Source organism: Delphinus delphis, unplaced genomic scaffold, assembly GCF_949987515.2.
Source record: "Delphinus delphis unplaced genomic scaffold, mDelDel1.2 scaffold_30, whole genome shotgun sequence".
NCBI classification, from domain to species: domain Eukaryota; kingdom Metazoa; phylum Chordata; class Mammalia; order Artiodactyla; family Delphinidae; genus Delphinus; species Delphinus delphis.
The window spans coordinates 1,161,004-1,449,361 of record NW_027192651.1 but is presented as its reverse complement, the minus strand read 5'-3'; positions in this window follow the sequence as shown (position 1 = coordinate 1,449,361).

Genomic DNA, 288,358 nt, shown 5'->3' with positions numbered 1-288,358 from the left:
CAGGATGGCTTCAGACCCTAATCTGGTTCCGGCACGGCATGCTGAGCCTTTGGTTATTTCCTCTTCCTGGTGGGAAATGAGAGTTAAATTTGCCCGTCCAGACACCTCCAGCTAGTCTCTCATTGGTTCTCGCTATTCCTGTTCATCTTCCGCAGAAATTGCAAACTGGGCCAAACAGGAGGTTAAAGGCGCTGACTCTCCAAGTGGGGAGAGTGTTAGTAAAGCGTCTGGAATGTTGCACCCGAGTACCAGGGGAGGAAAACTGAGACATATTTGAACACGTCTCCCGTTCACATGGTTGATCATACTTGGGTTCCACATGCATCTTTTAGCTGAAGGAAGAATACCTTAAACCTGGAGAGTTCAGACCCGTGTAATGGGTACCATGCAATATGACTTCAAAGGGTCTTCATTTGCTCACCGAACCTCTCCAATCCTATCACTGCTGCGTTTATGCCCCTGTACACATGCTTGATTCTCTTTCGGAGACATAACAATCTATAGGTTTTAAGATACTTACTAGTCAGGTACATTCTTAGGCGTTTAATATGCGGTGTTGAGTCCATTTCGTTGAGCAAGGAGTAGCTCTTGTCTATTCCATATTTGGCCTAAGGAACTTTATCTGTGCTTATTTCAATCTCTGGTTTTATGCAGCACCCCAACTCACCTTTCCCCTTAAGCAAGCATAAGTTGGTTTTCTAAATTTGAGACCCTGTTCTGTTCTGTAATTCAGTTCCTGTGTAGCCAAGTTTACATTCCGTGTATTACTGATATCTTATGATGTTTCTTTTTCTGTGTGACTTATTTCAGTTAGAATCATCATACCTGAATCCACTCATTGTGCTGCTAAGGGCCTGATGACACAGATTTCATTGCTGAGTGATATTGCTTTGTAAGTAAATACCACAAGTTCTTTATCCATTTTTCACTTTCTGCGATGTTGAACTTGTACTGTAAACGAGGTTCTTGTAAACAGAGCCGTTCCAAACTTTGGGGTGGCTGTGTCTTTTTGATTTTAATTTCCCTAAGCTATAGGACCATAAGTGGAAGTGCCGTAGGTTCTCTTGCTTTCTTTTTTAGATGTTTCAGGAAACACCATACACTTCTCCCGAGTGGTTGTTGGCAATTTACATCCCGCCCATCAGCATAACAAGGCTCCCAGTTCTCCATGGCCTGTCCTGCCTTTCTGGATTTTACACTTTTTTCAGATGGCCCTTTTGACCGAGGGGAAGTGAGACTTCATTGTAGTGCAGATTTCCTTTGCAAGCTTGCTTGGTTGGCCAAAAAGGGCGTATGCGTTTTTTCCTGAATATATTCAGGAAAAAACGCATACGCCCTTTTTGGCCAAGTGCATCATTGTGGACGTTCTGCCTCTTTTCCTATGCTTTCAATGCAATTCCAGTCTACCTCCTGAAATCGGTTTCCTGCAATTCTGCCCCGCTTTCAAGTCCTCTTGGCAGCCTTACTTCAGTCTATTTTTGGACGATAGCTGTCATTTATAACTCTGCAGGTTTGTGAATTACAGTGCCCCTGAGCTCCTTTCTTCAACTCGCTTTCTTTTGAGCTGGCCGCAACACCGCAGGATGGCTTCAGGCCCTAATCTGGTTCCAGTACGGCACGCTGAGCCTTTGGTTATTTCCTCTTCCTGTTGGGAAATGAGAGTTAAATTTGCCCGTCCAGACACCTCCAGCTAGCCTCTCATTGGTTCTCGCTATTCCTGTTCATCTTCCGCAGAAATTGCAAACTGTGCCAAACAGGAGGTTAAAGGCGCTGACTCTCCAAGTGGGGAGAGTGTTAGTAAAGCGTCTGGAATGTTGCACCCGAGTACCAGGGGAGGAAAACTGAGACATATTTGAACACGTCTCCCGATCACACGGTTGATCATACTCTGGGTTCCACATGCATGTTTTATCTGAAGGAAGAATACCTAAAACCTGGGTAGTTGAAACCCGTGGAATGGGTACCATGCAATATGACTTCAAAGGGTCTTCATTTGCTCACCGAACCTCTCCAATCCTATCACTGCTGCGTTTATGCCCCTGTACACATGCTTGATTCTCTTTCGGAGACATAGCAATCCATAGGTTTTAAGATACTTACTAGTCAGGTACATTCTTAGGCGTTTAATATGCGGTGTTGAGTCCATTTCATTGAGCAAGGAGTATCTCTTGTCTATTCCATATTTGACTTAAGGAACTTTATCTGTGCTCATTTCAATCTCTGGTTTCATGCAGCAACCCAACTCACCTTTCCCCTTAAGCAAGCATAAGTTGGTTTTCTAAATTTGAGACCCTTTTCTGTTTTGGAATTCAGTTCCTGTGTAGCCAAGTTTACATTCCGTGTATTAGTGATATCTTATGATGTTTCTTTTTCTGTGTGACTTATTTCAGTTAGAATCATCATACCTGAATCCACTCATTGTGATGCTAAGGGCCTGATGACACAGATTTCATTGCTGAGTGATATTGCTTTGTAAGTGAATACTACAACTTCTTTATCCATTTTTCACTTTCTGCGATGTTGAACTTGTACTGTAAACGAGGTTCTTGTACACAGAGCCGTTCCAAACTTTGGGGTGGCTGTGTCTTTTTGATTTTAATTTCTCTAAGCTATAGGACCATAAGTGGAAGTGCCCTAGGCTCTGTTGCTTTGTTTTTTAGATGTTTCAGGAAACACCATACACTTCTCCCGAGTGTCTGTTGGCAATTTACATGCCGCCCATCAGCATAACAAGGCTCCCAGTTCTCAATGGCCTGTTGCCTTTCTGGATTTTACACTTTTTTCAGATGGCCCTTTTGACTGGGGGGAAGTGAGACTTCATTGTAGTGCAGATTTCCTTTGCAAGCTTGCTTGGTTGGCCAAAAAGGGCGTATGCGTTTTTTCCTGAATATATTCAGGAAAAAACGCATATGCCCTTTTTGGCCAAGTGCATTATTGTGGACGTTCTGCCTCTTTTCCTATGCTTTCAATGCAATTCCAGTCTACCTCCTGAAATCGGTTTCCTGCAATTCTGCCCCGCTTTCAAGTCCTCTTGGCAGCCTTACTTCAGTCTATTTTTGGACGATAGCTGTCATTTATAACTCTGCAGGTTTGTGAATTACAGTGCCCCTGAGCTCCTTTCTTCAACTCGCTTTCTTGTGACCTGGCCGCAACACCGCAGGATGGCTTCAGGCCCTAATCTGGTTCCGGCCCGGCATGCTGAGCCTTTGGTTATTTCCTCTTCCTGGTGGGAAATGAGAGTTAAATTTGCCCGTCCAGACACCTCCAGCTAGCCTCTCATTGGTTCTCGCTATTCCTGTTCATCTTCCGCAGAAATTGCAAACTGGGCCAAACAGGAGGTTAAAGGCGCTGACTCTCCAAGTGGGGAGAGTGTTAGTAAAGCATCTGGAATGTTGAACCCTAGTACCAGGGGAGGAAAACTGAGACATATTTGAACACATCTCCCGTTCACATGGTTGATTATACTTGGGTTCCACATGCATGTTTTAGCTGAAGGAAGAATACCTAAAACCTGGGTAGTTGAAACCCGTGGAATGGGTACCATGCAATATGACTTCAAAGGGTCTTCATTTGCTCACCGAACCTCTCCAATCCTATCACTGCTGCGTTTATGCCCCTGTACACATGCTTGATTCTCTTTCGAAGACATAGTAATCCATAGGTTTTAAGATACTTACTAGTCAGGTACATTCTTAGGCGTTTAATATGCGGTGTTGAGTCCATTTCGTTGAGCAAGGAGTAGCTCTTGTCTATTCCATATTTGGCTTAAGGAACTTTATCTGTGCTCATTTCAATCTCTGGTTTTATGCAGCAACCCAACTCACCTTTCCCCTTAAGCAAGCATAAGTTGGTTTTCTAAATTTGAGACCCTGTTCTGTTTTGGAATTCAGTTCCTGTGTAGCCAAGTTTACATTCCGTGTATTAGTGATATCTTATGATGTTTCTTTTTCTGTGTGACTTATTTCAGTTAGAATCATCATACCTGAATCCACTCATTGTGATGCTAAGGGCCTGATGACACAGATTTCATTGCTGAGTGATATTGCTTTGTAAGTGAATACTACAACTTCTTTATCCATTTTTCACTTTCTGCGATGTTGAACTTGTACTGTAAACGAGGTTCTTGTAAACAGAGCCGTTCCAAACTTTGGGGTGGCTGTGTCTTTTTGATTTTAATTTCCCTAAGCTATAGGACCATAAGTGGAAGTGCCCTAGGCTCTGTTGCTTTGTTTTTTAGATGTTTCAGGAAACACCATACACTTCTCCCAAGTGTCTGTTGGCAATTTACATCCCGCCCATCAGCATAACAAGGCTCCCAGTTCTCAATGGCCTGTTGCCTTTCTGGATTTTACACTTTTTTCAGATGGCCCTTTTGACCGGGGGGAAGTGAGACTTCATTGTAGTGCAGATTTCCTTTGCAAGCTTGCCTGGTTGGCCAAAAAGGGCGTATGCGTTTTTTCCTGAATATATTCAGGAAAAAACGCATACGCCCTTTTTGGCCAAGTGCATCATTGTGGACGTTCTGCCTCTTTTCCTATGCTTTCAATGCAATTCCAGTCTACCTCCTGAAATCGGTTTCCTGCAATTCTGCCCCGCTTTCAAGTCCTCTTGGCAGCCTTACTTCAGTCTATTTTTGGACGATAGCTGTCATTTATAACTCTGCAGGTTTGTGAATTACAGTGCCCCTGAGCTCCTTTCTTCAACTCGCTTTCTTGTGACCTGGCCGCAACACCGCAGGATGGCTTCAGGCCCTAATCTGGTTCCGGCCCGGCATGCTGAGCCTTTGGTTAATTCCTCTTCCTGGTGGGAAATGAGAGTTAAATTTGCCCGTCCAGACACCTCCAGCTAGCCTCTCATTGGTTCTCGCTATTCCTGTTCATCTTCGGCAGAAATTGCAAACTGGGCCAAACAGGAGGTTAAAGGGACTGACTCTCCAAGTCGGGAGAGTGTTAGTAAAGCATCTGGAATGTTGCACCCGAGTACCAGGGGAGGAAAACTGAGACATATTTGAACACGTCTCCCAATCACATGGTTGATCATACTCTGGGTTCCACATGCATGTTTTAGCTGAAGGAAGAATACCTTAAACCTGGAGAGTTGAGACCCGTGTAATGGGTACCATGCAATATGACTTCAAAGGGTCTTCATTTGCTCACCGAACCTCTCCAATCCTATCACTGCTGCGTTTATTCCCCTGTACACATGCTTGATTCTCTTTTGGAGACATAGCAATCCATAGGTTTTAAGATACTTACTAGTCAGGTACATTCTTAGGGGTTTAATATGGGGTTTTGAGTCCATTTCGTTGAGCAAGGAGTAGCTCTTGTCTGTTCCATATTTGGCTTAAGGAACTTTATCTGTGCTCATTTCAATCTCTGGTTTTATGCAGCACCCCAACTCACCTTTACCCTTAAGCAAGCATCAATTGGTTTTCTAAATTTCAGACCCTGTTCTGTTCTGTAATTCAGTTCCTGTGTAGCCAAGTTTACATTCCGTGTATTACTGATATCTTATGATGTTTCTTTTCTGTGTGACTTATTTCAGTTAGAATCATCATACCTGAATCCACTCATTGTGCTGCTACGGGCCTGATGACACAGATTTCATTGCTGAGTGATATTGCTTTGTAAGTAAATACCACAACTTCTTTATCCATTTTTCACTTTCTGCGATGTTGAACTTGTACTGTAAACGAGGTTCTTGTAAACAGAGCCGTTCTAAAGTTTGGGGTGGCTGTGTCTTTTTGATTTTAATTTCCCTAAGCTATAGGACCATAAGTGGCAGTGCCCTAGGCTCTGTTGCTTTGTTTTTTAGATGTTTCAGGAAACACCATACACTTCTCCCGAGTGTCTGTTGGCAATTTACATCCCGCCCATCAGCATAACTAGGCTCCCAGTTGTCCATGGCCTGTCCTGCCTTTCTGGATTTTACACTTTTTTCAGATGGCCCTTTTGACCGGGGGGAAGTGAGACTTCATTGTAGTGCAGATTTCCTTTGCAAGCTTGCTTGGTTGGCCAAAAAGGGCGTATGCGTTTTTTCCTGAATATATTCAGGAAAAAACGCATACGCCCTTTTTGGCCAAGTGCATCATTGTGGACGTTCTGCCTCTTTTCCTATGCTTTCAATGCAATTCCAGTCTACCTCCTGAAATCAGTTTCCTGCAATTCTGCCCCGCTTTCAAGTCCTCTTGGCAGCCTTACTTCAGTATATTTTTGGACGATAGCTGTCATTTATAACTCTGCAGGTTTGTGAATTACAGTGCCCCTGAGCTCCTTTCTTCAACTCGCTTTCTTGTGACCTGGCCGCAACACCGCAGGATGGCTTCAGGCCCTAATCTGGTTCCGGCACGGCATGCTGAGCCTTTGGTTATTTCCTCTTCCTGGTGGGAAATGAGAGTTAAATTTGCCCGTCCAGACACCTCCAGCTAGTCTCTCATTGGTTCTCGCTATTCCTGTTCATCTTCCGCAGAAATTGCAAACTGGGCCAAACAGGAGGTTAAAGGGACTGACTCTCCAAGTCGGGAGAGTGTTAGTAAAGCGTCTGGAATGTTGCACCCGAGTACCAGGGTACGAAAACTGAGACATATTTGAACACGTCTCCCGATCACATGGTTGATCATACTCTAGGTTCCACATGCATGTTTTAGCTGAAGGAAGAATACCTTAAACCTGGAGAGTTGAGACCCGTGTAATGGGTACCATGCAATATGACTTCAAAGGGTCTTCATTTGCTCACCAAACCTCTCCAATCCTATCACTGCTGCGTTAATGCCCCTGTACACATGCTTGATTCTCTTTCGGAGACATAGCAATCCATAGGTTTTAAGATACTTACTAGTCAGGTACATTCTTAGGCGTTTAATATGGGGTGTTGAGTCCATTTCGTTGAGCAAGGAGTAGCTCTTGTCTATTCCATATTTGGCTTAAGGAACTTTATCTGTGCTCATTTCAATCTCTGGTTTTATGCAGCACCCCAACTCACCTTTACCCTTAAGCAAGCATAAGTTGGTTTTCTAAATTTGAGTCCCTGTTCTGTTCTGTAATTCAGTTCCTTTGTAGCCAAGTTTACATTCCGTGTATTACTGATATCTTATGATGTTTCTTTTTCTGTGTGACTTACTTCAGTTAGAATCATCATACCTGAATCCACTCATTGTGCTGCTAAGGGCCTGATGACACAGATTTCATTGCTGAGTGATATTGCTTTGTAAGTAAATACCACAACTTCTTTATCCATTTTTCACTTTCTGCGATGTTGAACTTGTACTGTAAACGAGGTTCTTGTAAACAGAGCCGTTCCAAACTTTGGGGTGACTGTGTCTTTTTGATTTTAATTTCCCTAAGCTATAGGACCATAAGTGGCAGTGCCCTAGGCTCTGTTGCTTTGTTTTTTAGATGTTTCAGGAAACACCATACACTTCTCCCGAGTGGTTGTTGGCAATTTACATCCCGCCCATCAGCATAACAAGGCTCCCAGTTCTCCATGGCCTGTCCTGCCTTTCTGGATTTTACACTTTTTTCAGATGGCCCTTTTGACCGGGGGGAAGTGAGACTTCATTGTAGTGCAGATTTCCTTTGCAAGCTTGCTTGGTTGGCCAAAAAGGGCGTATGCGTTTTTTCCTGAATATATTCAGGAAAAAACGCATACGCCCTTTTTGGCCAAGTGCATCATTGTGGACGTTCTGCCTCTTTTCCTATGCTTTCAATGCAATTCCAGTCTACCTCCTGAAATCGGTTTCCTGCAATTCTGCCCCGCTTTCAAGTCCTCTTGGCAGCCTTACTTCAGTCTATTTTTGGACGATAGCTGTCATTTATAACTCTGCAGGTTTGTGAATTACAGTGCCCCTGAGCTCCTTTCTTCAACTTGCTTTCTTGTGACCTGGCCGCAACACCGCAGGATGGCTTCAGGCCCTAATCTGGTTCCGGTACGGCACGCTGAGCCTTTGGTTATTTCCTCTTCCTGGTGGGAAATGAGAGTTAAATTTGCCCGTCCAGACACCTCCAGCTAGTCTCTCATTGGTTCTCGCTATTCCTGTTCATCTTCCGCAGAAATTGCAAACTGGGCCAAACAGGAGGTTAAAGGCGCTGACTCTCCAAGTGGGGAGAGTGTTAGTAAAGCGTCTGGAATGTTGCACCCGAGTACCAGGGGAGGAAAACTGAGACATATTTGAACACGTCTCCCGTTCACATGGTTGATCATACTTGGGTTCCACATGCATGTTTTAGCTGAAGGAAGAATACCTTAAACCTGGAGATTTAAGACCCGTGTAATGGGTACCATGCAATATGACTTCAAAGGGTCTTCATTTGCTCACCGAACCTCTCCAATCCTATCACTGCTGCGTTTATGCCCCTGTACACATGCTTGATTCTCTTTCAGAGACATAGCAATCCATAGGTTTTAAGATACTTACTAGTCAGGTACATTCTTAGGCGTTTAATATGCGGTGTTGAGTCCATTTCGTTGAGCAAGGAGTAGCTCTTGTCTATTCCATATTTGACTTAAGGAACTTTATCTGTGCTCATTTCAATCTCTGGTTTTATGCAGCACCCCAACTCACCTTTACCCTTAAGCAAGCATAAGTTGGTTTTCTAAATTTGAGACCCTGTTCTGTTCTGTAATTCAGTTCCTGTGTAGCCAAGTTTCCATTCCGTGTATTACTGATATCTTATGATGTTTCTTTTTCTGTGTGACTTATTTCAGTTAGAATCATCATACCTGAATCCACTCATTGTGCTGCTAAGGGCCTGATGACACAGATTTCATTGCTGAGTGATATTGCTTTGTAAGTAAATACCACAACTTCTTTATCCATTTTTCACTTTCTGCGATGTTGAACTTGTACTGTAAACGAGGTTCTTGTAAACAGAGCCGTTCCAAACTTTGGGGTGGCTGTGTCTTTTTGATTTTAATTTCCCTAAGCTATAGGACCATAAGTGGCAGTGCCCTAGTCTCTGTTGCTTTGTTTTTTAGATGTTTCAGGAAACACCATACACTTCTCCCGAGTGTCTGTTGGCAATTTACATCCCGCCCATCAGCATAACAAGGCTCCCAGTTCTCCATGGCCTGTCCTGCCTTTCTGGATTTTACACTTTTTTCAGATGGCCCTTTTGACCGGGGGGAAGTGAGACTTCATTGTAGTGCAGATTTCCTTTGCAAGCTTGCTTGGTTGGCCAAAAAGGGCGTATGCGTTTTTTCCTGAATATATTCAGGAAAAAACGCATACGCCCTTTTTGGCCAAGTGCATCATTGTGGACGTTCTGCCTCTTTTCCTATGCTTTCAATGCAATTCCAGTCTACCTCCTGAAATCGGTTTCCTGCAATTCTGCCCCGCTTTCAAGTCCTCTTGGCAGCCTTACTTCAGTCTATTTTTGGACGATAGCTGTCATTTATAACTCTGCAGGTTTGTGAATTACAGTGCCCCTGAGCTCCTTTCTTCAACTCGCTTTCTTGTGACCTGGCCGCAACACCGCAGGATGGCTTCAGGCCCTAATCTGGTTCCGGCACGGCACGCTGAGCCTTTGGTTATTTCCTCTTCCTGGTGGGAAATGAGAGTTAAATTTGCCCGTCCAGACACCTCCAGCTAGTCTCTCATTGGTTCTCGCTATTCCTGTTCATCTTCCGCAGAAATTGCAAACTGGGCCAAACAGGAGGTTAAAGGCGCTGACTCTCCAAGTGGGGAGAGTGTTAGTAAAGCGTCTGGAATGTTGCACCCGAGTACCAGGGGAGGAAAACTGAGACATATTTGAACACGTCTCCCGTTCACATGGTTGATCATACTTGGGTTCCACATGCATGTTTTAGCTGAAGGAAGAATACCTTAAACCTGGAGAGTTAAGACCCGTGTAATGGGTACCATGCAATATGACTTCAAAGGGTCTTCATTTGCTCACCGAACCTCTCCAATCCTATCACTGCTGCGTTTATGCCCCTGTACACATGCTTGATTCTCTTTCGGAGACATAGCAATCCATAGGTTTTAAGATACTTACTAGTCAGGTACATTCTTAGGCATTTAATATGCGGTGTTGAGTCCATTTCATTGAGCAAGGAGTAGCTCTTGTCTATTCCATATTTGACTTAAGGAACTTTATCTGTGCTCATTTCAATCTCTGGTTTTATGCAGCACCCCACCTCACCTTTACCCTTAAGCAAGCATAAGTTGGTTTTCTAAATTTGAGACCCTGTTCTGTTCTGTAATTCAGTTCCTGTGTACCCAAGTTTACATTCCGTGTATTACTGATATCTTATGATGTTTCTTTTTCTGTATGACTTATTTCAGTTAGAATCATCATACCTGAATCCACTCATTGTGATGCTAAGGGCCTGATGACACAGATTTCATTGCTGAGTGATATTGCTTTGTAAGTAAATACCACAACTTCTTTCTCCATTTTTCACTTTCTGCGATGTTGAACTTGTATTGTAAACGAGGTTCTTGTAAACAGAGCCGTTCCAAACTTTGGGGTGGCTGTGTCTTTTTGATTTTAATTTCCCTAAGCTATAGGACCATAAGTGGCAGTGCCCTAGGCTCTGTTGCTTTGTTTTTTAGATGTTTCAGGAAACACCATACACTTCTCCCGAGTGTCTGTTGGCAATTTACATCCCGCCCATCAGCATAACAAGGCTCCCAGTTCTCCATGGCCTGTCCTGCCTTTCTGGATTTTACACTTTTTACAGATGGCCCTTTTGACCAGGGGAAAGTGAGACTTCATTGTAGTGCAGATTTCCTTTGCAAGCTTGCTTGGTTGGCCAAAAAGGGCGTATGCGTTTTTTCCTGAATATATTCAGGAAAAAACGCATATGCCCTTTTTGGCCAAGTGCATCATTGTGGACGTTCTGCCTCTTTTCCTATGCTTTCAATGCAATTCCTGTCTACCTCCTGAAATCGGTTTCCTGCAATTCTGCCCCGCTTTCAAGTCCTCTTGGCAGCCTTACTTCAGTCTATTTTTGGACGATAGCTGTCATTTATAACTCTGCAGGTTTGTGAATTACAGTGCCCCTGAGCTCCTTTCTTCAACTCGCTTTCTTTTGAGCTGGCCGCAACACTGCAGGATGGCTTCAGGCCCTAATCTGGTTCCGGTACGGCACGCTGAGCCTTTGGTTATTTCCTCTTCCTGGTGGGAAATGAGAGTGAAATTTGCCCGTCCAGACACCTCCAGCTAGCCTCTCATTGGTTCTTGCTATTCCTGTTCATCTTCCGCAGAAATCGCAAACTGGGCCAAACAGGAGGTTAAAGGGACTGACTCTCCAAGTCGGGAGAGTGTTAGTAAAGCGTCTGGAATGTTGCACCCGAGTACCAGAGTACGAAAACTGACATATTTGAACACGTCTCCCGATCACATGGTTGATCATACTCTAGGTTCCACATGCATGTTTTAGCTGAAGGAAGAATACCTTAAACCTGGGTAGTTGAAACCCGTGGAATGGGTACCATGCAATATGACTTCAAAGGGTCTTCATTTGCTCACCGAACCTCTCCAATCCTATCACTGCTGCGTTTATGCCCCTGTACACATGCTTGATTCTCTTTCAGAGACATAGCAATCCATAGGTTTTAAGATACTTACTAGTCAGGTACATTCTTAGGCGTTTAATATGCGGTGTTGAGTCCATTTCGTTGAGCAAGGAGTAGCTCTTGTCTATTCCATATTTGACTTAAGGAACTTTATCTGTGCTCATTTCAATCTCTGGTTTTATGCAGCACCCCAACTCACCTTTACCCTTAAGCAAGCATAAGTTGGTTTTCTAAATTTGAATCCCTGTTCTGTTCTGTAATTCAGTTCCTGTGTAGCCAAGTTTACATTCCGTGTATTACTGATATCTTATGATGTTTCTTTTTCTGTGTGACTTACTTCAGTTAGAATCATCATACCTGAATCCACTCATTGTGCTGCTACGGGCCTGATGACACAGATTTCATTGCTGAGTGATATTGCTTTGTAAGTAAATACCACAACTTCTTTATCCATTTTTCACTTTCTGCGATGTTGAACTTGTACTGTAAACGAGGTTCTTGTGAACAGAGCCGTTCCAAACTTTGGGGTGGCTGTGTCTTTTTGATTTTAATTTCCCTAAGCTATAGGACCATAAGTGGCAGTGCCCTAAACTCTGTTGCTTTGTTTTTTAGATGTTTCAGGAAACACCATACACTTCTCCCGAGTGTCTGTTGGCAATTTACATCCCGCCCATCAGCATAACAAGGCTCCCAGTTCTCCATGGCCTGTCCTGCCTTTCTGGATTTTACACTTTTTTCAGATGGCCCTTTTGACCGGGGGGAAGTGAGACTTCATTGTAGTGCAGATTTCCTTTGCAAGCTTGCTTGGTTGGCCAAAAAGGGCGTATGCGTTTTTTCCTGAATATATTCAGGAAAAAACGCATACGCCCTTTTTGGCCAAGTGCATCATTGTGGACGTTCTGCCTCTTTTCCTATGCTTTCAATGCAATTCCAGTCTACCTCCTGAAATCGGTTTCCTGCAATTCTGCCCCGCTTTCAAGTCCTCTTGGCAGCCTTACTTCAGTCTATTTTTGGACGATAGCTGTCATTTATAAGTCTGCAGGTTTGTGAATTACAGTGCCCCTGAGCTCCTTTCTTCAACTCGCTTTCTTGTGACCTGGCCGCAACACCGCAGGATGGCTTCAGGCCCTAATCTGGTTCCGGCACGGCACGCTGAGCCTTTGGTTATTTCCTCTTCCTGTTGGGAAATGAGAGTTAAATTTGCCCGTCCAGACACCTCCAGCTAGCCTCTCATTGGTTCTCGCTATTCCTGTTCATCTTCCGCAGAAATTGCAAACTGGGCCAAACAGGAGGTTAAAGGGGCTGACTCTCCAAGTGGGGAGAGTGTTAGTAAAGCGTCTGGAATGTTGCACCCGAGTACCAGGGGAGGAAAACTGAGACATATTTGAACACGTCTCCCGTTCACATGGTTGATCATACTTGGGTTCCACATGCATGTTTTAGCTGAAGGAAGAATACCTTAAACCTGGAGAGTTGAGACCCGTGGAATGGGTACCATGCAATATGACTTCAAAGGGTCTTCATTTGCTCACCGAACCTCTCCAATCCTATCACTGCTGCGTTTATGCCCCTGTACACATGCTTGATTCTCTTTTGGAGACATAGCAATCCATAGGTTTTACGATACTTACTAGTCAGGTACATTCTTAGGTGTTTAATATGCGGTGTTGAGTCCATTTCGTTGAGCAAGGAGTAGCTCTTGCCTATTCCATATTTGACTTAAGGAACTTTATCTGTGCTCGTTTCAATCTCTGGTTTTATGCAGCACCCCAACTCACCTTTACCCTTAAGCAAGCATAAGTTGGTTTTCTAAATTTGAGACCCTGTTCTGTTCTGTAATTCAGTTCCTGTGTAGCCAAGTTTACATTCCGTGTATTACTGATATCTTATGATGTTTCTTTTTCTGTGTGACTTACTTCAGTTAGAATCATCATACCTAAATCCACTCATTGTGCTGCTACGGGCCTGATGACACAGATTTCATTGCTGAGTGATATTGCTTTGTAAGTAAATACCACAACTTCTTTATCCATTTTTCACTTTCTGCGATGTTGAACTTGTACTGTAAACGAGGTTCTTGTAAACAGAGCCGTTCCAAACTTTGGGGTGGCTGTGTCTTTTTGATTTTAATTTCCCTAAGCTATAGGACCATAAGTGGAAGTGCCCTAGGTTCTGTTGCTTTGTTTTTTAGATGTTTCAGGAAACACCATACACTTCTCCCGAGTGGTTGTTGGCAATTTACATCCCACCCATCAGCATAACAAGGCTCCCAGTTCTCCACGGCCTGTCCTGCCTTTCTGGATTTTACACTTTTTTCAGATGGCCCTTTTGACCGGGGGGAAGTGAGACTTCATTGTAGTGCAGATTTCCTTTGCAAGCTTGCTTGGTTGGCCAAAAAGGGCGTATGCGTTTTTTCCTGAATATATTCAGGAAAAAACGCATACGCCCTTTTTGGCCAAGTGCATCATTGTGGACGTTCTGCCTCTTTTCCTATGCTTTCAATGCAATTCCAGTCTACCTCCTGAAATCGGTTTCCTGCAATTCTGCCCCGCTTTCAAGTCCTCTTGGCAGCCTTACTTCAGTCTATTTTTGGACGATAGCTGTCATTTATAACTCTGCAGGTTTGTGAATTACAGTGCCCCTGAGCTCCTTTCTTCAACTCGCTTTCTTTTGAGCTGGCCGCAACACCGCAGGATGGCTTCAGGACATAATCTGGTTCCGGCACGGCACGCTGAGCCTTTGGTTAATTCCTCTTCCTGGTGGGAAATGAGAGTTAAATTTGCCCGTCCAGACACCTCCAGCTAGTCTCTCATTGGTTCTCGCTATTCCTGTTCATCTTCGGCAGAAATTGCAAACTGGGCCAAACAGGAGGTTAAAGGGACTGACTCTCCAAGTGGGGAGAGTGTTAGTAAAGCGTCTGGAATGTTGCACCCGAGTACCAGGGGAGGAAAACTGAGACATATTTGAACACGTCTCCCGTTCACATGGTTGATCATACTTGGGTTCCACATGCATGTTTTAGCTGAAGGAAGAATACCTTAAACCTGGAGAGTTAAGACCCGTGTAATGGGTACCATGCAATATGACTTCAAAGGGTCTTCATTTGCTCACCGAACCTCTCCAATCCTATCACTGCTGCGTTTATGCCCCTGTACACATGCTTGATTCTCTTTCGGAGACATAGCAATCCATAGGTTTTTAAGATACTTACTAGTCAGGTACATTCTTAGGCGTTTAATATGCGGTGTTGAGTCCATTTCGTTGAGCAAGGAGTAGCTCTTGTCTATTCCATATTTGACTTAAGGAACTTTATCTGTGCTCATTTCAATCTCTGGTTTTATGCAGCACCCCAACTCACCTTTCCCCTTAAGCAAGCATAAGTTGGTTTTCTAAATTTGAGACCCTGTTCTGTTCTGTAATTCAGTTCCTGTGTAGCCAAGTTTACATTCCGTGTATTACTGATATCTTATGATGTTTCTTTTTCTGTGTGACTTACTTCAGTTAGAATCATCATACCTGAATCCACTCATTGTGCTGCTAAGGGCCTGATGACACAGATTTCATTGCTGAGTGATATTGCTTTGTAAGTAAATACCACAACTTCTTTATCCATTTTTCACTTTCTGCGATGTTGAACTTGTACTGTAAACGAGGTTCTTGTAAACAGAGCCGTTCCAAACTTTGGGGTGGCTGTGTCTTTTTGATTTTAATTTCCCTAAGCTATAGGACCATAAGTGGAAGTGCCCTAGGTTCTGTTGCTTTGTTTTTTAGATGTTTCAGGAAACACCATACACTTCTCCCGAGTGGTTGTTGGCAATTTACATCCCACCCATCAGCATAACAAGGCTCCCAGTTCTCCATGGCCTGTCCTGCCTTTCTGGATTTTACACTTTTTTCAGATGGCCCTTTTGACCGGGGGGAAGTGAGACTTCATTGTAGTGCAGATTTCCTTTGCAAGCTTGCTTGGTTGGCCAAAAAGGGCGTATGCGTTTTTTCCTGAATATATTCAGGAAAAAACGCATACGCCCTTTTTGGCCAAGTGCATCATTGTGGACGTTCTGCCTCTTTTCCTATGCTTTCAATGCAATTCCAGTCTACCTCCTGAAATCGGTTTCCTGCAATTCTGCCCCGCTTTCAAGTCCTCTTGGCAGCCTTACTTCAGTATATTTTTGGACGATAGCTGTCATTTATAACTCTGCAGGTTTGTGAATTACAGTGCCCCTGAGCTCCTTTGTTCAACTCGCTTTCTTTTGAGCTGGCCGCAACACCGCAGGATGGCTTCAGGCCCTAATCTGGTTCCGGTACGGCACGCTGAGCCTTTGGTTATTTCCTCTTCCTGGTGGGAAATGAGAGTTAAATTTGCCCGTCCAGACACCTCCAGCTAGCCTCTCATTGGTTCTCGCTATTCCTGTTCATCTTCCGCAGAAATTGCAAACTGGGCCAAACAGGAGGTTAAAGGCGCTGACCCTCCAAGTGGGGAGAGTGTTAGTAAAGCGTCTGGAATGTTGCACCCGAGTACCAGGGGAGGAAAACTGAGACATATTTGAACACGTCTCCCGTTCACATGGTTGATCATATTGGGTTCCACATGCATGTTTTAGCTGAAGGAAGAATACCTAAAAACTGGGTAGTTGAAACCCGTGGAATGGGTACCATGCAATATGACTTCAAAGGGTCTTCATTTGCTCACCGAACCTCTCCAATCCTATCACTGCTGCGTTTATGCCCCTGTACACATGCTTGATTCTCTTTTGGAGACATAGCAATCCATAGGTTTTAAGATACTTACTAGTCAGGTACATTCTTAGGCGTTTAATATGCGGTGTTGAGTCCATTTCGTTGAGCAAGGAGTAGCTCTTGTCTATTCCATATTTGACTTAAGGAACTTTATCTGTGCTCATTTCAATCTCTGGTTTTATGCAGCACCCCAACTCACCTTTCCCCTTAAGCAAGCATAAGTTGGTTTTCTAAATTTGAGACCCTGTTCTGTTTTGGAATTCAGTTCCTGTGTAGCCAAGTTTACATTCCGTGTATTATTGATATCTTATGATGTTTCTTTTTCTGTGTGACTTATTTCAGTTAGAATCATCGTACCTGAATCTACTCATTATGCTGCTACGGGCCTGATGACATAGATTTCATTGCTGAGTGATACTGCATTGTACGTAAGTACCACAAGTTCTTTATCCATTTTTCACTTTCTGCGATGTTGAACTTGTACTGTAAACGAGGTTCTTGTAAACAGAGCCGTTCCAAACTTTGGGGTGGCTGTGTCTTTTTGATTTTAATTTACCTAAGCTATCGGACCATAAGTTGAAGTGCCCTAGGCTCTGTTGCTTTGTTTTTTAGATGTTTCAGGAAACACCATACACTTCTCCCAAGTGTCTGTTGGCAATTTACATCCCGCCCATCAGCATAACAAGGCTCCCAGTTCTCAATGGCCTGTTGCCTTTCTGGATTTTACACTTTTTTCAGATGGCCCTTTTGACCGGGGGGAAGTGAGACTTCATTGTAGTGCAGATTTCCTTTGCAAGCTTGCTTGGTTGGCCAAAAAGGGCGTATGCGTTTTTTCCTGAATATATTCAGGAAAAAACGCATACGCCCTTTTTGGCCAAGTGCATCATTGTGGACGTTCTGCCTCTTTTCCTATGCTTTCAATGCAATTCCAGTCTACCTCCTGAAATCGGTTTCCTGCAATTCTGCCCCGCTTTCAAGTCCTCTTGGCAGCCTTACTTCAGTCTATTTTTGGACGATAGCTGTCATTTATAACTCTGCAGGTTTGTGAATTACAGTGCCCCTGAGCTCCTTTCTTCAACTCGCTTTCTTGTGACCTGGCCGCAACACCGCAGGATGGCTTCAGGACATAATCTGGTTCCGGCACGGCACGCTGAGCCTTTGGTTAATTCCTCTTCCTGGTGGGAAATGAGAGTTAAATTTGCCCGTCCAGACACCTCCAGCTAGTCTCTCATTGGTTCTCGCTATTCCTGTTCATCTTCCGCAGAAATTGCAAACTGGGCCAAACAGGAGGTTAAAGGGACTGACTCTCCAAGTCGGGAGAGTGTTAGTAGAGCGTCTGGAATGTTGCACCCGAGTACCAGGGGAGGAAAACTGAGACATATTTGAACACGTCTCCCGTTCACATGGTTGATCATACTTGGGTTCCACATGCATGTTTTAGCTGAAGGAAGAATACCTTAAACCTGGAGAGTTAAGACCCGTGTAATGGGTACCATGCAATATGACTTCAAAGGGTCTTCATTTGCTCACCGAACCTCTCCAATCCTATCACTGCTGCGTTTATGCCCCTGTACACATGCTTGATTCTCTTTCGGAGACATAGCAATCCATAGGTTTTTAAGATACTTACTAGTCAGGTACATTCTTAGGCGTTTAATATGCGGTGTTGAGTCCATTTCGTTGAGCAAGGAGTAGCTCTTGTCTATTCCATATTTGACTTAAGGAACTTTATCTGTGCTCATTTCAATCTCTGGTTTTATGCAGCACCCCAACTCACCTTTCCCCTTAAGCAAGCATAAGTTGGTTTTCTAAATTTGAGACCCTGTTCTGTTCTGTAATTCAGTTCCTGTGTAGCCAAGTTTACATTCCGTGTATTACTGATATCTTATGATGTTTCTTTTTCTGTGTGACTTACTTCAGTTAGAATCATCATACCTGAATCCACTCATTGTGCTGCTAAGGGCCTGATGACACAGATTTCATTGCTGAGTGATATTGCTTTGTAAGTAAATACCACAACTTCTTTATCCATTTTTCACTTTCTGCGATGTTGAACTTGTACTGTAAACGAGGTTCTTGTAAACAGAGCCGTTCCAAACTTTGGGGTGGCTGTGTCTTTTTGATTTTAATTTCCCTAAGCTATAGGACCATAAGTGGAAGTGCCCTAGGTTCTGTTGCTTTGTTTTTTAGATGTTTCAGGAAACACCATACACTTCTCCCGAGTGGTTGTTGGCAATTTACATCCCGCCCATCAGCATAACAAGGCTCCCAGTTCTCCATGGCCTGTCCTGCCTTTCTGGATTTTACACTTTTTTCAGATGGCCCTTTTGACCGGGGGGAAGTGAGACTTCATTGTAGTGCAGATTTCCTTTGCAAGCTTGCTTGGTTGGCCAAAAAGGGCGTATGCGTTTTTTCCTGAATATATTCAGGAAAAAACGCATACGCCCTTTTTGGCCAAGTGCATCATTGTGGACGTTCTGCCTCTTTTCCTATGCTTTCAATGCAATTCCAGTCTACCTCCTGAAATCGGTTTCCTGCAATTCTGCCCCGCTTTCAAGTCCTCTTGGCAGCCTTACTTCAGTCTATTTTTGGACGATAGCTGTCATTTATAACTCTGCAGGTTTGTGAATTACAGTGCCCCTGAGCTCCTTTGTTCAACTCGCTTTCTTTTGAGCTGGCCGCAACACCGCAGGATGGCTTCAGGACATAATCTGGTTCCGGTACGGCACGCTGAGCCTTTGGTTATTTCCTCTTCCTGGTGGGAAATGAGAGTTAAATTTGCCCGTCCAGACACCTCCAGCTAGCCTCTCATTGGTTCTCGCTATTCCTGTTCATCTTCCGCAGAAATTGCAAACTGGGCCAAACAGGAGGTTAAAGGGGCTGACTCTCCAAGTGGGGAGAGTGTTAGTAAAGCGTCTGGAATGTTGCACCCGAGTACCAGGGGAGGAAAACTGAGACATATTTGAACACGTCTCCCGTTCACATGGTTGATCATACTTGGGTTCCACATGCATGTTTTAGCTGAAGGAAGAATACCTAAAACCTGGGTAGTTGAAACCCGTGGAATGGGTACCATGCAATATGACTTCAAAGGGTCTTCATTTGCTCACCGAACCTCTCCAATCCTATCACTGCTGCGTTTATGCCCCTGTACACATGCTTGATTCTCTTTTGGAGACATAGCAATCCATAGGTTTTAAGATACTTACTAGTCAGGTACATTCTTAGGCGTTTAATATGCGGTGTTGAGTCCATTTCGTTGAGCAAGGAGTAGCTCTTGTCTATTCCATATTTGGCTTAAGGAACTTTATCTGTGCTCATTTCAATCTCTGGTTTTATGCAGCAACCCAACTCACCTTTCCCCTTAAGCAAGCATAAGTTGGTTTTCTAAATTTGAGACCCTGTTCTGTTTTGGAATTCAGTTCCTGTGTAGCCAAGTTTACATTCCGTGTATTATTGATATCTTATGATGTTTCTTTTTCTGTGTGACTTATTTCAGTTAGAATCATCGTACCTGAATCTACTCATTATGCTGCTACGGGCCTGATGACATAGATTTCATTGCTGAGTGATACTGCATTGTACGTAAGTACCACAAGTTCTTTATCCATTTTTCACTTTCTGCGATGTTGAACTTGTACTGTAAACGAGGTTCTTGTAAACAGAGCCGTTCCAATCTTTGGGGTGGCTGTGTCTTTTTGATTTTAATTTCCCTAAGCTATAGTACCATAAGTTGAAGTGCCCTAGGCTCTGTTGCTTTGTTTTTTAGATGTTTCAGGGAACACCATACACTTCTCCCAAGTGTCTGTTGGCAATTTACATCCCGCCCATCAGCATAACAAGGCTCCCAGTTCTCAATGGCCTGTTGCCTTTCTGGATTTTACACTTTTTTCAGATGGCCCTTTTGACCGGGGGGAAGTGAGACTTCATTGTAGTGCAGATTTCCTTTGCAAGCTTGCTTGGTTGGCCAAAAAGGGCGTATGCGTTTTTTCCTGAATATATTCAGGAAAAAACGCATACGCCCTTTTTGGCCAAGTGCATCATTGTGGACGTTCTGCCTCTTTTCCTATGCTTTCAATGCAATTCCAGTCTACCTCCTGAAATCGGTTTCCTGCAATTCTGCCCCGCTTTCAAGTCCTCTTGGCAGCCTTACTTCAGTCTATTTTTGGACGATAGCTGTCATTTATAACTCTGCAGGTTTGTGAATTACAGTGCCCCTGAGCTCCTTTCTTCAACTCGCTTTCTTGTGACCTGGCCGCAACACCGCAGGATGGCTTCAGGACATAATCTGGTTCCGGCACGGCACGCTGAGCCTTTGGTTAATTCCTCTTCCTGGTGGGAAATGAGAGTTAAATTTGCCCGTCCAGACACCTCCAGCTAGTCTCTCATTGGTTCTCGCTATTCCTGTTCATCTTCCGCAGAAATTGCAAACTGGGCCAAACAGGAGGTTAAAGGGACTGACTCTCCAAGTCGGGAGAGTGTTAGTAAAGCGTCTGGAATGTTGCACCCGAGTACCAGGGGAGGAAAACTGAGACATATTTGAACACGTCTCCCGTTCACATGGTTGATCATACTTGGGTTCCACATGCATGTTTTAGCTGAAGGAAGAATACCTTAAACCTGGAGAGTTAAGACCCGTGTAATGGGTACCATGCAATATGACTTCAAAGGGTCTTCATTTGCTCACCGAACCTCTCCAATCCTATCACTGCTGCGTTTATGCCCCTGTACACATGCTTGATTCTCTTTCGGAGACATAGCAATCCATAGGTTTTTAAGATACTTACTAGTCAGGTACATTCTTAGGCGTTTAATATGCGGTGTTGAGTCCATTTCGTTGAGCAAGGAGTAGCTCTTGTCTATTCCATATTTGACTTAAGGAAATTTATCTGTGCTCATTTCAATCTCTGGTTTTATGCAGCACCCCAACTCACCTTTACCCTTAAGCAAGCATAAGTTGGTTTTCTAAATTTGAGACCCTGTTCTGTTCTGTAATTCAGTTCCTGTGTAGCCAAGTTTATATTCCGTGTATTACTGATATCTTATGATGTTTCTTTTTCTGTGTGACTTACTTCAGTTAGAATCATCATACCTGAATCCACTCATTGTGCTGCTAAGGGCCTGATGACACAGATTTCATTGCTGAGTGATATTGCTTTGTAAGTAAATACCACAACTTCTTTATCCATTTTTCACTTTCTGCGATGTTGAACTTGTACTGTAAACGAGGTTCTTGTAAACAGAGGCGTCCCAAACTTTGGGGTGGCTGTGTCTTTTTGATTTTAATTTCCCTAAGCTATAGGACCATAAGTGGCAGTGCCCTAGGTTCTGTTGCTTTGTTTTTTAGATGTTTCAGGAAACACCATATACTTCTCCCGAGTGGTTGTTGGCAATTTACATCCCGCCCATCAGATTAACAAGGTTCCCAGTTCTCCATGGCCTGTCCTGCCTTTCTGGATTTTACACTTTTTTCAGATGGCCCTTTTGACCGGGGGGAAGTGAGACTTCATTGTAGTGCAGATTTCCTTTGCAAGCTTGCTTGGTTGGCCAAAAAGGGCGTATGCGTTTTTTCCTGAATATATTCAGGAAAAAACGCATACGCCCTTTTTGGCCAAGTGCATCATTGTGGACGTTCTGCCTCTTTTCCTATGCTTTCAATGCAATTCCAGTCTACCTCCTGAAATCGGTTTCCTGCAATTCTGCCCCGCTTTCAAGTCCTCTTGGCAGCCTTACTTCAGTCTATTTTTGGACGATAGCTGTCATTTATAAGTCTGCAGGTTTGTGAATTACAGTGCCCCTGAGCTCCTTTCTTCAACTCGCTTTCTTTTGAGCTGGCCGCAACACCGCAGGATGGCTTCAGGCCCTAATCTGGTTCCGGCACGGCACGTTGAGCCTTTGGTTAATTCCTCTTCCTGGTGGGAAATGAGAGTTAAATTTGCCCGTCCAGACACCTCCAGCTAGCCTCTCATTGGTTCTCGCTATTCCTGTTCATCTTCCGCAGAAATTGCAAACTGGGCCAAACAGGAGGTTAAAGGCGCTGACTCTCCAAGTGGGGAGAGTGTTAGTAAAGCGTCTGGAATGTTGCACCCGAGTACCAGGGGAGGAAAACTGAGACATATTTGAACACGTCTCCCGATCACATGGTTGATCATACTCTGGGTTCCACATGCATGTTTTATCTGAAAGAAGAATACCTAAAACCTGGGTAGTTGAAACCCGTGGAATGGGTACCAGGCAATATGACTTCAAAGGGTCTTCATTTGCTCACCGAACCTCTCCAATCCTATCACTGCTGCGTTTATGCCCCTGTACACATGCTTGATTCTCTTTCGGAGACATAGTAATCCATAGGTTTTAAGATACTTACTAGTCAGGTACATTCTTAGGCGTTTAATATGCGGTGTTGAGTCCATTTCGTTGAGCAAGGAGTAGCTCTTGTCTATTCCATATTTGGCTTAAGGAACTTTATCTGTGCTCATTTCAATCTCTGGTTTTATGCAGCAACCCAACTCACCTTTCCCCTTAAGCAAGCACAAGTTGGTTTTCTAAATTTGAGACCCTGTTCTGTTTTGGAATTCAGTTCCTGTGTAGCCAAGTTTACATTCCGTGTATTAGGGATATCTTATGATGTTTCTTTTTCTGTGTGACTTATTTCAGTTAGAATCATCGTACCTGAATCTACTCATTATGCTGCTACGGGCCTGATGACATAGATTTCATTGCTGAGTGATACTGCATTGTACGTAAGTACCACAAGTTCTTTATCCATTTTTCACTTTCTGCGATGTCGAACTTGTACTGTAAACGAGGTTCTTGTAAACATAGCCATTCCAAACTTTGGGGTGGCTGTGTCTTTTTGATTTTAATTTCCCTAAGCTATAGGACCATAAGTGGCAGTGCCCTAGGCTCTGTTGCTTTGTTTTTTAGATGTTTCAGGAAACACCATACACTTCTCCCGAGTGGTTGTTGGCAATTTACATCCCGCCCATCAGCATAACAAGGCTCCCAGTTCTCCATGACCTGTCCTGCCTTTCTGGATTTTACACTTTTTTCAGATGGCCCTTTTGACTGGGGGGAAGTGAGACTTCATTGTAGTGCAGATTTCCTTTGCAAGCTTGCTTGGTTGGCCAAAAAGGGCGTATGCGTTTTTTCCTGAATATATTCAGGAAAAAACGCATACGCCCTTTTTGGCCAAGTGCATCATTGTGGACGTTCTGCCTCTTTTCCTATGCTTTCAATGCAATTCCAGTCTACCTCCTGAAATCGGTTTCCTGCAATTCTGCCCCGCTTTCAAGTCCTCTTGGCAGCCTTACTTCAGTCTATTTTTGGACGATAGCTGTCATTTATAACTCTGCAGGTTTGTGCATTACAGTGCCCCTGAGCTCCTTTCTTCAACTTGCTTTCTTGTGACCTGGCCGCAACACCGCAGGATGGCTTCAGGCCCTAATCTGGTTCTGGCACGGCACGCTGAGCCTTTGGTTATTTCCTTTGCCTGGTGGGAAATGAGAGTTAAATTTGCCCGTCCTGACACCTCCAGCTAGTCTCTCATTGGTTCTCGCTATTCCTGTTCATCTTCCGCAGAAATTGCAAACTGGGCCAAACAGGAGGTTAAAGGCGCTGACTCTCCAAGTGGGGAGAGTGTTAGTAAAGCGTCTGGAATGTTGCACCCGAGTACCAGGGGAGGAAAACTGAGACATATTTGAACACGTCTCCCGTTCACATGGTTGATCATACTTGGGTTCCACATGCATGTTTTAGCTGAAGGAAGAATACCTTAAACCTGGAGAGTTAAGACCCGTGTAATGGGTACCATGCAATATGACTTCAAAGGGTCTTCATTTGCTCACCGAACCTCTCCAATCCTATCACTGCTGCGTTTATGCCCCTGTACACATGCTTGATTCTCTTTCGGAGACATAGCAATCCATAGGTTTTTAAGATACTTACTAGTCAGGTACATTCTTAGGCGTTTAATATGCGGTGTTGAGTCCATTTCGTTGAGCAAGGAGTAGCTCTTGTCTATTCCATATTTGACTTAAGGAAATTTATCTGTGCTCATTTCAATCTCTGGTTTTATGCAGCACCCCAACTCACCTTTACCCTTAAGCAAGCATAAGTTGGTTTTCTAAATTTGAGACCCTGTTCTGTTCTGTAATTCAGTTCCTGTGTAGCCAAGTTTATATTCCGTGTATTACTGATATCTTATGATGTTTCTTTTTCTGTGTGACTTACTTCAGTTAGAATCATCATACCTGAATCCACTCATTGTGCTGCTAAGGGCCTGATGACACAGATTTCATTGCTGAGTGATATTGCTTTGTAAGTAAATACCACAACTTCTTTATCCATTTTTCACTTTCTGCGATGTTGAACTTGTACTGTAAACGAGGTTCTTGTAAACAGAGCCGTTCCAAACTTTGGGGTGGCTGTGTCTTTTTGATTTTAATTTCCCTAAGCTATAGGACCATAAGTGGAAGTGCCCTAGGTTCTGTTGCTTTGTTTTTTAGATGTTTCAGGAAACACCATACACTTCTCCCGAGTGGTTGTTGGCAATTTACATCCCGCCCATCAGCATAACAAGGCTCCCAGTTCTCCATGGCCTGTCCTGCCTTTCTGGATTTTACACATTTTTCAGATGGCCCTTTTGACCGGGGGGAAGTGAGACTTCATTGTAGTGCAGATTTCCTTTGCAAGCTTGCTTGGTTGGCCAAAAAGTGCGTATGCGTTTTTTCCTGAATATATTCAGGAAAAAACGCATACGCCCTTTTTGGCCAAGTGCATCATTGTGGACGTTCTGCCTCTTTTCCTATGCTTTCAATGCAATTCCAGTCTACCTCCTGAAATCGGTTTCCTGCAATTCTGCCCCGCTTTCAAGTCCTCTTGGCAGCCTTACTTCAGTCTATTTTTGGACGATAGCTGTCATTTATAACTCTGCAGGTTTGTGAAATACAGTGCCCCTGAGCTCCTTTGTTCAACTAGCTTTCTTTTGAGCTGGCCGCAACACCGCAGGATGGCTTCAGGCCCTAATCTGGTTCCGGTACGGCACGCTGAGCCTTTGGTTATTTCCTCTTCCTGGTGGGAAATGAGAGTTAAATTTGCCCGTCCAGACACCTCCAGCTAGCCTCTCATTGGTTCTCGCTATTCCTGTTCATCTTCCGCAGAAATTGCAAACTGGGCCAAACAGGAGGTTAAAGGCGCTGACTCTCCAAGTGGGGAGAGTGTTAGTAAAGCGTCTGGAATGTTGCACCCGAGTACCAGGGGAGGAAAACTGAGACATATTTGAACACGTCTCCCATTCACATGGTTGATCATACTTGGGTTCCACATGCATGTTTTAGCTGAAGGAAGAATACCTAAAACCTGGGTAGTTGAAACCCGTGGAATGGGTACCATGCAGTATGACTTCAAAGGGTCTTCATTTGCTCACCGAACCTCTCCAATCCTATCACTGCTGCGTTTATGCCCCTGTACACATGTTTGATTCTCTTTTGGAGACATAGCAATCCATAGGTTTTAAGATACTTACTAGTCAGGTACATTCTTAGGCGTTTAATATGCGGTGTTGAGTCCATTTCGTTGAGCAAGGAGTAGCTCTTGTCTATTCCATATTTGGCTTAAGGAACTTTATCTGTGCTCATTTCAATCTCTGGTTTTATGCAGCACCCCAACTCACCTTTCCCCTTAAGCAAGCATAAGTTGGTTTTCTAAATTTGAGACCCTGTTCTGTTCTGTAATTCAGTTCCTGTGTAGCCAAGTTTACATTCCGTGTATTACTGATATCTTATGATGTTTCTTTTTCTGTGTGACTTATTTCAGTTAGAATCATCATACCTGAATCCACTCATTGTGATGCTAAGGGCCTGATGACATAGAATTCATTGCTGAGTGATATTGCTTTGTAAGTAAATACCACAACTTCTTTATCCATTTTTCACTTTCTGCGATGTTGAACTTGTACTGTAAACGAGGTTTTTGTAAACAGAGGCGTCCCAAACTTTGGGGTGGCTGTGTCTTTTTGATTTTAATTTCCCTAAGCTATAGGACCATAAGTGGCAGTGCCCTAGGCTCTGTTGCTTTGTTTTTTAGATGTTTCAGGAAACACCATACACTTCTCCCGAGTGTCTGTTGGCAATTTACATCCCGCCCATCAGCATAACAAGGCTCCCAGTTCTCCATGGCCTGTCCTGCCTTTCTGGATTTTACACTTTTTTCAGATGGCCCTTTTGACCGGGGGGAAGTGAAACTTCATTGTAGTGCAGATTTCCTTTGCAAGCTTGCTTGGTTGGCCAAAAAGGGCGTATGCGTTTTTTCCTGAATATATTCAGGAAAAAACGCATACGCCCTTTTTGGCCAAGTGCATCATTGTGGACGTTCTGCCTCTTTTCCTATGCTTTCAATGCAATTCCAGTCTACCTCCTGAAATCGGTTTCCTGCAATTCTGCCCCGCTTTCAAGTCCTCTTGGCAGCCTTACTTCAGTCTATTTTTGGACGATAGCTGTCATTTATAACTCTGCAGGTTTGTGAATTACAGTGCCCCTGAGCTCCTTTCTTCAACTCGCTTTCTTTTGAGCTGGCCGCAACACCGCAGGATGGCTTCAGGCCCTAATCTGGTTCCGGCACGGCACGTTGAGCCTTTGGTTAATTCCTCTTCCTGGTGGGAAATGAGAGTTAAATTTGCCCGTCCAGACACCTCCAGCTAGCCTCTCATTGGTTCTCGCTATTCCTGTTCATCTTCCGCAGAAATTGCAAACTGGGCCAAACAGGAGGTTAAAGGCGCTGACTCTCCAAGTGGGGAGAGTGTTAGTAAAGCGTCTGGAATGTTGCACCCGAGTACCAGGGGAGGAAAACTGAGACATATTTGAACACGTCTCCCGATCACATGGTTGATCATACTCTGGGTTCCACATGCATGTTTTATCTGAAAGAAGAATACCTAAAACCTGGGTAGTTGAAACCCGTGGAATGGGTACCAGGCAATATGACTTCAAAGGGTCTTCATTTGCTCACCGAACCTCTCCAATCCTATCACTGCTGCATTTATGCCCCTGTACACATGCTTGATTCTCTTTCGGAGACATAGTAATCCATAGGTTTTAAGATACTTACTAGTCAGGTACATTCTTAGGCGTTTAATATGCGGTGTTGAGTCCATTTCGTTGAGCAAGGAGTAGCTCTTGTCTATTCCATATTTGGCTTAAGGAACTTTATCTGTGCTCATTTCAATCTCTGGTTTTATGCAGCAACCCAACTCACCTTTCCCCTTAAGCAAGCACAAGTTGGTTTTCTAAATTTGAGACCCTGTTCTGTTTTGGAATTCAGTTCCTGTGTAGCCAAGTTTACATTCCGTGTATTAGGGATATCTTATGATGTTTCTTTTTCTGTGTGACTTATTTCAGTTAGAATCATCGTACCTGAATCTACTCATTATGCTGCTACGGGCCTGATGACATAGATTTCATTGCTGAGTGATACTGCATTGTACGTAAGTACCACAAGTTCTTTATCCATTTTTCACTTTCTGCGATGTCGAACTTGTACTGTAAACGAGGTTCTTGTAAACATAGCCATTCCAAACTTTGGGGTGGCTGTGTCTTTTTGATTTTAATTTCCCTAAGCTATAGGACCATAAGTGGCAGTGCCCTAGGCTCTGTTGCTTTGTTTTTTAGATGTTTCAGGAAACACCATACACTTCTCCCGAGTGGTTGTTGGCAATTTACATCCCGCCCATCAGCATAACAAGGCTCCCAGTTCTCCATGACCTGTCCTGCCTTTCTGGATTTTACACTTTTTTCAGATGGCCCTTTTGACTGGGGGGAAGTGAGACTTCATTGTAGTGCAGATTTCCTTTGCAAGCTTGCTTGGTTGGCCAAAAAGGGCGTATGCGTTTTTTCCTGAATATATTCAGGAAAAAACGCATACGCCCTTTTTGGCCAAGTGCATCATTGTGGACGTTCTGCCTCTTTTCCTATGCTTTCAATGCAATTCCAGTCTACCTCCTGAAATCGGTTTCCTGCAATTCTGCCCCGCTTTCAAGTCCTCTTGGCAGCCTTACTTCAGTCTATTTTTGGACGATAGCTGTCATTTATAACTCTGCAGGTTTGTGCATTACAGTGCCCCTGAGCTCCTTTCTTCAACTTGCTTTCTTGTGACCTGGCCGCAACACCGCAGGATGGCTTCAGGCCCTAATCTGGTTCTGGCACGGCACGCTGAGCCTTTGGTTATTTCCTTTGCCTGGTGGGAAATGAGAGTTAAATTTGCCCGTCCTGACACCTCCAGCTAGTCTCTCATTGGTTCTCGCTATTCCTGTTCATCTTCCGCAGAAATTGCAAACTGGGCCAAACAGGAGGTTAAAGGCGCTGACTCTCCAAGTGGGGAGAGTGTTAGTAAAGCGTCTGGAATGTTGCACCCGAGTACCAGGGGAGGAAAACTGAGACATATTTGAACACGTCTCCCGTTCACATGGTTGATCATACTTGGGTTCCACATGCATGTTTTAGCTGAAGGAAGAATACCTTAAACCTGGAGAGTTAAGACCCGTGTAATGGGTACCATGCAATATGACTTCAAAGGGTCTTCATTTGCTCACCGAACCTCTCCAATCCTATCACTGCTGCGTTTATGCCCCTGTACACATGCTTGATTCTCTTTCGGAGACATAGCAATCCATAGGTTTTTAAGATACTTACTAGTCAGGTACATTCTTAGGCGTTTAATATGCGGTGTTGAGTCCATTTCGTTGAGCAAGGAGTAGCTCTTGTCTATTCCATATTTGACTTAAGGAAATTTATCTGTGCTCATTTCAATCTCTGGTTTTATGCAGCACCCCAACTCACCTTTACCCTTAAGCAAGCATAAGTTGGTTTTCTAAATTTGAGACCCTGTTCTGTTCTGTAATTCAGTTCCTGTGTAGCCAAGTTTATATTCCGTGTATTACTGATATCTTATGATGTTTCTTTTTCTGTGTGACTTACTTCAGTTAGAATCATCATACCTGAATCCACTCATTGTGCTGCTAAGGGCCTGATGACACAGATTTCATTGCTGAGTGATATTGCTTTGTAAGTAAATACCACAACTTCTTTATCCATTTTTCACTTTCTGCGATGTTGAACTTGTACTGTAAACGAGGTTCTTGTAAACAGAGCCGTTCCAAACTTTGGGGTGGCTGTGTCTTTTTGATTTTAATTTCCCTAAGCTATAGGACCATAAGTGGAAGTGCCCTAGGTTCTGTTGCTTTGTTTTTTAGATGTTTCAGGAAACACCATACACTTCTCCCGAGTGGTTGTTGGCAATTTACATCCCGCCCATCAGCATAACAAGGCTCCCAGTTCTCCATGGCCTGTCCTGCCTTTCTGGATTTTACACATTTTTCAGATGGCCCTTTTGACCGGGGGGAAGTGAGACTTCATTGTAGTGCAGATTTCCTTTGCAAGCTTGCTTGGTTGGCCAAAAAGTGCGTATGCGTTTTTTCCTGAATATATTCAGGAAAAAACGCATACGCCCTTTTTGGCCAAGTGCATCATTGTGGACGTTCTGCCTCTTTTCCTATGCTTTCAATGCAATTCCAGTCTACCTCCTGAAATCGGTTTCCTGCAATTCTGCCCCGCTTTCAAGTCCTCTTGGCAGCCTTACTTCAGTCTATTTTTGGACGATAGCTGTCATTTATAACTCTGCAGGTTTGTGAAATACAGTGCCCCTGAGCTCCTTTGTTCAACTAGCTTTCTTTTGAGCTGGCCGCAACACCGCAGGATGGCTTCAGGCCCTAATCTGGTTCCGGTACGGCACGCTGAGCCTTTGGTTATTTCCTCTTCCTGGTGGGAAATGAGAGTTAAATTTGCCCGTCCAGACACCTCCAGCTAGCCTCTCATTGGTTCTCGCTATTCCTGTTCATCTTCCGCAGAAATTGCAAACTGGGCCAAACAGGAGGTTAAAGGCGCTGACTCTCCAAGTGGGGAGAGTGTTAGTAAAGCGTCTGGAATGTTGCACCCGAGTACCAGGGGAGGAAAACTGAGACATATTTGAACACGTCTCCCATTCACATGGTTGATCATACTTGGGTACCACATGCATGTTTTAGCTGAAGGAAGAATACCTAAAACCTGGGTAGTTGAAACCCGTGGAATGGGTACCATGCAGTATGACTTCAAAGGGTCTTCATTTGCTCACCGAACCTCTCCAATCCTATCACTGCTGCGTTTATGCCCCTGTACACATGTTTGATTCTCTTTTGGAGACATAGCAATCCATAGGTTTTAAGATACTTACTAGTCAGGTACATTCTTAGGCGTTTAATATGCGGTGTTGAGTCCATTTCGTTGAGCAAGGAGTAGCTCTTGTCTATTCCATATTTGGCTTAAGGAACTTTATCTGTGCTCATTTCAATCTCTGGTTTTATGCAGCACCCCAACTCACCTTTCCCCTTAAGCAAGCATAAGTTGGTTTTCTAAATTTGAGACCCTGTTCTGTTCTGTAATTCAGTTCCTGTGTAGCCAAGTTTACATTCCGTGTATTACTGATATCTTATGATGTTTCTTTTTCTGTGTGACTTATTTCAGTTAGAATCATCATACCTGAATCCACTCATTGTGATGCTAAGGGCCTGATGACATAGAATTCATTGCTGAGTGATATTGCTTTGTAAGTAAATACCACAACTTCTTTATCCATTTTTCACTTTCTGCGATGTTGAACTTGTACTGTAAACGAGGTTTTTGTAAACAGAGGCGTCCCAAACTTTGGGGTGGCTGTGTCTTTTTGATTTTAATTTCCCTAAGCTATAGGACCATAAGTGGCAGTGCCCTAGGCTCTGTTGCTTTGTTTTTTAGATGTTTCAGGAAACACCATACACTTCTCCCGAGTGTCTGTTGGCAATTTACATCCCGCCCATCAGCATAACAAGGCTCCCAGTTCTCCATGGCCTGTCCTGCCTTTCTGGATTTTACACTTTTTTCAGATGGCCCTTTTGACCGGGGGGAAGTGAGACTTCATTGTAGTGCAGATTTCCTTTGCAAGCTTGCTTGGTTGGCCAAAAAGGGCGTATGCGTTTTTTCCTGAATATATTCAGGAAAAAACGCATACGCCCTTTTTGGCCAAGTGCATCATTGTGGACGTTCTGCCTCTTTTCCTATGCTTTCAATGCAATTCCAGTCTACCTCCTGAAATCGGTTTCCTGCAATTCTGCCCCGCTTTCAAGTCCTCTTGGCAGCCTTACTTCAGTCTATTTTTGGACGATAGCTGTCATTTATAACTCTGCAGGTTTGTGAATTACAGTGCCCCTGAGCTCCTTTCTTCAACTCGCTTTCTTGTGACCTGGCCGCAACACCGCAGGATGGCTTCAGGCCCTAATCTGGTTCTGGCACGGCACGCTGAGCCTTTGGTTATTTCCTCCTCCTGGTGGGAAATGAGAGTTAAATTAGCCCGTCCAGACACCTCCAGCTAGCGTCTCATTGGTTCTCGCTATTCCTGTTCATCTTCCGCAGAAATTGCAAACTGTGCCAAACAGGAGGTTAAAGGCGCTGACTCTCCAAGTGGGGAGAGTGTTAGTAAAGCGTCTGGAATGTTGCACCCGAGTACCAGGGGAGGAAAACTGAGACATGTTTGAACACGTCTCCTGATCACATGGTTGATCATACTCTGGGTTCCACATGCATGTTTTAGCTGAAGGAAGAATACCTAAAACCTGGGTAGTTGAAACCCGTGGAATGGGTACCATGCAATATGACTTCAAAGGGTCTTCATTTGCTCACCGAACCTCTCCAATCCTATCACTGCTGCGTTTATGCCCCTGTACACATGCTTGATTCTCTTTCGGAGACATAGCAATCCATAGGTTTTAAGATACTTACAAGTCAGGTACATTCTTAGGCGTTTTATATGCGGTGTTGAGTCCATTTCGTTGAGCAAGGAGTAGCTCTTGTCTATTCCATATTTGGCTTAAGGAACTTTATCTGTGCTCATTTCAATCTCTGGTTTTATGCAGCACCCCAACTCACCTTTCCCCTTAAGCAAGCATAAGTTGGTTTTCTAAATTTGAGACCCTGTTCTGTTTTGGAATTCAGTTCCTGTGTAGCCAAGTTTACATTCCGTGTATTAGTGATATCTTATCATGTTTCTTTTTCTGTGTGACTTATTTCAGTTAGAATCATCATACCTGAATCCACTCATTGTGATGCTAAGGGCCTGATGACACAGATTTCATTGCTGAGTGATATTGCTTTGTAAGTGAATACTACAACTTCTTTATCCATTTTTCACTTTCTGCGATGTTGAACTTGTACTGTAAACGAGGTTCTTGTACACAGAGCCGTTCCAAACTTTGGAGTGGCTGTGTCTTTTTTATTTTAATTTCCCTAAGCTATAGGACCATAAGTGGAAGTGCCCTAGGCTCTGTTGCTTTGTTTTTTAGATGTTTCAGGAAACACCATACACTTCTCCCGAGTGGTTGTTGGCAATTTACATCCCGCCCATCAGCATAACAAGGCTCCCAGTTCTCAATGGCCTGTTGCCTTTCTGGATTTTACACTTTTTTCAGATGGCCCTTTTGACTGGGGGGAAGTGAGACTTCATTGTAGTGCAGATTTCCTTTGCAAGCTTGCTTGGTTGGCCAAAAAGGGCGTATGCGTTTTTTCCTGAATATATTCAGGAAAAAACGCATACGCCCTTTTTGGCCAAGTGCATTATTGTGGACGTTCTGCCTCTTTTCCTATGCTTTCAATGCAATTCCAGTCTACCTCCTGAAATCGGTTTCCTGCAATTCTGCCCCGCTTTCAAGTCCTCTTGGCAGCCTTACTTCAGTCTATTTTTGGATGATAGCTGTCATTTATAACTCTGCAGGTTTGTGAATTACAGTGCCCCTGAGCTCCTTTCTTCAACTCGCTTTCTTGTGACCTGGCCGCAACACCGCAGGATGGCTTCAGGCCCTAATCTGGTTCCGGTACGGCATGCTGAGCCTTTGGTTAATTCCTCTTCCTGGTGGGAAATGAGAGTTAAATTTGCCCGTCCAGACACCTCCAGCTAGCCTCTCATTGGTTCTCGCTATTCCTGTTCATCTTCCGCAGAAATTGCAAACTGGGCCAAACAGGAGGTTAAAGGGACTGACTCTCCAAGTGGGGAGAGTGTTAGTAAAGCGTCTGGAATGTTGCACCCGAGTACCAGGGGAGGAAAACTGAGACATATTTGAACACATTTCCCGATCACATGGTTGATCATACTTGGGTTCCACATGCATGTTTTAGCTGAAGGAAGAATACCTTAAACCTGGAGAGTTGAGACCCGTGTAATGGGTACCATGCAATATGACTTCAAAGGGTCTTCATTTGCTCACCGAACCTCTCCAATCCTATCACTGCTGCGTTTATTCCCCTGTACACACGCTTGATTCTCTTTTGGAGACCTAGCAATCCATAGGTTTTAAGATACTTACTAGTCAGGTACATTCTTATTGGTTTAATATGGGGTTTTGAGTGCATTTCGTTGAGCAAGGAGTAGCTCTTGTCTATTCCATATTTGGCTTAAGGAACTTTATCTGTGCTCATTTCAATCTCTGGTTTTATGCAGCACCCCAAATCACCTTTACCCTTAAGCAAGCATAAGTTGGTTTTCTAAATTTGAGACCCTGTTCTGTTCTGTAATTCAGTTCCTGTGTAGCCAAGTTTACATTCCGTGTATTACTGATATCTTATGATGTTTCCTTTTCTGTGTGACTTATTTCAGTTAGAATCATCATACCTGAATCCACTCATTGTGATGCTAAGGGCCTGATGACATAGAATTCATTGCTGAGTGATATTGCTTTGTAAGTAAATACCACAACTTCTTTATCCATTTTTCACTTTCTGCGATGTTGAACTTGTACTGTAAACGAGGTTCTTGTAAACAGAGGCGTCCCAAACTTTGGGGTGGCTGTGTCTTTTTGATTTTAATTTCCCTAAGCTATAGGACCATAAGTGGCAGTGCCCTAGGTTCTGTTGCTTTGTTTTTTAGATGTTTCAGGAAACACCATATACTTCTCCCGAGTGGTTGTTGGCAATTTACATCCCGCCCATCAGATTAACAAGGTTCCCAGTTCTCCATGGCCTGTCCTGCCTTTCTGGATTTTACACTTTTTTCAGATGGCCCTTTTGACCGGGGGGAAGTGAGACTTCATTGTAGTGCAGATTTCCTTTGCAAGCTTGCTTGGTTGGCCAAAAAGGGCGTATGCGTTTTTTCCTGAATATATTCAGGAAAAAACGCATACGCCCTTTTTGGCCAAGTGCATCATTGTGGACGTTCTGCCTCTTTTCCTATGCTTTCAATGCAATTCCAGTCTACCTCCTGAAATCGGTTTCCTGCAATTCTGCCCCGCTTTCAAGTCCTCTTGGCAGCCTTACTTCAGTCTATTTTTGGACGATAGCTGTCATTTATAAGTCTGCAGGTTTGTGAATTACAGTGCCCCTGAGCTCCTTTCTTCAACTCGCTTTCTTTTGAGCTGGCCGCAACACCGCAGGATGGCTTCAGGCCCTAATCTGGTTCCGGCACGGCACGTTGAGCCTTTGGTTAATTCCTCTTCCTGGTGGGAAATGAGAGTTAAATTTGCCCGTCCAGACACCTCCAGCTAGCCTCTCATTGGTTCTCGCTATTCCTGTTCATCTTCCGCAGAAATTGCAAACTGTGCCAAACAGGAGGTTAAAGGCGCTGACTCTCCAAGTGGGGAGAGTGTTAGTAAAGCGTCTGGAATGTTGCACCCGAGTACCAGGGGAGGAAAACTGAGACATATTTGAACACGTCTCCCGATCACATGGTTGATCATACTCTGGGTTCCACATGCATGTTTTATCTGAAAGAAGAATACCTAAAACCTGGGTAGTTGAAACCCGTGGAATGGGTACCAGGCAATATGACTTCAAAGGGTCTTCATTTGCTCACCGAACCTCTCCAATCCTATCACTGCTGCGTTTATGCCCCTGTACACATGCTTGATTCTCTTTCGGAGACATAGTAATCCATAAGTTTTAAGATACTTACTAGTCAGGTACATTCTTAGGCGTTTAATATGCGGTGTTGAGTCCATTTCGTTGAGCAAGGAGTAGCTCTTGTCTATTCCATATTTGGCTTAAGGAACTTTATCTGTGCTCATTTCAATCTCTGGTTTTATGCAGCAACCCAACTCACCTTTCCCCTTAAGCAAGCACAAGTTGGTTTTCTAAATTTGAGACCCTGTTCTGTTTTGGAATTCAGTTCCTGTGTAGCCAAGTTTACATTCCGTGTATTAGGGATATCTTATGATGTTTCTTTTTCTGTGTGACTTATTTCAGTTAGAATCATCGTACCTGAATCTACTCATTATGCTGCTACGGGCCTGATGACATAGATTTCATTGCTGAGTGATACTGCATTGTACGTAAGTACCACAAGTTCTTTATCCATTTTTCACTTTCTGCGATGTCGAACTTGTACTGTAAACGAGGTTCTTGTAAACATAGCTATTCCAAACTTTGGGGTGGCTGTGTCTTTTTGATTTTAATTTCCCTAAGCTATAGGACCATAAGTGGCAGTGCCCTAGGCTCTGTTGCTTTGTTTTTTAGATGTTTCAGGAAACACCATACACTTCTCCCGAGTGGTTGTTGGCAATTTACATCCCGCCCATCAGCATAACAAGGCTCCCAGTTCTCCATGACCTGTCCTGCCTTTCTGGATTTTACACTTTTTTCAGATGGCCCTTTTGACCGGGGGGAAGTGAGACTTCATTGTAGTGCAGATTTCCTTTGCAAGCTTGCTTGGTTGGCCAAAAAGGGCGTATGCGTTTTTTCCTGAATATATTCAGGAAAAAACGCATACGCCCTTTTTGGCCAAGTGCATCATTGTGGACGTTCTGCCTCTTTTCCTATGCTTTCAATGCAATTCCAGTCTACCTCCTGAAATCGGTTTCCTGCAATTCTGCCCCGCTTTCAAGTCCTCTTGGCAGCCTTACTTCAGTCTATTTTTGGACGATAGCTGTCATTTATAACTCTGCAGGTTTGTGCATTACAGTGCCCCTGAGCTCCTTTCTTCAACTTGCTTTCTTGTGACCTGGCCGCAACACCGCAGGATGGCTTCAGGCCCTAATCTGGTTCTGGCACGGCACGCTGAGCCTTTGGTTATTTCCTTTGCCTGGTGGGAAATGAGAGTTAAATTTGCCCGTCCTGACACCTCCAGCTAGTCTCTCATTGGTTCTCGCTATTCCTGTTCATCTTCCGCAGAAATTGCAAACTGGGCCAAACAGGAGGTTAAAGGCGCTGACTCTCCAAGTGGGGAGAGTGTTAGTAAAGCGTCTGGAATGTTGCACCCGAGTACCAGGGGAGGAAAACTGAGACATATTTGAACACGTCTCCCGTTCACATGGTTGATCATACTTGGGTTCCACATGCATGTTTTAGCTGAAGGAAGAATACCTTAAACCTGGAGAGTTAAGACCCGTGTAATGGGTACCATGCAAGATGACTTCAAAGGGTCTTCATTTGCTCACCGAACCTCTCCAATCCTATCACTGCTGCGTTTATGCCCCTGTACACATGCTTGATTCTCTTTCGGAGACATAGCAATCCATAGGTTTTTAAGATACTTACTAGTCAGGTACATTCTTAGGCATTTAATATGCGGTGTTGAGTCCATTTCGTTGAGCAAGGAGTAGCTCTTGTCTATTCCATATTTGACTTAAGGAACTTTATCTGTGCTCATTTCAATCTCTGGTTTTATGCAGCACCCGAACTCACCTTTACCCTTAAGCAAGCATAAGTTGGTTTTCTAAATTTGAGACCATGTTCTGTTCTGTAATTCAGTTCCTGTGTAGCCAAGTTTACATTCCGTGTATTACTGATATCTTATGATGTTTCTTTTTCTGTGTGACTTACTTCAGTTAGAATCATCATACCTGAATCCACTCATTCTGCTGCTAAGGGCCTGATGACACAGATTTCATTGCTGAGTGATATTGCTTTGTAAGTAAATACCACAAATTCTTTATCCATTTTTCACTTTCTGCGATGTTGAACTTGTACTGTAAACGAGCTTCTTGTAAACAGAGCCGTTCCAAACTTTGGGGTGGCTGTGTCTTTTTGATTTTAATTTCCCTAAGCTATAGGACCATAAGTGGAAGTGCCCTAGGTTCTGTTGCTTTGTTTTTTAGATGTTTCAGGAAACACCATACACTTCTCCCGAGTGGTTGTTGGCAATTTACATCCCGCCCATCAGCATAACAAGGCTCCCAGTTCTCCATGGCCTGTCCTGCCTTTCTGGATTTTACACTTTTTTCAGATGGCCCTTTTGACCGGGGGGAAGTGAGACTTCATTGCAGTGCAGATTTCCTTTGCAAGCTTGCTTGGTTGGCCAAAAAGGGCGTATGCGTTTTTTCCTGAATATATTCAGGAAAAAACGCATACGCCCTTTTTGGCCAAGTGCATCATTGTGGACGTTCTGCCTCTTTTCCTATGCTTTCAATGCAATTCCAGTCTACCTCCTGAAATCGGTTTCCTGCAATTCTGCCCCGCTTTCAAGTCCTCTTGGCAGCCTTACTTCAGTCTATTTTTCGACGATAGCTGTCATTTATAACTCTGCAGGTTTGTGAATTACAGTGCCCCTGAGCTCCTTTCTTCAACTCGCTTTCTTTTCAGCTGGCCGCAACACCGCAGGATGGCTTCAGGCCCTAATCTGGTTCCGGTACGGCACGCTGAGCCTTTGGTTATTTCCTCTTCCTGGTGGGAAATGAGAGTTAAATTTGCCCGTCCAGACACCTCCAGCTAGCCTCTCATTGGTTCTCGCTATTCCTGTTCATCGTCCGCAGAAATTGCAAACTGTGCCAAACAGGAGGTTAAAGGCGCTGACTCTCCAAGTGGGGAGAGTGTTAGTAAAGCGTCTGGAATGTTGCACCCGAGTACCAGGGGAGGAAAACTGAGACATATTTGAACACGTCTCCCGTTCACATGGTTGATCATACTTGGGTTCCACATGCATGTTTTAGCTGAAGGAAGAATACCTTAAACCTAGAGAGTTAAGACCCGTGTAATGGGTACCATGCAATATGACTTCAAAGGGTCTTCATTTGCTCACCGAACCTCTCCAATCCTATCACTGCTGCGTTTATGCCCCTGTACACATGCTTGATTCTCTTTCGGAGACATAGCAATCCATAGGTTTTTAAGATACTTACTAGACAGGTACATTCTTAGGCGTTTAATATGCGGTGTTGAGTCCATTTCGTTGAGCAAGGAGTAGCTCTTGTCTATTCCATATTTGACTTAAGGAACTTTATCTGTGCTCATTTCAATCTCTGGTTTTTTGCAGCACCCCAACTCACCTTTACCCTTAAGCAAGCATAAGTTGGTTTTCTAAATTTGAGACCCTGTTCTGTTCTGTAATTCAGTTCCTGTGTAGCCAAGTTTACATTCCGTGTATTACTGATATCTTATGATGTTTCTTTTTCTGTGTGACCTACTTCAGTTAGAATCATCATACCTGAATCCACTCATTGTGCTGCTAAGGGCCTGATGACACAGATTTCATTGCTGAGTGATATTGCTTTGTAAGTAAATACCACAACTTCTTTATCCATTTTTCACTTTCTGCGATGTTGAACTTGTACTGTAAATGAGGTTCTTGTAAACATAGCCATTCCAAACTTTGGGGTGGCTGTGTCTTTTTGATTTTAATTTCCCTAAGCTATAGGACCATAAGTGGCAGTGCCCTAGGCTCTGTTGCTTTGTTTTTTAGATGTTTCAGGAAACACCATACACTTCTCCCGAGTGGTTGTTGGCAATTTACATCCCGCCCATCAGCATAACAAGGCTCCCAGTTCTCCATGACCTGTCCTGCCTTTCTGGATTTTACACTTTTTTCAGATGGCCCTTTTGACCGGGGGGAAGTGAGACTTCATTGTAGTGCAGATTTCCTTTGCAAGCTTGCTTGGTTGGCCAAAAAGGGCGTATGCGTTTTTTCCTGAATATATTCAGGAAAAAACGCATACGCCCTTTTTGGCCAAGTGCATCATTGTGGACGTTCTGCCTCTTTTCCTATGCTTTCAATGCAATTCCAGTCTACCTCCTGAAATCGGTTTCCTGCAATTCTGCCCCGCTTTCAAGTCCTCTTGGCAGCCTTACTTCAGTCTATTTTTGGACGATAGCTGTCATTTATAACTCTGCAGGTTTGTGCATTACAGTGCCCCTGAGCTCCTTTCTTCAACTTGCTTTCTTGTGACCTGGCCGCAACACCGCAGGATGGCTTCAGGCCCTAATCTGGTTCTGGCACGGCACGCTGAGCCTTTGGTTATTTCCTTTGCCTGGTGGGAAATGAGAGTTAAATTTGCCCGTCCTGACACCTCCAGCTAGTCTCTCATTGGTTCTCGCTATTCCTGTTCATCTTCCGCAGAAATTGCAAACTGGGCCAAACAGGAGGTTAAAGGCGCTGACTCTCCAAGTGGGGAGAGTGTTAGTAAAGCGTCTGGAATGTTGCACCCGAGTACCAGGGGAGGAAAACTGAGACATATTTGAACACGTCTCCCGTTCACATGGTTGATCATACTTGGGTTCCACATGCATGTTTTAGCTGAAGGAAGAATACCTTAAACCTGGAGAGTTAAGACCCGTGTAATGGGTACCATGCAAGATGACTTCAAAGTGTCTTCATTTGCTCACCGAACCTCTCCAATCCTATCACTGCTGCGTTTATGCCCCTGTACACATGCTTGATTCTCTTTCGGAGACATAGCAATCCATAGGTTTTTAAGATACTTACTAGTCAGGTACATTCTTAGGCATTTAATATGCGGTGTTGAGTCCATTTCATTGAGCAAGGAGTAGCTCTTGTCTATTCCATATTTGACTTAAGGAACTTTATCTGTGCTCATTTCAATCTCTGGTTTTATGCAGCACCCGAACTCACCTTTACCCTTAAGCAAGCATAAGTTGGTTTTCTAAATTTGAGACCATGTTCTGTTCTGTAATTCAGTTCCTGTGTAGCCAAGTTTACATTCCGTGTATTACTGATATCTTATGATGTTTCTTTTTCTGTGTGACTTACTTCAGTTAGAATCATCATACCTGAATCCACTCATTCTGCTGCTAAGGGCCTGATGACACAGATTTCATTGCTGAGTGATATTGCTTTGTAAGTAAATACCACAAATTCTTTATCCATTTTTCACTTTCTGCGATGTTGAACTTGTACTGTAAACGAGCTTCTTGTAAACAGAGCCGTTCCAAACTTTGGGGTGGCTGTGTCTTTTTGATTTTAATTTCCCTAAGCTATAGGACCATAAGTGGAAGTGCCCTAGGTTCTGTTGCTTTGTTTTTTAGATGTTTCAGGAAACACCATACACTTCTCCCGAGTGGTTGTTGGCAATTTACATCCCGCCCATCAGCATAACAAGGCTCCCAGTTCTCCATGGCCTGTCCTGCCTTTCTGGATTTTACACTTTTTTCAGATGGCCCTTTTGACCGGGGGGAAGTGAGACTTCATTGTAGTGCAGATTTCCTTTGCAAGCTTGCTTGGTTGGCCAAAAAGGGCGTATGCGTTTTTTCCTGAATATATTCAGGAAAAAACGCATACGCCCTTTTTGGCCAAGTGCATCATTGTGGACGTTCTGCCTCTTTTCCTATGCTTTCAATGCAATTCCAGTCTACCTCCTGAAATTGGTTTCCTGCAATTCTGCCCCGCTTTCAAGTCCTCTTGGCAGCCTTACTTCAGTCTATTTTTCGACGATAGCTGTCATTTATAACTCTGCAGGTTTGTGAATTACAGTGCCCCTGAGCTCCTTTCTTCAACTCGCTTTCTTTTGAGCTGGCCGCAACACCGCAGGATGGCTTCAGGCCCTAATCTGGTTCCGGTACGGCACGCTGAGCCTTTGGTTATTTCCTCTTCCTGGTGGGAAATGAGAGTTAAATTTGCCCGTCCAGACACCTCCAGCTAGCCTCTCATTGGTTCTCGCTATTCCTGTTCATCGTCCGCAGAAATTGCAAACTGTGCCAAACAGGAGGTTAAAGGCGCTGACTCTCCAAGTGGGGAGAGTGTTAGTAAAGCGTCTGGAATGTTGCACCCGAGTACCAGGGGAGGAAAACTGAGACATATTTGAACACGTCTCCCGTTCACATGGTTGATCATACTTGGGTTCCACATGCATGTTTTAGCTGAAGGAAGATTACCTAAAACCTGGGTAGTTGAAACCCGTGGAATGGGTACCATGCAATAAGAATTCAAAGGGTCTTCATTTGCTCACCGAACCTCTCCAATCCTATCACTGCTGCGTTTATGCCCCTGTACACATGCTTGATTCTCTTTCGGAGACATAGCAATCCATAGGTTTTAAGATACTTACTAGTCAGGTACATTCTTAGGCGTTTAATATGCGGTGTTGAGTCCATTTCGTTGAGCAAGGAGTAGCTCTTGTCTATTCCATATTTGGCTTAAGGAACTTTATCTGTGCTCATTTCAATCTCTGGTTTTATGCAGCACCCCAACTCACCTTTCCCCTTAAGCAAGCATAAGTTGGTTTTCTAAATTTGAGACCCTGTTCTGTTTTGGAATTCAGTTCCTGTGTAGCCAAGTTTACATTCCGTGTATTAGTGATATCTTATGATGTTTCTTTTTCTGTGTGACTTATTTCAGTTAGAATCATCATACCTGAATCCACTCATTGTGATGCTAAGGGCCTGATGACACAGATTTCATTGCTGAGTGATATTGCTTTGTAAGTGAATACTACAACTTCTTTATCCATTTTTCACTTTCTGCGATGTTGAACTTGTACTGTAAACGAGGTTCTTGTAAACAGAGCCGTTCCAAACTTTGGGGTGGCTGTGTCTTTTTGATTTTAATTTCCCTAAGCTATAGGACCATAAGTGGAAGTGCCCTAGGCTCTGTTGCTTTGTTTTTTAGATGTTTCAGGAAACACTATACACTTCTCCCGAGTGGTTGTTGGCAATTTACATCCCGCCCATCAGCATAACAAGGCTCCCAGTTCTCCATGGCCTGTCCTGCCTTTCTGGATTTTACACTTTTTTCAGATGGCCCTTTTGACCGGGGGGAAGTGAGACTTCATTGTAGTGCAGATTTCCTTTGCAAGCTTGCTTGGTTGGCCAAAAAGGGCGTATGCGTTTTTTCCTGAATATATTCAGGAAAAAACGCATACGCCCTTTTTGGCCAAGTGCATCATTGTGGACGTTCTGCCTCTTTTCCTATGCTTTCAATGCAATTCCAGTCTACCTCCTGAAATCGGTTTCCTGCAATTCTGCCCCGCTTTCAAGTCCTCTTGGCAGCCTTACTTCAGTCTATTTTTCGACGATAGCTGTCATTTATAACTCTGCAGGTTTGTGAATTACAGTGCCCCTGAGCTCCTTTCTTCAACTCGCTTTCTTTTGAGCTGGCCGCAACACCGCAGGATGGCTTCAGGCCCTAATCTGGTTCCGGTACGGCACGCTGAGCCTTTGGTTATTTCCTCTTCCTGGTGGGAAATGAGAGTTAAATTTGCCCGTCCAGACACCTCCAGCTAGCCTCTCATTGGTTCTCGCTATTCCTGTTCATCGTCCGCAGAAATTGCAAACTGTGCCAAACAGGAGGTTAAAGGCGCTGACTCTCCAAGTGGGGAGAGTGTTAGTAAAGCGTCTGGAATGTTGCACCCGAGTACCAGGGGAGGAAAACTGAGACATATTTGAACACGTCTCCCGTTCACATGGTTGATCATACTTGGGTTCCACATGCATGTTTTAGCTGAAGGAAGATTACCTAAAACCTGGGTAGTTGAAACCCGTGGAATGGGTACCATGCAATAAGAATTCAAAGGGTCTTCATTTGCTCACCGAACCTCTCCAATCCTATCACTGCTGCGTTTATGCCCCTGTACACATGCTTGATTCTCTTTCGGAGACATAGCAATCCATAGGTTTTAAGATACTTACTAGTCAGGTACATTCTTAGGCGTTTAATATGCGGTGTTGAGTCCATTTCGTTGAGCAAGGAGTAGCTCTTGTCTATTCCATATTTGGCTTAAGGAACTTTATCTGTGCTCATTTCAATCTCTGGTTTTATGCAGCACCCCAACTCACCTTTCCCCTTAAGCAAGCATAAGTTGGTTTTCTAAATTTGAGACCCTGTTCTGTTTTGGAATTCAGTTCCTGTGTAGCCAAGTTTACATTCCGTGTATTAGTGATATCTTATGATGTTTCTTTTTCTGTGTGACTTATTTCAGTTAGAATCATCATACCTGAATCCACTCATTGTGATGCTAAGGGCCTGATGACACAGATTTCATTGCTGAGTGATATTGCTTTGTAAGTGAATACTACAACTTCTTTATCCATTTTTCACTTTCTGCGATGTTGAACTTGTACTGTAAACGAGGTTCTTGTAAACAGAGCCGTTCCAAACTTTGGGGTGGCTGTGTCTTTTTGATTTTAATTTCCCTAAGCTATAGGACCATAAGTGGAAGTGCCCTAGGCTCTGTTGCTTTGTTTTTTAGATGTTTCAGGAAACACCATACACTTCTCCCGAGTGGTTGTTGGCAATTTACATCCCGCCCATCAGCATAACAAGGCTCCCAGTTCTCCATGGCCTGTCCTGCCTTTCTGGATTTTACACTTTTTTCAGATGGCCCTTTTGACCGGGGGGAAGTGAGACTTCATTGTAGTGCAGATTTCCTTTGCAAGCTTGCTTGGTTGGCCAAAAAGGGCGTATGCGTTTTTTCCTGAATATATTCAGGAAAAAACGCATACGCCCTTTTTGGCCAAGTGCATCATTGTGGACGTTCTGCCTCTTTTCCTATGCTTTCAATGCAATTCCAGTCTACCTCCTGAAATCGGTTTCCTGCAATTCTGCCCCGCTTTCAAGTCCTCTTGGCAGCCTTACTTCAGTCTATTTTTGGACGATAGCTGTCATTTATAACTCTGCAGGTTTGTGAATTACAGTGCCCCTGAGCTCCTTTCTTCAACTCGCTTTCTTGTGACCTGGCCGCAACACCGCAGGAAGGCTTCAGGCCCTAATCTGGTTCCGGCACGGCACGCTGAGCCTTTGGTTATTTCCTCTTCCTGGTGGGAAATGAGAGTTAAATTTGCCCGTCCAGACACCTCCAGCTAGTCTCTCATTGGTTCTCGCTATTCCTGTTCATCTTCCGCAGAAATTGCAAACTGGGCCAAACAGGAGGTTAAAGGGACTGACTCTCCAATCGGGAGAGTGTTAGTAAAGCGTCTGGAATGTTGCACCCGAGTACCAGGGTACGAAAACTGAGACATATTTGAACACGTCTCCCGATCACATGGTTGATCATACTCTAGGTTCCACATGCATGTTTTAGCTGAAGGAAGAATACCTTAAACCTGGGTAGTTGAAACCCGTGGAATGGGTACCATGCAATATGACTTCAAAGGGTCTTCATTTGCTCACCGAACCTCTCCAATCCTATCACTGCTGCGTTTATGCCCCTGTACACACGCTTGATTCTCTTTCGGAGACATAGCAATCCATAGGTTTTAAGATACTTACTAGTCAGGTACATTCTTAGGGGTTTAATATGGGGTTTTGAGTCCATTTGGTTGAGCAAGGAGTAGCTCTTGTCTATTCCATATTTGGCTTAAGGAACTTTATCTGTGCTCATTTCAATCTCTGGTTTTATGCAGCACCCCAACTCACCTTTCCCCTTAAGCAAGCATAAGTTGGTTTTCTAAATTTGAGACCCTGTTCTGTTCTGTAATTCAGTTCCTGTGTAGCCAAGTTTACATTCCGTGTATTACTGATATCTTATGATGTTTCTTTTTCTGTGTGACTTATTTCAGTTAGAATCATCATACCTGAATCCACTCATTGTGATGCTAAGGGCCTGATGACATAGAATTCATTGCTGAGTGATATTGCTTTGTAAGTAAATACCACAACTTCTTTATCCAGTTTTCACTTTCTGCGATGTTGAACTTGTACTGTAAACGAGGTTCTTGTAAACAGAGGCGTCCCAAACTTTGGGGTGGCTGTGTCTTTTTGATTTTAATTTCCCTAAGCTATAGGACCATAAGTGGCAGTGCCCTAGGCTCTGTTGCTTTGTTTTTTAGATGTTTCAGGAAACACAATACACTTCTCCCGAGTGTCTGTTGTCAATTTACATCCCGCCCATCAGCATAACAAGGCTCCCAGTTCTCCATGGCCTGTCCTGCCTTTCTGGATTTTACACTTTTTTCAGATGGCCCTTTTGACCGGGGGGAAGTGAGACTTCATTGTAGTGCAGATTTCCTTTGCAAGCTTGCTTGGTTGGCCAAAAAGTGCGTATGCGTTTTTTCCTGAATATATTCAGGAAAAAACGCATATGCCCTTTTTGGCCAAGTGCATCACTGTGGACGTTCTGCCTCTTTTCCTATGCTTTCAATGCAATTCCAGTCTACCTCCTGAAATCGGTTTCCTGCAATTCTGCCCCGCTTTCAAGTCCTCTTGGCAGCCTTACTTCAGTCTATTTTTGGACGATAGCTGTCATTTATAACTCTGCAGGTTTGTGCATTACAGTGCCCCTGAGCTCCTTTCTTCAACTTGCTTTCTTGTGACCTGGCCGCAACACCGCAGGATGGCTTCAGGCCCTAATCTGGTTCCGGCCCGGCACGCTGAGCCTTTGGTTATTTCCTCTTCCTGGTGGGAAATGAGAGTTAAATTTGCCCGTCCTGACACCTCCAGCTAGTCTCTCATTGGTTCTCGCTATTCCTGTTCTTCTTCCGCAGAAATTGCAAACTGGGCCAAACAGGAGGTTAAAGGCGCTGACTCTACAAGTGGGGAGAGTGTTAGTAAAGCTTCTGGAATGTTGCACCCGAGTACCAGGGGAGGAAAACTGAGACATATTTGAACACGTCTCCCGTTCACATGGTTGATCATACTTGGGTTCCACATGCATGTTTTAGCTGAAGGAAGAATACCTTAAACCTGGAGAGATGAGACCCGTGTAATGGGTACCATGCAAGATGACTTCAAAGGGTCTTCATTTGCTCACCGAACCTCTCCAATCCTATCACTGCTGCGTTTATGCCCCTGTACACATGCTTGATTCTCTTTCAGAGACATAGCAATCCATAGGATTTAAGATACTTACTAGTCAGGTACATTCTTAGGCATTTAATATGCGGTGTTGAGTCCATTTCGTTGAGCAAGGAGTAGCTCTTGTCTATTCCATATTTGACTTAAGGAACTTTATCTGTGCTCATTTCAATCTCTGGTTTTTTGCAGCACCCCAACTCACCTTTCCCCTTAAGCAAGCATAAGTTGGTTTTCTAAATTTGAGACCCTGTTCTGTTCTGTAATTCAGTTCCTGTGTAGCCAAGTTTACATTCCGTGTATTACTGATATCTTATGATGTTTCTTTTTCTGTGTGACTTACTTCAGTTAGAATCATCATACCTGAATCCACTCATTGTGCTGCTAAGGGCCTGATGACACAGATTTCATTGCTGAGTGATATTGCTTTGTAAGTAAATACCACAACTTCTTTATCCATTTTTCACTTTCTGCGATGTTGAACTTGTACTGTAAACGAGGTTCTTGTAAACAGAGCCGTTCCAAACTTTGGGGTGGCTGTGTCTTTTTGATTTTAATTTCCCTAAGCTATACGACCATAAGTGGAAGTGCCCTAGGTTCTGTTGCTTTGTTTTTTAGATGTTTCAGGAAACACCATACACTTCTCCCGAGTGGTTGTTGGCAATTTACATCCCGCCCATCAGCATAACAAGGCTCCCAGTTCTCCATGGCCTGTCCTGCCTTTCTGGATTTTACACTTTTTTCAGATGGCCCTTTTGACCGGGGGGAAGTGAGACTTCATTGTAGTGCAGATTTCCTTTGCAAGCTTGCTTGGTTGGCCAAAAAGGGCGTATGCGTTTTTTCCTGAATATATTCAGGAAAAAACGCATACGCCCTTTTTGGCCAAGTGCATCATTGTGGACGTTCTGCCTCTTTTCCTATGCTTTCAATGCAATTCCAGTCTACCTCCTGAAATCGGTTTCCTGCAATTCTGCCCCGCTTTCAAGTCCTCTTGGCAGCCTTACTTCAGTCTATTTTTGGACGATAGCTGTCATTTATAACTCTGCAGGTTTGTGAATTACAGTGCCCCTGAGCTCCTTTGTTCAACTCGCTTTCTTTTGAGCTGGCCGCAACACCGCAGGATGGCTTCAGGCCCTAATCAGGTTCCGGTACGGCACGCTGAGCCTTTGGTTATTTCCTCTTCCTGGTGGGAAATGAGAGTTAAATTTGCCCGTCCAGACACCTCCAGCTAGCCTCTCATTGGTTCTCGCTATTCCTGTTCATCTTCCGCAGAAATTGCAAACTGTGCCAAACAGGAGGTTAAAGGCGCTGACTCTCCAAGTGGGGAGAGTGTTAGTAAAGCGTCTGGAATGTTGCACCCGAGTACCAGGGGAGGAAAACTGAGACATATTTGAACACGTCTCCCGTTCACATGGTTGATCATACTTGGGTTCCACATGCATGTTTTAGCTGAAGGAAGAATACCTAAAACCTGGGTAGTTGAAACCCGTGGAATGGGTACCATGCAATATGAATTCAAAGGGTCTTCATTTGCTCACTGAACCTCTCCAATCCTATCACTGCTGCGTTTATGCCCCTGTACACATGCTTGATTCTCTTTCGGAGACATAGCAATCCATAGGTTTTAAGATACTTACTAGTCAGGTACATTCTTAGGCGTTTAATATGCGGTGTTGAGTCCATTTCGTTGAGCAAGGAGTAGCTCTTGTCTATTCCATATTTGGCTTAAGGAACTTTATCTGTGCTCATTTCAATCTCTGGTTTTATGCAGCAACCCAACTCACCTTTCCCCTTAAGCAAGCATAAGTTAGTTTTCTAAATTTAAGACCCTGTTGTGTTTTGGAATTCAGTTCCTGTGTAGCCAAGTTTCCATTCCGTGTATTAGTGATATCTTATGATGTTTCTTTTTCTGTGTGACTTATTTCAGTTAGAATCATCATACCTGAATCCACTCATTGTGATGCTAAGGGCCTGATGACACAGATTTCATTGCTGAGTGATATTGCTTTGTAAGTGAATACTACAACTTCTTTATCCATTTTTCACTTTCTGCGATGTTGAACTTGTACTGTAAACGAGGTTCTTGTAAACAGAGCCATTCCAAACTTTGGGGTGGCTGTGTCTTTTTGATTTTAATTTCCCTAAGCTATAGGACCATAAGTGGAAGTGCCCTAGGCTCTGTTGCTTTGTTTTTTAGATGTTTCAGGAAACACCATACACTTCTCCCAAGTGTCTGTTGGCAATTTACATCCCGCCCATCAGCATAACAAGGCTCCCAGTTCTCAATGGCCTGTTGCCTTTCTGGATTTTACACTTTTTTCAGATGGCCCTTTTGACCAGGGGGAAGTGAGACTTCATTGTAGTGCAGATTTCCTTTGCAAGCTTGTTTGGTTGGCCAAAAAGGGCGTATGCGTTTTTTCCTGAATATATTCAGGAAAAAACGCATACACCCTTTTTGGCCAAGTGCATCATTGTGGACGTTCTGCCTCTTTTCCTATGCTTTCAATGCAATTCCAGTCTACCTCCTGAAATTGGTTTCCTGCAATTCTGCCCCGCTTTCAAGTCCTCTTGGCAGCCTTACTTCAGTCTATTTTTGGACGATAGCTGTCATTTATAACTCTGCAGGTTTGTGAATTACAGTGCCCCTGAGCTCCTTTCTTCAACTTGCTTTCTTGTGACCTGGCCGCAACACCGCAGGATGGCTTCAGGCCCTAATCTGGTTCCGGCCCGGCACGCTGAGCCTTTGGTTATTTCCTCTTCCTGGTGGGAAATGAGAGTTAAATTTGCCCGTCCAGACACCTCCAGCTAGTCTCTCATTGGTTCTCGCTATTCCTGTTCATCTTCCGCAGAAATTGCAAACTGGGCCAAACAGGAGGTTAAAGGGACTGACTCTCCAAGTGGGGAGAGTGTTAATAAAGCGTCTGGAATGTTGCACCTGAGTACCAGGGTACGAAAACTGACTCATATTTGAACACGTCTCCCGATCACATGGTTGATCATACTCTAGGTTCCACATGCATGTTTTAGCTGAAGGAAGAATACCTTAAACCTGGGTAGTTGAAACCCGTGGAATGGGTACCATGCAATATGACTTCAAAGGGTCTTCATTTGCTCACCGAACCTCTCCAATCCTATCACTGCTGCGTTTATGCCCCTGTACACATGCTTGATTCTCTTTCGGAGACATAGCAATCCATAGGTTTTAAGATACTTACTAGTCAGGTACATTCTTAGGCGTTTAATATGCGGTGTTGAGTCCATTTCGTTGAGCAAGGAGTAGTTCTTGTCTATTCCATATTTGACTTAAGGAACTTTATCTGTGCTCATTTCAATCTCTGGTTTTATGCAGCACCCCAACTCACCTTTACCCTTAAGCAAGCATAAGTTGGTTTTCTAAATTTGAGTCCCTGTTCTGTTCTGTAATTCAGTTCCTGTGTAGCCAAGTTTACATTCCGTGTACTACTGATATCTTATGATGTTTCTTTTTCTGTGTGACTTACTTCAGTTAGAATCATCATACCTGAATCCACTCATTGTGCTGCTAAGGGCCTGATGACACAGATTTCATTGCTGAGTGATATTGCTTTGTAAGTAAATACCACAACTTCTTTATCCATTTTTCACTTTCTGCGATGTTGAACTTGTACTGTAAACGAGGTTCTTGTAAACAGAGCCGTTCCAAACTTTGGGGTGGCTGTGTCTTTTTGATTTTAATTTCCCTAAGCTATAGGACCATAAGTGGAAGTGCCCTAGGTTCTGTTGCTTTGTTTTTTAGATGTTTCAGGAAACACCATACACTTCTCCCGAGTGGTTGTTGGCAATTTACATCCCGCCCATCAGCATAACAAGGCTCCCAGTTCTCCATGGCCTGTCCTGCCTTTCTGGATTTTACACTTTTTTCAGATGGCCCTTTTGACTGGGGGGAAGTGAGACTTCATTGTAGTGCAGATTTCCTTTGCAAGCTTGCTTGGTTGGCCAAAAAGGGCGTATGCGTTTTTTCCTGAATATATTCAGGAAAAAACGCATACGCCCTTTTTGGCCAAGTGCATCATTGTGGACGTTCTGCCTCTTTTCCTATGCTTTCAATGCAATTCCAGTCTACCTCCTGAAATCGGTTTCCTGCAATTCTGCCCCGCTTTCAAGTCCTCTTGGCAGCCTTACTTCAGTCTATTTTTGGACGATAGCTGTCATTTATAACTCTGCAGGTTTGTGAATTACAGTGCCCCTGAGCTCCTTTCTTCAACTCGCTTTCTTGTGACCTGGCCGCAACACCGCAGGATGGCTTCAGGCCCTAATCTGGTTCCGGCACGGCACGCTGAGCCTTTGGTTATTTCCTCTTCCTGGTGGGAAATGAGAGTTAAATTTGCCCGTCCAGACACCTCCAGTTAGCCTCTCATTGGTTCTCGCTATTCCTGTTCATCTTCCGCAGAAATTGCAAACTGTGCCAAACAGGAGGTTAAAGGCGCTGACTCTCCAAGTGGGGAGAGTGTTAGTAAAGCGTCTGGAATGTTGCACCCGAGTACCAGGGGAGGAAAACTGAGACATATTTGAACACGTCTCCCGTTCACATGGTTGATCATACTTGGGTTCCACATGCATGTTTTAGCTGAAGGAAGAATACCTAAAACCTGGGTAGTTGAAACCCGTGGAATGGGTACCATGCAATATGAATTCAAAGGGTCTTCATTTGCTCACCGAACCTCTCCAATCCTATCACTGCTGCGTTTATGCCCCTGTACACATGCTTGATTCTCTTTCGGAGACATAGCAATCCATAGGTTTTAAGATACTTACTAGTCAGGTACATTCTTAGGCGTTTAATATGCGGTGTTGAGTCCATTTCGTTGAGCAAGGAGTAGCTCTTGTCTATTCCATATTTGGCTTAAGGAACTTTATCTGTGCTCATTTCAATCTCTGGTTTTATGCAGCAACCCAACTCACCTTTCCCCTTAAGCAAGCATAAGTTGGTTTTCTAAATTTGAGACCCTGTTCTGTTTTGGAATTCAGTTCCTGTGTAGCCAAGTTTACATTCCGTGTATTAGTGATATCTTATGATGTTTCTTTTTCTGTGTGACTTATTTCAGTTAGAATCATCATACCTGAATCCACTCATTGTGATGCTAAGGGCCTGATGACACAGATTTCATTGCTGAGTGATATTGCTTTGTAAGTGAATACTACAACTTCTTTATCCATTTTTCACTTTCTGCGATGTTGAACTTGTACTGTAAACGAGGTTCTTGTAAACAGAGCCGTTCCAAACTTTGGGGTGGCTGTGTCTTTTTGATTTTAATTTCCCTAAGCTATAGGACCATAAGTGGAAGTGCTCTAGGCTCTGTTGCTTTGTTTTTTATATGTTTCAGGAAACACCATACACTTCTCCCGAGTGTCTGTTGGCAATTTACATCCCGCCCATCAGCATAACAAGGCTCCCAGTTCTCCATGGCCTGTCCTGCCTTTCTGGATTTTACACTTTTTTCAGATGGCCCTTTTGACCGGGGGGAAGTGAGACTTCATTGTAGTGCAGATTTCCTTTGCAAGCTTGCTTGGTTGGCCAAAAAGGGCGTATGCGTTTTTTCCTGAATATATTCAGGAAAAAACGCATACGCCCTTTTTGGCCAAGTGCATCATTGTGGACGTTCTGCCTCTTTTCCTATGCTTTCAATGCAATTCCAGTGTACCTCCTGAAATCGGTTTCCTGCAATTCTGCCCCGCTTTCAAGTCCTCTTGGCAGCCTTACTTCAGTCTATTTTTGGACGATAGCTGTCATTTATAACTCTGCAGGTTTGTGAATTACAGTGCCCCTGAGCTCCTTTCTTCAACTCGCTTTCTTGTGACCTGGCCGCAACACCGCAGGATGGCTTCAGGCCCTAATCTGGTTCCGGCACGGCACGCTGAGCCTTTGGTTATTTCCTCTTCCTGGTGGGAAATGAGAGTTAAATTTGCCCGTCCAGACACCTCCAGCTAGCCTCTCATTGGTTCTCGCTATTCCTGTTCATCTTCCGCAGAAATTGCAAACTGTGCCAAACAGGAGGTTAAAGGCGCTGACTCTCCAAGTGGGGAGAGTGTTAGTAAAGCGTCTGGAATGTTGCACCCGAGTACCAGGGGAGGAAAACTGAGACATATTTGAACACGTCTCCCGTTCACATGGTTGATCATACTTGGGTTCCACATGCATGTTTTAGCTGAAGGAAGAATACCTAAAACTTGGGTAGTTGAAACCCGTGGAATGGGTACCATGCAATATGAATTCAAAGGGTCTTCATTTGCTCACCGAACCTCTCCAATCCTATCACTGCTGCGTTTATGCCCCTGTACACATGCTTGATTCTCTTTCGGAGACATAGCAATCCATAGGTTTTAAGATACTTACTAGTCAGGTACATTCTTAGGCGTTTAATATGCGGTGTTGAGTCCATTTCATTGAGCAAGGAGTAGCTCTTGTCTATTCCATATTTGGCTTAAGGAACTTTATCTGTGCTCATTTCAATCTCTGGTTTTATGCAGCAACCCAACTCACCTTTCCCCTTAAGCAAGCATAAGTTGGTTTTCTAAATTTGAGACCCTGTTCTGTTCTGTAATTCAGTTCCTGTGTAGCCAAGTTTACATTCCGTGTATTAGTGATATCTTATGATGTTTCTTTTTCTGTGTGACTTATTTCAGTTAGAATCATCATACCTGAATCCACTCATTGTGATGCTAAGGGCCTGATGACACAGATTTCATTGCTGAGTGATATTGCTTTGTAAGTGAATACTACAACTTCTTTATCCATTTTTCACTTTCTGCGATGTTGAACTTGTACTGTAAACGAGGTTCTTGTAAACAGAACCGTTCCAAACTTTGGGGTGGCTGTGTCTTTTTGATTTTAATTTCCCTAAGCTATAGGACCATAAGTGGAAGTGCTCTAGGTTCTGTTGCTTTGTTTTTTATATGTTTCAGGAAACACCATACACTTCTCCCGAGTGTCTGTTGGCAATTTACATCCCGCCCATCAGCATAACAAGGCTCCCAGTTCTCCATGGCCTGTCCTGCCTTTCTGGATTTTACACTTTTTTCAGATGGCCCTTTTGACCGGGGGGAAGTGAGACTTCATTGTAGTGCAGATTTCCTTTGCAAGCTTGCTTGGTTGGCCAAAAAGGGCGTATGCGTTTTTTCCTGAATATATTCAGGAAAAAACGCATACGCCCTTTTTGGCCAAGTGCATCATTGTGGACGTTCTGCCTCTTTTCCTATGCTTTCAATGCAATTCCAGTCTACCTCCTGAAATCGGTTTCCTGCAATTCTGCCCCGCTTTCAAGTCCTCTTGGCAGCCTTACTTCAGTCTATTTTTGGACGATAGCTGTCATTTATAACTCTGCAGGTTTGTGAATTACAGTGCCCCTGAGCTCCTTTCTTCAACTCGCTTTCTTGTGACCTGGCCGCAACACCGCAGGATGGCTTCAGGCCCTAATCTGGTTCCGGCCCGGCATGCTGAGCCTTTGGTTAATTCCTCTTCCTGGTGGGAAATGAGAGTTAAATTTGCCCGTCCAGACACCTCCAGCTAGCCTCTCATTGGTTCTCGCTATTCCTGTTCATCTTCCACAGAAATTGCAAACTGGGCCAAACAGGAGGTTAAAGGGACTGACTCTCCAAGTGGGGAGAGTGTTAGTAAAGTGTCTGGAATGTTGCACCCGAGTGCCAGGGGAGGAAAACTGAGACATATTTGAACACGTCTCCCGTTCACATGGTTGATCATACTCTGGGTTCCACATGCATGTTTTAGCTGAAGGAAGAATACCTTAAACCTGGAGAGTTGAGACCCGTGTAATGGGTACCATGCAATATGACTTCAAAGGGTCTTCATTTGCTCACCGAACCTCTCCAATCCTATCACTGCTGCGTTTATTCCCCTGTACACACGCTTGATTCTCTTTTGGAGACATAGCAATCCATAGGTTTTAAGATACTTACTAGTCAGGTACATTCTTAGGGGTTTAATATGGGGTTTTGAGTCCATTTCGTTGAGCAAGGAGTAGCTCTTGTCTATTCCATATTTGGCTTAAGGAACTTTATCTGTGCTCATTTCAATCTCTGGTTTTATGCAGCACCCCAACTCACCTTTCCCCTTAAGCAAGCAGAAGTTGGTTTTCTAAATTTGAGACCCTGTTCTGTTTTGGAATTCAGTTCCTGTGTAGCCAAGTTTACATTCCGTGTATTACTGATATCTTATGATGTTTCTTTTTCTGTGTGACTTATTTCAGTTAGAATCATCATACCTGAATCCACTCATTGTGATGCTAAGGGCCTGATGACATAGAATTCATTGCTGAGTGATATTGCTTTGTAAGTAAATACCACAACTTCTTTATCCATTTTTCACTTTCTGCGATGTTGAACTTGTACTGTAAACGAGGTTCTTGTAAACAGAGGCGTCCCAAACTTTGGGGTGGCTGTGTCTTTTTGATTTTAATTTCCCTAAGCTATAGGACCATAAGTGGCAGTGCCCTAGGCTCTGTTGCTTTGTTTTTTAGATGTTTCAGGAAACACCATACACTTCTCCCGAGTGTCTGTTGGCAATTTACATCCCGCCCATCAGCATAACAAGGCTCCCAGTTCTCCATGGCCTGTCCTGCCTTTCTGGATTTTACACTTTTTTCAGATGGCCCTTTTGACCGGGGGGAAGTGAGACTTCATTGTAGTGCAGATTTCCTTTGCAAGCTTGCTTGGTTGGCCAAAAAGGGCGTATGCGTTTTTTCCTGAATATATTCAGGAAAAAACGCATACGCCCTTTTTGGCCAAGTGCATCATTGTGGACGTTCTGCCTCTTTTCCTATGCTTTCAATGCAATTCCAGTCTACCTCCTGAAATCGGTTTCCTGCAATTCTGCCCCGCTTTCAAGTCCTCTTGGCAGCCTTACTTCAGTCTATTTTTGGACGATAGCTGTCATTTATAACTCTGCAGGTTTGTGCATTACAGTGCCCCTGAGCTCCTTTCTTCAACTCGCTTTCTTGTGACCTGGCCGCAACACCGCAGGATGGCTTCAGGCCCTAATCTGGTTCCGGTACGGCACGCTGAGCCTTTGGTTATTTCCTCTTCCTGGTGGGAAATGAGAGTTAAATTTGCCCGTCCAGACACCTCCAGCTAGTCTCTCATTGGTTCTCGCTATTCCTGTTTATCTTCCGCAGAAATTGCAAACTGGGCCAAACAGGAGGTTAAAGGCGCTGACTCTCCAAGTGGGGAGAGTGTTAGTAAAGCGTCTGGAATGTTGCACCCGAGTACCAGGGGAGGAAAACTGAGACATATTTGAACACGTCTCCCGTTCACATGGTTGATCATACTTGGGTTCCACATGCATGTTTTAGCTGAAGGAAGAATACCTTAAACATGGAGAGTTGAGACCCGTGTAATGGGTACCATGCAAGATGACTTCAAAGGGTCTTCATTTGCTCACCGAACCTCTCCAATCCTATCACTGCTGCGTTTATGCCCCTGTACACATGCTTGATTCTCTTTCGGAGACATAGCAATCCATAGGTTTTTAAGATACTTACTAGTCAGGTACATTCTTAGGCATTTAATATGCGGTGTTGAGTCCATTTCGTTGAGCAAGGAGTAGCTCTTGTCTATTCCATATTTGGCTTAAGGAACTTTATCTGTGCTCATTTCAATCTCTGGTTTTATGCAGCAACCCAACTCACCTTTCCCCTTAAGCAAGCATAAGTTGGTTTTCTAAATTTAAGACCCTGTTCTGTTTTGGAATTCAGTTCCTGTGTAGCCAAGTTTACATTCCGTGTATTAGTGATATCTTATGATGTTTCTTTTTCTGTGTGACTTATTTCAGTTAGAATCATCATACCTGAATCCACTCATTGTGATGCTAAGGGCCTGATGACACAGATTTCATTGCTGAGTGATATTGCTTTGTAAGTGAATACTACAACTTCTTTATCCATTTTTCACTTTCTGCGATGTTGAACTTGTACTGTAAACGAGGTTCTGGTAAACAGAGCCGTTCCAAACTTTGGGGTGGCTGTGTCTTTTTGATTTTAATTTCCCTAAGCTATAGGACCATAAGTGGAAGTGCCCTTGGCTCTGTTGCTTTGTTTTTTAGATGTTTCAGGAAACACCATACACTTCGCCCAGGTGTCTGTTGGCAATTTACATCCCGCCCATCAGCATAACAAGGCTCCCAGTTCTCAATGGCCTGTTGCCTTTCTGGATTTTACACTTTTTTCAGATGGCCCTTTTGGCCGGGGGGAAGTGAGACTTCATTGTAGTGCAGATTTCCTTTGCAAGCTTGCTTGGTTGGCCAAAAAGGGCGTATGCGTTTTTTCCTGAATATATTCAGGAAAAAACGCATACGCCCTTTTTGGCCAAGTGCATCATTGTGGACGTTCTGCCTCTTTTCCTATGCTTTCAATGCAATTCCAGTCTACCTCCTGAAATCGGTTTCCTGCAATTCTGCCCCGCTTTCAAGTCCTCTTGGCAGCCTTACTTCAGTCTATTTTTGGACGATAGCTGTCATTTATAACTCTGCAGGTTTGTGAATTACAGTGCCCCTGAGCTCCTTTCTTCAACTCGTTTTCTTGTGACCTGGCCGCAACACCGCAGGATGGCTTCAGGCCCTAATCTGGTTCCGGCCCGGCATGCTGAGCCTTTGGTTAATTCCTCTTCCTGGTGGGAAATGAGAGTTAAATTTGCCCGTCCAGACACCTCCAGCTAGCCTCTCATTGGTTCTCGCTATTCCTGTTCATCTTCCGCAGAAATTGCAAACTGGGCCAAACAGGAGGTTAAAGGGACTGACTCTCCAAGTGGGGAGAGTGTTAGTAAAGCGTCTGGAATGTTGCACCCGAGTACCAGGGGAGGAAAACTGAGACATATTTGAACACGTCTCCCGATCACATGGTTGATCATACTCTAGGTTCCACATGCATGTTTTAGCTGAAGGAAGAATACCTTAAACCTGGGTAGTTGAAACCCGTGGAATGGGTACAATGCAATATGACTTCAAAGGGTCTTCATTTGCTCACCGAACCTCTCCAATCCTATCACTGCTGCGTTTATGCCCCTGTACACATGCTTGATTCTCTTTCGGAGACATAGCAATCCATAGGTTTTTAAGATACTTACTAGTCAGGTACATTCTTAGGCGTTTAATATGCGGTGTTGAGTCCATTTCGTTGAGCAAGGAGTAGCTCTTGTCTATTCCATATTTGACTTAAGGAACTTTATCTGTGCTCATTTCAATCTCTGGTTCTATGCAGCACCCCAACTCACCTTTACCCTTAAGCAAGCATAAGTTGGTTTTCTAAATTTGAGACCCTGTTCTGTTCTGTAATTCAGTTCCTGTGTAGCCAAGTTTACATTCCGTGTATTACTGATATCTTATGATGTTTCTTTTTCTGTGTGACTTACTTCAGTTAGAATCATCATACCTGAATCCACTCATTGTGCTGCTAAGGGCCTGATGACACAGATTTCATTGCTGAGTGATATTGCTTTGTAAGTAAATACCACAACTTCTTTATCCATTTTTCACTTTCTGCGATGTTGAACTTGTACTGTAAACGAGGTTCTTGTAAACAGAGCCGTTCCAAACTTTGGGGTGGCTGTGTCTTTTTGATTTTAATTTCCCTAAGCTATAGGACCATAAGTGGAAGTGCCCTAGGCTCTGTTGCTTTGTTTTTTAGATGTTTCAGGAAACACCATACACTTCTGCCAAGTGTCTGTTGGCAATTTACATCCCGCCCATCAGCATAACAAGGCTCCCAGTTCTCAATGGCCTGTTGCCTTTCTGGATTTTACACTTTTTTCAGATGGCCCTTTTGACCGGGGGTAAGTGAGACTTCATTGTAGTGCAGATTTCCTTTGCAAGCTTGCTTGGTTGGCCAAAAAGTGCGTATGCGTTTTTTCCTGAATATATTCAGGAAAAAACGCATACGCCCTTTTTGGCCAAGTGCATCATTGTGGACGTTCTGCCTCTTTTCCTATGCTTTCAATGCAATTCCAGTCTACCTCCTGAAATCGGTTTCCTGCAATTCTGCCCCGCTTTCAAGTCCTCTTGGCAGCCTTACTTCAGTCTATTTTTGGACGATAGCTGTCATTTATAACTCTGCAGGTTTGTGAATTACAGTGCCCCTGAGCTCCTTTCTTCAACTCGCTTTCTTGTGACCTGGCCGCAACACCGCAGGATGGCTTCAGGCCCTAATCTGGTTCCGGCCCGGCATGCTGAGCCTTTGGTTAATTCCTCTTCCTGGTGGGAAATGAGAGTTAAATTTGCCCGTCCAGACACCTCCAGCTAGCCTCTCATTGGTTCTCGCTATTCCTGTTCATCTTCCGCAGAAATTGCAAACTGGGCCAAACAGGAGGTTAAAGGGACTGACTCTCCAAGTGGGGAGAGTGTTAGTAAAGCGTCTGGAATGTTGCACCCGAGTACCAGGGGAGGAAAACTGAGACATATTTGAACACGTCTCCCGTTCACATGGTTGATCATACTCTGGGTTCCACATGCATGTTTTAGCTGAAGGAAGAATACCTTAAACCTGGAGAGTTGAGACCCGTGTAATGGGTACCATGCAATATGACTTCAAAGGGTCTTCATTTGCTCACCGAACCTCTCCAATCCTATCACTGCTGCGTTTATTCCCCTGTACACACGCTTGATTCTCTTTTGGAGACATAGCAATCCATAGGTTTTAAGATACTTACTAGTCAGGTACATTCTTAGGGGTTTAATATGGGGTTTTGAGTCCATTTGGTTGAGCAAGGAGTAGCTCTTGTCTATTCCATATTTGGCTTAAGGAACTTTATCTGTGCTCATTTCAATCTCTGGTTTTATGCAGCACCCCAACTCACCTTTCCCCTTAAGCAAGCATAAGTTGGTTTTCTAAATTTGAGACCCTGTTCTGTTCTGTAATTCAGTTCCTGTGTAGCCAAGTTTACATTCCGTGTATTACTGATATCTTATGATGTTTCTTTTTCTGTGTGACTTATTTCAGTTAGAATCATCATACCTGAATCCACTCATTGTGATGCTAAGGGCCTGATGACATAGAATTCATTGCTGAGTGATATTGCTTTGTAAGTAAATACCACAACTTCTTTATCCATTTTTCACTTTCTGCGATGTTGAACTTGTACTGTACGAGGTTCTTGTAAACAGAGGCGTCCCAAACTTTGGCGTGGCTGTGTCTTTTTGATTTTAATTTCCCTAAGCTATAGGACCATAAGTGGCAGTGCCCTAGGCTCTGTTGCTTTGTTTTTTAGATGTTTCAGGAAACACCATACACTTCTCCCGAGTGTCTGTTGGCAATTTACATCCCGCGCATCAGCATAACAAGGCTCCCAGTTCTCCATGGCCTGTCCTGCCTTTCTGGATTTTACACTTTTTTCAGATGGCCCTTTTGACCGGGGGGAAGTGAGACTTCATTGTAGTGCAGATTTCCTTTGCAAGCTTGCTTGGTTGGCCAAAAAGTGCGTATGCGTTTTTTCCTGAATATATTCAGGAAAAAACGCATACGCCCTTTTTGGCCAAGTGCATCATTGTGGACGTTCTGCCTCTTTTCCTATGCTTTCAATGCAATTCCAGTCTACCTCCTGAAATCGGTTTCCTACAATTCTGCCCCGCTTTCAAGTCCTCTTGGCAGCCTTACTTCAGTCTATTTTTGGACGATAGCTGTCATTTATAACTCTGCAGGTTTGTGAATTACAGTGCCCCTGAGCTCCTTTCTTCAACTCGCTTTCTTGTGACCTGGCCGCAACACCGCAGGATGGCTTCAGGCCCTAATCTGGTTCCGGCACGGCACGCTGAGTCTTTGGTTATTTCCTCTTCCTGGTGGGAAATGAGAGTTAAATTTGCCCGTCCAGACACCTCCAGCTAGTCTCTCATTGGTTCTCGCTATTCCTGTTCATCTTCGGCAGAAATTGCAAACTGGGCCAAACAGGAGGTTAAAGGCGCTGACTCTCCAAGTGGGGAGAGTGTTAGTAAAGCGTCTGGAATGTTGCACCCGAGTACCAGGGGAGGAAAACTGAGACATATTTGAACACGTCTCCCGTTCACATGGTTGATCATACTTGGGTTCCACATGCATGTTTTAGCTGAAGGAAGAATACCTTAAACCTGGAGAGTTGAGACCCGTGTAATGGGTACCATGCAATATGACTTCAAAGGGTCTTCATTTGCTCACCGAACCTCTCCAATCCTATCACTGCTGTGTTTATGCCCCTGTACACATGCTTGATTCTCTTTCGGAGACATAGCAATCCATAGGTTTTAAGATACTTACTAGTCAGGTACATTCTTAGGCATTTAATATGGAGTGTTGAGTCCATTTCGTTGAGCAAGGAGTAGCTCTTGTCTATTCCATATTTGGCTTAAGGAACTTTATCTGTGCTCATTTCAATCTCTGGTTTTATGCAGCACCCCAACTCACCTTTACCCTTAAGCAAGCATAAGTTGGTTTTCTAAATTTGAGACCCTGTTCTGTTCTGTAATTCAGTTCCTGTGTAGCCAAGTTTACATTCCGTGTATTACTGATATCTTATGATGTTTCTTTTCTGTGTGACTTATTTCAGTTAGAATCATCATACCTGAATCCACTCATTGTGGTGCTACGGGCCTGATGACACAGATTTCATTGCTGAGTGATATTGCTTTGTAAGTAAATACCACAACTTCTTTATCCATTTTTCACTTTCTGCGATGTTGAACTTGTACTGTAAACGAGGTTCTTGTAAACAGAGCCGTTCCAAACTTTGGGGTGGCTGTGTCTTTTTGATTTTAATTTCCCTAAGCTATAGGACCATAAGTGGCAGTGCCCTAGGCTCTGTTGCTTTGTTTTTTAGATGTTTCAGGAAACACCATACACTTCTCCCGAGTGTCTGTTGGCAATTTACATCCCGCCCATCAGCATAACAAGGCTCCCAGTTCTCCATGGCCTGTCCTGCCTTTCTGGATTTTACACTTTTTTCAGATGGCCCTTTTGACCGGGGGGAAGTGAGACTTCATTGTAGTGCAGATTTCCTTTGCAAGCTTGCTTGGTTGGCCAAAAAGGGCGTATGCGTTTTTTCCTGAATATATTCAGGAAAAAACGCATACGCCCTTTTTGGCCAAGTGCATCATTGTGGACGTTCTGCCTCTTTTCCTATGCTTTCAATGCAATTCCAGTCTACCTCCTGAAATCGGTTTCCTGCAATTCTGCCCCGCTTTCAAGTCCTCTTGGCAGCCTTACTTCAGTCTATTTTTGGACGATAGCTGTCATTTATAACTCTGCAGGTTTGTGAATTACAGTGCCCCTGAGCTCCTTTCTTCAACTCGCTTTCTTGTGACCTGGCTGCAACACCGCAGGATGGCTTCAGGCCCTAATCTAGTTCCGGCACGGCATGCTGAGTCTTTGGTTAATTCCTCTTCCTGGTGGGAAATGATTGTTAAATTTGCCTGTCCAGACACCTCCAGCTAGTCTCTCATTGGTTCTCGCTATTCCTGTTCATCTTCCGCAGAAATTGCAAACTGGGCCAAACGGGAGGTTAAAGGGACTGACTCTCCAAGTCGGGAGAGTGTTAGTAAAGCGTCTGGAATGTTGCACCCGAGTACCAGGGGAGGAAAACTGAGACATATTTGAACACGTCTCCCGTTCACATGGTTGATCATACTCTGGGTTCCACATGCATGTTTTAGCTGAAGGAAGAATACCTTAAACCTTGAGAGTTGAGACCCGTGGAATGGGTACCATGCAATATGACTTCAAAGGGTCTTCATTTGCTCACCGAACCTCTCCAATCCTATCACTGCTGCGTTTATGCCCCTGTACACACGCTTGATTCTCTTTTGGACACATAGCAATCCATAGGTTTTAAGATACTTACTAGTCAGGTACATTCTTAGGCGTTTAATATGCGGTGTTGAGTCCATTTCGTTGAGCAAGGAGTAGCTCTTGTCTATTCCATATTTGGCTTAAGGAACTTTATCTGTGCTCATTTCAATCTCTGGTTTTATGCAGCACCCCAACTCACCTTTCCCCTTAAGCAAGCATAAGTTGGTTTTCTAAATTTGAGACGCTGTTCTGTTTTGGAATGCAGTTCCTGTGTAGCCAAGTTTACATTCCGTGCATTACTGATATCTTATGATGTTTCTTTTTCTGTGTGACTTACTTCAGTTAGAATCATCATACCTGAATCCACTCATTGTGCTGCTAAGGGCCTGATGACATAGATTTCATTGCTGAGTGATATTGCTTTGTAAGTAAATACCACAACTTCTTTATCCATTTTTCACTTTCTGCGATGTTGAACTTGTACTGTAAACGAGGTTCTTGTAAACAGAGCCGTTCCAAACTTTGGGGTGGCTGTGTCTTTTTGATTTTAATTTCCCTAAGCTATAGGACCATAAGTGGAAGTGCCCTAGGTTCTGTTGCTTTGTTTTTTAGATGTTTCAGGAAACACCATATACTTCTCCCGAGTGGTTGTTGGCAATTTACATCCCGCCCATCAGATTAACAAGGCTCCCAGTTCTCCATGGCCTGTCCTGCCTTTCTGGATTTTACACTTTTTTCAGATGGCCCTTTTGACCGGGGGGAAGTGAGACTTCATTGTAGTGCAGATTTCCTTTGCAAGCTTGCTTGGTTGGCCAAAAAGGGCGTATGCGTTTTTTCCTGAATATATTCAGGAAAAAACGCATACGCCCTTTTTGGCCAAGTGCATCATTGTGGACGTTCTGCCTCTTTTCCTATGCTTTCAATGCAATTCCAGTCTACCTCCTGAAATCGGTTTCCTGCAATTCTGCCCCGCTTTCAAGTCCTCTTGGCAGCCTTACTTCAGTCTATTTTTGGACGATAGCTGTCATTTATAACTCTGCAGGTTTGTGAATTACAGTGCCCCTGAGCTCCTTTCTTCAACTTGCTTTCTTGTGACCTGGCCGCAACACCGCAGGATGGCTTCAGGCCCTAATCTGGTTCCGGCACGGCACGCTGAGCCTTTGGTTATTTCCTCTTCCTGGTGGGAAATGAGAGTTAAATTTGCCCGTCCAGACACCTCCAGCTAGTCTCTCATTGGTTCTCGCTATTCCTGTTCATCTTCCGCAGAAATTGCAAACTGGGCCAAACAGGAGGTTAAAGGCGCTGACTCTCCAAGTGGGGAGAGTGTTAGTAAAGCATCTGGAATGTTGCACCCGAGTACCAGGGGAGGAAAACTGAGACATATTTGAACACGTCTCCCGTTCACATGGTTGATCATACTTGGGTTCCACATGCATGTTTTAGCTGAAGGAAGAATACCTTAAACCTGGAGAGTTGAGACCCGTGTAATGGGTACCATGCAAGATGACTTCAAAGGGTCTTCATTTGCTCACCGAACCTCTCCAATCCTATCACTGCTACATTAATGCCCCTGTACACATGCTTGATTCTCTTTCGGAGACATAGCAATCCATAGGTTTTAAGATACTTACTAGTCAGGTACATTCTTAGGCGTTTAATATGCGGTGTTGAGTCCATTTCGTTGAGCAAGGAGTAGCTCTTGTCTATTCCATATTTGACTTAAGGAACTTTATCTGTGCTCATTTCAATCTCTGGTTTTATGCAGCAACCCAACTCACCTTTACACTTAAGCAAGCATAAGTTGGTTTTCTAAATTTGAGACCCTGTTCTGTTCTGTAATTCAGTTCCTGTGTAGCCAAGTTTACATTCCGTGTATTACTGATATCTTATGATGTTTCTTTTTCTGTGTGACTTATTTCAGTTAGAATCATCATACCTGAATCCACTCATTGTGATGCTAAGGGCCTGATGACATAGATTTCATTGCTGAGTGATATTGCTTAGTAAGTAAATACCACATCTTCTTTATCCCTTTTTCACTTTCTGCGATGTTGAACTTGTACTGTAAACGAGGTTCTTGTAAACAGAGCCGTTCCAAACTTTGGGGTGGCTGTGTCTTTTTGATTTTAATTTCCCTAAGCTATAGGACCATAAGTGGCAGTGCCCTAGGCTCTGTTGCTTTGTTTTTTAGATGTTTCAGGAAACACCATACACTTCTCCCGAGTGGTTGTTGGCAATTTACATCCCGCCCATCAGCATAACAAGGCTCCCAGTTCTCCATGGCCTGTCCTGCCTTTCTGGATTTTACACTTTTTTCAGATGGCCCTTTTGACTGGGGGGAAGTGAGACTTCATTGTAGTGCACATTTCCTTTGCAACTTTGCTTGGTTGGCCAAAAAGGGCGTATGCGTTTTTTCCTGAATATATTCAGGAAAAAACGCATACGCCCTTTTTGGCCAAGTGCATCATTGTGGACGTTCTGCCTCTTTTCCTATGCTTTCAATGCAATTCCAGTCTACCTCCTGAAATCGGTTTCCTGCAATTCTGCCCCGCTTTCAAGTCCTCTTGGCAGCCTTACTTCAGTCTATTTTTGGACGATAGCTGTCATTTATAACTCTGCAGGTTTGTGAATTACAGTGCCCCTGAGCTCCTTTCTTCAACTCGCTTTCTTGTGACCTGGCCGCAACACCGCAGGATGGCTTCAGGCCCTAATCTGGTTCCGGCATGGCACGCTGAGCCTTTGGTTAATTCCTCTTCCTCGTGGGAAATGAGAGTTAAATTTGCCCGTCCAGACACCTCCAGCTAGCCTCTCATTGGTTCTCGCTATTCCTGTTCATCTTCCGCAGAAATTGCAAACTGGGCCAAACAGGAGGTTAAAGGGACTGACTGTCCAAGTGGGGAGAGTGTTAGTAAAGCGTCTGGAATGTTGCACCCGAGTACCAGGGTACGAAAACTGAGACATATTTGAACACGTCTCCCGATCACATGGTTGATCATACTCTAGGTTCCACATGCATGTTTTAGCTGAAGGAAGAATACCTTAAACCTGGAGAGTTGAAACCCGTGGAATGGGTACCATGCAATATGACTTCAAAGGGTCTTCATTTGCTCACCGAACCTCTCCAATCCTATCACTGCTGCGTTTATGCCCCTGTACACATGCTTGATTCTCTTTCGGAGACATAGCAATCCATAGGTTTTAAGATACTTACTAGTCAGGTACATTCTTAGGCGTTTAATATGCGGTGTTGAGTCCATTTCGTTGAGCAAGGAGTAGCTCTTGTCTATTCCATATTTGACTTAAGGAACTTTATCTGTGCTCATTTCAATCTCTGGTTTTATGCAGCACCCCAACTCACCTTTACACTTAAGCAAGCATAAGTTGGTTTTCTAAATTTGAGACCCTGTTCTGTTTTGGAATTCAGTTCCTGTGTAGCCAAGATTACATTCCGTGTATTAGTGATATCTTATGATGTTTCTTTTTCTGTGTGACTTATTTCAGTTAGAATCATCATACCTGAATCCACTCATTGTGCTGCTAAGGGCCTGATGACATAGATTTCATTGCTGAGTGATATTGCTTTGTAAGTAAATACCACAACTTCTTTATCCATTTTTCACTTTCTGCGATGTTGAACTTGTACTGTAAACGAGGTTCTTGTAAACAGAGCCATTCCAAACTTTGGGGTGGCTGTGTCTTTTTGATTTTAATTTCCCTAAGCTATAGGACCATAAGTGGAAGTGCCCTAGGTTCTGTTGCTTTGTTTTTTAGATGTATCAGGAAACACCATATACTTCTCCCGAGTGGTTGTTGGCAATTTACATCCCGCCCATCAGAATAACAAGGCTCCCAGTTCTCCATGGCCTGTCCTGCCATTCTGGATTTTACACTTTTTTCAGATGGCCCTTTTGACCGGGGGGAAGTGAGACTTCATTGTAGTGCAGATTTCCTTTGCAAGCTTGCTTGGTTGGCCAAAAAGGGCGTATGCGTTTTTTCTTGAGTATATTCAGGAAAAAACGCATACGCCCTTTTTGGCCAAGTGCATCATTGTGGACGTTCTGCCTCTTTTCCTATGCTTTCAATGCAATTCCAGTCTACCTCCTGAAATCGGTTTCCTGCAATTCTGCCCCGCTTTCAAGTCCTCTTGGCAGCCTTACTTCAGTCTATTTTTGGACGATAGCTGTCATTTATAACTCTGCAGGTTTGTGAATTACAGTGCCCCTGAGCTCCTTTCTTCAACTTGCTTTCTTTTGAGCTGGCCGCAACACCGCAGGATGGCTTCAGGCCCTAATCTGGTTCCGGCACGGCACGCTGAGCCTTTGGTTATTTCCTCTTCCAGGTGGGAAATGAGAGTTAAATTTGCCCGTCCAGACACCTCCAGCTAGTCTCTCATTGGTTCTCGCTATTCCTGTTCATCTTCCGCAGAAATTGCAAACTGGGCCAAACAGGAGGTTAAAGGCGCTGACTCTCCAAGTGGGGAGAGTGTTAGTAAAGCGTCTGGAATGTTGCACCCGAGTACCAGGGGAGGAAAACTGAGACATATTTGAACACGTCTCCCGTTCACATGGTTGATCATACTTGGGTTCCACATGCATGTTTTAGCTGAAGGAAGAATACCTTAAACCTGGAGAGTTAAGACCCGTGTAATGGGTACCATGCAATATGACTTCAAAGGGTCTTCATTTGCTCACCGAACCTCTCCAATCCTATCACTGCTGCATTAATGCCCCTGTACACATGCTTGATTCTCTTTCGGAGACATAGCAATCCATAGGTTTTAAGATACTTACTAGTCAGGTACATTCTTAGGCGTTTAATATGCGGTGTTGAGTCCATTTCGTTGAGCAAGGAGTAGCTCTTGTCTATTCCATATTTGGCTTAAGGAACTTTATCTGTGCTCATTTCAATCTCTGGTTTTATGCAGCACCCCAACTCACCTTTCCCCTTAAGCAAGCATAAGTTGGTTTTCTAAATTTGAGACCCTGTTCTGTTCTGTAATTCAGTTCCTGTGTAGCCAAGTTTACATTCCATGTATTACTGATATCTTATGATGTTTCTTTTTCTGTGTGACTTACTTCAGTTAGAATCATCATACCTGAATCCACTCATTGTGCTGCTAAGGGCCTGATGACACAGATTTCATTGCTGAGTGATATTGCTTTGTAAGTAAATACCACAACTTCTTTATCCATTTTTCACTTTCTGCGATGTTGAACTTGTACTGTAAACGAGGTTCTTGTAAACAGAGCCGTCCCAAACTTTGGGGTGGCTGTGTCGTTTTGATTTTAATTTCCCTAAGCTATAGGACCATAAGTGGCAGTGCCCTAGGCTCTGTTGCTGTGTTTTTTAGATGTTTCAGGAAACACCATACACTTCTCCCGAGTGGTTGTTGGCAATTTACATCCCGCCCATCAGCATAACAAGGCTCCCAGTTCTCCATGGCCTGTCCTGCCTTTCTGGATTTTACACTTTTTTCAGATGGCCCTTTTGACTGGGGGGAAGTGAGACTTCATTGTAGTGCACATTTCCTTTGCAACTTTGCTTGGTTGGCCAAAAAGGGCGTATGCGTTTTTTCCTGAATATATTCAGGAAAAAACGCATACGCCCTTTTTGGCCAAGTGCATCATTGTGGACGTTCTGCCTCTTTTCCTATGCTTTCAATGCAATTCCAGTCTACCTCCTGAAATCGGTTTCCTGCAATTCTGCCCCGCTTTCAAGTCCTCTTGGCAGCCTTACTTCAGTCTATTTTTGGACGATAGCTGTCATTTATAACTCTGCAGGTTTGTGAATTACAGTGCCCCTGAGCTCCTTTCTTCAACTCGCTTTCTTGTGACCTGGCCGCAACACCGCAGGATGGCTTCAGGCCCTAATCTGGTTCCGGCATGGCACGCTGAGCCTTTGGTTAATTCCTCTTCCTCGTGGGAAATGAGAGTTAAATTTGCCCGTCCAGACACCTCCAGCTAGCCTCTCATTGGTTCTCGCTATTCCTGTTCATCTTCCGCAGAAATTGCAAACTGGGCCAAACAGGAGGTTAAAGGGACTGACTGTCCAAGTGGGGAGAGTGTTAGTAAAGCGTCTGGAATGTTGCACCCGAGTACCAGGGTACGAAAACTGAGACATATTTGAACACGTCTCCCGATCACATGGTTGATCATACTCTAGGTTCCACATGCATGTTTTAGCTGAAGGAAGAATACCTTAAACCTGGGTAGTTGAAACCCGTGGAATGGGTACCATGCAATATGACTTCAAAGGGTCTTCATTTGCTCACCGAACCTCTCCAATCCTATCACTGCTGCGTTTATGCCCCTGTACACATGCTTGATTCTCTTTCGGAGACATAGCAATCCATAGGTTTTAAGATACTTACTAGTCAGGTACATTCTTAGGCGTTTAATATGCGGTGTTGAGTCCATTTCGTTGAGCAAGGAGTAGCTCTTGTCTATTCCATATTTGACTTAAGGAACTTTATCTGTGCTCATTTCAATCTCTGGTTTTATGCAGCACCCCAACTCACCTTTACACTTAAGCAAGCATAAGTTGGTTTTCTAAATTTGAGACCCTGTTCTGTTTTGGAATTCAGTTCCTGTGTAGCCAAGATTACATTCCGTGTATTAGTGATATCTTATGATGTTTCTTTTTCTGTGTGACTTATTTCAGTTAGAATCATCATACCTGAATCCACTCATTGTGCTGCTAAGGGCCTGATGACATAGATTTCATTGCTGAGTGATATTGCTTTGTAAGTAAATACCACAACTTCTTTATCCATTTTTCACTTTCTGCGATGTTGAACTTGTACTGTAAACGAGGTTCTTGTAAACAGAGCCATTCCAAACTTTGGGGTGGCTGTGTCTTTTTGATTTTAATTTCCCTAAGCTATAGGACCATAAGTGGAAGTGCCCTAGGTTCTGTTGCTTTGTTTTTTAGATGTTTCAGGAAACACCATATACTTCTCCCGAGTGGTTGTTGGCAATTTACATCCCGCCCATCAGAATAACAAGGCTCCCAGTTCTCCATGGCCTGTCCTGCCATTCTGGATTTTACACTTTTTTCAGATGGCCCTTTTGACCGGGGGGAAGTGAGACTTCATTGTAGTGCAGATTTCCTTTGCAAGCTTGCTTGGTTGGCCAAAAAGGGCGTATGCGTTTTTTCTTGAATATATTCAGGAAAAAACGCATACGCCCTTTTTGGCCAAGTGCATCATTGTGGACGTTCTGCCTCTTTTCCTATGCTTTCAAAGCAATTCCAGTCTACCTCCTGAAATCGGTTTCCTGCAATTCTGCCCCGCTTTCAAGTCCTCTTGGCAGCCTTACTTCAGTCTATTTTTGGACGATAGCTGTCATTTATAACTCTGCAGGTTTGTGAATTACAGTGCCCCTGAGCTCCTTTCTTCAACTTGCTTTCTTGTGACCTGGCCGCAACACCGCAGGATGGCTTCAGGCCCTAATCTGGTTCCGGCACGGCACGCTGAGCCTTTGGTTATTTCCTCTTCCTGGTGGGAAATGAGAGTTAAATTTGCCCGTCCAGACACCTCCAGCTAGTCTCTCATTGGTTCTCGCTATTCCTGTTCATCTTCCACAGAAATTGCAAACTGGGCCAAACAGGAGGTTAAAGGCGCTGACTCTCCAAGTGGGGAGAGTGTTAGTAAAGCGTCTGGAATGTTGCACCCGAGTACCAGGGGAGGAAAACTGAGACATATTTGAACACGTCTCCCGTTCACATGGTTGATCATACTTGGGTTCCACATGCATGTTTTAGCTGAAGGAAGAATACCTTAAACCTGGAGAGTTAAGACCCGTGTAATGGGTACCATGCAATATGACTTCAAAGGGTCTTCATTTGCTCACCGAACCTCTCCAATCCTATCACTGCTGCATTAATGCCCCTGTACACATGCTTGATTCTCTTTCGGAGACATAGCAATCCATAGGTTTTAAGATACTTACTAGTCAGGTACATTCTTAGGCGTTTAATATGCGGTGTTGAGTCCATTTCGTTGAGCAAGGAGTAGCTCTTGTCTATTCCATATTTGACTTAAGGAACTTTATCTGTGCTCATTTCAATCTCTGGTTTTATGCAGCACCCCAACTCACCTTTCCCCTTAAGCAAGCATAAGTTGGTTTTCTAAATTTGAGACCCTGTTCTGTTCTGTAATTCAGTTCCTGTGTAGCCAAGTTTACATTCCATGTATTACTGATATCTTATGATGTTTCTTTTTCTGTGTGACTTACTTCAGTTAGAATCATCATACCTGAATCCACTCATTGTGCTGCTAAGGGCCTGATGACACAGATTTCATTGCTGAGTGATATTGCTTTGTAAGTAAATACCACAACTTCTTTATCCATTTTTCACTTTCTGCGATGTTGAACTTGTACTGTAAACGAGGTTCTTGTAAACAGAGCCGTCCCAAACTTTGGGGTGGCTGTGTCGTTTTGATTTTAATTTCCCTAAGCTATAGGACCATAAGTGGCAGTGCCCTAGGCTCTGTTGCTGTGTTTTTTAGATGTTTCAGGAAACACCATACACTTCTCCCGAGTGGTTGTTGGCAATTTACATCCCGCCCATCAGCATAACAAGGCTCCCAGTTCTCCATGGCCTGTCCTGCCTTTCTGGATTTTACACTTTTTTCAGATGGCCCTTTTGACTGGGGGGAAGTGAGACTTCATTGTAGTGCACATTTCCTTTGCAACTTTGCTTGGTTGGCCAAAAAGGGCGTATGCGTTTTTTCCTGAATATATTCAGGAAAAAACGCATACGCCCTTTTTGGCCAAGTGCATCATTGTGGACGTTCTGCCTCTTTTCCTATGCTTTCAATGCAATTCCAGTCTACCTCCTGAAATCGGTTTCCTGCAATTCTGCCCCGCTTTCAAGTCCTCTTGGCAGCCTTACTTCAGTCTATTTTTGGACGATAGCTGTCATTTATAACTCTGCAGGTTTGTGAATTACAGTGCCCCTGAGCTCCTTTCTTCAACTCGCTTTCTTGTGACCTGGCCGCAACACCGCAGGATGGCTTCAGGCCCTAATCTGGTTCCGGCATGGCACGCTGAGCCTTTGGTTAATTCCTCTTCCTCGTGGGAAATGAGAGTTAAATTTGCCCGTCCAGACACCTCCAGCTAGCCTCTCATTGGTTCTCGCTATTCCTGTTCATCTTCCGCAGAAATTGCAAACTGGGCCAAACAGGAGGTTAAAGGGACTGACTGTCCAAGTGGGGAGAGTGTTAGTAAAGCGTCTGGAATGTTGCACCCGAGTACCAGGGTACGAAAACTGAGACATATTTGAACACGTCTCCCGATCACATGGTTGATCATACTCTAGGTTCCACATGCATGTTTTAGCTGAAGGAAGAATACCTTAAACCTGGGTAGTTGAAACCCGTGGAATGGGTACCATGCAATATGACTTCAAAGGGTCTTCATTTGCTCACCGAACCTCTCCAATCCTATCACTGCTGCGTTTATGCCCCTGTACACATGCTTGATTCTCTTTCGGAGACATAGCAATCCATAGGTTTTAAGATACTTACTAGTCAGGTACATTCTTAGGCGTTTAATATGCGGTGTTGAGTCCATTTCGTTGAGCAAGGAGTAGCTCTTGTCTATTCCATATTTGACTTAAGGAACTTTATCTGTGCTCATTTCAATCTCTGGTTTTATGCAGCACCCCAACTCACCTTTACACTTAAGCAAGCATAAGTTGGTTTTCTAAATTTGAGACCCTGTTCTGTTTTGGAATTCAGTTCCTGTGTAGCCAAGATTACATTCCGTGTATTAGTGATATCTTATGATGTTTCTTTTTCTGTGTGACTTATTTCAGTTAGAATCATCATACCTGAATCCACTCATTGTGCTGCTAAGGGCCTGATGACATAGATTTCATTGCTGAGTGATATTGCTTTGTAAGTAAATACCACAACTTCTTTATCCATTTTTCACTTTCTGCGATGTTGAACTTGTACTGTAAACGAGGTTCTTGTAAACAGAGCCATTCCAAACTTTGGGGTGGCTGTGTCTTTTTGATTTTAATTTCCCTAAGCTATAGGACCATAAGTGGAAGTGCCCTAGGTTCTGTTGCTTTGTTTTTTAGATGTTTCAGGAAACACCATATACTTCTCCCGAGTGGTTGTTGGCAATTTACATCCCGCCCATCAGAATAACAAGGCTCCCAGTTCTCCATGGCCTGTCCTGCCATTCTGGATTTTACACTTTTTTCAGATGGCCCTTTTGACCGGGGGGAAGTGAGACTTCATTGTAGTGCAGATTTCCTTTGCAAGCTTGCTTGGTTGGCCAAAAAGGGCGTATGCGTTTTTTCTTGAATATATTCAGGAAAAAACGCATACGCCCTTTTTGGCCAAGTGCATCATTGTGGACGTTCTGCCTCTTTTCCTATGCTTTCAAAGCAATTCCAGTCTACCTCCTGAAATCGGTTTCCTGCAATTCTGCCCCGCTTTCAAGTCCTCTTGGCAGCCTTACTTCAGTCTATTTTTGGACGATAGCTGTCATTTATAACTCTGCAGGTTTGTGAATTACAGTGCCCCTGAGCTCCTTTCTTCAACTTGCTTTCTTGTGACCTGGCCGCAACACCGCAGGATGGCTTCAGGCCCTAATCTGGTTCCGGCACGGCACGCTGAGCCTTTGGTTATTTCCTCTTCCTGGTGGGAAATGAGAGTTAAATTTGCCCGTCCAGACACCTCCAGCTAGTCTCTCATTGGTTCTCGCTATTCCTGTTCATCTTCCACAGAAATTGCAAACTGGGCCAAACAGGAGGTTAAAGGCGCTGACTCTCCAAGTGGGGAGAGTGTTAGTAAAGCGTCTGGAATGTTGCACCCGAGTACCAGGGGAGGAAAACTGAGACATATTTGAACACGTCTCCCGTTCACATGGTTGATCATACTTGGGTTCCACATGCATGTTTTAGCTGAAGGAAGAATACCTTAAACCTGGAGAGTTAAGACCCGTGTAATGGGTACCATGCAATATGACTTCAAAGGGTCTTCATTTGCTCACCGAACCTCTCCAATCCTATCACTGCTGCATTAATGCCCCTGTACACATGCTTGATTCTCTTTCGGAGACATAGCAATCCATAGGTTTTAAGATACTTACTAGTCAGGTACATTCTTAGGTGTTTAATATGCGGTGTTGAGTCCATTTCGTTGAGCAAGGAGTAGCTCTTGTCTATTCCATATTTGACTTAAGGAACTTTATCTGTGCTCATTTCAATCTCTGGTTTTATGCAGCACCCCAACTCACCTTTACCCTTAAGCAAGCATAAGTTGGTTTTCTAAATTTGAGTCCCTGTTCTGTTCTGTAATTCAGTTCCTGTGTAGCCAAGTTTACATTCCATGTATTACTGATATCTTATGATGTTTCTTTTTCTGTGTGACTTACTTCAGTTAGAATCATCATACCTGAATCCACTCATTGTGCTGCTAAGGGCCTGATGACACAGATTTCATTGCTGAGTGATATTGCTTTGTAAGTAAATACCACAACTTCTTTATCCATTTTTCACTTTCTGCGATGTTGAACTTGTACTGTAAACGAGGTTCTTGTAAACGGAGCCGTTCCAAACTTTGGGGTGGCTGTGTCTTTTTGATTTTAATTTCCCTAAGCTATAGGACCATAAGTGGAAGTGCCCTAGGTTCTGTTGCTTTGTTTTTTAGATGTTTCAGGAAACACCATACACTTCTCCCGAGTGGTTGTTGGCAATTTACATCCCGCCCATCAGCATAACAAGGCTCCCAGTTCTCCATGGCCTGTCCTGCCTTTCTGGATTTTACACTTTTTTCAGATGGCCCTTTTGACCGGGGGGAAGTGAGACTTCATTGTAGTGCAGATTTCCTTTGCAAGCTTGCTTGGTTGGCCAAAAAGGGCGTATGCGTTTTCTCCTGAATATATTCAGGAAAAAACGCATACGCCCTTTTTGGCCAAGTGCATCATTGTGGACGTTCTGCCTCTTTTCCTATGCTTTCAATGCAATTCCAGTCTACCTCCTGAAATCGGTTTCCTGCAATTCTGCCCCGCTTTCAAGTCCTCTTGGCAGCCTTACTTCAGTCTATTTTTGGACGATAGCTGTCATTTATAACTCTGCAGGTTTGTGAATTACAGTGCCCCTGAGCTCCTTTCTTCAACTTGCTTTCTTGTGACCTGGCCGCAACACCGCAGGATGGCTTCAGGCCCTAATCTGGTTCCGGCACGGCACGCTGAGCCTTTGGTTATTTCCTCTTCCTGGTGGGAAATGAGAGTTAAATTTGCCCGTCCAGACACCTCCAGCTAGTCTCTCATTGGTTCTCGCTATTCCTGTTCATCTTCCGCAGAAATTGCAAACTGGGCCAAACAGGAGGTTAAAGGCGCTGACTCTCCAAGTGGGGAGAGTGTTAGTAAAGCGTCTGGAATGTTGCACCCGAGTACCAGGGGAGGAAAACTGAGACATATTTGAACACGTCTCCCGTTCACATGGTTGATCATACTTGGGTTCCACATGCATGTTTTAGCTGAAGGAAGAATACCTTAAACCTGGAGAGTTAAGACCCGTGTAATGGGTACCATGCAATATGACTTCAAAGGGTCTTCATTTGCTCACCGAACCTCTCCAATCCTATCACTGCTGCGTTTATGCCCCTGTACACATGCTTGATATTCTTTCAGAGACATAGCAATCCATAGGTTTTAACATACTTACTAGTCAGGTACATTCTTAGGCGTTTAATATGCGGTGTTGAGTCCATTTCGTTGAGCAAGGAGTAGCTCTTGTCTATTCCATATTTGACTTAAGGAACTTTATCTGTGCTCATTTCAATCTCTGGTTTTATGCAGCACCACAACTCACCTTTACCCTTAAGCAAACATAAGTTGGTTTTCTAAATTTGAGACCCTGTTCTGTTCTGTAATTCAGTTCCTGTGTAGCCAAGTTTACATTCCGTGTATTACTGATATCTTATGATGTTTCTTTTTCTGTGTGACTTACTTCAGTTAGAATCATCATACCTGAATCCACTCATTGTGCTGCTAAGGGCCTGATGACACAGATTTCATTGCTGAGTGATATTGCTTTGTAAGTAAATACCACAACTTCTTTATCCATTTTTCACTTTCTGTGATGTTGAACTTGTACTGTAAACGAGGTTCTTGTAAACAGAGCCGTTCCAAACTTTGGGGTGGCTGTGTCTTTTTGATTTTAATTTCCCTAAGCTATAGGACCATAAGTGGCAGTGCCCTAGGCTCTGTTGCTGTGTTTTTTAGATGTTTCAGGAAACACCATACACTTCTCCCGAGTGGTTGTTGGCAATTTACATCCCGCCCATCAGCATAACAAGGCTCCCAATTCTCCATGGCCTGTCCTGCCTTTCTGGATTTTACACTTTTTTCAGATGGCCCTTTTGACCGGGGGGAAGTGAGACTTCATTGTAGTGCAGATTTCCTTTGCAAGCTTGCTTGGTTGGCCAAAAAGGGCGTATGCGTTTTTTCCTGAATATATTCAGGAAAAAACGCATACGCCCTTTTTGGCCAAGTGCATCATTGTGGACGTTCTGCCTCTTTTCCTATGCTATCAATGCAATTCCAGTCTACCTCCTGAAATCGGTTTCCTGCAATTCTGCCCCGCTTTCAAGTCCTCTTGGCAGCCTTACTTCAGTCTATTTTTGGACGATAGCTGTCATTTATAACTCTGCAGGTTTGTGCATTACAGTGCCCCTGAGCTCCTTTCTTCAACTTGCTTTCTTGTGACCTGGCCGCAACACCGCAGGATGGCTTCAGGCCCTAATCTGGTTCCGCCACGGCATGCTGAGCCTTTGGTTATTTCCTCTTCCTGGTGGGAAATGAGAGTTAAATTTGCCCGTCCAGACACCTCCAGCTAGTCTCTCATTGGTTCTCGCTATTCCTGTTCATCTTCCGCAGAAATTGCAAACTGTGCCAAACAGGAGGTTAAAGGCGCTGACTCTCCAAGTGGGGAGAGTGTTAGTAAAGCGTCTGGAATGTTGCACCCGAGTACCAGGCGAGGAAAACTGAGACATATTTGAACACGTCTCCCGTTCACATGGTTGATCATACTTGGGTTCCACATGCATGTTTTAGCTGAAGGAAGAATACCTTAAACCTGGAGAGTTGAGACCCGTGGAATGGGTACCATGCAATATGACTTCAAAGGGTCTTCATTTGCTCACCGAACCTCTCCAATCCTATCACTGCTGCGTTTATGCCCCTGTACACACGCTTGATTCTCTTTTGGAGACATAGCAATCCATAGGTTTTAAGATACTTACTAGTCAGGTACATTCTTAGGCGTTTAATATGCGGTGTTGAGGCCATTTCATTGAGCAAGGAGTAGCTCTTGTCTATTCCATATTTGGCTTAAGGAACTTTATCTGTGCTCGTTTCAATCTCTGGTTTTATGCAGCACCCCAACTCACCTTTCCCCTTAAGCAAGCATAAGTTGGTTTTCTAAATTTGAGACCCTGTTCTGTTTTGGAATGCAGTTCCTGTGTAGCCAAGTTTACATTCCGTGTATTAGTGATATCTTATGATGTTTCTTTTTCTGTGTGACTTGTTTCAGTTAGAATCATCGTACCTGAATCCAGTCATTATGCTGCTACGGGCCTGATGACATAGATTTCATTGCTGAGTGATATTGCTTTGTACGTAAGTACCACAAGTTCTTTATCCATTTTTCACTTTCTGTGATATTGAACTTGTATGGTAAACGAGGTTCTTATAAACGGAGGCGTCCCAAACTTTGGGGTGGCTGTGTCTTTTTGATTTTAATTTCCCTAAGCTATAGGACCATAAGTAGAAGTGCCCTAGGCTCTGTTGCTTTGTTTTTTAGATGTTTCAGGAAACACCATACACTTCTCCCGAGTGGTTGTTGGCAATTTACATCCCGCCCATCAGCATAACAAGGCTCCCAGTTCTCCATGGCCTGTCCTGCCTTTCTGGATTTTACACTTTTTTCAGATGGCCCTTTTGCCCGGGGGGAAGTGAGACTTCATTGTAGTGCAGATTTCCTTTGCAAGCTTGCTTGGTTGGCCAAAAAGGGCGTATGCGTTTTTTCCTGAATATATTCAGGAAAAAACGCATACGCCCTTTTTGGCCAAGTGCATCATTGTGGACGTTCTGCCTCTTTTCCTATGCTTTCAATGCAATTCCAGTCTACCTCCTGAAATCGGTTTCCTGCAATTCTGCCCCGCTTTCAAGTCCTCTTGGCAGCCTTACTTCAGTCTATTTTTGGACGATAGCTGTCATTTATAACTCTGCAGGTTTGTGAATTACAGTGGCCCTGAGCTCCTTTCTTCAACTTGCTTTCTTGTGACCTGGCCGCAACACTGCAGGATGGCTTCAGGCCCTAATCTGGTTCCGGCACGGCACGCTGAGCCTTTGGTTATTTCCTCTTCCTGGTGGGAAATGAGAGTTAAATTTGCCCGTCCAGACACCTCCAGCTAGTCTCTCATTGGTTCTCGCTATTCCTGTTCATCTTCCGCAGAAATTGCAAACTGTGCCAAACAGGAGGTTAAAGGCGCTGACTCTCCAAGTGGGGAGAGTGTTAGTAAAGCGTCTGGAATGTTGCACCCGAGTACCAGGGGAGGAAAACTGAGACATATTTGAACACGTCTCCCGTTCACATGGTTGATCATACTTGGGTTCCACATGCATGTTTTAGCTGAAGGAAGAATACCTTAAACCTGGAGAGTTAAGACCCGTGTAATGGGTACCATGCAATATGACTTCAAAGGGTCTTCATTTGCTCACCGAACCTCTCCAATCCTATCACTGCTGCGTTTATGCCCCTGTACACATGCTTGATTCTCTTTCGGAGACATAGCAATCCATAGGTTTTAAGATACTTACTAGTCAGGTACATTCTTAGGCGTTTAATATGCGGTGTTGAGTCCATTTCATTGAGCAAGGAGTAGCTCTTGTCTATTCCATATTTGACTTAAGGAACTTTATCTGTGCTCATTTCAATCTCTGGTTTTATGCAGCACCCCAACTCACCTTTCCCCTTAAGCAAGCATAAGTTGGTTTTCTAAATTTGAGACCCTGTTCTGTTCTGTAATTCAGTTCCTGTGTAGCCAAGTTTACATTCCGTGTATTACTGATATCTTATGATGTTTCTTTTTCTGTGTGACTTACTTCAGTTAGAATCATCATACCTGAATCCACTCATTGTGCTGCTAAGGGCCTGATGACACAGATTTCATTGCTGAGTGATATTGCTTTGTAAGTAAATACCACAAGTTCTTTATCCATTTTTCACTTTCTGCGATGTTGAACTTGTACTGTAAACGAGCTTCTTGTAAACAGAGCCGTTCCAAACTTTGGGGTGGCTGTGTCTTTTTGATTTTAATTTCCCTAAGCTATAGGACCATAAGTGGAAGTGCCCTAGGCTCTGTTGCTTTGTTGTTTACATGTTTCAGGAAACACCATACACTTCTCCCGAGTGGTTGTTGGCAATTTACATCCCGCCCATCAGCATAACAAGGCTCCCAGTTCTCCATGGCCTGTCCTGCCTTTCTGGATTTTACACTTTTTTCAGATGGCCCTTTTGACCGGGGGGAAGTGAGACTTCATTGTAGTGCAGATTTCCTTTGCAAGCTTGCTTGGTTGGCCAAAAAGGGCGTATGCGTTTTTTCCTGAATATATTCAGGAAAAAACGCATACGCCCTTTTTGGCCAAGTGCATCATTGTGGACGTTCTGCCTCTTTTCCTATGCTTTCAATGCAATTCCAGTCTACCTCCTGAAATCGGTTTCCTGCAATTCTGCCCCGCTTTCAAGTCCTCTTGGCAGCCTTACTTCAGTCTATTTTTGGACGATAGCTGTCATTTATAACTCTGCAGGTTTGTGAATTACAGTGCCCCTGAGCTCCTTTCTTCAACTCGCTTTCTTGTGACCTGGCCGCAACACCGCAGGATGGCTTCAGGACCTAATCTGGTTCCGGCACGGCACGCTGAGCCTTTGGTTAATTCCTCTTCCTGGTGGGAAATGAGAGTTAAATTTGCCCGTCCAGACACCTCCAGCTAGCCTCTCATTGGTTCTCGCTATTCCTGTTCATCTTCCGCAGAAATTGCAAACTGGGCCAAACAGGAGGTTAAAGGGACTGACTCTCCAAGTTGGGAGAGTGTTAGTAAAGCGTCTGGAATGTTGCACCCAAGTACCAGGGTACGAAAACTGAGACATATTTGAACACGTCTCCCGATCACATGGTTGATCATACTCCAGGTTCCACATGCATGTTTTAGCTGAAGGAAGAATACCTTAAACCTGGGTAGTTGAAACCCATGGAATGGGTACCATGCAATATGACTTCAAAGGGTCTTCATTTGCTCACCGAACCTCTCCAATCCTATCACTGCTGCGTTTATGCCCCTGTACACATGCTTGATTCTCTTTTGGAGACTTAGCAATCCATAGGTTTTAAGATACTTACTAGTCAGGAACATTCTTAGGCGTTTAATATGGGTGTTGAGTCCATTTCGTTGAGCAAGGAGTAGCTCTTGTCTATTCCATATTTGGCTTAAGGAACTTTATCTGTGCTCATTTCAATCTCTGGTTTTATGCAGCACCCCAACTCACCTTTACCCTTAAGCAAGCATAAGTTGGTTTTCTAAATTTGAGACCCTGTTCTGTTCTGTAATTCAGTTCCTGTGTAGCCAAGTTTACATTCCGTGTATTACTGATATCTTATGATGTTTCTTTTTCTGTGTGACTTATTTCAGTTAGAATCATCATACCTGAATCCACTCATTGTGATGCTAAGGGCCTGATGACATAGATTTCATTGCTGAGTGATATTGCTTTGTAAGTAAATACCACAACTTCTTTATCCATTTTTCACTTTCTGCGATGTTGAACTTGTACTGTAAACGAGGTTCTTGTAAACAGAGCCGTTCCAAACATTGGGGTGGCTGTGTCTTTTTGATTTTAATTTCCCTAAGCTATAGGACCATAAGTGGCAGTGCCCTAGGCTCTGTTGCTTTGTTTTTTAGATGTTTCAGGAAACACCATACACTTCTCCCGAGTGTCTGTTGGCAATTTACATCCCGCCCATCAGCATAACAAGGCTCCCAATTCTCCATGGCCTGTCCTGCCTTTCTGGATTTTACACTTTTTTCAGATGGCCCTTTTGACCGGGGGGAAGTGAGACTTCATTGTAGTGCAGATTTCCTTTGCAAGCTTGCTTGGTTGGCCAAAAAGGGCGTATGCATTTTTTCCTGAATATATTCAGGAAAAAACGCATATGCCCTTTTTGGCCAAGTGCATCATTGTGGACGTTCTGCCTCTTTTCCTATGCTTTCAATGCAATTCCAGTCTACCTCCTGAAATCGGTTTCCTGCAATTCTGCCCCGCTTTCAAGTCCTCTTGGCAGCCTTACTTCAGTCTATTTTTGGACGATAGCTGTCATTTATAACTCTGCAGTTTTGTGAATTACAGTGCCCCTGAGCTCCTTTCTTCAACTCGCTTTCTTTTGAGCTGGCCGCAACACCGCAGGATGGCTTCAGGCCCTAATCTGGTTCCGGCATGGCACGCTGAGCCTTTGGTTAATTCCTCTTCCTGGTGGGAAATGAGAGTTAAATTTGCCCGTCCAGACACCTCCAGCTAGCCTCTCATTGGTTCTCGCTATTCCTGTTCATCTTCCGCAGAAATTGCAAACTGGGCCAAACAGGAGGTTAAAGGCGCTGACTCTCCAAGTGGGGAGAGTGTTAGTAAAGCGTCTGGAATGTTGCACCCGAGTACCAGGGGAGGAAAACTGAGACATATTTGAACACGTCTCCCGATCACATGGTTGATCATACTCTAGGTTCCACATGCATGTTTTAGCTGAAGGAAGAATACCTTAAACCTTGAGAGTTGAGACCCGTGGAATGGGTACCATGCAATATGACTTCAAAGGGTCTTCATTTGCTCACCGAACCTCTCCAGTCCTATCCCTGCTGCGTTTATGCCCCTGTACACATGATTGATTCTCTTTCGGAGACATAGCAATCCATAGGTTTTACGATACTTACTAGTCAGGTACATTCTTAGGCGTTTAATATGCGGTGTTGAGTCCATTTCGTTGAGCAAGGAGTAGCTCTTGTCTATTCCATATTTGACTTAAGGAACTTTATCTGTGCTCATTTCAATCTCTGGTTTTATGCAGCACCCCAACTCACCTTTACCCTTAAGCAAGCATAAGTTGGTTTTCTAAATTTGAGACCCTGTTCTGTTCTGTAATTCAGTTCCTGTGTAGCCAAGTTTACATTCCGTGTATTACTGATATCTTATGATGTTTCTTTTTCTGTGTGACTTACTTCAGTTAGAATCATCATACCTGAATCCACTCATTGTGCTGCTAAGGGCCTGATGACACAGATTTCATTGCTGAGTGATATTGCTTTGTAAGTAAATACCACAACTTCTTTATCCATTTTTCACTTTCTGCGATGTTGAACTTGTACTGTAAACGAGGTTCTTGTAAACAGAGGCGTCCCAAACTTTGGGGTAGCTGTGTCTTTTTGATTTTAATTTCCCTAAGCTATAGGACCATAAGTGGCAGTGCCCTAGGCTCTGTTGCTTTGTTTTTTAGATGTTTCAGGAAACACCATACACTTCTCCCGAGTGTCTGTTGGCAATTTACATCCCGCCCATCAGCATAACAAGGCTCCCAGTTCTCCATGGCCTGTCCTGCCTTCTGGATTTTACACTTTTTTCAGATGGCCCTTTTGACCGGGGGGAAGTGAGACTTCATTGTAGTGCAGATTTCCTTTGCAAGCTTGCTTGGTTGGCCAAAAAGGGCGTATGCGTTTTTTCCTGAATATATTCAGGAAAAAACGCATACGCCCTTTTTGGCCAAGTGCATCATTGTGGACGTTCTGCCTCTTTTCCTATGCTTTCAATGCAATTCCAGTCTACCTCCTGAAATCGGTTTCCTGCAATTCTGCCCCGCTTTCAAGTCCTCTTGGCAGCCTTACTTCAGTCTATTTTTGGACGATAGCTGTCATTTATAACTCTGCAGGTTTGTGAATTACAGTGCCCCTGAGCTCCTTTCTTCAACTCGCTTTCTTGTGACCTGGCCGCAACACCGCTGGATGGCTTCAGGCCCTAATCTGGTTCCGGTACGGCATGCTGAGCCTTTGGTTAATTCCTCTTCCTGGTGGGAAATGAGAGTTAAATTTGCCCGTCCAGACACCTCCAGCTAGCCTCTCATTAGTTCTCGCTATTCCTGTTCATCTTCCGCAGAAATTGCAAACTGGGCCAAACAGGATGTTAAAGGGACTAACTCTCCAAGTCGGGAGAGTGTTAGTAAAGCGTCTGGAATGTTGCACCCGAGTACCAGGGGAGGAAAACTGAGACATATTTGAACACGTCTCCCGTTCACATGGTTGATCATACTCTGGGTTCCACATGCATGTTTTAGCTGAAGGAAGAATACCATAAACCTGGAGAGTTGAGACCCGTGTAATCGGTACCATGCAATATAACTTCAAAGGGTCTTCATTTTCTCACCGAACCTCTCCAATCCTATCACTGCTGTGTTTATTCCCCTGTACACACGCTTGATTCTCTTTTGGAGACATAGCAATCCATAGGTTTTAAGATACTTACTAGTCAGGTACATTCTTAGGGGTTTAATATGGGGTTTTGAGTCCATTTCGTTGAGCAAGGAGTAGCTCTTGTCTATTCCATATTTGGCTTAAGGAACTTTATCTGTGCTCATTTCAATCTCTGGTTTTATGCAGCACCCCAACTCACCTTTCCCCTTAAGCAAGCATAAGTTGGTTTTCTAAATTTGAGACCCTGTTCTGTTCTGTAATTCAGTTCCTGTGTAGCCAAGTTTACATTCCGTGTATTAGTGATATCTTATGATGTTTCTTTTTCTGTGTGACTTATTTCAGTTAGAATCATCATACCTGAATCCACTCATTGTGATGCTAAGGGCCTGATGACATAGAATTCATTGCTGAGTGATATTGCTTTGTAAGTAAATACCACAACTTCTTTATCCATTTTTCACTTTCTGCGATGTTGAACTTGTACTGTAAACGAGGTTCTTGTAAACAGAGGCGTCCCAAACTTTGGGGTGGCTGTGTCTTTTTGATTTTAATTTCCCTAAGCTATAGGACCATAAGTGGCAGTGCCCTAGGCTCTGTTGCTTTGTTTTTTAGATGTTTCAGGAAACACCATACACTTCTCCCGAGTGTCTGTTGGCAATTTACATCCCGCCCATCAGCATAACAAGGCTCCCAGTTCTCCATGGCCTGTCCTGCCTTTCTGGATTTTACACTTTTTTCAGATGGCCCTTTTGACCGGGGGGAAGTGAGACTTCATTGTAGTGCAGATTTCCTTTGCAAGCTTGCTTGGTTGGCCAAAAAGGGCGTATGCGATTTTTCCTGAATATATTCAGGAAAAAACGCATACGCCCTTTTTGGCCAAGTGCATCATTGTGGACGTTCTGCCTCTTTTCCTATGCTTTCAATGCAATTCCAGTCTACCTCCTGAAATCGGTTTCCTGCAATACTGCCCCGCTTTCAAGTCCTCTTGGCAGCCTTACTTCAGTCTATTTTTGGACGATAGCTGTCATTTATAACTCTGCAGGTTTGTGAATTACAGTGCCCCTGAGCTCCATTCTTCAACTCGCTTTCTTGTGACCTGGCCGCAACACCGCAGGATGGCTTCAGGCCCTAATCTGGTTCCGGCACGGCATGCTGAGCCTTTGGTTATTTCCTCTTCCTGGTGGGAAATGAGAGTTAAATTTGCCCGTCCAGACACGTCCAGCTAGTCTCTCATTAGTTCTCGCTATTCCTGTTCATCTTCGGCAGAAATTGCAAACTGGGCCAAACAGGAGGTTAAAGGGACTGACTCTCCAAGTGGGGAGAGTGTTAGTAAAGCGTCTGGAATGTTGCACCCGAGTACCAGGGTACGAAAACTGAGACATATTTGAACACGTCTCCCGATCACATGGTTGATCATACTCTAGGTTCCACATGCATGTTTTAGCTGAAGGAAGAATACCTTAAACCTGGGTAGTTGAAACCCGTGGAATGGGTACCATGCAATATGACTTCAAAGGGTCTTCATTTGCTCACCGAACCTCTCCAATCCTATCACTGCTGCGTTTATGCCCCTGTACACATGCTTGATTCTCTTTCGGAGACATAGCAATCCATAGGTTTTAAGATACTTACTAGTCAGGTACATTCTTAGGCGTTTAATATGCGGTGTTGAGTCCATTTCGTTGAGCAAGGAGTAGCTCTTGTCTATTCCATATTTGACTTAAGGAACTTTATCTGTGCTCATTTCAATCTCTGGTTTTATGCAGCACCCCAACTCACCTTTACCCTTAAGCAAGCATAAGTTGGTTTTCTAAATTTGAGACCCTGTTCTGTTCTGTAATTCAGTTCCTGTGTAGCCAAGTTTACATTCCGTGTATTACTGATATCTTATGATGTTTCTTTTTCTGTGTGACTTATTTCAGTTAGAATCATCATACCTGAATCCACTCATTGTGATGCTAAGGGCCTGATGACATAGATTTCATTGCTGAGTGATATTGCTTTGTAAGTAAATACCACAACTTCTTTATCCATTTTTCACTTTCTGCGATGTTGAACTTGTACTGTAAACGAGTTCTTGTAAACAGAGCCGTTCCAAACATTGGGGTGGCTGTGTCTTTTTGATTTTAATTTCCCTAAGCTATAGGACCATAAGTGGCAGTGCCCTAGGCTCTGTTGCTTTGTTTTTTAGATGTTTCAGGAAACACCATACACTTCTCCCGAGTGTCTGTTGGCAATTTACATCCCGCCCATCAGCATAACAAGGCTCCCAATTCTCCATGGCCTGTCCTGCCTTTCTGGATTTTACACTTTTTTCAGATGGCCCTTTTGACCGGGGGGAAGTGAGACTTCATTGTAGTGCAGATTTCCTTTGCAAGCTTGCTTGGTTGGCCAAAAAGGGCGTATGCGTTTTTTCCTGAATATATTCAGGAAAAAACGCATACGCCCTTTTTGGCCAAGTGCATCATTGTGGACGTTCTGCCTCTTTTCCTATGCTTTCAATGCAATTCCAGTCTACCTCCTGAAATCGGTTTCCTGCAATTCTGCCCCGCTTTCAAGTCCTCTTGGCAGCCTTACTTCAGTCTATTTTTGGACGATAGCTGTCATTTATAACTCTGCAGTTTTGTGAATTACAGTGCCCCTGAGCTCCTTTCTTCAACTCGCTTTCTTTTGAGCTGGCCGCAACACCGCAGGATGGCTTCAGGCCCTAATCTGGTTCCGGCACGGCACGCTGAGCCTTTGGTTAATTCCTCTTCCTGGTGGGAAATGAGAGTTAAATTTGCCCGTCCAGACACCTCCAGCTAGCCTCTCATTGGTTCTCGCTATTCCTGTTCATCTTCCGCAGAAATTGCAAACTGGGCCAAACAGGAGGTTAAAGGCGCTGACTCTCCAAGTGGGGAGAGTGTTAGTAAAGCGTCTGGAATGTTGCACCCGAGTACCAGGGGAGGAAAACTGAGACATATTTGAACACGTCTCCCGTTCACATGGTTGATCATACTTGGGTTCCACATGCATGTTTTAGCTGAAGGAAGAATACCTTAAACCTGGAGAGTTAAGACCCGTGTAATGGGTACCATGCAATATGACTTCAAAGGGTCTTCATTTGCTCACCGAACCTCTCCAATCCTATCACTGCTGCGTTTATGCCCCTGTACACATGCTTGATTCTCTTTCAGAGACATAGCAATCCATAGGTTTTAAGATACTTACTAGTCAGTTACTTTCTTAGGCGTTTAATATGCGGTGTTGAGTCCATTTCGTTGAGCAAGGAGTAGCTCTTGTCTATTCCATATTTGACTTAAGGAACTTTATCTGTGCTCATTTCAATCTCTGGTTTTATGCAGCACCCCAACTCACCTTTACCCTTAAGCAAGCATAAGTTGGTTTTCTAAATTTGAGACCCTGTTCTGTTCTGTAATTCAGTTCCTGTGTAGCCAGGTTTACATTCCGTGTATTACTGATATCTTATGATGTTTCTTTTTCTGTGTGACTTACTTCAGTTAGAATCATCATACCTGAATCCACTCATTGTGCTGCTAAGGGCCTGATGACACAGATTTCATTGCTGAGTGATATTGCTTTGTAAGTAAATACCACAACTTCTTTATCCATTTTTCACTTTCTGCGATGTTGAACTTGTACTGTAAACGAGGTTCTTGTAAACAGAGCCATTCCAAACTTTGGGGTGGCTGTGTCTTTTTGATTTTAATTTCCCTAAGTTATAGGACCATAAGTGGAAGTGCCCTAGGCTCTGTTGCTTTGTTTTTTAGATGTTTCAGGAAACACCATACACTTCTCCCGAGTGTCTGTTGGCAATTTACATCCCGCCCATCAGCATAACAAGGCTCCCAGTTCTCCATGGCCTGTCCTGCCTTTCTGGATTTTACACTTTTTTCAGATGGCCGTTTTGACCAGGGGGAAGTGAGACTTCATTGTAGTGCAGATTTCCTTTGCAAGCTTGCTTGGTTGGCCAAAAAGTGAGTATGCGTTTTTTCCTGAATATATTCAGGAAAAAACGCATACGCCCTTTTTGGCCAAGTGCATCATTGTGGACGTTCTGCCTCTTTTCCTATGCTTTCAATGCAATTCCAGTCTACCTCCTGAAATCGGTTTCCTGCAATTCTGCCCCGCTTTCAAGTCCTCTTGGCAGCCTTACTTCAGTCTATTTTTGGACGATAGCTGTCATTTATAACTCTGCAGGTTTGTGAATTACAGTGCCCCTGAGCTCCTTTCTTCAACTCGCTTTCTTGTGACCTGGCCGCAACACCGCAGGATGGCTTCAGGCCCTAATCTGGTTCCGGCCCGGCACGCTGAGCCTTTGGTTATTTCCTCTTCCTGGTGGGAAATGAGAGTTAAATTTGCCCGTCCAGACACCTCCAGCTAGTCTCTCATTGGTTCTCGCTATTCCTGTTCTTCTTCCGCAGAAATTGCAAACTGGGCCAAACAGGAGGTTAAAGCGCTGACTCTCCAAGTGGGGAGAGTGTTAGTAAAGCGTCTGGAATGTTGCACCCGAGTACCAGGGGAGGAAAACTGAGACATATTTGAACACGTCTCCCATTCACATGGTTGATCATACTTGGGTTCCACATGCATGTTTTAGCTGAAGGAAGAATACCTTAAACCTGGAGAGTTAAGACCCGTGTAATGGGTACCATGCAATATGACTTCAAAGGGTCTTCATTTGCTCACCGAACCTCTCCAATCCTATCACTGCTGCGTTTATGCCCCTGTACACATGCTTGATTCTCTTTCGGAGACATAGCAATCCATATGTTTTAAGATACTTACTAGTCAGGTACATTCTTAGGCGTTTAATATGCGGTGTTGAGTCCATTTCGTTGAGCAAGGAGTAGCTCTTGTCTATTCCATATTTGACATAAGGAACTTTATCTGTGCTCATTTCAATCTCTGGTTTTATGCAGCACCCCAACTCACCTTTACCCTTAAGCAAGCATAAGTTGGTTTTCTAAATTTGAGACCCTGTTCTGTTCTGTAATTCAGTTCCTGTGTAGCCAAGTTTCCATTCCGTGTATTACTGATATCTTATGATGTTTCTTTTTCTGTGTGACTTACTTCAGTTAGAATCATCATACCTGAATCCACTCATTGTGCTGCTAAGGGCCTGATGACCCAGATTTCATTGCTGAGTGATATTGCTTTGTAACTAAATACCACAACTTCTTTATCCATTTTTCACTTTCTGCGATGTTGAACATGTACTGTAAACGAGGTTCTTGTAAACAGAGGCGTCCCAAACTTTGGGGTGGCTGTGTCTTTTTGATTTTAATTTCCCTAAGCTATAGGACCATAAGTGGCAGTGCCCTAGGCTCTGTTGCTTTGTTTTTTAGATGTTTCAGGAAACACCATACACTTCTCCCGAGTGTCTGTTGACAATTTACATCCCGCCCATCAGCATAACAAGGCTCCCAGTTCTCCATGGCCTGTCCTGCCTTTCTGGATTTTACACTTTTTTCAGATGGCCCTTTTGACTGGGGGGAAGTGAGACTTCATTGTAGTGCAGATTTCCTTTGCAAGCTTGCTTGGTTGGCCAAAAAGGGCGTATGCGTTTTTTCCTGAATATATTCAGGAAAAAACGCATACGCCCTTTTTGGCCAAGTGCATCATTGTGGACGTTCTGCCTCTTTTCCTATGCTTTCAATGCAATTCCAGTCTACCTCCTGAAATCGGTTTCCTGCAATTCTGCCCCGCTTTCAAGTCCTCTTGGCAGCCTTACTTCAGTGTATTTTTGGACGATAGCTGTCATTTATAACTCTGCAGGTTTGTGAATTACAGTGCCCCTGAGCTCCTTTCTTCAACTCGCTTTCTTGTGACCTGGCCGCAACACCGCAGGATGGCTTCAGGCCCTAATCTGGTTCCGGCACGGCACGCTGAGCCTTTGGTTATTTCCTCTTCCTGGTGGGAAATGAGAGTTAAATTTGCCCGTCCAGACACCTCCAGCTAGTCTCTCATTGGTTCTCGCTATTCCTGTTCATCTTCCGCAGAAATTGCAAACTGGGCCAAACAGGAGGTTAAAGGTGCTGACTCTCCAAGTGGGGAGAGTGTTAGTAAAGCGTCTGGAATGTTGCACCCGAGTACCAGGGGAGGAAAACTGAGACATATTTGAACACGTCTCCCGTTCACATGGTTGATCATACTTGGGTTCCACATGCATGTTTTAGCTGAAGGAAGAATACCTTAAACCTGGAGAGTTAAGACCCGTGTAATGGGTACCATGCAATATGACTTCAAAGGGTCTTCATTTGCTCACCGAACCTCTCCAATCCTATCACTGCTGCGTTTATGCCCCTGTACACATGCTTGATTCTCTTTCGGAGACATAGAAATCCATAGGTTTTAAGATACTTTCAAGTCAGGTACATTCTTAGGCGATTAATATGCGGTGTTGAGTCCATTTCGTTGAGCAAGGAGTAGCTCTTGTCTATTCCATATTTGGCTTAAGGAACTTTATCTGTGCTCATTTCAATCTCTGGTTTTATGCAGCACCCCAACTCACCTTTACCCTTAAGCAAGCATAAGTTGTTTTTCTAAATTTGAGACCCTGTTCTGTTCTGTAATTCAGTTCCTGTGTGCCAAGTTTCCATTCCGTGTATTACTGATATCTTATGATGTTTCTTTTTCTGTGTGACTTATTTCAGTTAGAATCATCATACCTGAATCCACTCATTGTGCTGCTAAGGGCCTGATGACATAGATTTCATTGCTGAGTGATATTGCTTTGTAAGTGAATACCACAACTTCTTTCTCCATTTTTCACTGTCTGCGATGTTGAACTTGTACTGTAAACGAGGTTCTTGTAAACAGAGCCGTTCCAAACTTTGGGGTGGCTGTGTCTTTTTGATTTTAATTTCCCTAAGCTATAGGACCATAAGTGGAAGTGCCCTAGGCTCTGTTGCTTTGTTTTTTAGATGTTTCAGGAAACACCATACACTTCTCCCAAGTGTCTGTTGGCAATTTACATCCCGCCCATCAGCATAACAAGGCTCCCAGTTCTCAATGGCCTGTTGCCTTTCTGGATTTTACACTTTTTTCAGATGGCCCTTTTGGCCGGGGGGAAGCGAGACTTCATTGTAGTGCAGATTTCCTTTGCAAGCTTGCTTGGTTGGCCAAAAAGGGCGTATGCGTTTTTTCCTGAATATATTCAGGAAAAAACGCATACGCCCTTTTTGGCCAAGTGCATCATTGTGGACGTTCTGCCTCTTTTCCTATGCTTTCAATGCAATTCCAGTCTACCTCCTGAAATCGGTTTCCTGCAATTCTGCCCCGCTTTCAAGTCCTCTTGGCAGCCTTACTTCAGTCTATTTTTGGACGATAGCTGTCATTTATAACTCTGCAGGTTTGTGAATTACAGTGCTCCTGAGCTCCTTTCTTCAACTCGCTTTCTTGTGACCTGGCCGCAACACCGCAGGATGGCTTCAGGCCCTAATCTGGTTCCGGCCCGGCATGCTGAGCCTTTGGTTAATTCCTCTTCCTGGTGGGAAATGAGAGTTAAATTTGCCCGTCCAGACACCTCCAGCTAGCCTCTCATTGGTTCTCGCTATTCCTGTTCATCTTCCGCAGAAATTGCAAACTGGGCCAAACAGGAGGTTAAAGGGACTGACTCTAAAAGTGGGGAGAGTGTTAGTAAAGCGTCTGGAATGTTGCACCCGAGTACCAGGGGAGGAAAACTGAGATATATTTGAACACGTCTCCCGATCACATGGTTGATCATACTCTAGGTTCCACATGCATGTTTTAGCTGAAGGAAGAATACCTTAATCCTGGGTAGTTGAGACCCGTGGAATGGGTACCATGCAATATGACTTCAAAGGGTCTTCATTTGCTCACCGAACCTCTCCAATCCTATCACTGCTGCATTTATGCCCCTGTACACATGCTTGATTCTCTTTCGGAGACATAGCAATCCTTAGGTTTTAAGATACTTACTAGTCAGGTACATTCTTAGGCGTTTAATATGCGGTGTTGAGTCCATTTCGTTGAGCAAGGAGTAGCTCTTGTCTATTCCATATTTGGCTTAAGGAACTTTATCTGTGCTCATTTCAATCTCTGGTTTTATGCAGCACCCCAACTCACCTTTACCCTTAAGCAAGCATAAGTTGGTTTTCTAAATTTGAGACCCTGTTCTGTTCTGTAATTCAGTTCCTGTGTAGCCAAGTTTACATTCCGTGTATTACTGATATCTTATGATGTTTCTTTTTCTGTGTGACTTACTTCAGTTAGAATCATCATACCTGAATCCACTCATTGTGCTGCTAAGGGCCTGATGACACAGATTTCATTGCTGAGTGATATTGTTTTGTAAGTAAATACCACAACTTCTTTATCCATTTTTCACTTTCTGCGATGTTGAACTTGTACTGTAAACGAGGTTCTTGTAAACAGAGCCGTTCCAAACTTTGGGGTGGCTGTGTCTTTTTGATTTTAATTTCCCTAAGCTATAGGACCATAAGTGGCAGTGCCCTAGGTTCTGTTGCTTTGTTTTTTAGATGTTTCAGGAAACACCATACACTTCTCCCGAGTGGTTGTTGGCAATTTACATCCCGCCCATCAGCATAACAAGGCTCCCAGTTCTCCATGGCCTGTCCTGCCTTTCTGGATTTTACACTTTTTTCAGATGGCCCTTTTGACCGGGGGGAAGTGAGACTTCATTGTAGTGCAGATTTCCTTTGCAAGCTTGCTTGGTTGGCCAAAAAGGGCGTATGCGTTTTTTCCTGAATATATTCAGGAAAAAACGCATACGCCCTTTTTGGCCAAGTGCATCATTGTGGACGTTCTGCCTCTTTTCCTATGCTTTCAATGCAATTCCAGTCTACCTCCTGAAATCGGTTTCCTGCAATTCTGCCCCGCTTTCAAGTCCTCTTGGCAGCCTTACTTCACTCTATTTTTGGACGATAGCTGTCATTTATAACTCTGCAGGTTTGTGAATTACAGTGCTCCTGAGCTCCTTTCTTCAACTCGCTTTCTTGTGACCTGGCCGCAACACCGCAGGATGGCTTCAGGCCCTAATCTGGTTCCGGCCCGGCACGCTGAGCCTTTGGTTATTTCCTCTTCCTGGTGGGAAATGAGAGTTAAATTTGCCCGTCCAGACACCTCCAGCTAGCCTCTCATTGGTTCTCACTATTCCTGTTCATCTTCCGCAGAAATTGCAAACTGGGCCAAACAGGAGGTTAAAGGGACTGACTCTCCAAGTGGGGAGAGTGTTAGTAAAGCGTCTGGAATGTTGCACCCGAGTACCAGGGGAGGAAAACTGAGATATATTTGAACACGTCTCCCGATCACATGGTTGATCATACTCTAGGTTCCACATGCATGTTTTAGCTGAAGGAAGAATACCTTAAACCTGGAGAGTTGAGACCCGTGGAATGGGTACCATGCAATATGACTTCAAAGGGTCTTCATTTGCTCACCGAACCTCTCCAATCCTATCACTGCTGCGTTTATGCCCCTGTACACATGCTTGATTCTCTTTCGGAGACATAGCAATCCATAGGTTATAAGATACTTACTAGTCAGGTACATTCTTAGGCGTTTAATATGCGGTGTTGAGTCCATTTCGTTGAGCAAGGAGTAGCTCTTGTCTATTCCATATTTGGCTTAAGGAACTTTATCTGTGCTCATTTCAATCTCTGGTTTTATGCAGCACCCCAACTCACCTTTACCCTTAAGCAAGAATAAGTTAGTTTTCTAAATTTGAGACCCTGTTCTGTTCTGTAATTCAGTTCCTGTGTAGCCAAGTTTACATTCCGTGTATTACTGATATCTTATGATGTTTCTTTTTCTGTGTGACTTATTTCAGTTAGAATCATCATACCTGAATCCACTCATTGTGCTGCTAAGGGCCTGATGACACAGATTTCATTGCTGAGTGATATTGCTTTGTAAGTAAATACCACAACTTCTTTATCCATTTTTCACTTTCTGCGATGTTGAACTTGTACTGTAAACGAGGTTCTTGTAAACAGAGCCGTTCCAAACTTTGGGGTGGCTGTGTCTTTTTGATTTTAATTTCCCTAAGCTATAGGACCATAAGTGGCAGTGCCCTAGGTTCTGTTGCTTTGTTTTTTAGATGTTTCAGGAAACACCATACACTTCTCCCGAGTGGTTGTTGGCAATTTACATCCCGCCCATCAGCATAACAAGGCTCCCAGTTCTCCATGGCCTGTCCTGCCTTTCTGGATTTTACACTTTTTTCAGATGGCCCTTTTGACCGGGGAGAAGTGAGACTTCATTGTAGTGCAGATTTCCTTTGCAAGCTTGCTTGGTTGGACAAAAAGGGCGTATGCGTTTTTTCCTGAATATATTCAGGAAAAAACGCATACGCCCTTTTTGGCCAAGTGCATCATTGTGGACGTTCTGCCTCTTTTCCTATGCTTTCAATGCAATTCCAGTCTACCTCCTGAAATCGGTTTCCTGCAATTCTGCCCCGCTTTCAAGTCCTCTTGGCAGCCTTACTTCAGTCTATTTTTGGACGATAGCTGTCATTTATAACTCTGCAGGTTTGTGAATTACAGTGCCCCTGAGCTCCTTTCTTCAACTTGCTTTCTTGTGACCTGGCCGCAACACCGCAGGATGGCTTCAGGCCCTAATCTGGTTCCGGCACGGCACGCTGAGCCTTTGGTTATTTCCTCTTCCTGGTGGGAAATGAGAGTTAAATTTGCCCGTCCAGACACCTCCAGCTAGTCTCTCATTGGTTCTCGCTATTCCTGTTCATCTTCCGCAGAAATTGCAAACTGGGCCAAACAGGAGGTTAAAGGCGCTGACTCTCCAAGTGGGGAGAGTGTTAGTAAAGCATCTGGAATGTTGCACCCGAGTACCAGGGGAGGAAAACTGAGACATATTTGAACACGTCTCCCGTTCACATGGTTGATCATACTTGGGTTCCACATGCATGTTTTAGCTGAAGGAAGAATACCTTAAACCTGGAGAGTTAAGACCCGTGTAATGGGTACCATGCAATATGACTTCAAAGGGTCTTCATTTGCTCACCGAACCTCTCCAATCCTATCACTGCTGCGTTTATGCCCCTGTACACATGCTTGATTCTCTTTCGGAGACATAGCAATCCATAGGTTTTAAGATACTTACTAGTCAGGTACATTCTTAGGCGTTTAATATGCGGTGTTGAGTCCATTTCGTTGAGCAAGGAGTAGCTCTTGTCTATTCCATATTTGACTTAAGGAACTTTATCTGTGCTCATTTCAATCTCTGGTTTTATGCAGCACCCCAACTCACCTTTACCCTTAAGCAAGCATAAGTTGGTTTTCTAAATTTGAGACCCTGTTCTGTTCTGTAATTCAGTTCCTGTGTAGCCAAGTTTACATTCCGTGTATTACTGATATCTTATGATGTTTCTTTTTCTGTGTGACTTACTTCAGTTAGAATCATCATACCTGAATCCACTCATTGTGCTGCTAAGGGCCTGATGACACAGATTTCATTGCTGAGTGATATTGCTTTGTAAGTAAATACCACAACTTCTTTATCCATTTTTCACTTTCTGTGATGTTGAACTTGTACTGTAAACGAGGTTCTTGTAAACAGAGCCGTTCCAAACTTTGGGGTGGCTGTGTCTTTTTGATTTTAATTTCCCTAAGCTATAGGACCATAAGTGGAAGTGCCCTAGGTTCTGTTGCTTTGTTTTTTAGTTGTTTCAGGAAACACCATTCACTTCTCCCGAGTGGTTGTTGGCAATTTACATCCCGCCCATCAGCATAACAAGGCTACCAGTTCTCCATGGCCTGTCCTGCCTTTCTGGATTTTACACTTTTTTCAGATGGCCCTTTTGACCGGGGGGAAGTGAGACTTCATTGTAGTGCAGATTTCCTTTGCAAGCTTGCTTGGTTGGCCAAAAAGGGCGTATGCGTTTTTTCCTGAATATATTCAGGAAAAAACGCATACGCCCTTTTTGGCCAAGTGCATCATTGTGGACGTTCTGCCTCTTTTCCTATGCTTTCAATGCAATTCCAGTCTACCTCCTGAAATCGGTTTCCTGCAATTCTGCCCCGCTTTCAAGTCCTCTTGGCAGCCTTACTTCAGTCTATTTTTGGACGATAGCTGTCATTTATAACTCTGCAGGTTTGTGAATTACAGTGCCCCTGAGCTTCTTTCTTTAACTCGCTTTCTTTTGAGCTGGCCGCAACACCGCAGGGTGGATTCAGGCCCTAATCTTGTTCCAGTACGGCACGCTGAGCCTTTGGTTATTTCCTCTTCCAGGTGGGAAATGAGAGTTAAATTTGCCCGTCCAGACACCTCCAGCTAGCCTCTCATTGGTTCTCGCTATTCCTGTTCATCTTCCGCAGAAATTGCAAACTGGGCCAAACAGGAGGTTAAAGGCGCTGACTCTCCAAGTGGGGAGAGTGTTAGTAAAGCGTCTGGAATGTTGCACCCGAGTACCAGGGGAGGAAAACTGAGACATATTTGAACACGTCTCCCGTTCACATGGTTGATCATGCTTGGGTTCCACATGCATGTTTTAGCTGAAGGAAGAATACCTTAAACCTGGAGAGTTGAGACCCGTGTAATGGGTACCATGCAATATGACTTCAAAGGGTCTTCATTTGCTCACCGAACCTCTCCAATCCTATCACTGCTGCGTTTATGCCCCTGTACACATGCTTGATTCTCTTTCGGAGACATAGCAATCCATAGGTTTTAAAATACTTACTAGTCAGGTACATTCTTAGGCGTTTAATATGCGGTGTTGAGTCCATTTCGTTGAGCAAGGAGTAGCTCTTGTCTATTCCATATTTGACTTAAGGAACTTTATCTGTGCTCATTTCAATCTCTGGTTTTATGCAGCACCCCAACTCACCTTTACCCTTAAGCAAGCATAAGTTGGTTTTCTAAATTTGAGACCCTGTTCTGTTCTGTATTTCAGTTCCTGTGTAGCCAAGTTTACATTCCGTGTATTACTGATATCTTATGATGTTTCTTTCTCTGTGTGACTTACTTCAGTTAGAATCATCATACCTGAATCCACTCATTGTGCTGCTAAGGGCCTGATGACACAGATTTCATTGCTGAGTGACATTGCTTTGTAAGTAAATACCACAAATTCTTTATCCATTTTTCACTTTCTGCGATGTTGAACTTGTACTGTAAACGAGGTTCTTGTAAACAGAGCCGTTCCAAACTTTGGGGTGGCTGTGTCTTTTTGATTTTAATTTCCCTAAGCTATAGGACCATAAGTGGAAGTGCCCTAGGTTCTGTTGCTTTGTTTTTTAGATGTTTCAGGAAACACCATACACTTCTCCCGAGTGGTTGTTGGCAATTTACATCCCGCCCATCAGCATAACAAGGCTCCCAGTTCTCCATGGCCTGTCCTGCCTTTCTGGATTTTACACTTTTTTCAGATGGCCCTTTTGACCGGGGGGAAGTGAGACTTCATTGTAGTGCAGATTTCCTTTGCAAGCTTGCTTGGTTGGCCAAAAAGGGCGTATGCGTTTTTTCCTGAATATATTCAGGAAAAAACGCATACGCCCTTTTTGGCCAAGTGCATCATTGTGGATGTTCTGCCTCTTTTCCTATGCTTTCAATGCAATTCCAGTCTACCTCCTGAAATCGGTTTCCTGCAATTCTGCCCCGCTTTCAAGTCCTCTTGGCAGCCTTACTTCAGTCTATTTTTGGACGATAGCTGTCATTTATAACTCTGCAGGTTTGTGAATTACAGTGCCCCTGAGCTCCTTTCTTCAACTCGCTTTCTTGTGACCTGGCCGCAACACCGCAGGATGGCTTCAGGCCCTAATCTGGTTCTGGTACGGCACGCTGAGCCTTTGGTTATTTCCTCTTCCTGGTGGGAAATGAGAGTTAAATTTGCCCGTCCAGACACCTCCAGCTAGCCTCTCATTGGTTCTCGCTATTCCTGTTCATCTTCCGCAGAAATTGCAAACTGGGCCAAACAGGAGGTTAAAGGCGCTGACTCTCCAAGTGGGGAGAGTGTTAGTAAAGGGTCTGGAATGTTGCACCCGAGTACCAGGGGAGGAAAACTGAGACATATTTGAACACGTCTCCCGTTCACATGGTTGATCATACTTGGGTTCCACATGCATGTTTTAGCTGAAGGAAGAATGCCTTAAACCTGGAGAGTTGAGACCCGTGTAATGGGTACCATGCAATATGACTTCAAAGGGTCTTCATTTGCTCACCGAACCTCTCCAATCCTATCACTGCTGCGTTTATGCCCCTGTACACATGCTTGATTCTCTTTTGGAGACATAGCAATCCATAGGTTTTACGATACTTACTAGTCAGGTACATTCTTAGGCGTTTAATATGCGGTGTTGAGTCCATTTCGTTGAGCAAGGAGTAGCTCTTGTCTATTCCATATTTGACTTAAGGAACTTTATCTGTGCTCATTTCAATCTCTGGTTTTATGCAGCACCCCAACTCACCTTTACCCTTAAGCAAGAATAAGTTGGTTTTCTAAATTTGAGACCCTGTTCTGTTCTGTAATTCAGTTCCTGTGTAGCCAAGTTTACATTCCGTGTATTACTGATACCTTATGATGTTTCTTTTTCTTTGTGACTTAGTTCAGTTAGAATCATCATACCTGAATCCACTCATTGTGATGCTAAGGGCCTGATGACATAGATTTCATTGCTGAGTGATATTGCTTTGTAAGTAAATACCACAACTTCTTTATCCATTTTTCACTTTCTGCGATGTTGAACTTGTACTGTAAACGAGGTTCTTGTAAACAGAGGCGTCCCAAACTTTGGGGTGGCTGTGTCTTTTTGATTTTAATTTCCCTAAGCTATAGGACCATAACTGGCAGTGCCCTAGGCTCTGTTGCTTTGTTTTTTAGATGTTTCAGGAAACACCATACACTTCTCCCGAGTGTCTGTTGGCAATTTACATCCCGCCCATCAGCATAACAAGGCTCCCAGTTCTCCATGGCCTGTCCTGCCTTTCTGGATTTTACACTTTTTTCAGATGGCCCTTTTGACCGGGGGGAAGTGAGACTTCATTGTAGTGCAGATTTCCTTTGCAAGCTTGCTTGGTTGGCCAAAAAGTGCGTATGCGTTTTTTCCTGAATATATTCAGGAAAAAACGCATACGCCCTTTTTGGCCAAGTGCATCATTGTGGACGTTCTGCCTCTTTTCCTATGCTTTCAATGCAATTCCAGTCTACCTCCTGAAATCGGTTTCCTGCAATTCTGCCCCGCTTTCAAGTCCTCTTGGCAGCCTTACTTCAGTCTATTTTTGGATGATAGCTGTCATTTATAACTCTGCAGGTTTGTGAATTACAGTGCCCCTGAGCTCCTTTCTTCAACTCGCTTTCTTGTGACCTGGCCGCAACACCGCAGGATGGCTTCAGGCCCTAATCTGGTTCCGGCCCGGCATGCTGAGCCTTTGGTTAATTCCTCTTCCTGGTGGGAAATGAGAGTTAAATTTGCCCGTCCAGACACCTCCAGCTAGCCTCTCATTGGTTCTCGCTATTCCTGTTCATCTTCCGCAGAAATTGCAAACTGGGCCAAACAGGAGGTTAAAGGCCCTGACTCTCCAAGTGGGGAGAGTGTTAGTAAAGCGTCTGGAATGTTGCACCCGAGTACCAGGAGAGGAAAACTGAGACATATTTGAACACGTCTCCCGTTCACATGGTTGATCATACTTGGGTTCCACATGCATGTTTTAGCTGAAGGAAGAATACCTTAAACCTGGAGAGTTAAGACCCGTGTAATGGGTACCATGCAATATGACTTCAAAGGGTCTTCATTTGCTCACCGAACCTCTCCAATCCTATCACTGCTGCGTTTATGCCCCTGTACACATGCTTGATTCTCTTTCGGAGACATAGCAATCCATAGGTTTTAAGATACTTACTAGTCAGGTACATTCTTAGGCGTTTAATATGCGGTGTTGAGTCCATTTCGTTGAGCAAGGAGTAGCTCTTGTCTATTCCATATTTGACTTAAGGAACTTTATCTGTGCTCATTTCAATCTCTGGTTTTATGCAGCACCCCAACTCACCTTTACCCTTAAGCAAGCATAAGTTGGTTTTCTAAATTTGAGACCCTGTTCTGTTCTGTAATTCAGTTCCTGTGTAGCCAAGTTTACATTCCGTGTATTACTGATATCTTATGATGTTTCTTTTTCTGTGTGACTTACTTCAGTTAGAATCATCATACCTGAATCCACTCATTGTGCTGCTAAGGGCCTGATGACACAGATTTCATTGCTGAGTGATATTGCTTTGTAAGTAAATACCACAACTTCTTTATCCATTTTTCACTTTCTGCGATGTTGAACTTGTACTGTAAACGAGGTTCTTGTAAACAGAGCCGTTCCAAACTTTGGGGTGGCTGTGTCTTTTTGATTTTAATTTCCCTAAGCTATAGAACCATAAGTGGAAGTGCCCTAGGTTCTGTTGCTTTGTTTTTTAGATGTTTCAGGAAACACCATACACTTCTCCCGAGTGGTTGTTGGCAATTTACATCCCGCCCATCAGCATAACAAGGCTCCCAGTTCTCCATGGCCTGTCCTGCCTTTCTGGATTTTACACTTTTTTCAGATGGCCCTTTTGACCGGGGGGAAGTGAGACTTCATTGTAGTGCAGATTTCCTTTGCAAGCTTGCTTGGTTGGCCAAAAAGGGCGTATGCGTTTTTTCCTGAATATATTCAGGAAAAAACGCATACGCCCTTTTTGGCCAAGTGCATCATTGTGGACGTTCTGCCTCTTTTCCTATGCTTTCAATGCAATTCCAGTCTACCTCCTGAAATCGGTTTCCTGCAATTCTGCCCCGCTTTCAAGTCCTCTTGGCAGCCTTACTTCAGTCTATTTTTGGACGATAGCTGTCATTTATAACTCTGCAGGTTTGTGAATTACAGTGCCCCTGAGCTCCTTTCTTCAACTCGCTTTCTTTTGACCTGGCCGCAACACCGCAGGATGGCTTCAGGCCCTAATCTGGTTCTGGCATGGCACACTAAGCCTTTGGTTAATTCCTCTTCCTGGTAGGAAATGGGAGTTAAATTTGCCCGTCCAGACACCTCCAGCTAGTCTCCGTTGGTTCTCGCTATTCCTGTTCATCTTCCGCAGAAATTGCAAACTGGGCCAAACAGGAGGTTAAAGGGACTGACTCTCCAATTCGGGAGAGTGTTAGTAAAGCGTCTGGAATGTTGCACCCGAGTACCAGGGTACGAAAACTGAGACATATTTGAACACGTCTCCCGATCACATGGTTGATCATACTCTAGGTTCCACATGCATGTTTTAGCTGAAGGAAGAATACCTTAAACCTGGGTAGTTGAAACCCGTGGAATGGGTACCATGCAATATGACTTCAAAGGGTCTTCATTTGCTCACCGAACCTCTCCAATCCTATCACTGCTGCGTTTATGCCCCTGTACACATGCTTGATTCTCTTTTGGAGACATAGCAATCCATAGGTTTTAAGATACTTACAAGTCAGGTACATTCTTAGGCGTTTAATATGCGGTGTTGAGTCCATTTCGTTGAGCAAGGAGTAGCTCTTGTCTATTCCATATTTGACTTAAGGAAATTTATCTGTGCTCATTTCAATCTCTGGTTTTATGCAGCACCCCAACTCACCTTTACCCTTAAGCAAGCATAAGTTGTTTTTCTAAATTAGAGTCCCTGTTCTGTTCTGTAATTCAGTTCCTGTGTAGCCAAGTTTACATTCCGTGTATTACTGATATCTTATGATGTTTCTTTTTCTGTGTGACTTACTTCAGTTAGAATCATCATACCTGAATCCACTCATTGTGCTGCTAAGGGCCTGATGACACAGATTTCATTGCTGAGTGATATTGCTTTGTAAGTGAATACCACAACTTCTTTATCCATTTTTCACTTTCTGCGATGTTGAACTTGTACTGTAAACGAGGTTCTTGTAAACAGAGCCGTTCCAAACTTTGGGGTGGCTGTGTCTTTTTGATTTTAATTTCCCTAAGCTATAGGACCATAAGTGGAAGTGCCCTAGGTTCTGTTGCTTTGTTTTTTAGATGTTTCAGGAAACACCATACACTTCTCCCGAGTGGTTGTTGGCAATTTACATCCCGCCCATCAGCATAACAAGGCTCCCAGTTCTCCATGGCCTGTCCTGCCTTTCTGGATTTTACACTTTTTTCAGATGGCCCTTTTGACCGGGGGGAAGTGAGACTTCATTGTAGTGCAGATTTCCTTTGCAAGCTTGCTTGGTTGGCCAAAAAGGGCGTATGCGTTTTTTCCTGAATATATTCAGGAAAAAACGCATACGCCCTTTTTGGCCAAGTGCATCATTGTGGACGTTCTGCCTCTTTTCCTATGCTTTCAATGCAATTCCAGTCTACCTCCTGAAATCGGTTTCCTGCAATTCTGCCCCGCTTTCAAGTCCTCTTGGCAGCCTTACTTCAGTCTATTTTTGGACGATAGCTGTCATTTATAACTCTGCAGGTTTGTGAATTACAGTGCCCCTGAGCTCCTTTCTTCAACTCGCTTTCTTGTGACCTGGCCGCAACACCGCAGGATGGCTTCAGGCCCTAATCTGGTTCCGGTACGGCACGCTGAGCCTTTGGTTATTTCCTCTTCCTGGTGGGAAATGAGAGTTAAATTTGCCCGTCCAGACACCTTCAGCTAGCCTCTCATTGGTTCTCGCTATTCCTGTTCATCTTCCGCAGAAATTGCAAACTGGGCCAAACAGGAGGTTAAAGGCGCTGACTCTCCAAGTGGGGAGAGTGTTAGTAAAGCGTCTGGAATGTTGCACCCGAGTACCAGGGGAGGAAAACTGAGACATATTTGAACACGTCTCCCGCTCACATGGTTGGTCATACTCTGGGTTCCACATGCATGCTTTAGCTGAAGGAAGAATACCTTAAACCTGGAGAGTTGAGACCCGTGGAATGGGTACCATGCAATATGACTTCAAAGGGTCTTCATTTGCTCACCAAACCTCTCCAATCCTATCACTGCTGCGTTTATGCCCCTGTACACACGCTTGATTCTCTTTTGGAGACATAGCAATCCATAGGTTTCAAGATACTTACTAGTCAGGTACATTCTTAGGCGTTTAATATGGGGTGTTGAGTCCATTTCGTTGAGCAAGGAGTAGCTCTTGTCTATTCCATATTTGGCTTAAGGAACTTTATCTGTGCTCATTTCAATCTCTGGTTTTTTGCAGCACCCCAACTCACCTTTCCCCTTAAGCAAGAATAAGTTGTTTTTCTAAATTTGAGACCCTGTTCTGTTCTGTAATTCAGTTTCTGTGTATCCAAGTTTACATTCCGTGTATTACTGATATCTTATGATGTTTCTTTTTCTGTGTGACTTATTTCAGTTAGAATCATCGTACCTGAATCTACTCATTATGCTGCTACGGGCCTGATGACATAGATTTCATTGCTGAGTGATACTGCATTGTACGTAAGTACCACAAGTTCTTTATCCATTTTTCACTTTCTGCGATGTTGCACTTGTACTGTAAACGAGGTTCTTGTAAACAGAGGCGTCCAAAACTTTGGGGTGGCTGTGTCTTTTTGATTTTAATTTCCCTAAGCTATAGGACCATAAGTGGCAGTGCCCTAGGCTCTGTTGCTTTGTTTTTTAGATGTTTCAGGAAACACCATACACTTCTCCCGAGTGTCTGTTGGCAATTTACATCCCGCCCATCAGCATAACAAGGCTCCCAGTTCTCCATGGCCTGTCCTGCCTTTCTGGATTTTACACTTTTTTCAGATGGCCCTTTTGACCGGGGGGAAGTGAGACTTCATTGTAGTGCAGATTTCCTTTGCAAGCTTGCTTGGTTGGCCCAAAGGGCGTATGCGTTTTTTCCTGAATATATTCAGGAAAAAACGCATACGCCCTTTTTGGCCAAGTGCATCATTGTGGACGTTCTGCCTCTTTTCCTATGCTTTCAATGCAATTCCAGTCTACCTCCTGAAATCAGTTTCCTGCAATTCTGCCCCGATTTCAAGTCCTCTTGGCAGCCTTACTTCAGTCTATTTTTGGACGATAGCTGTCATTTATAACTCTGCAGGTTTGTGAATTACAGTGCCCCTGAGCTCCTTTCTTCAACTCGCTTTCTTGTGACCTGGCCGCAACACCGCAGGATGGCTTCAGGCCCTAATCTGGTTCCGGCCCGGCATGCTGAGCCTTTGGTTAATTCCTCTTCCTGGTGGGAAATGAGAGTTAAATTTGCCCGTCCAGACACCTCCAGCTAGCCTCTCATTGGTTCTCGCTATTCCTGTTCATCTTCCGCAGAAATTGCAAACTGGGCCAAACAGGAGGTTAAAGGGACTGACTCTCCAAGTGGGGAGAGTGTTAGTAAATCGTCTGGAATGTTGCACCCGAGTACCAGGGGAGGAAAACTGAGACATATTTGAACACGTCTCCCGTTCACATGGTTGATCATACTTGGGTTCCACATGCATGTTTTAGCTGAAGGAAGAATATCTTAAACCTGGAAAGTTAAGACCCGTGTAATGGGTACCATGCAATATGACTTCAAAGGGTCTTCATTTGCTCACCGAACCTCTCCAATCCTATCACTGCTGCGTTTATGCCCCTGTACACATGCTTGATTCTCTTTCGGAGACATAGCAATCCATAGGTTTTAAGATACTTACTAGTCAGGTACATTCTTAGGCGTTTAATATGGGGTGTTGAGTCCATATCGTTGAGCAAGGAGTAGCTCTTGTCTATTCCATATTTGGCTTAAGGAACTTTATCTGTGCTCATTTCAATCTCTGGTTTTATGCAGCACCCCTACTCACCTTTACCTTTAAGCAAGAATAAGTTGGTTTTCTAAATTTGAGACCCTGTTCTGTTCTGTAATTCAGTTCCTGTGTAGCCAAGTTTACATTCCGTGTATTACTGATATCTTATGATGTTTCTTTTTCTGTGTGACTTACTTCAGTTAGAATCATCATACCTGAATCCACTCATTGTGCTGCTAAGGGCCTGATGACACAGATTTCATTGCTGAGTGATATTGCTTTGTAAGTAAATACCACAACTTCTTTATCCATTTTTCACTTTCTGCGATGTTGAACTTGTACTGTAAACGAGGTTCTTGTAAACAGAGCCGTTCCAAACTTTGGGGTGGCTGTGTCTTTTTGATTTTAATTTCCCTAAGCTATAGGACCATAAGTGGAAGTGCCCTAGGCTCTGTTGCTTTGTTTTTTGATGTTTCAGGAAACACCATACACTTCTCCCAAGTGTCTGTTGGCAATTTACATCCCGCCCATCAGCATAACAAGGCTCCCAGTTCTCAATGACCTGTTGCCTTTCTGGATTTTACACTTTTTTCAGATGGCCCTTTTGATCGGGGGGAAGTGAGACTTCATTATAGTGCAGATTTCCTTTGCAAGCTTGCTTGGTTGGCCAAAAAGGGCGTATCATTTTTTTCCTGAATATATTCAGGAAAAAACGCATACGCCCTTTTTAGCCAAGTGCATCATTGTGGACGTTCTGCCTCTTTTCCTATGCTTTCAATGCAATTCCAGTCTACCTCCTGAAATCGGTTTCGTGCAATTCTGCCCCGCTTTCAAGTCCTCTTGGCAGCCTTACTTCAGTCTATTTTTGGACGATAGCTGTCATTTATAACTCTGCAGGTTTGTGAATTACAGTGCCCCTGAGCTCCTTTCTTCAACTCGCTTTCTTGTGACCTGGCCGCAACACCACAGGATGGCTTCAGGCCCTAATCTGGTTACGGCCCGGCATGCTGAGCCTTTGGTTAATTCCTCTTCCTGGTGGGAAATGAGAGTTAAATTTGCCCGTCCAGACACCTCCAGCTAGCCTCTCATTGGTTCTCGCTATTCCTGTTCATCTTCCGCAGAAATTGCAAACTGGGCCAAACAGGAGGTTAAAGGGACTGACTCTCCAAGTGGGGAGAGTGTTAGTAAAGCGTCTGGAATGCTGCACCCGAGTACCAGGGGAGGAAAACTGAGAAATATTTGAACACGTCTCCCGATCACATGGTTGATCATACTCTAGGTTCCACATGCATGTTTTAGCTGAAGGAAGAATACCTTAAACCTGGGTAGTTGAAACCCGTGGAATGGGTACCATGCAATATGACTTCAAAGGGTCTTCATTTGCTCACCGAACCTCTCCAATCCTATCACTGCTGCGTTTATGCCCCTGTACACATGCTTGATTCTCTTTCGGAGACATAGCAATCCATAGGTTTTAAGATACTTACTAGTCAGGTACATTCTTAGGCGTTTAATATGGGGTGTTGAGTCCATTTCGTTGAGCAAGGAGTAGCTCTTGTCTATTCCATATTTGGCCTAAGGAACTTTATCTGTGCTCATTTCAATCTCTGGTTTTATGCAGCACCCCAACTCACCTTTACCCTTAAGCAAGAATAAGTTGGTTTTCTAAATTTGAGACCCTGTTCTGTTCTGTAATTCAGTTCCTGTGTAGCCAAGTTTACATTCCGTGTATTACTGATATCTTATGATGTTTCTTTTTCTGTGTGACTTATTTCAGTTAGAATCATCATACCTGAATCCACTCATTGTGCTGCTAAGGGCCTGATGACACAGACTTCATTGCTGAGTGATATTGCTTTGTAAGTAAATACCACAACTTCTTTATCCATTTTTCACTTTCTGCGATGTTGAACTTGTACTGTAAACGAGGTTCTTGTAAACAGAGCCGTTCCAAACTTTGGGGTGGCTGTGTCTTTTTGATTTTAATTTCCCTAAGCTATAGGACCATAAGTGGAAGTGCCCTAGGTTCTGTTGCTTTGTTTTTTAGATGTTTCAGGAAACACCATACACTTCTCCCGAGTGGTTGTTGGCAATTTACATCCCGCCCATCAGCATAACAAGGCTCCCAGTTCTCCATGGCCTGTCCTGCCTTTCTGGATTTTACACTTTTTTCAGATGGCCCTTTTGACCGGGGGGAAGTGAGACTTCATTGTAGTGCAGATTTCCTTTGCAAGCTTGCTTGGTTGGCCAAAAAGGGCGTATGCGTTTTTTCCTGAATATATTCAGGAAAAAACGCATACGCCCTTTTTGGCCAAGTGCATCATTGTGGACGTTCTGCCTCTTTTCCTATGCTTTCAATGCAATTCCAGTCTACCTCCTGAAATCGGTTTCCTGCAATTCTGCCCCGCTTTCAAGTCCTCTTGGCAGCCTTACTTCAGTCTATTTTTGGACGATAGCTGTCATTTATAACTCTGCAGGTTTGTGAATTACAGTGCCCCTGAGCTCCTTTCTTCAACTCGCTTTCTTTTGAGCTGGCCGCAACACCGCAGGATGGCTTCAGGCCCTAATCTGGTTCCGGTACGGCACGCTGAGCCTTTGGTTATTTCCTCTTCCTGGTGGGAAATGAGAGTTAAATTTGCCCGTCCAGACACCTCCAGCTAGCCTCTCATTGGTTCTCGCTATTCCTGTTCATCTTCCACAGAAATTGCAAACTGGGCCAAACAGGAGGTTAAAGGCGCTGACTCTCCAAGTGGGGAGAGTGTTAGTAAAGCGTCTGGAATGTTGCACCCGAGTACCAGGGGAGGAAAACTGAGACATATTTGAACACGTCTCCCGTTCACATGGTTGATCATACTTGGGTTCCACATGCATGTTTTAGCTGAAGGAAGAATACCTTAAACCTGGAGAGTTGAGACCCGTGTAATGGGTACCATGCAATATGACTTCAAAGGGTCTTCATTTGCTCACCGAACCTCTCCAATCCTATCACTGCTGCGTTTATGCCCCAGTACACATGCTTGATTCTCTTTTGGAGACATAGCAATCCATAGGTTTTACGATACTTACTAGTCAGGTACATTCTTATGCGTTTAATATGCGGTGTTGAGTCCATTTCGTTGAGCAAGGAGTAGCTCTTGTCTATTCCATATTTGGCTTAAGGAACTTTATCTGTGCTCATTTCAATCTCTGGTTTTATGCAGCACCCCAACTCACCTTTACCCTTAAGCAAGCATAAGTTGGTTTTCTAAATTTGAGACCCTGTTCTGTTCTGTAATTCAGTTCCTGTGTAGCCAAGTTTACATTCCGTGTATTACTGATATCTTATGATGTTTCTTTTTCTGTGTGACTTATTTCAGTTAGAATCATCATACCTGAATCCACTCATTGTGATGCTAAGGGCCTGATGACATAGATTTCATTGCTGAGTGATATTGCTTGGTAAGTAAATACCACAACTTCTTTATCCATTTTTCACTTTCTGCGATGTTGAACTTGTACTGTAAACGAGGTTCTTGTAAACAGAGGCGTCCCAAACTTTGGGGTGGCTGTGTCTTTTTTATTTTAATTTCCCTAAGCTATAGGACCATAAGTGGCAGTGCCCTAGGCTCTGTTGCTTTGCTTTTTAGATGTTTCAGGAAACACCATACACTTCTCCGGAGTGTCTGTTGGCAATTTACATCCCGCCCATCAGCATAACAAGGCTCCCAGTTCTCCATGGCCTGTCCTGCCTTTCTGGATTTTACACTTTTTTCAGATGGCCCTTTTGACCGGGGGGAAGTGAGACTTCATTGTAGTGCAGATTTCCTTTGCAAGCTTGCTTGTTTGGCCAAAAAGGGCGTATGCGTTTTTTCCTGAATATATTCAGGAAAAAACGCATACGCCCTTTTTGGCCAAGTGCATCATTGTGGACGTTCTGCCTCTTTTCCTATGCTTTCAATGCAATTCCAGTCTACCTCCTGAAATCGGTTTCCTGCAATTCTGCCCCGCTTTCAAGTCCTCTTGGCAGCCTTACTTCAGTCTATTTTTGGACGATAGCTGTCATTTATAACTCTGCAGGTTTGTGCATTACAGTGCCCCTGAGCTCTTTTCTTCAACTCGGTTTCTTTTGAGCTGGCCGCAACACCGCAGGATGGCTTCAGGCCCTAATCAGGTTCCGGTACGGCACGCTGAGCCTTTGGTTATTTCCTCTTCCTGGTGGGAAATGAGAGTTAAATTTGCCCGTCCAGACACCTCCAGCTAGCCTCTCATTGGTTCTCGCTATTCCTGTTCATCTTCCGCAGAAATTGCAAACTGGGCCAAACAGGAGGTTAAAGGCGCTGACTCTCCAAGTGGGGAGAGTGTTAGTAAAGCGTCTGGAATGTCGCACCCGAGTACCAGGGGAGGAAAACTGAGACATATTTGAACACGTCTCCCGTTCACATGGTTGATCATACTTGGGTTCCACATGCATGTTTTAGCTGAAGGAAGAATACCTTAAACCTGGAGAGTTGAGACCCGTGTAATGGGTACCATGCAATATGACTTCAAAGGGTCTTCATTTGCTCACTGAACCTCTCCAATCCTATCACTGCTGCGTTTATGCCCCAGTACACATGCTTGATTCTCTTTTGGAGACATAGCAATCCATAGGTTTTACGATACTTACTAGTCAGGTACATTCTTAGGCGTTTAATATGCGGTGTTGAGTCCATTTCGTTGAGCAAGGAGTAGCTCTTGTCTATTCCATATTTGACTTAAGGAACTTTATCTGTGCTCATTTCAATCTCTGGTTTTATGCAGCACCCCAACTCACCTTTACCCTTAAGCAAGCATAAGTTGGTTTTCTAAATTTGAGACCCTGTTCTGTTCTGTAATTCAGTTCCTGTGTAGCCAAGTTTACATTCCGTGTATTACTGATATCTTATGATGTTTCTTTTTCTGTGTGACTTATTTCAGTTAGAATCATCATACCTGAATCCACTCATTGTGATGCTAAGGGCCTGATGACATAGATTTCATTGCTGAGTGATATTGCTTTGTAAGTAAATACCACAACTTCTTTATCCATTTTTCACTTTCTGCGATGTTGAACTTGTACTGTAAACGAGGTTCTTGTAAACAGAGGCGTCCCAAACTTTGGGGTGGCTGTGTCTTTTTGATTTTAATTTCCCTAAGCTATAGGACCATAAGTGGCAGTGCCCTAGGCTCTGTTGCTTTGTTTTTTAGATGTTTCAGGAAACACCATACACTTCTCCCGAGTGTCTGTTGGCAATTTACATCCCGCCCATCAGCATAACAAGGCTCCCAGTTCTCCATGGCCTGTCCTGCCTTTCTGGATTTTACACTTTTTTCAGATGGCCCTTTTGACCGGGGGGAAGTGAGACTTCATTGTAGTGCAGATTTCCTTTGCAAGCTTGCTTGGTTGGCCAAAAAGGGCGTATGCGTTTTTTCCTGAATATATTCAGGAAAAAACGCATACGCCCTTTTTGGCCAAGTGCATCATTGTGGACGTTCTGCCTCTTTTCCTATGCTTTCAATGCAATTCCAGTCTACCTCCTGAAATCGGTTTCCTGCAATTCTGCCCCACTTTCAAGTCCTCTTGGCAGCCTTACTTCAGTCTATTTTTGGACGATAGCTGTCATTTATAACTCTGCAGGTTTGTGAATTACAGTGCCCCTGAGTTCCTTTCTTCAACTCGCTTTCTTTTGAGCTGGCCGCAACACCGCAGGATGGCTTCAGGCCCTAATCTGGTTCCGGCCCGGCATGCTGAGCCTTTGGTTAATTCCTCTTCCTGGTGGGAAATGAGAGTTAAATTTGCCTGTCCAGACACCTCCAGCTAGCCTCTCATTGGTTTTCGCTATTCCTGTTCATCTTCCGCAGAAATTGCAAACTGGGCCAAACAGGAGGTTAAAGGGACTGACTCTCCAAGTGGGGAGAGTGTTAGTAAAGCGTCTGGAATGTTGCACCCGAGTACCAGGGGAGGAAAACTGAGACATATTTGAACACGTCTCCCGTTCACATGGTTGATCATACTTGGGTTCCACATGCATGTTTTAGCTGAAGGAAGAATACCTTAAACCTGGAGAGTTGAGACCCGTGTAATGGGTACCATGCAATATGACTTCAAAGGGTCTTCATTTGCTCACCGAACCTCTCCAATCCTATCACTGCTGCGTTTATGCCCCTGTACACATGCTTGATTCTCTTTTGGAGACATAGCAATCCATAGGTTTTACGATACTTACTAGGCAGGTACATTCTTAGGCGTTTAATATGCGGTGTTGAGTCCATTTCGTTGAGCAAGGAGTAGCTCTTGTCTATTCCATATTTGACTTAAGGAACTTTATCTGTGCTCATTTCAATCTCTGGTTTTATGCAGCACCCCAACTCACCTTTACCCTTAAGCAAGCATAAGTTGGTTTTCTAAATTTGAGACCCTGTTCTGTTCTGTAATTCAGTTCCTGTGTAGCCAAGTTTACATTCCGTGTATTACTGATATCTTATGATGTTTCTTTTTCTGTGTGACTTATTTCAGTTAGAATCATCATACCTGAATCCACTCATTGTGATGCTAAGGGCCTGATGACATAGATTTCATTGCTGAGTGATATTGCTTTGTAAGTAAATACCACAACTTCTTTATCCATTTTTCACTTTCTGCGATGTTGAACTTGTACTGTAAACGAGGTTCTTGTAAACAGAGGCGTCCCAAAGTTTGGGGTGGCTGTGTCTTTTTGATTTTAATTTCCCTAAGCTATAGGACCATAAGTGGCAGTGCCCTAGGCTCTGTTGCTTTGTTTTTTAGATGTTTCAGGAAACACCATACACTTCTCCCAAGTGTCTGTTGGCAATTTACATCCCGCCCATCAGCATAACAAGGCTCCCAGTTCTCCATGGCCTGTCCTGCCTTTCTGGATTTTACACTTTTTTCAGATGGCCCTTTTGACCGGGGGGAAGTGAGACTTCATTGTAGTGCAGATTTCCTTTGCAAGCTTGCTTGGTTGGCCAAAAAGGGCGTATGCGTTTTTTCCTGAATATATTCAGGAAAAAACGCATACGCACTTTTTGGCCAAGTGCATCATTGTGGACGTTCTGCCTCTTTTCCTATGCTTTCAATGCAATTCCAGTCTACCTCCTGAAATCGGTTTCCTGCAATTCTGCCCCGCTTTCAAGTCCTCTTGGCAGCCTTACTTCAGTCTATTTTTGGACGATAGCTGTCATTTATAACTCTGCAGGTTTGTGAATTACAGTGCCCCTGAGCTCCTTTCTTCAACTCGCTTTCTTGTGACCTGGCCGCAACACCGCAGGATGGCTTCAGGCCCTAATCTGGTTCCGGCCCGGCATGCTGAGCCTTTGGTTAATTCCTCTTCCTGGTGGGAAATGAGAGTTAAATTTGCCCATCCAGACACCTCCAGCTAGCCTCTCATTGGTTTTTGCTATTCCTGTTCATCTTCCGCAGAAATTGCAAACTGGGCCAAACAGGAGGTTAAAGGCGCTGACTCTCCAAGTGGGGAGAGTGTTAGTAAAGCGTCTGGAATGTTGCACACGAGTACCAGGGGAGGAAAACTGAGACATATTTGAACACATCTCCCGTTCACATGGTTGATCATACTTGGGTTCCACATGCATGTTTTAGCTGAAGGAAGAATACCTTAAACCTGGAGAGTTAAGACCCGTGTATTGGGTACCATGCAATATGACTTCAAAGGGTCTTCATTTGCTCACTGAACCTCTCCAATCCTATCACTGCTGCGTTTATGCCCCTGTACACATGCTTGATTCTCTTTCGGAGACATAGCAATCCATAGGTTTTAAGATACTTACTAGTCAGGTACATTCTTAGGCGTTTAATATGCGGTGTTGAGTCCATTTCGTTGAGCAAGGAGTAGCTCTTGTCTATTCCATATTTGACTTAAGGAACTTTATCTGTGCTCATTTCAATCTCTGGTTTTATGCAGCACCCCAACTCACCTTTACCCTTAAGCAAGCATAAGTTGGTTTTCTAAATTTGAGACCCTGTTCTGTTCTGTAATTCATTTCCTGTGTAGTCAAGGTTACATTCCGTGTATTACTGATATCTTATGATGTTTCTTTTTCTGTGTGACTTATTTCAGTTAGAATCATCATACCTGAATCCACTCATTGTGCTGCTAAGGGCGTGATGACACAGATTTCATTGCTGAGTGATATTGCTTTGTAAGTAAATACCACAACTTCTTTATCCATTTTTCACTTTCTGCGATGTTGAACTTGTACTGTAAACGAGGTTCTTGTAAACAGAGCCGTTCCAAACTTTGGGGTGGCTGTGTCTTTTTGATTTTAATTTCCCTAAGCTATAGGACCATAAGTGGAATGCCCTAGGTTCTGTTGCTTTGTTTTTTAGATGTTTCAGGAAAAACCATACACTTCTCCCGAGTGGTTGTTGGCAATTTACATCCCGCCCATCAGCATAACAAGGCTCCCAGTTCTCCATGGCCTGTCCTGCCTTTCTGGATTTTACACTTTTTTCAGATGGCCCTTTTGACCGGGGGGAAGTGAGACTTCATTGTAGTGCAGATTTCCTTTGCAAGCTTGCTTGGTTGGCCAAAAAGGGCGTATGCGTTTTTTCCTGAATATATTCAGGAAAAAACGCATACGCCCTTTTTGGCCAAGTGCATCATTGTGGACGTTCTGCCTCTTTTCCTATGCTTTCAATGCAATTCCAGTCTACCTCCTGAAATCGGTTTCCTGCAATTCTGCCCCGCTTTCAAGTCCTCTTGGCAGCCTTACTTCAGTCTATTTTTGGACGATAGCTGTCATTTATAACTCTGCAGGTTTGTGAATTACAGTGCCCCTGAGCTCCTTTCTTCAACTCGCTTTCTTTTGAGCTGGCCGCAACACCGCAGGATGGCTTCAGGCCCTAATCTGGTTCCGGTACGGCACGCTGAGCCTTTGGTTATTTCCTCTTCCTGGTGGGAAATGAGAGTTAAATTTGCCCGTCCAGACACCTCCAGCTAGCCTCTCATTGGTTCTCGCTATTCCTGTTCATCTTCCACAGAAATTGCAAACTGGGCCAAACAGGAGGTTAAAGGCGCTGACTCTCCAAGTGGGGAGAGTGTTAGTAAAGCGTCTGGAATGTTGCACCCGAGTACCAGGGGAGGAAAACTGAGACATATTTGAACAGGTCTCCCGTTCACATGGTTGATCATACTTGGGTTCCACATGCATGTTTTAGCTGAAGGAAGAATACCTTAAACCTGGAGAGTTGAGACCCGTGGAATGGGTACCATGCAATATGACTTCAAAGGGTCTTCATTTGCTCACCGAACCTCTCCAATCCTATCACTGCTGCGTTTATGCCCCTGTACACATGCTTGATTCTCTTTTGGAGACATAGCAATCCATAGGTTTTAAGATACTTACTAGTCAGGTACATTCTTAGGCGTTTAATATGCGGTGTTGAGTCCATTTCGTTGAGCAAGGAGTAGCTCTTGTCTATTCCATATTTGACTTAAGGAACTTTATCCGTGCTCATTTCAATCTCTGGTTTTATGCAGCACCCCAACTCACCTTTACCCTTAAGCAAGCATAAGTTGGTTTTCTAAATTTGAGACCCTGTTCTGTTCTGTAATTCAGTTCCTGTGTAGCCAAGTTTACATTCCGTGTATTACTGATATCTTATGATGTTTCTTTTTCTGTGTGACTTATTTCAGTTAGAATCATCATACCTGAATCCACTCATTGTGATGCTAAGGGCCTGATGACATAGATTTCATTGCTGAGTGATATTGTTTTGTAAGTAAATACCACAACTTCTTTATCCATTTTTCACTTTCTGCGATGTTGAACTTGTACTGTAAACGAGGTTCTTGTAAACAGAGGCGTCCCAAACTTTGGGGTGGCTGTGTCTTTTTGATTTTAATTTCCCTAAGCTATAGGACCATAAGTGGCAGTGCCCTAGGCTCTGTTGCTTTGTTTTTTAGATGTTTCAGGAAACACCATACACTTCTCCCGAGTGTCTGTTGGCAATTTACATCCCGCCCATCAGCATAACAAGGCTCCCAGTTCTCCATGGCCTGTCCTGCCTTTCTGGATTTTACACTTTTTTCAGATGGCCCTTTTGACCGGGGGGAAGTGAGACTTCATTGTAGTGCAGATTTCCTTTGCAAGCTTGCTTGGTTGGCCAAAAAGGGCGTATGCGTTTTTTCCTGAATATATTCAGGAAAAAACGCATACGCCCTTTTTGGCCAAGTGCATCATTGTGGACGTTCTGCCTCTTTTCCTATGCTTTCAATGCAATTCCAGTCTACCTCCTGAAATCGGTTTCCTGCAATTCTGCCCCGCTTTCAAGTCCTCTTGGCAGCCTTACTTCAGTCTATTTTTGGACGATAGCTGTCATTTATGACTCTGCAGGTTTGTGAATTACAGTGCCCCTGAGCTCCTTTCTTCAACTCGCTTTCTTTTGAGCTGGCCGCAACACCGCAGGATGGCTTCAGGCCCTAATCTGGTTCCGGTACGGCACGCTGAGCCTTTGGTTAATTCCTCTTCCTGGTGGGAAATGAGAGTTAAATTTGCCCGTCCAGACACCTCCAGCTAGCCTCTGATTGGTTCTCGCTATTCCTGTTCATCTTCCGCAGAAATTGCAAACTGGGCCAAACAGGAGGTTAAGGGCGCTGACTCTCCAAGTGGGGAGAGTGTTAGTAAAGCATCTGGAATGTTGCACCCGAGTACCAGGGGAGGAAAACTGAGACATATTTGAACACGTCTCCCGTTCACATGGTTGATCATACTTGGGTTCCACATGCATGTTTTAGCTGAAGGAAGAATACCTTAAACTTGGAGAGTTAAGACCCGTGTAATGGGTACCATGCAATATGACTTCAAAGGGTCTTCATTTGCTCACCGAACCTCTCCAATCCTATCACTGCTGTGTTTATGCCCCTGTACACATGCTTGATTCTCTTTCAGAGACATAGCAATCCATAGGTTTTAAGATACTTACTAGTCCGGAATATTCTTAGGTGTTTAATATGCGGTGTTGAGTCCATTTCGTTGAGCAAGGAGTAGCTCTTGTCTATTCCATATTTGGCTTAAGGAACTTTATCTGTGCTCATTTCAATCTCTGGTTTTATGCAGCACCCCAACGCACCGTTACTCTTAAGCAAGCATAAGTTGTTTTTCTAAATTTGAGACCCTGTTCTGTTCTGTAATTCAGTTCCTGTGTAGCCAAGTTTCCATTCCGTGTATTACTGATATCTTATGATGTTTCTTTTTCTATGTGACTTATTTCAGTTAGAATCATCATACCTGAATCCACTCATTGTGCTGCTAAGGGTCTGATGACACAGATTTCATTGCTGCGTGATATTGCTTTGTAAGTGAATACCACAACTTCTTTACCCATTTTTCACTTTCTGCGATGTTGAACTTGTACTGTAAACGAGGTTCTTGTAAACAGAGCCGTTCCAAACTTTGGGGTGGCTGTGTCTTTTTGATTTTAATTTCCCTAAGCTATAGGACCATAAGTGGAAGTGCCCTAGGCTCTGTTGCTTTGTTTTTTAGATGTTTCAGGAAACACCATACACTTCGCCCAGGTGTCTGTTGGCAATTTACATCCCGCCCATCAGCATAACAAGGCTCCCAGTTCTCAATGGCCTGTTGCCTTTCTGGATTTTACACTTTTTTCAGATGGCCCTTTTGGCCGGGGGGAAGTGAGACTTCATTGTAGTGCAGATTTCCTTTGCAAGCTTGCTTGGTTGGCCAAAAAGGGCGTATGCGTTTTTTCCTGAATATATTCAGGAAAAAACGCATACGCCCTTTTTGGCCAAGTGCATCATTGTGGACGTTCTGCCTCTTTTCCTATGCTTTCAATGCAATTCCAGTCTACCTCCTGAAATCGGTTTCCTGCAATTCTGCCCCGCTTTCACTCCTCTTGGCAGCCTTACTTCAGTCTATTTTTGGACGATAGCTGTCATTTATAACTCTGCAGGTTTGTGAATTACAGTGCCCCTGAGCTCCTTTCTTCAACTCGCTTTCTTGTGACCTGGCCGCAACACCGCTGGATGTCTTCAGGCCCTAATCTGGTTCCGGACCGGCATGCTGAGCCTTTGGTTAATTCCTCTTCCTGGTGGGAAATGAGAGTTAAATTTGCCCGTCCAGACACCTCCAGCTAGCCTCTCATTGGTTCTCGCTATTCCTGTTCATCTTCCGCAGAAATTGCAAACTGGGCCAAACAGGAGGTTAAAGGGACTGACTCTCCAAGTGGGGAGAGTGTAAGTAAAGCGTCTGGAATCTTGCACCCGAGTACCAGGGGAGGAAAACTGAGACATATTTGAACACGTCTCCCGATCACATGGTTGATCATACTCTAGGTTCCACATGCATGTTTTAGCTGAAGGAAGAATACCTTAAACCTGGGTAGTTGAAACCCGTGGAATGGGTACCATGCAATATGACTTCAAAGGGTCTTCATTTGCTCACCGCACCTCTCCAATCCTATCACTGCTGCGTTTATGCCCCTGTACACATGCTTGATTCTCTTTCGGAGACATAGCAATCCATAGGTTTTAAGATACTTACTAGTCAGGTACATTCTTAGGCGTTTAATATGGGGTGTTGAGTCCATTTCGTTGAGCAAGGAGTAGCTCTTGTCTATTCCATATTTGGCTTAAGGAACTTTATCTGTGCTCATTTCAATCTCTGGTTTTATGCAGCACCCCAACTCACCTTTACCCTTAAGCAAGAATAAGTTGGTTTTCTAAATTTGAGACCCTGTTCTGTTCTGTAATTCAGTTCCTGTGTAGCCAAGTTTACATTCCGTGTATTACTGATATCTTATGATGTTTCTTTTTCTGTGTGACTTATTTCAGTTAGAATCATCATACCTGAATCCACTCATTGTGCTGCTAAGGGCCTGATGACACAGATTTCATTGCTGAGTGATATTGCTTTGTAAGTAAATACCACAACTTCTTTATCCATTTTTCACTTTCTGCGATGTTGAACTTGTACTGTAAACGAGGTTCTTGTAAACAGAGCCGTTCCAAACTTTGGGGTGGCTGTGTCTTTTTGATTTTAATTTCCCTAAGCTATAGGACCATAAGTGACAGTGCCCTAGGCTCTGTTGCTTTGTTTTTTAGATATTTCAGGAAACACCATACACTTCTCCCGAGTGTCTGTTGGCAGTTTACATCCCGCCCATCAGCATAACAAGGCTCCCAGTTCTCCATGGCCTGTCCTGCCTTTCTGGATTTTACACTGTTTTCAGATGGCCCTTTTGACCGGGGGGAAGTGAGACTTCATTGTAGTGCAGATTTCCTTTGCAAGCTTGCTTGGTTGGCCAAAAAGGGCGTATGCGTTTTTTCCTGAATATATTCAGGAAAAAACGCATACGCCCTTTTTGGCCAAGTGCATCATTGTGGACGTTCTGCCTCTTTTCCTATGCTTTCAATGCAATTCCAGTCTACCTCCTGAAATCGGTTTCCTGCAATTCTGCCCCGCTTTCAAGTCCTCTTGGCAGCCTTACTTCAGTCTATTTTTGGACGATAGCTGTCATTTATAACTCTGCAGGTTTGTGAATTACAGTGCCCCTGAGCTCCTTTCTTCAACTCGCTTTCTTGTGACCTGGCCGCAACACCGCAGGATGTCTTCAGGCCCTAATCTGGTTCTGGCACGGCACGCTGAGCCTTTGGTTAATTCCTCTTCCTGGTGGGAAATGAGAGTTAAATTTGCCCATCCAGACACCTCCACCTAGTCTCTCATTGGTTCTCGCTATTCCTGTTCATCTTCCACAGAAATTGCAAACTGGGCCAAACAGGAGGTTAAAGGGACTGACTCTCCAAGTGGGGAGAGTGTTAGTAAAGCGTCTGGAATCTTGCACCCGAGTACCAGGGGAGGAAAACTGAGACATATTTGAAGACGTCTCCCGTTCACATGGTTGATCATACTTGGGTTCCACATGCATGTTTTAGCTGAAGGAAGAATACCTTAAATCTGGAGAGTTGAGACCCGTGTAATGGGAACCATGCAATATGACTTCAAAGGGTCTTCATTTGCTCACCGAACCTCTCCAATCCTATCACTGCTGCGTTTATGCCCCTGTACACATGCTTGATTCTCTTTCAGAGACATAGCAATCCATAGGTTTTACGATACTTACTAGTCAGGTACATTCTTAGGCGTTAAATATGCGGTGTTGAGTCCATTTCGTTGAGCAAGGAGTAGCTCTTGTCTATTCCATATTTGGCTTAAGGAACTTTATCTGTGCTCATTTCAATCTCTGGTTTTATGCAGCACCCCAACTCACCTTTACCCTTAAGCAAGCATAAGTTGGTTTTCTAAATTTGAGACCCTGTTCTGTTCTGTAATTCAGTTCCTGTGTAGCCAAGTTTACATTCCGTGTATTACTGATATCTTATGATGTTTCTTTTTCTGTGTGACTTATTTCAGTTAGAATCATCATACCTGAATCCACTCATTGTGCTGCTAAGGGCCTGATGACACAGATTTCATTGCTGAGTGATATTGCTTTGTAAGTAAATACCACAACTTCTTTATCCATTTTTCACTTTCTGCGATGTTGAACTTGTACTGTAAACGAGGTTCTTGTAAACAGAGCCGTTCCAAACTTTGGGGTGGCTGTGTCTTTTTGATTTTAATTTCCCTAAGCTATAGGACCATAAGTGGAAGTGCCCTAGGTTCTGTTGCTTTGTTTTTTAGATGTTTCAGGAAACACCATACACTTCTCCCGAGTGGTTGTTGGCAATTTACATCCCGCCCATCAGCATAACAAGGCTCCCAGTTCTCCATGGCCTGTCCTGCCTTTCTGGATTTTACACTTTTTTCAGATGGCCCTTTTGACCGGGGGGAAGTGAGACTTCATTGTAGTGCAGATTTCCTTTGCAAGCTTGCTTGGTTGGCCAAAAAGGGCGTATGCGTTTTTTCCTGAATATATTCAGGAAAAAACGCATACGCCCTTTTTGGCCAAGTGCATCATTGTGGACGTTCTGCCTCTTTTCCTATGCTTTCAATGCAATTCCAGTCTACCTCCTGAAATCGGTTTCCTGCAATTCTGCCCCGCTTTCAAGTCCTCTTGGCAGCCTTACTTCAGTCTATTTTTGGACGATAGCTGTCATTTATAACTCTGCAGGTTTGTGAATTACAGTGCCCCTGAGCTCCTTTCTTCAACTCGCTTTCTTGTGACCTGGCCGCAACACCGCAGGATGTCTTCAGGCCCTAATCTGGTTCTGGCACGGCACGCTGAGCCTTTGGTTAATTCCTCTTCCTGGTGGGAAATGAGAGTTAAATTTGCCCATCCAGACACCTCCACCTAGTCTCTCATTGGTTCTCGCTATTCCTGTTCATCTTCCACAGAAATTGCAAACTGGGCCAAACAGGAGGTTAAAGGGACTGACTCTCCAAGTGGGGAGAGTGTTAGTAAAGCGTCTGGAATGTTGCACCCGAGTACCAGCGTACGAAAACTGAGACATATTTGAACACGTCTCCCAATCACATGGTTGATCATACTCTAGGTTCCACATGCATGTTTTAGCTGAAGGAAGAATACCTTAAACCTGGGGAGTTGAAACCCGTGGAATGGGTACCATGCAATATGACTTCAAAGGGTCTTCATTTGCTCACCGAACCTCTCCAATCCTATCACTGCTGCGTTTATGCCCCTGTACACATGCTTGATTCTCTTTCGGAGACATAGCAATCCATAGGTTTTAAGATACTTACTAGTCAGGAACATTCTTAGGCGTTTAATATGGGGTGTTGAGTCCATTTCGTTGAGCAAGGAGTAGCTCTTGTCTATTCCATATTTGGCTTAAGGAACTTTATCTGTGATCATTTCAATCTCTGGTTTTATGCAGCACCCCAACTCACCTTTACCCTTAAGCAAGCATAAGTTGGTTTTCTAAATTTGAGACCCTGTTCTGTTCTGTAATTCAGTTCCTGTGTAGCCAAGTTTACATTCCGTGTATTACTGATATCTTATGATGTTTCTTTTTCTGTGTGACTTATTTCAGTTAGAATCATCATACCTGAATCCACTCATTGTGCTGCTAAGGGCCTGATGACACAGATTTCATTGCTGAGTGATATTGCTTTGTAAGTAAATACCACAACTACTTTATCCATTTTTCACTTTCTGCGATGTTGAACTTGTACTGTAAACGAGGTTCTTGTAAACAGAGCCGTTCCAAACTTTGGGGTGGCTGTGTCTTTTTGATTTTAATTTCCCTAAGCTATAGGACCATAAGTGGAAGTGCCCTAGGTTCTGTTGCTTTGTTTTTTAGATGTTTCAGGAAACACCATACACTTCTCCCGAGTGGTTGTTGGCAATTTACATCCCGCCCATCAGCATAACAAGGCTCCCAGTTCTCCATGGCCTGTCCTGCCTTTCTGGATTTTACACTTTTTTCAGATGGCCCTTTTGACCGGGGGGAAGTGAGACTTCATTGTAGTGCAGATTTCCTTTGCAAGCTTGCTTGGTTGGCCAAAAAGGGCGTATGCGTTTTTTCCTGAATATATTCAGGAAAAAACGCATACGCCCTTTTTGGCCAAGTGCATCATTGTGGACGTTCTGCCTCTTTTCCTATGCTTTCAATGCAATTCCAGTCTACCTCCTGAAATCGGTTTCCTGCAATTCTGCCCCGCTTTCAAGTCCTCTTGGCAGCCTTACTTCAGTCTATTTTTGGACGATAGCTGTCATTTATAACTCTGCAGGTTTGTGAATTACAGTGCCCCTGAGCTCCTTTCTTCAACTCGCTTTCTTGTGACCTGGCCGCAACACCGCAGGATGTCTTCAGGCCCTAATCTGGTTCTGGCACGGCACGCTGAGCCTTTGGTTAATTCCTCTTCCTGGTGGGAAATGAGAGTTAAATTTGCCCATCCAGACACCTCCACCTAGTCTCTCATTGGTTCTCGCTATTCCTGTTCATCTTCCACAGAAATTGCAAACTGGGCCAAACAGGAGGTTAAAGGGACTGACTCTCCAAGTGGGGAGAGTGTTAGTAAAGCGTCTGGAATGTTGCACCCGAGTACCAGCGTACGAAAACTGAGACATATTTGAACACGTCTCCCAATCACATGGTTGATCATACTCTAGGTTCCACATGCATGTTTTAGCTGAAGGAAGAATACCTTAAACCTGGGGAGTTGAAACCCGTGGAATGGGTACCATGCAATATGACTTCAAAGGGTCTTCATTTGCTCACCGAACCTCTCCAATCCTATCACTGCTGCGTTTATGCCCCTGTACACATGCTTGATTCTCTTTCGGAGACATAGCAATCCATAGGTTTTAAGATACTTACTAGTCAGGAACATTCTTAGGCGTTTAATATGTGGTGTTGAGTCCATTTCGTTGAGCAAGGAGTAGCTCTTGTCTATTCCATATTTGGCTTAAGGAACTTTATCTGTGCTAATTTCAATCTCTGGTTTTATGCAGCACCCCAACTCACCTTTACCCTTAAGCAAGCATAAGTTGGTTTTCTAAATTTGAGACCCTGTTCTGTTCTGTAATTCAGTTCCTGTGTAGCCAAGTTTACATTCCGTGTATTACTGATATCTTATGATGTTTCTTTTTCTGTGTGACTTATTTCAGTTAGAATCATCATACCTGAATCCACTCATTGTGCTGCTAAGGGCCTGATGACACAGATTTCACTGCTGAGTGATATTGCTTTGTAAGTAAATACCACAACTTTTTTATCCATTTTTCACTTTCTGCGATGTTGAACTTGTACTGTAAACGAGGTTCTTGTAAACAGAGCCGTTCCAAACTTTGGGGTGGCTGTGTCTTTTTGATTTTAATTTCCCTAAGCTATAGGACCATAAGTGGAAGTGCCCTAGGTTCTGTTGCTTTGTTTATTAGATGTTTCAGGAAACACCATACACTTCTCCGGAGTGGTTGTTGGCAATTTACATCCCGCCCATCAGCATAACAAGGCTCCCAGTTCTCCATGGCCTGTCCTGCCTTTCTGGATTTTACACTTTTTTCAGATGGCCCTTTTGACCGGGGGGAAATGAGACTTCATTGTAGTGCAGATTTCCTTTGCAAGCTTGCTTGGTTGGCCAAAAAGGGCGTATGCGTTTTTTCCTGAATATATTCAGGAAAAAACGCATACGCCCTTTTTGGCCAACTGCATCATTGTGGACGTTCTGCCTCTTTTCCTATGCTTTCAATGCAACTCCAGTCTACCTCCTGAAATCGGTTTCCTGCAATTCTGCCCCGCTTTCAAGTCCTCTTGGCAGCCTTACTTCAGTCTATTTTTGGACGATAGCTGTCATTTATAACTCTGCAGGTTTGTGAATTACAGTGCCCCTGAGCTCCTTTCTTCAACTTGCTTTCTTGTGACCTGGCCGCAACACCGCAGGATGTCTTCAGGCCCTAATCTGGTTCTGGCACGGCACGCTGAGCCTTTGGTTAATTCCTCTTCCTGGTGGGAAATGAGAGTTAAATTTGCCCATCCAGACACCTCCACCTAGTCTCTCATTGGTTCTCGCTATTCCTGTTCATCTTCCACAGAAATTGCAAACTGGGCCAAACAGGAGGTTAAAGGGACTGACTCTCCAAGTGGGGAGAGTGTTAGTAAAGCGTCTGGAATGTTGCACCCGAGTACCAGCGTACGAAAACTGAGACATATTTGAACACGTCTCCCGATCACATGGTTGATCATACTCTAGGTTCCACATGCATGTTTTAGCTGAAGGAAGAATACCTTAAACCTGGGTAGTTGAAACCCGTGGAATGGGTACCATGCAATATGACTTCAAAGGGTCTTCATTTGCTCACCGAGCCTCTCCAATCCTATCACTGCTGCGTTTATGCCCCTGTACACATGCTTGATTCTCTTTCGGAGACATAGCAATCCATAGGTTTTAAGATACTTACTAGTCAGGAACATTCTTAGGCGTTTAATATGGGGTGTTGAGTCCATTTCGTTGAGCAAGGAGTAGCTCTTGTCTATTCCATATTTGGCTTAAGGAACTTTATCTGTGCTCATTTCAATCTCTGGTTTTATGCAGCACCCCAACTCACCTTTACCCTTAAGCAAGCATAAGTTGGTTTTCTAAATTTGAGACCCTGTTCTGTTCTGTAATTCAGTTCCTGTGTAGCCAAGTTTACATTCCGTGTATTACTGATATCTTATGATGTTTCTCTTTCTGTGTGACTTATTTCAGTTAGAATCATCATACCTGAATCCACTCATTGTGCTGCTAAGGGCCTGATGACACAGATTTCACTGCTGAGTGATATTGCTTTGTAAGTAAATACCACAACTTTTTTATCCATTTTTCACTTTCTGCGATGTTGAACTTGTACTGTAAACGAGGTTCTTGTAAACAGAGCCGTTCCAAACTTTGGGGTGGCTGTGTCTTTTTGATTTTAATTTCCCTAAGCTATAGGACCATAAGTGGTAGTGCCCTAGGTTCTGTTGCTTTGTTTTTTAGATGTTTCAGGAAACACCATACACTTCTCCGGAGTGGTTGTTGGCAATTTACATCCCGCCCATCAGCATAACAAGGCTCCCAGTTCTCCATGGCCTGTCCTGCCTTTCTGGATTTTACACTTTTTTCAGATGGCCCTTTTGACCGGGGGGAAGTGAGACTTCATTGTAGTGCAGATTTCCTTTGCAAGCTTGCTTGGTTGGCCAAAAAGGGCGTATGCGTTTTTTCCTGAATATATTCAGGAAAAAACGCATACGCCCTTTTTGGCCAAGTGCATCATTGTGGACGTTCTGCCTCTTTTCCTATGCTTTCAATGCAACTCCAGTCTACCTCCTGAAATCGGTTTCCTGCAATTCTGCCCCGCTTTCAAGTCCTCTTGGCAGCCTTACTTCAGTCTATTTTTGGACGATAGCTCTCATTTATAACTCTGCAGGTTTGTGAATTACAGTGCCCCTGAGCTCCTTTCTTCAACTCGCTTTCTTGTGCCCTGGCCGCAACATCGCAGGATGGCTTCAGGCCCTAATCTGGTTCCGGCCCGGCACGCTGAGCCTTTGGTTAATTCCTCTTCCTGGTGGGAAATGAGAGTTAAATTTGCCCGTCCAGACACCTCCAGCTAGCCTCTCAATGGTTCTCGATATTCCTGTTCATCTTCCGCAGAAATTGCAAACTGGGCCAAACAGGAGGTTAAAGGGACTGACTCTCCAAGTCGGGAGAGTGTTAGTAAAGCGTCTGGAATGTTGCACCCGAGTACCAGGGTACGAAAACTGAGACATATTTGAACACGTCTCCCGTTCACATGGTTGATCATACTTGGGTTCCACATGCATGTTTTAGCTGAAGGAAGAATACCTTAAACCTGGAGAGTTGAGACCCGTGTAACGGGTACCATGCAATATGACTTCAAAGGGTCTTCATTTGCTCACCGAACCTCTCCAATCCTATCACTGCTGCGTTTATGCCCCTGTACACATGCTTGATTCTCTTTCGGAGACATAGCAATCCATAGGTTTTAAGATACTTACTAGTCAGGTACATTCTTAGGCGTTTAATATGCGGTGTTGAGTCCATTTCGTTGAGCAAGGAGTAGCTCTTGTCTATTCCATATTTGACTTAAGGAACTTTATCTGTGCTCATTTCAATCTCTGGTTTTATGCAGCACCCCAACTCACCTTTACCCTTAAGCAAGCATAAGTTGGTTTTCTAAATTTGAGACCCTGTTCTGTTCTGTAATTCAGTTCCTGTGTAGCCAAGTTTCCATTCCGTATATTACTGATATCTTATGATGTTTCTTTTTCTGTGAGACTTATTTCAGTTAGAATCATCATACCTGAATCCACTCATTGTGCTGCTAAGGGCCTGATGACATAGATTTCATTGCTGAGTGATACTGCATTGTACGTAGGTACCACAAGTTCTTTATCCATTTTTCACTTTCTGTGATATTGAACTTGTACGGTAAACGAGGTTGTTGTAAACAGAGGCGTCCCAAACTTTGGGGTGGCTGTGTCTTTTTGATTTTAATTTCCCTAAGCTATAGGACCATAAGTGGAAGTGCCCTAGGCTCTGTTGCTTTGTTTTTTAGATGTTTCAGGAAACACCATACACTTCTCCCGAGTGTCTGTTGGCAATTTACATCCCGCCCATCAGCATAACAAGGCTCCCAGTTCTCCATGGCCTGTCCTGCCTTTCTGGATTTTACACTTTTTTCAGATGGCCCTTTTGACCGGGGGGAAGTGAGACTTCATTGTAGTGCAGATTTCCTTTGCAAGCTTGCTTGGTTGGCCAAAAAGGGCGTATGCGTTTTTTCCTGAATATATTCAGGAAAAAACGCATACGCCCTTTTTGGCCAAGTGCATCATTGTGGACGTTCTGCCTCTTTTCCTATGCTTTCAATGCAACTCCAGTCTACCTCCTGAAATCGGTTTCCTGCAATTCTGCCCCGCTTTCAAGTCCTCTTGGCAGCCTTACTTCAGTCTATTTTTGGACGATAGCTGTCATTTATAACTCTGCAGGTTTGTGAATTACAGTGCCCCTGAGCTCCTTTCCTCAGCTCGCTTTCTTTTGAGCTGGCCACAACACCGCAGGATGGCTTCAGGCCCTAATCTGGTTCCGGCACGGCACGCTGAGCCTTTGGTTAATTCCTCTTCCTGGTGGGAAATGAGAGTTAAATTTGCCCGTCCAGACACCTCCAGCTAGTCTCTCATTGGTTCTCGCTATTCCTGTTCATCTTCCGCAGAAATTGCAAACTGGGCCAAACAGGAGGTTAAAGGGACTGACTCTCCAAGTCGGGAGAGTGTTAGTAAAGCGTCTGGAATGTTGCACCCGAGTACCAGTGTACGAAAACTGAGACATATTTGAACACGTCTCCCGATCACATGGTTGATCATACTCTGGGTTCCACATGCATGTTTTAGCTGAAGGAAGAATACCTAAAACCTGGGTAGTTGAAACCCGTGGAATGGGTACCATGCAATATGACTTCAAAGGGTCTTCATTTGCTCACCGAACCTCCCCAATCCTATCACTGCTGCGTTTATGCCCCTGTACACATGCTTGATTCTCTTTCGGAGACATAGCAATCCATAGGTTTTAAGATACTTACTAGTCAGGTACATTCTTAGGCGTTTAATATGCGGTGTTGAGTCCATTTCGTTGAGCAAGGAGTAGCTCTTGTCTATTCCATATTTGGCTTAAGGAACTTTATCTGTGCTCATTTCAATCTCTGGTTTTATGCAGCACCCCAACTCACCTTTCCCCTTAAGCAAGCATAAGTTGGTTTTCTAAATTTGAGACCCTGTTCTGTTCTGTAATTCAGTTCCTGTGTAGCCAAGTTTACATTCCGTGTATTACAGATATCTTATGATGTTTCTTTTTCTGTGTGACTTATTTCAGTTAGAATCATCATACCTGAATCCACTCATTGTGCTGCTAAGGGCCTGATGACACAGATTTCATTGCTGAGTGATATTGCTTTGTAAGTAAATACCACAACTTCTTTATCCATTTTTCACTTTCAGCGATGTTGAACTTGTACTGTAAACGAGGTTCTTGTAAACAGAGCCGTTCCAAACTTTGGGGTGGCTGTGTCTTTTTGATTTTAATTTCCCTAAGCTATAGGACCATAAGTGGAAGTGCCCTAGGTTCTGTTGCTTTGTTTTTTAGATGTTTCAGGAAACACCATACACTTCTCCCGAGTGGTTGTTGGCAATTTACATCCCGCCCATCAGCATAACAAGGCTCCCAGTTCTCCATGGCCTGTCCTGCCTTTCTGGATTTTACACTTTTTTCAGATGGCCCTTTTGACCGGGGGGAAGTGAGACTTCATTGTAGTGCAGATTTCCTTTGCAAGCTTGCTTGGTTGGCCAAAAAGGGCGTATGCGTTTTTTCCTGAATATATTCAGGAAAAAACTCATACGCCCTTTTTGGCCAAGTGCATCATTGTGGACGTTCTGCCTCTTTTCCTATGCTTTCAATGCAATTCCAGTCTACCTCCTGAAATCGGTTTCCTGCAATTCTGCCCCGCTTTCAAGTCCTCTTGGCAGCCTTACTTCAGTCTATTTTTGGACGATAGCTGTCATTTATAACTCTGCAGGTTTGTGAATTACAGTGCCCCTGAGCTCCTTTCCTCAGCTCGCTTTCTTTTGAGCTGGCCACAACACCGCAGGATGGCTTCAGGCCCTAATCTGGTTCCGGCACGGCACGCTGAGCCTTTGGTTAATTCCTCTTCCTGGTGGGAAATGAGAGTTAAATTTGCCCGTCCAGACACCTCCAGCTAGCCTCTCATTGGTTCTCGCTATTCCTGTTCATCTTCCGCAGAAACTGCAAACTGGGCCAAACAGGAGGTTAAAGGGACTGACTCTCCAAGTGGGGAGAGTGTTAGTAAAGCGTCTGGAATGTTGCACCCGAGTACCAGGGGAGGAAAACTGAGACATATTTGAACACGTCTCCCGATCACATGGTTGATCATACTCTGGGTTCCACATGCATGTTTTAGCTGAAGGAAGAATACCTAAAACCTGGGTAGTTGAAACCCGTGGAATGGGTACCATGCAGTATGACTTCAAAGGGTCTTCATTTGCTCACCGAACCTCTCCAATCCTATCACTGCTGCGTTTATGCCCCTGTACACATGCTTGATTCTCTTTCGGAGACATAGCAATCCATAGGTTTTAAGATACTTACTAGTCAGGTACATTCTTAGGCGTTTAATATGCGGTGTTGAGTCCATTTCATTGAGCAAGGAGTAGCTCTTGTCTATTCCATACTTGACTTAAGGAACTTTATCTGTGCTCATTTTAATCTCTGGTTTTATGCAGCACCCCAACTCACCTTTCCCCTTAAGCAAGCATAAGTTGGTTTTCTAAATTTGAGACCCTGTTCTGTTCTGTAATTCAGTTCCTGTGTAGCCAAGTTTACATTCCGTGTATTACTGATATCTTATGATGTTTCTTTTTCTGTGTGACTTATTTCAGTTAGAATCATCATACCTGAATCCACTCATTGTGCTGCTAAGGGCCTGATGACACAGATTTCATTGCTGAGTGATATTGCTTTGTAAGTAAATACCACAACTTCTTTATCCATTTTTCACTTTCTGCGATGTTGAACTTGTACTGTAAACGAGGTTCTTGTAAACAGAGCCGTTCCAAACTTTGGGGTGGCTGTGTCTTTTTGATTTTAATTTCCCTAAGCTATAGGACCATAAGTGGAAGTGCCCTAGGCTCTGTTGCTTTGTTTTTTAGATGTTTCAGGAAACACCATACACTTCTCCCGAGTGGTTGTTGGCAATTTACATCCCGCCCATCAGCATAACAAGGCTCCCAGTTCTCCATGGCCTGTCCTGCCTTTCTGGATTTTACACTTTTTTCAGATGGCCCTTTTGACCGGGGAGAAGTGAGACTTCATTGTAGTGCAGATTTCCTTTGCAAGCTTGCTTGGTTGGCCAAAAAGGGCGTATGCGTTTTTTCCTGAATATATTCAGGAAAAAACGCATACGCCCTTTTTGGCCAAGTGCATCATTGTGGACGTTCTGCCTCTTTTCCTATGCTTTCAATGCAATTCCAGTCTACCTCCTGAAATCGGTTTCCTGCAATTCTGCCCCGCTTTCAAGTCCTCTTGGCAGCCTTACTTCAGTCTATTTTTGGACGATAGCTGTCATTTATAACTCTGCAGGTTTGTGAATTACAGTGCCCCTGAGCTCCTTTCTTCAACTCGCTTTCTTGTGACCTGGCCGCAACACCGCAGAATGGCTTCAGGCCCTAATCTGGTTCCGGTACGGCACGCTGAGCCTTTGGTTATTTCCTCTTCCTGGTGGGAAATGAGAGTTAAATTAGCCCGTCCAGACACCTCCAGCTAGCCTCTCATTGGTTCTCGATATTCCTGTTCATCTTCCGCAGAAATTGCAAACTGGGCCAAACAGGAGGTTAAAGGCGCTGACTCTCCAAGTGGGGAGAGTGTTAGTAAAGCGTCTGGAATGTTGCACCCGAGTACCAGGGGAGGAAAACTGAGACATATTTGAACACGTCTCCCGTTCACATGGTTGATCATACTTGGGTTCCACATGCATGTTTTAGCTGAAGGAAGAATACCTTAAACCTGGAGAGTTGAGACCCGTGTAACGGGTACCATGCAATATGACTTCAAAGGGTCTTCATTTGCTCACCGAACCTCTCCAATCCTATCACTGCTGCGTTTATGCCCCTGTACACATGCTTGATTCTCTTTCGGAGACATAGCAATCCATAGGTTTTAAGATACTTACTAGTCAGGTACATTCTTAGGCGTTTAATATGCGGTGTTGAGTCCATTTCGTTGAGCAAGGAGTAGCTCTTGTCTATTCCATATTTGACTTAAGGAACTTTATCTGTGCTCATTTCAATCTCTGGTTTTATGCAGCACCCCAACTCACCTTTACCCTTAAGCAAGCATAAGTTGGTTTTCTAAATTTGAGACCCTGTTCTGTTCTGTAATTCAGTTCCTGTGTAGCCAAGTTTCCATTCCGTGTATTACTGATATCTTATGATGTTTCTTTTTCTGTGAGACTTATTTCAGTTAGAATCATCATACCTGAATCCACTCATTGTGCTGCTAAGGGCCTGATGACATAGATTTCATTGCTGAGTGATACTGCATTGTACGTAGGTACCACAAGTTCTTTATCCATTTTTCACTTTCTGTGATATTGAACTTGTACGGTAAACGAGGTTGTTGTAAACAGAGGCGTCCCAAACTTTGGGGTGGCTGTGTCTTTTTGATTTTAATTTCCCTAAGCTATTGGACCATAAGTGGAAGTGCCCTAGGCTCTGTTGCTTTGTTTTTTAGATGTTTCAGGAAACACCATACACTTCTCCCGAGTGGTTGTTGGCAATTTACATCCCGCCCATCAGCATAACAAGGCTCCCAGTTCTCCATGGCCTGTCCTGCCTTTCTGGATTTTACACTTTTTTCAGATGGCCCTTTTGACCGGGGGGAAGTGAGACTTCATTGTAGTGCAGATTTCCTTTGCAAGGTTGCTTGGTTGGCCAAAAAGGGTGTATGCGGCTTTTCCTGAATATATTCAGGAAAAAACGCATACGCCCTTTTTGGCCAAGTGCATCATTGTGGACGTTCTGCCTCTTTTCCTATGCTTTCAATGCAATTCCAGTCTACCTCCTGAAATCGGTTTCCTGCAATTCTGCCCCGCTTTCAAGTCCTCTTGGCAGCCTTACTTCAGTCTATTTTTGGACGATAGCTGTCATTTATAACTCTGCAGGTTTGTGAATTACAGTGCCCCTGAGCTCCTTTCCTCAGCTCGCTTTCTTTTGAGCTGGCCACAACACCGCAGGATGGCTTCAGGCCCTAATCTGGTTCCGGCACGGCACGCTGAGCCTTTGGTTAATTCCTCTTCCTGGTGGGAAATGAGAGTTAAATTTGCCCGTCCAGACACCTCCAGCTAGCCTCTCATTGGTTCTCGCTATTCCTGTTCATCTTCCGCAGAAACTGCAAACTGGGCCAAACAGGAGGTTAAAGGGACTGACTCTCCACGTCGGGAGAGTGTTAGTAAAGCGTCTGGAATGTTGCACCCGAGTACCAGGGTACAAAAACTGAGTCATATTTGAACACGTCTCCCGATTGCATGGTTGATCATACTTGGGCTCCACATGCATGTTTTAGCTGAAGGAAGAATACCTAAAACCTGGGTAGTTGAAACCCGTGGAATGGGTACCATGCAATATGACTTCAAAGGGTCTTCATTTTCTCACCGAACCTCCCCAATCCTATCACTGCTGCGTTTATGCCCCTGTACACATGCTTGATTCTCTTTCAGAGACATAGCAATCCATAGGTTTTAAGATACTTACTAGTCAGGTACATTCTTAGGCGTTTAATATGCGGTGTTGAGTCCATTTCGTTGAGCAAGGAGTAGCTCTTGTCTATTCCATATTTGGCTTAAGGAACTTTATCTGTGCTCATTTCAATCTCTGGTTTTATGCAGCAACCCAACTCACCTTTCCCCTTAAGCAAGCATAAGTTGGTTTTCTAAATTTGAGACCCTGTTCTGTTCTGTAATTCAGTTCCTGTGTAGCCAAGTTTACATTCCGTGTATTACTGATATCTTATGATGTTTCTTTTTCTGTGTGACTTATTTCAGTTAGAATCATCATACCTGAATCCACTCATTGTGCTGCTAAGGGCCTGATGACACAGATTTCATTGCTGAGTGATATTGCTTTGTAAGTAAATACCACAACTTCTTTATCCATTTTTCACTTTCTGCGATGTTGAACTTGTACTGTAAACGAGGTTCTTGTAAACAGAGCCGTTCCAAACTTTGGGGTGGCTGTGTCTTTTTGATTTTAATTTCCCTAAGCTATAGGACCATAAGTGGAAGTGCCCTAGGTTCTGTTGCTTTGTTTTTTAGATGTTTCAGGAAACACCATACACTTCTCCCGAGTGGTTGTTGGCAATTTACATCCCGCCCATCAGCATAACAAGGCTCCCAGTTCTCCATGGCCTGTCCTGCCTTTCTGGATTTTACACTTTTTTCAGATGGCCCTTTTGACCGGGGGGAAGTGAGACTTCATTGTAGTGCAGATTTCCTTTGCAAGCTTGCTTGGTTGGCCAAAAAGGGCGTATGCGTTTTTTCCTGAATATATTCAGGAAAAAACGCATACGCCCTTTTTGGCCAAGTGAATCATTGTGGACGTTCTGCCTCTTTTCCTATGCATTCAATGCAATTCCAGTCTACCTCCTGAAATCGGTTTCCTGCAATTCTGCCCCGCTTTGAAGTCCTCTTGGCAGCCTTACTTCAGTCTATTTTTGGACGATAGCTGTCATTTATAACTCTGCAGGTTTGTGAATTACAGTGCCCCTGAGCTCCTTTCTTCAACTCGCTTTCTTGTGACCTGGCCGCATCACCGCAGGATGGCTTCAGGCCCTAATCTGGTTCCGGCACGGCACGCTGAGCCTTTGGTTATTTCCTCTTCCTGGTGGGAAATGAGAGTTAAATTTGCCCGTCCAGACACCTCCAGCTAGTCTCTCATTGGTTCTCGCTATTCCTGTTCATCTTCCGCAGAAATTGCAAACTGGGCCAAACAGGAGGTTAAAGGGACTGACTCTCCAAGTGGGGAGAGTGTTAGTAAAGCGTCTGGAATGTTGCACCCGAGTACCAGGGGAGGAAAACTGAGACATATTTGAACACGTCTCCCGTTCACATGGTTGATCATACTCTGGGTTCCACATGCATGTTTTAGCTGAAGGAAGAATACCTAAAACCTGGGTAGTTGAAACCCGTGGAATGGGTACCATGCAATATGACTTCAAAGGGTCTTCATTTGCTCACCGAACCTCTCCAATCCTATCACTGCTGCGTTTATGCCCCTGTACACATGCTTGATTCTCTTTCGGAGACATAGCAATCCATAGGTTTTAAGATACTTACTAGTCAGGTACATTCTTAGGCGTTTAATATGCGGTGTTGAGTCCATTTCGTTGAGCAAGGAGTCGCTCTTGTCTATTCCATATTTGGCTTAAGGAACTTTATCTGTGCTCATTTCAATCTCTGGTTTTATGCAGCACCCCAACTCACCTTTCCCCTTAAGCAAGCATAAGTTGGTTTTCGAAATTTGAGACCCTGTTCTGTTCTGTAATTCAGTTCCTGTGTAGCCAAGTTTACATTCCGTGTATTACTGATATCTTATGATGTTTCTATTTCTGTGTGACTTATTTCAGTTAGAATCATCATACCTGAATCCACTCATTGTGCTACTAAGGGCCTGATGACACAGATTTCATTGCTGAGTGATATTGCTTTGTAAGTAAATACCAGAACTTCTTTATCCATTTTTCACTTTCTGCGATGTTGAACTTGTACTGTAAACGAGGTTCTTGTAAACAGAGGCGTCCCAAAATTTGGGGTGGCTGTGTCTTTTTGATTTTAATTTCCCTAAGCTATAGGACCATAAGTGGAAGTGCCCTAGGCTCTGTTGCTTTGTTTTTTAGATGTTTCAGGAAACACCATACACTTCTCCCGAGTGTCTGTTGGCAATTTACATCCCACCCATCACCATAACAAGGCTCCCAGTTCTCCATGGCCTGTCCTGCCTTTCTGGATTTTACACTTTTTTCAGATGGCCCTTTTGACCGGCGGGGGAAGTGAGACTTCATTGTAGTGCAGATTTCCTTTGCAAGCTTGCTTGGTTGGCCAAAAAGGGCGTATGCGTTTTTTCCTGAATATATTCAGGAAAAAACGCATACGCCCTTTTTGGCCAAGTGCATCATTGTGGACGTTCTGCCACTTTTCCTATGCTTTCAATGCAATTCCAGCCTACCTCCTGAAATCGGTTTCCTGCAATTCTGCCCCGCTTTCAAGTCCTCTTGGCAGCCTTACTTCAGTCTATTTTTGGACGATAGCTGTCATTTATAACTCTGCATGTTTGTGAATTACAGTGCCCCTGAGCTCCTTTCTTCAACTCGCTTTCTTGTGAGCTGGCCGCAACACCGCAGGATGGCTTCAGGCCCTAATCTGGTTCCGGCACGGCACGCTGAGCCTTTGGTTAATTCCTCTTCCTGGTGGGAAATGAGAGTTAAATTTGCCCGTCCAGACACCTCCAGCTAGTCTCTCATTGGTTCTCGCTATTCCTGTTCATCTTCCGCAGAAATTGCAAACTGGGCCAAACAGGAGGTTAAAGGCGCTGACTCTCCAAGTGTGGAGAGTGTTAGTAAAGCGTCTGGAATGTTGCACCCGAGTACCAGGGTACGAAAACTGAGACATATTTGAACACGTCTCCCGATCACATGGTTGATCATACTCTGGGTTCCACATGCATGTTTTAGCTGAAGGAAGAATACCTAAAACCTGGGTAGTTTAAACCCGTGGAATGGGTACCATGCAATATGACTTCAAAGGGTCTTCATTTGCTCACCGAACCTCTCCAATCCTATCACTGCTGCGTTTATGCCCCTGTACACACGCTTGATTCTCTTTCGGAGACATAGCAATCCATAGGTTTTAAGATACTTACTAGTCAGGTACATTCTTAGGCGTTTAATATGCGGTGTTGAGTCCATTTCGTTGAGCAAGGAGTAGCTCTTGTCTATTCCATATTTGACTTAAGGAACTTTATCTGTGCTCATTTCAATCTCTGGTTTTATGTAGCACCCCAACTCACCTTTCCCCTTAAGCAAGCATAAGTTGGTTTTCTAAATTTGAGACCCTGTTCTGTTCTGTAATTCAGTTCCTGTGTAGCCAAGTTTACATTCCGTGTATTACTGATATCTTATGATGTTTCTTTTTCTGTGTGACTTACCTCAGTTAGAATCATCATACCTGAATCCACTCATTGTGCTGCTAAGGGCCTGATGACACAGATTTCATTGCTGAGTGATATTGCTTTGTAAGTAAATACCACAACTTCTTTATCCATTTTTCACTTTCTGCGATGTTGAACTTGTACTGTAAACGAGGTTCTTGTAAACAGAGGCGTCCCAAACATTGGGGTGGCTGTGTCTTTTTGATTTTAATTTCCCTAAGCTATAGGACCATAAGTGGAAGTGCCCTAGGCTCTGTTGCTTTGTGTTTTAGATGTTTCAGGAAACACCATACACTTCTCCCGAGTGGCTGTTGGCAATTTACATCCCGCCCATCAGCATAACAAGGCTCCCAGTTCTCCATGGACTGCCCTGCCTTTCTGGATTTTACACTTTTTTCAGATGGCCCTTTTGACCGGGGGGAAGTGAGACTTCATTGTAGTGCAGATTTCATTTGCAAGCTTGCTTGTTTGGCCAAAAAGGGCGTATGCGTTTTTTCCTGAATATATTCAGGAAAAAACGCATACGCCCTTTTTGGCCAAGTGCATCATTGTGGACGTTCTGCCTCTTTTCCTATGCTTTCAATGCAATTCCAGTCTACCTCCTGAAATCGGTTTCCTGCAATTCTGCCCCGCTTTCAAGTCCTCTTGGCAGCCTTACTTCAGTCTATTTTTGGACGATAGCTGTCATTTATAACTCTGCAGGTTTGTGAATTACAGTGCCCCTGAGCTCCTTTCTTCAACTCGCTTTCTTGTGAGCTGGCCGCAACACCGCAGGATGGCTTCAGGCCCTAATCTGGTTCCGGCACGGCACGCTGAGCCTTTGGTTAATTCCTCTTCCTGGTGGGAAATGAGAGTTAAATTTGCCCGTCCAGACACCTCCAGCTAGCCTCTCATTGGTTCTCGCTATTCCTGTTCATCTTCCGCAGAAATTGCAAACTGGGCCAAAGAGGAGGTTAAAGGCGCTGACTCTCCAAGTGGGGAGAGTGTTAGTAAAGCGTCTGGAATGTTGCACCCGAGTATCAGGGGAGGAAAACTGAGACATATTTGAACACGTCTCCTGTTCACATGGTTGATCATACTTGGGTTCCACATGCATGTTTTAGCTGAAGGAAGAATACCTTAAACCTGGAGAGTTGAGACCCGTGTAATGGGTACCATGCAATATGACTTCAAAGGGTCTTCATTTGCTCACCGAACCTCTCCAATCCTATCACTGCTGCGTTTATGCCCCTGTACACATGCTTGATTCTCTTTCGGAGACATAGCAATCCATAGGTTTTACGATACTTACTAGTCAGGTACATTCTTAGGCGTTTAATATGCGGTGTTGAGTCCATTTCGTTGAGCAAGGAGTAGCTCTTGTCTATTCCATATTTGACTTAAGGAACTTTATCTGTGCTCATTTCAATCTCTGGTTTTATGCAGCACCCCAACTCACCCTTCCCCTTAAGCAAGCATAAGTTGGTTTTCTAAATTTGAGACCCTGTTCTGTTCTGTAATTCAGTTCCTGTGTAGCCAAGTTTACATTCCGTGTATTACTGATATCTTATGATGTTTCTTTTTCTGTGTGACTTATTTCAGTTAGAATCATCATACCTGAATCCACTCATTGTTCTGCTAAGGGCCTGATGACATAGATTTCATTGCTGAGTGATATTGCTTTGTAAGTAAATACCACAACTTCTTTATCCATTTTTCACTTTCTGCGATGTTGAACTTGTACTGTAAACGAGGTTCTTGTAAACAGAGGCGTCCCAAACATTGGGGTGGCTTTGTCTTTTTGATTTTAATTTCCCTAAGCTATAGGACCATAAGTGGAAGTGCCCTAGGCTCTGTTGCTTTGTGTTTTAGATGTTTCAGGAAACACCATACACTTCTCCCGAGTGGCTGTTGGCAATTTACATCCCGCCCATCAGCATAACAAGGCTCCCAGTTCTCCATGGACTGTCCTGCCTTTCTGGATTTTACACTTTTTTCAGATGGCCCTTTTGACCGGGGGGAAGTGAGACTTCATTGTAGTGCAGATTTCATTTGCAAGCTTGCTTGTTTGGCCAAAAAGGGCGTATGCGTTTTTTCCTGAATATATTCAGGAAAAAACGCATACGCCCTTTTTGGCCAAGTGCATCATTGCGGACGTTCTGCCTCTTTTCCTATGCTTTCAATGCAATTCCAGTCTACCTCCTGAAATCGGTTTCCTGCAATTCTGCCCCGCTTTCAAGTCCTCTTGGCAGCCTTACTTCAGTCTATTTTTGGACGATAGCTGTCATTTATAACTCTGCAGGTTTGTGAATTACAGTGCCCCTGAGCTCCTTTCTTGAACTCGCTTTCTTGTGAGCTGGCCGCAACACCGCAGGATGGCTTCAGGCCCTAATCTGGTTCCGGCACGGCACGCTGAGCCTTTGGTTAATTCCTCTTCCTGGTGGGAAATGAGAGTTAAATTTGCCCGTCCAGACACCTCCAGCTAGTCTCTCATTGGTTCTCGCTATTCCTGTTCATCTTCCGCAGAAATTGCAAACTGGGCCAAACAGGAGGTTAAAGGCGCTGACTCTCCAAGTGGGGAGAGTGTTAGTAAAGCGTCTGGAATGTTGCACCCGAGTACCAGGGGAGGAAAACTGAGACATATTTGAACACGTCTCCCGATCACATGGTTGATCATACTCTGGGTTCCACATGCATGTTTTAGCTGAAGGAAGAATACCTAAAACCTGGGTAGTTGAAACCCGTGGAATGGGTACCATGCAATATGACTTCAAAGGGTCTTCATTTGCTCACCGAACCTCTCCAATCCTATCACTGCTGCGTTTATGCCCCTGTACACATGCTTGATTCTCTTTCGGAGACATAGCAATCCATAGGTTTTACGATACTTACGAGTCAGGTACATTCTTAGGCGTTTAATATGCGGTGTTGAGTCCATTTCGTTGAGCAAGGAGTAGCTCTTGTCTATTCCATATTTGGCTTAAGGAACTTTATCTGTGCTCATTTCGATCTCTGGTTTTATGCAGCACCCCAACTCACCTTTCCCCTTAAGCAAGCATAAGTTGGTTTTCTAAATTTGAGAACCTGTTCTGTTTTGGAATTCAGTTCCTGTGTAGCCAAGTTTACATTCCGTGTATTAGTGATATCTTATGATGTTTCTTTTTCTGTGAGACTTATTTCAGTTAGAATCATCGTACCTGAATCTACTCATTATGCTGCTACGGGCCTGATGACATAGATTTCATTGCAGAGTGATACTGCTTTGTAGGTAAGTACCACAAGTTCTTTATCCATTTTTCACTTTCTGCGATGTTGAACTTGTACTGTAAACGAGGTTCTTGTAAACAGAGCCGTTCCAAACTTTGGGGTGGCTGTGTCTTTTTGATTTTAATTTCCCTAAGCTATAGGACCATAAGTGGAAGTGCCCTAGGCTCTGTTGCTTTGTTTTTTAGATGTTTCAGGAAACACCATACACTTCTCCCGAGTGGTTGTTGGCAATTTACATCCCGCCCATCAGCATAACAAGGCTCCCAGTTCTCCATGGCCTGTCCTGCCTTTCTGGATTTTACACTTTTTTCAGATGGCCCTTTTGACCGGGGGGAAGTGAGACTTCATTGTAGTGCAGATTTCCTTTGCAAGCTTGCTTGGTTGGCCAAAAAGGGCGTATGCGTTTTTTCCTGAATATATTCAGGAAAAAACGCATACGCCCTTTTTGGCCAAGTGCATCATTGTGGACGTTCTGCCTCTTTTCCTATGCTTTCAATGCAATTCCAGTCTACCTCCTGAAATCGGTTTCCTGCAATTCTGCCCCGCTTTCAAGTCCTCTTGGCAGCCTTACTTCAGTCTATTTTTGGACGATAGCTGTCATTTATAACTCTGCAGGTTTGTGAATTACAGTGCCCCTGAGCTCCTTTCTTCAACTCGCTTTCTTGTGAGGTGGCCGCAACACCGCAGGATGGCTTCAGGCCCTAATCTGGTTCCGGTACGGCACGCTGAGCCTTTGGTTATTTCCTCTTCCTGGTGGGAAATGAGAGTTAAATTTGCCCGTCCAGACACCTCCAGCTAGCCTCTCATTGGTTCTCGCTATTCCTGTTCATCTTCCGCAGAAATTGCAAACTGGGCCAAACAGGAGGTTAAAGGCGCTGACTCTCCAAGTGGGGAGAGTGTTAGTAAAGCGTCTGGAATGTTGCACCCGAGTACCAGGGGAGGAAAACTGAGACATATTTGAACACGTCTCCCGTTCACATGGTTGATCATACTTGGGTTCCACATGCATGTTTTAGCTGAAGGAAGAATACCTTAAACCTGGAGAGTTGAGACCCGTGTAATGGGTACCATGCAATATGACTTCAAAGGGTCTTCATTTGCTCACCGAACCTCTCCAATCCTATCACTGCTGCGTTTATGCCCCTGTACACATGCTTGATTCTCTTTCGGAGACATAGCAATCCATAGGTTTTAAGATACTTACTAGTCAGGTACATTCTTAGGCGTTTAATATGTGGTTTTGAGTCCATTTCGTTGAGCAAGGAGTAGCTCTTGTCTATTCCATATTTGACTTAAGGAACTTTATCTGTGTTCATTTCAATCTCTGGTTTTATGCAGCACCCCACCTCACCTTCACCCTTAAGCAAGCATAAGTTGGTTTTCTAAATTTGAGACCCTGTTCTGTTCTGTAATTCAGTTCCTGTGTAGCCAAGTTTACATTCCGTGTATTACTGATATCTTATGATGTTTCTTTTTCTGTGTGACTTATTTCAGTTAGAATCATCATACCTGAATCCACTCATTGTGATGCTAAGGGCCTGATGACATAGATTTCATTGCTGAGTGATATTGCTTTGTAAGTAAATACCACAACTTCTTTAACCATTTTTCACTTTCTGCGATGTTGAACTTGTACTGTAAACGAGGTTGTTGTAAACAGAGGCGTCCCAAACTTTGGGGTGGCTGTGTCTTTTTGATTTTAATTTCCCTAAGCTATAGGACCATAAGTGGCAGTGCCCTAGGCTCTGTTGCTTTGTTTTGTAGATGTTTCAGGAAACACCATACACTTCTCCCGAGTGTCTGTTGGCAATTTACATCCCGCCCATCAGCATAACAAGGCTCCCAGTTCTCCATGGCCTGTCCTGCCTTTCTGGATTTTACACTTTTTTCAGATGGCCCTTTTGACCGGGGGGAAGTGAGACTTCATTGTAGTGCAGATTTCCTTTGCAAGCTTGCTTGGTTGGCCAAAAAGGGCGTATGCGGCTTTTCCTGAATATATTCAGGAAAAAACACATACGCCCTTTTTGGCCAAGTGCATCATTGTGGACGTTCTGCCTCTTTTCCTATGCTTTCAATGCAATTCCAGTCTACCTCCTGCAATCGGTTTCCTGCAATTCTGCCCCGCTTTCAAGTCCTCTTGGCAGCCCTACTTCAGTATATTTTTGGACGATAGCTGTCATTTATAACTCTGCAGGTTTGTGAATTACAGTGCCCCTGAGCTCCTTTCTTCAACTCGCTTTCTTTTGAGCTGGCCGCAACACCGCAGGATGGCTTCAGGCCCTAATCTGGTTCCGGTACGGCACGCTGAGCCTTTGGTTATTTCCTCTTCCTGGTGGGAAATGAGAGTTAAATTTGCCCGTCCAGACACCTCCAGCTAGCCTCTCATTGGTTATCGCTATTCCTGTTCATCTTCCGCAGAAATTGCAAACTGGGCCAAAGAGGAGGTTAAAGGCGCTGACTCTCCAAGTGGGGAGAGTGTTAGTAAAGCGTCTGGAATGTTGCACCCGAGTACCAGGGGAGGAAAACTGAGACATATTTGAACACGTCTCCTGTTCACATGGTTGATCATACTTGGGTTCCACATGCATGTTTTAGCTGAAGGAAGAATACCTTAAACCTGGAGAGTTGAGACCCGTGTAATGGGTACCATGCAATATGACTTCAAAGGGTCTTCATTTGCTCACCGAACCTCTCCAATCCTATCACTGCTGCGTTTATGCCCCTGTACACACGCTTGATTCTCTTTTGGAGACATAGCAATCCATAGGTTTTACGATACTTACTAGTCAGGTACATTCTTAGGCGTTTAATATGCGGTGTTGAGTCCATTTCGTTGAGCAAGGAGTAGCTCTTGTCTATTCCATATTTGACTTAAGGAACTTTATCTGTGCTCATTTCAATCTCTGGTTTTATGCAGCACCCCAACTCACCTTTCCCCTTAAGCAAGCATAAGTTGGTTTTCTAAATTTGAGACCCTGTTCTGTTCTGTAATTCAGTTCCTGTGTAGCCAAGTTTACATTCCGTGTATTACTGATATCTTATGATGTTTCTTTTTCTGTGAGACTTATTTCAGTTAGAATCATCATACCTGAATCCACTCATTGTGATGCTAAGGGCCTGATGACATAGATTTCATTGCTGAGTGATATTGCTTTGTAAGTAAATACCACAACTTCTTTATCCATTTTTCACTTTCTGCAATGTTGAACTTGTACTGTAAACGAGGTTCTTGTAAACGGAGGTGTCCCAAACTTTGGGGTGGCTGTGTCTTTTTGATTTTAATTTCCCTAAGCTATAGGACCATAAGTGGAAGTGCCCTAGGCTCTGTTGCTTTGTTTTTTAGATGTTTCAGGAAACACCATACACTTCTCCCGAGTGTCTGTTGGCAATTTACAGCCCGCCCATCAGCATAACAAGGCTCCCAGTTCTCCATGGCCTGTCCTGCCTTTCTGGATTTTACACTTTTTTCAGATGGCCCTTTTGACCGGGAGGAAGTGAGACTTCATTGTAGTGCAGATTTCCTTTGCAAGCTTGCTTGGCTGGCCAAAAAGGGCGTATGCGTTTTTTCCTGAATATATTCAGGAAAAAACGCATACGCCCTTTTTGGCCAAGTGCATCATTGTGGACGTTCTGCCTCTTTTCCTATGCTTTCAATGCAATTCCAGTCTACCTCCTGAAATCGGTTTCCTGCAATTCTGCCCCGCTTTCAAGTCCTCTTGGCAGCCTTACTTCAGTCTATTTTTGGACGATAGCTGTCATTTATAACTCTGCAGGTTTGTGAATTACAGTGCCCCTGAGCTCCTTTCTTCAACTCGCTTTCTTGTGACCTGGCCGCAACACCGCAGGATGGCTTCAGGCCCTAATCTGGTTCCGGCACGGCACGCTGAGCCATTGGTTATTTCCTCTTCCTGGTGGGAAATGAGAGTTAAATTTGCCCGTCCAGACACCTCCAGCTAGCCTCTCATTGGTTCTCGCTATTCCTGTTCATCTTCCGCAGAAATTGCAAACTGGGCCAAACAGGAGGTTAAAGGCGCTGACTCTCCAAGTGGGGAGACTGTTAGTAAAGCGTCTGGAATGTTGCACCCGAGTACCAGGGGAGGAAAACTGAGACATATTTGAACACGTCTCCCGATCACATGGTTGATCATACTCTGGGTTCCACATGCATGTTTTAGCTGAAGGAAGAATACCTTAAATCTGGAGAGTTGAGACCCGTGTAATGGGTACCATGCAATATGACTTCAAAGGGTCTTCATTTGCTCACCGAACCTCTCCAATCCTATCACTGCTGCGTTTATGCCCCTGTACACATGCTTGATTCTCTTTTGGAGACATAGCAATCCATAGGTTTTACGATACTTACTAGTCAGGTACATTCTTAGGCGTTTAATATGCGGTGTTGAGTCCATTTCGTTGAGCAAGGAGTAGCTCTTGTCTATTCCATATTTGACTTAAGGAACTTTATCTGTGCTCATTTCAATCTCTGGTTTTATGCAGCACCCCACCTCACCTTTACCCTTAAGCAAGCATAAGTTGGTTTTCTAAATTTGAGACCCTGTTCTGTTCTGTAATTCAGTTCCTGTGTAGCCAAGTTTACATTCCGTGTATTACTGATATCTTATGATGTTTCTTTTTCTGTGTGACTTATTTCAGTTAGAATCATCATACCTGAATCCACTCATTGTGCTGCTAAGGGCCTGATGACACAGATTTCATTGCTGAGTGATATTGCTTTGTAAGTAAATACCACAACTTCTTTATCCATTTTTCACTTTCTGCGATGTTGAACTTGTACTGTAAACGAGGTTCTTGTAAACAGAGCCGTTCCAAACTTTGGGGTGGCTGTGTCTTTTTGATTTTAATTTCCCTAAGCTATAGGACCATAAGTGGAAGTGCCCTAGGTTCTGTTGCTTTGTTTTTTAGATGTTTCAGGAAACACCATACACTTCTCCCGAGTGGCTGTTGGCAATTTACATCCCGCCCATCAGCATAACAAGGCTCCCAGTTCTCCATGGACTGTCCTGCCTTTCTGGATTTTACACTTTTTTCAGATGGCCCTTTTGACCGGGGGGAAGTGAGACTTCATTGTAGTGCAGATTTCCTTTGCAAGCTTGCTTGGTTGGCCAAAAAGGGCGTATGCGTTTTTTCCTGAATATATTCAGGAAAAAACGCATACGCCCTTTTTGGCCAAGTGCATCATTGTGGACGTTCTGCCTCTTTTCCTATGCTTTCAATGCAATTCCAGTCTACCTCCTGAAATCGGTTTCCTGCAATTCTGCCCCGCTTTCAAGTCCTCTTGGCAGCCTTACTTCAGTCTATTTTTGGACGATAGCTGTCATTTATAACTCTGCAGGTTTGTGAATTACAGTGCCCCTGAGCTCCTTTCTTCAACTCGCTTTCTTGTGACCTGGCCGCAACACCGCAGGATGGCTTCAGGCCCTAATCTGGCTCCGGTACGGCACGCTGAGCCTTTGGTTATTTCCTCTTCCTGGTGGGAAATGAGAGTTAAATTTGCCCGTCCAGACACCTCCAGCTAGCCTCTCATTGGTTCTCGCTATTCCTGTTCATCTTCCGCAGAAATTGCAAACTGGGCCAAACAGGAGGTTAAAGGGACTGACTCTCCAAGTGGGGAGAGTGTTAGTAAAGCGTCTGGAATGTTGCACCCGAGTACCAGGGGAGGAAAACTGAGACATATTTGAACACGTCTCCCGATCACATGGTTGATCATACTCTGGGTTCCACATGCATATTTTAGCTGAAGGAAGAATACCTAAAACCTGGGTAGTTGAAACCCGTGGAATGGGTACCATGCAATATGACTTCAAAGGGTCTTCATTTGCTCACCGAACCTCTCCAATCCTATCACTGCTGCGTTTATGCCCCTGTACACATGCTTGATTCTCTTTCGGAGACATAGCAATCCATAGGTTTTAAGATACTTACTAGTCAGGTACATTCTTAGGCGTTTAATATGCGGTGTTGAGTCCATTACGTTGAGCAAGGAGTAGCTCTTGTCTATTCCATATTTGGCTTAAGGAACTTTATCTGTGCTCATTTCAATCTCTGGTTTTATGCAGCACCCCAACTCACCTTTACCCTTAAGCAAGCATAAGATGGTTTTCTAAATTTGAGACCCTGTTCTGTTCTGTAATTCAGTTCCTGTGTAGCCAAGTTTCCATTCCGTGTATTACTGATATCTTATGATGTTTCTTTTTCTGTGTGACTTATTTCAGTTAGAATCATCATACCTGAATCCACTCATTGTGCTGCTAAGGGCCTGATGACACAGATTTCATTGCTGAGTGATATTGCTTTGTAAGTAAATACCACAACTTCTTTATCCATTTTTCACTTTCTGCGATGTTGAACTTGTACTGTAAACGAGGTTCTTGTAAACAGAGCCGTTCCAAACTTTGGGGTGGCTGTGTCTTTTTGATTTTAATTTCCCTAAGCTATAGGCCCATAAGTGGAAGTGCCCTAGGTTCTGTTGCTTTGTTTTTTAGATGTTTCAGGAAACACCATACACTTCTCCCGAGTGGCTGTTGGCAATTTACATCCCGCCCATCAGCATAACAAGGCTCCCAGTTCTCCATGGACTGTCCTGCCTTTCTGGATTTTACACTTTTTTCAGATGGCCCTTTTGACCGGGGGGAAGTGAGACTTCATTGTAGTGCAGATTTCCTTTGCAAGCTTGCTTGGTTGGCCAAAAAGGGCGTATGCGTTTTTTCCTGAATATATTCAGGAAAAAACGCATACGCCCTTTTTGGCCAAGTGCATCATTGTGGACGTTCTGCCTCTTTTCCTATGCTTTCAATGCAATTCCAGTCTACCTCCTGAAATCGGTTTCCTGCAATTCTGCCCCGCTTTCAAGTCCTCTTGGCAGCCTTACTTCAGTCTATTTTTGGACGATAGCTGTCATTTATAACTCTGCAGGTTTGTGAATTACAGTGCCCCTGAGCTCCTTTCTTCAACTCGCTTTCTTGTGACCTGGCCGCAACACCGCAGGATGGCTTCAGGCCCTAATCTGGCTCCGGTACGGCACGTTGAGCCTTTGGTTATTTCCTCTTCCTGATGGGAAATGAGAGTTAAATTTGCCGGTCCAGACACCTCCAGCTAGCCTCTCATTGGTTCTCGCTATTCCTGTTCATCTTCCGCAGAAATTGCAAACTGGGCCAAACAGGAGGTTAAAGGCGCTGACTCTCCAAGTGGGGAGAGTGTTAGTAAAGCGTCTGGAATGTTGCACCCGAGTACCAGGGGAGGAAAACTGAGACATATTTGAACACGTCTCCCGTTCACATGGTTGATCATACTTGGGTTCCACATGCATGTTTTAGCTGAAGGAAGAATACCTTAAACCTGGAGAGTTGAGACCCGTGTAAAGGGTACCATGCAATATGACTTCAAAGGGTCTTCATTTGCTCACCGAACCTCTCCAATCCTATCACTGCTGCGTTTATGCCCCTGTACACATGCTTGATTCTCTTTTGGAGACATAGCAATCCATAGGTTTTACGATACTTACTAGTCAGGTACATTCTTAGGCGTTTAATATGCGGTGTTGAGTCCATTTCGTTGAGCAAGGAGTAGCTCTTGTCTATTCCATATTTGACTTAAGGAACTTTATCTGTGCTCATTTCAATCTCTGGTTTTATGCAGCACCCCACCTCACCTTTACCCTTAAGCAAGCATAAGTTGGTTTTCTAAATTTGAGACCCTGTTCTGTTCTGTAATTCAGTTCCTGTGTAGCCAAGTTTACATTCCGTGTATTACTGATATCTTATGATGTTTCTTTTTCTGTGTGACTTATTTCAGTTAGAATCATCATACCTGAATCCACTCATTGTGCTGCTAAGGGCCTGATGACACAGATTTCATTGCTGAGTGATATTGCTTTGTAAGTAAATACCACAACTTCTTTATCCATTTTTCACTTTCTGCGATGTTGAACTTGTACTGTAAACGAGGTTCTTGTAAACAGAGCCGTTCCAAACTTTGGGGTGGCTGTGTCTTTTTGATTTTAATTTCCCTAAGCTATAGGACCATAAGTGGAAGTGCCCTAGGTTCTGTTGCTTTGTTTTTTTGATGTTTCAGGAAACACCATACACTTCTCCCGAGTGGTTGTTGGCAATTTACATCCCGCCCATCAGCATAACAAGGCTCCCAGTTCTCCATGGCCTGTCCTGCCTTTCTGGATTTTACACTTTTTTCAGATGGCCCTTTTGACCGGGGGGAAGTGAGACTTCATTGTAGTGCAGATTTCCTTTGCAAGCTTGCTTGGTTGGCCAAAAAGGGCGTATGCGTTTTTTCCTGAATATATTCAGGAAAAAACTCATACGCCCTTTTTGGCCAAGTTCATCATTGTGGACGTTCTGCCTCTTTTCCTATGCTTTCAATGCAATTCCAGTCTACCTCCTGAAATCGGATTCCTGCAATTCTGCCCCGCTTTCAAGTCCTCTTGGCAGCCTTACTTCAGTCTATTTTTTTTTTTAACATCTTTATTGGGGTATAATTACTTTACAATGGTGTGTTAGTTTCTGCTTTATAACAAAGTGAATCAGTTATACATATACATATGTTCCCATATCTCTTCCCTCTTGCGTCTCCCTCCCTCCCACCCTCCCTAAACATTTTTTTTTTTTGTTTTTCTTTTCTTTTTTTTTTTTTTTTGCCGTATGGGGGCCTCGCACTGCTGTGGCCTTTCCCATTGTGGAGCACAGGCTCCGGACGCACAGGCTCAGCGGCCATGGCTCACGGGCCCAGCCGCTCCGCGGCATGCGGGATCCTCCCAGACCGGGGGCACGAACTCGCACCCGCTGCATCGGCAGGCGGACTCTCAACCACTGCGCCACCAGGGAAGGCCTCAGTCTATTTTTGGACGATAGCTGTCATTTATAACTCTGCAGGTTTGTGAATTACAGTGCCCCTGCGCTCCTTTCTTCAACTCGGTTTCTTTTGAGCTGGCCGCAACACCGCAGGATGGCTTCAGGCCCTAATCTGGTTGTGGCACGGCACGCTGAGCCTTTGGATATTTCCTCCTCCTGGTGGGAAATGAGAGTTAAATTTGCCCGTCCAGACACCTCCAGCTAGCCTCTCATTGGTTCTCGCTATTCCTGTTCATCTTCCGCAGAAATTGCAAACTGTGCCAAACAGGAGGTTAAAGGCGCTGACTCTCCAAGTGGGGAGAGTGTTAGTAAAGCGTCTGGAATGTTGCACCCGAGTACCAGGGGAGGAAAACTGAGACATATTTGAACACGTCTCCCGATCACATGGTTGATCATACTCTGGGTTCCACATGCATATTTTAGCTGAAGGAAGAATACCTAAAACCTGGGTAGTTGAAACCCGTGGAATGGGTACCATGCAATATGACTTCAAAGGGTCTTCATTTGCTCACCGAACCTCTCCAATCCTATCACTGCTGCGTTTATGCCCCTGTACACATGCTTGATTCTCTTTCGGAGACATAACAATCCATAGGTTTTAAGATACTTACTAGTCAGGTACATTCTTAGGCGTTTAATATGCGGTGTTGAGTCCATTTCGTTGAGCAAGGAGTACCTCTTGTCTATTCCATATTTGGCTTAAGGAACTTTATCTGTGCTCATTTCAATCTCTGGTTTTATGCAGCACCCCAACTCACCTTTACCCTTAAGCAAGCATAAGATGGTTTTCTAAATTTGAGACCCTGTTCTGTTCTGTAATTCAGTTCCTGTGTAGCCAAGTTTACATTCCGTGTATTACTGATATCTTATGATGTTTCTTTTTCTGTGTGACTTATTTCAGTTAGAATCATCATACCTGAATCCACTCATTGTGCTGCTAAGGGCCTGATGACACAGATTTCATTGCTGAGTGATATTGCTTTGTAAGTAAATACCACAACTTCTTTATCCATTTTTCACTTTCTGCGATGTTGAACTTGTACTGTAAACGAGGTTCTTGTAAACAGAGCCGTTCCAAACTTTGGGGTGGCTGTGTCTTTTTGATTTTAATTTCCCTAAGCTATAGGACCATAAGTGGAAGTGCCCTAGGTTCTGTTGCTTTGTTTTTTAGATGTTTCAGGAAACACCATACACTTCTCCCAAGTGGCTGTTGGCAATTTACATCCCGCCCATCAGCATAACAAGGCTCCCAGTTCTCCATGGACTGTCCTGCCTTTCTGGATTTTACACTTTTTTCAGATGGCCCTTTTGACCGGGGGGAAGTGAGACTTCATTGTAGTGCAGATTTCCTTTGCAAGCTTGCTTGGTTGGCCAAAAAGGGCGTATGCGTTTTTTCCTGAATATATTCAGGAAAAAACGCATACGCCCTTTTTGGCCAAGTGCATCATTGTGGACGTTCTGCCTCTTTTCCTATGCTTTCAATGCAATTCCAGTCTACCTCCTGAAATCGGTTTCCTGCAATTCTGCCCCGCTTTCAAGTCCTCTTGGCAGCCTTACTTCAGTCTATTTTTGGATGATAGCTGTCATTTATAACTCTGCAGGTTTGTGAATTACAGTGCCCCTGCGCTCCTTTCTTCAACTCGCTTTCTTTTGAGCTGGCCGCAACACCGCAGGATGGCTTCAGGCCCTAATCTGGCTCCGGTACGGCACGTTGAGCCTTTGGTTATTTCCTCTTCCTGGTGGGAAATGAGAGTTAAATTTGCCCGTCCAGACACCTCCAGCTAGCCTCTCATTGGTTCTCGCTATTCCTGTTCATCTTCCGCAGAAATTGCAAACTGGGCCAAACAGGAGGTTAAAGGCGCTGACTCTCCAAGTGGGGAGAGTGTTAGTAAAGCGTCTGGAATGTTGCACCCGAGTACCAGGGGAGGAAAACTGAGACATATTTGAACACGTCTCCCGATCACATGGTTGATCATACTCTGGGTTCCACATGCATATTTTAGCTGAAGGAAGAATACCTAAAACCTGGGTAGTTGAAACCCGTGGAATGGGTACCATGCAATATGACTTCAAAGGGTCTTCATTTGCTCACCGAACCTCTCAAATCCTATCACTGCTGCGTTTATGCCCCTGTACACATGCTTGATTCTCTTTCGGAGACATAGCAATCCATAGGTTTTAAGATACTTACTAGTCAGGTACATTCTTAGGCGTTTAATATGCGGTGTTGAGTCCATTTCGTTGAGCAAGGAGTAGCTCTTGTCTATTCCATATTTGGCTTAAGGAACTTTATCTGTGCTCATTTCAATCTCTGGTTTTATGCAGCACCCCAACTCACCTTTACCCTTAAGCAAGCATAAGATGGTTTTCTAAATTTGAGACCCTGTTCTGTTCTGTAATTCAGTTCCTGTGTAGCCAAGTTTACATTCCGTGTATTACTGATATCTTATGATGTTTCTTTTTCTGTGTGACTTATTTCAGTTAGAATCATCATACCTGAATCCACTCATTGTGCTGCTAAGGGCCTGATGACACAGATTTCATTGCTGAGTGATATTGCTTTGTAAGTAAATACCACAACTTCTTTATCCATTTTTCACTTTCTGCGATGTTGAACTTGTACTGTAAACGAGGTTCCTGTAAACAGAGCCGTTCCAAACTTTGGGGTGGCTGTGTCTTTTTGATTTTAATTTCCCTAAGCTATAGGACCATAAGTGGAAGTGCCCTAGGTTCTGTTGCTTTGTTTTTTAGATGTTTCAGGAAACACCATACACTTCTCCCGAGTGGCTGTTGGCAATTTACATCCCGCCCATCAGCATAACAAGGCTCCCAGTTCTCCATGGACTGTCCTGCCTTTCTGGATTTTACACTTTTTTCAGATGGCCCTTTTGACCGGGGGGAAGTGAGACTTCATTGTAGTGCAGATTTCCTTTGCAAGCTTGCTTGGTTGGCCAAAAAGGGCGTATGCGTTTTTTCCTGAATATATTCAGGAAAAAACGCATACGCCCTTTTTGGCCAAGTGCATCATTGTGGACGTTCTGCCTCTTTTCCTATGCTTTCAATGCAATTCCAGTCTACCTCCTGAAATCGGTTTCCTGCAATTCTGCCCCGCTTTCAAGTCCTCTTGGCAGCCTTACTTCAGTCTATTTTTGGACGATAGCTGTCATTTATAACTCTGCAGGTTTGTGAATTACAGTGCCCCTGAGCTCCTTTCTTCAACTCGCTTTCTTTTGAGCTGGCCGCAACACCGCAGGATGGCTTCAGGCCCTAATCTGGCTCCGGTACGGCACGTTGAGCCTTTGGTTATTTCCTCTTCCTGATGGGAAATGAGAGTTAAATTTGCCCGTCCAGACACCTCCAGCTAGCCTCTCATTGGTTCTCGCTATTCCTGTTCATCTTCCGCAGAAATTGCAAACTGGGCCAAACAGGAGGTTAAAGGCGCTGACTCTCCAAGTGGGGAGAGTGTTAGTAAAGCGTCTGGAATGTTGCACCCGAGTACCAGGGGAGGAAAACTGAGACATATTTGAACACGTCTCCCGTTCACATGGTTGATCATACTTGGGTTCCACATGCATGTTTTAGCTGAAGGAAGAATACCTTAAACCTGGAGAGTTGAGACCCGTGTAAAGGGTTCCATTCAATATGACTTCAAAGGGTCTTCATTTGCTCACCGAACCTCTCCAATCCTATCACTGCTGCGTTTATGCCCCTGTACACATGCTTGATTCTCTTTTGGAGACATAGCAATCCATAGGTTTTACGATACTTACTAGTCAGGTACATTCTTAGGCGTTTAATATGCGGTGTTGAGTCCATTTCGTTGAGCAAGGAGTAGCTCTTGTCTATTCCATATTTGACTTAAGGAACTTTATCTGTGCTCATTTCAATCTCTGGTTTTATGCAGCACCCCACCTCACCTTTACCCTTAAGCAAGCATAAGTTGGTTTTCTAAATTTGAGACCCTGTTCTGTTCTGTAATTCAGTTCCTGTGTAGCCAAGTTTACATTCCGTGTATTACTGATATCTTATGATGTTTCTTTTTCTGTGTGACTTATTTCAGTTAGAATCATCATACCTGAATCCACTCATTGTGCTGCTAAGGGCCTGATGACACAGATTTCATTGCTGAGTGATATTGCTTTGTAAGTAAATACCACAACTTCTTTATCCATTTTTCACTTTCTGCGATGTTGAACTTGTACTGTAAACGAGGTTCTTGTAAACAGAGCCGTTCCAAACTTTGGGGTGGCTGTGTCTTTTTGATTTTAATTTCCCTAAGCTATAGGACCATAAGTGGAAGTGCCCTAGGTTCTGTTGCTTTGTTTTTTAGATGTTTCAGGAAACACCATACACTTCTCCCGAGTGGCTGTTGGCAATTTACATCCCGCCCATCAGCATAACAAGGCTCCCAGTTCTCCATGGACTGTCCTGCCTTTCTGGATTTTACACTTTTTTCAGATGGCCCTTTTGACCGGGGGGAAGTGAGACTTCATTGTAGTGCAGATTTCCTTTGCAAGCTTGCTTGGTTGGCCAAAAAGGGCGTATTGTTTTTTCCTGAATATATTCAGGAAAAAACGCATACGCCCTTTTTGGCCAAGTGCATCATTGTGGACGTTCTGCCTCTTTTCCTATGCTTTCAATGCAATTCCAGTCTACCTCCTGAAATCGGTTTCCTGCAATTCTGCCCCGCTTTCAAGTCCTCTTGGCAGCCTTACTTCAGTCTATTTTTGGACGATAGCTGTCATTTATAACTCTGCAGGTTTGTGAATTACAGTGCCCCTGAGCTCCTTTCTTCAACTCGCTTTCTTTTGAGCTGGCCGCAACACCGCAGGATGGCTTCAGGCCCTAATCTGGCTCCGGTACGGCACGTTGAGCCTTTGGTTATTTCCTCTTCCTGATGGGAAATGAGAGTTAAATTTGCCCGTCCAGACACCTCCAGCTAGCCTCTCATTGGTTCTCGCTATTCCTGTTCATCTTCCGCAGAAATTGCAAACTGGGCCAAACAGGAGGTTAAAGGCGCTGACTCTCCAAGTGGGGAGAGTGTTAGTAAAGCGTCTGGAATGTTGCACCCGAGTACCAGGGGAGGAAAACTGAGACATATTTGAAGACGTCTCCCGTTCACATGGTTGATCATACTTGGGTTCCACATGCATGTTTTAGCTGAAGGAAGAATACCTTAAAACTGGAGAGTTGAGACCCGTGTAAAGGGTTCCATGCAATATGACTTCAAAGGGTCTTCATTTGCTCACCGAACCTCTCCAATCCTATCACTGCTGCGTTTATGCCCCTGTACACATGCTTGATTCTCTTTTGGAGACATAGCAATCCATAGGTTTTACGATACTTACTAGTCAGGTACATTCTTAGGCGTTTAATATGCGGTGTTGAGTCCATTTCGTTGAGCAAGGAGTAGCTCTTGTCTATTCCATATTTGACTTAAGGAACTTTATCTGTGCTCATTTCAATCTCTGGTTTTATGCAGCACCCCACCTCACCTTTACCCTTAAGCAAGCATAAGTTGGTTTTCTAAATTTGAGACCCTGTTCTGTTCTGTAATTCAGTTCCTGTGTAGCCAAGTTTACATTCCGTGTATTACTGATATCTTATGATGTTTCTTTTTCTGTGTGACTTATTTCAGTTAGAATCATCATACCTGAATCCACTCATTGTGCTGCTAAGGGCCTGATGACACAGATTTCATTGCTGAGTGATATTGCTTTGTAAGTAAATACCACAACTTCTTTATCCATTTTTCACTTTCTGCGATGTTGAACTTGTACTGTAAACGAGGTTCTTGTAAACAGAGCCGTTCCAAACTTTGGGGTGGCTGTGTCTTTTTGATTTTAATTTCCCTAAGCTATAGGACCATAAGTGGAAGTGCCCTAGGTTCTGTTGCTTTGTTTTTTAGATGTTTCAGGAAACACCATACACTTCTCCCGAGTGGCTGTTGGCAATTTACATCCCGCCCATCAGCATAACAAGGCTCCCAGTTCTCCATGGACTGTCCTGCCTTTCTGGATTTTACACTTTTTTCAGATGGCCCTTTTGACCGGGGGGAAGTGAGACTTCATTGTAGTGCAGATTTCCTTTGCAAGCTTGCTTGGTTGGCCAAAAAGGGCGTATTGTTTTTTCCTGAATATATTCAGGAAAAAACGCATACGCCCTTTTTGGCCAAGTGCATCATTGTGGACGTTCTGCCTCTTTTCCTATGCTTTCAATGCAATTCCAGTCTACCTCCTGAAATCGGTTTCCTGCAATTCTGCCCCGCTTTCAAGTCCTCTTGGCAGCCTTACTTCAGTCTATTTTTGGACGATAGCTGTCATTTATAACTCTGCAGGTTTGTGAATTACAGTGCCCCTGAGCTCCTTTCTTCAACTCGCTTTCTTTTGAGCTGGCCGCAACACCGCAGGATGGCTTCAGGCCCTAATCTGGCTCCGGTACGGCACGTTGAGCCTTTGGTTATTTCCTCTTCCTGATGGGAAATGAGAGTTAAATTTGCCCGTCCAGACACCTCCAGCTAGCCTCTCATTGGTTCTCGCTATTCCTGTTCATCTTCCGCAGAAATTGCAAACTGGGCCAAACAGGAGGTTAAAGGCGCTGACTCTCCAAGTGGGGAGAGTGTTAGTAAAGCGTCTGGAATGTTGCACCCGAGTACCAGGGGAGGAAAACTGAGACATATTTGAACACGTCTCCCGTTCACATGGTTGATCATACTTGGGTTCCACATGCATGTTTTAGCTGAAGGAAGAATACCTTAAAACTGGAGAGTTGAGACCCGTGTAAAGGGTTCCATGCAATATGACTTCAAAGGGTCTTCATTTGCTCACCGAACCTCTCCAATCCTATCACTGCTGCGTTTATGCCCCTGTACACATGCTTTATTCTCTTTTGGAGACATAGCAATCCATAGGTTTTACGATACTTACTAGTCAGGTACATTCTTAGGCGTTTAATATGCGGTGTTGAGTCCATTTCGTTGAGCAAGGAGTAGCTCTTGTCTATTCCATATTTGACTTAAGGAACTTTATCTGTGCTCATTTCAATCTCTGGTTTTATGCAGCACCCCACCTCACCTTTACCCTTAAGCAAGCATAAGTTGGTTTTCTAAATTTGAGACCCTGTTCTGTTCTGTAATTCAGTTCCTGTGTAGCCAAGTTTACATTCCGTGTATTACTGATATCTTATGATGTTTCTTTTTCTGTGTGACTTATTTCAGTTAGAATCATCATACCTGAATCCACTCATTGTGCTGCTAAGGGCCTGATGACACAGATTTCATTGCTGAGTGATATTGCTTTGTAAGTAAATACCACAACTTCTTTATCCATTTTTCACTTTCTGCGATGTTGAACTTGTACTGTAAACGAGGTTCTTGTAAACAGAGCCGTTCCAAACTTTGGGGTGGCTGTGTCTTTTTGATTTTAATTTCCCTAAGCTATAGGACCATAAGTGGAAGTGCCCTAGGTTCTGTTGCTTTGTTTTTTTGATGTTTCAGGAAACACCATACACTTCTCCCGAGTGGTTGTTGGCAATTTACATCCCGCCCATCAGCATAACAAGGCTCCCAGTTCTCCATGGCCTGTCCTGCCTTTCTGGATTTTACACTTTTTTCAGATGGCCCTTTTGACCGGGGGGAAGTGAGACTTCATTGTAGTGCAGATTTCCTTTGCAAGCTTGCTTGGTTGGCCAAAAAGGGCGTATGCGTTTTTTCCTGAATATATTCAGGAAAAAACGCATACGCCCTTTTTGGCCAAGTGCATCATTGTGGACGTTCTGCCTCTTTTCCTATGCTTTCAATGCAATTCCAGTCTACCTCCTGAAATCGGATTCCTGCAATTCTGCCCCGCTTTCAAGTCCTCTTGGCAGCCTTACTTCAGTCTATTTTTTTTTTTTTAACATCTTTATTGGGGTATAATTACTTTACAATGGTGTGTTAGTTTCTGCTTTATAACAAAGTGAATCAGTTATACATATACATATGTTCCCATATCTCTTCCCTCTTGCGTCTCCCTCCCTCCCACCCTCCCTAAACATTTTTTTTTTTCTTTTTCTTTTTTTTTTTTTTTTTTTTTTGCCGTATGGGGGCCTCGCACTGCTGTGGCCTTTCCCATTGTGGAGCACAGGCTCCGGACGCGCAGGCTCAGCGGCCATGGCTCACGGGCCCAGCCGCTCCGCGGCATGCGGGATCCTCCCAGACCGGGGGCACGAACTCGCACCCGCTGCATCGGCAGGCGGACTCTCAACCACTGCGCCACCAGGGAAGGCCTCAGTCTATTTTTGGACGATAGCTGTCATTTATAACTCTGCAGGTTTGTGAATTACAGTGCCCCTGCGCTCCTTTCTTCAACTCGGTTTCTTTTGAGCTGGCCGCAACACCGCAGGATGGCTTCAGGCCCTAATCTGGTTCTGGCACGGCACGCTGAGCCTTTGGATATTTCCTCCTCCTGGTGGGAAATGAGAGTTAAATTTGCCCGTCCAGACACCTCCAGCTAGCCTCTCATTGGTTCTCGCTATTCCTGTTCATCTTCCGCAGAAATTGCAAACTGTGCCAAACAGGAGGTTAAAGGCGCTGACTCTCCAAGTGGGGAGAGTGTTAGTAAAGCGTCTGGAATGTTGCACCCGAGTACCAGGGGAGGAAAACTGAGACATATTTGAACACGTCTCCCGATCACATGGTTGATCATACTCTGGGTTCCACATGCATATTTTAGCTGAAGGAAGAATACCTAAAACCTGGGTAGTTGAAACCCGTGGAATGGGTACCATGCAATATGACTTCAAAGGGTCTTCATTTGCTCACCGAACCTCTCCAATCCTATCACTGCTGCGTTTATGCCCCTGTACACATGCTTGATTCTCTTTCGGAGACATAACAATCCATAGGTTTTAAGATACTTACTAGTCAGGTACATTCTTAGGCGTTTAATATGCGGTGTTGAGTCCATTTCGTTGAGCAAGGAGTAGCTCTTGTCTATTCCATATTTGGCTTAAGGAACTTTATCTGTGCTCATTTCAATCTCTGGTTTTATGCAGCACCCCAACTCACCTTTACCCTTAAGCAAGCATAAGATGGTTTTCTAAATTTGAGACCCTGTTCTGTTCTGTAATTCAGTTCCTGTGTAGCCAAGTTTACATTCCGTGTATTACTGATATCTTATGATGTTTCTTTTTCTGTGTGACTTATTTCAGTTAGAATCATCATACCTGAATCCACTCATTGTTCTGCTAAGGGCCTGATGACACAGATTTCATTGCTGAGTGATATTGCTTTGTAAGTAAATACCACAACTTCTTTATCCATTTTTCACTTTCTGCGATGTTGAACTTGTACTGTAAACGAGGTTCTTGTAAACAGAGCCGTTCCAAACTTTGGGGTGGCTGTGTCTTTTTGATTTTAATTTCCCTAAGCTATAGGACCATAAGTGGAAGTGCCCTAGGTTCTGTTGCTTTGTTTTTTAGATGTTTCAGGAAACACCATACACTTCTCCCGAGTGGCTGTTGGCAATTTACATCCCGCCCATCAGCATAACAAGGCTCCCAGTTCTCCATGGACTGTCCTGCCTTTCTGGATTTTACACTTTTTTCAGATGGCCCTTTTGACCGGGGGGAAGTGAGACTTCATTGTAGTGCAGATTTCCTTTGCAAGCTTGCTTGGTTGGCCAAAAAGGGCGTATGCGTTTTTTCCTGAATATATTCAGGAAAAAACGCATACGCCCTTTTTGGCCAAGTGCATCATTGTGGACGTTCTGCCTCTTTTCCTATGCTTTCAATGCAATTCCAGTCTACCTCCTGAAATCGGTTTCCTGCAATTCTGCCCCGCTTTCAAGTCCTCTTGGCAGCCTTACTTCAGTCTATTTTTGGATGATAGCTGTCATTTATAACTCTGCAGGTTTGTGAATTACAGTGCCCCTGCGCTCCTTTCTTCAACTCGCTTTCTTTTGAGCTGGCCGCAACACCGCAGGATGGCTTCAGGCCCTAATCTGGCTCCGGTACGGCACGTTGAGCCTTTGGTTATTTCCTCTTCCTGGTGGGAAATGAGAGTTAAATTTGCCCGTCCAGACACCTCCAGCTAGCCTCTCATTGGTTCTCGCTATTCCTGTTCATCTTCCGCAGAAATTGCAAACTGGGCCAAACAGGAGGTTAAAGGCGCTGACTCTCCAAGTGGGGAGTGTGTTAGTAAAGCGTCTGGAATGTTGCACCCGAGTACCAGGGGAGGAAAACTGAGACATATTTGAACACGTCTCCCGTTCACATGGTTGATCATACTTGGGTTCCACATGCATGTTTTAGCTGAAGGAAGAATACCTTAAACCTGGAGAGTTGAGACCCGTGTAATGGGTACCATGCAATATGACTTCAAAGGGTCTTCATTTGCTCACCGAACCTCTCCAATCCTATCACTGCTGCGTTTATGCCCCTGTACACATGCTTGATTCTCTTTTGGAGACATAGCAATCCATAGGTTTTACGATACTTACTAGTCAGGTACATTCTTAGGCGTTTAATATGCGGTGTTGAGTCCATTTCGTTGAGCAAGGAGTAGCTCTTGTCTATTCCATATTTGACTTAAGGAACTTTATCTGTGCTCATTTCAATCTCTGGTTTTATGCAGCACCCCAACTCACCTTTACCCTTAAGCAAGCATAAGTTGGTTTTCTAAATTTGAGACCCTGTTCTGTTCTGTAATTCAGTTCCTGTGTAGCCAAGTTTACATTCCATGTATTACTGATATCTTATGATGTTTCTTTTTCTGTGTGACTTATTTCAGTTAGAATCATCATACCTGAATCCACTCATTGTGCTGCTAAGGGCCTGATGACACAGATTTCATTGCTGAGTGATATTGCTTTGTAAGTAAATACCACAACTTCTTTATCCATTTTTCACTTTCTGCGATGTTGAACTTGTACTGTAAACGAGGTTCTTGTAAACAGAGCCGTTCCAAACTTTGGGGTGGCTGTGTCTTTTTGATTTTAATTTCCCTAAGCTATAGGACCATAAGTGGAAGTGCCCTAGGTTCTGTTGCTTTGTTTTTTTGATGTTTCAGGAAACACCATACACTTCTCCCGAGTGGTTGTTGGCAATTTACATCCCGCCCATCAGCATAACAAGGCTCCCAGTTCTCCATGGCCTGTCCTGCCTTTCTGGATTTTACACTTTTTTCAGATGGCCCTTTTGACCGGGGGGAAGTGAGACTTCATTGTAGTGCAGATTTCCTTTGCAAGCTTGCTTGGTTGGCCAAAAAGGGCGTATGCGTTTTTTCCTGAATATATTCAGGAAAAAACGCATACGCCCTTTTTGGCCAAGTGCATCATTGTGGACGTTCTGCCTCTTTTCCTATGCTTTCAATGCAATTCCAGTCTACCTCCTGAAATCGGATTCCTGCAATTCTGCCCCGCTTTCAAGTCCTCTTGGCAGCCTTACTTCAGTCTATTTTTTTTTTTTTATTAACATCTTTATTGGGGTATAATTACTTTACAATGGTGTGTTAGTTTCTGCTTTATAACAAAGTGAATCAGTTATACATATACATATGTTCCCATATCTCTTCCCTCTTGCGTCTCCCTCCCTCCCACCCTCCCTAAACATTTTTTTTTTCTTTTTCTTTTTTTTTTTTTTTTTTTTTTGCCGTAAGGGGGCCTCGCACTGCTGTGGCCTCTCCCATTGTGGAGCACAGGCTCCGGACGCGCAGGCTCAGCGGCCATGGCTCACGGGCCCAGCCGCTCCGCGGCATGCGGGATCCTCCCAGACCGGGGGCACGAACTCGCACCCGCTGCATCGGCAGGCGGACTCTCAACCACTGCGCCACCAGGGAAGGCCTCAGTCTATTTTTGGACGATAGCTGTCATTTATAACTCTGCAGGTTTGTGAATTACAGTGCCCCTGCGCTCCTTTCTTCAACTCGGTTTCTTTTGAGCTGGCCGCAACACCGCAGGATGGCTTCAGGCCCTAATCTGGTTCTGGCACGGCACGCTGAGCCTTTGGTTATTTCCTCCTCCTGGTGGGAAATGAGAGTTAAATTTGCCCGTCCAGACACCTCCAGCTAGCCTCTCATTGGTTCTCGCTATTCCTGTTCATCTTCCGCAGAAATTGCAAACTGGGCCAAACAGGAGGTTAAAGGCGCTGACTCTCCAAGTGGGGAGAGTGTTAGTAAAGCGTCTGGAATGTTGCACCCGAGTACCAGGGGAGGAAAACTGAGACATATTTGAACACGTCTCCCGATCACATGGTTGATCATACTCTGGGTTCCACATGCATGTTTTAGCTGAAGGAAGAATACCTAAAACCTGGGTAGTTGAAACCCGTGGAATGGGTACCATGCAATATGACTTCAAAGGGTCTTCATTTGCTCACCGAACCTCTCCAATCCTATCACTGCTGCGTTTATGCCCCTGTACACATGCTTGATTCTCTTTCGGAGACATAGCAATCTATAGGTTTTAAGATACATACTAGTCAGGTACATTCTTAGGCGTTTAATATGCGGTGTTGAGTCCATTTCGTTGAGCAAGGAGTAGCTCTTGTCTATTCCATATTTGGCTTAAGGAACTTTATCTGTGCTCATTTCAATCTCTGGTTTTATGCAGCACCCCAACTCACCTTTACCCTTAAGCAAGCATAAGTTGGTTTTCTAAATTTGAGACCCTGTTCTGTTCTGTAATTCAGTTCCTGTGTAGCCAAGTTTACATTCCGTGTATTACTGATATCTTATGATGTTTCTTTTTCTGTGTGACTTATTTCAGTTAGAATCATCATACCTGAATCCACTCATTGTGCTGCTAAGGGCCTGATGACACAGATTTCATTGCTGAGTGATATTGCTTTGTTAGTAAATACCACAACTTCTTTATCCATTTTTCACTTTCTGCGATTTTGAACTTGTACTGTAAACGAGGTTCTTGTAAACAGAGCCGTTCCAAACTTTGGGGTGGCTGTGTCTTTTTGATTTTAATTTCCCTAAGCTATAGGACCATAAGTGGAAGTGCCCTAGGTTCTGTAGCTTTTTTTTTTAGATGGTTCAGGAAACACCATACACTTCTCCCGAGTGGCTGTTGGCAATTTAAATCCCGCCCATCAGCATAACAAGGCTCCCAGTTCTCCATGGACTGTCCTGCCTTTCTGGATTTTACACTTTTTTCAGATGGCCCTTTTGACCGGGGGGAAGTGAGACTTCATTGTAGTGCAGATTTCCTTTGCAAGCTTGCTTGGTTGGCCAAAAAGGGCGTATGCGTTTTTTCCTGAATATATTCAGGAAAAAACGCATACGCCCTTTTTGGCCAAGTGCATCATTGTGGACGTTCTGCCTCTTTTCCTATGCTTTCAATGCAATTCCAGTCTACCTCCTGAAATCGGTTTCCTGCAATTCTGCCCCGCTTTCAAGTCCTCTTGGCAGCCTTACTTCAGTCTATTTTTGGACGATAGCTGTCATTTATAACTCTGCAGGTTTGTGAATTACAGTGCCCCTGAGCTCCTTTCTTCAACTCGCTTTCTTTTGAGCTGGCCGCAACAGCGCAGGATGGCTTCAGGCCCTAATCTGGCTCCGGTACGGCACGTTGAGCCTTTGGTTATTTCCTCTTCCTGGTGGGAAATGAGAGTTAAATTTGCCCGTCCAGACACCTCCAGCTAGCCTCTCATTGGTTCTCGATATTCCTGTTCATCTTCCGCAGAAATTGCAAACTGGGCCAAACAGGAGGTTAAAGGGACTGACTCTCCAAGTCAGGAGAGTGTTAGTAAAGCGTCTGGAATGTTGCACCCGAGTACCAGGGTACGAAAACTGAGACATATTTGAACACGTCTCCCGTTCACATGGTTGATCATACTTGGGTTCCACATGCATGTTTTAGCTGAAGGAAGAATACCTTAAACCTGGAGAGTTGAGACCCGTGTAATTGGTACCATGCAATATGATTTCAAAGGGTCTTCATTTGCTCACCGAACCTCTCCAATCCTATCACTGCTGCGTTTATGCCCCTGTACACATGCTTGATTCTCTTTTGGAGACATAGCAATCCATAGGTTTTACGATACTTACTAGTCAGGTACATTCTTAGGCGTTTAATATGCGGTGTTGAGTCCATTTCGTTGAGCAAGGAGTAGCTCTTGTCTATTCCATATTTGACTTAAGGAACTTTATCTGTGCTCATTTCAATCTCTGGTTTTATGCAGCACCCCACCTCACCTTTACCCTTAAGCAAGCATAAGTTGGTTTTCTAAATTTGAGACCCTGTTCTGTTCTGTAATTCAGTTCCTGTGTAGCCAAGTTTACATTCCGTGTATTACTGATATCTTATGATGTTTCTTTTTCTGTGTGACTTATTTCAGTTAGAATCATCATACCTGAATCCACTCATTGTTCTGCTAAGGGCCTGATGACACAGATTTCATTGCTGAGTGATATTGCTTTGTAAGTAAATACCACAACTTCTTTATCCATTTTTCACTTTCTGCGATGTTGAACTTGTACTGTAAACGAGGTTCTTGTAAACAGAGCCGTTCCAAACTTTGGGGTGGCTGTGTCTTTTTGATTTTAATTTCCCTAAGCTATAGGACCATAAGTGGAAGTGCCCTAGGTTCTGTTGTTTTGTTTTTTTGATGTTTCAGGAAACACCATACACTTCTCCGGAGTGGTTGTAGGCAATTTACATCCCACCCATCAGCATAACAAGGCTCCCAGTTCTCCATGGCCTGTCCTGCCTTTCTGGATTTTACACTTTTTTCAGATGGCCCTTTTGACCGGGGGGAAGTGAGACTTCATTGTAGTGCAGATTTCCTTTGCAAGCTTGCTTGGTTGGCCAAAAAGGGCGTATGCGTTTTTTCCTGAATATATTCAGGAAAAAACGCATACGCCCTTTTTGGCCAAGTGCATCATTGTGGACGTTCTGCCTCTTTTCCTATGCTTTCAATGCAATTCCAGTCTACCTCCTGAAATCGGATTCCTGCAATTCTGCCCCGCTTTCAAGTCCTCTTGGCAGCCTTACTTCAGTCTATTTTTGGACGATAGCTGTCATTTATAACTCTACAGGTTTGTGAATTACAGTGCCCCTGCGCTCCTTTCTTCAACTCGGTTTCTTTTGAGCTGGCCGCAACACCGCAGGATGGCTTCAGGCCCTAATCTGGTTCCGGTACGGCACGCTGAGCCTTTGGTTATTTCCTCTTCCTGTTGGGAAATGAGAGTTAAATTTGCCCGTCCAGACACCTCCAGCTAGCCTCTCATTGGTTCTCACTATTCCTGTTCATCTTCCGCAGAAATTGCAAACTGTGCCAAACAGGAGGTTAAAGGCGCTGACTCTCCAAGTGGGGAGAGTGTTAGTAAAGCGTCTGGAATGTTGCACCCGAGTACCAGGGGAGGAAAACTGAGACATATTTGAACACGTCTCCCGATCACATGGTTGATCATACTCTGGATTCCACATGCATGTTTTAGCTGAAGGAAGAATACCTAAATCCTAGGTAGTTGAAACCCGTGTAATGGGTACCATGCAATATGACTTCAAAGGGTCTTCATTTGCTCACCGAACCTCTCCAATCCTATCACTGCTGCGTTTATGCCCCTGTACACATGCTTGATTCTCTTTCAGAGACATAGCAATCCATAGGTTTTAAGATACTTACTAGTCAGGTACATTCTTAGGCGTTTAATATGCGGTGTTGAGTCCATTTCGTTGAGCAAGGAGTAGCTCTTGTCTATTCCATATTTGACTTAAGGAACTTTATCTGTGCTCATTTCAATCTCTGGTTTTATGCAGCACCCCACCTCACCTTTACCCTTAAGCAAGCATAAGTTGGTTTTCTAAATTTGAGACCCTGTTCTGTTCTGTAATTCAGTTCCTGTGTAGCCAAGTTTACATTCCGTGTATTACTGATATCTTATGATGTTTCTTTTTCTGTGTGACTTATTTCAGTTAGAATCATCATACCTGAATCCACTCATTGTTCTGCTAAGGGCCTGATGACACAGATTTCATTGCTGAGTGATATTGCTTTGTAAGTAAATACCACAACTTCTTTATCCATTTTTCACTTTCTGCGATGTTGAACTTGTACTGTAAACGAGGTTCTTGTAAACAGAGCCGTTCCAAACTTTGGGGTGGCTGTGTCTTTTTGATTTTAATTTCCCTAAGCTATAGGACCATAAGTGGAAGTGCCCTAGGTTCTGTTGTTTTGTTTTTTTGATGTTTCAGGAAACACCATACACTTCTCCGGAGTGGTTGTAGGCAATTTACATCCCACCCATCAGCATAACAAGGCTCCCAGTTCTCCATGGCCTGTCCTGCCTTTCTGGATTTTACACTTTTTTCAGATGGCCCTTTTGACCGGGGGGAAGTGAGACTTCATTGTAGTGCAGATTTCCTTTGCAAGCTTGCTTGGTTGGCCAAAAAGGGCGTATGCGTTTTTTCCTGAATATATTCAGGAAAAAACGCATACGCCCTTTTTGGCCAAGTGCATCATTGTGGACGTTCTGCCTCTTTTCCTATGCTTTCAATGCAATTCCAGTCTACCTCCTGAAATCGGTTTCCTGCAATTCTGCCCCGCTTTCAAGTCCTCTTGGCAGCCTTACTTCAGTCTATTTTTGGACGATAGCTGTCATTTATAACTCTACAGGTTTGTGAATTACAGTGCCCCTGCGCTCCTTTCTTCAACTCGGTTTCTTTTGAGCTGGCCGCAACACCGCAGGATGGCTTCAGGCCCTAATCTGGTTCCGGTACGGCACGCTGAGCCTTTGGTTATTTCCTCTTCCTGTTGGGAAATGAGAGTTAAATTTGCCCGTCCAGACACCTCCAGCTAGCCTCTCATTGGTTCTCACTATTCCTGTTCATCTTCCGCAGAAATTGCAAACTGTGCCAAACAGGAGGTTAAAGGCGCTGACTCTCCAAGTGGGGAGAGTGTTAGTAAAGCGTCTGGAATGTTGCACCCGAGTACCAGGGGAGGAAAACTGAGACATATTTGAACACGTCTCCCGATCACATGGTTGATCATACTCTGGATTCCACATGCATGTTTTAGCTGAAGGAAGAATACCTAAATCCTAGGTAGTTGAAACCCGTGTAATGGGTACCATGCAATATGACTTCAAAGGGTCTTCATTTGCTCACCGAACCTCTCCAATCCTATCACTGCTGCGTTTATGCCCCTGTACACATGCTTGATTCTCTTTCGGAGACATAGCAATCCATAGGTTTTACGATACTTACTAGTCAGGTACATTCTTAGGCGTTTAATATGCGGTGTTGAGTCCATTTCGTTGAGCAAGGAGTAGCTCTTGTCTATTCCATATTTGACTTAAGGAACTTTATCTGTGCTCATTTCAATCTCTGGTTTTATGCAGCACCCCACCTCACCTTTACCCTTAAGCAAGCATAAGTTGGTTTTCTAAATTTGAGACCCTGTTCTGTTCTGTAATTCAGTTCCTGTGTAGCCAAGTTTACATTCCGTGTATTACTGATATCTTATGATGTTTCTTTTTCTGTGTGACTTATTTCAGTTAGAATCATCATACCTGAATCCACTCATTGTTCTGCTAAGGGCCTGATGACACAGATTTCATTGCTGAGTGATATTGCTTTGTAAGTAAATACCACAACTTCTTTATCCATTTTTCACTTTCTGCGATGTTGAACTTGTACTGTAAACGAGGTTCTTGTAAACAGAGCCGTTCCAAACTTTGGGGTGGCTGTGTCTTTTTGATTTTAATTTCCCTAAGCTATAGGACCATAAGTGGAAGTGCCCTAGGTTCTGTTGTTTTGTTTTTTTGATGTTTCAGGAAACACCATACACTTCTCCGGAGTGGTTGTAGGCAATTTACATCCCACCCATCAGCATAACAAGGCTCCCAGTTCTCCATGGCCTGTCCTGCCTTTCTGGATTTTACACTTTTTTCAGATGGCCCTTTTGACCGGGGGGAAGTGAGACTTCATTGTAGTGCAGATTTCCTTTGCAAGCTTGCTTGGTTGGCCAAAAAGGGCGTATGCGTTTTTTCCTGAATATATTCAGGAAAAAACGCATACGCCCTTTTTGGCCAAGTGCATCATTGTGGACGTTCTGCCTCTTTTCCTATGCTTTCAATGCAATTCCAGTCTACCTCCTGAAATCGGTTTCCTGCAATTCTGCCCCGCTTTCAAGTCCTCTTGGCAGCCTTACTTCAGTCTATTTTTGGATGATAGCTGTCATTTATAACTCTACAGGTTTGTGAATTACAGTGCCCCTGCGCTCCTTTCTTCAACTCGGTTTCTTTTGAGCTGGCCGCAACACCGCAGGATGGCTTCAGGCCCTAATCTGGTTCCGGTACGGCACGCTGAGCCTTTGGTTATTTCCTCTTCCTGTTGGGAAATGAGAGTTAAATTTGCCCGTCCAGACACCTCCAGCTAGCCTCTCATTGGTTCTCACTATTCCTGTTCATCTTCCGCAGAAATTGCAAACTGTGCCAAACAGGAGGTTAAAGGCGCTGACTCTCCAAGTGGGGAGAGTGTTAGTAAAGCGTCTGGAATGTTGCACCCGAGTACCAGGGGAGGAAAACTGAGACATATTTGAACACGTCTCCCGATCACATGGTTGATCATACTCTGGATTCCACATGCATGTTTTAGCTGAAGGAAGAATACCTAAATCCTAGGTAGTTGAAACCCGTGTAATGGGTACCATGCAATATGACTTCAAAGGGTCTTCATTTGCTCACCGAACCTCTCCAATCCTATCACTGCTGCGTTTATGCCCCTGTACACATGCTTGATTCTCTTTCAGAGACATAGCAATCCATAGGTTTTAAGATACTTACTAGTCAGGTACATTCTTAGGCGTTTAATATGCGGTGTTGAGTCCATTTCGTTGAGCAAGGAGTAGCTCTTGTCTATTCCGTATTTGGCTTAAGGAACTTTATCTGTGCTCATTTCAATCTCTGGTTTTATGCAGCAACCCAACTCACCTTTCCCCTTAAGCAAGCATAAGTTGGTTTTCTAAATTTGAGAACCTGTTCTGTTTTGGAATTCTGTTCCTATGTAGCCAAGTTTACATTCCGTGTATTAGTGATATCTTATGATGTTTCTTTTTCTGTGTGACTTATTTCAGTTAGAATCATCGTACCTGAATCTACTCATTACGCTGCTATGGGCCTGATGACATAGATTTCATTGCTGAGTGATACTGCATTGTACGTAAGTACCACAAGTTCTTTATCCATTTTTCACTTTCTGCGATGTTGAACTTGTACTGTAAACGAGGTTCTTGTAAACAGAGCCGTTCCAAACTTTGGGGTGGCTGTGTCTTTTTGATTTTAATTTCCCTAAGCTATAGGACCATAAGTGGAAGTGCACTAGGCTCTGTTTCTTTGTTTTTTAGATGTTTCAGGAAACACCATACACTTCTCCCGAGTGTCTGTTGGCAATTTACATCCCGCCCATCAGCATAACAAGGCTCCCAGTTCTCAATGGCCTGTTGCCTTTCTGGATTTTACACTTTTTTCAGATGGCCCTTTTGACCGGGGGGAAGTGAGACTTCATTGTAGTGCAGATTTCCTTTGCAAGCTTGCTTGGTTGGCCAAAAAGGGCGTATGCGTTTTTTCCTGATTATATTCAGGAAAAAACGCATACGCCCTTTTTGGCCAAGTGCATCATTGTGGACGTTCTGCCTCTTTTCCTATGCTTTCAATGCAATTCCAGTCTACCTCCTGAAATCGGTTTCCTGCAATTCTGCCCCGCTTTCAAGTCCTCTTGGCAGCCTTACTTCAGTCTATTTTTGGACGATAGCTGTCATTTATAACTCTGCAGGTTTGTGAATTACAGTGCCCCTGAGCTCCTTTCTTCAACTCGCTTTCTTGTGACCTGGCCGCAACACCGCAGGATGGCTTCAGGCCCTAATATGGTTCCGGCCCGGCATGCTGAGCCTTTGGTTATTTCCTCTTCCTGGTGGGAAATGAGAGTTAAATTTGCCCGTCCAGACACCTCCAGCTAGCCTCTCATTGGTTCTCGCTATTCCTGTTTATCTTCCGCAGAAATTGCAAACTGTGCCAAACAGGAGGTTAAAGGCGCTGACTCTCCAAGTGGGGAGAGTGTTAGTAAAGCGTCTGGAATGTTGCACCCGAGTACCAGGGGAGGAAAACTGAGACATATTTGAACACGTCTCCCGATCACATGGTTGATCATACTCTGGGTTCCACATGCATGTTTTAGCTGAAGGAAGAATACCTAAAACCTGGGTAGTTGAAACCCGTGGAATGGGTACCATGCAATATGACTTCAAAGGGTCTTCATTTGCTCACCGAACCTCTCAAATCCTATCACTGCTGCGTTTATGCCCCTGTACACATGCTTGATTCTCTTTCGGAGACATAGCAATCCATAGGTTTTAAGATACTTACTAGTCAGGTACATTCTTAGGCGTTTAATATGCGGTGTTGAGTCCATTTCGTTGAGCAAGGAGTAGCTCTTGTCTATTCCATATTTGACTTAAGGAACTTTATCTGTGCTCATTTCAATCTCTGGTTTTATGCAGCACCCCACCTCACCTTTACCCTTAAGCAAGCATAAGTTGGTTTTCTAAATTTGAGACCCTGTTCTGTTCTGTAATTCAGTTCCTGTGTAGCCAAGTTTACATTCCGTGTATTACTGATATCTTATGATGTTTCTTTTTCTGTGTGACTTATTTCAGTTAGAATCATCATACCTGAATCCACTCATTGTTCTGCTAAGGGCCTGATGACACAGATTTCATTGCTGAGTGATATTGCTTTGTAAGTAAATACCACAACTTCTTTATCCATTTTTCACTTTCTGCGATGTTGAACTTGTACTGTAAACGAGGTTCTTGTAAACAGAGCCGTTCCAAACTTTGGGGTGGCTGTGTCTTTTTGATTTTAATTTCCCTAAGCTATAGGACCATAAGTGGCAGTGCCCTAGGCTCTGTTGCTTTGTTTTTTAGATGTTTCAGGAAACACCATACACTTCTCCCGAGTGCCTGTTGGCAATTTACATCCCGCCCATCAGCATAACAAGGCTCCCAGTTCTCCATGGCCTGTCCTGCCTTTCTGGATTTTACACTTTTTTCAGATGGCCCTTTTGACCGGGGGGAAGTGAGACTTCATTGTAGTGCAGATTTCCTTTGCAAGCTTGCTTGGTTGGCCAAAAAGGGCGTATGCGTTTTTTCCTGATTATATTCAGGAAAAAACGCATACGCCCTTTTTGGCCAAGTGCATCATTGTGGACGTTCTGCCTCTTTTCCTATGCTTTCAATGCAATTCCAGTCTACCTCCTGAAATCGGTTTCCTGCAATTCTGCCCCGCTTTCAAGTCCTCTTGGCAGCCTTACTTCAGTCTATTTTTGGACGATAGCTGTCATTTATAACTCTGCAGGTTTGTGAATTACAGTGCCCCTGAGCTCCTTTCTTCAACTCGCTTTCTTGTGACCTGGCCGCAACACCGCAGGATGGCATCAGGCCCTAATCTGGTTCTGGCACGGCACGCTGAGCCTTTGTTTATTTTCTCCTCCTGGTGGGAAATGAGAGTTAAATTTGCCCGTCCAGACACCTCCAGCTAGCCTCTCATTGGTTCTCGCTATTCCTGTTCATCTTCCACAGAAATTGCAAACTGGGCCTAACAGGAGGTTAAAGGCGCTGACTCTCCAAGTGGGGAGAGTGTTAGTAAAGCGTCTGGAATGTTGCACCCGAGTACCAGGGGAGGAAAACTGAGACATATTTGAACACGTCTCCCGATCAAATGGTTGATCATACTCTGGGTTCCACATGCATGTTTTAGCTGAAGGAAGAATACCTAAAACCTTGGTAGTTGAAACCCGTGGAATGGGTACCATGCAATATGACTTCAAAGGGTCTTCATTTGCTCACCGAACCTCTCCAATCCTATCACTGCTGCGTTTATGCCCCTGTACACATGCTTGATTCTCTTTCGGAGACATAGCAATCTATAGGTTTTAAGATACTTACTACTCAGGTACATTCTTAGGCGTTTAATATGGGGTGTTGAGTCCATTTCGTTGAGCAAGGAGTAGCTCTTGTCTATTCCATATTTGGCTTAAGGAACTTTATCTGTGCTCATTTCAATCTCTGGTTTTATGCAGCACCCCAACTCACCTTTACCCTTAAGCAAGCATAAGTTGGTTTTCTAAATTTGAGACCCTGTTCTGTTCTGTAATTCAGTTCCTGTGTAGCCAAGTTTACATTCCGTGTATTAGTGATATCTTATGATGTTTCTTTTTCTGTGTGACTTATTTCAGTTAGAATCATCATACCTGAATCCACTCATTGTGCTGCTAAGGGCCTGATGACACAGATTTCATTGCTGAGTGATATTGCTTTGTAAGTAAATACCACAAGTTCTTTATCCATTTTTCACTTTCTGTGATGTTGAACTTGTACTGTAAACGAGGTTCTTGTAAACAGAGCCGTTCCAAACTTTGGGGTGGCTGTGTCTTTTTGATTTTAATTTCCCTAAGCTATAGGACCATAAGTGGCAGTGCCCTAGGTTCTGTTGCTTTGTTTTTTAGATGTTTCAGGAAACACCATACACTTCTCCCGAGTGGTTGTTGGCAATTTACATCCCGCCCATCAGCATAACAAGGCTCCCAGTTCTCCATGGCCTGTCCTGCCTTTCTGGATTTTACACTTTTTTCAGATGGCCCTTTTGACCGGGGGGAAGTGAGACTTCATTGTAGTGCAGATTTCCTTTGCAAGCTTGCTTGGTTGGCCAAAAAGGGCGTATGCGTTTTTTCCTGAATATATTCAGGAAAAAACACATACGCCCTTTTTGGCCAAGTGCATCATTGTGGACGTTCTGCCTCTTTTCCTATGCTTTCAATGCAATTCCAGTCTACCTGCTGAAATCGGTTTCCTGCAATTCTGCCCCGCTTTCAAGTCCTCTTGGCAGCCTTACTTCAGTCTATTTTTGGACGATAGCTGTCATTTATAACTCTGCAGGTTTGTGAATTACAGTGCCCCTGAGCTCCTTTCTTCAACTCGGTTTCTTTAGAGCTGGCCGCAACACCGCAGGATGCCTTCAGGCCCTAATCTGGTTCCGGAACGGCACGCTGAGCCTTTGGTTATTTCCTCTTCCTGTTGGGAAATGAGAGTTAAATTTGCCCGTCCAGACACCTCCAGCTAGCCTCTCATTGGTTCTCGCTATTCCTGTTCATCTTCCGCAGAAATTGCAAACTGGGCCAAACAGGAGGTTAAAGGCGCTGACTCTCCAAGTGGGGAGAGTGTTAGTAAAGCATCTGGAATGTTGCACCCGAGTACCAGGGGAGGAAAACTGAGACATATTTGAACACGTCTCCCGATCACATGGTTGATCATACTCTGGGTTCCACATGCATGTTTTAGCTGAAGGAAGAATACCTAAAACCTGGGTAGTTGAAACCCGTGTAATGGGTACCATGCAATATGACTTCAAAGGGTCTTCATTTTCTCACCGAACCTCTCCAATCCTATCACTGCTGCGTTTATGCCCCTGTACACATGCTTGATTCTCTTTCGGAGACATAGCAATCCATAGGTTTTAAGATACTTACTAGTCAGGTACATTCTTAGGCGTTTAATATGCGGTGTTGAGTCCATTTCGTTGAGCAAGGAGTAGCTCTTGTCTATTCCATATTTGGCTTAAGGAACTTTATCTGTGCTCATTTCAATCTCTGGTTTTATGCAGCACCCCAACTCACCTTTCCCCTTAAGCAAGCATAAGTTGGTTTTCTAAATTTGAGACCCTGTTCTGTTTTGGAATGCAGTTCCTGTGTAGCCAAGTTTACATTCCGTGTATTAGTGATATCTTATGATGTTTCTTTTTCTGTGTGACTTATTTCAGTTAGAATCATCGTACCTGAATCTACTCATTATGCTGCTACGGGCCTGATGACATAGATTTCATTGCTGAGTGATACTGCATTGTACGTAAGTACCACAAGTTCTTTATCCATTTTTCACTTTCTGCGATGTTGAACTTGTACTGTAAACGAGGTTCTTGTAAACAGAGCCGTTCCAAACTTTGGGGTGGCTGTGTCTTTTTGATTTTAATTTCCCTAAGCTATAGGACCATAAGTGGAAGTGCCCTAGGTTCTGTTGCTTTGTTTTTTAGATGTTTCAGGAAACACCATACACTTCTCCCGAGTGGTTGTTGGCAATTTACATCCCGCCCATCAGCATAACAAGGCTCCCAGTTCTCCATGGCCTGTCCTGCCTTTCTGGATTTTACACTTTTTTCAGATGGCCCTTTTGACCGGGGGGAAGTGAGACTTCATTGTAGTGCAGATTTCCTTTGCAAGCTTGCTTGGTTGGCCAAAAAGGGCGTATGCGTTTTTTCCTGAATATATTCAGGAAAAAACGCATACGCCCTTTTTGGCCAAGTGCATCATTGTGGACGTTCTGCCTGTTTTCCTATGCTTTCAATGCAATTCCAGTCTACCTCCTGAAATCGGTTTCCTGCAATTCTGCCCCGCTTTCAAGTCCTCTTGGCAGCCTTACTTCAGTCTATTTTTGGACGATAGCTGTCATTTATAACTCTGCAGGTTTGTGAATTACAGTGCCCCTGAGCTCCTTTCTTCAACTCGCTTTCTTTTGAGCTGGCCGCAACACCGCAGGATGGCTTCAGGCCCTAATCTGGTTCCGGTACGGCACGCTGAGCCTTTGGTTATTTCCTCTTCCTGTTGGGAAATGAGAGTTAAATTTGCCCGTCCAGACACCTCCAGCTAGCCTCTCATTGGTTCTCGCTATTCCTGTTCATCTTCCGCAGAAATTGCAAACTGTGCCAAACAGGAGGTTAAAGGCGCTGACTCTCCAAGTGGGGAGAGTGTTAGTAAAGCGTCTGGAATGTTGCACCCGAGTACCAGGGGAGGAAAACTGAGACATATTTGAACACGCCTCCCGATCACATGGTTGATCATACTCTGGGTTCCACATGCATGTTTTAGCTGAAGGAAGAATACCTTAAACCTGGAGAGTTGAGACCCGTGTAAAGGGTACCATGCAATATGACTTCAAAGGGTCTTCATTTGCTCACCGAACCTCTCCAATCCTATCACTGCTGCGTTTATGCCCCTGTACACATGCTTGATTCTCTTTTGGAGACATAGCAATCCATAGGTTTTACGATACTTACTAGTCAGGTACATTCTTAGGCGTTTAATATGCGGTGTTGAGTCCATTTCGTTGAGCAAGGAGTAGCTCTTGTCTATTCCATATTTGACTTAAGGAACTTTATCTGTGCTCATTTCAATCTCTGGTTTTATGCAGCACCCCAACTCACCTTTCCCCTTAAGCAAGCATAAGTTGGTTTTCTAAATTTGAGACCCTGTTCTGTTCTGTAATTCAGTTCCTGTGTAGCCAAGTTTACATTCCGTGTATTACTGATATCTTATGATGTTTCTTTTTCTGTGAGACTTATTTCAGTTAGAATCATCATACCTGAATCCACTCATTGTGATGCTAAGGGCCTGATGACATAGATTTCATTGCTGAGTGATATTGCTTTGTAAGTAAATACCACAACTTCTTTATCCATTTTTCACTTTCTGCAATGTTGAACTTGTACTGTAAACGAGGTTCTTGTAAACAGAGGCGTCCCAAACTTTGGGGTGGCTGTGTCTTTTTGATTTTAATTTCCCTAAGCTATAGGACCATAAGTGGAAGTGCCCTAGGCTCTGTTGCTTTGTTTTTTAGATGTTTCAGGAAACACCATACACTTCTCCCGAGTGTCTGTTGGCAATTTACAGCCGGCCCATCAGCATAACAAGGCTCCCAGTTCTCCATGGCCTGTCCTGCCTTTCTGGATTTTACACTTTTTTCAGATGGCCCTTTTGACCGGGGGGAAGTGAGACTTCATTGTAGTGCAGATTTCCTTTGCAAGCTTGCTTGGCTGGCCAAAAAGGGCGTATGCGTTTTTTCCTGAATATATTCAGGAAAAAACGCATACGCCCTTTTTGGCCAAGTGCATCATTGTGGACGTTCTGCCTCTTTTCCTATGCTTTCAATGCAATTCCAGTCTACCTCCTGAAATCGGTTTCCTGCAATTCTACCCCGCTTTCAAGTCCTCTTGGCAGCCTTACTTCAGTATATTTTTGGACGATAGCTGTCATTTATAACTCTGCAGGTTTGTGAATTACAGTGCCCCTGAGCTCCTTTCTTCAACTCGCTTTCTTGTGACCTGGCCGCAACACCGCAGGATGGCTTCAGGCCCTAATCTGGTTCCGGCACGGCACGCTGAGCCATTGGTTATTTCCTCTTCCTGGTGGGAAATGAGAGTTAAATTTGCCCGTCCAGACACCTCCAGCTAGCCTCTCATTGGTTCTCGCTATTCCTGTTCATCTTCCGCAGAAATTGCAAACTGGGCCAAACAGGAGGTTAAAGGCGCTGACTCTCCAAGTGGGGAGACTGTTAGTAAAGCGTCTGGAATGTTGCACCCGAGTACCAGGGGAGGAAAACTGAGACATATTTGAACACGTCTCCCGTTCACATGGTTGATCATACTCTGGGTTCCACATGCATGTTTTAGCTGAAGGAAGAATACCTTAAATCTGGAGAGTTGAGACCCGTGTAATGGGTACCATGCAATATGACTTCAAAGGGTCTTCATTTGCTCACCGAACCTCTCCAATCCTATCACTGCTGCGTTTATGCCCCTGTACACATGCTTGATTCTCTTTTGGAGACATAGCAATCCATAGGTTTTACGATACTTACTAGTCAGGTACATTCCTAGGCGTTTAATACGCGGTGTTGAGTCCATTTCATTGAGCAAGGAGTAGCTCTTGTCTATTCCATATTTGACTTAAGGAACTTTATCTGTGCTCATTTCAATCTCTGGTTTTATGCAGCACCCCACCTCACCTTTACCCTTAAGCAAGCATAAGTTGGTTTTCTAAATTTGAGACCCTGTTCTGTTCTGTAATTCAGTTCCTGTGTAGCCAAGTTTACATTCCGTGTATTACTGATATCTTATGATGTTTCTTTTTCTGTGTGACTTATTTCAGTTAGAATCATCATACCTGAATCCACTCATTGTTCTGCTAAGGGCCCGATGACATAGATTTCATTGCTGAGTGATATTGCTTTGTAAGTAAATACCACAACTTCTTTATCCATTTTTCACTTTCTGCGATGTTGAACTTGTACTGTAAATGAGGTTCTTGTAAACAGAGGCGTCCCAAACTTTGGGGTGGCTGTGTCTTTTTGATTTTAATTTCCCTAAGCTATAGGACCATAAGTGGCAGTGCACTAGGCTCTGTTGTTTTGTGTTTTAGATGTTTCAGGAAACACCATACACTTCTCCCGAGTGGTTGTTGGCAATTGACATCCCGCCCATCAGCATAACAAGGCTCCCAGTTCTCCATGGCCTGTCCTGCCTTTCTGGATTTTACACTTTTTTCAGATGGCCCTTTTGACCGGGGGGAAGTGAGACTTCATTGTAGTGCAGATTTCCTTTGCAAGCTTGCTTGGTTGGCCAAAAAGGGCGTATGCGTTTTTTCCTGAATATATTCAGGAAAAAACGCATACGCCCTTTTTGGCCAAGTGCATCATTGTGGACGTTCTGCCTGTTTTCCTATGCTTTCAATGCAATTCCAGTCTACCTCCTGAAATCGGTTTCCTGCAATTCTGCCCCGCTTTCAAGTCCTCTTGGCAGCCTTACTTCAGTCTATTTTTGGACGATAGCTGTCATTTATAACTCTGCAGGTTTGTGAATTACAGTGCCCCTGAGCTCCTTTCTTCAACTCGCTTTCTTTTGAGCTGGCTGCAATACCGCAGGATGGCTTCAGGTCCTAATCTGGTTCTGGCACGGCACGCTGAGCCTTTGGTTATTTCCTCTTCCTGGTGGGAAATGAGAGTTAAATTTGCCCGTCCAGACACCTCCAGCTAGCCTCTCATTGGTTCTCACTATTCCTGTTCATCTTCCGCAGAAATTGCAAACTGGGCCAAACAGGAGGTTAAAGGCGCTGACTCTCCAAGTGGGGAGAGTGTTAGTAAAGCGTCTGGAACGTTGCACCCGAGTACCAGGGGAGGAAAACTGAGACATATTTGAACACGTCTCCCATTCACATGGTTGATCATACTTGGGTTCCACATGCATGTTTTAGCTGAAGGAAGAATACCTTAAACCTGGAGAGTTGAGACCCGTGTAATGGGTACCATGCAATATGACTTCAAAGGGTCTTCATTTGCTCACCGAACCTCTCCAATCCTATCACTGCTGCGTTTATGCCCCTGTACACATGCTTGATTCTCTTTTGGAGACATAGCAATCCATAGGTTTTACGATACTTACTAGTCAGGTACATTCTTAGGCGTTTAATATGCGGTGTTGAGTCCATTTCGTTGAGCAAGGAGTAGCTCTTGTCTATTCCATATTTGACTTAAGGAACTTTATCTGTGCTCATTTCAATCTCTGGTTTTATGCAGCACCCCAACTCACCTTTACCCTTAAGCAAGCATAAGTTGGTTTTCTAAATTTGAGACCCTGTTCTGTTCTGTAATTCAGTTCCTGTGTAGCCAAGTTTACATTCCGTGTATTACTGATATCTTATGATGTTTCTTTTTCTGTGTGACTTATTTCAGTTAGAATCATCATACCTGAATCCACTCATTGTGATGCTAAGGGCCTGATGACATAGATTTCATTGCTGAGTGATATTGCTTTGTAAGTAAACACCACAACTTCTTTATCCATTTTTCACTTTCTGTGATATTGAATTTGTACGGTAAACGGGGTTTGTGTAAACGGAGGCGTCCCAAACTTTGGGGTGGCTGTGTCTTTTTGATTTTAATTTCCCTAAGCTATAGGACCATAAGTGGCAGTGCCCTAGGCTCTGTTGCTTTGTTTTTTAGATGTTTCAGGAAACACCATACACTTCTCCCCAGTGGTTGTTGGCAATTTACATCCCGCCCATCAGCATAACAAGGCTCCCAGTTCTCCATGGCCTGTCCTGCCTTTCTGGATTTTACACTTTTTTCAGATGGCCCTTTTGACCGGGGGGAAGTGAGACTTCATTGTAGTGCAGATTTCCTTTGCAAGCTTGCTTGGTTGGCCAAAAAGGGCGTATGCGTTTTTTCCTGAATATATTCAGGAAAATACGTATACGCCCTTTTTGACCAAGTGCATCATTGTGGACGTTCTGCCTCTTTTCCTATGCTTTCAATGCAATTCCAGTCTACCTCCTGAAATCGGTTTCCTGCAATTCTGCCGCGCTTTCAAGTCCTCTTGGCAGCCTTACTTCAGTCTATTTTTGGAGGATAGCTGTCATTTATAACTCTGCAGGTTTGTGAATTACAGTGCCCCTGAGCTCCTTTCTTCAACTCGCTTTCTTGTGACCTGGCCGCAACACCGTAGGATGGCTTCAGGCCCTAATCTGGTTCCGGCACGGCACGCTGAGCCTTTGGTTAATTCCTCTTCCTGGTGGGAAATAAGAGTTAAATTTGCCCGTCCAGACACCTCCAGCTAGTCTCTCATTGGTTCTCCCTATTCCTGTTCAACTTCCGCAGTAATTGCAAACTGGGCCAAACAGGAGGTTAAAGGCACTGACTCTTCAAGTCGGGAGAGCGTTAGTAAAGCGTCTGGAATGTTGCACCCGAGTACCAGGGGAGGAAAACTGAGACATATTTGAACACGTCTCCCGTTCACATGGTTGATCATACTTGGGTTCCACATGCATGTTTTAGCTGAAGGAAGAATACCTTAAACCTGGAGAGTTGAGACCCGTGTAATGGGTACCATGCAATATGACTTCAAAGGGTCTTCATTTGCTCACCGAACCTCTCCAATCCTATCACTGCTGCGTTTATGCCCCTGTACACATGCTTGATTCTCTTTTGGAGACATAGCAATCCATAGGTTTTACGATACTTACTAGTCAGGTACATTCTTAGGCGTTTAATCGGCGGTGTTGAGTCCATTTCGTTGAGCAAGGAGTAGCTCTTGTCTATTCCATATTTGACTTAAGAAACTTTATCTGTGCTCATTTCAATCTCTGGTTTTATGCAGCACCCCAACTCACCTTTACCCTTAAGCAAGCATAAGTTGGTTTTCTAAATTTGAGACCCTGTTCTGTTCTGTAATTCAGTTCCTGTGTAGCCAAGTTTACATTCCGTGTATTAGTGATATCTTATGATGTTTCTTTTTCTGTGTGACTTATTTCAGTTAGAATCATCATACCTGAATCCACTCATTGTGATGCTAAGGGCCTGATGACATAGATTTCATTGCTGAGTGATATTGCTTTGTAAGTAAATACCACAACTTCTTTATCCATTTTTCACTTTCTGCGATGTTGAACTTGTACTGTAAACGAGGTTCTTGTAAACAGAGGCGTCCCAAACATTGGGGTGGCTGTGTCTTTTTGATTTTAATTTCCCTAAGCTATAGGACCATAAGTGGAAGTGCCCTAGGCTCTGTTGCTTTGTTTTTTAGATGTTTCAGGAAACACCATACACTTCTCCCGAGTGTCTGTTGGCAATTTACATCCCGCCCATCAGCATAACAAGGCTCCCAGTTCTCCATGGCCTGTCCTGCCTTTCTGGATTTTACACTTTTTTCAGATGGCCCTTTTGACTGGGGGTAAGTGAGACTTCATTGCAGTGCAGATTTCCTTTGCAAGCTTGCTTGGTTGGCCAAAAAGGGCGTATGCGTTTTTTCCTGAATATATTCAGGAAAAAACGCATACGCCCCTTTTGGCCAAGTGCATCATTGTGGACGTTCTGCCTCTTTTCCTATGCTTTCAATGCAATTCCAGTCTACCTCCTGAAATCGGTTTCCTGCAATTCTGCCCCGCTTTCAAGTCCTCTTGGCAGCCTTACTTCAGTCTATTTTTGGACGATAGCTGTCATTTATAACTCTGCAGGTTTGTGAATTACAGTGCCCCTGAGCTCCTTTCTTCAACTCGCTTTCTTTTGAGCTGGCCGCAACACCGCAGGATGGCTTCAGGCCCTAATCTGGTTCCGGCACGACACGCTGAGCCTTTGGTTATTTCCTCCTCCTGGTGGGAAATGAGAGTTAAATTTGCCCGTCCAGACACCTCCAGCTAGCCTCTCATTGGTTCTCCCTATTCCTGTTCATCTACTGCAGAAATTGCAAACTGGGCCAAACAGGAGGTTAAAGGCGCTGACTCTCCAAGTGGGGAGAGTGTTAGTAAAGCGTCTGGAATGTTGCACCCGAGTACCAGGGGAGGAAAACTGAGACATATTTGAACACTTCTCCCGATCACATGGTTGATCATACTCTGGGTTCCACATGCATGTTTTAGCTGAAGGAAGAATACCTAAAACCTGGGTAGTTGAAACCCGTGGAATGGGTACCATGCAATATGACTTCAAAGGGTCTTCATTTGCTCACCGAACCTCTCCAATCCTATCACTGCTGCGTTTATGCCCCTGTACACATGCTTGATTCTCTTTCGGAGACATAGCAATCTATAGGTTTTACGATACTTACTAGTCAGGTACATTCTTAGGCGTTTAATATGCGGTGTTGAGTCCATTTCGTTGAGCAAGGAGTAGCTCTTGTCTATTCCATATTTGGCCTAAGGAACTTTATCTGTGCTCATTTCAATCTCTGGTTTTATGCAGCAACCCAACTCACCTTTCCCCTTAAGCAAGCATAAGTTGGTTTTCTAAATTTGAGACCCTGTTCTGTTCTGTAATTCAGTTCCTGTGTAGCCAAGTTTACATTCTGTGTATTACTGATATCTTATGATGTTTCTTTTTCTGTGTGACTTATTTCAGTTAGAATCATCATACCTGAATCCACTCATTGTGCTGCTAAGGGCCTGATGACACAGATTTCATTGCTGAGTGATATTGCTTTGTAAGTAAATACCACAACTTCTTTATCCATTTTTCACTTTCTGCGATGTTGAACTTGTACTGTAAACGAGGTTCTTGTAAACAGAGCCGTTCCAAACTTTGGGGTGGCTGTGTCTTTTTGATTTTAATTTCCCTAAGCTATAGGACCATAAGTGGAAGTGCCCTAGGTTCTGTTGCTTTGTTTTTTAGATGTTTCAGGAAACACCATACACTTCTCCCCAGTGGTTGTTGGCAATTTACATCCCGCCCATCAGCATAACAAGGCTCCCAGTTCTCCATGGCCTGTCCTGCCTTTCTGGATTTTACACTTTTTTCAGATGTCCCTTTTGACCGGGGGGAAGTGAGACTTCATTGTAGTGCAGATTTCCTTTGCAAGCTTGCTTGGTTGGCCAAAAAGGGCGTATGCGTTTTTTCCTGAATATATTCAGGAAAAAACGCATACGCCCTTTTTGGCCAAGTGCATCATTGTGGACGTTCTGCCTCTTTTCCTATGCTTTCAATGCAATTCCAGTCTACCTCCTGAAATCGGTTTCCTGCAATTCTGCCCCGCTTTCAAGTCCTCTTGGCAGCCTTACTTCAGTCTATTTTTGGACGATAGCTGTCATTTATAACTCTGCAGGTTTGTGAATTACAGTGCCCCTGAGCTCCTTTCTTCAACTCGCTTTCTTTTGAGCTGGCCGCAACACCGCAGGATGGCTTCAGGCCCTAATCTGGTTCCGGTACGGCACGCTGAGCCTTTGGTTATTTCCTCTTCCTGTTGGGAAATGAGAGTTAAATTTGCCCGTCCAGACACCTCCAGCTAGCCTCTCATTGGTTCTCGCTATTCCTGTTCATCTTCCGCAGAAATTGCAAACTGTGCCAAACAGGAGGTTAAAGGCGCTGACTCTCCAAGTCGGGAGAGTGTTAGTAAAGCGTCTGGAATGTTGCACCCGAGTACCAGGGGAGGAAAACTGAGACATATTTGAACACGCCTCCCGATCACATGGTTGATCATACTCTGGGTTCCACATGCATGTTTTAGCTGAAGGAAGAATACCTTAAACCTGGAGAGTTGAGACCCGTGTAATGGGTACCATGCAATATGACTTCAAAGGGTCTTCATTTGCTCACCGAACCTCTCCAATCCTATCACTGCTGCGTTTATGCCCCTGTACACATGCTTGATTCTCTTTTGGAGACATAGCAATCCATAGGTTTTACGATACTTACTAGTCAGGTACATTCTTAGGCGTTTAATATGCGGTGTTGAGTCCATTTCGTTGAGCAAGGAGTAGCTCTTGTCTATTCCATATTTGACTTAAGGAACTTTATCTGTGCTCATTTCAATCTCTGGTTTTATGCAGCACCCCAACTCACCTTTCCCCTTAAGCAAGCATAAGTTGGTTTTCTAAATTTGAGACCCTGTTCTGTTCTGTAATTCAGTTCCTGTGTAGCCAAGTTTACATTCCGTGTATTACTGATATCTTATGATGTTTCTTTTTCTGTGAGACTTATTTCAGTTAGAATCATCATACCTGAATCCACTCATTGTGATGCTAAGGGCCTGATGACATAGATTTCATTGCTGAGTGATATTGCTTTGTAAGTAAATACCACAACTTCTTTATCCATTTTTCACTTTCTGCAATGTTGAACTTGTACTGTAAACGAGGTTCTTGTAAACGGAGGTGTCCCAAACTTTGGGGTGGCTGTGTCTTTTTGATTTTAATTTCCCTAAGCTATAGGACCATAAGTGGAAGTGCCCTAGGCTCTGTTGCTTTGTTTTTTAGATGTTTCAGGAAACACCATACACTTCTCCCGAGTGTCTGTTGGCAATTTACAGCCCGCCCATCAGCATAACAAGGCTCCCAGTTCTCCATGGCCTGTCCTGCCTTTCTGGATTTTACACTTTTTTCAGATGGCCCTTTTGACCGGGAGGAAGTGAGACTTCATTGTAGTGCAGATTTCCTTTGCAAGCTTGCTTGGCTGGCCAAAAAGGGCGTATGCGTTTTTTCCTGAATATATTCAGGAAAAAACGCATACGCCCTTTTTGGCCAAGTGCATCATTGTGGACGTTCTGCCTCTTTTCCTATGCTTTCAATGCAATTCCAGTCTACCTCCTGAAATCGGTTTCCTGCAATTCTGCCCCGCTTTCAAGTCCTCTTGGCAGCCTTACTTCAGTCTATTTTTGGACGATAGCTGTCATTTATAACTCTGCAGGTTTGTGAATTACAGTGCCCCTGAGCTCCTTTCTTCAACTCGCTTTCTTGTGACCTGGCCGCAACACCGCAGGATGGCTTCAGGCCCTAATCTGGTTCCGGCACGGCACGCTGAGCCATTGGTTATTTCCTCTTCCTGGTGGGAAATGAGAGTTAAATTTGCCCGTCCAGACACCTCCAGCTAGCCTCTCATTGGTTCTCGCTATTCCTGTTCATCTTCCGCAGAAATTGCAAACTGGGCCAAACAGGAGGTTAAAGGCGCTGACTCTCCAAGTGGGGAGACTGTTAGTAAAGCGTCTGGAATGTTGCACCCGAGTACCAGGGGAGGAAAACTGAGACATATTTGAACACGTCTCCCGATCACATGGTTGATCATACTCTGGGTTCCACATGCATGTTTTAGCTGAAGGAAGAATACCTTAAATCTGGAGAGTTGAGACCCGTGTAATGGGTACCATGCAATATGACTTCAAAGGGTCTTCATTTGCTCACCGAACCTCTCCAATCCTATCACTGCTGCGTTTATGCCCCTGTACACATGCTTGATTCTCTTTTGGAGACATAGCAATCCATAGGTTTTACGATACTTACTAGTCAGGTACATTCTTAGGCGTTTAATATGCGGTGTTGAGTCCATTTCGTTGAGCAAGGAGTAGCTCTTGTCTATTCCATATTTGACTTAAGGAACTTTATCTGTGCTCATTTCAATCTCTGGTTTTATGCAGCACCCCAACTCACCTTTCCCCTTAAGCAAGCATAAGTTGGTTTTCTAAATTTGAGACCCTGTTCTGTTCTGTAATTCAGTTCCTGTGTAGCCAAGTTTACATTCCGTGTATTACTGATATCTTATGATGTTTCTTTTTCTGTGAGACTTATTTCAGTTAGAATCATCATACCTGAATCCACTCATTGTGATGCTAAGGGCCTGATGACATAGATTTCATTGCTGAGTGATATTGCTTTGTAAGTAAATACCACAACTTCTTTATCCATTTTTCACTTTCTGCAATGTTGAACTTGTACTGTAAACGAGGTTCTTGTAAACGGAGGTGTCCCAAACTTTGGGGTGGCTGTGTCTTTTTGATTTTAATTTCCCTAAGCTATAGGACCATAAGTGGAAGTGCCCTAGGCTCTGTTGCTTTGTTTTTTAGATGTTTCAGGAAACACCATACACTTCTCCCGAGTGTCTGTTGGCAATTTACAGCCCGCCCATCAGCATAACAAGGCTCCCAGTTCTCCATGGCCTGTCCTGCCTTTCTGGATTTTACACTTTTTTCAGATGGCCCTTTTGACCGGGAGGAAGTGAGACTTCATTGTAGTGCAGATTTCCTTTGCAAGCTTGCTTGGCTGGCCAAAAAGGGCGTATGCGTTTTTTCCTGAATATATTCAGGAAAAAACGCATACGCCCTTTTTGGCCAAGTGCATCATTGTGGACGTTCTGCCTCTTTTCCTATGCTTTCAATGCAATTCCAGTCTACCTCCTGAAATCGGTTTCCTGCAATTCTGCCCCGCTTTCAAGTCCTCTTGGCAGCCTTACTTCAGTCTATTTTTGGACGATAGCTGTCATTTATAACTCTGCAGGTTTGTGAATTACAGTGCCCCTGAGCTCCTTTCTTCAACTCGCTTTCTTGTGACCTGGCCGCAACACCGCAGGATGGCTTCAGGCCCTAATCTGGTTCCGGCACGGCACGCTGAGCCATTGGTTATTTCCTCTTCCTGGTGGGAAATGAGAGTTAAATTTGCCCGTCCAGACACCTCCAGCTAGCCTCTCATTGGTTCTCGCTATTCCTGTTCATCTTCCGCAGAAATTGCAAACTGGGCCAAACAGGAGGTTAAAGGCGCTGACTCTCCAAGTGGGGAGACTGTTAGTAAAGCGTCTGGAATGTTGCACCCGAGTACCAGGGGAGGAAAACTGAGACATATTTGAACACGTCTCCCGATCACATGGTTGATCATACTCTGGGTTCCACATGCATGTTTTAGCTGAAGGAAGAATACCTTAAATCTGGAGAGTTGAGACCCGTGTAATGGGTACCATGCAATATGACTTCAAAGGGTCTTCATTTGCTCACCGAACCTCTCCAATCCTATCACTGCTGCGTTTATGCCCCTGTACACATGCTTGATTCTCTTTTGGAGACATAGCAATCCATAGGTTTTACGATACTTACTAGTCAGGTACATTCTTAGGCGTTTAATATGCGGTGTTGAGTCCATTTCGTTGAGCAAGGAGTAGCTCTTGTCTATTCCATATTTGACTTAAGGAACTTTATCTGTGCTCATTTCAATCTCTGGTTTTATGCAGCACCCCACCTCACCTTTACCCTTAAGCAAGCATAAGTTGGTTTTCTAAATTTGAGACACTGTTCTGTTCTGTAATTCAGTTCCTGTGTAGCCAAGTTTACATTCCGTGTATTACTGATATCTTATGATGTTTCTTTTTCTGTGTGACTTATTTCAGTTAGAATCATCATACCTGAATCCACTCATTGTGCTGCTAAGGGCCTGATGACACAGATTTCATTGCTGAGTGATATTGCTTTGTAAGTAAATACCACAACTTCTTTATCCATTTTTCACTTTCTGCGATGTTGAACTTGTACTGTAAACGAGGTTCTTGTAAACAGAGCCGTTCCAAACTTTGGGGTGGCTGTGTCTTTTTGATTTTAATTTCCCTAAGCTATAGGACCATAAGTGGCAGTGCACTAGGCTCTGTTGTTTTGTGTTTTAGATGTTTCAGGAAACACCATACACTTCTCCCGAGTGGTTGTTGGCAATTGACATCCCGCCCATCAGCATAACAAGGCTCCCAGTTCTCCATGGCCTGTCCTGCCTTTCTGGATTTTACACTTTTTTCAGATGGCCCTTTTGACCGGGGGGAAGTGAGACTTCATTGTAGTGCAGATTTCCTTTGCAAGCTTGCTTGGTTGGCCAAAAAGGGCGTATGCGTTTTTTCCTGAATATATTCAGGAAAAAACGCATACGCCCTTTTTGGCCAAGTGCATCATTGTGGACGTTCTGCCTGTTTTCCTATGCTTTCAATGCAATTCCAGTCTACCTCCTGAAATCGGTTTCCTGCAATTCTGCCCCGCTTTCAAGTCCTCTTGGCAGCCTTACTTCAGTCTATTTTTGGACGATAGCTGTCATTTATAACTCTGCAGGTTTGTGAATTACAGTGCCCCTGAGCTCCTTTCTTCAACTCGCTTTCTTTTGAGCTGGCTGCAATACCGCAGGATGGCTTCAGGTCCTAATCTGGTTCTGGCACGGCACGCTGAGCCTTTGGTTATTTCCTCTTCCTGGTGGGAAATGAGAGTTAAATTTGCCCGTCCAGACACCTCCAGCTAGCCTCTCATTGGTTCTCACTATTCCTGTTCATCTTCCGCAGAAATTGCAAACTGGGCCAAACAGGAGGTTAAAGGCGCTGACTCTCCAAGTGGGGAGAGTGTTAGTAAAGCGTCTGGAACGTTGCACCCGAGTACCAGGGGAGGAAAACTGAGACATATTTGAACACGTCTCCCATTCACATGGTTGATCATACTTGGGTTCCACATGCATGTTTTAGCTGAAGGAAGAATACCTTAAACCTGGAGAGTTGAGACCCGTGTAATGGGTACCATGCAATATGACTTCAAAGGGTCTTCATTTGCTCACCGAACCTCTCCAATCCTATCACTGCTGCGTTTATGCCCCTGTACACATGCTTGATTCTCTTTTGGAGACATAGCAATCCATAGGTTTTACGATACTTACTAGTCAGGTACATTCTTAGGCGTTTAATATGCGGTGTTGAGTCCATTTCGTTGAGCAAGGAGTAGCTCTTGTCTATTCCATATTTGACTTAAGGAACTTTATCTGTGCTCATTTCAATCTCTGGTTTTATGCAGCACCCCAACTCACCTTTACCCTTAAGCAAGCATAAGTTGGTTTTCTAAATTTGAGACCCTGTTCTGTTCTGTAATTCAGTTCCTGTGTAGCCAAGTTTACATTCCGTGTATTACTGATATCTTATGATGTTTCTTTTTCTGTGTGACTTATTTCAGTTAGAATCATCATACCTGAATCCACTCATTGTGATGCTAAGGGCCTGATGACATAGATTTCATTGCTGAGTGATATTGCTTTGTAAGTAAACACCACAACTTCTTTATCCATTTTTCACTTTCTGTGATATTGAATTTGTACGGTAAACGGGGTTTGTGTAAACGGAGGCGTCCCAAACTTTGGGGTGGCTGTGTCTTTTTGATTTTAATTTCCCTAAGCTATAGGACCATAAGTGGCAGTGCCCTAGGCTCTGTTGCTTTGTTTTTTAGATGTTTCAGGAAACACCATACACTTCTCCCCAGTGGTTGTTGGCAATTTACATCCCGCCCATCAGCATAACAAGGCTCCCAGTTCTCCATGGCCTGTCCTGCCTTTCTGGATTTTACACTTTTTTCAGATGGCCCTTTTGACCGGGGGGAAGTGAGACTTCATTGTAGTGCAGATTTCCTTTGCAAGCTTGCTTGGTTGGCCAAAAAGGGCGTATGCGTTTTTTCCTGAATATATTCAGGAAAATACGTATACGCCCTTTTTGACCAAGTGCATCATTGTGGACGTTCTGCCTCTTTTCCTATGCTTTCAATGCAATTCCAGTCTACCTCCTGAAATCGGTTTCCTGCAATTCTGCCGCGCTTTCAAGTCCTCTTGGCAGCCTTACTTCAGTCTATTTTTGGAGGATAGCTGTCATTTATAACTCTGCAGGTTTGTGAATTACAGTGCCCCTGAGCTCCTTTCTTCAACTCGCTTTCTTGTGACCTGGCCGCAACACCGTAGGATGGCTTCAGGCCCTAATCTGGTTCCGGCACGGCACGCTGAGCCTTTGGTTAATTCCTCTTCCTGGTGGGAAATAAGAGTTAAATTTGCCCGTCCAGACACCTCCAGCTAGTCTCTCATTGGTTCTCCCTATTCCTGTTCAACTTCCGCAGTAATTGCAAACTGGGCCAAACAGGAGGTTAAAGGCACTGACTCTTCAAGTCGGGAGAGCGTTAGTAAAGCGTCTGGAATGTTGCACCCGAGTACCAGGGGAGGAAAACTGAGACATATTTGAACACGTCTCCCGTTCACATGGTTGATCATACTTGGGTTCCACATGCATGTTTTAGCTGAAGGAAGAATACCTTAAACCTGGAGAGTTGAGACCCGTGTAATGGGTACCATGCAATATGACTTCAAAGGGTCTTCATTTGCTCACCGAACCTCTCCAATCCTATCACTGCTGCGTTTATGCCCCTGTACACATGCTTGATTCTCTTTTGGAGACATAGCAATCCATAGGTTTTACGATACTTACTAGTCAGGTACATTCTTAGGCGTTTAATCGGCGGTGTTGAGTCCATTTCGTTGAGCAAGGAGTAGCTCTTGTCTATTCCATATTTGACTTAAGAAACTTTATCTGTGCTCATTTCAATCTCTGGTTTTATGCAGCACCCCAACTCACCTTTACCCTTAAGCAAGCATAAGTTGGTTTTCTAAATTTGAGACCCTGTTCTGTTCTGTAATTCAGTTCCTGTGTAGCCAAGTTTACATTCCGTGTATTAGTGATATCTTATGATGTTTCTTTTTCTGTGTGACTTATTTCAGTTAGAATCATCATACCTGAATCCACTCATTGTGATGCTAAGGGCCTGATGACATAGATTTCATTGCTGAGTGATATTGCTTTGTAAGTAAATACCACAACTTCTTTATCCATTTTTCACTTTCTGCGATGTTGAACTTGTACTGTAAACGAGGTTCTTGTAAACAGAGGCGTCCCAAACATTGGGGTGGCTGTGTCTTTTTGATTTTAATTTCCCTAAGCTATAGGACCATAAGTGGAAGTGCCCTAGGCTCTGTTGCTTTGTTTTTTAGATGTTTCAGGAAACACCATACACTTCTCCCGAGTGTCTGTTGGCAATTTACATCCCGCCCATCAGCATAACAAGGCTCCCAGTTCTCCATGGCCTGTCCTGCCTTTCTGGATTTTACACTTTTTTCAGATGGCCCTTTTGACTGGGGGTAAGTGAGATTTCATTGCAGTGCAGATTTCCTTTGCAAGCTTGCTTGGTTGGCCAAAAAGGGCGTATGCGTTTTTTCCTGAATATATTCAGGAAAAAACGCATACGCCCCTTTTGGCCAAGTGCATCATTGTGGACGTTCTGCCTCTTTTCCTATGCTTTCAATGCAATTCCAGTCTACCTCCTGAAATCGGTTTCCTGCAATTCTGCCCCGCTTTCAAGTCCTCTTGGCAGCCTTACTTCAGTCTATTTTTGGACGATAGCTGTCATTTATAACTCTGCAGGTTTGTGAATTACAGTGCCCCTGAGCTCCTTTCTTCAACTCGCTTTCTTTTGAGCTGGCCGCAACACCGCAGGATGGCTTCAGGCCCTAATCTGGTTCCGGCACGACACGCTGAGCCTTTGGTTATTTCCTCCTCCTGGTGGGAAATGAGAGTTAAATTTGCCCGTCCAGACACCTCCAGCTAGCCTCTCATTGGTTCTCCCTATTCCTGTTCATCTACTGCAGAAATTGCAAACTGGGCCAAACAGGAGGTTAAAGGCGCTGACTCTCCAAGTGGGGAGAGTGTTAGTAAAGCGTCTGGAATGTTGCACCCGAGTACCAGGGGAGGAAATCTGAGACATATTTGAACACGTCTCCCGTTCACATGGTTGATCATACTCTGGGTTCCACATGCATGTTTTAGCTGAAGGAAGAATACCTTAAATCTGGAGAGTTGAGACCCGTGTAATGGGTACCATGCAATATGACTTCAAAGGGTCTTCATTTGCTCACCGAACCTCTCCAATCCTATCACTGCTGCGTTTATGCCCCTGTACACATGCTTGATTCTCTTTTGGAGACATAGCAATCCATAGGTTTTACGATACTTACTAGTCAGGTACATTCTTAGGCGTTTAATATGCGGTGTTGAGTCCATTTCGTTGAGCAAGGAGTAGCTCTTGTCTATTCCATATTTGACTTAAGGAACTTTATCTGTGCTCATTTCAATCTCTGGTTTTATGCAGCACCCCACCTCACCTTTACCCTTAAGCAAGCATAAGTTGGTTTTCTAAATTTGAGACCCTGTTCTGTTCTGTAATTCAGTTCCTGTGTAGCCAAGTTTACATTCCGTGTATTACTGATATCTTATGATGTTTCTTTTTCTGTGTGACTTATTTCAGTTAGAATCATCATACCTGAATCCACTCATTGTGCTGCTAAGGGCCTGATGACACAGATTTCATTGCTGAGTGATATTGCTTTGTAAGTAAATACCACAACTTCTTTATCCATTTTTCACTTTCTGCGATGTTGAACTTGTACTGTAAACGAGGTTCTTGTAAACAGAGCCGTTCCAAACTTTGGGGTGGCTGTGTCTTTTTGATTTTAATTTCCCTAAGCTATAGGACCATAAGTGGAAGTGCCCTAGGTTCTGTTGCTTTGTTTTTTAGATGTTTCAGGAAACACCATACACTTCTCCCCAGTGGTTGTTGGCAATTTACATCCCGCCCATCAGCATAACAAGGCTCCCAGTTCTCCATGGCCTGTCCTGCCTTTCTGGATTTTACACTTTTTTCAGATGGCCCTTTTGACCGGGGGGAAGTGAGACTTCATTGTAGTGCAGATTTCCTTTGCAAGCTTGCTTGGTTGGCCAAAAAGGGCGTATGCGTTTTTTCCTGAATATATTCAGGAAAAAACGCATACGCCCTTTTTGGCCAAGTGCATCATTGTGGACGTTCTGCCTCTTTTCCTATGCTTTCAATGCAATTCCAGTCTACCTCCTGAAATCGGTTTCCTGCAATTCTGCCCCGCTTTCAAGTCCTCTTGGCAGCCTTACTTCAGTCTATTTTTGGACGATAGCTGTCATTTATAACTCTGCAGGTTTGTGAATTACAGTGCCCCTGAGCTCCTTTCTTCAACTCGCTTTCTTTTGAGCTGGCCGCAACACCGCAGGATGGCTTCAGGCCCTAATCTGGTTCCGGTACGGCACGCTGAGCCTTTGGTTATTTCCTCTTCCTGGTGGGAAATGAGAGTTAAATTTGCCCGTCCAGACACCTCAAGCTAGCCTCTCATTGGTTCTCGCTATTCCTGTTCATCTTCCGCAGAAATTGCAAACTGGGCCAAACAGGAGGTTAAAGGCGCTGACTCTCCAAGTCGGGAGAGTGTTAGTAAAGCGTCTGGAATGTTGCACCCGAGTACCAGGGGAGGAAAACTGAGACATATTTGAACACGCCTCCCGATCACATGGTTGATCATACTCTGGGTTCCACATGCATGTTTTAGCTGATGGAAGAATACCTTAAACCTGGAGAGTTGAGACCCGTGTAATGGGTACCATGCAATATGACTTCAAAGGGTCTTCATTTGCTCACCGAACCTCTCCAATCCTATCACTGCTGCGTTTATGCCCCTGTACACATGCTTGATTCTCTTTTGGAGACATAGCAATCCATAGGTTTTACGATACTTACTAGTCAGGTACATTCTTAGGCGTTTAATATGCGGTGTTGAGTCCATTTCGTTGAGCAAGGAGTAGCTCTTGTCTATTCCATATTTGACTTAAGGAACTTTATCTGTGCTCATTTCAATCTCTGGTTTTATGCAGCACCCCAACTCACCTTTCCCCTTAAGCAAGCATAAGTTGGTTTTCTAAATTTGAGACCCTGTTCTGTTCTGTAATTCAGTTCCTGTGTAGCCAAGTTTACATTCCGTGTATTACTGATATCTTATGATGTTTCTTTTTCTGTGAGACTTATTTCAGTTAGAATCATCATACCTGAATCCACTCATTGTGATGCTAAGGGTCTGATGACATAGATTTCATTGCTGAGTGATATTGCTTTGTAAGTAAATACCACAACTTCTTTATCCATTTTTCACTTTCTGCAATGTTGAACTTGTACTGTAAACGAGGTTCTTGTAAACGGAGGTGTCCCAAACATTGGGGTGGCTGTGTCTTTTTGATTTTAATTTCCCTAAGCTATAGGACCATAAGTGGAAGTGCCCTAGGCTCTGTTGCTTTGTTTTTTAGATGTTTCAGGAAACACCATACACTTCTCCCGAGTGTCTGTTGGCAATTTACAGCCCGCCCATCAGCATAACAAGGCTCCCAGTTCTCCATGGCCTGTCCTGCCTTTCTGGATTTTACACTTTTTTCAGATGGCCCTTTTGACCGGGGGGAAGTGAGACTTCATTGTAGTGCAGATTTCCTTTGCAAGCTTGCTTGGCTGGCCAAAAAGGGCGTATGCGTTTTTTCCTGAATATATTCAGGAAAAAACGCATACGCCCTTTTTGGCCAAGTGCATCATTGTGGACGTTCTGCCTCTTTTCCTATGCTTTCAATGCAATTCCAGTCTACCTCCTGAAATCGGTTTCCTGCAATTCTGCCCCGCTTTCAAGTCCTCTTGGCAGCCTTACTTCAGTATATTTTTGGACGATAGCTGTCATTTATAACTCTGCAGGTTTGTGAATTACAGTGCCCCTGAGCTCCTTTCTTCAACTCGCTTTCTTGTGACCTGGCCGCAACACCGCAGGATGGCTTCAGGCCCTAATCTGGTTCCGGCACGGCACGCTGAGCCTTTGGTTATTTCCTCTTCCTGGTGGGAAATGAGAGTTAAATTTGCCCGTCCAGACACCTCCAGCTAGCCTCTCATTGGTTCTCGCTATTCCTGTTCATCTTCCGCAGAAATTGCAAACTGGGCCAAACAGGAGGTTAAAGGCGCTGACTCTCCAAGTGGGGAGACTGTTAGTAAAGCGTCTGGAATGTTGCACCCGAGTACCAGGGGAGGAAAACTGAGACATATTTGAACACGTCTCCCGTTCACATGGTTGATCATACTCTGGGTTCCACATGCATGTTTTAGCTGAAGGAAGAATACCTTAAATCTGGAGAGTTGAGACCCGTGTAATGGGTACCATGCAATATGACTTCAAAGGGTCTTCATTTGCTCACCGAACCTCTCCAATCCTATCACTGCTGCGTTTATGCCCCTGTACACATGCTTGATTCTCTTTTGGAGACATAGCAATCCATAGGTTTTACGATACTTACTAGTCAGGTACATTCTTAGGCGTTTAATATGCGGTGTTGAGTCCATTTCGTTGAGCAAGGAGTAGCTCTTGTCTATTCCATATTTGACTTAAGGAACTTTATCTGTGCTCATTTCAATCTCTGGTTTTATGCAGCACCCCACCTCACCTTTACCCTTAAGCAAGCATAAGTTGGTTTTCTAAATTTGAGACCCTGTTCTGTTCTGTAATTCAGTTCCTGTGTAGCCAAGTTTACATTCCGTGTATTACTGATATCTTATGATGTTTCTTTTTCTGTGTGACTTATTTCAGTTAGAATCATCATACCTGAATCCACTCATTGTTCTGCTAAGGGCCCGATGACATAGATTTCATTGCTGAGTGATATTGCTTTGTAAGTAAATACCACAACTTCTTTATCCATTTTTCACTTTCTGCGATGTTGAACTTGTACTGTAAACGAGGTTCTTGTAAACAGAGGCGTCCCAAACTTTGGGGTGGCTGTGTCTTTTTGATTTTAATTTCCCTAAGCTATAGGACCATAAGTGGCAGTGCACTAGGCTCTGTTGTTTTGTGTTTTAGATGTTTCAGGAAACACCATACACTTCTCCCGAGTGGTTGTTGGCAATTGACATCCCGCCCATCAGCATAACAAGGCTCCCAGTTCTCCATGGCCTGTCCTGCCTTTCTGGATTTTACACTTTTTTCAGATGGCCCTTTTGACCGGGGGGAAGTGAGACTTCATTGTAGTGCAGATTTCCTTTGCAAGCTTGCTTGGTTGGCCAAAAAGGGCGTATGCGTTTTTTCCTGAATATATTCAGGAAAAAACGCATACGCCCTTTTTGGCCAAGTGCATCATTGTGGACGTTCTGCCTGTTTTCCTATGCTTTCAATGCAATTCCAGTCTACCTCCTGAAATCGGTTTCCTGCAATTCTGCCCCGCTTTCAAGTCCTCTTGGCAGCCTTACTTCAGTCTATTTTTGGACGATAGCTGTCATTTATAACTCTGCAGGTTTGTGAATTACAGTGCCCCTGAGCTCCTTTCTTCAACTCGCTTTCTTTTGAGCTGGCCGCAACACCGCAGGATGGCTTCAGGTCCTAATCTGGTTCTGGCACGGCACGCTGAGCCTTTGGTTATTTCCTCTTCCTGGTGGGAAATGAGAGTTAAATTTGCCCGTCCAGACACCTCCAGCTAGCCTCTCATTGGTTCTCACTATTCCTGTTCATCTTCCGCAGAAATTGCAAACTGGGCCAAACAGGAGGTTAAAGGCGCTGACTCTCCAAGTGGGGAGAGTGTTAGTAAAGCGTCTGGAATGTTGCACCCGAGTACCAGGGGAGGAAAACTGAGACATATTTGAACACGTCTCCCATTCACATGGTTGATCATACTTGGGTTCCACATGCATGTTTTAGCTGAAGGAAGAATACCTTAAACCTGGAGAGTTGAGACCCGTGTAATGGGTACCATGCAATATGACTTCAAAGGGTCTTCATTTGCTCACCGAACCTCTCCAATCCTATCACTGCTGCGTTTATGCCCCTGTACACATGCTTGATTCTCTTTTGGAGACATAGCAATCCATAGGTTTTACGATACTTACTAGTCAGGTACATTCTTAGGCGTTTAATATGCGGTGTTGAGTCCATTTCTTTGAGCAAGGAGTAGCTCTTGTCTATTCCATATTTGACTTAAGGAACTTTATCTGTGCTCATTTCAATCTCTGGTTTTATGCAGCACCCCAACTCACCTTTACCCTTAAGCAAGCATAAGTTGGTTTTCTAAATTTGAGACCCTGTTCTGTTCTGTAATTCAGTTCCTGTGTAGCCAAGTTTACATTCCGTGTATTACTGATATCTTATGATGTTTCTTTTTCTGTGTGACTTATTTCAGTTAGAATCATCATACCTGAATCCACTCATTGTGATGCTAAGGGCCTGATGACATAGATTTCATTGCTGAGTGATATTGCTTTGTAAGTAAACACCACAACTTCTTTATCCATTTTTCACTTTCTGTGATATTGAATTTGTACGGTAAACGGGGTTTGTGTAAACGGAGGCGTCCCAAACTTTGGGGTGGCTGTGTCTTTTTGATTTTAATTTCCCTAAGCTATAGGACCATAAGTGGCAGTGCCCTAGGCTCTGTTGCTTTGTTTTTTAGATGTTTCAGGAAACACCATACACTTCTCCCCAGTGGTTGTTGGCAATTTACATCCCGCCCATCAGCATAACAAGGCTCCCAGTTCTCCATGGCCTGTCCTGCCTTTCTGGATTTTACACTTTTTTCATATGGCCCTTTTGACCGGGGGGAAGTGAGACTTCATTGTAGTGCAGATTTCCTTTGCAAGCTTGCTTGGTTGGCCAAAAAGGGCGTATGCGTTTTTTCCTGAATATATTCAGGAAAATACGTATACGCCCTTTTTGGCCAAGTGCATCATTGTGGACGTTCTGCCTCTTTTCCTATGCTTTCAATGCAATTCCAGTCTACCTCCTTAAATCGGTTTCCTGCAATTCTGTCCCGCTTTGAAGTCCTCTTGGCAGCCTTACTTCAGTCTATTTTTGGACGATAGCTGTCATTTATAACTCTGCAGGTTTGTGAATTACAGTGCCCCTGAGCTCCTTTCTTCAACTCGCTTTCTTGTGACCTGGCCGCAACACCGCAGGATGGCTTCAGGCCCTAATCTGGTTCCGGCCCGGCATGCTGAGCCTTTGGTTAATTCCTCTTCCTGGTGGGAAATGAGAGTTAAATTTGCCCGTCCAGACACCTCCAGCTAGCCTCTCATTGGTTCTCGCTATTCCTGTTCATCTTCCGCAGAAATTGCAAACTGGGCCAAACAGGCGGTTAAAGGGACTGACTCTCCAAGTGGGGAGAGTGTTAGTAAAGCGTCTGGAATGTTGCACCCGAGTACCAGGGGAGGAAAACTGAGACATATTTGAACACGTCTCCCGATCACATGGTTGATCATACTCTAGGTTCCACGTGCATGTTTTAGGTGAAGGAAGTATACCTTAAACCTGGGTAGTTGAAACCCGTGGAATGGGTACCATGCAATATGACTTCAAAGGGTCTTCATTTGCTCACTGAACCTCTCCAATCCTATCACTGCTGCGTTTATGCCGCTGTACACATGCTTGATTCTCTTTCGGAGACATAGCAATCCATAGGTTTTATGATACTTACTAGTCAGGTACATTCTTAGGCGTTTAATATGCGGTGTTGAGTCCATTTCGTTGAGCAAGGAGTAGCTCTTGTCTATTCCATATTTGGCTTAAGGAACTTTATCTGTGCTCATTTCAATCTCTGGTTTTATGCAGCACCCCAACTCACCTTTACCCTTAAGCAAGAATAAGTTGGTTTTCTAAATTTGAGACCCTGTTATGTTCTGTAATTCAGTTCCTGTGTAGCCAAGTTTACATTCCGTGTATTAGTGATATCTTATGATGTTTCTTTTTCTGTGACTTATTTCAGTTAGAATCATCATACCTGAATCCACTCATTGTGCTGCTAAGGGCCTGATGACACAGATTTCATTGCTGAGTGATATTGCTTTGTAAGTAAATACCACAACTACTTTATCCATTTTTCACTTTCTGCGATGTTGAACTTGTACTGTAAACGAGGTTCTTGTAAACAGAGCCGTTCCAAACTTTGGGGTGGCTGTGTCTTTTTGATTTTAATTTCCCTAAGCTATAGGACCATAAGTGGAAGTGCCCTAGGCTCTGTTGCTTTGTTTTTTAGATGTTTCAGGAAACACCATACACTTCTCCTGAGTGTCTGTTGGCAATTTACATCCCGCCCATCAGCATAACAAGGCTCCCAGTTCTCAATGGCCTGTTGCCTTTCTGGATTTTACACTTTTTTCAGATGGCCCTTTTGACCGGGGGGAAGTGAGACTTCATTGTAGTGCAGATTTCCTTTGCAAGCTTGCTTGGTTGGCCAAAAAGGGCGTATGCGTTTTTTCCTGAATATATTCAGGAAAAAATGCATACGCCCTTTTTGGCCAAGTGCATCATTGTGGACGTTCTGCCTCTTTTCCTATGCTTTCAATGCAATTCCAGTCTACCTCCTGAAATCGGTTTCCTGCAATTCTGCCGCGCTTTCAAGTCCTCTTGGCAGCCTTACTTCAGTCTATTTTTGGACGATAGCTGTCATTTATAACTCTGCAGGTTTGTGAATTACAGTGCCCCTGAGCTCCTTTCTTCAACTTGCTTTCTTGTGACCTGGCCGCAACACCGCAGGATGGCTTCAGGCCCTAATCTGGTTCCGGCCCGGCATGCTGAGCCTTTGGTTATTTCCTCTTCCTGGTGGGAAATGAGAGTTAAATTTGCCCGTCCAGACACCTCCAGCTAGTCTCTCATTTGTTCTCGCTATTCCTGTTCATTTTCCGCAGAAATTGCAAACTGGGCCAAACAGGAGGTTAAAGGCGCTGACTCTCCAAGTCGGGAGAGTGTCAGTAAAGCGTCTGGAATGTTGCACCCGAGTACCAGGGTACGAAAACTGAGACATATTTGAACACATCTCCCGATCACATGGTTGATCATACTCTGGGTTCCACATGCATGTTTTAGCTGAAGGAAGAATACCTAAAACCTTGGTAGTTGAAACCCGTGGAATGGGTACCATGCAATATGACTTCAAAGGGTCTTCATTTGCTCACCGAACCTCTCCAGTCCTATCACTGCTGCGTTTATGCCCCTGTACACATGCTTGATTCTCTTTCGGAGACATAGCAATCTATAGGTTTTAAGATACTTATTAGTCAGTTATATTCTTAGGCGTTTAATATGCGGTGTTGAGTCCATTTCGTTGAGCAAGGAGTAGCTCTTGTCTATTCCATATTTGGCTTAAGGAACTTTATCTGTGCTCATTTCAATCTCTGGTTTTATGCAGCACCCCAACTCACCTTTCCCCTTAAGCAAGCATAAGTTGGTTTTCTAAATTTGAGACCCTGTTCTGTTCTGTAATTCCGTTCCTGTGTAGCCAAGTTTACATTCCGTGTATTAGTGATATCTTATGATGTTTCTTTTTCTGTGTGACTTATTTCAGTTAGAATCATCGTACCTGAATGCACTCATTATGCTGCTACGGGCCTGATGACATAGATTTCATTGCTGAGTGATATTGCTTTGTAAGTAAATACCACAACTTCTTTATCCATTTTTCACTTTCTGCGATGTTGAACTTGTACTGTAAACGAGGTTCTTGTAAACAGAGGCGTCCCAAACATTGGGGTGGCTGTGTCTTTTTGATTTTAATTTCCCTAAGCTATAGGACCATAAGTGGAAGTGCCCTAGGCTCTGTTGCTTTGTTTTTTAGATGTTTCAGGAAACACCATACACTTCTCCCGAGTGTCTGTTGGCAATTTACATCCCGCCCATCAGCATAACAAGGCTCCCAGTTCTCCATGGCCTGTCCTGCCTTTCTGGATTTTACACTTTTTTCAGATGGCCCTTTTGACTGGGGGTAAGTGAGACTTCATTGCAGTGCAGATTTCCTTTGCAAGCTTGCTTGGTTGGCCAAAAAGGGCGTATGCGTTTTTTCCTGAATATATTCAGGAAAAAACGCATACGCCCCTTTTGGCCAAGTGCATCATTGTGGACGTTCTGCCTCTTTTCCTATGCTTTCAATGCAATTCCAGTCTACCTCCTGAAATCGGTTTCCTGCAATTCTGCCCCGCTTTCAAGTCCTCTTGGCAGCCTTACTTCAGTCTATTTTTGGACGATAGCTGTCATTTATAACTCTGCAGGTTTGTGAATTACAGTGCCCCTGAGCTCCTTTCTTCAACTCGCTTTCTTGTGAGCTGGCCGCAACACCGCAGGATGGCTTCAGGCCCTAATCTGGTTCCGGCACGGCACGCTGAGCCTTTGGTTATTTCCTCTTCCTGGTGGGAAATGAGAGTTAAATTTGCCCGTCCAGACACCTCCAGCTAGTCTCTCATTGGTTCTCGCTATTCCTGTTCATCTTCCGCAGAAATTGCAAACTGGGCCAAACAGGAGGTTAAAGGGACTGACTCTCCAAGTCGGGAGAGTGTTAGTAAAGCATCTGGAATGTTGCACCCGAGTACCAGGGTACGAAAACTGAGACATATTTGAACACGTCTCCCGATCACATGGTTGATCATACTCTAGGTTCCACATGCATGTTTTAGCTGAAGGAAGAATACCTTAAACCTGGGTAGTTGAAACCCGTGGAATGGGTACCATGCAATATGACTTCAAAGGGTCTTCATTTGCTCACCGAACCTCTCCAATCCTATCACTGCTGCGTTTATGCCCCTGTACACATGCTTGATTCTCTTTCGGAGACATAGCAATCCATAGGTTTTAAGATACTTACTAGTCAGGTACATTCTTAGGCGTTTAATATGTGGTGTTGAGTCCATTTCGTTGAGCAAGGAGTAGCTCTTGTCTATTCCATATTTGACTTAAGGAACTTTATCTGTGCTCATTTCAATCTCTGGTTTTATGCAGCACCCCAACTCACCTTTACCCTTAAGCAAGCATAAGTTGGTTTTCTAAATTTGAGTCCCTGTTCTGTTCTGTAATTCAGATCCTGTGTAGCCAAGTTTACATTCCGTGTACTACTGATATCTTATGATGTTTCTTTTTCTGTGTGACTTACTTCAGTTAGAATCATCATACCTGAATCCACTCATTGTGCTGCTAAGGGCCTGATGACACAGATTTCATTGCTGAGTGATATTGCTTTGTAAGTAAATACCACAACTTCTTTATCCATTTTTCACTTTCTGCGATGTTGAACTTGTACTGTAAACGAGGTTCTTGTAAACAGAGCCGTTCCAAACATTGGGGTGGCTGTGTCTTTTTGATTTTAATTTCCCTAAGCTATAGGACCATAAGTGGAAGTGCCCTAGGCTCTGTTGCTTTGTTTTTTAGATGTTTCAGGAAACACCATACACTTCTCCTGAGTGTCTGTTGGCAATTTACATCCCGCCCATCAGCATAACAAGGCTCCCAGTTCTCAATGGCCTGTTGCCTTTCTGGATTTTACACTTTTTTCAGATGGCCCTTTTGACCGGGGGGAAGTGAGACTTCATTGTAGTGCAGATTTCCTTTGCAAGCTTGCTTGGTTGGCCAAAAAGGGCGTATGCGTTTTTTCCTGATTATATTCAGGAAAAAATGCATACGCCCTTTTTGGCCAAGTGCATCATTGTGGACGTTCTGCCTCTTTTCCTATGCTTTCAATGCAATTCCAGTCTACCTCCTGAAATCGGTTTCCTGCAATTCTGCCGCGCTTTCAAGTCCTCTTGGCAGCCTTACTTCAGTCTATTTTTGGACGATAGCTGTCATTTATAACTCTGCAGGTTTGTGAATTACAGTGCCCCTGAGCTCCTTTCTTCAACTTGCTTTCTTGTGACCTGGCCGCAACACCGCAGGATGGCTTCAGGCCCTAATCTGGTTCCGGCCCGGCATGCTGAGCCTTTGGTTATTTCCTCTTCCTGGTGGGAAATGAGAGTTAAATTTGCCCGTCCAGACACCTCCAGCTAGTCTCTCATTTGTTCTCGCTATTCCTGTTCATTTTCCGCAGAAATTGCAAACTGGGCCAAACAGGAGGTTAAAGGCGCTGACTCTCCAAGTCGGGAGAGTGTCAGTAAAGCGTCTGGAATGTTGCACCCGAGTACCAGGGTACGAAAACTGAGACATATTTGAACACATCTCCCGATCACATGGTTGATCATACTCTGGGTTCCACATGCATGTTTTAGCTGAAGGAAGAATACCTAAAACCTTGGTAGTTGAAACCCGTGGAATGGGTACCATGCAATATGACTTCAAAGGGTCTTCATTTGCTCACCGAACCTCTCCAGTCCTATCACTGCTGCGTTTATGCCCCTGTACACATGCTTGATTCTCTTTCGGAGACATAGCAATCTATAGGTTTTAAGATACTTATTAGTCAGTTATATTCTTAGGCGTTTAATATGCGGTGTTGAGTCCATTTCGTTGAGCAAGGAGTAGCTCTTGTCTATTCCATATTTGGCTTAAGGAACTTTATCTGTGCTCATTTCAATCTCTGGTTTTATGCAGCACCCCAACTCACCTTTCCCCTTAAGCAAGCATAAGTTGGTTTTCTAAATTTGAGACCCTGTTCTGTTCTGTAATTCCGTTCCTGTGTAGCCAAGTTTACATTCCGTGTATTAGTGATATCTTATGATGTTTCTTTTTCTGTGTGACTTATTTCAGTTAGAATCATCGTACCTGAATGCACTCATTATGCTGCTACGGGCCTGATGACATAGATTTCATTGCTGAGTGATATTGCTTTGTAAGTAAATACCACAACTTCTTTATCCATTTTTCACTTTCTGCGATGTTGAACTTGTACTGTAAACGAGGTTCTTGTAAACAGAGGCGTCCCAAACATTGGGGTGGCTGTGTCTTTTTGATTTTAATTTCCCTAAGCTATAGGACCATAAGTGGAAGTGCCCTAGGCTCTGTTGCTTTGTTTTTTAGATGTTTCAGGAAACACCATACACTTCTCCCGAGTGTCTGTTGGCAATTTACATCCCGCCCATCAGCATAACAAGGCTCCCAGTTCTCCATGGCCTGTCCTGCCTTTCTGGATTTTACACTTTTTTCAGATGGCCCTTTTGACTGGGGGTAAGTGAGACTTCATTGCAGTGCAGATTTCCTTTGCAAGCTTGCTTGGTTGGCCAAAAAGGGCGTATGCGTTTTTTCCTGAATATATTCAGGAAAAAACGCATACGCCCCTTTTGGCCAAGTGCATCATTGTGGACGTTCTGCCTCTTTTCCTATGCTTTCAATGCAATTCCAGTCTACCTCCTGAAATCGGTTTCCTGCAATTCTGCCCCGCTTTCAAGTCCTCTTGGCAGCCTTACTTCAGTCTATTTTTGGACGATAGCTGTCATTTATAACTCTGCAGGTTTGTGAATTACAGTGCCCCTGAGCTCCTTTCTTCAACTCGCTTTCTTGTGAGCTGGCCGCAACACCGCAGGATGGCTTCAGGCCCTAATCTGGTTCCGGCACGGCACGCTGAGCCTTTGGTTATTTCCTCTTCCTGGTGGGAAATGAGAGTTAAATTTGCCCGTCCAGACACCTCCAGCTAGTCTCTCATTGGTTCTCGCTATTCCTGTTCATCTTCCGCAGAAATTGCAAACTGGGCCAAACAGGAGGTTAAAGGGACTGACTCTCCAAGTCGGGAGAGTGTTAGTAAAGCATCTGGAATGTTGCACCCGAGTACCAGGGTACGAAAACTGAGACATATTTGAACACGTCTCCCGATCACATGGTTGATCATACTCTAGGTTCCACATGCATGTTTTAGCTGAAGGAAGAATACCTTAAACCTGGGTAGTTGAAACCCGTGGAATGGGTACCATGCAATATGACTTCAAAGGGTCTTCATTTGCTCACCGAACCTCTCCAATCCTATCACTGCTGCGTTTATGCCCCTGTACACATGCTTGATTCTCTTTCGGAGACATAGCAATCCATAGGTTTTAAGATACTTACTAGTCAGGTACATTCTTAGGCGTTTAATATGTGGTGTTGAGTCCATTTCGTTGAGCAAGGAGTAGCTCTTGCCTATTCCATATTTGACTTAAGGAACTTTATCTGTGCTCATTTCAATCTCTGGTTTTATGCAGCACCCCAACTCACCTTTCCCCTTAAGCAAGCATAAGTTGGTTTTCTAAATTTGAGACCCTGTTCTGTTCTGTAATTCAGTTCCTGTGTAGCCAAGTTTACATTCCGTGTATTACTGATATCTTATGATGTTTCTTTTTCTGTGTGACTTACTTCAGTTAGAATCATCATACCTGAATCCACTCATTGTGCTGCTAAGGGCCTGATGACACAGATTTCATTGCTGAGTGATATTGCTTTGTAAGTAAATACCACAACTTCTTTATCCATTTTTCACTTTCTGCGATGTTGAACTTGTACTGTAAACGAGGTTCTTGTAAACAGAGCCGTTCCAAACATTGGGGTGGCTGTGTCTTTTTGATTTTAATTTCCCTAAGCTATAGGACCATAAGTGGAAGTGCCCTAGGTTCTGTTGCTTTGTTTTTTAGATGTTTCAGGAAACACCATACACTTCTCCCGAGTGGTTGTTGGCAATTTACATCCCGCCCATCAGCATAACAAGGCTCCCAGTTCTCCATGGCCAGTCCTGCCTTTCTGGATTTTACACTTTTTTCAGATGGCCCTTTTGACCGGGGGGAAGTGAGACTTCATTGTAGTGCAGATTTCCTTTGCAAGCTTGCTTGGTTGGCCAAAAAGGGCGTATGCGTTTTTTCCTGAATATATTCAGGAAAAAACGCATACGCCCTTTTTGGCCAAGTGCATCATTGTGGACGTTCTGCCTCTTTTCCTATGCTTTCAATGCAATTCCAGTCTACCTCCTGAAATCGGTTTCCTGCAATTCTGCCCCGCTTTCAAGTCCTCTTGGCAGCCTTACTTCAGTCTATTTTTGGACGATAGCTGTCATTTATAACTCTGCAGGTTTGTGAATTACAGTGCCCCTGAGCTCCTTTCTTCAACTCGCTTTCTTGTGACCTGGCCGCAACACCGCAGGATGGCTTCAGGCCCTAATCTGGTTCCGGCACGGCATGCTGAGCCTTTGGTTAATTCGTCTTCCTGGTGGGAAATGAGAGTTAAATTTGCCCGTCCAGACACCTCCAGCTAGCCTCTCATTGGTTCTCGCTATTCCTGTTCATCTTCCGCAGAAATTGCAAACTGGGCCAAACAGGAGGTTAAAGGGACTGACTCTCCAAGTCGGGAGAGTGTTAGTAAAGGGTCTGGAATGTTGCACCCGAGTACCAGGGTACGAAAACTGAGACATATTTGAACACGTCTCCCGATCACATGGTTGATCATACTCTAGGTTCCACATGCATGTTTTAGCTGAAGGAAGAATACCTTAAACCTGGGTAGTTGAAACCTGTGGAATGGGTACCATGCAATATGACTTCAAAGGGTCTTCATTTGCTCACCGAACCTCTCCAATCCTATCACTGCTGCGTTTATGCCCCTGTACACATGCTTGATTCTCTTTCGGAGACATAGCAATCCATAGGTTTTAAGATACTTACTAGTCAGGTACATTCTTAGGCGTTTAATATGCGGTGTTGGGTCCATTTCGTTGAGCAAGGAGTAGCTCTTGTCTATTCCATATTTGGCTTAAGGAACTTTATCTGTGCTCATTTCAATCTCTGGTTTTATGCAGCACCCCAACTCACCTTTACCCTTAAGCAAGCATAAGTTGGTTTTCTAAATTTGAGACACTGTTCTGTTTTGGAATTCAGTTCCTGTGTAGCCAAGTTTACATTCCGTGTATTAGTGATATCTTATGATGTTTCTTTTTCTGTGTGACTTATTTCAGTTAGAATCATCGTACCTGAATCCACTCATTGTGCTGCTAAGGGCCTGATGACACAGATTTCATTGCTGAGTGATATTGCTTTGTAAGTGAATACCACAATTTCTTTATCCATTTTTCACTTTCTGCGATGTTGAACTTGTACTGTAAACGAGGTTCTTGTAAACAGAGCTGTTCCAAACTTTGGGGTGGCTGTGTCTTTTTGATTTTAATTTCCCTAAGCTATTGGACCATAAGTGGAAGTGCCCTAGGCTCTGTTGCTTTGTTTTTTACATTTTTCAGGAAACACCATACACTTCTCCCGAGTGTCTGTTGGCAATTTACATCCCGCCCATCAGCATAACAAGGCTCCCAGTTCTCCATGGCCTGTCTTGTCTTTCTGGATTTTACACTTTTTTCAGATGGCCCTTTTGACCGGGGGGAAGTGAGACTTCATTGTAGTGCAGATTTCCTTTGCAAGCTTGCTTGGTTGGCCAAAAAGGGCGTATGCGTTTTTTCCTGAATATATTCAGGAAAAAACGCATACGCCCTTTTTGGCCAAGTGCATCTTTGTGGACGTTCTGCCTCTTTTCCTATGCTTTCAATGCAATTCCAGTCTACCTCCTGAAATCGGATTCATGCAATTCTGCCCCGCTTTCAAGTCCTCTTGGCAGCCTTACTTCAGTCTATTTTTGGACGATAGCTGTCATTTATAAGTCTGCAGGTTTGTGAATTACAGTGCCCCTGAGCTCCTTTCTTCAACTCGCTTTCTTGTGACCTGGCCGCAACACCGCAGGATGGCTTCAGGCCCTAATCTGGTTCTGGCACGGCACGCTGAGCCTTTGGTTAATTCCTCTTCCTGGTGAGAAATGAGAGTTAAATTTGCCCGTCCAGACACCTCCAGCTAGTCTCTCATTGGTTCTCGCTATTCCTGTTCATCTTCCGCAGAAATTGCAAACTGGGCCAAACAGGAGGTTAAAGGGACTGACTCTCCAAGTCGGGAGAGTGTTAGTAAAGCGTCTGGAATGTTGCACCCGAGTACCAGGGGAGGAAAACTGAGACATATTTGAACACGTCTCCCGATCACATGGTTGATCATACTCTAGGTTCCACATGCATGTTTTAGCTGAAGGAAGAATACCTTAAACCTTGAGAGTTGAGACCCGTGTAATGCGTACCATGCAATATGACTTCAAAGGGTCTTCATTTGCTCACCGAACCTCTCCAATCCTATCACTGCTGCGTTTATGCCCCTGTACACATGCTTGATTCTCTTTTGGAGACATAGCAATCCATAGGTTTTCCGATACTTACTAGTCAGGTACATTCTTAGGCGTTTAATATGCGGTGTTGAGTACATTTCGTTGAGCAAGGAGTAGCTCTTGTCTATTCCATATTTGACTTAAGGAACTTTATCTGTGCTCATTTCAATCTCTGGTTTTATGCAGCACCCCAACTCACCATTACCCTTAAGCAAGCATAAGTTGGTTTTCTAAATTTGAGACCCTGTTCTGTTCTGTAATTCAGTTCCTGTGTAGCCAAGTTTACATTCCGTGTATTACTGATATCTTATGATGTTTCTTTTCTGTGTGACTTATTTCAGTTAGAATCATCATACCTGAATCCACTCATTGTGCTGCTACGGGCCTGATGACACAGATTTCATTGCTGAGTGATATTGCTTTGTAAGTAAATACCACAACTTCTTTATCCATTTTTCACTTTCTGCGATGTTGAACTTGTACTGTAAACGAGGTTCTTGTAAACAGAGACGTTCTAAAGTTTGGGGTGGCTGTGTCTTTTTGATTTTAATTTCCCTAAGCTATAGGACCATAAGTGGCAGTGCCCTAGGCTCTGTTGCTTTGTTTTTTAGATGTTTCAGGAAACACCATACACTTCTCCCGAGTGTCTGTTGGCAATTTACATCCCGCCCATCAGCATAACAAGGCTCCCAGTTGTCCATGGCCTGTCCTGCCTTTCTGGATTTTACACTTTTTTCAGATGGCCCTTTTGACCGGGGGAAGTGAGACTTCATTGTAGTGCAGATTTCCTTTGCAAGCTTGCTTGGTTGGCCAAAAAGGGCGTATGCGTTTTTTCCTGAATATATTCAGGAAAAAACGCATACGCCCTTTTTGGCCAAGTGCATCATTGTGGACGTTCTGCCTCTTTTCCTATGCTTTCAATGCAATTCCAGTCTACCTCCTGAAATCGGTTTCCTGCAATTCTGCCCCGCTTTCAAGTCCTCTTGGCAGCCTTACTTCAGTCTATTTTTGGACAATAGCTGTCATTTATAACTCTGCAGGTTTGTGAATTACAGTGCCCCTGAGCTCCTTTCTTCAACTCGCTTTCTTGTGACCTGGCCGCAACACCGCAGGATGGCTTCAGGCCCTAATCTGGTTCCGGCACGGCACGCTGAGCCTTTGGTTAATTCCTCTTCCTGGTGGGAAATGAGAGTTAAATTTGCCCGTCCAGACACCTCCAGCTAGTCTCTCATTGGTTCTCGCTATTCCTGTTCATCTTCCGCAGAAATTGCAAACTGGGCCAAACAGGAGGTTAAAGGGACTGACTCTCCAAGTCGGAAGAGTGTTAGTAAAGCATCTGGAATGTTGCACCTGAGTACCAGGGGAGGAAAACTGAGACATATTTGAACACGTCTCCCATTCACATGGTTGATCATACTCTGGGTTCCACATGCATGTTTTAGCTGAAGGAAGAATACCTTAAACCTGGAGAGTTGAGACCCGTGGAAGGGGTACCATGCAATATGACTTCAAAGGGTCTTCATTTGCTCACCGAACCTCTCCAATCCTATCACTGCTGCGTTTATGCCCCTGTACACATGCTTGATTCTCTTTTGGAGACATAGCAATCCATAGGTTTTAAGATACTTACTAGTCAGGTACATTCTTAGGCGTTTAATATGGGGTGTTGAGTCCATTTCGTTGAGCAAGGAGTAGCTCTTGTCTATTCCATATTTGGCTTAAGGAACTTTATCTGTGCTCATTTCAATCTCTGGTTTTATGCAGCACCCCAACTCACCTTTACCCTTAAGCAAGCATAAGTTGGTTTTCTAAATTTGAGACCCTGTTCTGTTCTGTAATTCAGTTCCTGTGTAGCCAAGTTTACATTCCGTGTATTAGTGATATCTTATGATGTTTCTTTTTCTGTGTGACTTATTTCAGTTAGAATCATCGTACCTGAATCCACTCATTATGCTGCTACGGGCCTGATGACATAGATTTCATTGCTGAGTGATACTGCATTGTACGTAAGTACCACAAGTTCTTTATCCATTTTTCACTTTCTGTGATATTGAACTTGTATGGTAAACGAGGTTCTTGTAAACGGAGGCGTCCCAAACTTTGGGGTGGCTGTGTCTTTTTGATTTTAATTTCCGTAAGCTATAGGACCATAAGTGGAAGTGCCCTAGGCTCTGTTGCTTTGTTTTTTAGATGTTTCAGGAAACACCATACACTTCTCCCGAGTGGTTGTTGGCAATTTACATCCCGCCCATCAGCATAACAAGGCTCCCAGTTCTCCATGGCCTGTCCTGCCTTTCTGGATTTTACAGTTTTTTCAGATGGCCCTTTTGACCGGGGGGAAGTGAGACTTCATTGTAGTGCAGATTTCCTTTGCAAGCTTGCTTGGTTGGCCAAAAAGGGCATATGCGTTTTCTCCTGAATATATTCAGGAAAAAACGCATACGCCCTTTTTGGCCAAGTGCATCATTGTGGACGTACTGCCTCTTTTCCTATGCTTTCAATGCAATTCCAGTCTATCTCCTGAAATCGGTTTCCTGCAATTCTGCCCCGCTTTCAAGTCCTCTTGGCAGCCTTACTTCAGTCTATTTTTGGACGATAGCTGTCATTTATAACTCTGCAGGTTTGTGAATTACAGTGCCCCTGAGCTCCTTTCTTCAACTTGCTTTCTTGTGACCTGGCCGCAACACCGCAGGATGGCTTCAGGCCCTAATCTGCTTCCGGCCCGGCATGCTGAGCCTTTGGTTATTTCCTCTTCCTGGTGGGAAATGAGAGTTAAATTTGCCCGTCCAGACACCTCCAGCTAGTCTCTCATTGGTTCTCGCTATTCCTGTTCATCTTCCGCAGAAATTGCAAACTGGGCCAAACTGGAGGTTAAAGGCGCTGACTCTCCAAGTGGGGAGAGTGTTAGTAAAGCGTCTGGAATGTTGCACCCGAGTACCAGGGGAGGAAAACTGAGACATATTTGAACACGTCTCCCGTTCACATGGTTGATCATACTTGGGTTCCACATGCATGTTTTAGCTGAAGGAAGAATACCTTAAACCTGGAGAGTTCAGACCCGTGTAATGGGTACCATGCAATATGACTTCAAAGGGTCTTCATTTGCTCACCGAACCTCTCCAATCCTATCACTGCTGCGTTTATGCCCCTGTTCACATGCTTGATTCTCTTTCGGAGACATAGCAATCCATAGGTTTTAAGATACTTACTAGTCAGGTACATTCTTAGGCGTTTAATATGCGGTGTTGAGTCCATTTCGTTGAGCAAGGAGTAGCTCTTGTCTATTCCATATTTGACTTAAGGAACTTTATCTGTGCTCATTTCAATCTCTGGTTTTATGCAGCACCCCAACTCACCTTTACCCTTAAGCAAGCATAAGTTGGTTTTCTAAATTTGAGACCCTGTTCTGTTCTGTAATTCAGTTCCTGTGTAGCCAAGTTTACATTCCGTGTATTACTGATATCTTATGATGTTTCTTTTTCTGTGTGACTTATTTCAGTTAGAATCATCATACCTGAATCCACTCATTGTGATGCTAAGGGCCTGATGACATAGATTTCATTGCTGAGTGATATAGTTTGTAAGTAAATACCACAACTTCTTTATCCATTTTTCACTTTCTGCGATGTTGAACTTGTACTGAAAACGAGGTTCTTGTAAACAGAGGCGTCCCAAACTTTGGGGTGGCTATGTCTTTCTGATTTTAATTTCCCTAAGCTATAGGACCATAAGTGTCAGTGCCCTAGGCTCTGTTGCTTTGTTTTTTAGATGTTTCAGGAAACACCATACACTTCTCCCGAGTGGTTGTTGGCAATTTACATCCCGCCCATCAGCATAACAAGGCTCCCAGTTCTCCATGGCCTGTCCTGCCTTTCTGGATTTTACACTTTTTTCAGATGGCCCTTTTGACCGGGGGGAAGTGAGACTTCATTGTAGTGCAGATTTCCTTTGCAAGCTTGCTTGGTTGGCCAAAAAGGGCGTATGCGTTTTTTCCTGAATATATTCAGGAAAAAACGCATACGCCCTTTTTGGCCAAGTGCATCATTGTGGACGTTCTGCCTCTTTTCCTATGCTTTCAATGCAATTTCAGTCTACCTCCTGAAATCGGTTTCCTGCAATTCTGCCCCGCTTTCAAGTCCTCTTGGCAGCCTTACTTCAGTCTATTTTTGGACGATAGCTGTCATTTATAACTCTGCAGGTTTGTGAATTACAGTGCCCCTGAGCTCCTTTCTTCAACTCGCTTTCTTGTGACCTGGCCGCAACACCGCAGGATGGCTTCAGGCCCTAATCTGGTTCAGGCAAGGCACGCTGAGCCTTTGGTTATTTCCTCCTCCTGGTGGGAAATGAGAGTTAAATTAGCCCGTCCAGACACCTCCAGCTAGCCTCTCATTGGTTCTCACTATTCCTGTTCATCTTCCGCAGAAATTGCAAACTGTGCCAAACAGGAGGTTAAAGGCGCTGACTCTCCAAGTGGGGAGAGTGTTAGTAAAGCGTCTGGAATGTTGCACCCGAGTACCAGGGGAGGAAAACTGAGACATATTTGAACACGTCTCCTGATCACATGGTTGATCATACTCTGGGTTCCACATGCATGTTTTAGCTGAAGGAAGAATACCTAAAACCTGGGTAGTTGAAACCCGTGGAATGGGTACCATGCAATATGATTTCAAAGGGTCTTCATTTGCTCACCGAACCTCTCCAATCCTATCACTGCTGCGTTTATGCCCCTGTACACATGCTTGATTCTCTTTCGGAGACATAACAATCTATAGGTTTTAAGATACTTACTAGTCAGGTACATTCTTAGGCGTTTAATATGCGGTGTTGAGTCTATTTCGTTGAGCAAGGAGTAGCTCTTGTCTATTCCATATTTGGCCTAAGGAACTTTATCTGTGCTCATTTCAATCTCTGGTTTTATGCAGCACCCCAACTCACCATTACCCTTAAGCAAGCATAAGTTGGTTTTCTAAATTTGAGACCCTGTTCTGTTCTGTAATTCAGTTCCTGTGTAGCCAAGTTTACATTCCGTGTATTACTGATATCTTATGATGTTTCTTTTTCTGTGTGACTTATTTCAGTTAGAATCATCATACCTGAATCCACTCATTGTGCTGCTAAGGGCCTGATGACACAGATTTCATTGCTGAGTGATATTGCTTTGTAAGTAAATACCACAACTTCTTTATCCATTTTTCACTTTCTGCGATGTTGAACTTGTACTGTAAACGAGGTTCTTGTACACAGAGCCGTTCCAAACTTTGGGGTGGCTGTGTCTTTTTGATTTTAATTTCCCTAAGCTATAGGACCATAAGTGGAAGTGCCCTAGGCTCTGTTGCTTTGTTTTTTAGATGTTTCAGGAAACACCATACACTTCTCCCGAGTGTCTGTTGGCAATTTACATCCCGCCCATCACCATAACAAGGCTCCCAGTTGTCCATGGCCTGTCCTGCCTTTCTGGATTTTACACTTTTTTCAGATGGCCCTTTTGACCGGGGGGAAGTGAGACTTCATTGTAGTGCAGATTTCCTTTGCAAGCTTGCTTGGTTGGCCAAAAAGGGCGTATGCGTTTTTTCCTGAATATATTCAGGAATAAACGCATACGCCCTTTTTGGCCAAGTGCATCATTGTGGACGTTCTGCCTCTTTTCCTATGCTTTCAATGCAATTCCAGTCTACCTCCTGAAATCGGTTTCCTGCAATTCTGCCCCGCTTTCAAGTCCTCTTGGCAGCCTTACTTCAGTCTATTTTTGGACGATAGCTGTCATTTATAACTCTGCAGGTTTGTGAATTACAGTGCCCCTGAGCTCCTTTCTTCAACTCGCTTTCTTGTGACCTGGCCGCAACACCGCAGGATGGCTTCAGGCCCTAATCTGGTTCCGGCACGGCACGCTGAGCCTTTGGTTATTTCCTCTTCCTGGTGGGAAATGAGAGTTAAATTTGCCCGTCCAGACACCTCCAGCTAGTCTCTCATTGGTTCTCGCTATTCCTGTTCATCTTCCGCAGAAATTGCAAACTGGGCCAAACAGGAGGTTAAAGGGACTGACTCTCCAAGTCGGGAGAGTGTTAGTAAAGCGTCTGGAATGTTGCACCCGAGTACCAGGGTACGAAAACTGAGACATATTTGAACACGTCTCCCGATCACATGGTTGATCATACTCTAGGTTCCACATGCATGTTTTAGCTGAAGGAAGAATACCTTAAACCTGGGTAGTTGAAACCCGTGGAATGGGTACCATGCAATATGAATTCAAAGGGTCTTCATTTGCTCACCGAACCTCTCCAATCCTATCACTGTTGCGTTTATGCCCCTGTACACATGCTTGATTCTCTTTCGGAGACATAGCAATCCATAGGTTTTAAGATACTTACTAGTCAGGTACATTCTTAGGCGTTTAATATGCGGTGTTGAGTCCATTTCGTTGAGCAAGGAGTAGTTCTTGTCTATTCCATATTTGACTTAAGGAACTTTATCTGTGCTCATTTCAATCTCTGGTTTTATGCAGCACCCCAACTCACCTTTCCCCTTAAGCAACCATAAGTTGGTTTTCTAAATTTGAGTCCCTGTTCTGTTCTGTAATTCAGTTCCTGTGTAGCCAAGTTTACATTCCGTGTATTAGTGATATCTTATGATGTTTCTTTTTCTGTGTGACTTACTTCAGTTAGAATCATCATACCTGAATCCACTCATTGTGCTGCTAAGGGCCTGATGACACAGATTTCATTGCTGAATGATATTGCTTTGTAAGTAAATACCACAACTTCTTTATCCATTTTTCACTTTCTGCGATGTTGAACTTGTACTGTAAACGAGGTTCTTGTAAACAGAGCCGTTCCAAACTTTGGGGTGGCTGTGTCTTTTTGATTTTAATTTCCCTAAGCTATAGGACCATAAGTGGAAGTGCCCTAGGTTCTGTTGCTTTGTTTTTTAGATGTTTCAGGAAACACCATACACTTCTCCTGAGTGGTTGTTGGCAATTTACATCCCGCCCATCAGCATAACAAGGCTCCCAGTTCTCCATGGCCTGTCCTGCCTTTCTGGATTTTACACTTTTTTCAGATGGCCCTTTTGACCGGGGAGAAGTGAGACTTCATTGTAGTGCAGATTTCCTTTGCAAGCTTGCTTGGTTGGCGAAAAAGTGCGTATGCGTTTTTTCCTGAATATATTCAGGAAAAAACGCATACGCCCTTTTTGGCCAAGTGCATCATTGTGGACGTTCTGCCTCTTTTCCTATGCTTTCAATGCAATTTCAGTCTACCTCCTGAAATCGGTTTCCTGCAATTCTGCCCCGCTTTCAAGTCCTCTTGGCAGCCTTACTTCAGTCTATTTTTGGACGATAGCTGTCATTTATAAGTCTGCAGGTTTGTGAATTACAGTGCCCCTGAGCTCCTTTCTTCAACTCGCTTTCTTTTGATCTGGCCGCAACACCGCAGGATGGCTTCAGGCCCTAATCTGGTTCCGGTACGGCACGCTGAGCCTTTAGTTATTTCCTCTTCCTGGTGGGAAATGAGAGTTAAATTTGCCCGTCCAGACACCTCCAGCTAGTCTCTCATTGGTTCTCGCTATTCCTGTTCATCTTCCGCAGAAATTGCAAACTGGGCCAAACAGGAGGTTAAAGGCGCTGACTCTCCAAGTGGGGAGAGTGTTAGTAAAGCGTCTGGAATGTTGCACCCGAGTACCAGGGGAGGAAAACTGAGACATATTTGAACACGTCTCCCGTTCACATGGTTGATCATACTTGGGTTCCACATGCATGTTTTAGCTGAAGGAAGAATACCTTAAACCTGGAGAGTTGAGACCCGTGTAATGGGTACCATGCAATATGACTTCAAAGGGTCTTCATTTGCTCACCGAACCTCTCCAATCCTATCACTGCTGCGTTTATGCCCCTGTACACACGCTTGATTCTCTTTTGGAAACATAGCAATCCATAGGTTTTAAGATACTTACTAGTCAGGTACATTCTTAGGCGTTTAATATGCGGTGTTGAGTCCATTTCGTTGAGCAAGGAGTAGCTCTTGTCTATTCCATATTTGGCTTAAGGAACTTTATCTGTGCTCATTTCAATCTCTGCTTTTATGCACCACCCCAACTCACCTTTCCCCTTAAGCAAGCATCAGTTGGTTTTCTAAATTTGAGACCCTGTTCTGTTCTGTAATTCAGTTCCTGTGTAGCCAAGTTTACATTCCGTGTATTACTGATATCTTATGATGTTTCTTTTCTGTGTGACTTATTTCAGTTAGAATCATCATACCTGAATCCACTCATTGTGCTGCTACGGGCCTGATGACACAGATTTCATTGCTGAGTGATATTGCTTTGTAAGTAAATACCACAACTTCTTTATCCATTTTTCACTTTCTGCGATGTTGAACTTGTACTGTAAACGAGGTTCTTGTAAACAGAGCCGTTCCAAACTTTGGGGTGGCTGTGTCTTTTTGATTTTAATTTCCCTAAGCTATAGGACCATAAGTGGCAGTGCCCTAGGCTGTGTTGCTTTGTTTTTCAGATGTTTCAGGAAACACCATACACTTCTCCTGAGTGGTTGTTGGCAATTTACATCCCGCCCATCAGCATAACAAGGCTCCCAGTTCTCCATGGCCTGTCCTGCCTTTCTGGATTTTACACTTTTTTCAGATGGCCCTTTTGACCGGGGGGAAGTGAGACTTCATTGTAGTGCAGATTTCCTTTGCAAGCTTGCTTGGTTGGCCAAAAAGGGCGTATGCGTTTTTTCCTGAATATATTCAGGAAAAAACGCATACGCCCTTTTTGGCCAAGTGCATCATTGTGGACGTTCTGCCTCTTTTCCTATGCTTTCAATGCAATTCCAGTCTACCTCCTGAAATCGGTTTCCTGCAATTCTGCCCCGCTTTCAAGTCCTCTTGGCAGCCTTACTTCAGTCTATTTTTGGACGATAGCTGTAATTTATAACTCTGCAGGTTTGTGAATTACAGTGCCCCTGAGCTCCTTTCTTCAACTCGCTTTCTTTTGAGCTGGCCGCAACACCGCAGGATGGCTTCAGGCCCTAATCTGGTTCCGGTACGGCACGCTGAGCCTTTGGTTATTTCCTCTTCCTGTTGGGAAATGAGAGTTAAATTTGCCCGTCCAAACACCTCCAGCTAGCTTCTCATTGGTTCTCGCTATTCCTGTTCATCTTCCGCAGAAATTGCAAACTGGGCCAAACAGGAGGTTAAAGGCGCTGACTCTCCAAGTGGGGAGAGTGTTAGTAAAGCGTCTGGAATGTTGCACCCGAGTACCAGGGGAGGAAAACTGAGACATATTTGAACACGTCTCCCGATCACATGGTTGATCATACTCTGGGTTCCACATGCATGTTTTATCTGAAAGAAGAATACCTAAAACCTGGGTAGTTGAAACCCGTGGAATGGGTACCATGCAATATGACTTCAAAGGGTCTTCATTTGCTCACCGAACCTCTCCAATCCTATCACTGCTGCGTTTATGCCCCTGTACACATGCTTGATTCTCTTTCGGAGACATAGCAATCCATAGGTTTTAAGATACTTACTAGTCAGGTACATTCTTAGGCGTTTAATATGCGGTGTTGAGTCCATTTCGTTGAGCAAGGAGTAGCTCTTGTCTATTCCATATTCGGCTTAAGGAACTTTATCTGTGCTCATTTCAATCTCTGGTTTCATGCAGCAACCCAACTCACCTTTCCCCTTAAGCAAGCATAAGTTGGTTTTCTAAATTTGAGAACCTGTTCTGTTTTGGAATTCAGTTCCTGTGTAGACAAGTTTACATTCCGTGTATTAGTGATATCTTATGATGTTTCTTTTTCTGTGTGACTTATTTCAGTTAGAATCATCGTACCTGAATCTACTCATTATGCTGCTACGGGCCTGATGACATAGATTTCATTGCTGAGTGATACTGCATTGTACGTAAGTACCACAAGTTCTTTATCCATTTTTCACTTTCTGCGATGTTGAACTTGTACTGTAAACGAGGTTCTTGTAAACAGAGCCGTTCCAAACTTTGGGGTGGCTGTGTCTTTTTGATTTTAATTTCCCTAAGCTATAGGACCATAAGTGGCAGTGCCCTAGGCTCTGTTGCTTTGTTTTTTAGATGTTTCAGGAAACACCATACACTTCTCCCCAGTGGTTGTTGGCAATTTACATCCCGCCCATCAGCATAACAAGGCTCCCAGTTCTCCATGGCCTGTCCTGCCTTTCTGGATTTTACACTTTTCTCAGATGGCCCTTTTGACTGGGGGGGGAAGTGAGACTTCATTGTAGTGCAGATTTCCTTTGCAAGCTTGCTTGGTTGGCCAAAAAGGGCGTATGCGTTTTTTCCTGAATATATTCAGGAAAAAACGCATACGCCCTTTTTGGCCAAGTGCATCATTGTGGACGTTCTGCCTCTTTTCCTATGCTTTCAATGCAATTCCAGTCTACCTCCTGAAATCGGTTTCCTGCAATTCTGCCCTGCTTTCAAGTTCTCTTGGCAGCCTTACTTCAGTCTATTTTTGGACGATAGCTGTCATTTATAACTCTGCAGGTTTGTGCATTACAGTGCCCCTGAGCTCCTTTCTTCAACTTGCATTCTTGTGACCTGGCCGCAACACTGCAGGATGGCTTCAGGCCCTAATCTGGTTCCGGCATGGCACGCTGAGCCTTTGGTTATTTCCTTTTCCTGGTGGGAAATGAGAGTTAAATTTGCCCGTCCAGACACCTCCAGCTAGTCTCTCATTGGTTCTCGCTATTCCTGTTCATCTTCCGCAGAAATTGCAACCTGGGCCAAACAGGAGGTTAAAGGCGCTGACTCTCCAAGTGGGGAGAGTGTTAGTAAAGCGTCTGGAATGTTGCACCCGAGTAACAGGGGAGGAAAACTGAGACATATTTGAACACGTCTCCCGATCACATGGTTGATCATACTCTAGGTTCCACATGCATGTTTTAGCTGAAGGAAGAATACCTTAAACCTGGGTAGTTGAAACCCGTGGAATGGGTACCATGCAATATGACTTCAAAGGGTCTTCATTTGCTCACCGAACCTCTCCAATCCTATCACTGCTGCGTTTATGCCCCTGTACACATGCTTGATTCTCTTTCGGAGACATAGCAATCCATTGGTTTTAAGATACTTACTAGTCAGGTACATTCTTAGGCGTTTAATATGCGGTGTTGAGTCCATGTCGTTGAGCAAGGAGTAGTTCTTGTCTATTCCATATTGGACTTAAGGAACTTTATCTGTGCTCATTTCAATCTCTGGTTTTATGCAGCACCCCAACTCACCTTTACCCTTAAGCAAGCATAAGTTGGTTGTCTAAATTTGAGTCCCTGTTCTGTTCTGTAATTCAGTTCCTGTGTAGCCAAGTTTACATTCCGTGTACTACTGATATCTTATGATGTTTCTTTTTCTGTGTGACTTACTTCAGTTAGAATCATCATACCTGAATCCACTCATTGTGCTGCTAAGGGCCTGATGACACAGATTTCATTGCTGAGTGATATTGCTTTGTAAGTAAATACCACAACTTCTTTATCAATTTTTCACTTTCTGCAATGTTGAACTTGTACTGTAAACGAGGTTCTTGTAAACAGAGCCATTCCAAACTTTGGGGTGGCTGTGTCTTTTTGATTTTAATTTCCCTAAGCTATAGGACCATAAGTGGAAGTGCCCTAGGTTCTGTTGCTTTGTTTTTTAGATGTTTCAGGAAACACCATACACTTCTCCCGAGTGGTTGTTGGCAATTTACATCCCGCCCATCAGCATAACAAGGCTCCCAGTTCTCCATGGCCTGTCCTGCCTTTCTGGATTTTACACTTTTTTCAGATGGCCCTTTTGACCGGGGGGAAGTGAGACTTCATTGTAGTGCAGATTTCCTTTGCAAGCTTGCTTGGTTGGCCAAAAAGGGCGTATGCGTTTTTTCCTGAATATATTCAGGAAAAAACGCATATGCCCTTTTTGGCCAAGTGCATCATTGTGGACGTTCTGCCTCTTTTCCTATGCTTTCAATGCAATTCCAGTCTACCTCCTGAAATCGGTTTCCTGCAATTCTGCCCCGCTTTCAAGTTCTCTTGGCAGCCTTACTTCAGTCTATTTTTGGACGATAGCTGTCATTTATAACTCTGCAGGTTTGTGCATTACAGTGCCCCTGAGCTCCTTTCTTCAACTCGCTTTCTTTTGAGCTGGCCGCAACACCGCAGGATGGCTTCAGGCCCTAATGTGGTTCCGGTACGGCACGCTGAGCCTTTGGTTATTTCCTCTTCCTGTTGGGAAATGAGAGTTAAATTTGCCCGTCCAGACACCTCCAGCTAGCTTCTCATTGGTTCTCGCTATTCCTGTTCATCTTCCGCAGAAATTGCAAACTGTGCCAAACAGGAGGTTAAAGGCGCTGACTCTCCAAGTGGGGAGAGTGTTAGTAAAGCGTCTGGAATGTTGCACCCGAGTACCAGGGGAGGAAAACTGAGACATATTTGAACACGTCTCCCGATCACATGGTTGATCATACTCTGGGTTCCACATGCATGTTTTATCTGAAGGAAGAATACCTAAAACCTGGGTAGTTGAAACCCGTGGAATGGGTACCATGCAATATGACTTCAAAGGGTCTTCATTTGCTCACCGAACCTCTCCAATCCTATCACTGCTGCGTTTATGCCCCTGTACACATGCTTGATTCTCTTTCAGAGACATAGCAATCCATAGGTTTTTAAGATACTTACTAGTCAGGTACATTCTTAGGCGTTTAATATGCGGTGTTGAGTCCATTTCGTTGAGCAAGGAGTAGCTCTTGTCTATTCCATATTTGACTTAAGGAACTTTATCTGTGCTCATTTCAAAATCTGGTTTTATGCAGCACCCCAACTCACCTTTACCCTTAAGCAAGCATAAGTTGGTTTTCTAAATTTGAGACCCTGTTCTGTTCTGTAATTCAGTTCCTGTGTAGCCAAGTTTACATTCCGTGTATTACTGATATCTTATGATGTTTCTTTTTCTGTGTGACTTACTTCAGTTAGAATCATCATACCTGAATCCACTCATTGTGCTGCTAAGGGCCTGATGACACAGATTTCATTGCTGAGTGATATTGCTTTGTAAGTAAATACCACAACTTCTTTATCCATTTTTCACTTTCTGCGATGTTGAACTTGTACTGTAAACGAGGTTCTTGTAAACAGACCCGTTCCAAACTTCGGGGTAGCTGTGTCTTTTTGATTTTAATTTCCCTAAGCTATAGGACCATAAGTGGAAGTGCCCTAGGTTCTGTTGCTTTGTTTTTTAGATGTTTCAGGAAACACCATACACTTCTCCCGAGTGGTTGTTGGCAATTTACATCCCGCCCATCAGCATAACAAGGCTCCCAGTTCTCCATGGCCTGTCCTGCCTTTCTGGATTTTACACTTTTTTCAGATGGCCCTTTTGACCGGGGGGAAGTGAGACTTCATTGTAGTGCAGATTTCCTTTGCAAGCTTGCTTGGTTGGCCAAAAAGGGCGTATGCGTTTTTTCCTGAATATATTCAGGAAAAAACGCATACGCCCTTTTTGGCCAAGTGCATCATTGTGGACGTACTGCCTCTTTTCCTATGCTTTCAATGCAATTCCAGTCTACCTCCTGAAATCGGTTTCCTGCAATTCTGCCCCGCTTTCAAGTCCTCTTGGCAGCCTTACTTCAGTCTATTTTTGGACGATAGCTGTCATTTATAACTCTGCAGGTTTGTGCATTACAGTGCCCCTGAGCTCCTTTCTTCAACTTGCTTTCTTTTGAGCTGGCCGCAACACCGCAGGATGGCTTCAGGCCCTAATCTGGTTCCGGCACGGCACGCTGAGCCTTTGGTTATTTCCTTTTCCTGGTGGGAAATGAGAGTTAAATTTGCCCGTCCAGACACCTCCAGCTAGCCTCTCATTGGTTCTCGCTATTCCTGTTCATCTTCCGCAGAAATTGCAAACTGGGCCAAACAGGAGGTTAAAGGCGCTGACTCTCCAAGTGTGGAGAGTGTTAGTAAAGCGTCTGGAATGTTGCACCCGAGTACCAGGGGAGGAAAACTGACACATATTTGAACACGTCTCCCGTTCACATGGTTGATCATACTTGGGTTCCACATGCATGTTTTAGCTGAAGGAAGAATACCTTAAACCTGGAGAGTTAAGACCCGTGTAATGGGTACCATGCAAGATGACTTCAAAGGGTCTTCATTTGCTCACCGAACCTCTCCAATCCTATCACTGCTGCGTTTATGACCCTGTACACATGCTTGATTCTCTTTCGGAGACATAGCAATCCATAGGTTTTTAAGATACTTACTAGTCAGGTACATTCTTAGGCGTTTAATATGCGGTGTTGAGTCCATTTCGTTGAGCAAGGAGTAGCTCTTGTCTATTCCATATTTGACTTAAGGAACTTTATCTGTGCTCATTTCAATCTCTGGTTTTATGCAGCACCCCAACTCACCTTTACCCTTAAGCAAGCATAAGTTGGTTTTCTAAATTTGAGACCCTGTTCTGTTCTGTAATTCAGTTCCTGTGTAGCCAAGTTTACATTCCGTGTATTACTGATATCTTATGATGTTTCTTTTTCTGTGTGACTTACTTCAGTTAGAATCATCATACCTGAATCCACTCATTGTGCTGCTAAGGGCCTGATGACACAGATTTCATTGCTGAGTGATATTGCTTTGTAAGTAAATACCACAAGTTCTTTATCCATTTTTCACTTTCTGCGATGTTGAACTTGTACTGTAAACGAGGTTCTTGTAAACAGATCCGTTCCAAACTTTGGGGTGGCTGTGTCTTTTTGATTTTAATTTCCCTAAGCTATAGGACCATAAGTGGCAGTGCCCTAGGTTCTGTTGCTTTGTTTTTTAGATGTTTCAGGAAACACCATACACTTCTCCCGAGTGGTTGTTGGCAATTTACATCCCGCCCATCAGCATAACAAGGCTCCCAGTTCTCCATGGCCTGTCCTGCCTTTCTGGATTTTACACTTTTTTCAGATGGCCCTTTTGACTGGGGGGAAGTGAGACTTCATTGTAGTGCAGATTTCCTTTGCAAGCTTGCTTGGTTGGCCAAAAAGGGCGTATGCGTTTTTTCCTGAATATATTCAGGAAAAAACGCATACGCCCTTTTTGGCCAAGTGCATCATTGTGGACGTTCTGCCTCTTTTCCTATGCTTTCAATGCAATTCCAGTCTACCTGCTGAAATCGGTTTCCTGCAATTCTGCCCCGCTTTCAAGTCCTCTTGGCAGCCTTACTTCAGTCTATTTTTGGACGATAGCTGTCATTTATAACTCTGCAGGTTTGTGAATTACAGTGCCCCTGAGCTCCTTTCTTCAACTCGGTTTCTTTAGAGCTGGCCGCAACACCGCAGGATGCCTTCAGGCCCTAATCTGGTTCCGGAACGGCACGCTGAGCCTTTGGTTATTTCCTCTTCCTGTTGGGAAATGAGAGTTAAATTTGCCCGTCCAGACACCTCCAGCTAGCCTCTCATTGGTTCTCGCTATTCCTGTTCATCTTCCGCAGAAATTGCAAACTGGGCCAAACAGGAGGTTAAAGGCGCTGACTCTCCAAGTGGGGAGAGTGTTAGTAAAGCATCTGGAATGTTGCACCCGAGTACCAGGGGAGGAAAACTGAGACATATTTGAACACGTCTCCCGATCACATGGTTGATCATACTCTGGGTTCCACATGCATGTTTTAGCTGAAGGAAGAATACCTAAAACCTGGGTAGTTGAAACCCGTGTAATGGGTACCATGCAATATGACTTCAAAGGGTCTTCATTTGCTCACCGAACCTCTCCAATCCTATCACTGCTGCGTTTATGCCCCTGTACACATGCTTGATTCTCTTTCGGAGACATAGCAATCCATAGGTTTTAAGATACTTACTAGTCAGGTACATTCTTAGGCGTTTAATATGCGGTGTTGAGTCCATTTCGTTGAGCAAGGAGTAGCTCTTGTCTATTCCATATTTGGCTTAAGGAACTTTATCTGTGCTCATTTCAATCTCTGGTTTTATGCAGCACCCCAACTCACCTTTCCCCTTAAGCAAGCATAAGTTGGTTTTCTAAATTTGAGACCCTGTTCTGTTTTGGAATGCAGTTCCTGTGTAGCCAAGTTTACATTCCGTGTATTACTGATATCTTATGATGTTTCTTTTTCTGTGTGACTTACTTCAGTTAGAATCATCATACCTGAATCCACTCATTGTGCTGCTAAGGGCCTGATGACACAGATTTCATTGCTGAGTGATATTGCTTTGTAAGTAAATACCACAAGTTCTTTATCCATTTTTCACTTTCTGCGATGTTGAACTTGTACTGTAAACGAGGTTCTTGTAAACAGAGCCGTTCCAAACTTTGGGGTGGCTGTGTCTTTTTGATTTTAATTTCCCTAAGCTATAGGACCATAAGTGGCAGTGCCCTAGGTTCTGTTGCTTTGTTTTTTAGATGTTTCAGGAAACACCATACACTTCTCCCGAGTGTCTGTTGGCAATTTACATCCCGCCCATCAGCATAACAAGGCTCCCAGTTCTCCATGGCCTGTCCTGCCTTTCTGGATTTTACACTTTTTTCAGATGGCCCTTTTGACCGGGGGGAAGTGAGACTTCATTGTAGTGCAGATTTCCTTTGCAAGCTTGCTTGGTTGGCCAAAAAGGGCGTATGCGTTTTTTCCTGAATATATTCAGGAAAAAACGCATACGCCCTTTTTGGCCAAGTGCATCATTGTGGACGTTCTGCCTCTTTTCCTATGCTTTCAATGCAATTCCAGTCTACCTGCTGAAATCGGTTTCCTGCAATTCTGCCCCGCTTTCAAGTCCTCTTGGCAGCCTTACTTCAGTCTATTTTTGGACGATAGCTGTCATTTATAACTCTGCAGGTTTGTGAATTACAGTGCCCCTGAGCTCCTTTCTTCAACTCGGTTTCTTTAGAGCTGGCCGCAACACCGCAGGATGGCTTCAGGCCCTAATCTGGTTCCGGAACGGCACGCTGAGCCTTTGGTTATTTCCTCTTCCTGTTGGGAAATGAGAGTTAAATTTGCCCGTCCAGACACCTCCAGCTAGCCTCTCATTGGTTCTCGCTATTCCTGTTCATCTTCCGCAGAAATTGCAAACTGTGCCAAACAGGAGGTTAAAGGCGCTGACTCTCCAAGTGGGGAGAGTGTTAGTAAAGCGTCTGGAATGTTGCACCCGAGTACCAGGGTGGAAAACTGAGACATATTTGAACACGTCTCCCGTTCACATGGTTGATCATACTCTGGGTTCCACATGCATGTTTTAGCTTAAGGAAGAATACCTTAAACCTGGAGAGTTCAGACCCGTGTAATGGGTACCATGCAATATGACTTCAAAGGGTCTTCATTTGCTCACCGAACCTCTCCAATCCTATCACTGCTGCATTTAGTCCCCTGTACACACGCTTGATTCTCTTTTGGAGACATAGCAATCCATAGGTTTTAAGATACTTACTACTCAGGTACATTCTTAGGGGTTTAATATGGGGTTTTGAGTCCATTTCGTTGAGCAAGGAGTAGCTCTTGTCTATTCCATATTTGGCTTAAGGAACTTTATCTGTGCTCATTTCAATCTCTGGTTTTATGCAGCACCCCAACTCACCTTTCCCCTTAAGCAAGCATAAGTTGGTTTTCTAAATTTGAGACCCTGTTCTGTTCTGTAATTCAGTTCCTGTGTAGCCAAGTTTACATTCCGTGTATTACTGATATCTTATGATGTTTCTTTTTCTGTGTGACTTATTTCAGTTAGAATCATCATACCTGAATCCACTCATTGTGATGCTTAGGGCCTGATGACATAGAATTCATTGCTGAGTGATATTGCTTTGTAAGTAAATACCACATCTTCTTTATCCATTTTTCACTTTCTGCGATGTTGAACTTGTACTGTAAACGAGGTTCTTGTAAACAGAGCCGTTCCAAACTTTGGGGTGGCTGTGTCTTTTTGATTTTAATTTCCCTAAGCTATAGGACCATAAGTGGCAGTGCCCTAGGCTCTGTTGCTTTGTTTTTTAGATGTTTCAGGAAACACCATACACTTCTCCCGAGTGTCTGTTGGCAATTTACATCCCGCCCATCAGCATAACAAGGCTCCCAGTTCTCCATGGCCTGTCCTGCCTTTCTGGATTTTACACTTTTTTCAGATGGCCCTTTTGACCGGGGGGAAGTGAGACTTCATTGTAGTGCAGATTTCCTTTGCAAGCTTGCTTGGTTGGCCAAAAAGGGCGTATGCGTTTTTTCCTGAATATATTCAGGAAAAAACGCATACGCCCTTTTTGGCCAAGTGCATCATTGTGGACGTTCTGCCTCTTTTCCTATGCTTTCAATGCAATTCCAGTCTACCTCCTGAAATCGGTTTCCTGCAATTCTGCCCCGCTTTCAAGTCCTCTTGGCAGCCTTACTTCAGTCTATTTTTGGACGATAGCTGTCATTTATAAGTCTGCAGGTTTGTGAATTACAGTGCCCCTGAGCTCCTTTCTTCAACTCGCTTTCTTGTGACCTGGCCGCAACACCGCAGGATGGCTTCAGGCCCTAATCTGGTTCCGGCACGGCACGCTGAGCCTTTGGTTATTTCCTCTTCCTGGTGGGAAATGAGAGTTAAATTTGCCCGTCCAGACACCTCCAGCTAGCCTCTCATTGGTTCTCGCTATTCCTGTTCATCTTCGGCAGAAATTGCAAACTGGGCCAAACAGGAGGTTAAAGGCGCTGACTCTCCAAGTGGGGAGAGTGTTAGTAAAGCGTCTGGAATGTTGCACCCGAGTACCAGGGGAGGAAAACTGAGACATATTTGAACACGTCTCCCGTTCACATGGTTGATCATACTCTGGGTTCCACATGCATGTTTTAGCTGAAGGAAGAATACCTTAAACCTTGAGAGTTGAGACCCGTGGAATGGGTACCATGCAATATGACTTCAAAGGGTCTTCATTTGCTCACCGAACCTCTCCAATCCTATCACTGCTGCGTTTATGCCCCTGTACACACGCTTGATTCTCTTTTGGACACATAGCAATCCATAGGTTTTAAGATACTTACTAGTCAGGTACATTCTTAGGCGTTTAATATGCGGTGTTGAGTCCATTTCATTGAGCAAGGAGTAGCTCTTGTCTATTCCATATTTGGCTTAAGGAACTTTATCTGTGCTCATTTCAATCTCTGGTTTTATGCAGCACCCCAACTCACCTTTCCCCTTAAGCAAGCATAAGTTGGTTTTCTAAATTTGAGACCCTGTTCTGTTTTGGAATGCAGTTCCTGTGTAGCCAAGTTTACATTCCGTGTATTACTGATATCTTATGATGTTTCTTTTTCTGTGTGACTTACTTCAGTTAGAATCATCATACCTGAATCCACTCATTGTGCTGCTAAGGGCCTGATGACACAGATTTCATTGCTGAGTGATATTGCTTTGTAAGTAAATACCACAACTTCTTTATCCATTTTTCACTTTCTGCGATGTTGAACTTGTACTGTAAACGAGGTTCTTGTAAACAGAGGCGTCCCAAACTTTGGGGTGGCTGTGTCTTTTTGATTTTAATTTCCCTATGCTATAGGACCATAAGTGGCAGTGCCCTAGGCTCTGTTGCTTTGTTTTTTAGATATGTCAGGAAACACCATACACTTCTCCCGAGTGTCTGTTGGCAATTTACATCCCGCCCATCAGCATAACAAGGCTCCCAGTTCTCCATGGCCTGTCCTGCCTTTCTGGATTTTACACTTTTTTCAGATGGCCCTTTTGACCGGGGGGAAGTGAGACTTCATTGTAGTGCAGATTTCCTTTGCAAGCTTGCTTGGTTGGCCAAAAAGGGCGTATGCGTTTTTTCCTGAATATATTCAGGAAAAAACGCATACTCCCTTTTTGGTCAAGTGCATCACTGTGGACGTTCTGCCTCTTTTCCTATGCTTTCAATGCAATTCCAGTCTACCTCCTGAAATCGGTTTCCTGCAATTCTGCCCCGCTTTCAAGTCCTCTTGGCAGCCTTACTTCAGTCTATTTTTGGACGATAGCTGTCATTTATAACTCTGCAGGTTTGTGAATTACAGTGCCCCTGAGCTCCTTTCTTCAACTCGCTTTCTTGTGACCTGGCCGCAACACCGCAGGATGGCTTCAGGCCCTAATCTGGTTCCGGCACGGCACGCTGAGCCTTTGGTTATTTCCTCTTCCTGGTGGGAAATGAGAGTTAAATTTGCCCGTCCAGACACCTCCAGCTAGTCTCTCATTGGTTCTCGCTATTCCTGTTCATCTTCGGCAGAAATTGCAAACTGGGCCAAACAGGAGGTTAAAGGCGCTGACTCTCCAAGTGGGGAGAGTGTTAGTAAAGCGTCTGGAATGTTGCACCCGAGTACCAGTGGAGGAAAACTGAGACATATTTGAACACGTCTCCCGTTCACATGGTTGATTATACTTGGGTTCCACATGCATGTTTTAGCTGAAGGAAGAATACCTTAAACCTTGAGAGTTGAGACCCGTGGAATGGGTACCATGCAATATGACTTCAAAGGGTCTTCATTTGCTCACCGAACCTCTCCAATCCTATCACTGCTGCGTTTATGCCCCTGTACACACGCTTGATTCTCTTTTGGACACATAGCAATCCATAGGTTTTAAGATACTTACTAGTCAGGTACATTCTTAGGCGTTTAATATGCGGTGTTGAGTCCATTTCGTTGAGCAAGGAGTAGCTCTTGTCTATTCCATATTTGGCTTAAGGAACTTTATCTGTGCTCATTTCAATCTCTGGTTTTATGCAGCACCCCAACTCACCTTTACCCTTAAGCAAGCATAAGTTGGTTTTCTAAATTTGAGACCCTGTTCTGTTTTGGAATGCAGTTCCTGTGTAGCCAAGTTTACATTCCGTGTATTACTGATATCTTATGATGTTTCTTTTTCTGTGTGACTTACTTCAGTTAGAATCATCATACCTGAATCCACTCATTGTGCTGCTAAGGGCCTGATGACACAGATTTCATTGCTGAGTGATATTGCTTTGTAAGTAAATACCACAACTTCTTTATCCATTTTTCACTTTATGCGATGTTGAACTTGTACTGTAAACGAGGTTCTTGTAAACAGAGGCGTCCCAAACTTTGGGGTGGCTGTGTCTTTTTGATTTTAATTTCCCTATGCTATAGGACCATAAGTGGCAGTGCCCTAGGCTCTGTTGCTTTCTTTTTTAGATGTTTCAGGAAACACCATACACTTCTCCCGAGTGTCTGTTGGCAATTTACATCCCGCCCATCAGCATAACAAGGCTCCCAGTTCTCCATGGCCTGTCCTGCCTTTCTGGATTTTACACTTTTTTCAGATGGCCCTTTTGACCGGGGGGAAGTGAGACTTCATTGTAGTGCAGATTTCCTTTGCAAGCTTGCTTGGTTGGCCAAAAAGGGCGTATGCGTTTTTTCCTGAATATATTCAGGAAAAAACGCATACGCCCTTTTTGGCCAAGTGCATCACTGTGGACGTTCTGCCTCTTTTCCTATGCTTTCAATGCAATTCCAGTCTACCTCCTGAAATCGGTTTCCTGCAATTCTGCCCCGCTTTCAAGTCCTCTTGGCAGCCTTACTTCAGTCTATTTTTGGACGATAGCTGTCATTTATAACTCTGCAGGTTTGTGAATTACAGTGCCCCTGAGCTCCTTTCTTCAACTCGCTTTCTTGTGAGCTGGCCGCAACACCGCAGGATGGCTTCAGGCCCTAATCTGGTTCCGGCACGGCACGCTGAGCCTTTGGTTATTTCCTCTTCCTGGTGGGAAATGAGAGTTAAATTTGCCCGTCCAGACACCTCCAGCTAGTCTCTCATTGGTTCTCGCTATTCCTGTTCATCTTCCGCAGAAATTGCAAACTGGGCCAAACAGGAGGTTAAAGGCGCTGACTCTCCAAGTGGGGAGAGTGTTAGTAAAGCGTCTGGAATGTTGCACCCGAGTACCAGGGGAGGAAAACTGAGACATATTTGAACACGTCTCCCGTTCACATGGTTGATCATACTTGGGTTCCACATGCATGTTTTAGCTGAAGGAAGAATACCTTAAACCTTGAGAGTTGAGACCCGTGGAATGGGTACCATGCAATATGACTTCAAAGGGTCTTCATTTGCTCACCGAACCTCTCCAATCCTATCACTGCTGCGTTTATGCCCCTGTACACACGCTTGATTCTCTTTTGGACACATAGCAATCCATAGGTTTTAAGATACTTACTAGTCAGGTACATTCTTAGGCGTTTAATATGCGGTGTTGAGTCCATTTCGTTGAGCAAGGAGTAGCTCTTGTCTATTCCATATTTGGCTTAAGGAACTTTATCTGTGCTCATTTCAATCTCTGGTTTTATGCAGCACCCCAACTCACCTTTACCCTTAAGCAAGCATAAGTTGGTTTTCTAAATTTGAGACCCTGTTCTGTTTTGGAATGCAGTTTCTGTGTAGCCAAGTTTACATTCCGTGTATTACTGATATCTTATGATGTTTCTTTTTCTGTGTGACTTATTTCAGTTAGAATCATCATACCTGAATCCACTCATTGTGCTGCTAAGGGCCTGATGACACAGATTTCATTGCTGAGTGATATTGCTTTGTAAGTAAATACCACAACTTCTTTATCCATTTTTCACTTTCTGCGATGTTGAACTTGTACTGTAAACGAGGTTCTTGTAAACAGAGGCGTCCCAAACTTTGGGGTGGCTGTGTCTTTTTGATTTTAATTTCCCTATGCTATAGGACCATAAGTGGCAGTGCCCTAGGCTCTGTTGCTTTGTTTTTTAGATGTTTCAGGAAACACCATACACTTCTCCCGAGTGTCTGTTGGCAATTTACATCCCGCCCATCAGCATAACAAGGCTCCCAGTTCTCCATGGCCTGTCCTGCCTTTCTGGATTTTACACCTTTTTCAGATGGCCCTTTTGACCGGGGGGAAGTGAGACTTCATTGTAGTGCAGATTTCCTTTGCAAGCTTGCTTGGTTGGCCAAAAAGGGCGTATGCGTTTTTTCCTGAATATATTCAGGAAAAAACACATACGCCCTTTTTGGCCAAGTGCATCATTGTGGACGTTCTGCCTCTTTTCCTATGCTTTCAATGCAATTCCAGTCTACCTCCTGAAATCGGTTTCCTGCAATTCTGCCCCGCTTTCAAGTCTTCTTGGCAGCCTTACTTCAGTCTATTTTTGGATGATAGCTGTCATTTATAAGTCTGCAGGTTTGTGAATTACAGTGCCCCTGAGCTCCTTTCTTCAACTCGCTTTCTTGTGAGCTGGCCGCAACACCGCAGGATGGCTTCAGGCCCTAATCTGGTTCCGGCACGGCACGCTGAGCCTTTGGTTATTTCCTCTTCCTGGTGGGAAATGAGAGTTAAATTTGCCCGTCCAGACACCTCCAGCTAGTCTCTCATTGGTTCTCGCTATTCCTGTTCATCTTCGGCAGAAATTGCAAACTGGGCCAAACAGGAGGTTAAAGGCGCTGACTCTCCAAGTGGGGAGAGTGTTAGTAAAGCGTCTGGAATGTTGCACCCGAGTACCAGGGGAGGAAAACTGAGACATATTTGAACACGTCTCCCATTCACATGGTTGATCATACTCTGGGTTCCACATGCATGTTTTAGCTGAAGGAAGAATACCTTAAACCTTGAGAGTTGAGACCCGTGGAATGGGTACCATGCAATATGACTTCAAAGGGTCTTCATTTGCTCACCGAACCTCTCCAATCCTATCACTGCTGCGTTTATGCCCCTGTACACATGCTTGATTCTCTTTTGGACACATAGCAATCCATAGGTTTTAAGATACTTACTAGTCAGGTACATTCTTAGGCGTTTAATATGCGGTGTTGAGTCCATTTCGTTGAGCAAGGAGTAGCTCTTGTCTATTCCATATTTGGCTTAAGGAACTTTATCTGTGCTCATTTCAATCTCTGGTTTTATGCAGCACCCCAACTCACCTTTCCCCTTAAGCAAGCATAAGTTGGTTTTCTAAATTTGAGACCCTGTTCTGTTTTGGAATGCAGTTCCTGTGTAGCCAAGTTTACATTCCGTGTATTACTGATATCTTATGATGTTTCTTTTTCTGTGTGACTTACTTCAGTTAGAATCATCATACCTGAATCCACTCATTGTGCTGCTAAGGGCCTGATGACACAGATTTCATTGCTGAGTGATATTGCTTTGTAAGTAAATACCACAACTTCTTTATCCATTTTTCACTTTCTGCGATGTTGAACTTGTACTGTAAACGAGGTTCTTGTAAACAGAGGCGTCCCAAACTTTGGGGTGGCTGTGTCTTTTTGATTTTAATTTCCCTATGCTATAGGACCATAAGTGGCAGTGCCCTAGGCTCTGTTGCTTTGTTTTTTAGATGTTTCAGGAAACACCATACACTTCTCCCGAGTGTCTGTTGGCAATTTACATCCCGCCCATCAGCATAACAAGGCTCCCAGTTCTCCATGGCCTGTCCTGCCTTTCTGGATTTTACACTTTTTTCAGATGGCCCTTTTGACCGGGGGGAAGTGAGACTTCATTGTAGTGCAGATTTCCTTTGCAAGCTTGCTTGGTTGGCCAAAAAGGGCGTATGCGTTTTTTCCTGAATATATTCAGGAAAAAACGCATACGCCCTTTTTGGCCAAGTGCATCATTGTGGACGTTCTGCCTCTTTTCCTATGCTTTCAATGCAATTCCAGTCTACCTCCTGAAATCGGTTTCCTGCAATTCTGCCCCGCTTTCAAGTCCTCTTGGCAGCCTTACTTCAGTCTATTTTTGGACGATAGCTGTCATTTATAACTCTGCAGGTTTGTGAATTACAGTGCCCCTGAGCTCCTTTCTTCAACTCGCTTTCTTGTGACCTGGCCGCAACACCGCAGGATGGCTTCAGGCCCTAATCTGGTTCCGGCATGGCACGCTGAGCCTTTGGTTATTTCCTCTTCCTGGTGGGAAATGAGAGTTAAATTTGCCCGTCCAGACACCTCCAGCTAGCCTCTCATTGGTTCTCGCTATTCCTGTTCATCTTCCGCAGAAATTGCAAACTGGGCCAAACAGGAGGTTAAAGGCGCTGACTCTCCAAGTGGGGAGAGTGTTAGTAAAGCGTCTGGAATGTTGCACCCGAGTACCAGGGGAGGAAAACTGAGACATATTTGAACAGGTCTCCCGTTCACATGGTTGATCATACTTGGGTTCCACATGCATGTTTTAGCTGAAGGAAGAATACCTTAAACCTGGAGAGTTGAGACCCGTGGAATGGGTACCATGCAATATGACTTCAAAGGGTCTTCATTTGCTCACCGAACCTCTCCAATCCTATCACTGCTGCGTTTATGCCCCTGTACACACGCTTGATTCTCTTTTGGACACATAGCAATCCATAGGTTTTAAGATACTTACTAGTCAGGTACATTCTTAGGCGTTTAATATGCGGTGTTGAGTCCATTTCGTTGAGCAAGGAGTAGCTCTTGTCTATTCCATATTTGGCTTAAGGAACTTTATCTGTGCTCATTTCAATCTCTGGTTTTATGCAGCACCCCAACTCACCTTTCCCCTTAAGCAAGCATAAGTTGGTTTTCTAAATTTGAGACCCTGTTCTGTTTTGGAATGCAGTTCCTGTGTAGCCAAGTTTACATTCCGTGTATTACTGATATCTTATGATGTTTCTTTTTCTGTGTGACTTACTTCAGTTAGAATCATCATACCTGAATCCACTCATTGTGCTGCTAAGGGCCTGATGACACAGATTTCATTGCTGAGTGATATTGCTTTGTAAGTAAATACCACAACTTCTTTATCCATTTTTCACTTTCTGCGATGTTGAACTTGTACTGTAAACGAGGTTCTTGTAAACAGAGGCGTCCCAAACTTTGGGGTGGCTGTGTCTTTTTGATTTTAATTTCCCTATGCTATAGGACCATAAGTGGCAGTGCCCTAGGCTCTGTTGCTTTGTTTTTTAGATGTTTCAGGAAACACCATACACTTCTCCCGAGTGTCTGTTGGCAATTTACATCCCGCCCATCAGCATAACAAGGCTCCCAGTTCTCCATGGCCTGTCCTGCCTTTCTGGATTTTACACTTTTTTCAGATGGCCCTTTTGACCGGGGGGAAGTGAGACTTCATTGTAGTGCAGATTTCCTTTGCAAGCTTGCTTGGTTGGCCAAAAAGGGCGTATGCGTTTTTTCCTGAATATATTCAGGAAAAAACGCATACGCCCTTTTTGGCCAAGTGCATCATTGTGGACGTTCTGCCTCTTTTCCTATGCTTTCAATGCAATTCCAGTCTACCTCCTGAAATCGGTTTCCTGCAATTCTGCCCCGCTTTCAAGTCCTCTTGGCAGCCTTACTTCAGTCTATTTTTGGACGATAGCTGTCATTTATAACTCTGCAGGTTTGTGAATTACAGTGCCCCTGAGCTCCTTTCTTCAACTCGCTTTCTTGTGACCTGGCCGCAACACCGCAGGATGGCTTCAGGCCCTAATCTGGTTCCGGCACAGCACGCTGAGCCTTTGGTTATTTCCTCTTCCTGGTGGGAAATGAGAGTTAAATTTGCCCGTCCAGACACCTCCAGCTAGCCTCTCATTGGTTCTCGCTATTCCTGTTCATCTTCCGCAGAAATTGCAAACTGGGCCAAACAGGAGGTTAAAGGCGCTGACTCTCCAAGTGGGGAGAGTGTTAGTAAAGCGTCTGGAATGTTGCACCCGAGTACCAGGGGAGGAAAACTGAGACATATTTGAACAGGTCTCCCGTTCACATGGTTGATCATACTTGGGTTCCACATGCATGTTTTAGCTGAAGGAAGAATACCTTAAACCTGGAGAGTTGAGACCCGTGGAATGGGTACCATGCAATATGACTTCAAAGGGTCTTCATTTGCTCACCGAACCTCTCCAATCCTATCACTGCTGCGTTTATGCCCCTGTACACACGCTTGATTCTCTTTTGGACACATAGCAATCCATAGGTTTTAAGATACTTACTAGTCAGGTACATTCTTAGGCGTTTAATATGCGGTGTTGAGTCCATTTCGTTGAGCAAGGAGTAGCTCTTGTCTATTCCATATTTGGCTTAAGGAACTTTATCTGTGCTCATTTCAATCTCTGGTTTTATGCAGCACCCCAACTCACCTTTCCCCTTAAGCAAGCATAAGTTGGTTTTCTAAATTTGAGACCTTGTTCTGTTTTGGAATGCAGTTCCTGTGTAGCCAAGTTTACATTCCGTGTATTACTGATATCTTATGATGTTTCTTTTTCTGTGTGACTTACTTCAGTTAGAATCATCATACCTGAATCCACTCATTGTGCTGCTAAGGGCCTGATGACACAGATTTCATTGCTGAGTGATATTGCTTTGTAAGTAAATACCACAACTTCTTTATCCATTTTTCACTTTCTGCGATGTTGAACTTGTACTGTAAACGAGGTTCTTGTAAACAGAGGCGTCCCAAACTTTGGGGTGGCTGTGTCTTTTTGATTTTAATTTCCCTATGCTATAGGACCATAAGTGGCAGTGCCCTAGGTTCTGTTGCTTTGTTTTTTAGATGTTTCAGGAAACACCATACACTTCTCCGGAGTGGTTGTTGGCAATTTACATCCCGCCCATCAGCATAACAAGGCTCCCAGTTCTCCTTGGCCTGTCCTGCCTTTCTGGATTTTACACTTTTTTCAGATGGCCCTTTTGACTGGGGGGAAGTGAGACTTCATTGTAGTGCAGATTTCCTTTGCAAGCTTGCTTGGTTGGCCAAAAAGGGCGTATGCGTTTTTTCCTGAATATATTCAGGAAAAAACGCATACGCCCTTTTTGGCCAAGTGCATCATTGTGGACGTTCTGCCTCTTTTCCTATGCTTTCAATGCAATTCCAGTCTACCTCCTGAAATCGGTTTCCTGCAATTCTGCCCCGCTTTCAAGTCCTCTTGGCAGCCTTACTTCAGTCTATTTTTGGACGATAGCTGTCATTTATAACTCTGCAGGTTTGTGAATTACAGTGCCCCTGAGCTCCTTTCTTCAACTCGCTTTCTTGTGACCTGGCCGCAACACCACAGGATGGCTTCAGGCCCTAATCTGGTTCCGGTACGGCACGCTGAGCCTTTGGTTAATTCCTCTTCCTGGTGGGAAATGAGAGTTAAATTTGCCCGTCCAGACACCTCAAGCTAGCCTCTCATTGGTTCTCGCTATTCCTGTTCATCTTCCGCAGAAATTGCAAACTGGGCCAAACAGGAGGTTAAAGGGACTGACTCTCCAAGTGGGGAGAGTGTTAGTAAAGCGTCTGGAAAGTTGCACCCGAGTACCAGGGGAGGAAAACTGAGACATATTTGAACACGTCTCCCGTTCACATGGTTGATCATACTCTGGGTTCCACATGCATGTTTTAGCTTAAGGAAGAATACCTTAAACCTGGAGAGTTCAGACCCGTGTAATGGGTACCATGCAATATGACTTCAAAGGGTCTTCATTTGCTCACCGAACCTCTCCAATCCTATCACTGCTGCGTTTAGTCCCCTGTACACACGCTTGATTTTCTTTTGGAGACATAGCAATCCATAGGTTTTAAGATACTTACTAGTCAGGTACATTCTTAGGGGTTTAATATGGGGTTTTGAGTCCATTTCGTTGAGCAAGGAGTAGCTCTTGTCTATTCCATATTTGGCTTAAGGAACTTTATCTGTGCTCATTTCAATCTCTGGTTTTATGCAGCACCCCAACTCACCTTTCCCCTTAAGCAAGCATAAGTTGGTTTTCGAAATTTGAGACCCTGTTCTGTTCTGTAATTCAGTTCCTGTGTAGCCAAGTTTACATTCCGTGTATTACTGATATCTTATGATGTTTCTTTTTCTGTGTGACTTATTTCAGTTAGAATCATCATACCTGAATCCACTCATTGTGATGCTAAGGGCCTGATGACATAGAATTTATTGCTGAGTGATATTGCTTTGTAAGTAAATACCACAACTTCTTTATCCATTTTTCACTTTCTGCGATGTTGAACTTGTACTGTAAACGAGGTTCTTGTAAACAGAGCCGTCCCAAACTTTGGGGTGGCTGTGTCTTTTTGATTTTAATTTCCCTAAGCTATAGGACCATAAGTGGCAGTGCCCTAGGCTCTGTTGCTTTGTTTTCTAGATGTTTCAGGAAACACCATACACTTCTCCCGAGTGTCTGTTGGCAATTTACATCCCGCCCATCAGCATAACAAGGCTCCCAGTTCTCCATGGCCTGTCCTGCCTTTCTGGATTTTACACTTTTTTCAGATGGCCCTTTTGACCGGGGGGAAGTGAGACTTCATTGTAGTGCAGATTTCCTTTGCAAGCTTGCTTGGTTGGCCAAAAAGGGCGTATGCGTTTTTTCCTGAATATATTCACGAAAAAACGCATACGCCCTTTTTGGCCAAGTGCATCATTGTGGACGTTCTGCCTCTTTTCCTATGCTTTCAATGCAATTCCAGTCTACCTCCTGAAATCGGTTTCCTGCAATTCTGCCCCGCTTTCAAGTCCTCTTGGCAGCCTTACTTCAGTCTATTTTTGGACGATAGCTGTCATTTATAACTCTGCAGGTTTGTGAATTACAGTGCCCCTGAGCTCCTTTCTTCAACTCGCTTTCTTGTGACCTGGCCGCAACACCGCAGGATGGCTTCAGGCCCTAATCTGGTTCCGGCATGGCACGCTGAGCTTTTGGTTATTTCCTCTTCCTGGTGGGAAATGAGAGTTAAATTTGCCCGTCCAGACACCTCCAGCTAGTCTCTCATTGGTTCTCGCTATTCCTGTTCATCTTCCGCAGAAATTGCAAACTGGGCCAAACAGGAGGTTAAAGAGACTGACTCTCCAAGTGGGGAGAGTGTTAGTAAAGTGTCTGGAATGTTGCACCCGAGTACCAGGGTACGAAAACTGAGACATATTTGAACACGTCTCCCGATCACATGGTTGGTCATACTCTAGGTTCCACATGCATGTTTTAGCTGAAGGAAGAATACCTTAAACCTGGGTAGTTGAAACCCGTGGAATGGGTACCATGCAATATGACTTCAAAGGGTCTTCATTTGCTCACCGAACCTCTCCAATCCTATCACTGCTGCGTTTATGCCCCTGTACACATGCTTGATTCTCTTTAAGAGACATAGCAATCCATAGGTTTTAAGATACTTACTAGTCAGGTACATTCTTAGGCGTTTAATATGCGGTGTTGAGTCCATTTCGTTGAGCAAGGAGTAGCTCTTGTCTATTCCATATTTGACTTAAGGAACTTTATCTGTGCTCATTTCAATCTCTGGTTTTATGCAGCACCCCAACTCACCTTTACCCTTAAGCAAGCATAAGTTGGTTTTCTAAATTTGAGACCCTGTTCTGTTCTGTAATTCAGTTCCTGTGTAGCCAAGTTTACATTCCGTGTATTACTGATATCTTATGATGTTTCTTTTTCTGTGTGACTTACTTCAGTTAGAATCATCATACCTGAATCCACTCATTGTGCTGCTAAGGGCCTGATGACACAGATTTCATTGCTGAGTGATATTGCTTTGTAAGTAAATACCACAACTTCTTTATCCATTTTTCACTTTCTGCGATGTTGAACTTGTACTGTAAACGAGGTTCTTGTAAACAGAGCCGTTCCAAACTTTCGGGTGGCTGTGTCTTTTTTATTTTAATTCCCTAAGCTATAGGACCATAAGTGGAAGTGCCCTAGGTTCTGTTGCTTTGTTGTTTACATGTTTCAGGAAACACCATACACTTCTCCCGAGTGGTTGTTGGCAATTTACATCCCGCCCATCAGCATAACAAGGCTCCCAGTTCTCCATGGCCTGTCCTGCCTTTCTGGATTTTACACTTTTTTCAGATGGCCCTTTTGACCGGGGGGAAGTGAGACTTCATTGTAGTGCAGATTTCCTTTGCAAGCTTGCTTGGTTGGCCAAAAAGGGCGTATGCGTTTTTTCCTGAATATATTCAGGAAAAAACGCATACGCCCTTTTTGGCCAAGTGCATCATTGTGGACGTTCTGCCTCTTTTCCTATGCTTTCAATGCAATTCCAGTCTACCTCCTGAAATCGGTTTCCTGCAATTCTGCCCCGCTTTCAAGTCCTCTTGGCAGCCTTACTTCAGTCTATTTTTGGACGATAGCTGTCATTTATAACTCTGCAGGTTTGTGAATTACAGTGCCCCTGAGCTCCTTTCTTCAACTCGCTTTCTTGTGACCTGGCCGCAACACCGCAGGATGGTTTCAGGCCCTAATCTGGTTCCGGCACGGCACGCTGAGCCTTTGGTTATTTCCTCTTCCTGGTGGGAAATGAGAGTTAAATTTGCCCGTCCAGACACCTCCAGCTAGCCTCTCATTGGTTCTCGCTATTCCTGTTCATCTTCCGCAGAAATTGCAAACTGGGCCAAACAGGAGGTTAAAGGCGCTGACTCTCCAAGTGGGGAGAGTGTTAGTAAAGCGTCTGGAATGTTGCACCCGAGTACCAGGGGAGGAAAACTGAGACATATTTGAACACGTCTCCCGTTCACATGGTTGATCATACTTGGGTTCCACATGCATGTTTTAGCTGAAGGAAGAATACCTTAAACCTGGAGAGTTAAGACCCGTGTAATGGGTACCATGCAATATGACTTCAAAGGGTCTTCATTTGCTCACCGAACCTCTCCAATCCTATCACTGCTGCGTTTATGCCCCTGTACACATGCTTGATTCTCTTTCGGAGACATAGCAATCCATAGGTTTTAAGATACTTACTAGTCAGGTACATTCTTAGGCGTTTAATATGCGGTGTTGAGTCCATTTCGTTGAGCAAGGAGTAGCTCTTGTCTATTCCATATTTGACTTAAGGAACTTTATCTGTGCTCATTTCAATCTCTGGTTTTATGCAGCACCCCAACTCACCTTTACCCTTAAGCAAGCATAAGTTGGTTTTCTAAATTTGAATCCCTGTTCTGTTCTGTAATTCAGTTCCTGTGTAGCCAAGTTTACATTCCGTGTATTACTGATATCTTATGATGTTTCTTTTTCTGTGTGACTTACTTCAGTTAGAATCATCATACCTGAATCCACTCATTGTGCTGCTAAGGGCCTGATGACACAGATTTCATTGCTGAGTGATATTGCTTTGTAAGTAAATACCACAACTTCTTTATCCATTTTTCACTTTCTGCGATGTTGAACTTGTACTGTAAACGAGGTTCTTGTAAACAGAGCCGTTCCAAACTTTGGGGTGGCTGTGTCTTTTTGATTTTAATTTCCCTAAGCTATAGGACCATAAGTGGAAGTGCCCTAGGTTCTGTTGCTTTGTTTTTTAGATGTTTCAGGAAACACCATACACTTCTCCCGAGTGGTTGTTGGCAATTTACATCCCGCCCATCAGCATAACAAGGCTCCCAGTTCTCCATGGCCTGTCCTGCCTTTCTGGATTTTACACTTTTTTCAGATGGCCCTTTTGACCGGGGGGAAGTGAGACTTCATTGTAGTGCAGATTTCCTTTGCAAGCTTGCTTGGTTGGCCAAAAAGTGCGTATGCGTTTTTTCCTGAATATATTCAGGAAAAAACGCATACGCCCTTTTTGGCCAAGTGCATCGTTGTGGACGTTCTGCCTCTTTTCCTATGCTTTCAATGCAATTCCAGTCTACCTCCTGAAATCGGTTTCCTGCAATTCTGCCCTGCTTTCAAGTCCTCTTGGCAGCCTTACTTCAGTCTATTTTTGGACGATAGCTGTCATTTATAACTCTGCAGGTTTGTGAATTACAGTGCCCCTGAGCTCCTTTCTTCAACTCGCTTTCTTTTGAGCTGGCCGCAACACCGCAGGATGGCTTCAGGCCCTAATCTGGTTCCGGTACGGCACGCTGAGCCTTTGGTTATTTCCTCTTCCTGGTGGGAAATGAGAGTTAAATTTGCCCGTCCAGACACCTCCAGCTAGCCTCTCATTGGTTCTCGCTATTCCTGTTCATCTTCCGCAGAAATTGCAAACTGGGCCAAACAGGAGGTTAAAGGGGCTGACTCTCCAAGTGGGGAGAGTGTTAGTAAAGCGTCTGGAATGTTGCACCCGAGTACCAGGGGAGGAAAACTGAGACATATTTGAACACGTCTCCCGTTCATATGGTTGATCATACTTGGGTTCCACATGCATGTTTTAGCTGAAGGAAGAATACCTTAAACCTGGAGAGTTGAGACCCGTGTAATGGGTACCATGCAATATGATTTCAAAGGGTCTTCATTTGCTCACCCAACCTCTCCAATCCTATCACTGCTGCGTTTATGCCCCTGTACACATGTTTGATTCTCTTTCGGAGACATAGCAATCCATAGGTTTTACGATACTTACTAGTCAGGTACATTCTTAGGCGTTTAATATGCGGTGTTGAGTCCATTTCGTTGAGCAAGGAGTAGCTCTTGTCTATTCCATATTCGAATTAAGGAACTTTATCTGTGCTCATTTCAATCTCTGGTTTTATGCAGCACCCCAACTCACCTTTCCCCTTAAGCAAGCATAAGTTGGTTTTCTAAATTTGAGACCCTGTTCTGTTCTGTAATTCAGTTCCTGTGTAGCCAAGTTTACATTCCGTGTATTAGTGATATCTTATGATGTTTCTTTTTCTGTGTGACTTATTTCAGTTAGAATCATCGTACCTGAATCTACTCATTATGCTGCTACGGGCTTGATGACATAGATTTCATTGCTGAGTGATACTGCATTGTACGTAAGTATCACAAGTTCTTTATCCATTTTTCACTTTCTGCGATGTTGAACTTGTACTGTAAACGAGTTTCTTGTAAACAGAGCCGTTCCAAACTTTGGGGTGTCTGTGTCTTTTTGATTTTAATTTCCCTAAGCTATAGGACCATAAGTGGCAGTGCCCTAGGCTCTGTTGCTTTGTTTTTTAGATGTTTCAGGAAACACCATACACTTCTCCCGAGTGTCTGTTGGCAATTTACATCCCGCCCATCAGCATAACAAGGCTCCCAGTTCTCCATGGCCTGTCCTGCCTTTCTGGATTTTACACTTTTTTCAGATGGCCCTTTTGACCGGGGGGAAGTGAGACTTCATTGTAGTGCAGATTTCCTTTGCAAGCTTGCTTGGTTGGCCAAAAAGGGCGTATGCGTTTTTTCCTGAATATATTCAGGAAAAAACGCATACGCCCTTTTTGGCCAAGTGCATCATTGTGGACGTTCTGCCTCTTTTCCTATGCTTTCAATGCAATTCCAGTCTACCTCCTGAAATCGGTTTCCTGCAATTCTGCCCTGCTTTCAAGTCCTCTTGGCAGCCTTACTTCAGTCTATTTTTGGACGATAGCTGTCATTTATAACTCTGCAGGTTTGTGCATTACAGTGCCCCTGAGCTCCTTTCTTCAACTTGCTTTCTTGTGACCTGGCCGCAACACCGCAGGATGGCTTCAGGCCCTAATCTGGTTCCGGCACGGCACGCTGAGCCTTTGGTTATTTCCTTTTCCTGGTGGGAAATGAGAGTTAAATTTGCCCGTCCAGACACCTCCAGCTAGCCTCTCATTGGTTCTCGCTATTCCTGTTCATCTTCCGCAGAAATTGCAAACTGGGCCAAACAGGAGGTTAAAGGCGCTGACTCTCCAAGTGGGGAGAGTGTTAGTAAAGCGTCTGGAATGTTGCACCCGAGTACCAGGGGAGGAAAACTGAGACATATTTGAACACGTCTCCCGTTCACATGGTTGATCATACTTGGGTTCCACATGCATGTTTTAGCTGAAGGAAGAATACCTTAAACCTGGAGAGTTAAGACCCGTGTAATGGGTACCATGCAATATGACTTCAAAGGGTCTTCATTTGCTCACCGAACCTCTCCAATCCTATCACTGCTGCGTTTATGTCCCTGTACACATGCTTGATTCTCTTTCGGAGACATAGCAATCCATAGGTTTTTAAGATACTTACTAGTCAGGTACATTCTTAGGCGTTTAATATGCGGTGTTGAGTCCATTTCGTTGAGCAAGGAGTAGCTCTTGTCTATTCCATATTTGACTTAAGGAACTTTATCTGTGCTCATTTCAATCTCTGGTTTTATGCAGCACCCCAACTCACCTTTACCCTTAAGCAAGCATAAGTTGGTTTTCTAAATTTGAGACCCTGTTCTGTTCTGTAATTCAGTTCCTGTGTAGCCAAGTTTACATTCCGTGTATTACTGATATCTTATGATGTTTCTTTTTCTGTGTGACTTACTTCAGTTAGAATCATCATACCTGAATCCACTCATTGTGCTGCTACGGGCCTGATGACACAGATTTCATTGCTGAGTGATATTGCTTTGTAAGTAAATACCACAACTTCTTTATCCATTTTTCACTTTCTGCGATGTTGAACTTGTACTGTAAACGAGGTTCTTGTAAACAGAGCCGTTCCAAACTTTGGGGTGGCTGTGTCTTTTTGATTTTAATTTCCCTAAGCTATAGGACCATAAGTGGAAGTGCCCTAGGTTCTGTTGCTTTGTTTTTTAGATGTTTCAGGAAACACCATACACTTCTCCCGAGTGGTTGTTGGCAATTTACATCCCGCCCATCAGCATAACAAGGCTCCCAGTTCTCCATGGCCTGTCCTGCCTTTCTGGATTTTACACTTTTTTCAGATGGCCCTTTTGACCGGGGGGAAGTGAGACTTCATTGTAGTGCAGATTTCCTTTGCAAGCTTGCTTGGTTGGCCAAAAAGAGCGTATGCGTTTTTTCCTGAATATATTCAGGAAAAAACGCATACGCCCTTTTTGGCCAAGTGCATCATTGTGGACGTTCTGCCACTTTTCCTATGCTTTCAATGCAATTCCAGTCTACCTCCTGAAATCGGTTTCCTGCAATTCTGCCCCGCTTTCAAGTCCTCTTGGCAGCCTTACTTCAGTCTATTTTTGGACGATAGCTGTCATTTATAACTCTGCAGGTTTGTGAATTACAGTGTCCCTGAGCTCCTTTCTTCAACTCGCTTTCTTGTGACCTGGCCGCAACACCGCAGGATGGCTTCAGGCCCTAATCTGGTTCCGGTACGGCACGCTGAGCCTTTGGTTATTTCCTCTTCCTGGTGGGAAATGAGAGTTAAATTTGCCCGTCCAGACACCTCCAGCTAGCCTCTCATTGGTTCTCGCTATTCCTGTTCATCTTCCGCAGAAATTGCAAACTGGGCCAAACAGGAGGTTAAAGGCGCAGACTCTCCAAGTGGGGAGAGTGTTAGTAAAGCGTCTGGAATGTTGCACCCGAGTACCAGGGGAGGAAAACTGAGACATATTTGAACACGTCTCCCGTTCACATGGTTGATCATACTTGGGTTCCACATGCATGTTTTAGCTGAAGGAAGAATACCTAAAACCTGGGTAGTTGAAACCCGTGGAATGGGTACCATGCAATATGACTTCAAAGGGTCTTCATTTGCTCACCGAACCTCTCCAATCCTATCACTGCTGCGTTTATGCCCCTGTACACATGCTTGATTCTCTTTCGGAGACATAGTAATCCATAGGTTTTAAGATACTTACTAGTCAGGTACATTCTTAGGCGTTTAATATGCGGTGTTGAGTCCATTTCGCTGAGCAAGGAGTAGCTCTTGTCTATTCCATATTTGACTTAAGGAACTTTATCTGTGCTCATTTCAATCTCTGGTTTTATGCAGCAACCCAACTCACCTTTACCCTTAAGCAAGCATAAGTTGGTTTTCTAAATTTGAAACCCTGTTCTGTTTTGGAATTCAGTTCCTGTGTAGCCAAGTTTACATTCCGTGTATTAGGGATATCTTATGATGTTTCTTTTTCTGTGTGACTTATTTCAGTTAGAATCATCGTACCTGAATCAACTCATTATGCTGCTACGGGCCTGATGACATAGATTTCATTGCTGAGTGATACTGCATTATACGTAAGTACCACAAGTTCTTTATCCATTTTTCACTTTCTGCGATGTTGAACTTGTACTGTAAACGAGGTTCTTGTAAACAGAGCCATTCCAAACTTTGGGGTGGCTGTGTCTTTTTGATTTTAATTTCCCTAAGCTATAGGACCATAAGTGGAAGTGCCCTAGGCTCTGTTGCTTTGTTTTTTAGATGTTTCAGGAAACACCATACACTTCTCCCGAGTTGGCAATTTACATCCCGCCCATCAGCATAACAAGGCTCCCAGTTCTCCATGACCGGTCCTGCCTTTCTGGATTTTACACTTTTTTCAGATGGCCCTTTTGACCGGGGGGAAGTGAGACTTCATTGTAGTGCAGATTTCCTTTGCAAGCTTGCTTGGTTGGCCAAAAAGGGCGTATGCGTTTTTTCCTGAATATATTCAGGAAAAAACGCATACGCACTTTTTGGCCAAGTGCATCATTGTGGACGTTCTGCCTCTTTTCCTATGCTTTCAATGCAATTCCAGTCTACCTCCTGAAATCGGTTTCCTGCAATTCTGCCCCGCTTTCAAGTCCTCTTGGCAGCCTTACTTCAGTCTATTTTTGGACGATAGCTGTCATTTATAACTCTGCAGGTTTGTGCATTAAAGTGCCCCTGAGCTCCTTTCTTCAACTTGCTTTCTTGTGACCTGGCCGCAACACCGCAGGATGGCTTCAGGCCCTAATCTGGTTACGGCACGGCACGCTGAGCCTTTGGTTATTTCCTTTGCCTGGTGGGAAATGAGAGTTAAATTTGCCCGTCCTGACACCTCCAGCTAGTCTCTCATTGGTTCTCGCTATTCCTGTTCATCTTCCGCAGAAATTGCAAACTGGGCCAAACAGGAGGTTAAAGGCGCTGACTCTCCAAGTGGGGAGAGTGTTAGTAAAGCGTCTGGAATGTTGCACCCGAGTACCAGGGGAGGAAAACTGAGACATATTTGAACACGTCTCCCGTTCACATGGTTGATCATACTCTAGGTTCCACATGCATGTTTTAGCTGAAGGAAGAATACCTTAAACCTGGAGAGTTAAGACCCGTGTAATGGGTACCATGCAAGATGACTTCAAAGGGTCTTCATTTGCTCACCGAACCTCTCCAATCCTATCACTGCTGCGTTTATGCCCCTGTACACATGCTTGATTCTCTTTCGGAGACATAGCAATCCATAGGTTTTAAGATACTTACTAGTCAGGTACATTCTTAGGCGTTTAATATGCGGTGTTGAGTCCATTTCGTTGAGCAAGGAGTAGCTCTTGTCTATTCCATATTTGGCTTAAGGAACTTTATCTGTGCTCATTTCAATCTCTGGTTTTATGCAGCAACCCAACTCACCTTTCCCCTTAAGCAAGCATAAGTTGGTTTTCTAAATTTGAGACCCTGTTCTGTTCTGTAATTCAGTTCCTGTGTAGCCAAGTTTACATTCCGTGTATTAGTGATATCTTATGATGTTTCTTTTTCTGTGTGACTTACTTCAGTTAGAATCATCATACCTGAATCCACTCATTGTGATGCTAAGGGCCTGATGACATAGATTTCATTGCTGAGTGATATTGCTTTGTAAGTAAATACCACATCTTCTTTATCCATTTTTCACTTTCTGCGATGTTGAACTTGTACTGTAAACGAGGTTCTTGTAAACAGAGCCGTTCCAAACTTTGGGGTGGCTGTGTCTTTTTTATTTTAATTTCCCTAAGCTATAGGACCATAAGTGGCAGTGCCCTAGGCTCTGTTGCTGTGTTTTTTAGATGTTTCAGGAAACACCATACACTTCTCCCGAGTGGTTGTTGGCAATTTACATCCCGCCCATCAGCATAACAAGGCTCCCAGTTCTCCATGGCCTGTCCTGCCTTTCTGGATTTTACACTTTTTTCAGATGGCCCTTTTGACTGGGGGGAAGTGAGACTTCATTGTAGTGCAGATTTCCTTTGCAAGCTTGCTTGGTTGGCCAAAAAGGGCGTATGCGTTTTTTCCTGAATATATTCAGGAAAAAACGCATACGCCCTTTTTGGCCAAGTGCATCATTGTGGACGTTCTGCCTCTTTTCCTATGCTTTCAATGCAATTCCAGTCTACCTCCTGAAATCGGTTTCCTGCAATTCTGCCCCGCTTTCAAGTCCTCTTGGCAGCCTTACTTCAGTCTATTTTTGGACGATAGCTGTCATTTATAACTCTGCAGGTTTGTGAATTACAGTGCCCCTGAGCTCCTTTCTTCAACTCGCTTTCTTTTGAGCTGGCCGCAACACCGCAGGATGGCTTCAGGCCCTAATCTGGTTCCTTCACGGCACGCTGAGCCTTTGGTTAATTCCTCTTCCTGGTGGGAAATGAGAGTTAAATTTGCCCGTCCAGACACCTCCAGCTAGCCTCTCATTGGTTCTCGCTATTCCTGTTCATCTTCCGCAGCAATTGCAAACTGGGCCAAACAGGAGGTTAAAGGGACTGACTCTCCAAGTGGGGAGAGTGTTAGTAAAGCGTCTGGAATGTTGCACCCGAGTACCAGGGTACGAAAACTGAGACATATTTGAACACGTCTCCCGATCACATGGTTGATCATACTCTAGGTTCCACATGCATGTTTTAGCTGAAGGAAGAATACCTAAAACCAGGGTAGTTGAAACCCGTGGAATGGGTACAATGCAATATGACTTCAAAGGGTCTTCATTTACTCACCGAACCTCTCCAATCCTATCACTGCTGCGTTTATGCCCCTGTACACATGCTTGATTCTCTTTCGGAGACATAGCAATCCATAGGTTTTAAGATACTTACTAGTCAGGTACATTCTTAGGCGTTTAATATGGGGTGTTGAGTCCATTTCGTTGAGCAAGGGGTAGCTCTTGTCTATTCCATATTTGGCTTAAGGAACTTTATCTGTGCTCATTTCAATCTGGTTTTATGCAGCACCCCAACTCACCTTTCCCCTTAAGCAAGCATAAGTTGGTTTTCTAAATTTGAGACCCTGTTCTGTTCTGTAATTCAGTTCCTGTGTAGCCAAGTTTACATTCCGTGTATTACTGATATCTTATGATGTTTCTTTTTCTGTGTGACTTATTTCAGTTATCATCATACCTGAATCCACTCATTGTGCTGCTAAGGGCCTGATGACATAGATTTCATTGTTGAGTGATATTGCTTTGTAAGTAAATACCACAACTTCTTTATCCATTTTTCACTTTCTGCGATGTTGAACTTGTACTGTAAACGAGGTTCTTGTAAACAGAGCCGTTCCAAACTTTGGGGTGGCTGTGTCTTTTAGATTTTAATTTCCCTAAGCTATAGGACCATAAGTGGAAGTGCCCTAGGCTCTGTTGCTTTGTTTTTTAGATGTTTCAGGAAACACCATACACTTCTCCCAAGTGTCTGTTGGCAATTTACATCCCGCCCATCAGCATAACAAGGCTCCCAGTTCTCCATGGCCTGTCCTGCCTTTCTGGATTTTACACTTTTTTCAGATGGCCCTTTTGACCGGGGGGAAGTGAGACTTCATTGTAGTGCAGATTTCCTTTGCAAGCTTGCTTGGTTGGCCAAAAAGGGCGTATGCGTTTTCTCCTGAATATATTCAGGAAAAAACGCATACGCCCTTTTTGGCCAAATGCATCATTGTGGACGTTCTGCCTCTTTTCCTATGCTTTCAATGCAATTCCAGTCTACCTCCTGAAATCGGTTTCCTGCAATTCTGCCCCGCTTTCAAGTCCTCTTGGCAGCCTTACTTCAGTCTATTTTTGGACGATAGCTGTCATTTATAACTCTGCAGGTTTGTGAATTACAGTGCCCCTGAGCTCCTTTCTTCAACTTGCTTTCTTGTGACCTGGCCGCAACACCGCAGGATGGCTTCAGGCCCTAATCTGGTTCCGGCCCGGCATGCTGGGCCTTTGGTTAATTCCTCTTCCTGGTGGGAAATGAGAGTTAAATTTGCCCGTTCAGACACCTCCAGCTAGTCTCTCATTGGTTCTTGCTATTCCTGTTCATCTTCCGCAGAAATTGCAAACTGGGCCAAACAGGAGGTTAAAGGGACTGACTCTCCAAGTCGGGAGAGTGTTAGTAAAGCGTCTGGAATGTTGCACCCGAGTACCAGGGGAGGAAAACTGAGACATATTTGAACACGTCTCCCGTTCACATGGTTGATCATACTCTGGGTTCCACATGCATGTTTTAGCTGAAGGAAGAATACCTTAAACATGGAGAGTTGTGACCCGTGGAATGGGTACCATGCAATATGACTTCAAAGGGTCTTCATTTGCTCACCGAACCTCTCCAATCCTATCACTGCTGCGTTTATGCCCCTGTACACACGCTTGATTCTCTTTTGGAGACATAGCAATCCATAGGTTTTAAGATACTTACTAGTCAGGTACATTCTTAGGCGTTTAATATGGGGTGTTGAGTCCATTTCGTTGAGCAAGGAGTAGCTCTTGTCTATTCCATATTTGGCTTAAGGAACTTTATCTGTGCTCATTTCAATCTCTGGTTTTATGCAGCACCCCAACTCACCTTTCCCCTTAAGCAAGCATAAGTTGGTTTTCTAAATTTGAGACCCTGTTCTGTTTTGGAATGCAGTTCCTGTGTAGCCAAGTTTACATTCCGTGTATTAGTGATATCTTATGATGTTTCTTTTTCTGTGTGACTTATTTCAGTTAGAATCATCGTACCTGAATCCACTCATTATGCTGCTACAGGCTTGATGACATAGATTTCATTGCTGAGTGATACTGCATTGTACGTAAGTACCACAAGTTCTTTATCCATTTTTCACTTTCTGTGATATTGAACTTGTAAGGTAAATGAGGTTCTTGTAAACGGAGGTGTCCCAAACTTTGGGTTGGCTGTGTCTTTTTGATTTTAATTTCCCTAAGCTATAGGACCATAAGTGGAAGTGCCCTAGGCTCTGTTGCTTTGTTTTTTAGATGTTTCAGGAAACACCATACACTTCTCCGGAGTGGTTGTTGGCAATTTACATCCCGCCCATCAGCATAACAAGGCTCCCAGTTCTCCATGGCCTGTCCTGCCTTTCTGGATTTTACACTTTTTTCAGATGGCCCTTTTGACCGGGGGGAAGTGAGACTTCATTGTAGTGCAGATTTCCTTTGCAAGCTTGCTTGGTTGGCCAAAAAGAGCGTATGCGTTTTTTCCTGAATATATTCAGGAAAAAACGCATACGCCCTTTTTGGCCAAGTGCATCATTGTGGACGTTCTGCCACTTTTCCTATGCTTTCAATGCAATTCCAGTCTACCTCCTGAAATCGGTTTCCTGCAATTCTGCCCCGCTTTCAAGTCCTCTTGGCAGCCTTACTTCAGTCTATTTTTGGACGATAGCTGTCATTTATAACTCTGCAGGTTTGTGAATTACAGTGTCCCTGAGCTCCTTTCTTCAACTCGCTTTCTTGTGACCTGGCCGCAACACCGCAGGATGGCTTCAGGCCCTAATCTGGTTCCGGTACGGCACGCTGAGCCTTTGGTTATTTCCTCTTCCTGGTGGGAAATGAGAGTTAAATTTGCCCGTCCAGACACCTCCAGCTAGCCTCTCATTGGTTCTCGCTATTCCTGTTCATCTTCCGCAGAAATTGCAAACTGGGCCAAACAGGAGGTTAAAGGCGCAGACTCTCCAAGTGGGGAGAGTGTTAGTAAAGCGTCTGGAATGTTGCACCCGAGTACCAGGGGAGGAAAACTGAGACATATTTGAACACGTCTCCCGTTCACATGGTTGATCATACTTGGGTTCCACATGCATGTTTTAGCTGAAGGAAGAATACCTAAAACCTGGGTAGTTGAAACCCGTGGAATGGGTACCATGCAATATGACTTCAAAGGGTCTTCATTTGCTCACCGAACCTCTCCAATCCTATCACTGCTGCGTTTATGCCCCTGTACACATGCTTGATTCTCTTTCGGAGACATAGTAATCCATAGGTTTTAAGATACTTACTAGTCAGGTACATTCTTAGGCGTTTAATATGCGGTGTTGAGTCCATTTCGCTGAGCAAGGAGTAGCTCTTGTCTATTCCATATTTGACTTAAGGAACTTTATCTGTGCTCATTTCAATCTCTGGTTTTATGCAGCAACCCAACTCACCTTTACCCTTAAGCAAGCATAAGTTGGTTTTCTAAATTTGAAACCCTGTTCTGTTTTGGAATTCAGTTCCTGTGTAGCCAAGTTTACATTCCGTGTATTAGGGATATCTTATGATGTTTCTTTTTCTGTGTGACTTATTTCAGTTAGAATCATCGTACCTGAATCAACTCATTATGCTGCTACGGGCCTGATGACATAGATTTCATTGCTGAGTGATACTGCATTATACGTAAGTACCACAAGTTCTTTATCCATTTTTCACTTTCTGCGATGTTGAACTTGTACTGTAAACGAGGTTCTTGTAAACAGAGCCATTCCAAACTTTGGGGTGGCTGTGTCTTTTTGATTTTAATTTCCCTAAGCTATAGGACCATAAGTGGAAGTGCCCTAGGCTCTGTTGCTTTGTTTTTTAGATGTTTCAGGAAACACCATACACTTCTCCCGAGTTGGCAATTTACATCCCGCCCATCAGCATAACAAGGCTCCCAGTTCTCCATGACCGGTCCTGCCTTTCTGGATTTTACACTTTTTTCAGATGGCCCTTTTGACCGGGGGGAAGTGAGACTTCATTGTAGTGCAGATTTCCTTTGCAAGCTTGCTTGGTTGGCCAAAAAGGGCGTATGCGTTTTTTCCTGAATATATTCAGGAAAAAACGCATACGCACTTTTTGGCCAAGTGCATCATTGTGGACGTTCTGCCTCTTTTCCTATGCTTTCAATGCAATTCCAGTCTACCTCCTGAAATCGGTTTCCTGCAATTCTGCCCCGCTTTCAAGTCCTCTTGGCAGCCTTACTTCAGTCTATTTTTGGACGATAGCTGTCATTTATAACTCTGCAGGTTTGTGCATTAAAGTGCCCCTGAGCTCCTTTCTTCAACTTGCTTTCTTGTGACCTGGCCGCAACACCGCAGGATGGCTTCAGGCCCTAATCTGGTTACGGCACGGCACGCTGAGCCTTTGGTTATTTCCTTTGCCTGGTGGGAAATGAGAGTTAAATTTGCCCGTCCTGACACCTCCAGCTAGTCTCTCATTGGTTCTCGCTATTCCTGTTCATCTTCCGCAGAAATTGCAAACTGGGCCAAACAGGAGGTTAAAGGCGCTGACTCTCCAAGTGGGGAGAGTGTTAGTAAAGCGTCTGGAATGTTGCACCCGAGTACCAGGGGAGGAAAACTGAGACATATTTGAACACGTCTCCCGTTCACATGGTTGATCATACTCTAGGTTCCACATGCATGTTTTAGCTGAAGGAAGAATACCTTAAACCTGGAGAGTTAAGACCCGTGTAATGGGTACCATGCAAGATGACTTCAAAGGGTCTTCATTTGCTCACCGAACCTCTCCAATCCTATCACTGCTGCGTTTATGCCCCTGTACACATGCTTGATTCTCTTTCGGAGACATAGCAATCCATAGGTTTTAAGATACTTACTAGTCAGGTACATTCTTAGGCGTTTAATATGCGGTGTTGAGTCCATTTCGTTGAGCAAGGAGTAGCTCTTGTCTATTCCATATTTGGCTTAAGGAACTTTATCTGTGCTCATTTCAATCTCTGGTTTTATGCAGCAACCCAACTCACCTTTCCCCTTAAGCAAGCATAAGTTGGTTTTCTAAATTTGAGACCCTGTTCTGTTCTGTAATTCAGTTCCTGTGTAGCCAAGTTTACATTCCGTGTATTAGTGATATCTTATGATGTTTCTTTTTCTGTGTGACTTACTTCAGTTAGAATCATCATACCTGAATCCACTCATTGTGATGCTAAGGGCCTGATGACATAGATTTCATTGCTGAGTGATATTGCTTTGTAAGTAAATACCACATCTTCTTTATCCATTTTTCACTTTCTGCGATGTTGAACTTGTACTGTAAACGAGGTTCTTGTAAACAGAGCCGTTCCAAACTTTGGGGTGGCTGTGTCTTTTTTATTTTAATTTCCCTAAGCTATAGGACCATAAGTGGCAGTGCCCTAGGCTCTGTTGCTGTGTTTTTTAGATGTTTCAGGAAACACCATACACTTCTCCCGAGTGGTTGTTGGCAATTTACATCCCGCCCATCAGCATAACAAGGCTCCCAGTTCTCCATGGCCTGTCCTGCCTTTCTGGATTTTACACTTTTTTCAGATGGCCCTTTTGACTGGGGGGAAGTGAGACTTCATTGTAGTGCAGATTTCCTTTGCAAGCTTGCTTGGTTGGCCAAAAAGGGCGTATGCGTTTTTTCCTGAATATATTCAGGAAAAAACGCATACGCCCTTTTTGGCCAAGTGCATCATTGTGGACGTTCTGCCTCTTTCCTATGCTTTCAATGCAATTCCAGTCTACCTCCTGAAATCGGTTTCCTGCAATTCTGCCCCGCTTTCAAGTCCTCTTGGCAGCCTTACTTCAGTCTATTTTTGGACGATAGCTGTCATTTATAACTCTGCAGGTTTGTGAATTACAGTGCCCCTGAGCTCCTTTCTTCAACTCGCTTTCTTTTGAGCTGGCCGCAACACCGCAGGATGGCTTCAGGCCCTAATCTGGTTCCTTCACGGCACGCTGAGCCTTTGGTTAATTCCTCTTCCTGGTGGGAAATGAGAGTTAAATTTGCCCGTCCAGACACCTCCAGCTAGCCTCTCATTGGTTCTCGCTATTCCTGTTCATCTTCCGCAGCAATTGCAAACTGGGCCAAACAGGAGGTTAAAGGGACTGACTCTCCAAGTGGGGAGAGTGTTAGTAAAGCGTCTGGAATGTTGCACCCGAGTACCAGGGTACGAAAACTGAGACATATTTGAACACGTCTCCCGATCACATGGTTGATCATACTCTAGGTTCCACATGCATGTTTTAGCTGAAGGAAGAATACCTAAAACCAGGGTAGTTGAAACCCGTGGAATGGGTACAATGCAATATGACTTCAAAGGGTCTTCATTTACTCACCGAACCTCTCCAATCCTATCACTGCTGCGTTTATGCCCCTGTACACATGCTTGATTCTCTTTCGGAGACATAGCAATCCATAGGTTTTAAGATACTTACTAGTCAGGTACATTCTTAGGCGTTTAATATGGGGTGTTGAGTCCATTTCGTTGAGCAAGGGGTAGCTCTTGTCTATTCCATATTTGGCTTAAGGAACTTTATCTGTGCTCATTTCAATCTGGTTTTATGCAGCACCCCAACTCACCTTTCCCCTTAAGCAAGCATAAGTTGGTTTTCTAAATTTGAGACCCTGTTCTGTTCTGTAATTCAGTTCCTGTGTAGCCAAGTTTACATTCCGTGTATTACTGATATCTTATGATGTTTCTTTTTCTGTGTGACTTATTTCAGTTATCATCATACCTGAATCCACTCATTGTGCTGCTAAGGGCCTGATGACATAGATTTCATTGTTGAGTGATATTGCTTTGTAAGTAAATACCACAACTTCTTTATCCATTTTTCACTTTCTGCGATGTTGAACTTGTACTGTAAACGAGGTTCTTGTAAACAGAGCCGTTCCAAACTTTGGGGTGGCTGTGTCTTTTAGATTTTAATTTCCCTAAGCTATAGGACCATAAGTGGAAGTGCCCTAGGCTCTGTTGCTTTGTTTTTTAGATGTTTCAGGAAACACCATACACTTCTCCCAAGTGTCTGTTGGCAATTTACATCCCGCCCATCAGCATAACAAGGCTCCCAGTTCTCCATGGCCTGTCCTGCCTTTCTGGATTTTACACTTTTTTCAGATGGCCCTTTTGACCGGGGGGAAGTGAGACTTCATTGTAGTGCAGATTTCCTTTGCAAGCTTGCTTGGTTGGCCAAAAAGGGCGTATGCGTTTTCTCCTGAATATATTCAGGAAAAAACGCATACGCCCTTTTTGGCCAAATGCATCATTGTGGACGTTCTGCCTCTTTTCCTATGCTTTCAATGCAATTCCAGTCTACCTCCTGAAATCGGTTTCCTGCAATTCTGCCCCGCTTTCAAGTCCTCTTGGCAGCCTTACTTCAGTCTATTTTTGGACGATAGCTGTCATTTATAACTCTGCAGGTTTGTGAATTACAGTGCCCCTGAGCTCCTTTCTTCAACTTGCTTTCTTGTGACCTGGCCGCAACACCGCAGGATGGCTTCAGGCCCTAATCTGGTTCCGGCCCGGCATGCTGGGCCTTTGGTTAATTCCTCTTCCTGGTGGGAAATGAGAGTTAAATTTGCCCGTTCAGACACCTCCAGCTAGTCTCTCATTGGTTCTTGCTATTCCTGTTCATCTTCCGCAGAAATTGCAAACTGGGCCAAACAGGAGGTTAAAGGGACTGACTCTCCAAGTCGGGAGAGTGTTAGTAAAGCGTCTGGAATGTTGCACCCGAGTACCAGGGGAGGAAAACTGAGACATATTTGAACACGTCTCCCGTTCACATGGTTGATCATACTCTGGGTTCCACATGCATGTTTTAGCTGAAGGAAGAATACCTTAAACATGGAGAGTTGTGACCCGTGGAATGGGTACCATGCAATATGACTTCAAAGGGTCTTCATTTGCTCACCGAACCTCTCCAATCCTATCACTGCTGCGTTTATGCCCCTGTACACACGCTTGATTCTCTTTTGGAGACATAGCAATCCATAGGTTTTAAGATACTTACTAGTCAGGTACATTCTTAGGCGTTTAATATGGGGTGTTGAGTCCATTTCGTTGAGCAAGGAGTAGCTCTTGTCTATTCCATATTTGGCTTAAGGAACTTTATCTGTGCTCATTTCAATCTCTGGTTTTATGCAGCACCCCAACTCACCTTTCCCCTTAAGCAAGCATAAGTTGGTTTTCTAAATTTGAGACCCTGTTCTGTTTTGGAATGCAGTTCCTGTGTAGCCAAGTTTACATTCCGTGTATTAGTGATATCTTATGATGTTTCTTTTTCTGTGTGACTTATTTCAGTTAGAATCATCGTACCTGAATCCACTCATTATGCTGCTACAGGCTTGATGACATAGATTTCATTGCTGAGTGATACTGCATTGTACGTAAGTACCACAAGTTCTTTATCCATTTTTCACTTTCTGTGATATTGAACTTGTAAGGTAAATGAGGTTCTTGTAAACGGAGGTGTCCCAAACTTTGGGTTGGCTGTGTCTTTTTGATTTTAATTTCCCTAAGCTATAGGACCATAAGTGGAAGTGCCCTAGGCTCTGTTGCTTTGTTTTTTAGATGTTTCAGGAAACACCATACACTTCTCCGGAGTGGTTGTTGGCAATTTACATCCCGCCCATCAGCATAACAAGGCTCCCAGTTCTCCATGGCCTGTCCTGCCTTTCTGGATTTTACACTTTTTTCAGATGGCTCTTTTGACCGGGGGGAAGTGAGACTTCATTGTAGTGCAGATTTCCTTTGCAAGCTTGCTTGGTTGGCCAAAAAGTGCGTATGCGTTTTTTCCTGAATATATTCAGGAAAAAACGCATACGCCCTTTTTGGCCAAGTGCATCATTGTGGACGTTCTGCCTCTTTTCCTATGCTTTCAATGCAATTCCAGTCTACCTCCTGAAATCGGTTTCCTGCAATTCTGCCCCGCTTTCAAGTCCTCTTGGCAGCCTTACTTCAGTCTATTTTTGGACGATAGCTGTCATTTATAACTCTGCAGGTTTGTGAATTACAGTGCCCCTGAGCTCCTTTCTTCAACTTGCTTTCTTGTGACCTGGCCGCAACACCGCAGGATGGCTTCAGGCCCTAATCTGGTTCCGGCACGGCACGCTGAGCCTTTGGTTATTTCCTCTTCCTGGTGGGAAATGAGAGTTAAATTTGCCCGTCCAGACACCTCCAGCTAGTCTCTCATTGGTTCTCGCTATTCCTGTTCATCTTCCGCAGAAATTGAAAACTGGGCCAAACAGGAGGTTAAAGGCGCTGACTCTCCAAGTGGGGAGAGTGTTAGTAAAGCGTCTGGAATGTTGCACCCGAGTACCAGGGTAGGAAAACTGAGACATATTTGAACACGTCTCCCGTTCACATGGTTGATCATACTTGGGTTCCACATGCATGTTTTAGCTGAAGGAAGAATACCTTAAACCTGGAGAGTTGAGACCCGTGTAATGGGTACCATGCAATATGACTTCAAAGGGTCTTCATTTGCTCACCGAACCTCTCCAATCCTATCACTGCTGCGTTTATGCCCCTGTACACACGCTTGATTCTCTTTCGGAGACATAGCAATCCATAGGTTTTAAGATACTTACTAGTCAGGTACATTCTTAGGCGTTTAATATGCGGTGTTGAGTCCATTTCGTTGAGCAAGGAGTAGCTCTTGTCTATTCCATATTTGACTTAAGGAACTTTATCTGTGCTCATTTCAATCTCTGGTTTTATGGAGCACCCCAACTCACCTTTCCCCTTAAGCAAGCATAAGTTGGTTTTCTAAATTTGAGACCCTGTTCTGTTCTGTAATTCAGTTCCTGTGTAGCCAAGTTTACATTCCGTGTATTACTGATATCTTATGATGTTTCTTTTTCTGTGTGACTTACTTCAGTTAGAATCATCATACCTGAATCCACTCATTGTGCTGCTAAGGGCCTGATGACACAGATTTCATTGCTGAGTGATATTGCTTTGTAAGTAAATACCACAACTTCTTTATCCATTTTTCACTTTCTGCGATGTTGAACTTGTACTGTAAACGAGGTTCTTGTAAACGGAGCCGTTCCAAACTTTGGGGTGGCTGTGTCTTTTTGATTTTAATTTCCCTAAGCTATAGGACCATAAGTGGCAGTGCCCTAGGCTCTGTTGCTTTGTTTTTTAGATGTTTCAGGAAACACCATACACTTCTCCCGAGTGTCTGTTGGCAATTTACATCCCGCCCATCAGCATAACAAGGCTCCCAGTTCTCCATGGCCTGTCCTGCCTTTCTGGATTTTACACTTTTTTCAGATGGCCCTTTTGACCGGGGGGAAGTGAGACTTCATTGTAGTGCAGATTTCCTTTGCAAGCTTGCTTGGTTGGCCAAAAAGGGCGTATGCGTTTTTTCCTGAATATATTCAGGAAAAAACGCATACGCCCTTTTTGGCCAAGTGCATCATTGTGGACGTTCTGCCTCTTTTCCTATGCTTTCAATGCAATTCCAGTCTACCTCCTGAAATCGGTTTCCTGCAATTCTGCCCCGCTTTCAAGTCCTCTTGGCAGCCTTACTTCAGTCTATTTTTGGACGATAGCTGTCATTTATAACTCTGCAGGTTTGTGAATTACAGTGCCCCTGAGCTCCTTTCTTCAACTTGCTTTCTTGTGACCTGGCCGCAACACCGCAGGATGGCTTCAGGCCCTAATCTGGTTCCGGCACGGCACGCTGAGCCTTTGGTTAATTCCTCTTCCTGGTGGGAAATGAGAGTTAAATTTGCCCGTCCAGACACCTCCAGCTAGTCTCTCATTGGTTCTCGCTATTCCTGTTCATCTTCTGCAGAAATTGCAAACTGGGCCAAACAGGAGGTTAAAGGCGCTGACTCTCCAAGTGGGGAGAGTGTTAGTAAAGCGTCTGGAATGTTGCACCCGAGTACCAGGGGAGGAAAACTGAGACATATTTGAACACGTCTCCCGTTCACATGGTTGATCATACTTGGGTTCCACATGCATGTTTTAGCTGAAGGAAGAATACCTTAAACCTGGAGAGTTAAGACCCGTGTAATGGGTACCATGCAATATGACTTCAAAGGGTCTTCATTTGCTCACTGAACCTCTCCAATCCTATCACTGCTGCGTTTATGCCCCTGTACACATGCTTGATTCTCTTTTGGAGACATAGCAATCCATAGGTTTTAAGATACTTACTAGTCAGGAACATTCTTAGGCGTTTAATATGCGGTGTTGAGTCCATTTCGTTGAGCAAGGAGTAGCTCTTGTCTATTCCATATTTGACTTAAGGAACTTTATCTGTGCTCATTTCAATCTCTGGTTTTATGCAGCACCCCAACTCACCTTTACCCTTAAGCAAGCATAAGTTGGTTTTCTAAATTTGAGACCCTGTTCTGTTTTGGAATGCAGTTCCTGTGTAGCCAAGTTTACATTCCGTGTATTACTGATATCTTATGATGTTTCTTTTTCTGTGTGACTTACTTCAGTTAGAATCATCATACCTGAATCCACTCATTGTGCTGCTAAGGGCCTGATGACACAGATTTCATTGCTGAGTGATATTGCTTTGTAAGTAAATACCACAACTTCTTTATCCATTTTTCACTTTCTGCGATGTTGAACTTGTACTGTAAACGAGGTTCTTGTAAACAGAGGCGTCCCAAACTTTGGGGTGGCTGTGTCTTTTTGATTTTAATTTCCCTAAGCTATAGGACCATAAGTGGCAGTGCCCTAGGCTCTGTTGCTTTGTTTTTTAGATGTTTCAGGAAACACCATACACTTCTCCCAAGTGTCTGTTGGCAATTTACATCCCGCCCATCAGCATAACAAGGCTCCCAGTTCTCCATGGCCTGTCCTGCCTTTCTGGATTTTACACTTTTTTCAGATGGCCCTTTTGACCGGGGGGAAGTGAGACTTCATTGTAGTGCAGATTTCCTTTGCAAGCTTGCTTGGTTGGCCAAAAAGGGCGTATGCGTTTTTTCCTGAATATATTCAGGAAAAAACGCATACGCCCTTTTTGGCCAAGTGCATCATTGTGGACGTTCTGCCTCTTTTCCTATGCTTTCAATGCAATTCCAGTCTACCTCCTGAAATTGGTTTCCTGCAATTCTGCCCCGCTTTCAAGTCCTCTTGGCAGCCTTACTTCAGTCTATTTTTGGACGATAGCTGTCATTTATAACTCTGCAGGTTTGTGAATTACAGTGCCCCTGAGCTCCTTTCTTCAACTCGCTTTCTTTTGATCTGGCCGCAACACTGCAGGATGGCTTCAGGCCCTAATCTGGTTCCGGTACGGCATGCTGAGCCTTTGGTTATTTCCTCTTCCTGGTGGGAAATGAGAGTTAAATTTGCCCGTCCAGACACCTCCAGCTAGCCTCTCATTGGTTTTTGCTATTCCTGTTCATCTTCCGCAGAAATCGCAAACTGGGCCAAACAGGAGGTTAAAGGGACTGACTCTCCAAGTCGGGAGAGTGTTAGTAAAGCTTCTGGAAGGTTGCACCCGAGTACCAGGGTACGAAAACTGACATATTTGAACACGTCTCCCGATCACATGGTTGATCATACTCTAGGTTCCACATGCATGTTTTAGCTGAAGGAAGAATACCTTAAACCTGGAGAGTTGAAACCCGTGGAATGGGTACCATGCAATATGACTTCAAAGGGTCTTCATTTGCTCACCGAACCTCTCCAATCCTATCACTGCTGCGTTTATGCCCCTGTACACACGCTTGATTCTCTTTTGGAGACATAGCAATCCATAGGTTTTAAGATACTTACTAGTCAGGTACATTCTTAGGCGTTTAATATGGGGTGTTGAGTCCATTTCGTTGAGCAAGGAGTAGCTCTTGTCTATTCCATATTTGGCTTAAGGAACTTTATCTGTGCTCATTTCAATCTCTGGTTTTATGCAGCAACCCAACTCACCTTTACCCTTAAGCAAGCATAAGTTGGTTTTCTAAATTTGAATCCCTGTTCTGTTCTGTAATTCAGTTCCTGTGTAGCCAAGTTTACATTCCGTGTATTACTGATATCTTATGATGTTTCTTTTTCTGTGTGACTTACTTCAGTTAGAATCATCATACCTGAATCCACTCATTGTGCTGCTACGGGCCTGATGACACAGATTTCATTGCTGAGTGATATTGCTTTGTAAGTAAATACCACAACTTCTTTATCCATTTTTCACTTTCTGCGATGTTGAACTTGTACTGTAAACGAGGTTCTTGTAAACAGAGCCGTTCCAAACTTTGGGGTGTCTGTGTCTTTTTGATTTTAATTTCCCTAAGCTATAGGACCATAAGTGGCAGTGCCCTAGGCTCTGTTGCTTTGTTTTTTAGATGTTTCAGGAAACACCATACACTTCTCCCGAGTGTCTGTTGGCCATTTACATCCCGCCCATCAGCATAACAAGGCTCCCAGTTCTCCATGGCCTGTCCTGCCTTTCTGGATTTTACACTTTTTTCAGATGGCCCTTTTGACCGGGGGGAAGTGAGACTTCATTGAGTGCAGATTTCCTTTGCAAGCTTGCTTGGTTGACCAAAAAGGGCGTATGCGTTTTTTCCTGAATATATTCAGGAAAAAACGCATACGCCCTTTTTGGCCAAGTGCATCATTGTGGACGTTCTGCCTCTTTTCCTATGCTTTCAATGCAATTCCAGTCTACCTCCTGAAATCGGTTTCCTGCAATTCTGCCCCGCTTTCAAGTCCTCTTGGCAGCCTTACTTCAGTCTATTTTTGGACGATAGCTGTCATTTATAACTCTGCAGGTTTGTGAATTACAGTGCCCCTGAGCTCCTTTCTTCAACTTGCTTTCTTGTGACCTGGCCGCAACACCGCAGGATGGCTTCAGGCCCTATTCTGGTTCCGGCACGGCACAATGAGCCTTTGGTTAATTCCTCTTCCTGGTGGGAAATGAGAGTTAAATTTGCCCGTCCAGACACCTCCAGCTAGTCTCTCATTGGTTCTCGCTATTCCTGTTCATCTTCCGCAGAAATTGCAAACTGTGCCAAACAGGAGGTTAAAGGCGCTGACTCTCCAAGTGGGGAGAGTGTTAGTAAAGCGTCTGGAATGTTGCACCCGAGTACCAGGGGAGGAAAACTGAGACATATTTGAACACGTCTCCCGTTCACATGGTTGATCATACTTGGGTTCCACATGCATGTTTTAGTTGAAGGAAGAATACCTTAAACCTGGAGAGTTAAGACCCGTGTAATGGGTACCATGCAATATGACTTCAAAGGGTCTTCATTTGCTCACCGAACCTCTCCAATCCTATCACTGCTGCGTTTATGCCCCTGTACACATGCTTGATTCTCTTTCGGAGACATAGCAATCCATAGGTTTTAAGATACTTACTAGTCAGGTACATTCTTAGGCGTTTAATATGCGGTGTTGAGTCCATTTCGTTGAGCAAGGAGTAGCTCTTGCCTATTCCATATTTGACTTAAGGAACTTTATCTGTGCTCATTTCAATCTCTGGTTTTATGCAGCACCCCAACTCACCTTTCCCCTTAAGCAAGCATAAGTTGGTTTTCTAAATTTGAGACCCTGTTCTGTTCTGTAATTCAGTTCCTGTGTAGCCAAGTTTACATTCCGTGTATTACTGATATCTTATGATGTTTCTTTTTCTGTGTGACTTACTTCAGTTAGAATCATCATACCTGAATCCACTCATTGTGCTGCTAAGGGCCTGATGACACAGATTTCATTGCTGAGTGATATTGCTTTGTAAGTAAATACCACAACTTCTTTATCCATTTTTCACTTTCTGCGATGTTGAACTTGTACTGTAAACGAGGTTCTTGTAAACAGAGCCGTTCCAAACTTTGGGGTGGCTGTGTCTTTTTGATTTTAATTTCCCTAAGCTATAGGACCATAAGTGGAAGTGCCCTAGGTTCTGTTGCTTTGTTTTTTAGATGTTTCAGGAAACACCATACACTTCTCCCGAGTGGTTGTTGGCAATTTACATCCCGCCCATCAGCATAACAAGGCTCCCAGTTCTCCATGGCCTGTCCTGCCTTTCTGGATTTTACACTTTTTTCAGATGGCCCTTTTGACCGGGGGGAAGTGAGACTTCATTGTAGTGCAGATTTCCTTTGCAAGCTTGCTTGGTTGGCCAAAAAGGGCGTATGCGTTTTTTCCTGAATATATTCAGGAAAAAACGCATACGCCCTTTTTGGCCAAGTGCATCATTGTGGACGTTCTGCCTCTTTTCCTATGCTTTCAATGCAATTCCAGTCTACCTCCTGAAATCGGTTTCCTGCAATTCTGCCCTGTTTCAAGTCCTCTTGGCAGCCTTACTTCAGTCTATTTTTGGACGATAGCTGTCATTTATAACTCTGCAGGTTTGTGAATTACAGTGCCCCTGAGCTCCTTTCTTCAACTCGCTTTCTTTTGAGCTGGCCGCAACACCGCAGGATGGCTTCAGGCCCTAATCTGGTTCTGGCACGGCACGCTGAGCCTTTGGTTATTTCCTCTTCATGGTGGGAAATGAGAGTTAAATTTGCCCGTCCAGACACCTCCAGCTAGTCTCTCATTGGTTCTCGCTATTCCTGTTCATCTTCCGCAGAAATTGCAAACTGTGCCAAACAGGAGGTTAAAGGCGCTGACTCTCCAAGTGGGGAGAGTGTTAGTAAAGCGTCTGGAATGTTGCACCCGAGTACCAGGGGAGGAAAACTGAGACATATTTGAACACGTCTCCCGTTCACATGGTTGATCATACTTGGGTTCCACATGCATGTTTTAGTTGAAGGAAGAATACCTTAAACCTGGAGAGTTAAGACCCGTGTAATGGGTACCATGCAATATGACTTCAAAGGGTCTTCATTTGCTCACCGAACCTCTCCAATCCTATCACTGCTGCGTTTATGCCCCTGTACACATGCTTGATTCTCTTTCGGAGACATAGCAATCCATAGGTTTTAAGATACTTACTAGTCAGGTACATTCTTAGGCGTTTAATATGCGGTGTTGAGTCCATTTCGTTGAGCAAGGAGTAGCTCTTGCCTATTCCATATTTGACTTAAGGAACTTTATCTGTGCTCATTTCAATCTCTGGTTTTATGCAGCACCCCAACTCACCTTTCCCCTTAAGCAAGCATAAGTTGGTTTTCTAAATTTGAGACCCTGTTCTGTTCTGTAATTCAGTTCCTGTGTAGCCAAGTTTACATTCCGTGTATTACTGATATCTTATGATGTTTCTTTTTCTGTGTGACTTACTTCAGTTAGAATCATCATACCTGAATCCACTCATTGTGCTGCTAAGGGCCTGATGACACAGATTTCATTGCTGAGTGATATTGCTTTGTAAGTAAATACCACAACTTCTTTATCCATTTTTCACTTTCTGCGATGTTGAACTTGTACTGTAAACGAGGTTCTTGTAAACAGAGCCGTTCCAAACTTTGGGGTGGCTGTGTCTTTTTGATTTTAATTTCCCTAAGCTATAGGACCATAAGTGGAAGTGCCCTAGGTTCTGTTGCTTTGTTTTTTAGATGTTTCAGGAAACACCATACACTTCTCCCGAGTGGTTGTTGGCAATTTACATCCCGCCCATCAGCATAACAAGGCTCCCAGTTCTCCATGGCCTGTCCTGCCTTTCTGGATTTTACACTTTTTTCAGATGGCCCTTTTGACCGGGGGGAAGTGAGACTTCATTGTAGTGCAGATTTCCTTTGCAAGCTTGCTTGGTTGGCCAAAAAGGGCGTATGCGTTTTTTCCTGAATATATTCAGGAAAAAACGCATACGCCCTTTTTGGCCAAGTGCATCATTGTGGACGTTCTGCCTCTTTTCCTATGCTTTCAATGCAATTCCAGTCTACCTCCTGAAATCGGTTTCCTGCAATTCTGCCCCGCTTTCAAGTCCTCTTGGCAGCCTTACTTCAGTCTATTTTTGGACGATAGCTGTCATTTATAACTCTGCAGGTTTGTGAATTACAGTGCCCCTGAGCTCCTTTCTTCAACTCGCTTTCTTTTGAGCTGGCCGCAACACCGCAGGATGGCTTCAGGCCCTAATCTGGTTCTGGCACGGCACGCTGAGCCTTTGGTTATTTCCTCTTCATGGTGGGAAATGAGAGTTAAATTTGCCCGTCCAGACACCTCCAGCTAGTCTCTCATTGGTTCTCGCTATTCCTGTTCATCTTCCGCAGAAATTGCAAACTGTGCCAAACAGGAGGTTAAAGGCGCTGACTCTCCAAGTGGGGAGAGTGTTAGTAAAGCGTCTGGAATGTTGCACCCGAGTACCAGGGGAGGAAAACTGAGACATATTTGAACACGTCTCCCGTTCACATGGTTGATCATACTTGGGTTCCACATGCATGTTTTAGCTGAAGGAAGAATACCTTAAACCTGGAGAGTTAAGACCCGTGTAATGGGTACCATGCAATATGACTTCAAAGGGTCTTCATTTGCTCACCGAACCTCTCCAATCCTATCACTGCTGCGTTTATGCCCCTGTACACATGCTTGATTCTCTTTTGGAGACATAGCAATCTATAGGTTTTAAGATACTTACTAGTCAGGTACATTCTTAGGCGTTTAATATGCGGTGTTGAGTCCATTTCGTTGAGCAAGGAGTAGCTCTTGTCTATTCCATATTTGGCCTAAGGAACTTTATCTGTGCTCATTTCAATCTCTGGTTTTATGCAGCACCCCAACTCACCTTTCCCCTTAAGCAAGCATAAGTTGGTTTTCTAAATTTGAGACCCTGTTCTGTTTTGGAATGCAGTTCCTGTGTAGCCAAGTTTACATTCCGTGTATTACTGATATCTTATGATGTTTCTTTTTCTGTGTGACTTATTTCAGTTAGAATCATCGTACCTGAATCTACTCATTATGCTGCTACGGGCCTGATGACATAGATTTCATTGCTGAGTGATACTGCATTGTACGTAAGTACCACAAATTCTTTATCCATTTTTCACTTTCTGCGATGTTGAACTTGTACTGTAAACGAGGTTCTTGTAAATAGAGCCGTTCCAAACTTTGGGGTGGCTGTGTCTTTTTGATTTTAATTTCCCTAAGCTATAGGACCATAAGTGGAAGTGCCCTAGGTTCTGTTGCTTTGTTTTTTAGATGTTTCAGGAAACACCATACACTTCTCCCGAGTGGTTGTTGGCAATTTACATCCCGCCCATCAGCATAACAAGGCTCCCAGTTCTCCATGGCCTGTCCTGCCTTTCTGGATTTTACACTTTTTTCAGATGGCCCTTTTCACCGGGGGGAAGTGAGACTTCATTGTAGTGCAGATTTCCTTTGCAAGCTTGCTTGGTTGGCCAAAAAGGGCGTATGCGTTTTTTCCTGAATATATTCAGGAAAAAACGCATACGCCCTTTTTGTCCAAGTGCATCATTGTGGACGTTCTGCCTCTTTTCCTATGCTTTCAATGCAATTCCAGTCTACCTCCTGAAATCGATTTCCTGCAATTCTGCCCCGCTTTCAAGTCCTCTTGGCAGCCTTACTTCAGTCTATTTTTGGACGATAGCTGTCATTTATAACTCTGCAGGTTTGTGCATTACAGTGCCCCTGAGCTCCTTTCTTCAACTCGCTTTCTTGTGACCTGGCCGCAACACCGCAGGATGGCTTCAGGCCCTAATCTGGTTCCGGCACGGCACGCTGAGCCTTTGGTTATTTCCTTTTCCTGGTGGGAAATGAGAGTTAAATTTGCCCGTCCAGACACCTCCAGCTAGTCTCTCATTGGTTCTCGCTATTCCTGTTCATCTTCCGCAGAAATTGCAAACTGGGCCAAACAGGAGGTTAAAGGCGCTGACTCTCCAAGTGGGGAGAGTGTTAGTAAAGCGTCTGGAATGTTGCACCCGAGTACCAGGGGAGGAAAACTGAGACATATTTCAACACGTCTCCCGTTCACATGGTTGATCATACTTGGGTTCCACATGCATGTTTTAGCTGAAGGAAGAATACCTTAAACCTGGAGAGTTAAGACCCGTGTAATGGGTACCATGCAATATGACTTCAAAGGGTCTTCATTTGCTCACCGAACCTCTCCAATCCTATCACTGCTGCGTTTATGCCCCTGTACACATGCTTGATTCTCTTTCGGAGACATAGCAATACATAGGTTTCTAAGATACTTACTAGTCAGGTACATTCTTAGGCGTTTAATATGCGGTGTTGAGTCCATTTCGTTGAGCAAGGAGTAGCTCTTGCCTATTCCATATTTGACTTAAGGAACTTTATCTGTGCTCATTTCAATCTCTGGTTTTATGCAGCACCCCAACTCACCTTTACCCTTAAGCAAGCATAAGTTGGTTTTCTAAATTTGAGACCCTGTTCTGTTCTGGAATTCAGTTCCTGTGTAGCCAAGTTTACATTCCGTGTATTACTGATATCTTATGATGTTTCTTTTTCTGTGTGACTTACTTCAGTTAGAATCATCATACCTGAATCCACTCATTGTGCTGCTACGGGCCTGATGACACAGATTTCATTGCTGAGTGATATTGCTTTGTAAGTAAATACCACAACTTCTTTATCCATTTTTCACTTTCTGCGATGTTGAACTTGTACTGTAAACGAGGTTCTTGTAAACAGAGCCGTTCCAAACTTTGGGGTGGCTGTGTCTTTTTGATTTTAATTTCCCTAAGCTATAGGACCATAAGTGGCAGTGCCCTAGGCTCTGTTGCTTTGTTTTTTAGATGTTTCAGGAAACACCATACACTTCTCCCGAGTGGTTGTTGGCAATTTACATCCCGCCCATCAGCATAACAAGGCTCCCAGTTCTCCATGGCCTGTCCTGCCTTTCTGGATTTTACACTTTTTTCAGATGGCCCTTTTGACCGGGGGGAAGTGAGACTTCATTGTAGTGCAGATTTCCTTTGCAAGCTTGCTTGGTTGGCCAAAAAGGGCGTATGCGTTTTTTCCTGAATATATTCAGGAAAAAACACATACGCCCTTTTTGGCCAAGTGCATCATTGTGGACGTTCTGCCTCTTTTCCTATGCTTTCAATGCAATTCCAGTCTACCTCCTGAAATCGGTTTCCTGCAATGCTGCCCCGCTTTCAAGTCCTCTTGGCAGCCTTACTTCAGTCTATTTTTGGACGATAGCTGTCATTTATAACTCTGCAGGTTTGTGAATTACAGTGCCCCTGAGCTCCTTTCTTCAACTCGCTTTCTTGTGACCTGGCCGAAACACCGCAAGATGGCTTCAGGCCCTAATCTGGTTCCGGCACGGCACGCTGAGCCTTTGGTTAATTCCTCTTCCTGGTGGGAAATGAGAGTTAAATTTGCCCGTGCAGACACCTCCAGCTAGTCTCTCATTGGTTCTCGCTATTCCTGTTCATCTTCCACAGAAATTGCAAACTGGGCGAAACAGGAGGTTAAAGGGACTGACTCTCCAAGTCGGGAGAGTGTTAGTAAAGCGTCTGGAATGTTGCACCCGAGTACCAGGGTACGAAAACTGAGACATATTTGAACACGTCTCCCGATCACATGGTTGATCATACTCTAGGTTCCACATGCATGTTTTAGCTGAAGGAAGAATACCTTAAACCTGGGTAGTTGAAACCCGTGGAATGGGTACCATGCAATATGACTTCAAAGGGTCTTCATTTGCTCACCGAACCTCTCCAATCCTATCACTGCTGCGTTTATGCCCCTGTACACATGCTTGATTCTCTTTTGGAGACATAGCAATCCATAGGTTTTAAGATACTTACTAGTCAGGAACATTCTTAGGCGTTTAATATGGGGTGTTGAGTCCATTTCGTTGAGCAAGGAGTAGCTCTTGTCTATTCCATATTTGGCTTAAGGAACTTTATCTGTGCTCATTTCAATCTCTGGTTTTATGCAGCACCCCAACTCACCTTTCCCCTTAAGCAAGCATAAGTTGGTTTTCTAAATTTGAGACCCTGTTCTGTTCTGTAATTCAGTTCCTGTGTAGCCAAGTTTACATTCCGTGTATTACTGATATCTTATGATGTTTCTTTTTCTGTGTGACTTACTTCAGTTAGAATCATCATACCTGAATCCACTCATTGTGCTGCTAAGGGCCTGATGACACAGATTTCATTGCTGAGTGATATTGCTTTGTAAGTAAATACCACAACTTCTTTATCCATTTTTCACTTTCTGCGATGTTGAACTTGTACTGTAAACGAGGTTCTTGTAAACAGAGCCGTTCCAAACTTTGGGGTGGCTGTGCCTTTTTGGTTTTAATTTCCCTAAGCTATAGGACCATAAGTGGAAGTGCCCTAGGTTCTGTTGCTTTGTTTTTTAGATGTTTCAGGAAACACCATACACTTCTCCCGAGTGGTTGTTGGCAATTTACATCCCGCCCATCAGCATAACAAGGCTCCCAGTTCTCCATGGCCTGTCCTGCCTTTCTGGATTTTACACTTTTTTCAGATGGCCCTTTTGACCGGGGGGAAGTGAGACTTCATTGTAGTGCAGATTTCCTTTGCAAGCTTGCTTGGTTGGCCAAAAAGGGCGTATGCGTTTTTTCCTGAATATATTCAGGAAAAAACGCATACGCCCTTTTTGGCCAAGTGCATCATTGTGGACGTTCTGCCTCTTTTCCTATGCTTTCAATGCAATTCCAGTCTACCTCCTGAAATCGGTTTCCTGCAATTCTGCCCCGCTTTCAAGTCCTCTTGGCAGCCTTACTTCAGTCTATTTTTGGACGATAGCTGTCATTTATAACTCTGCAGGTTTGTGAATTACAGTGCCCCTGAGCTCCTTTCTTCAACTCGCTTTCTTTTGAGCTGGCCGCAACACCGCAGGATGGCTTCAGGCCCTAATCTGGTTCCGGCACGGCACGCTGAGCCTTTGGTTATTTCCTCTTCCTGGTGGGAAATGAGAGTTAAATTTGCCCGTCCAGACACCTCCAGCTAGCCTCTCATTGGTTCTCGCTATTCCTGTTCATCTTCCGCAGAAATTGCAAACTGGGCCAAACAGGAGGTTAAAGGGACTGACTCTCCAAGTGGGGAGAGTGTTAGTAAAGCGTCTGGAATGTTGCACCCGAGTACCAGGGTACGAAAACTGAGACATATTTGAACACGTTTCCCGATCACATGGTTGATCATACTCTAGGTTCCACATGCATGTTTTAGCTGAAGGAAGAATACCTTAAACCTGGAGAGTTGAGACCCGTGTAATGGGTACCATGCAATATGACTTCAAAGGGTCTTCATTTGCTCACCGAACCTCTCCTATCTTATCACTGCTGCGTTTATGCTCCTGTACACATGCTTGATTCTCTTTCGGAGACATAGCAATCCATAGGTTTTAAGATACTTACTAGTCAGGTACATTCTTAGGCGTTTAATATGCGGTGTTGAGTCCATTTCGTTGAGCAAGGAGTAGCTCTTGTCTATTCCATATTTGACATAAGGAACTTTATCTGTGCTCATTTCAATCTCTGGTTTTATGCAGCACCCCAACTCACCTTTACCCTTAAGCAAGCATAAGTTGGTTTTCTAAATTTGAGACCCTGTTCTGTTCTGTAATTCAGTTCCTGTGTAGCCAAGTTTACATTCCGTGTATTACTGATATCTTATGATGTTTCTTTTTCTGTGTGACTTACTTCAGTTAGAATCATCATACCTGAATCCACTCATTGTGCTGCTAAGGGCCTGATGACACAGATTTCATTGCTGAGTGATATTGCTTTGTAAGTAAATACCACAACTTCTTTATCCATTTTTCACTTTCTGCGATGTTGAACTTGTACTGTAAACGAGGTTCTTGTAAACAGAGCCGTTCCAAACTTTGGGGTGGCTGTGCCTTTTTGGTTTTAATTTCCCTAAGCTATAGGACCATAAGTGGAAGTGCCCTAGGTTCTGTTGCTTTGTTTTTTAGATGTTTCAGGAAACACCATACACTTCTCCCGAGTGGTTGTTGGCAATTTACATCCCGCCCATCAGCATAACAAGGCTCCCAGTTCTCCATGGCCTGTCCTGCCTTTCTGGATTTTACACTTTTTTCAGATGGCCCTTTTGACCGGGGGGAAGTGAGACTTCATTGTAGTGCAGATTTCCTTTGCAAGCTTGCTTGGCTGGCCAAAAAGGGCGTATGCGTTTTTTCCTGAATATATTCAGGAAAAAACGCATACGCCCTTTTTGGCCAAGTGCATCATTGTGGACGTTCTGCCTCTTTTCCTATGCTTTCAATGCAATTCCAGTCTACCTCCTGAAATCGGTTTCCTGCAATTCTGCCCCGCTTTCAAGTCCTCTTGGCAGCCTTACTTCAGTCTATTTTTGGACGATAGCTGTCATTTATAACTCTGCAGGTTTGTGAATTACAGTGCCCCTGAGCTCCTTTCTTCAACTCGCTTTCTTTTGAGCTGGCCGCAACACCGCAGGATGGCTTCAGGCCCTAATCTGGTTCCGGCACGGCACGCTGAGCCTTTGGTTATTTCCTCTTCCTGGTGGGAAATGAGAGTTAAATTTGCCCGTCCAGACACCTCCAGCTAGCCTCTCATTGGTTCTCGCTATTCCTGTTCATCTTCCGCAGAAATTGCAAACTGGGCCAAACAGGAGGTTAAAGGGACTGACTCTCCAAGTGGGGAGAGTGTTAGTAAAGCGTCTGGAATGTTGCACCCGAGTACCAGGGTACGAAAACTGAGACATATTTGAACACGTTTCCCGATCACATGGTTGATCATACTCTAGGTTCCACATGCATGTTTTAGCTGAAGGAAGAATACCTTAAACCTGGAGAGTTGAGACCCGTGTAATGGGTACCATGCAATATGACTTCAAAGGGTCTTCATTTGCTCACCGAACCTCTCCTATCCTATCACTGCTGCGTTTATGCCCCTGTACACATGCTTGATTCTCTTTCGGAGACATAGCAATCCATAGGTTTTAAGATACTTACTAGTCAGGTACATTCTTAGGCGTTTAATATGCGGTGTTGAGTCCATTTCGTTGAGCAAGGAGTAGCTCTTGTCTATTCCATATTTGACATAAGGAACTTTATCTGTGCTCATTTCAATCTCTGGTTTTATGCAGAACCCCAACTCACCTTTACCCTTAAGCAAGCATAAGTTGGTTTTCTAAATTTGAGTCCCTGTTCTGTTCTGTAATTCAGTTCCTGTGTAGCCAAGTTTACATTCCGTGTATTACTGATATCTTATGATGTTTCTTTTTCTGTGTGACTTACTTCAGTTAGAATCATCATACCTGAATCCACTCATTGTGCTGCTAAGGGCCTGATGACACAGATTTCATTGCTGAGTGATATTGCTTTGTAAGTAAATACCACAACTTCTTTATCCATTTTTCACTTTCTGCGATGTTGAACTTGTACTGTAAACGAGGTTCTTGTAAACAGAGCCGTTCCAAACTTTGGGGTGGCTGTGTCTTTTTGGTTTTAATTTCCCTAAGCTATAGGACCATAAGTGGAAGTGCCCTAGGTTCTGTTGCTTTGTTTTTTAGATGTTTCAGGAAACACCATACACTTCTCCCGAGTGTCTGTTGGCAATTTACATCCCGCCCATCAGCATAACAAGGCTCCCAGTTCTCCATGGCCTGTCCTGCCTTTCTGGATTTTACACTTTTTTCAGATGGCCCTTTTGACCGGGGGGAAGTGAGACTTCATTGTAGTGCAGATTTCCTTTGCAAGCTTGCTTGGTTGGCCAAAAAGGGCGTATGCGTTTTTTCCTGAATATATTCAGGAAAAAACGCATACGCCCTTTTTGGCCAAGTGCATCATTGTGGACGTTCTGCCTCTTTTCCTATGCTTTCAATGCAATTCCAGTCTACCTCCTGAAATCGGTTTCCTGCAATTCTGCCCCGCTTTCAAGTCCTCTTGGCAGCCTTACTTCAGTCTATTTTTGGACGATAGCTGTCATTTATAACTCTGCAGGTTTGTGAATTACAGTGCCCCTGAGCTCCTTTCTTCAACTCGCTTTCTTTTGAGCTGGCCGCAACACCGCAGGATGTCTTCAGGCCCTAATCTGGTTCCGGTATGGCACGCTGAGCCTTTGGTTATTTCCTCTTCCTGGTGGGAAATGAGAGTTAAATTTGCCCGTCCAGACACCTCCAGCTAGTCTCTCATTGGTTCTCGCTATTCCTGTTCATCTTCCACAGAAATTGCAAACTGGGCCAAACAGGAGGTTAAAGGCGCTGACTCTCCAAGTGGGGAGAGTGTTAGTAAAGCGTCTGGAATGTTGCACCCGAGTACCAGGGGAGGAAAACTGAGACATATTTGAACACGTCTCCCGATCACATGGTTGATCATACTCTAGGTTCCACATGCATGTTTTAGCTGAAGGAAGAATACCTTAAACCTGGGTAGTTGAAACCCGTGGAATGGGTACCATGCAATATGACTTCAAAGGGTCTTCATTTGCTCACCGAACCTCTCCAATCCTATCACTGCTGCGTTTATGCCCCTGTACACACGCTTGATTCTCTTTTGGAGACATAGCAATCCATAGGTTTTAAGATACTTACTAGTCAGGTACATTCTTAGGCGTTTAATATGCGGTGTTGAGTCCATTTCGTTGAGCAAGGAGTAGCTCTTGTCTATTCCATATTTGGCTTAAGGAACTTTATCTGTGCTCATTTCAATCTCTGGTTTTATGCAGCACCCCAACTCACCTTTCCCCTTAAGCAAGCATAAGTTGGTTTTCTAAATTTGAGACTCCGTTCTGTTTTGGAATTCAGTTCCTGTGTAGCCAAGTTTACATTCCGTGTATTAGTGATATCTTATGATGTTTCTTTTTCTGTGTGACTTATTTCAGTTAGAATCATCGTACCTGAATCCACTCATTGTGCTGCTAAGGGCCTGATGACAGAGATTTCATTGCTGAGTGATATTGCTTTGTAAGAAAATACCACAAATTCTTTATCCATTTTTCACTTTCTGCGATGTTGAACTTGTACTGTAAACGAGGTTCTTGTAAACAGAGCCGTTCCAAACTTTGGGGTGGCTGTGTCTTTTTTATTTTAATTTCCCTAAGCTATAGGACCATAAGTGGAAGTGCCCTAGGTTCTGTTGCTTTGTTTTTTAGATGTTTCAGGAAACACCATACACTTCTCCCGAGTGTCTGTTGGCAATTTACATCCCGCCCATCAGCATAACAAGGCTCCCAGTTCTCCATGGCCTGTCCTGCCTTTCTGGATTTTACACTTTTTTCAGATGGCCCTTTTGACCGGGGGGAAGTGAGACTTCATTGTAGTGCAGATTTCCTTTGCAAGCTTGCTTGGTTGGCCAAAAAGGGCGTATGCGTTTTTTCCTGAATATATTCAGGAAAAAACGCATACGCCCTTTTTGGCCAAGTGCATCATTGTGGACGTTCTGCCTCTTTTCCTATGCTTTCAATGCAATTCCAGTCTACCTCCTGAAATCGGTTTCCTGCAATTCTGCCCTGTTTCAAGTCCTCTTGGCAGCCTTACTTCAGTCTATTTTTGGACGATAGCTGTCATTTATAACTCTGCAGGTTTGTGAATTACAGTGCCCCTGAGCTCCTTTCTTCAACTCGCTTTCTTTTGAGCTGGCCGCAACACCGCAGGATGGCTTCAGGCCCTAATCTGGTTCCGGCACGGCACGCTGAGCCTTTGGTTATTTCCTCTTCCTGGTGGGAAATGAGAGTTAAATTTGCCCGTCCAGACACCTCCAGCTAGCCTCTCATTGGTTCTCGCTATTCCTGTTCATCTTCCACAGAAATTGCAAACTGGGCCAAACAGGAGGTTAAAGGCGCTGACTCTCCAAGTGGGGAGAGTGTTAGTAAAGCGTCTGGAATGTTGCACCCGAGTACCAGGGGAGGAAAACTGAGACATATTTGAACACGTCTCCCGATCACATGGTTGATCATACTCTAGGTTCCACATGCATGTTTTAGCTGAAGGAAGAATACCTTAAACCTGGGTAGTTGAAACCCGTGGAATGGGTACCATGCAATATGACTTCAAAGGGTCTTCATTTGCTCACCGAACCTCTCCAATCCTATCACTGCTGCGTTTATGCCCCTGTACACACGCTTGATTCTCTTTTGGAGACATAGCAATCCATAGGTTTTAAGATACTTACTAGTCAGGTACATTCTTAGGCGTTTAATATGCGGTGTTGAGTCCATTTCGTTGAGCAAGGAGTAGCTCTTGTCTATTCCATATTTGGCTTAAGGAACTTTATCTGTGCTCATTTCAATCTCTGGTTTTATGCAGCACCCCAACTCACCTTTCCCCTTAAGCAAGCATAAGTTGGTTTTCTAAATTTGAGACTCCGTTCTGTTTTGGAATTCAGTTCCTGTGTAGCCAAGTTTACATTCCGTGTATTAGTGATATCTTATGATGTTTCTTTTTCTGTGTGACTTATTTCAGTTAGAATCATCGTACCTGAATCCACTCATTGTGCTGCTAAGGGCCTGATGACAGAGATTTCATTGCTGAGTGATATTGCTTTGTAAGAAAATACCACAAATTCTTTATCCATTTTTCACTTTCTGCGATGTTGAACTTGTACTGTAAACGAGGTTCTTGTAAACAGAGCCGTTCCAAACTTTGGGGTGGCTGTGTCTTTTTTATTTTAATTTCCCTAAGCTATAGGACCATAAGTGGAAGTGCCCTAGGTTCTGTTGCTTTGTTTTTTAGATGTTTCAGGAAACACCATACACTTCTCCCGAGTGTCTGTTGGCAATTTACATCCCGCCCATCAGCATAACAAGGCTCCCAGTTCTCAATGGCCTGTCCTGCCTTTCTGGATTTTACACTTTTTTCAGATGGCCCTTTTGACCGGGGGGAAGTGAGACTTCATTGTAGTGCAGATTTCCTTTGCAAGCTTGCTTGGTTGGACAAAAAGGGCGTATGCGTTTTTTCCTGAATATATTCAGGAAAAAACGCATACGCCCTTTTTGGCCAAGTGCATCATTGTGGACGTTCTGCCTCTTTTCCTATGCTTTCAATGCAATTCCAGTCTACCTCCTGAAATCGGTTTCCTGCAATTCTGCCCTGTTTCAAGTCCTCTTGGCAGCCTTACTTCAGTCTATTTTTGGACGATAGCTGTCATTTATAACTCTGCAGGTTTGTGAATTACAGTGCCCCTGAGCTCCTTTCTTCAACTCGCTTTCTTTTGAGCTGGCCGCAACACCGCAGGATGGCTTCAGGCCCTAATCTGGTTCCGGCACGGCACGCTGAGCCTTTGGTTATTTCCTCTTCCTGTTGGGAAATGAGAGTTAAATTTGCCCGTCCAGACACCTCCAGCTAGCCTCTCATTGGTTCTCGCTATTCCTGTTCATCTTCCGCAGAAATTGCAAACTGGGCCAAACAGGAGGTTAAAGGGACTGACTCTCCAAGTCGGGAGAGTGTTAGTAAAGCGTCTGGAATGTTGCACTTGAGTACCAGGGTACGAAAACTGAGACATATTTGAACACGTCTCCCGATCACATGGTTGATCATACTCTAGGTTCCACATGCATGTTTTAGCTGAAGGAAGAATACCTTAAACCTGGGTAGTTGAAACCCGTGGAATGGGTACCATGCAATATGACTTCAAAGGGTCTTCATTTGCTCACCGAACCTCTCCAATCCTATCACTGCTGCGTTTATGCCCCTGTACACATGCTTGATTCTCTTTCGGAGACATAGCAATCCATAGGTTTTAAGATACTTACTAGTCAGGTACATTCTTAGGCGTTTAATATGCGGTGTTGAGTCCATTTCGTTGAGCAAGGAGTAGCTCTTGCCTATTCCATATTTGACATAAGGAACTTTATCTGTGCTCATTTCAATCTCTGGTTTTATGCAGCACCCCAACTCACCTTTACCCTTAAGCAAGCATAAGTTGGTTTTCTAAATTTGAGACCCTGTTCTGTTCTGTAATTCAGTTCCTGTGTAGCCAAGTTTACATTCCGTGTATTACTGATATCTTATGATGTTTCTTTTTCTGTGTGACTTACTTCAGTTAGAATCATCATACCTGAATCCACTCATTGTGCTGCTAAGGGCCTGATGACACAGATTTCATTGCTGAGTGATATTGCTTTGTAAGTAAATACCACAACTTCTTTATCCATTTTTCACTTTCTGCGATGTTGAACATGTACTGTAAACGAGGTTCTTGTAAACAGAGGCGTCCCAAACTTTGGGGTGGCTGTGTCTTTTTTATTTTAATTTCCCTAAGCTATAGGACCATAAGTGGCAGTGCCCTAGGCTCTGTTGCTTTGTTTTTTAGATGTTTCAGGAAACACCATACACTTCTCGCGAGTGTCTGTTGGCAATTTACATCCCGCCCATCAGCATAACAAGGCTCCCAGTTCTCCATGGCCTGTCCTGCCTTTCTGGATTTTACACTTTTTTCAGATGGCCCTTTTGACCGGGGGGAAGTGAGACTTCATTGTAGTGCAGATTTCCTTTGCAAGCTTGCTTGGTTGGCCAAAAAGGGCGTATGCGTTTTTTCCTGAATATATTCAGGAAAAAACGCATACGCCCTTTTTGGCCAAGTGCATCATTGTGTATGTTCTGCCCCTTTTCCTATGCTTGCAATGCAATTCCAGTCTACCTCCTGAAATCTGTTTCCTGCAATTCTGCCCCGCTTTCACGTCCTCTTGGCAGCCTTACTTCAGTCTATTTTTGGACGATAGCTGTCATTTATAACTCTGCAGGTTTGTGAATTACAGTGCCCCTGAGCTCCTTTCTTCAACTCGCTTTCTTGTGAGCTGGCCGCAACACCGCAGGATGGCTTCAGGCCCTAATCTGGTTCCGGCCGAGCACGCTGAGCCTTTGGTTAATTCCTCTTCCTGGTGGGAAATGAGAGTTAAATTTGCCCGTCCAGACACCTCCAGCTAGCCTCTCATTGGTTCTCGCTATTCCTGTTCATCTTCCGCAGAAATTGCAAACTGGGCCAAACAGGAGGTTAAAGGGGCTGACTCTCCAAGTGGGGAGAGTGTTAGTAAAGCGTCTGGAATGTTGCACCCGAGTACCAGGGGAGGAAAACTGAGACATATTTGAACACGTCTCCCGATCACATGGTTGATCATACTCTAGGTTCCATATGCATGTTTTAGCTGAAGGAAGAATACCTTAAACCTGGGTAGTTGAAACCCGTGGAATGGGTACCATGCAATATGACTTCAAAGGGTCTTCATTTGCTCACCGAACCTCTCCAATCCTATCACTGCTGCATTTATGCACCTGTACACATGCTTGATTCTCTTTCGGAGACATAGAAATCCATAGGTTTTAAGATACTTACAAGTCAGGTACATTCTTAGGCGTTTAATATGCGGTGTTGAGTCCATTTCATTGAGCAAGGAGTAGCTCTTGTCTATTCCATATTTGGCTTAAGGAACTTTATCTGTGCTCATTTCAATCTCTGGTTTTATGCAGCAACCCAACTCACCTTTACCCTTAAGCAAGCATAAGTTGGTTTTCTAAATTTGAGACCCTGTTCTGTTCTGTAATTCAGTTCCTGTGTGCCAAGTTTCCATTCCATGTATTACTGATATCTTATGATGTTTCTTTTTCTGTGTGACTTATTTCAGTTAGAATCATCATACCTGAATCCACTCATTGTGCTGCTAAGGGCCTGATGACATAGATTTCATTGCTGAGTGATATTGCTTTGTAAGTGAATACCACAACTTCTTTCTCCATTTTTCACTTTCTGCGATGTTGAACTTGTACTGTAAACGAGGTTCTTGTAAACAGAGCCGTTCCAAACTTTGAGGTGGCTGTGTCTTTTTGATTTTAATTTCCCTAAGCTATAGGACCATAAGTGGAAGTGCCCTAGGCTCTGTTGCTTTGTTTTTTAGATGTTTCAGGAAACACCATACACTTCTCCCAAGTGTCTGTTGGCAATTTACATCCCGCCCATCAGCATAACAAGGCTCCCAGTTCTCAATGGCCTGTTGCCTTTCTGGATTTTACACTTTTTTCATATGGCCCTTTTGACCGGGGAGAAGTGAGACTTCATTGTAGTGCAGATTTCCTTTGCAAGCTTGCTTGGTTGGACAAAAAGGGCGTATGCGTTTTTTCCTGAATATATTCAGGAAAAAACGCATACGCCCTTTTTGGCCAAGTGCATCATTGTGGACGTTCTGCCTCTTTTCCTATGCTTTCAATGCAATTCCAGTCTACCTCCTGAAATCGGTTTCCTGCAATTCTGCCGCGCTTTCAAGTCCTCTTGGCAGCCTTACTTCAGTCTATTTTTGGACGATAGCTGTCATTTATAACTCTGCAGGTTTGTGAATTACAGTGCCCCTGAGCTCCTTTCTTCAACTCGCTTTCTTTTGAGCTGGCCGCAACACCGCAGGGTGGCTTCAGGCCCTAATCTGGTTCCGGTACGGCACGCTGAGCCTTTGGTTATTTCCTCTTCCTGGTGGGAAATGAGAGTTAAATTTGCCCGTCCAGACACCTCCAGCTAGCCTCTCATTGGTTCTCGCTATTCCTGTTCATCTTCCGCAGAAATTGCAAAGTGGGCCAAACAGGAGGTTAAAGGCGCTGACTCTCCAAGTGGGGAGAGTGTTAGTAAAGCGTCTTGAATGTTGCACCCGAGTACCAGGGGAGGAAAACTGAGACATATTTGAAGACGTCTCCCGTTCACATGGTTGATCATACTTGGGTTCCACATGCATGTTTTAGCTGAAGGAAGAATACCTTAAACCTGGAGAGTTGAGACCCGTGTAATGGGTACCATGCAATATGACTTCAAAGGGTCTTCATTTGCTCACCGAACCTCTCCAATCCTATCACTGCTGCGTTTATGCCCCTGTACACATGCTTGATTCTCTTTTGGAGACATAGCAATCCATAGGTTTTACGATACTTACTAGTCAGGTACATTCTTAGGCGTTTAATATGCGGTGTTGAGTCCATTTCGTTGAGCAAGGAGTAGCTCTTGTCTATTCCATATTTGGCTTAAGGAACTTTATCTGTGCTCATTTCAATCTCTGGTTTTATGCAGCACCCCAACTCACCTTTACCCTTAAGCAAGCATAAGTTGGTTTTCTAAATTTGAGACCCTGTTCTGTTCTGTAATTCAGTTCCTGTGTAGCCAAGTTTACATTCCGTGTATTACTGATATCTTATGATGTTTCTTTTTCTGTGTGACTTACTTCAGTTAGAATCATCATACCTGAATCCACTCATTGTGCTGCTAAGGGCCTGATGACACAGATTTCATTGCTGAGTGACATTGCTTTGTAAGTAAATACCACAACTTCTTTATCCATTTTTCACTTTCTGCGATGTTGAACTTGTACTGTAAACGAGGTTCTTGTAAACAGAGGCGTCCCAAACTTTGGGGTGGCTGTGTCTTTTTGATTTTAATTTCCCTAAGCTATAGGACCATAAGTGGCAGTGCCCTAGGCTCTGTTGCTTTGTTTTTTAGATGTGTCAGGAAACACCATACACTTCTCCCGAGTGTCTGTTGGCAATTTACATCCCGCCCATCAGCATAACAAGGCTCCCAGTTCTCCATGGCCTGTCCTGCCTTTCTGGATTTTACACTTTTTTCAGATGGCCCTTTTGACCGGGGGGAATTGAGACTTCATTGTAGTGCAGATTTCCTTTGCAAGCTTGCTTGGTTGGCCAAAAAGGGCGTATGCGTTTTTTCCTGAATATATTCAGGAAAAAACGCATACGCCCTTTTTGGCCAAGTGCATCATTGTGGACGTTCTGCCTCTTTTCCTATGCTTTCAATGCAATTCCAGTCTACCTCCTGAAATCGGTTTCCTGCAATTCTGCCCCGCTTTCAAGTCCTCTTGGCAGCCTTACTTCAGTCTATTTTTGGATGATAGCTGTCATTTATAACTCTGCAGGTTTGTGAATTACAGTGCCCCTGAGCTCCTTTCTTCAACTCGCTTTCTTGTGACCTGGCCGCAACACCGCAGGATGGCTTCAGGCCCTAATCTGGTTCCGGCCCGGCATGCTGAGCCTTTGGTTAATTCCTCTTCCTGGTGGGAAATGAGAGTTAAATTTGCCCCTCCAGACACCTCCAGCTAGCCTCTCATTGGTTCTCGCTATTCCTGTTCATCTTCCGCAGAAATTGCAAACTGGGCCAAACAGGAGGTTAAAGGGACTGACTCTCCAAGTGGGGAGAGTGTTAGTAAAGCGTCTGGAATGTTGCACCCGAGTACCAGGGGAGGAAAACTGAGACATATTTGAACACGTCTCCCGATCACATGGTTGATCATACTCTAGGTTCCACATGCATGTTTTAGCTGAAGGAAGAATACCTTAAACCTGGGTAGTTGAAACCCGTGGAATGGGTACCATGCAATATGACTTCAAAGGGTCTTCATTTGCTCACCGAACCTCTCCAATCCTATCACTGCTGCGTTTATGCCCCTGTACACATGCTTGATTCTCTTTCGGAGACATAGCAATTCTTAGGTTTTAAGATACTTACAAGTCAGGTACATTCTTAGGCGTTTAATATGCGGTGTTGAGTCCATTTCGTTGAGCAAGGAGTAGCTCTTGTCTATTCCATATTTGGCTTAAGGAACTTTATCTGTGCTCATTTCAATCTCTGGTTTTATGCAGCACCCCAACTCACCTTTACCCTTAAGCAAGCATAAGTTGGTTTTCTAAATTTGAGACCCTGTTCTGTTCTGTAATTCAGTTCCTGTGTAGCCAAGTTTACATTCCGTGTATTACTGATATCTTATGATGTTTCTTTTTCTGTGTGACTTATTTCAGTTAGAATCATCATACGTGAATCCACTCATTGTGATGCTAAGGGCCTGATGACATAGATTTCATTGCTGAGTGATATTGCTTTGTAAGTAAATACCACAACTTCTTTATCCATTTTTCACTTTCTGCGATGTTGAACTTGTACTGTAAACGAGGTTCTTGTAAACAGAGGCGTCCCAAACTTTGGGGTGGCTGTGTCTTTTTGATTTTAATTTCCCTAATCTATAGGACCATAAGTGGCAGTGCCCTAGGCTCTGTTGCTTTGTTTTTTAGATGTTTCAGGAAACACCATACACTTCTCCCAAGTGTCTGTTGGCAATTTACATCCCGCCCATCAGCATAACAAGGCTCCCAGTTCTCAATGGCCTGTTGCCTTTCTGGATTTTACACTTTTTTCAGATGGCCCTTTTGACCGGGGAAAAGTGAGACTTCATTGTAGTGCAGATTTCCTTTGCAAGCTTGCTTGGTTGGACAAAAAGGGCGTATGCGTTTTTTCCTGAATATATTCAGGAAAAAACGCATACGCCCTTTTTGGCCAAGTGCATCATTGTGGACGTTCTGCCTCTTTTCCTATGCTTTCAATGCAATTCCAGTCTACCTCCTGAAATCGGTTTCCTGCAATTCTGGCCCGCTTTCAAGTCCTCTTGGCAGCCTTACTTCAGTCTATTTTTGGACGATAGCTGTCATTTATAACTCTGCAGGTTTGTGAATTACAGTGCCCCTGAGCTCCTTTCTTCAACTCGCTTTCTTTTGAGCTGGCCGCAACACCGCAGGGTGGCTTCAGGCCCTAATCTGGTTCCGGTACGGCACGCTGAGCCTTTGGTTATTTCCTCTTCCTGGTGGGAAATGAGAGTTAAATTTGCCCGTCCAGACACCTCCAGCTAGCCTCTCATTGGTTCTCGCTATTCCTGTTCATCTTCCGCAGAAATTGCAAAGTGGGCCAAACAGGAGGTTAAAGGCGCTGACTCTCCAAGTGGGGAGAGTGTTAGTAAAGCGTCTGGAATGTTGCACCCGAGTACCAGGGGAGGAAAACTGAGACATATTTGAAGACGTCTCCCGTTCACATGGTTGATCATACTTGGGTTCCACATGCATGTTTTAGCTGAAGGAAGAATACCTTAAACCTGGAGAGTTGAGACCCGTGTAATGGGTACCATGCAATATGACTTCAAAGGGTCTTCATTTGCTCACCGAACCTCTCCAATCCTATCACTGCTGCGTTTATGCCCCTGTACACATGCTTGATTCTCTTTTGGAGACATAGCAATCCATAGGTTTTACGATACTTACTAGTCAGGTACATTCTTAGGCGTTTAATATGCGGTGTTGAGTCCATTTCGTTGAGCAAGGAGTAGCTCTTGTCTATTCCATATTTGGCTTAAGGAACTTTATCTGTGCTCATTTCAATCTCTGGTTTTATGCAGCACCCCAACTCACCTTTACCCTTAAGCAAGCATAAGTTGGTTTTCTAAATTTGAGACCCTGTTCTGTTCTGTAATTCAGTTCCTGTGTAGCCAAGTTTACATTCCGTGTATTACTGATATCTTATGATGTTTCTTTTTCTGTGTGACTTACTTCAGTTAGAATCATCATACCTGAATCCACTCATTGTGCTGCTAAGGGCCTGATGACACAGATTTCATTGCTGAGTGACATTGCTTTGTAAGTAAATACCACAACTTCTTTATCCATTTTTCACTTTCTGCGATGTTGAACTTGTACTGTAAACGAGGTTCTTGTAAACAGAGGCGTCCCAAACTTTGGGGTGGCTGTGTCTTTTTGATTTTAATTTCCCTAAGCTATAGGACCATAAGTGGCAGTGCCCTAGGCTCTGTTGCTTTGTTTTTTAGATGTGTCAGGAAACACCATACACTTCTCCCGAGTGTCTGTTGGCAATTTACATCCCGCCCATCAGCATAACAAGGCTCCCAGTTCTCCATGGCCTGTCCTGCCTTTCTGGATTTTACACTTTTTTCAGATGGCCCTTTTGACCGGGGGGAAGTGAGACTTCATTGTAGTGCAGATTTCCTTTGCAAGCTTGCTTGGTTGGCCAAAAAGGGCGTATGCGTTTTTTCCTGAATATATTCAGGAAAAAACGCATACGCCCTTTTTGGCCAAGTGCATCATTGTGGACGTTCTGCCTCTTTTCCTATGCTTTCAATGCAATTCCAGTCTACCTCCTGAAATCGGTTTCCTGCAATTCTGCCCCGCTTTCAAGTCCTCTTGGCAGCCTTACTTCAGTCTATTTTTGGATGATAGCTGTCATTTATAACTCTGCAGGTTTGTGAATTACAGTGCCCCTGAGCTCCTTTCTTCAACTCGCTTTCTTGTGACCTGGCCGCAACACCGCAGGATGGCTTCAGGCCCTAATCTGGTTCCGGCCCGGCATGCTGAGCCTTTGGTTAATTCCTCTTCCTGGTGGGAAATGAGAGTTAAATTTGCCCCTCCAGACACCTCCAGCTAGCCTCTCATTGGTTCTCGCTATTCCTGTTCATCTTCCGCAGAAATTGCAAACTGGGCCAAACAGGAGGTTAAAGGGACTGACTCTCCAAGTGGGGAGAGTGTTAGTAAAGCGTCTGGAATGTTGCACCCGAGTACCAGGGGAGGAAAACTGAGACATATTTGAACACGTCTCCCGATCACATGGTTGATCATACTCTAGGTTCCACATGCATGTTTTAGCTGAAGGAAGAATACCTTAAACCTGGGTAGTTGAAACCCGTGGAATGGGTACCATGCAATATGACTTCAAAGGGTCTTCATTTGCTCACCGAACCTCTCCAATCCTATCACTGCTGCGTTTATGCCCCTGTACACATGCTTGATTCTCTTTCGGAGACATAGCAATTCTTAGGTTTTAAGATACTTACAAGTCAGGTACATTCTTAGGCGTTTAATATGGGGTGTTGAGTCCATTTCGTTGAGCAAGGAGTAGCTCTTGTCTATTCCATATTTGGCTTAAGGAACTTTATCTGTGCTCATTTCAATCTCTGGTTTTATGCAGCACCCCAACTCACCTTTACCCTTAAGCAAGCATAAGTTGGTTTTCTAAATTTGAGACCCTGTTCTGTTCTGTAATTCAGTTCCTGTGTAGCCAAGTTTACATTCCGTGTATTACTGATATCTTATGATGTTTCTTTTTCTGTGTGACTTATTTCAGTTAGAATCATCATACGTGAATCCACTCATTGTGATGCTAAGGGCCTGATGACATAGATTTCATTGCTGAGTGATATTGCTTTGTAAGTAAATACCACAACTTCTTTATCCATTTTTCACTTTCTGCGATGTTGAACTTGTACTGTAAACGAGGTTCTTGTAAACAGAGGCGTCCCAAACTTTGGGGTGGCTGTGTCTTTTTGATTTTAATTTCCCTAAGCTATAGGACCATAAGTGGCAGTGCCCTAGGCTCTGTTGCTTTGTTTTTTAGATGTTTCAGGAAACACCATACACTTCTCCCGAGTGTCTGTTGGCAATTTACATCCCGCCCATCAGCATAACAAGGCTCCCAGTTCTCCATGGCCTGTCCTGCCTTTCTGGATTTTACACTTTTTTCAGATGGCCCTTTTCACCGGGGGGAAGTGAGACTTCATTGTACTGCAGATTTCCTTTGCAAGCTTGCTTGGTTGGCCAAAAAGGGCGTATGCGTTTTTTCCTGAATATATTCAGGAAAAAACGCATACGCCCTTTTTGGCCAAGTGCATCATTGTGGACGTTCTGCCTCTTTTCCTATGCTTTCAATGCAATTCCAGTCTACCTCCTGAAATCGGTTTCCTGCAATTCTGCCCCGCTTTCAAGTCCTCTTGGCAGCCTTACTTCAGTCTATTTTTGGACGATAGCTGTCATTTATAACTCTGCAGGTTTGTGAATTACAGTGCCCCTGAGCTCCTTTCTTCAACTCGCTTTCTTGTGACCTGGCCGCAACACCGCAGGATGGCTTCAGGCCCTAATCTGGTTCCGGCCCGGCATGCTGAGCCTTTGGTTAATTCCTATTCCTAGTGGGAAATGAGAGTTAAATTTGCCCGTTCAGACACCTCCAGCTAGTCTCTCATTGGTTCTCGCTATTCCTGTTCATCTTCCGCAGAAATTGCAAACTGGGCCAAACAGGAGGTTAAAGGGACTGATTCTCCAAGTCGGGAGAGTGTTAGTAAAGCGTCTGGAATGTTGCACCCGAGTACCAGGGTACGAAAACTGAGACATATTTGAACACGTCTCCCGATCACATGGTTGATCATACTCTAGGTTCCACATGCATGTTTTAGCTGAAGGAAGAATACCTTAAACCTGGGTAGTTGAAACCCGTGGAATGGGTACCATGCAATATGACTTCAAAGGGTCTTCATTTGCTCACCGAACCTCTCCAATCCTATCACTGCTGCGTTTATGCCCCTGTACACATGCTTGATTCTCTTTCGGAGACATAGCAATCCATAGGTTTTAAGATACTTACTAGTCAGGTACATTCTTAGGCGTTTAATATGGGGTGTTGAGTCCATTTCGTTGAGCAAGGAGTAGCTCTTGTCTATTCCATATTTGACTTAAGGAACTTTATCTGTGCTCATTTCAATCTCTGGTTTTATGCAGCACCCCAACTCACCTTTACCCTTAAGCAAGCATAAGTTGTTTTTCTAAATTAGAGTCCCTGTTCTGTGCTGTAATTCAGTTCCTGTGTAGCCAAGTTTACATTCCGTGTATTACTGATATCTTATGATGTTTCTTTTTCTGTGTGACTTACTTCAGTTAGAATCATCATACCTGAATCCACTCATTGTGCTGCTAAGGGCCTGATGACACAGATTTCATTGCTGAGTGATATTGCTTTGTAAGTAAATACCACAACTTCTTTATCCATTTTTCACTTTCTGCGATGTTGAACTTGTACTGTAAACGAGGTTCTTGTAAACAGAGCCGTTCCAAACTTTGGGGTGGCTGTGTCTTTTTGATTTTAATTTCCCTAAGCTATAGGACCATAAGTGGAAGTGCCCTAGGCTCTGTTGCTTTGTTTTTTAGATGTTTCAGGAAACACCATACACTTCTCCCGAGTGGTTGTTGGCAATTTACATCCCGCCCATCAGCATAACAAGGCTCCCAGTTCTCCATGGCCTGTCCTGCCTTTCTGGATTTTACACTTTTTTCAGATGGCCCTTTTGACCGGGGGGAAGTGAGACTTCATTGTAGTGCAGATTTCCTTTGCAAGCTTGCTTGGTTGGCCAAAAAGGGCGTATGCGTTTTTTCCTGAATATATTCAGGAAAAAACGCATACGCCCTTTTTGGCCAAGTGCATCATTGTGGACGTTCTGCCTCTTTTCCTATGCTTTCAATGCAATTCCAGTCTACCTCCTGAAATCGGTTTCCTGCAATTCTGCCCCGCTTTCAAGTCCTCTTGGCAGCCTTACTTCAGTCTATTTTTGGACGATAGCTGTCATTTATAACTCTGCAGGTTTGTGAATTACAGTGCCCCTGAGCTCCTTTCTTCAACTCGCTTTCTTTTGAGCTGGCCGCAACACCGCAGGATGGCTTCAGGCCCTAATCTGGTTCCGGTACGGCATGCTGAGCCTTTGGTTATTTCCTCTTCCTGGTGGGAAATGAGAGTTAAATTTGCCCGTCCAGACACCTTCAGCTAGCCTCTCATTGGTTCTCGCTATTCCTGTTCATCTTCCGCAGAAATTGCAAAGTGGGCCAAACAGGAGGTTAAAGGCGCTGACTCTCCAAGTGGGGAGAGTGTTAGTAAAGCGTCTGGAATGTTGCACCCGAGTACCAGGGGAGGAAAACTGAGACATATTTGAACACGTCTCCCGTTCACATGGTTGATCATACTTGGGTTCCACATGCATGTTTTAGCTGAAGGAAGAATACCTTAAACCTGGAGAGTTGAGACCCGTGTAATGGGTACCATGCAATATGACTTCAAAGGGTCTTCATTTGCTCACCGAACCTCTCCAATCCTATCACTGCTGCGTTTATGCCCCTGTACACATGCTTGATTCTCTTTTGGAGACATAGCAATCCATAGGTTTTACGATACTTACTAGTCAGGTACATTCTTAGGCGTTTAATATGCGGTGTTGAGTCCATTTCGTTGAGCAAGGAGTAGCTCTTGTCTATTCCATATTTGACTTAAGGAACTTTATCTGTGCTCATTTCAATCTCTGGTTTTATGCAGCACCCCAACTCACCTTTACCCTTAAGCGAGCATAAGTTGGTTTTCTAAATTTGAGACCCTGTTCTGTTCTGTAATTCAGTTCCTGTGTAGCCAAGTTTACATTCCGTGTATTACTGATATCTTATGATGTTTCTTTTTCTGTGTGACTTATTTCAGTTAGAATCATCATACCTGAATCCACTCATTGTGCTGCTAAGGGCCTGATGACATAGATTTCATTGCTGAGTGATATTGCTTTGTAAGAAAATACCACAACTTCTTTATCCATTTTTCACTTTCTGCGATGTTGAACTTGTACTGTAAACGAGGTTCTTGTAAACAGAGGCATCCCAAACTTTGGGGTGGCTGTGTCTTTTTGATTTTAATTTCCCTAAGCTATAGGACCATAAGTGGAAGTGCCCTAGGCTCTGTTGCTTTGTTTTTTAGATGTTTCAGGAAACACCATACACTTCTCCCAAGTGTCTGTTGGCAATTTATATCCCGCCCATCAGCATAACAAGGCTCCCAGTTCTCCATGGCCTGTCCTGCCTTTCTGGATTTTACACTTTTTTCAGATGGCCCTTTTGACCGGGGGGAAGTGAGACTTCATTGTAGTGCAGATTTCCTTTGCAAGCTTGCTTGGTTGGCCAAAAAGGGCGTATGCGTTTTTTCCTGAATATATTCAGGAAAAAACGCATACGCCCTTTTTGGCCAAGTGCATCATTGTGGACGTTCTGCCTCTTTTCCTGTGCTTTCAATGCAATTCCAGTCTACCTCCTGAAATCGGTTTCCTGCAATTCTGCCCCGCTTTCAAGTCCTCTTGGCAGCCTTACTTCAGTCTATTTTTGGACGATAGCTGTCATTTATAACTCTGCAGGTTTGTGAATTACAGTGCCCCTGAGCTCCTTTCTTCAACTCGCTTTATTTTGAGCTGGCCGCAACACCGCAGGATGGCTTCAGGCCCTAATCTGGTTCCGGTACGGCACATTGAGCCTTTGGTTACTTCCTCTTCCTGGTGGGAAATGAGAGTTAAATTTGCCCCTCCAGACACCTCCAGCTAGCCTCTCATTGGTTCTCGCTATTCCTGTTCATCTTCCGCAGAAATTGCAAACTGGGCCAAACAGGAGGTTAAAGGCGCTGACTCTCCAAGTGGGGAGAGTGTTAGTAAAGCGTCTGGAATGTTGCACCCGAGTACCAGGGGAGGAAAACTGAGACATATTTGAACACGTCTCCCGTTCACATGGTTGATCATACTTGGGTTCCACATGCATGTTTTAGCTGAAGGAAGAATACCTTAAACCTGGAGAGTTAAGACCCGTGTAATGGGTACCATGCAATATGACTTCAAAGGGTCTTCATTTGCTCACCGAACCTCTCCAATCCTATCACTGCTGCGTTTATGCCCCTGTACACATGCTTGATTCTCTTTTGGAGACATAGCAATCCATAGGTTTTACGATACTTACTAGTCAGGTACATTCTTAGGCGTTTAATATGCGGTGTTGAGTCCATTTCGTTGAGCAAGGAGTAGCTCTTGTCTATTCCATATTTGACTTAAGGAACTTTATCTGTGCTCATTTCAATCTCTGGTTTTATGCAGAACCCCAACTCACCTTTACCCTTAAGCAAGCATAAGTTGGTTTTCTAAATTTGAGACCCTGTTCTGTTCTGTAATTCAGTTCCTGTGTAGCCAAGTTTACATTCCGTGTATTACTGATATCTTATGATGTTTCTTTTTCTGTGTGACTTACTTCAGTTAGAATCATCATACCTGAATCCACTCACTGTGCTGCTAAGGGCGTGATGACACAGATTTCATTGCTGAGTGATATTGCTTTGTAAGTAAATACCACAACTTCTTTATCCATTTTTCACTTTCTGCGATGTTGAACTTGTACTGTAAACGAGGTTCTTGTAAACAGAGCCGTTCCAAACTTTGGGGTGGCTGTGTCTTTTTTATTTTAATTTCCCTAAGCTATAGGACCATAAGTGGCAGTGCCCTAGGTTCTGTTGCTTTGTTTTTTAGATGTTTCAGGAAACACCATACACTTCTCCTGAGTGGTTGTTGGCAATTTACATCCCGCCCATCAGCATAACAAGGCTCCCAGTTCTCCATGGCCTGTCCTGCCTTTCTGGATTTTACACTTTTTTCAGATGGCCCTTTTGACCGGGGGGAAGTGAGACTTCATTGTAGTGCAGATTTCCTTTGCAAGCTTGCTTGGTTGGCCAAAAAGGGCGTATGCGTTTTTTCCTGAATATATTCAGGAAAAAACGCATACGCCCTTTTTGGCCAAGTGCATCATTGTGGACGTTCTGCCTCTTTTCCTATGCTTTCAATGCAATTCCAGTCTACCTCCTGAAATCGGTTTCCTGCAATTCTGCCCCGCTTTCAAGTCCTCTTGGCAGCCTTACTTCAGTCTATTTTTGGACGATAGCTGTCATTTATAACTCTGCAGGTTTGTGCATTACAGTGCCCCTGAGCTCTTTTCTTCAACTCGGTTTCTTTTGAGCTGGCCGCAACACCGCAGGATGGCTTCAGGCCCTAATCTGGTTCCGGTACGGCACGCTGAGCCTTTGGTTATTTCCTCTTCCTGTTGGGAAATGAGAGTTAAATTTGCCCGTCCAGACACCTCCAGCTAGCCTCTCATTGGTTCTAGCTATTCCTGTTCATCTTCCGCAGAAATTGCAAACTGGGCCAAACAGGAGGTTAAAGGCGCTGACTCTCCAAGTGGGGAGAGTGTTAGTAAAGCGTCTGGAATGTTGCACCCGAGTACCAGGGGAGGAAAACTGAGACATATTTGAACACGTCTCCCGTTCACATGGTTGATCATACTTGGGTTCCACATGCATGTTTTAGCTGAAGGAAGAATACCTTAAACCTGGAGAGTTGAGACCCGTGTAATGGGTACCATGCAATATGACTTCAAAGGGTCTTCATTTGCTCACCGAACCTCTCCAATCCTATCACTGCTGCGTTTATGCCCCAGTACACATGCTTGATTCTCTTTTGGAGACATAGCAATCCATAGGTTTTACGATACTTACTAGTCAGGTACATTCTTAGGCGCTTAATATGCGGTGTTGAGTCCATTTCGTTGAGCAAGGAGTAGCTCTTGTCTATTCCATATTTGACTTAAGGAACTTTATCTGTGCTCATTTCAATCTCTGGTTTTATGCAGCACCCCAACTCACCTTTACCCTTAAGCAAGCATAAGTTGGTTTTCTAAATTTGAGACCCTGTTCTGTTCTGTAATTCAGTTCCTGTGTAGCCAAGTTTACATTCCGTGTATTAGTGATATCTTATGATGTTTCTTTTTCTGTGTGACTTATTTCAGTTAGAATCATCATACCTGAATCCACTCATTGTGCTGCTAAGGGCCTGATGACACAGATTTCATTGCCGAGTGATATTGCTTTGTAAGTAAATACCACAACTTCTTTATCCATTTTTCACTTTCTGCGATGTTGAACTTGTACTGTAAACGAGGTCCTTGTAAACAGAGCCATTCCAAATTTTGGGGTGGCTGTGTCTTTTTTATTTTAATTTCCCTAAGCTATAGGACCATAAGTGGAAGTGCCCTAGGCTCTGTTGCTTTGTTTTTTAGATGTTTCAGGAAACACCATACACTTCTCCCAAGTGTCTGTTGGCAATTTACATCCCGCCCATCAGCATAACAAGGCTCCCAGTTCTCAATGGCCTGTTGCCTTTCTGGATTTTACACTTTTTTCAGATGGCCCTTTTGACTGGGGGGAAGTGAGACTTCATTGTAGTGCAGATTTCCTTTGCAAGATTGCTTGGTTGGCCAAAAAGGGCGTATGCGTTTTTTCCTGAATATATTCAGGAAAAAACGCATACGCCCTTTTTGGCCAAGTGCATCATTGTGGACGTTCTGCCTCTTTTCCTATGCTTTCAATGCAATTCCAGTCTACCTCCTGAAATCGGTTTCCTGCAATTCTGCCCCGCTTTCAAGTCCTCTTGGCAGCCTTACTTCAGTCTATTTTTGGACGATAGCTGTCATTTATAACTCTGCAGGTTTGTGAATTACAGTGCCCCTGAGCTCCTTTCTTCAACTCGGTTTCTTGTGACCTGGCCGCAACACCGCAGGATGGCTTCAGGCCCTAATCTGGTTCCGGCCCGGCATGCTGAACCTTTGGTTAATTCCTCTTCCTGGTGGGAAATGAGAGTTAAATTTGCCCGTCCAGACACCTCCAGCTAGCCTCTCATTGGTTCTCACTATTCCTGTTCATCTTCCGCAGAAATTGCAAACTGGGCCAAACAGGAGGTTAAAGGGACTGACTCTCCAAGTGGGGAGAGTGTTAGTAAAGCGTCTGGAATGTTGCAACCGAGTACCAGGGGAGGAAAACTGAGACATATTTGAACACGTCTCCCGATCACATGGTTGATCATACTCTCGGTTCCACATGCATGTTTTAGCTGAAGGAAGAATACCTTAAGCCTGGGTAGTTGAAACCCGTGGAATGGGTACCATGCAATATGACTTCAAAGGGTCTTCATTTGCTCACCGAACCTCTCCAATCCTATCACTGCTGCGTTTATGCCCCTGTACACATGCTTGATTCTCTTTCAGAGACATAGCAATCCATAGGTTTTAAGATACTTACTAGTCAGGTACATTCTTAGGCGTTTAATATGGGGTGTTGAGTCCATTTCGTTGAGCAAGGAGTAGCTCTTGTCTATTCCATATTTGGCTTAAGGAACTTTATCTGTGCTCATTTCAATCTCTGGTTTTATGCAGCACCCCAACTCACCTTTACCCTTAAGCAAGAATAAGTTGGTTTTCTGAATTTGAGACCCTGTTCTGTTCTGTAATTCAGTTCCTGTGTAGCCAAGTTTATATTCCGTGTATTACTGATATCTTATGATGTTTCTTTTTCTGTGTGACTTATTTCAGTTAGAATCATCATACCTGAATCCACTCATTGTGCTGCTAAGGGCCTGATGACACAGATTTCATTGCTGAGTGATATTGCTTTGTAAGTAAATACCACAACTTCTTTATCCATTTTTCACTTTCTGCGATGTTGAACTTGTACTGTAAACGAGGTTCTTGTAAACAGAGCCGTTCCAAACTTTGGGGTGGCTGTGTCTTTTTGATTTTAATTTCCCTAAGCTATAGGACCATAAGTGGAAGTGCCCTAGGTTCTGTTGCTTTGTTTTTTAGATGTTTCAGGAAACACCATACACTTCTCCCGAGTGGTTGTTGGCAATTTACATCCCGCCCATCAGCATAACAAGGCTCCCAGTTCTCCATGGCCTGTCCTGCCTTTCTGGATTTTACACTTTTTTCAGATGGCCCTTTTGACCGGGGGGAAGTGAGACTTCATTGTAGTGCAGATTTCCTTTGCAAGCTTGCTTGGTTGGCCAAAAAGGGCGTATGCGTTTTTTCCTGAATATATTCAGGAAAAAACGCATATGCCCTTTTTGGCCAAGTGCATCATTGTGGACGTTCTGCCTCTTTTCCTATGCTTTCAATGCAATTCCAGTCTACCTCCTGAAACCGGTTTCCTGCAATTCTGCCCCGCTTTCAAGTCCTCTTGGCAGCCTTACTTCAGTCTATTTTTGGACGATAGCTGTCATTTATAACTCTGCAGGTTTGTGAATTACAGTGCCCCTGAGCTCCTTTCTTCAACTCGCTTTCTTTTGAGCTGGCCGCAACACCGCAGGATGGCTTCAGGCCCTAATCTGGTTCCGGTACGGCACGCTGAGCCTTTGGTTATTTCCTCTTCCTGGTGGGAAATGAGAGTTAAATTTGCCCGTCCAGACACCTCCAGCTAGCCTCTCATTGGTTCTCGCTATTCCTGTTCATCTTCCGCAGAAATTGCAAACTGGGCCAAACAGGAGGTTAAAGGCGCTGACTCTCCAAGTGGGGAGAGTGTTAGTAAAGCGTCTGGAATGTTGCACCCGAGTACCAGGGGAGGAAAACTGAGACATATTTGAACACGTCTCCCATTCACATGGTTGATCATACTTGGGTTCCACATGCATGTTTTAGCTGAAGGAAAAATACCTTAAACCTGGAGAGTTGAGACCCGTGTAATGGGTACCATGCAATATGACTTCAAAGGGTCTTCATTTGCTCACCGAACCTCTCCAATCCTATCACTGCTGCGTTTATGCCCCAGTACACATGCTTGATTCTCTTTTGGAGACATAGCAATCCATAGGTTTTACGATACTTACTAGTCAGGTACATTCTTAGGCGTTTAATATGCGGTGTTGAGTCCATTTCGTTGAGCAAGGAGTAGCTCTTGTCTATTCCATATTTGACTTAAGGAACTTTATCTGTGCTCATTTCAATCTCTGGTTTTATGCAGCACCCCAACTCACCTTTACCCTTAAGCAAGCATAAGTTTGTTTTCTAAATTTGAGACCCTGTTCTGTTCTGTAATTCAGTTCCTGTGTAGCCAAGTTTACATTCCGTGTATTAGTGATATCTTATGATGTTTCTTTTTCTGTGTGACTTATTTCAGTTAGAATCATCATACCTGAATCCACTCATTGTGATGCTAAGGGCCTGATGACATAGATTTCATTGCTGAGTGATATTGCTTTGTAAGTAAATACCACAACTTCTTTATCCATTTTTCACTTTCTGCGATGTTGAACTTGTACTGTAAACGAGGTTCTTGTAAACAGAGGCGTCCCAAACTTTGGGGTGGCTGTGTCTTTTTGATTTTAATTTCCCTAAGCTATAGGACCATAAGTGGCAGTGCGCTAGGCTCTGTTGCTTTGTTTTTTAGATGTTTCAGGAAACACCATACACTTCTCCCAAGTGTCTGTTGGCAATTTACATCCCGCCCATCAGCATAACAAGGCTCCCAGTTCTCCATGGCCTGTCCTGCCTTTCTGGATTTTACACTTTTTTCAGATGGCCCTTTTGACCGGGGGGAAGTGAGACTTCATTGTAGTGCAGATTTCCTTTGCAAGCTTGCTTGGTTGGCCAAAAAGGGCGTATGCGTTTTTTCCTGAATATATTCAGGAAAAAACGCATACGCCCTTTTTGGCCAAGTGCATCATTGTG